This window comes from Bos mutus, chromosome 16, assembly GCF_027580195.1.
Source record: "Bos mutus isolate GX-2022 chromosome 16, NWIPB_WYAK_1.1, whole genome shotgun sequence".
NCBI classification, from domain to species: Eukaryota; Metazoa; Chordata; class Mammalia; order Artiodactyla; family Bovidae; genus Bos; species Bos mutus.
The window spans coordinates 57,346,857-57,603,735 of NC_091632.1; the positions used below are offsets into that span (position 1 = coordinate 57,346,857).

Consider the following 256,879-nt stretch of genomic DNA (forward strand, 5'->3'; position numbering starts at 1 on the left):
AGCAACAAAATACAAAGAAATTATGAGGAACTAAAAATAACTGTGTGCATGAGCAGTGAGGGCAAATCTATCTTGGACCACAAGATATAAAAAGACCAAAAACCCAACTGCCATTTCTGAAGAGCTGGGAACAAAAAAGCAGAATGTTGGGAGTGAAGAAAGAGTACTGCACATGTCCCCTGCACTCATCACCACCGAAGGAGTGAGCAAACCACCTAAGCCACCCCTCTGGACTGACCCCTGGACACACCTCATACAAGGAACCAGCATGCCCCCGCTCAGGGAGCAAGCAAAAGAAACTGTTACTGTTTTTTGCTCCCTGCTGCTGCAACAGGGACCCCAGTAAAGCGTTTCCTGAATTTCTTGTCTGGCTTCTTATCAATTTCTGTGGATTAAGGAGGCAAGAAGCCCTGCTGCTAAGTCACTTCAGTCATGTCCAACTCTGTGCGACCCCATAGACGACAGCCCTCCAGGCTCCCCCGTCCCTGGGATTCTCCAGGCAAGATTACTGGAGTGGGTTGCCATTTTCTTCTCCAATGCAGAAAAGTGAAAAGTGAAAGTGAAGTCGCTCAGTCGTGTCCGACTCTTTGCGACCCCATGGACTGCAGCCCACGAGGCTCCTCCGTCCATGGGATTTTCCAGGCAAGAGTACTGGAATGGGTTGCCTTCTCCTGCCAGAAGCCGTGGTCAGTAACAATACGAACTGCAGTCAGTTTTTGTAGCTCACATGCATCCAGAGACTTCCCAGATTGAGCAAAAGTATTTGACCCCTGCCTCATCTTGGAATTAAAATGGTTTCAATCTTGATAGTGTGATAAACCAGATGTCTTTCTCACAATTCCTTTACTTAAAATATGTATAGAGGCCCAAGTTTACCATGATCTTCCTGTGTGGCCAGCACTACGCCAAGTGCTTACAATGTGTTATCTCATTTAGTCCTCACAACAACTCTACAAGGAAGGTTCAGTTATCACCCCAATTTACTGATGAGCTAACTGGGGATAGGGAGGCTAAGTAACTTGTTTAAGGTTATATACCCAGTGAAAGTCGCTCAGTTGTGTCTGACTCTCTGCGACCCCATGGACTGTAGCCCACCAGGCTCTTCTGTCCACGGAATTTCCCAGGCAAAAATACTGGAGTGGGCTGCCATTTCCTTCTCTAGGGGATCTTCCTGACCCAGGGATCGAACCCTGGTCTCCTGCCTCCGAGGCAGATTCTTTACCATCTGACCCACATTATACACCCAGGATGTGCCTATAAGTCTGACTAAGGCACCAATCTTAACAACCACACTTTAGTCTCATGTATATGTTGATTTTCCTTTGTCCTGCTTTAAAGCCTTTATATTTTACCAAATCTGGGTCTTAAGTGTATTGATTCTGCATGGAGGGTCAGCAAACTATGTCCTATGGGTCAAATTTAGTTACAGCCTGTTTTATACATAAAGCTTGCACACTGGGGACGGCTTTTTACATTCTTAAAGGGTTGTTACACATGTGCACATGCACACTAAATTGTACACTTAAATGTGTCCAACTAGTTAAAAAATTTTTTCTGGCAGGTCCTTTAAATTATTATTTTTTAATTGTGGTAAAAAGACATAACATACAATTTATTATCTTAACCATTTTAAGCTTCCATCTCTTGGCTATTGTGAATAGCGCTGCTATCAACATGGGTATGCAAATATCCCTTTGAGATCCTCCTTCAATTTTTTTGGACAAAGGAGCCTGGTGGGCTATAGTCCATGGGGTTGCAAAGAGTCGGACACAGCTGAGCGATTAACACTTTCATATCAAAAAATGAGATTTCTGGGTCTATTTTAAACTTTTTAAAAAACAGCAATAGGACAAATCAGCCTTATTAGCATCTGTTTACTCTTGCGCTTGACTCCGAAGAAGCATTGGGTGGTATGTTTCTGGACCAGAAGAACCTAGAAGCTGCCTCCTATGTTTGAAGGCAGTTCATGACTTAATTTCACACAGGCTCAATAGTTGTAGCGAATGGGCTTAGCGGCTTTGTGGCATGTGGGATCTTCCCAGATCGGGGATCCGACCCATATCTTCTCCTGCAGGTGGATTCTTTACCACTGACCCACCAGGGAAGCCCCTGCAGGGTTTTTTTGAATAGTAATTATTCTAATGAGTGGCTTCCCCGGTGGCTCAGCGGCAAAGAATCCACCTGCAGTGCAGGAGATGTGGGTTTGATCCCTGGGTCAGGAAAATCCCCTGAGGAAGGAAATGGCAGCCTATTCCAGTATTCTTGCCTGGGAAACCCCATGGACAGAAGAACCTGGCAGGCTACAGTCCCTGAGGTTGCAAAAGAATTGGACATGACTTAGCTACTAAACAGCAACAATATTCTAATGAGTGAGGTGGTATCTCATTGTGGTTTTTATTTCCATTTCTTTGATAATTGGGGAAGTCGAGTATTTTTTTCATATGTTTGTTGACCACTTATATGTCATCTTTGGAGAAATGTCTATTCAAGTCCTTTGCCTATTTTTAACTGGGTTATTTGATTTTTCGTTGTTGAATTCTAGCAGTTCTTTATATATCCTGGATACTAACTCTTTATCAGGAATGTGACTTGCAAATATTTTCTTCCACTTCGTAGGTTGCCTTTTTAATCTGTTGATGTGTCCTTTGATGTATAAAAGTTTTTAGGTTTGATGTCATCCCATTTGTGTACCGTTGCTTCTATTGCCTCTACTTTTGGTATTATAACCAAGAAATCATTGCAAGTCCAATGTCAAGAAGCCTTCCCTTATGTTTTTTCTAAGGATTTTATAGTTTTGGGTCTTATGTTTAGGTTTTTAATCCATTTTGAGTTCATTTTTGTATATGTGTATACAAGTTGTGTGGATACAAGTTGTAAGGATACAACTTCATTCTTTTGCATACTGCTAAGTCACTTCAGTTGTGTCCAACTCTGTGTGACCCCACAGACAGCAGCCCACCAGGCTCCCCCGTCCCTGGGATTCTCCAGGCAAGAACACTGGAGTGGGTTGCCATTTCCTTCTCCAATGCATGAAAGTGAAAAGTGAAAGTGAAGTCACTCAGTTGGGTCCAACCCTCAGTGACCCCATGGACTGCAGCCTACCTGGTTCCTCCGTCCATGGGGTTTTCCAGGCAAGTGTACTGGAGTAGGGTGCCATTGCCTTGGGATATCCAATTTTCCCAACATTATTTTTTGAAGAGAGTATCTTTTCCCCTTGGGAAAGACGGTGAATTTTATGTTATGTGTATTTTTTAACACATTTTTAGTGTATTGAAAAAGGAATATGCAATAGAGTTAGTATTTGGCCAACAAAGCCTAAAATATTTACTATTTGCTATTTGACTTTTTATAAAAATGTTAGTTGACACCAGAGCTATCTCCCATGGCATCATAATACAGTACACCAGTGTTATCCGTGTTGATGGTAAGCCCCAGTGTGACGTCTGTTGTTCTCTAATTCTCTGATTCTCCTTGGATTATGCCTCTTCTCAAAGTGCATTTAACAATTGAAAACTTAATGAATTTATTGTGTGCGTGATGATGGAGGTGCCAGTGTCTGCACCTTTGAGTCTGTGTGGACCTGGGGCTGGTTGCAAGCCAGGCCAACCAGTGGCCTGTGTCTTAACTTTCCTGGTTGTTAAATGAGGATGAGAAATTTTGCCCTTGTTAAGGAGGGAAATGAAAGAGGAAAATCTGACCAAGTCTCACTGAGACATTGGCAGGGAGCTCTGAAGTCTTCTTAGAAGGAAGAACCAATATAAATCATGGGCAACATTATTATCTTAGCAAGTCTTTGGGCTCCTGGTCTACATGTGTAAAGTAATCTGCTTAGGCTCAAGAAAATGCCTTTTCTCCTTTTACACTGATCTCTACCCAGGTGGTGAATTCCCCAAGGCTTGGTCAAGATACAGATTTCACTTGTATCTTCTCTGAGCACTTGGTACCATACTTAGCAACAAAGAGCAGCTCTTATTTGTTTACTGCCTGACTCACATGTTATGAAAAGCCCCTAAATGGAAACAGGCGTCCAGGAAGAGTCTCTTAAGGAAAGAAGGGCCTTCTGCCTGCCTCAGAGCAGTATTGAGGCCCTGAGAGCAGGTTCTAGCTAACTGGGAGGGCTCTGACTACCCAAGCATTCCCTCCCTCACCTTCAGAAGACAAATGCTTCATCACTGCCTGCATCTTCAACATTCAACCCACTTCGGTGCTCCAGGAAACATCCCGAGGGTTAATTATTTCTGAGGGCTGACTCAGACAGCATTTTTCTGCCAAAGGATTCTGTCAGCCAAGTGCGGTCCTGCTGTTACCCCTGGTGAGGGAGCCTTTGTGAGTCCTGTCAGGGAGGAAGCTCCACTGGCAGGGAGGCCCCAGACCTTGTGGAGTCCCGGCCGATCATCGCCCAGGGCGGGGCGGGGCTGGTTGCCGGGGAGGGGGCTGTCACTGGGGGGAGTGAGGGAGGCCCCGTGTGAGAAGCTGAATCCAGAACACTCTCACCAACTGGCTGCCTTTCAGTCGGTCCCCGTGGGGCCACCGCTTGCCTTTCATTTTGTTGATTGGAGATTGTGTCCCTGAATAGAGCTTAATGTCCTTTTGAAATTATCTGTTCTTTTTTTTTTTTCTCTGTTAAAAATTTCTGTGGTATTCTCCATTGGGTTCAGACTGTCACTGTGTCCCTAACGGCTGGAGGTGGATAATGAACATCCGGAGGAGAGGGACAATTCTCGAACACAAACTGGCTGCCCTGTGAGGCCAAACTGAGGGACGGAGGGAGGCAGGGTCGCGGGGAGTCTCTAGGGGAGCAGGGCCTGGGACACATGTCTCTCAGGTCAGTGTAGGATGAGGGGGTGGGGTGGGGGTGGTGAGCCCTGGGAGAGTTGGGAGCAGGGCATCAAAACCAAAGCAGAAGAGGCAGCAAGGCTGTGGAAGGAGGGGAGGCGGGAAGGCAGGTCTGAAGGGAACCTGAGGGGTGGAGGTGGCTGGATCGGGGTCGCAGAGGGAGATTCAGAGAGGCTGAACTATGTTTGAGAAGCCTGGGACCAGAAGCCAGGTGGGGAGAAGACAGAGTGAATGAGGCCAGGAACTTGCTCCATAGGAGCCATTAGCTCCTATCTGCCCTCTGCCCACATTGTGGGTAGGAAGGAATCTGCGGGGCAAGACAAATGCCATCATCCCCCTCAAATGGCCCATGCTGCGTTTAGGGCTCCTGCTGATGGACCAAAGCTTTGCCTTCATTCAGAAAGAACAGCATTCCCACAAAAGGAATCAGGTGAAGGCAGGGCTATTTTTGTGTGAGAAATGCTAATTATACCAGTCAATTCCATCTCCTCTAAGAACCCAAGACCTATAGTAAATTACATAGCTACAGTTCTACCCTATTCCCAATTTACCCACCATGAAACAACACAAAACCCAACACCATGTTTTGCAAGAGTCAATAAGTATTTATAGAACTGCTTGCCTGTAGTACACACAAGGCAGTATTTAATATGTTAAATAGTTTGATCTCAATAACCTGGTGGTCTGTTTACTAATAAACTATTTATTTTAAGCCTCAGAGAAGCTTAAAGGTAGCCAGGAATCACAGGACCAAAGAAATAGTAAACCTAGGCCTGTCAATGCTGAGAACACAGGTTTGGTGTCTAGCAAATGATGTTTACCTTCTCAGAGATCAGGACTTGTGTGCTGCTTCATAACCACATCCAGAGCCCAGAAACTGGGTAGGTCAGTGCCTCCAAATATGCATCAGGGCCACTTTCAGAGATTCTATTCTGATCCTCTCTGCTGTGCATGCCACTCTTTGGCTGTCATCCTGTCCCCCTTCCCCTTCCAGGAATGGAGATGTTAATTTCATTATTTGATGTCCCATGTGCTTGAGTGCCTCCCAAGGTGCCAAGCATTATTCTAATTTCTGGGATTAAGTGAACAGGACAGATTAAAACCTCTGTCCTTATAGAGCTTATATTCTAACCAGGGTACAGACATTTGTCTGAGAGATCAGGTCCTGACTGCATGGATCAGAGAGGACTTAGAGAAGAAAAGTAGGTTCTGGGACCCCTAGGCTGCCCTGCAGAGACTAGAGTTGATATCTGCTGGGCTGTGTGCTGACCTTCCTCACCAACACTGCCTGTGCTGCAGACAGGGGCTCTGCAGCTCTGTCTGTGGCCCCCTTCCCTGGTTCTCATCCTAGGATGGGCTTCTAAGCCATGCTGGGCTAATTAGTGTCGCTGCCACAGGGTTTAGAATTGAGACTACAAGAGTCAATCTAGGCTGATCTCTTGAACCTGTGAAATACCAGGAGCTAAGGCAAGGCCTTTTGGATATTTCTTATTACTTTAATTTTTTTTTTCTTTTCTTTAAACAATGTTCATTTCTTACAATTCTGGATGCTGAAAAGTCCAAGATCAGGTCTTCAGCAGATCCAGTGTGTGGTGAGGGCTGTCTTCCTGGTTTGTGAATGGCTGTCTTCTTATATCTTCACATGGCAGAGAGCAGAGAGAGATCCACTTGCCATCTCCTCTGTTGGCTTCTTGTTTGTAGGGAAAAAAAAAATGTAGTCTCCTAGGCCTTCCTCAAGTCCCAAAGAATATATTTAATCAGAGAAGTGAGAAAAAGCAGAACCAAAGAAAAAGTCAAGCAAGACAAATAAGTGTGTGTGTGTGTGTGTGTGTGTGTGTGTGTGTGTGTGCAGTCAGTTGCTGAGTCGTGTCCGACTCTTTGCGACCCCAGGCTCCTCTGTCCATGGAATTTTCCAGGCAAGAATACTGGAGTGTACTTTTTTTTTTTTTTTTTTACCATATGAACTGGAGAGCATAAAAAGTCTATTATAGAGTAAGAAGACAGAAATGGACATAGTCATAGAGAGGTGGGTGGCTCAGATGGTAAAGATTCTGCCTGCAATGCAGGAGACCTGGGTTCAATCCCTGGGTAGGGAAGATCCCCTGGAGAAGGGAATGGCAACCCACTCCAGTATTCTTGCCTGGGAAATCCCATAGACAGAGGAGCCAGGCGGGCTATCATCCATGGGGTCGCAAAGAGTAGGACACAACTGATCGACTAACACTTCCACTTCTTCCATAGAGATGTCCAACTCCTGAGACATGGACAGATAGATATCCCAATACCTTCTAGGCCCCAGTGTTAGGGGTTTTCCTAAGACCCAGCTGATCTGCACAGGCTGTAAAAAGAAAACCTCACTCATTCAATGACTTACCCTTCTGTACTTAAGCTGCCTTGAGTTATTTCTCCTGCTTAAGATCAATTCAGTCTCACCTTCACTATAAACAAAAACTTCGAACTTCTGTTAAAGGCAGAAGCAGCAGACTTAGAACTGGCCTGAGAAGACCAGGTCTGGGAGTGATGATCAAACTGATCCCTGGAGACCGGGATCACTCAGGAAGCTTTCCTGCCTGGCACCACCACTCTTCTAAGGTCAAGGGCTAAGAGCTCAGAGTGAAAGTGCAAGTTGATCTGGATACAACTGGAATCCAACCTTCACACAAATCTACTCTCAGTAAAGGATCAGATTTCTGATCCACATGCATTTTTCCCCCTAGGCCCTAGAAGGGAGAAAAGACTGTGGTTAAAGAAAAAGAAGGAAAATGATAAACTACCTTTTAAACTGTCGGTCCAGTAATGGAGTGCTGTCACTATTGATCATCGCAAGATCGTTGCAAGCTTAGCAAGAATCTGCTGCTGGGTCATGGCCTGTTTGGAAAGACAAATGTAGTCCATTAAAAGGGATTGCATATCCGCTACAGAAAGCTTCTTATTTGACTATCTTTACTCCTAACTGGTTTCCACTAGCCCTACAAGGCCCCAGTTCTCCCTGGGAAGCCTTCCCCAAGGTTAGATGAGGGATCTCCTCTCTGTTATAGGGCTCCCTCAAAGTACATTATTTAAATTGAAATTCCTGAGAGTAGAGGTTTCGCTGGTGGCTCAGCAGTAAAGAATCTGCCTCAATGCTGGCTATGTGGATTTGATCCCTGGCTCAGTAAGATCCCTGAAGTGGGTAAATGACAACCCACTCCAGTATTCTTGGCTGGAAAATTCCACGGACAGAGGAGCCTGGAGGGCTATAGTCCATGGAGTTGCAAAGAGTTGGACACAACTTAGTGACTAAACAACAGAGACCGTGTATTTTAGCTCAGTACCTGGTGCATGGTAGATATTTAATACAAATTTATACAGTAATGGATTGAATTCAAGCCCCAAAGTCCCCTTACCTAAGCTTTTATAGATAGCCACATAGTCTGTGATTTATCAGGCTTCTCAGGTGACTCAGTGGTAAAGAATCTGCCTGCGATGCAGGCCATATAGGTTCGATTCCTGAGTTGGGAAGATCCCCTGGAGAAGGAAGTGGCCACCTACTCCAGTATTCTTGCCTGAATAATCTCATGGACAGAGGAGCCTGGTGGACTACTTCCCTTCGGGTCGCAGAGTCAGCACGACTAAAGCTAAGCGACTGAAGCACACTAAGCCACTGTGATTCATCATGGTATGAGGTAGACTTAAGTATGTGTGTTTAGGAGGTAGATAGAGCAGACGGGGCTCAGGACCCTTAACTAGCTAGCAATTCTATTAAATAAGATCCATCAGTTAGAATTAAGTTAGACTTTATGCAACAGAAAACTAGTGTTCATTTTTTTCTGGGAAAGAAGTCCAGAGGAATTCAGTCCTGGGCAATTGCCAGTCCCGACGTTACCAAGAACCCCAAGATACTCTGACTTTTTCCAGCACCATCCTTAGCACTTTCCAAGGTCACTTCATGGTCCAAGGTCTACTCGTGGTCCGAGAGAACTGTGGCATGTCAGCCATCACATCTACATCCCGGCAGCAGAACAGAAGGAGAAAGCCAATGGGCAACAAAAGGACTTCTGGCCCATCTGAGTCTAGGCAGGCTTTCTGGAAATTGTACATATAACATCCTCTTTTATCTAATTGGTCAGGAAAGTTTGGAAATGTGGACTGTAGCTGGGCACATTGCTGCCACAAATAAGCTTGGAGTTTTATAATTAAGGGGGAAGAGGAGAACAGATAGTATGCAGGAACCTGAAGCCTCTGCCCCAGTCTCCAAGCAACACCCCCTCTCCACCTTTAATATAAGTTAAAATATCAATAGATCTATAGGCAGCTCCACTTTGCTCTATATTTCAGTTCCCTTTGTTAGAGAGGCTAGTAATCAACCTTTTCATCTCTTTGTAGAGAACTAAGAGAAGCATGGAAAGGGTCATCTCCTGTGCTCTAGTTTTCGTTAGCACCCATCGCTTGCCTTTGCTATGAGATGGGACTCCATGAAGGGGTCATCATAAACAAGCTGCAGAAAGGCTCTCTAGCAAGTGGGCAGATCTCACAAGCCTGGATGACTCAGCTGAAATGGGGATTGCCAAGAACATTGAAACACAGGCCACTGGGGGCCCTGCTATGGGGTTGACAGCCTGGATGCTTTGTATTTCAGATCTGAAGCTTGTAGAAAGTGCTCTGACTGCCTGCAGGCTATGCACTGGCCTCCAGGACAAGAAGGAGGAGGGAAAATTTCCCTCCACCCTCATCCCCCAAGGCAGATGGTTCCCAGAGCCCACACTTAGCATACCCTCACCAGGACCTGGGCAGAAGGCCCCCGCTACCTTGCGCTCTCTAATTAGCATGCTCTCCAACTACAGCTTGATTTTCTCTTACATTGGAACCAGCAGGACAACTGATAAAGGAAACATGGGGAGTTATAACGTGCGCTGGGGCGGAGGCCTGGCCCTACCCCTTGCTTTCTGTGCTACTTTGCTGACTTGTGTAACTACCCCCAACATGTCTACTTCCTTAGGTGAAATAGGAGTGGTAACACCACACCTACCTCACCAAGGGGCTCTGAGGAGTAAGCAAGATAATGTTGGTGAGTGCATTTAGAATAGTGCCTGAGTGCAATATGTTCTCAACAGAAGATAGTTAAGTTTACATCTGAGGATGCAGAATGGAAATAGATGACCAAAGCCATTGTAGAGACTCAACCCCTGAAGAAAGCTTCCTCTGAAGCTAGAGAAATATGCAATCCTGGTATCTGGGCTGGAATCCCAGGAAGGGAGGGGCAGTTAACCTTGGAAAGCCAGCCCCAGCCCCAGACACCAGGCTCCAAAGGGCAGGGGCCCCTCCCCAGCGCCCAGAGAATGGATTCACATCTTGTCCTGGCGACACTGCACTTGGAAAAACATGATTGATTCTGTGGTTCAGGTTGAAAAAGGAGGAGAAAAAGACTGAATGCCCTTGCATAAAGCATATATGCTCCCTATATTTTCTGGTTAGAGAGGCACTTGGTAATCATTTTCATTCAGTTCAGTTCAGTTCAGTCGCTCAGTCGTGTCTGACTCTTTGCGACCCCGTGAATCGCAGCACGCCAGGCCTCCCTGTCCATCACCAACTCCCAGAGTTCACTCAGACTCACATCCATCGAGTCAGTGATGCCATCCAGCCATCTCATCCTCTGTTGTCCCCTTCTCCTCCTGCCCCCAATCCCTCCCAGCATCAGAGTCTTTTCCAATGAGTCATTTTCATTAGTGTCTCTTAAAACAATCTCAGAGATAGCTTATCCCTATTGATGAAGGCAGAATATAGAAGTAACAAGCTGAAGAGCGTGAGATGGAGCAGCAAAAGTTGAGTTGATGACTCCCAGATTTCCAGCATGTTGCTTACTTTACTCAGCAAGCTCCAGCCATCCACTGGGTGAGTGCCTGGCGGGGCCTCTGCGGTCCGTGCACTCACTGCTCACAATGGCCACTCATAATCCTAGGAAAAGTGCACACGTGGAATTCTAGGATATGGGGCTGTTTCCACTCACAGCTCAGGACAAGAGGTGAAAAATGACTCATCCAACCAGATCACAAGTGGATCTGACTGCCAGCAAGTCCTGGAGCAGGGAGGTGGGATCTCTTCCAGGACAAATGTCACACTATAGAGCCCTGGAGATGCGATGGGGCTGGGATAGGGTTAAGAGAGCCAGATGCAGCCCCATGTTTTCAGCACCTGCAAGAAATCATGGATGGAGTGTGGCCCCAGTGGGCCGAGGAGGAGATTGAGGCAAATCTGGGTGTCGAGATAAAGGCAGTTCGCGCTTACGCTGCACCTACTGTGAGCTGAGCCCTGTCTCATTACATATATTAGCTCACTCTTGGCTATGATTCTAGAAGCAGGTATGATCATTATCGTCTTTACAGAGGCTGGGCCTTGAGCTCAGACAATCCGGCTCCTGATTCTGGAATCTCCACTGTTCTTCCTTAAGCTGCCTCTCAGGACAGAATTAGTGTGAGCTGAGTGTTGGGCTCTGGCTCAGGGAATGTGTACCTCTCAGGGACGAGGCCTAGCCTGCTCCCAGCGGGGGCCAGTCTGCCCCCCTCACCGAAGAGTCTCAGGTCTTCAATCAAGGCAGGCAGTGTCGCGATCTGTCGCTGGCACCACAAGCAGAATCACTCCTGGCACACGTCCTCCTGGTCTGGCCGGTTTTCAAGGGACAGGAGGCTTCGTGAGCTTGTCTGAAACTGTGTCGAGAACGTGGTGAACCCACTCGGCCTGATGGGTGAGGGAATCAGGAGCAGGGGGCCAGTGGCTTTTCCTTCTTTGCCGAAGCCTGTGGGCACTTGAAACCAGCCCCAAAGCTCAGGCCTGACTTCATGCCTTCCTGGTCCTGGGGAACAGAGCTTACGGATTCCGGAGAGCACATCTCATTTCGTTTGGATTCCAACACTGAAGTAGCTCCCTCTGCCCATTGAGACAAAGCCCCTTCCTTTTGCTTCTCCAGAAAACCCCGGAGTAACAGCTGTTGTAGATTACTAAGCTGAATCAGCCTGGAAGCTGCTGGTGTGGCCCCACTCACTAGGGGTGTTCAGACAAGGAGACTGCCTGAGCTGGAGCTTCTGGGAGGACTCTGAGCGGTGGCAGGTCTACCTCTGCTTCGTGTTCACTGACTCCTGGGGGAAAACTGACTAGTCACAACCATCCCATGCCAGTTGTCAAGACAGGCCTCAGCAAGCAGGCAGCATGGTGGGAGGCGTCCTGAGTCAGCTGGGAGGGGAAAGCTACCTGAGGGCTGACCTAAGTCAGCGTGTGTCATGCCCTTTCTGGCCTCTGGCATCCTCTGCTTCTTCCTAACGCCTTTTCTCCACCAGGTGCCCTGCGTGGTGTGGACAGCAAGCAGGACGGGAGGACGAGAGCCCCCGCAGAGCGGGCAGCGGTCCCTTCCTCCCACCACACCCACTGGCTTACATGTCCAGACGCAGGTGACTGCCCCTCCCGGGGGGACGCCACCAGCTCTTTTGTAACGTTTTAAAGCAGCCGTGGAAGTGCCAGATGACAACATTTCCCTTGGAGATTGAGAAATTGTGATTTGGGTGATGGCAGGATTCTGAGACTTGGGACAGGTTGGCTTCCCAGGGGCAGAGAGGGTGAGGTCAACCAGGCCCGCTTCCCAGGTTAGCCAGAGGACCTCGACCCTCTTGTTTTCTATACTGGGGTTGGGTAAAGATTTCATCTGAAAGAGTTCCTTTTCTTCAAAAATGTTGACAGCAGGGGACTTCCTGGGTTGGTCCAGTGGCTAGGACTCTGCACTCCCAATGGAGAGGGCCCAGGTTCGATCCCTGGTCAGGGACCTAGAGTCACACATGCCACAGCTAAGAGTTCACACGTTGCAACTAAAGTTCCTGTGTGCCACAGCGAAGATCGAAGATTTCAAGCATTGCAATTAAGACCAAGCACAGCCAAATAAATCAGTATTTTTAAATGTTGATAGTGGGACTTCTCTGGTGGTCCAGTGGCTAAGACTCTGGGCTTCCACTGTAGGAGACACAGGTTCAATCCGTGGTCAGGGAACTAAGATGCTGCACGCCATGCACGCCATGAGATATGGCCAAAGCAGAAAATAAATAAATAAGACTTTATGAATGTTGGCAGAGCCCTGATGTACATTATCCTCACCCTATTCCTTAGTAGCTGTGAAGAGTTTTGAAAAAGGAAAAAGCAAAGAGGGAGAGATACTCAGTCCCTGGGTGTGAGGAAAGTTGACAAAATCATCTGGGCCACAGCAGGGCACCTGTGAAGGAGTCTCTACACCTCCCTCTAAAAGACACGGATCCTGGCCTAACAGGCTCCTCAAACTCTCTTTTTTGAGGCATATTTATTATTTTAGTTGCTCTTTGTGACCCCATGGACTGTAGCCTCCGTCCATGGAATTCTCTAGACAAGAATATTGGAGTGGGTTGCCATTCCCTCCTCCAGGGGATCTTCCCAACCCAGGGATGAAGCCCAGGTCTCCAGCATTGTGGGCAGATTTTTAGCATCTGAGCCATCTCCAAGGCATAGTAAGATCACAATTTGAAATATTAATCCGAGGTAACAATCACATAGAGGAGTCCTACATAATCCAGAGCTTAGAGAAAAATGTGAAATTAAGTCATGAATGCCTTCCAACATAGGAAGCAGCTTCTAGACTCCTCCGGTCCTGACATACCCCAGTGCTGCTTCAGAGTGAAGCCCAAGAGTAAACAGATGCTAATTCGGCTGATTTGTCCTTTTCTCTCTTTTCCTGGGTATTTGAACCTCTGAATACGGAGAAGCAGAAAGGAGCATCTCAACCCATTTAGGTGATGGCCTCCTTTGGAGTGAAATGTGAGGCCAGGGCTCCAGCCTGCTGCAGTCCTGAGAATTCCCAGGAAGGCTTTGTGCTCTGACCTGGATGCCTGTCCAGAGCGCCTTGGCTGGGCTTCCCCTCCCTCGGGGTCATGCAGCTATCAATTCACTGGTAATGTTTCCTTTCACGGCCTTTTTCAAAGTGCCAGGTGAATGCCAAGCGCTAACTTTGCAAGGTTCATTCACCCCCGGGCTGAAGCTTTTCAAGCAGTGTAGGAAGGTTATGTGTTTGCAAACCAGCATAGTAGGGCAGAGTGATTTGGAAGCCATTTCATTTTTGCAGTTCATCAAACTCCTACTCACTGGGAAACTAAAGCAGCGACACGAAACCTCTCTGGAGTTGTGACACCCTACTGTCACTCATTTCATCTCGTCAAACACCCACCCCTCTTAAAAATGCCACGAGGCACGTATTTATTTTTAAGATGAAGGTGAATTAAAATTGGGAAATTACCCAAGAATTTTCTGGCACTCTAGCAAAAAAAAGGTTTACCAGAGATGTTTGGATATCAGAACTAGGGATCAGTACTATATACAGGGAAGCCCTTTGACCAAACTGAGAAGTTGGAGGAATTTTCCTTTGCCGCCTTCCCCCTCCTGCCACACAATTCCTTTCCCCTGTGGACATCTCCTCCACAACATGCATGTTCTCTTACCGCCCTGTGCCGCCCTTCAGAGTCCCTCACGCAGGACTGGCCTTTACCAACCCCTTCACCCCCTGCTTTCAATATGTCTTCTACTGTTTCTGTCAGCACTTATCTGGTGCCAAAACCTGCAGGTTTCTCTTGTAGGCTAGTTGTTGGGAAAGAAGAACTAATAACTTCTAAGTTCTCTTCCAGCGTGAAAATTTTAGTAGAGTTAATTTTGGTAAAAATGCATCTCTCTCGGGGATAATTGTAATTTAACTAGAGCTAGTATTATACACAAAAGAATTCATTTCCAGTGGAATTTTAACAGGTAATATTGATAGAAATGGCTGCTGGAGAGTTGAGAGATTAGCCCATTCTAGTCATGCAGACCTTTGCTTTGAAATAGTATAAAAGGCCCTGGATAAGAGTCAGGTGACCCGAGTCTATTTCTGACTGCATCCAACTCAACCAATATTTACTAAGCACCTATGATATTCCTGGCATTAGGCTAGGTCCTAGGAATCCAAAGATGAATGAGACATACTCCGTGTCCTCAGTGAACTTCTAGTCCATTAAGAGGCAGCTAATATCGTGATGAATGTTTCCCCAGCGGTACAGACAAAACACTACGGGAACACCAAGAGAGGATAATTAATTCTGCCTGGAGAAAGCTACAGAGAATTAATGTTTGCATCGGATCTTTAAGGATGAGAAGGACTTCAGCAGACTGAGCAAGAGAGTGAGGACAGTGAGGGAAAAACACTGAAACAAAAGCACGAGGAGGAGGCTACTGGGGTGGGGGTGGGGGTCCAGACATGTGTGACTCAGGAAGGGAAGGGGCGGGGCGACGTGAAAAGCAAGGAATGGGTCAGATTTTGGAAGGGCCGTCAGGAGTGGGAATGTTACTCTGCAGCCTGTGTGGAGCCATGACAAGCTTTTTGAACTTTCCTGGAGAGACCATTCAGGACACTGCCACCTTCTCATAGGCAAGAGGCATGGCAGTTTTACCCAGGGCTATGAGGATGGAGAGGAGGGAAAGAGATGCTCTGAGGATGGAATGACTGCAAACAATTGGCAGCTTAGATGCTTGAGGTCAAGGTGAGGGAGCAGTCATGAGTGACAGATGAGGCTTCCTGCACAGGCTTCTACGTGGTGGCAATGCTAGTAGGTGAAGACAAATGTGGGAAATAATAATGAGCTTGGTTTGGTGCCTGTTGGGTTAACCGACCAGGGTGTGGAGCGAGGGTGGTGACTGGTATTCTTGCAGAGGATTCTTCTGTTGCTCATGATTCAAGTCTTCCTAAGAGGACACCAAGTTCTCTTGGTGTCTGTGCCAGCCACATGTCCACACACATCCATCTTTGATGTGTGATATGTGGCATCTTCTTCCGATGTCATCACGTCTTCTGTCAGTCAGCAGGAATTTTGTGTGCTGGAAGGGAACTTAGAAGGTATTATCTCCTTCGCAAAGCAACAAGCCAATGAGAACCACCTGCACAAGGAGTTGGCATTGGATAAGTGTTAACAAGAGTGTTGGAAGGAGACAGGCGCAAATGTAGACAGGTGCAAACAAGAGCCCTGGGACTGCTGCTACTATTAACCAGAGTCAGGCCAGATGGAAGCTTCTGGAAGCTCAGTTCCCCCTTGAGGACAGACCTGCTTAGCCACTTTCTAGATGTTAATATATGCCCTCTTCCTTTATCTCTTGTTTTCACTTCATCTTTCTTAAGTAATATCCTTGCCTGGGGAACTATCTTTCCAAAGAAAACTTGTGACTTCCTTCTGATTATTTCAGCAGGAACATTGTATAGTGAAAACCAATGTTTATTTATGAGCTAGAACTCTTTTGTGAAGATAAAGTGGTTTGGGAAATGTTTGGACAATTAGAAATACATCTTGAAAATCCTAAAAATGTACATGCTCTTTGACCTGGTAACCGTTCTTTGACTTTACACTAAAGTAATAGTGGATGAGTGTACAAATATGTATGTGTAAAATTATGGATCTTGCTTGTTATAATATTAAAAAAACACTAAGAAATAACCTAAAAGCCCCAAAATAAGAGATTAAGTAAATTGATCACAATTATCCACATTACAGGATTTTATAACAATTAACTCATTAAAAATGGGAATATATCAAGATTTATTGACAACTAGAAAGCTAGAAAGATGTTCAAGTTTCATTCATTGAAAATAACAGCTTGCACAAATATATTATGTAAAATTTTAGTAAAACTATATGGAAACAAAAATCAGGAAAATGTAAATAATAATTATCTGAGAGAATGGTGGGAGGAATTTCTATTGGTTTAATTATTTTTCTTTCTGTTTGTCTTTATTTCCTGATCTTTCTACAACTAGTATTGCTGGTGTGACTATCTGTACTTCTCTCAAACGTGCAACAGCCAGTTTATCAGCTGTCTTTCCAGATTGAAGAGCAAAGGAAGAACAGAAAAGCTTTTGGAAAAAAACTCTATTGAAAAAAAAAGTGGCTGACTTGGGAATTATGGGCTACAAAGTATATTTTACAAGGGGATCTCCATTCTTCTGCCCATGTACCCTCTGGGGGCTTCTTTGGCACCCACTGGGAGATTCTTTGGCACTGGCTACTCTCATGTAATAGTCACATATGACATAAAGGGTCATCTGTAGGGTCCTGTTAGGAGAAGGAAATGGTAACCCACTCCAGTGTTCTTGCCTAGAGAATCCTGTGGACAGTGGAGCCTGGTGGGCTGCCGTCTGTTGGGTTGCACAGTTGGACACGACTGAAGCGACTTAGCATGCATGCATTGGAGAAGGAAATGGCAACCCACTCTAGTATTCTTGCCTGCAGAATCCCAGGGACAGAGGAGCCTGGTACGCTGCTGTCTATGGGGTCACATAGTCAGACACAACTGAAGTGACTTAGCAGCATAGTATCCTGTTAGCACAGTCCCACCTTGCCCTCCAACTTTTCCTAATATATTAGCTCTTCCAGAGTCTCTCAGATAAAAAAACAAAAAGAAAACCACCCAAGAGTTAATTTCTAAGCTATTATTAACTTTAGGTCTATTTTCTCTGTGCAGTTTACATTCTAAACTGGACATGTTGCCACAAAGGATGGTATTCATGATGAGAGTGGTCAGATGAGGGTGACCATTTCTGAGAATAATAAACCTCAGCAGAAGCCAAGGAGATGCTGGGAAACAGACTTGTAGAACATGGTCAATTCTAACTGGCAATCATACATATGCAAAATAAGATATTATTATTCTTACCTCTACTACTGAGGGAGAGAGAAAAGATAGGATCCAGTGTTGGCAGTAATACAGGGAAACAGACTTCATAGGCTGCTGATGAAAATGTAACCATCCATAACATTTTTTTTCAGGGCTTTGTCAATGCAGATTCACAGCTATGCACAGGTACCTACCTTTTGACCCAAGATTTCTACCCGTAGAAATTTATTTAAAGGAAATAATCAGAGCTGTGATTATATGCTTATCTATAAGAATATTGATTAGCTCTATTAAGAATAAGTAAACTTCTATCACACAGGTCTGTGCTCAAATCACAACTTACTAGCTGAATGAATCTAAGTAATTTCCTCAACTTCTTTAAACCTCAGTTTCGTCATCTGTAAAATGGGCACAATAATAATAGTACCTTCTCCTAACTATTTCCTGTGCCACTCCTCACCATTTTTTTTACTTTTCTTGGTAACAAAACTCCTTAAAGGAGTAGTATATCTGCACTGTCTTTGAAATTCACTCCCACTCATTTCTTGCCCCTGCCACTTCAGTGAAACTGATGTTGTCAAAGTTACCAACATTGACTAAATTCAAAGAATAATTCATAGCTGTCATTATATTTACCCTTTGGGCATAATTTGACACAGTTGGCCCCTCCTTCTTGGACATACATTTTTCTCTTAGCTTCCAGGACCCTGTACGCTCTTGATTTTCCTACTGCTTCACATTGGTCACTCCTCCATCTCCTTGGCTGGATATTCCCTTTTCTCTGCCCTGTTAAGGATGGAGCACTTGCGACTCACTCCCCTTCACCTCGCCTGATGGTCTCATCCAATTTCAGTAATATCTGTATGCTGATGATTCTAAAGTAGTTCTCCCTTCCTGATCTCTCCCTTGACATACCGGCTGATTTTTCCATCTGATGACACAACATCTTTGGGTGTCTAATAGTCATCTCAAAATGAATATATAAAACAAAATTAACATCTTTATTTTCACTCCACAGTTTGTTCCTCTCCCTGGCATTCCTACCTCCATTCTGCTCTTCAGGTTGTTCAGAACAAAAACTTTAGAGTCATTCTTAACTTTTTTTTTCTTTCCTTGTCCCCTCCTACATCCTATCTTAGAAAATCTGTTGACTGTACCTACAGAACATACCTGAAACCAGATCAATTTTACCACTGTCTCTGCTACTAGCCTGGTCTGAGTTATTGAAGTAGACTCCTAACTAGTTGCCATGTGACCATCCTTACTCTCCACCACTTTTTAAAAATTTTTGTTATTTATTTATTTATTCATATGGCTGCACCGGATCTTCATTGTTGCTTGCAGGATCTTTCATCTTCATTTCGGCATGTGGGATCTTTAGTTGGCATGTGGGATCTGTTCCTTGACTGAGGATAGAACTGGGGACTCCTGCATTGGGAGCACGGAGTCCCAGCCACTGGACCACCAGTGAAGTCCCCCCACCACTCTTTTCTCAAGACAGCAGCTTGAATGATCCTTTCACGTTTTAAGTTAGAGTATGGCACTTTTCTTATCAAGTCCTTGCAGTGGTGCCCACTTGGAGTAAAAAGTCAAATCCCACTGAAGGCTCTCAAGGTCCTCCATGATCTGGTTTCTTATGATCACTCTGATCTCATCTTTCACTACCCTCCCATTCACGCCCTCCACCACAGCCACTTTGGTCTTTTTGTGTTTCATTACCACAGATAGTCCTGTCTTTGGGGCTTTTGAACTAGTCACACTATTGCCTGGAATGATCTTCATTTTTCTTCTTTTTAAGTCTGCTCAGATATCAGTGTCACAGGTTGGGTTCCCTGGAGGCAGCCTTGGAACTGGAGATTGGTCTTATTGTTGTTCAACTGCTAAGTCCTGTCCGACTCTTTGTGACCCTATGGGCTGCAGCACTCCAGGCTACCCTGTCCTTCACTGTCTCCTGGAGCTCGTTCAAATTCACGTCTATTGAGTCAGTGATCATCAAACCATCTCATTCTGTCATCTCCTTCTCCTCCTGCCTTCAATCTTTCCCAACATCAGGGTCTTATCCAATGAATCAGCTCTTTGCATCAGGTGGCCAAAGTATTGGAGCTTCAGCATCAGTCCTTCCAATGAATATTCAGGATGGATTTCCTTTAGGATTGGCTAATTTGGTCTCCTTGCAGTCCAAGGGACTCTAAAGAGTCTTTTCCAACACCACAGTTCAAAAGCATCAGTTCTTCAGTGCTCAGCCTTCTTTATCATTCAATTCTCACATCCATACATGACTACTGGAAAAATCATAGCATTGACTAGATAGACCTTTGTTGGCAAAGTAATGTCTCTGCTTTTGGAATATGCTGTCAAAGTTTGTCATAGCTTTTCTTCCAAGGAGCAAACGTCCTTTAACTGCATGACTGCAATCACCATCTGCAGTGATTTTGGAGCTCAAGAAAATAAAATCTGTCACTGTTTCCCCATCTATTTGCCATGAAGTGAATGGGACCGGATGCCATGATCTTCCTTTATTGAATGTTGAGTTTTAAGCCAGCTTTTTCACTCTCCTCTTTCACTTTCATCAAGAGGTTCTTTAGTTCCTCTTTGCTTTCTGCCATAAGGGTGGTGTTATCTGTATATCTGATATTTCTCCTGGCAATCTTGATTCCAGCTTGTGATTTACCCAGCTCAGTATTTCGCATAATGTACTCTGCATACAAGTTAAGTAAGCAGGGTGACAATATACAGCCTTCATGCACGCCTTTCCCAATTTTGAACCAGTCTGCTGTTCTATGTGTGGTTCTAACTGTTGCTTCTTGACAAACTGGTCTGCAGCAGGTTTATTAAGGAGTGCCCTTTGGGTTAACTCCCACATCAGGGAGAGGAAGAAGCAGGGTTTATGTGTTTCAACAATGCTGTCAGCCAACCCCATGCGGAGTTCTGAAGCCCGCAGGCCTTTCAGAGCTGGGTTGGGTTAGGATAAGGGGCTAGGATAGTCTTTCCCTGATTCAACTAGTTGTTGGATTGAACTGCCCTTTGGTGGGCAGCTGTAGGGAAGGGACCATGTCTCTGTCCTCAGCAGAGGCAGTTCCAGGGCATAGCTAACAGCTGAGGCCTGTCTGCTGGCCGCACTCCCAATAGGGTGAATAAGGTCGTCAGCTCTGATGGGGATCATGGGCAGTGCATTATAGCATCCATTATAATAGATCTACTGCTTTGTAGAAGTTTGGGGAGCAGCTCCTCCAGAATTCCAGGGGGCTTCTTTCCGAGAGGAAACTTACAATAGGAAGGTGAAGGGGATAAACTATAGCCCCTGACATGGCAGACCGCCTTGGGGCAACAGTTGAAATGTATTTTCTCTCCTTCCCCCTGTTATCCATTCTAGACTCAAGTCATGCACAAATAGCACTTCTGCTGGTTTAGGTGGTTGACCTGGTGGGTGACTCAGACCCTCGTCTCTGAGGGATATGTTCCCTGTAACCATGCCCTTCTTGTGCAGAACTTCTGGATTTGTCCATATCAAAATTGGGTGGGGGAGTACCAAGGGTCACCCAGATGGATCTCCTGCATGCCACATATGTTCTTTCTTTTTTGCCCCAAATGTGTAATAGCCATCAAGCCTTCTCCACTGATCAGTGTCTGTCACCCCTGCCAAGACAGTGACTCCTCTTCTTGCATGCTTGTCATTTGGCACCAAAAAACCAAACTCCCTGAGTGGCGGCCATAGCTTATAGTTCAGGGAGAATTTTTTATGTCCCCTAGTAGAAGCATTTCTTCTTTTATACTCAAGATCTCTAACCCTGAAGAATCCAGCATTGCAGAGACAGGAAGCATAAATTCTCTTTGTGCTTCAAATTCTCTTGTGCTTTGTGGATCATTGAGGGTGATGGTAAAGGGAGTCATTCTTGCTTCTACCTTTTGGTTCGTAGACTAAGAAAGTTTGTTGCCATCCTCACCATGCCTCCAAGTTGATGCCCCAACAGCCTATTCCTTCCCTGTCTCTGATTAGATAGTATGATATATGTACATGGTCATGGGTCTACACTTGTATCTCTTTTGCTATAAAGTGAGCCCCTTGGTCTAATACAATGTTATGTGGGATCTGTTGCTGGTGGATCAGAATACTCTAGAAGACTTGGGTAGAGTACTGGCTCTGCATGGGGAAAAGGTAAAGATATTCCATCACTGGAATATCTAATTCTTGCAAAATTAATTGAAAAAAAAGAAGAAGAAAGAAAGAAAACTTTCAGTAAAATTAGAGTGTATTTCCTCACCAATGAAATACTTTGCAACTACTGAAAACTATGTTCTAGAGACTGGTTAGTAGCATAGTCTGTGCTGTCATGTGAAAAAAAGCTGTTTACAAAACATTTTATACACAAAACAGCCCGTACCATCTTATTTTATAAATCTATGTGAGCATAGAAAAAATTCAATAAATGGTAGTTATCATATTCTACATTTATCTATTAGAGTCCCAGTACTTTTCTTATATAATGAGTAAGTTATATATTAAAGTCATATTAATCATTTTTGTGTCATAATTTAATGCAAATTTTCCCAGTCTGTTGTCTCCTCATTTGCATAGAAGTTTTAAATTTTAAAAATTCAAATCTGTTCATCTTTTCTTCACTGATAACTTCTCTTGCTTTAAAGCCATGAGAATTGTCAATCCTGCCCAGACTTAATAAATATCATATTTTCTCCTAGTTTTTCTACTTAAAAAATTTAATTGCTACTTCTCACAAAGTAGCTAGTTGGTTTCCTCAAGGGATGAGAGGAGAAAAAAAAGACTCGAGTTGATCTCTGTGGCTGGCTCTGTTGTTGGACATGCAGCTCAGTAGCTAGATCAGCTTTGGTGAGGGGGAGCCCAAGCTTCTGGGCTCAGTAATAGCCTCTATCCCTCCATATGTTTCCTCTACTCATGCAGCCAGTGTCCCAGTACATATGACAGATGTGGGTTGACTCAGCTAGCTGAGTCATTTGCTTACCTGGTTGTTTAGTACTTCTTTGAAGAAGAAGGTATTATTGTGTTAGCCAATCCTTGAGTAGAAACGGCAACCCACTCCGGTATTCTTGCCTGGAAAATTCCATGGACAGAGGAGCCTGGTGGGCTACAGTTCATGGGGCCACATAGAGTTGGACATGACTGAGCGACTGAGCACACACACACAACGACGTTTACACTGCAAGCCAGCTCCCAAATGTTCATCCAAGCATCTCTACCACAGACTTCCTTGTCCTAATCTTCAACTCTTTCTCTTTCAAGGCCAGTGACCAAGCCATTCACCACAGCCCATGAGTTTTTATTTATTCCAAAACCCAAAGCTGCATTTCTTTTCCCACACAAATTGGATGACAGATTCAGTGTCTGAAGGTCTGGCCATGAAGAGGATTTTTGCTTCCATTGCCTTTGGAGATCACCCTGAATGATACTGTGGTACAGCTACCGTCCATTTTCAGCTTGTACCCACATATCAAGACGACCCATCCACGAACCTCACTAGGGATTTTCACTCTTTTGTTAGCCAGTCATCACTAGCTCTCCAGAGATCTGCATGGAGCCGTGGGAAGGAGCTGAGAGAGAGGGGCCGATGTAGCAGGGATGGGCAGCCTGCGTGTGTGTGTGTCACCAACTTGAGTAGATCACTGATACCCATCAATCCTGCCCATGGCTGATCCTGCATGGAGCATTTCTGTCTTATAATGAACTACTTCTGGGACTCCCTGACCCTATGATTCTAATGGCTCTGGCAAAACCCAGCTCATTCTGAGCAGTTCTGGCTGCCTGGCCACTTGTTGTCCCATGGTCAGGTGTTCTGTCTCTATTAGGGCCTAGTAGCCTGCCAGAAGCTTAGAAAGGTATTTCATTCTCTACTGCAGATGGCATGGCCTTGCTCCAGAACCCTGTGGACTGGCTTTGTGATTCTCCCATTGGGACTTGTCATGAATTCCACATGACATCTTTTTCTAGCACTGATGCTGCTAGGAACCCAGGGTCTACCAAATCATATGGCCCAAGCAGCAGGACTGCCTCCACGGTAGCCTTTACACTCTCTGCAGAGCCCTTTCCTGCCCTTGGCTGCACTTAAAGTTGACAGGCTTTTGTGTCGCTCAGTATATGGGGTTGAAGTGACATTTCCAGGTTTGGAACATGCTGCCTGTAAAACTCAAAGAGGCTTACCAGGTATTGGATTTCCTTCTTTGTGGTGGGAAATGCAAGAGCCAAAATTATGTCTTTTACTTTGGGGGAAAGGGAATGTTTCAGCATGCCCCAGGCCACTGGACCCCAAAAAAGATTCACACTTCTGAATCTTCACAAGGTTTTTCTCCCACTGTCTGGAATACATGTGTTACAGAGGTCTCTAAATTACTAGTCACTTCTGGCTCAGCGGCTCCAATTAGCATGTTGTCATCAACATCCAGCCAGTCCAGGTCCTTTGGGACCACATTATACCGAGAGTGGGAGCATTAACATAGCCCTGAAGCAAGATTGTAAATGTGTATATTGTCTGTTCCAAGTGAATCAACTGCTCTGATCCTCTTTCCAGTAGGGGTAGAAATGAGTGTGCTCATTGGTTCACTGGCCACAGATTATGGACCCGAGGATAAGACAGTTTGCTCCAGCAAAGATAGCACACCTGGCCCGGCAGCTGCAGACGGATCTACTCTACCACAGTAATCTCTTGTGATCCTCCAGAATCTGTCTGACTTTTTGCAGGGTGTAGACTAATGATTAAATGGAGACGTGATGGGGACCGCCAGCCATATAGCCTTTAAGATTCTGAATTATTGTACTTTCGTAACTACTTTGTATGAATTGCTCTCATCCTCCCTGGGATGTGCTGTTGCTTTTGATTTACTATGTTGGCTCCTAGGGGCAGGAGTGATGCAAGAAAGGGAGTTTCAAAGACTTTTTCACTAAATAACTTTTATTCCATAGGCCAAGAAACCAAGATATGAGCATCCTAATTCAGGGACTAGGGAAATGAACACCTGGTGGGCCCACACGCCCAGTGGGCACACCGAGTGCCAGACCTGGCCCAGTCTCCACTTACTAACTGGTGCCTGTATGTACCCACTGTAACAGGAGTCTCATGATGATACTTCAGGATCTCAACTCGGACCCCATATGCAACTGTCCTTGAAAGAGTATTCACTTTTCTCAGTATCTGATGACCCAAATAAGCAGCCACAGTTCCTGTTAGGGAAAGACTTGGGAAATGCCTACCATGTACATCATCATGGCATTACAGGGTACTTCCTACTGGGGACCTGACCTTTCTTTCAACCTCTGAGTTCTAGGTCTAAAAACTAGTTCCTTTCTGGAAACTGAGCAAAGGATGATGGCTTTTTACTGGGACTCTGTCCTTGGATTACTGATCATCAGAACAAGCAGAACGCTTGTGCCCAATCACTGTTGCTGTGTCCTATCAACCAGCTCCACAACTCTCTGAGGGCCAGGGTCCCCTGGCTGCGACTCCAGCCTTGCTGCTCATCACGATAATCGCATCCACCTGGTCACTGAGGGCGACATACCATCTCTGGCCCCTGCTGTTTCAGGGCTATCATCCCCGTTACCAAGAGTAAGCCTGGTTCTGTAATGGCATCTCCTACCGTTAGCCCTGGCCTGTAGACTCAGTGACACTGGTGCCCTCCTTTCACTCGCCATGCACTTCTTACTCTTTGAGGTGTGCCCTAGGCCTTCCGGAGAAGGCAATGGCACCCCACTCCAGTACTCTTGCCTGGAAAATCCCATGGACGGAGGAGCCTGGTAGGCTGCAGTCCATGGGGTCGCTAAGAGTCGGACACGACTGAGTGACTTCACTTTCACTTTTCACTTTCATGCATTGGAGAAGGAAATGGCAACCCACTTCAGTGTTCTTGCCTGGAGAATCCCAGGGACAGGGGAGCCTGGTGGGCTGCCGTCTATGGGGTCGCACAGAGTTGGACATGACTGAAGCGACTTAGCAGCAGCAGCAGCAGCAGCAGCAGCAGCAGCAGCCAGGCCTTCCGGTGGGACATAGCTACCTGGTAAGCTTTTCTGTTGCACATAGCATAGCAATTCTAGCATGCCACCTTCTCCAAGCCTTTTTATTTCCTGCTTCCATCATCTGCCATGGCCATCCTGGCATTTCTACCTCACTTAGTGTGGGCCATCATGCTTCTAAGAACTATCCCAGGGACATCCCTGGTGGTCCAGCAGTTAAGACTCTGCTTCCACTGCAAGGGGCACAGATTTGATCCCCGCTTGGGGAACTAAGATTCCCCCATGCCATGTGGCCAAAAAGAAAAAGAAAAAAAAAAAAAAAAGAACCATCCTAGCTAATCAACAAGGACCTACTGTATAGCACAGGGAAATCAGCACGATAGTATGTGACAGCCGGGATGGGAGGAAAGTTTAGGGGAGAATGGTGAAACTATCACAACATTGTTAATCAGCTGCACTAGAATATAAAATAAAAAGTTAAAAGAAAAAAATGTTCTTTGTGTTTTTAGCAGTGTGTTCACACTGTCACTCTGGAATCTTGCCAGGGTATTAAATCCTATGTCCTGAAAGTCTGCTCCCAAATTAAAAATCAGTCTCTTTTGCAACTTCCTGTACTGTCCCTCTTGATCCCATGCCTTCAGGATACAGTTAGTCTCCTGTGTCCTCTCACAGCAGCTCCTGCTATGTGTTGGGAGCTTTGGCTGCTTCTCTGGAGTAGGAGCCCTTTCCTTCCTCATCAGGCCCAGCTTGTCTCTGTTCATGTTACACTGTGACCGCACCTTGGGTATTGGCTTAGTGATCAGGAGGGCAGGTAGTGGCAGATTCTACAGCAGGTTTGTGTCCTGCGGGGGAGAGTCCCCTGCATCTTCTGTAAGCAAGGGGGCAGGGCCAGCCCTTCACTGGGGAGGCAGGCCATTTCTGCAAGCTCAGAGGGTTCAGATAACCTGAAAATTTAAATTTATGGGGATATATCAACTCAGATACTCACATTACATGTATAGAGTTTCCATTCTTTCCCAGTCGGGGCTCTGTCCTACCGACGCTGGGAACTTGACCATCTTTAGTGCTCTGCCTCTCTTGTGATTAAGTCTTGGACCCGATCCTCTGCTTTCCCCATCCTCCAGGCAGAGGGGAGCGTCTCCTCATATGCTCCCAAGGAGGCCCTCTGGCCTTTGCACTAGGTTTTAAATTGCTGATTATTGCTGTTCAGTTGCTAAGTTGTGTCCGACTTTTTGTGATCCCATGGACTGCAGCACGCCAGGCTTCCCTATCCTTCACTGTTTCCGAGTTTGTGCAAACCCATGTTCATTGAGTTAGTGATGCCATTCAGCCATCTTATCCCCTGTAGTCCCCTTCTTCTCCTGCCCTCAGTCTTTCCCAGTATCAGGGTCTTTTTCCAATGAGTAGGCTCTTTGCATCAGGTCGTCAAAGTACTGGAGCTTCAGCTTCACATCAGTCTTTCCAATGAATATTCGGAGTTGATTTCCTTTAGGATTGACTGGTTTGATCTCCTTGCTCTCCAAGGGACTCTCAAGAGTCTTTGTAAGCACGATAATTCAAAAGCATCACCAAAGAAATTGCTGATTACTCCTCAAAACTGTGAAGTGTTAACTATTCTAATTCCACTGTCCTTGTGATTATTATGTCTCCCATATTTCTCAAATGCCTGATTTATCACACCCACTAGTGCATTCCCTTCCACCAGAATACTATCCCAGTTTAACAACAGTGAAGATTTTAAAAAGGTCACTGTCACCTCATACCAGGGCCTACCTGTGTTCTACCTACTGACATCAATAGGGTCCTTACTGTCAGCTGGATGATGGGTGATCAAATTCCAAAATCACATCTTAGCACCTTCTTTCTTCAACCACTGCTGGTACCAATAGTCCCAGGGAAGCAGATTCTGAGGCAAGCATCCGCAGAGAAGAAAAGACGTGCTCTTGATATCAACACCCGTGGATGGGAAGGGACGAGGCAGGACTGTGTACAGGGAGAAGTTGTTTGGAGTACAGTGCAGCCTGAATGAGGCCTCAGCCAGGCCCACGTGGAGAGTGAAAGCTGGGGTGACCCTTTGCAGTAGTGTCAAGCAGGGGCAAGGAGGCAGGTCTTTGAACACCCGCATTAACCAGCCATTGGATATGGGCTGCCCCAGAAGCCTTGGGTGAGATGATTTTCTTCACCCAAGGCAATTTCCAAAAAAGACTGACAGCTGAAGGCTGTCAACACTCCGAGCAGTTGGAGGAAAATCTTCAGTCCTGAAGGGATATCTGGACAGCAGCAGAACATCAGCTATAATCACAACAAATAGATAAATAGACCTGATTATCCTATTTACTTACTCAGTGAGGCAACCCATGCCACTTCTCCATAGGCTGTGCCTGCATCCCAAGCACCTAGAGTAGGACCAAAGACCACCTAATAGGGGCTGAAAAAATATTTATTGGACAAATGAACAATTAATACCTAACTCATTGGGTTATTGTGAGGATTAAATTGAGATGATAAATGTGAAATATTTAAACAGGTCAGACATGCAATAATCACTATGTTACCTCCTATTATACAGTTTATAATAGTAAACTTTCCCTTCTCCAGGGGATCTTCCCAACCCAGAGATCGAACCCACATTGCAGGCAGATTCTTTACCAGCTTAGCCACCAGCAAAACCCAAGAATACTGGAGTGGGTAGCCTATCCCTTCTCCAGCAGATCTTCTCTACCCAAGAATTGAACCAGGATCTCCTGGATTGCAGGCAGATTCTTTACCAACTGAGCTATTAGGGAAGCCCTACTATTATAGAGCTAAGGGTCTTAGACAAGCCTGGTAATCATGATTGTCTCTTACTAGCAGGATTATGGGTAATTTTTATTTGTTCTTGAGAATTTCTGAATTTCCCATATTTTTGTGATGAGCACATTTAATTTTTTTTAACAATTTCAGTTTTTAATACAAGATTATTTAACTTAATTTCAATATAGAGTCATTCAGTTCAGTCACTCAGTCGTGTCTGACTCTTTGCAACCCCATGGACTGCAGCACGCCAGGCCTCCCTGTCCATTACCAATTCCTGGAGCTTACTCAAACTTATGTTCATTGAGTCAGTGATGCCATCAAACCATCTCATCCTCTATCATCCCCTTCTCCTCCTGCCTTCAATCTTTCCCAGCATCAGGGTCTTTTTAAATGAGTCAGTTCTTCACATCAGGTGGCCAAAGTATTGGAGTTTCAGCTTCAACATCAGTCCTTCCAATGAACATTCAGGACTGATTTCTTTTAGGATGGACTGGTTGGATCTCCTTGCTATCCAAGGGACTCTCAAGTGTCTTCTCCAACACCACAGTTCATAAGCATCAATTCTTCGGTGCTCAGCTTTCTTTATAGTCCAACTCTCACATCCATACATGACTGCTGGAAAAACCATAGCTTTGACTAGACAGACCTTTGTTGGCAAAGTAACGTCTTTGCTTTTTAATATGATGTCTAGGTTGGTCATAACTTTTCTTCCAAGGAGCAAGCGTCTTTTAATTTCATGGTTGCAGTCACCATCTGCAGTCATTTTGGAGCCCCCCAAAACAGTCTATGACTGTTTCCGCTGTTTCCCCATCTATTTCCCATGAAGTGATGGGACCAGATGCCAAGATCATAGTTTTCTGAATGTTGTGCTTTAAGCCAACTTTTTCATGCTCCTCTTTCACTTTCAAGAGGCTCTTTAATTCTTCACTTTCTGCCATAAGGGTGGTGTCATCTGCATATCTGAGGTTATTGATATGTCTCCTGGCAATCTTGATTCCAGCTTGTGCTTCATCCAGCCCAGCATTTCTCATGATGTACTCTACATAGAAGTTAAATAAACAGGGTGACAATATACAGCCTTGACGAACTCCTTTTCCTATTTGGAACCCGTCTGTTGTTCCATGTCCAGTTCTAACTGTTGCTTCCTGACCTGCATACAGATTTCTCAAGAGGCAGGTCAGGTGGTCTGGTATTCCCATCTCTTGAAGAATTTTCCACAGTTTATTGTGATCCACACAGTCAAAGGCTTTGGCATAGTCAATAAAGCAGAAATAGATATTTTTCTCAAATTCTCTTGCTTTTTCAATGATCCAACGTATGTCGACAATTTGATCTCTGGTTCCTCTGCCTTTTCTAAATCCAGCTTGAACATCTGGAAGTTCCTGGTTCACATACTGTTGAAGCCTGGGTTTGGAGAATTTTGAGCATTACTTTACTGGTGTGTGAGATGAGTGAAATTGTGTGTTAGTGTGAGCATTCTTTAGCATTGCCTTTCTTTGGGATTGAAATGAAAACTGACCTTTTTCAGTCCTGTGGCCACTGCTGAGTTTTCCAAATTTGCTGACATATTGAGTGCAGCACTTTCATAACATCATCTTTTAGGATTTAAAATAGCTCAACTGGATTTCCATCACCTCCACTAGCTTTGTTTGTAGTGATGCTTCCCAAGGCCCACTTGACTTCGTATTCCAGGATATCTGGCTCTAGGTGAATGATCACACCATCGTGATTATCTGGGTCATGAAGATCTTTTTTGTATAGTTCTTTTGTGTATTCTTGCCACCTCTCCTTAATATCTTGTGCTTCTGTTAGGTCCATACTATTTCTGTCTTTTATTGTGCCCATCTGTGCATGAAATGTTCCCTTAGTATCTCTTTCTTGAAGAGATCTCTAGTCTTTGCCATCCTATTGTTTTCTTCTATTTCTTTACATTAGAAGCACCAAAAGAAATAGAAACAATAGAGACAAGTAATAGTATGCTGCTAAGTCGCTTCAGTCGTGTCCGACTCTGTGAGACCCCGTAGACGGCAGCCCACCAGGCTCCCCCGTCCCTGGGATTCTCCAGGCAAGAACACTGGAGTGGGGTGCTATTGCCTTCTCCAAGTAATAGTATATACATCACCAAATTGGGTCAACACTTACATCCAGACTTGAACAGCACTGGAAAGTCCCAAATAACAGCAACCTGGAGTTCCAACTGGGAAAGGGTCCCAGGCAACGAGTCTACTCCATGAGTAAGACTTTAAATTGTAATTCTGGGGGCTCCCACATATAATCCCAGGCCACAAACTGATATCATCATCGATTTGCTTGCAAAAAGCAGCTGGTTTTTCTTTAACTTTTACAAAATTTCACCTTGTGAATCATAAGATTACTTAGACCCCAGGGAACTAGCAAGGTCCCCAGGAGCTTAAGAAATTTCAAGACCGCTCCCTTTCTTATCCGAAGTGAGCACATTTAATTATGCAATCACGAAAACAATGGTAAATTTTTAGATTAAAAGAAAATTTAGTTGGGATTTTCTGTATGGTACAGAGCATAAAAATGGCTTGGACATCACGTCTCTGTATCAAAAATAACAATTGGTTTGACTGTGAACTTTAAATGGTTCTCTCTTAAGCTTGACTTCTAAATTTTTGAGTACCTAGAACTGTGCCTGGCACAGAGCAAGTGCTAAGTAAATATTTGAAGATTGACAGAGAACAACAGAGAAGGAGATAGGCATCATGGGAGTTAGGAGGTATCCATTCTAGTATTGAAAGTAGCATTGGCAGAGTGAGGAGTTTCTTAAATGCACTGTTTTGGTTCCAATTTTTCTATCTGTCAAGTAGATAATAAATACCCGTGCTCCTCCCTGACCTGTTAGTGATCTCATGAAACTACTTCAAGGATCAATGATTGCTGTGACATCCGTATTAAAATTACAACTGCCTTTTTTTTATAGAAATTAACAAGCTGGTCCTAAAGTTCATATGGAAATCCAAGGGACCCAGAATAGCCAAAACCATCTTGAAAAAGAACAAAGTTGGAGGACTCCTACTTCCTGATTTTCAAAGTTTACTACAAAGGTCAAGAAAATGGAGTGCTGGCATAAGAATAGAGATATAGACCAATGGAATAGAACTGAGGGTCCAGAAAAACACCTTCGCGTATGGTTAATTGATTTTCAAAATGGATGCCAAAAATTCAAGGGGGGAATAAATAATATTTCGAACAAATGGTATAGGACAACTGGATATCCTCATGAAAAGAATGAAGTTGACCCCCTATATCACACCATATAAAAATTAATCCAAAGTGGATCATAATCTAAATGGAAGAGCTAAACTATAAAACTCTTAGAAGATATAGAAATAAGTTTTCATTTCCTTGGATTAGGCAATGATTTCTTAAATACGCACAAGCACAAGTAACAAAAGAAAAAAAATAGATAAATTCATCAAAAGTAAAAACTTTTGTGTTTCAAAAGGATGCCATCAATAAAGTGAAAAGACAGCTGCAGAATGGGCCATATATCTGATAAGGGATTTATATCTAGAATATATAAGAAAGTCTTACAACTTGACAATAGAAGACAACTGAAAAATGGGCACAGGATTTGAATAGACATTTCTCCAAAGAAAATATACATATGGCTGGTAAGCACATGAAAAGATGCTCAGTATCATTAGTCATAATGGAGATGCAAATCAACACAGTGAGGTACCATTCCACCTTTGGATGAAGCTATAATGAAAACAAGGTAAAAAGCAAGTGTTGGGGAGGATGTGACGAAATCAGAACTGCTACACTGCTGATGGGAATATAAAATGGGGCAATTGCTTTGGAAAACAGTGTGGCAGTTCCTCAAAAAGTTAAACATATAGTTACCATACGACCCATAAATTCTACTCCGACATATATACCCAAGAGAATTAAAACCCGTGTTTACACAAACACTGATACACAATGTTCATGGCTGCATTATTCCTAACATTCAAAAGATAGAAACAACCCAAATGTCCGTCAACTGACTAACTGATAAACAAAACCTATCCAATGGAATATTCTTGAGCCATCAAAAGAAATGAAGTACCAATACATTCTTCAACATGGATGAACCTTGAAAACATGCTATGAAAAGGCCACATATAGTATGACTACACTTATATGAAACATACAGACACATTTATTGAGAGAAACCAGACTGGTGATGACTAGGGGATGGGGAGAGAGGCAAGAGTAGGGGGAAGCGGGGATGAGAAGTGACTTCTAATGGGTTCAAGTTTCTTTCAGGAGTGATGAAAATGTTCTAAAATTAGATAACGGTGATGGTTGCACAGCTCTGTGAATATGCTAAAAACTACTGAATTATATATTAAAAGAATGAATTTTATGGTACTGGATTGGCCAAAATGTTTGTTCATTTTTTTCTGTAAGAGGTTCTAGTAGCGCTTACTTGGTGGTGCTTAGTTGTGTCCGGCTCTTTGTAGCCCCATGGACTGTAGCCTGCCAGGCTCTTCTGCCCATGGAATTTTCCAGATAAGAATACTGGAGCAGGGTGCTATTTCCTACTCCAGGGGATCTTCCCAACCCAAGGATCGAACCCATGCTCTTGGGTCTCCTGCACTGGCAGGAAGATTCTTTACCACTCGTGCCACCTGGGCAGCCTCCTAGTAGCGCTTAGTAGTCTTTAACTTCATTAGAAACAATTTTGTTAGAATGTATTGTGACAGCTCTCATATCAGCCTGCATTAAAAAAAAAAAAAACATCAGAATTGGTGAATTTTTGTGTAGCTGTTTTAATATAGAAGATGGAAGAAAGAAAGCAACATTTTTGGCATATTATGCTTTATTATTTGAAGAAAGGTAAAAATGCAACTGAAATGCAAAAAAAGATTTGTGCAGTGTATGGAGAAGGTGCTGTGATTGATTGAACGTGTCAAAAGTGGTTTACATAGATTCATATGGAGATTACAAACTTATATATGGAGATTTTTCTCTGGATGATGCTCCATAGTCAGGTACAGCAATTGAAGTTGATGGAGATCAAATCAAGATATTAATTGAAAACAGTCAACTTTATACCACGTGAGAGAGAGCCAATGTATTAAAAATATTCCAATCAAGCTCTGAAAATCATTTGCACCATCTTGGTTATGTTAGTTGCTTCAATGTTTGGGTTCCACATTAAGCTAAACACAAAAAACCTTGACCCTTTTCCCACATGCAATTCTCTACTGAAATGAAATGACAATGTTCTGTTTTTAAAGCAAATTGTGATGGGCAGTGAAAAGTGGATACTGCACAACAATGTGGGATGGAAGAGATTGGGGGCAAGTGAAAGGAACCACTGCTGCTTTTGCTTTTCACACTGCTCCCCAATGAGACCAATTGAAAGCAGCACCCGACAAAAAGCATCTGTAATTTGTCAACAGAAAACACATAACTTTCCATCAGGATAACGCAAGATCACACGTTTCTTTGATGACCAGGCAAAATTGTTACATCTTGGCAGGGAAGTTCTGATTCATCCACCATGTTCACCAGACATTGCACCCTTGGATTTCCATTTACTTCGGTCTTTACAAAATTCTTTTAATAGAAAAAATTTCAATTCCCTGGAAGACTGTAAAAGGCAGCTGGAACAATTTTTTGCTCAAAGAGATAAAAAGTTTTGGGAAGACGAAATTATGAAGTTGCCTGAAAAATGGCAGAGAGTAGTGGAACAAAATGGTGAACAGGTTGTTCATAAAGGTTCTTGGTGAAAATGAAAAATGTGTCTTTTATTTTAACTTTAAAACCAAAGGAAATTTTTGGCCAAGCCAAAATATCAATTAAATCTAAGTAATGCTTTTGTTTTGTCTTAAGGGAAGTGACACAAGGAACTATCTCTTAAACTAGAAGAAATGGAGGCGAGACTAGGGCCAAACTTTGGGGGATGGCATGTCCCTGTGCGGTCAGCCTGAGCCTTCTCCTTCGTGCTCATACACAGGTACTCACACACCTGTTCCCTGCAAAACACACCTGGCTCTGTGCCCTCTGTTAGGTTGTTAAACGGCTTTCAGAGTCTGAGTTAGCTGGCAGCCTTACGAACTGCCAGTTACGCTGAGTGACTTCTAAAAGGGCCTGTGATCTGTTCAAGCAGTCCATCTAGGAGGCTTTTGTTTCCTTGCTTGGAACATCCCCTCTGCCTGCCTCCATCCTCAGCTCCTCCGTCTCCTGCAGTCTCCACCATAGGACTTACCTGTCCCTACAGGCCTCTTTATGCCTCCCTACCATCACAAAGGTCATTCACTTCACCAGATCCGGCTGATCAAAAACACGGCCAGGTTGTGGGTGTTGTTAAAAAGACAGATTCCTGAGGTTTACCCCACTGAAATTCTGAGTCACTAGGTCTGGGGTAGGCCTGGATGTCTCAAAGCTGCCCCAGGTGATGTGATGATAAGCCTGACTTGGGAACTTTTGATCCAGTTCACCCTCCCCCAACCCCCACCCAGAGAGCTTCCACATCCCTGCCAGGCGGTTGACTCAGCTTTTCCAAGGAGCTTTCCCTGATTCGCCTCCAGAGTTAGGTGCTCCACCCGAGTGCTTCGAAAATGCTGTGCTCATCACCGCCCCCATCTTAGTACGAATCTTGGATTGTCATTGCCTATTTAAATATCTCACTTCCCCATGAGCCTAAAAGCTCTTTGAAGAAGGGGACTGTGTCTTATTTAATGTTTTACCCCCCAATGCCTGACTCATAGTAAAGATTCAATACATTTATTGAATGAATGAATGAACAAACGAATGAATGACCACCACCAGAAAAATAATAATAAAACCATTAGCTAAGCTGTAATGATTCTGTTTGTAAAGCAACTAGTAAAGATCTTGGCGGTGACAATATTTATTTGGCTGTTATGTATAGGAAATTAGAACTTGATGGCTATATCAGCTCTAAAGATGTGATTGGAAGCTTGCTGCCCTTTGGTGAAAAGTCTCACAAGAGCATCATTTAGGAAGACGAGCCATTTACTAGCAGGGTTTGATGTCTTCCCTGGGACCAAAAATAAGGTATGAACTTAACTCTATTGTCCATAAGAACTAAAGACAAGTAAAGTAGGAGCTGATTATTTCTTAACCCAAGAGAACTTAGATTCACCCTTTCATCTAGTCAAGGGCAGATCCACATTTTGAGGGGCCTGAAACAATTTTAGAGGCCCTCTTTAAGGAAGACCTTCTTTCTCTACCACATACAACTTCCAGTGCCAGGAGCCTAGGGCATGGTCATTTTTGTGATACCACATCAGACTCTGCTCCTTTGTGACACGCTGGGCAAGTCTTCAAAGTGGTTGGTGGGAGTGTTCCTCGAAGCTGTTCCTATACTAGGACAGCTAGCAATAACTCCACACACCATATAAATGTGTCCCCCACACCCCATACTAAATGTATTCCCAGCACAGCTTCTTCTTAGCCCAGTCCCCAAATGCCTGTGGCTACTCCAATATCCCTTGACAGTAGGGAAAGGTGATGGAAAGCAAGTTGGAGTAGAAATAGGCCTTAAGTAGTTAAAATATCTTTCTTTGGTAACTTTAATAAAAACATATAACCACAAAAGCACATAGTAGGGTCCCTCCCAGAGCCTTGGAAGGGACCAGTGAAGGAAGGGGCTTAAGCTTCAACTTCTTTTACTTCACAGTTAAAAGTGCTTCTGAATCCAACACCTGTTTGTTGATTATCTATTGCATGCCAGGCGCTGTTGCCAACACTAGGAATACAGCGGTGAGTAAAATAATCAATCCCTGACCTTGTGGCACTTACATTCTACTTAAAATAGATTTGTTTCCCTGGCTTTGGAGGACAGGGGAAATGGATGTGTTGGCCACTACTGCTTCCCTGGTTGCTCAACTGGTAAAGAATCTGTCTGCAGTGCAGTAGACCCCATTTGATTCCTGGGTCAGGAAGATCCCCTGGAGAAGGGATAGGCTACCCACCCCAGTATTCTTGCCTGGAGAATCCCCATGGACAGAGGTGCCCGGCGGGCTACAGTCCATGGGATGGCAAAGAGCTGGACACGACTGAGCAACTAAGCACAGCCTGACTTTCAGTCAATATTTGTGGAATGAATAAATGAATGATGAAATGAATAAAACATCTGAGAACTAAGAACTCTTATGCCACTGAGACTTAGGACCTCAAAAATGAAGTTGAAATGAAAGTTGCTCCAAATTAAAGTTGGAGCAAGAAAATGAAAGTTGCTCCAAAAGCCAATGAAAAATTATAGGGATGGTAATGACATGGGCGTTGCACCACGATTTTCCAGGACCTGGCAGGACTATTGTTCTGACATGCCTTGGCAGGTAACCAGAGATTCCTGCTTTCTCTCTACATTGGCAGCCTGGCTAGTACACCTCCAAGGCAGGTCCTCCCTCGGGTCTGAAAGGTGAAAACAGGGAGAGACAAACGAGAACCACTCCTGTGTGGCCGCCGCCTCTGCTTCTGCTCCCTGGCTTCCAGGAGCTGCTGAAGACATGGCCCTGTCACAGCTGCTTATTTCACAGAGCTCACAGAGGCGGGCAACCTCTCCCTCCCCTCTGCCCTCCCACGGCCCTTCCCCCGTCTCCAGTTCATAAAGACAGAAGACAATGCACACGGATTCCTGTCACCAAATCTGCCTGCATCTGAGTCCATCTTCTCCTCTTCCGCTCCTGTTGAGACTGAAGTCCCAGCTCCATCGCTAACTAGCTCTGATGCAAATTGTGTGGGCTTCAGTGAAACACTGGTCTCCACTTTAAAAATCGGGATAATGATAGTACCTATTTTACTGGATGATTATGGGCATTAAATAAGATAACGGACATAAAAGGCTCGGCAGAGGGCCTGACACTGTGAGCATCAGTCCAGGGCCCTCCTCGTTGTTCTGAGTTCTATCCCATCCTGCCTCCTCAGGAACTGCTTTTCTATCAGTTCTTCACTCTCTACTTCTTCAGCGTTTCTTGTACAGGCTCCTATCCATCAGCATTTTTTAAAACTCAATTTATCCCAATTTTTTAAAATGACAATGAAATTAAAAATTTTCCTTGACCCCACATGCCCCTCCATCTGTCATTCTCTTTTCTCCTCCACTTAACCGTCTTTAAACAGTGGTCCCCTCTCACTGTCTTTCCTTCCTCCTCTTTTTTTCTGAATCCACCCATCACTCCTCCAAGCCAGTCTTACCAAGATCACTAAAATCTTCCTGTGGCTGTAAGACCCAACAGACAATCTTGAGTCTTTTCTTCCTTGACTTCTCCTCAGCTTCTAACACTGTTGATTGTCCCTTCATTGAAATGCCTTTTCTTCCCTTGAATTCCGTAATTTCACACTCTTTCAACTTTGCCTCCTACTTTTCCTCCAATTTTCCCTCGTCGGTCTCCTGTGTGAGTTCCTCTTCTGTGGGTCCTTCAGCCTCTGCCCTCCCCTAAGTGGTTAGATTCTCTCCTAGTCTAGTCTCAGTCTGCTTCTCTTCTTATTCTCCTCTCTCCCTTGGTTCAGCCCAGTGACTCTGTGACTTTCTTTATTATCCAGTGCTGAGGACCAATAATTTAGTGTCTCTAGCCCAGACCTCCAGATGCATATACTATGCATTGCCTTCTCCACTTGCATTTCCCACAGGCCTCTCAAAGTCCATATGTTCAAAAACAAGCTTATCATCATTCCCCATAAACTAGCTTTGCCTACGGTTTCCTCTTTGAGTGAGTGACATCACTCTACCCAATTGTCCAAGCTAGAAACTTGAGAATCTTTCTTCATTTCTCCCTTATCCAATCAATCAACAAGCCTTGTCAATTAGTCCTCCTATAAATCCCTCAAAGCTATTCATTTTTTTCATTTCCACCATCACTACTTTCTTAACTGGCCTCTGTTTCCAAACTCCCTCCCTCCTTGCAGGATAAAACCAGACTCTGGAGCGTGTTGGGTGGACCCTGGTGGGATAGTTTGGGCTCCTTGTGATCTGGTTCCTCCCACTTTCCTGACTTTTCCACTCTGTTCATCTTCTCTTCCCTCCAGGTACACTCGGTTCCACTTTCAGTTTCCAAAAATGTGGGGCTCTTTCTTGCGTTTGGGTCTTTGATCCTGCCACTCACCATGGCTGGAAAAATCTTTACAGCCTTTGCACATGTGGGCTTAGTCGTGTCCGACTCTTTGCAACCCCTTGGACTATAGCCCGCCAGGCTCTTCTGTCCATGGGATTTTCCTGGCAAGAATGCTGGAATGGGTTGCCATTTTCTTCTCCAGGGGATCTTCCCGACACAGGGATCAAATTTCTTGCATCTCCTGCATTTGCTGGTGGATTCTTTACCACTAGTGCCAGTTCTCTATTAAGACCTAAGTTATCTCCACACAGTCTCCATATTGACCCCCATTGTAACACTCCCCACGTTGTATCCACAAACTACCTATTTGCTTGTCTGTCTCCCCTCCAGTCTACAAACTCCTTAAGAAGAGAGTGGAATCTGCTTGCTCACAGCTGTATCCCTAAAGATTTAAGTAAGGCCAGCAGAAGATAGATACCAGACACATAACTGCCGGATGGATTAGGGACCCGCTGGGTCTGCCACACACCTCTGGCAGCCAGTTAAAGCAAGGTCCTCAGAGTCGCTGAGTAAACGTTTAAAACACCTCTTTGCTGACATTTCAGCACCAGCTCCAACATTCTTTCTACTATTATAAAGCCCCAAACTGTAGGATAGAGGTGAGAAGAGGTGAGATGCTCTCCTTGAAGGGAACCTAGATCCTCAATTTTTTTCTAAATTTACTTATTTTAATTGGAGGATAATTACAATATTGTGGTGGATTTTACATTATGAAGAAACCATCAGTATCAGCATGAATTGGCCATAGGTATACATGTGTCCCCTCCATCCTGACCCCCCACCTCCCTCCCCACCCCTTCCCGCCCGGTTGTCACCGAGCACCAGTTTTGGGCGCCCTGAGTCATACTTCAAACTGGCACTAGTCATCTATTTTACACGTGGTAATATATATGTTTCAATGCTATTCTCTCAAATCGTCTCCCCCTCTCCTCCCACTGAGCCCCAAAGTCTGTTCTTTACGTCTGTGTCTCCTTTGCTGCCCTGCACGTAAAATCATCGGGACCATCTGTCTAGATTGCATATATATGCGTTCATATATGGTATTTTTGTTTCTCTTTCTGACTTACTTCACTCTGTATAATAGTCTCTAGGTTCATCCACCTCATTAGAACTGACTCAAATGCATTCCTTTTTACAGCTGAGTAATATTCCATCATGTATATATACTGCAACTTCCTTATCCATTCATCTGCTAATGGACATCTAGGTTGCTTCCATGTCCTAGCTATTGATCCTCTATAAGTCTGCCAGCTCCTTCCCTCATCCATTTGCTTTTCCACCTCTTGGTGTTTCTATGTCCTCACTTACCCACTTTTCCTTCCCTTCTGTCTCAGAAGAACAGGGATTGCTCCTTTTAATTAAAATGAACCCCTCTATTGAGACCCTTGATCCCGTATCTTTGGGGGACTGTAATTCGCCAACTCTCCCTTTCTCTTCACCTACAAATGCTCCTCCTCTGTAGTCTTGTTCCTTCCTGCTGTCTTTTCTCTTGAAAACATCCCTGTTTTTGGTCTCCTCCAATCACCTTTACTGATGAACTCTTTTTAAAAGGGGCTTTCTATTATCAAAAAGAAACAACAGGTGTTGGTGAGGAGAAACAGGAACACTTGTGCATGTCTATGGGAATGTCAATCGGGGCAGTCGCCGTGTAAAACATACGGAGCGCCGGTTTTGGGCGCCCTGCGTCACACTTCAAACTGGCTCTAGTTGGAAGTGCCAGTATGGAACTTGTATGGAAGTTTCTCAAAAAACTAAAAATTTTTATTTTTAACTGAAAATCAAATTTTGATCATATATTCCAGCAATTCCACTTCTGGGCATTTATCTGAAGAAAATGAAAACACAATTTGAAAAAATAGTGGCACCCTCATGTCCACTGTAGCATTATTTACAACAGCCAGGATATGGAAACAACTAAAGTGTCCATCAGAGGACTAATGGATAAAGAAGCAGTCGTGTGTATGTACAATGGAATATTATTCAGTCATAAAACAGAATGAAAACTTGACATTAGGTACAACCTGAATAGACCCCAAAGGCACTGTGCTAGGTGAAGTAAGCCAGAGAAAGACAAACAGTGTGTGCTGTCTCTTATATATGGAATTTCAAAAGACCCAAGCTCATAAAAGAGATCACATTGTGGTTACCAGAAGCAGGAGGTGAGGGAATTGGAAGAAGGTGATCAAAAGGGAACTTCCAGTTATAAGTACTATGTAATGTACAATATGATGACTATAGTTAACACTGCCATGTGGTATATTTGAAAGTTACTAAGAGAGTAAATCCCAGAAGTTCTAATTACCAGGGGAAATTTGTATCTATATGAGATGACAGATAACTGTGGCGATCATTTCACAATATTATAATTCAAGTCATTATACTGTATATATTAAACTTGTATAGTGCTATATGTCAATTGTATCACAATAAAACTGAAAGGAAAAAAATAGAGAGAAAGGAGGCAGCAAAAACGACACAGAAAAAAAATGACTTTGTGTTACACATCTTGCCTCCATTGTATTCACCATCCTTGTGCTCCTTTCTCCTGGCCCCAACTTCAGCTCCCACTGACAATGCTCTTTAAGGTCACAACTACCTCGTGCAGCTCCAGATCCAAGGCTTACCCTACACTGTCCTGACACAGACGTCCCGGGTTTCCTACCTCACCTTCCTTGTGATCCAACAAGAGTTTATGGAGGACCATCCAGGTGACGCTAGTGGAAAAGAATCTGCCTGCCAGTGCAGGAGATGTAAGAGACACAAATTCGATCCCTGGGTTAAGAAGATCTCCTGGAGGAGGAAATGACAATGCACTCCAGTATTTTTGCCTGGAGAATTCCATGTACAGAGGAGCCCGGTGGGCTACAGTCCATGGGGTAGCAAGGAGTGGGACATGACCAAAGTGACTTAGCAAGCACACATTCTGTGTGCAGGCCTGTTCGGAGGGAGGAGGGGCAACCCAAAGTGTAAGATGTGGTGCCTAAACTTGGAGATTCGATTAAGATAAATGCCTTAAAACAGCATGGAACAGTGCACGGCAGAATATAAACAAACAAGTGCTCCATTTTGTGGCACAGCCTGTATGTCCTATCAGGAAAGTGGGAGAAGAGCAAGGCTGGACAGCCAAGAAAGTGTTCAAATTTAAGCATTGAGCAAGGCTACACGGTGCATAATGGGCAGGATTTGCTGATGGGAGCAAGGGCCAGATTAGGGTAAGACATGAGCAAAGGGCTCCCATCCAAGCTCCACTCGATTTTTATTTCATACTAAAGTGTAAATGACTGATGAGAGCTTAAAAAGTAACCTATCAACTGTACTTGCATTTTACTCGAAAGCCTTCAACGAAGAGGCTGCAGCCTCATGATACGATTCATCCACCCTGAGTTGGAACAGAATATTAGAGTAAAAAACATAAACTCATCCCTCCTCCCTGACTGTTCCATTTGCACGTTTTCCTATATAGAACCACGCATGAATATGCCAGCTCCGCTGTGCAAATATTTTCCTTGATCCGAGGTCAGAGCCCGGTCTCAGCCTGCCTCAGGCACACACAGCCTCACATCCTCCCAGCGGGCTGTTTGTTCTCAGTGTTTGATATCAATCTCTGTTCAGTGTGCTTTTATATCCCAAGTGTTATTTTAATACAAACTGGGTTTTATTTTTTAAGAAATCGCCTCTTTTATTTTGTTTTTTTGCAAAATGGCTTTCTCATGTATTGCAAGTAATAATATCAGATACTCATGAAAGTGACTCCAAATTCTTGGCATATAATTGCACAGCTTAGTCTTTCACAGCAACCCCGTGAAGTAGATTTTGTCATTATCCCCATTTCCACATGAGGAAACTGAGGCACAAATGATGAAAGACTGTGTTCAAATTAAATAACTTGCTGTGATGTTAGGGAGACAGGGTTTCTCTTAGGAGGTGGAGGTGGGGCTGTATGGCCTTCCTCTTGCTGGCAATTCAGGCTGATCTGCCTGCTTGATGGCCGCTGGCATAGGCTGTGGAGCTCCTGTGCCTTCATCTTATCTTATATATTTTTTTTTTAAGGTGAAGTATGGTTGATTTACAACGTTGTGTTAGTTTCAGGTATACTGCTGCTGGTGCTAAGTCGCTTCAGTTGTGTCCGACTCTGTGTGACCCCATAGACGGCAGCCCACTAGGCTCCGCCATTCCTGGGATTCTCCAGGCAAGAACACTGGAATGGGTTGCCATTTCCTTCTCCAAGGCATGAAAGTGAAAAGTGAAAGTGAAGTCGCTCAGCGTGTCCGACTCTTCTCGACCCCATGGACTGCAGCCCACCAGGCTCCTCCACCCATGGGATTTTCCAGGCAAGAGTACTGAAGTGGGTCGCCAGTGCCTTCTCCGAAAGTTTCAGGTATATGGCAAAGCAATTCAAGTCTGTATATATACCTTTTTATTTCAGATTCTTTTCCCTTATAGGTTATAACAAGGCATTGAATATAGTTTCCTGTGCTAGACAGTAGGTCCTTGCTGGTTATCTATTTTATGCAGTCTGCCTCCAGCTTTAGAAATGCTTGCCTTTTTACTAGTGTAATGACAGTTTGTAGTATAACCTATAACAGAGCTTCTCAAACCATCTGTGTTGAAGGACAAGCTTTATTTTTTTAAAATTTTCAAACCATTGAGTGACAACATTTTTTAAATTGCTATAAAAGTTTCTAAACACTGACTTTCAATTTCTATAGTTGTGGTAGATTAACAGGGAACAACTTGCAGATTAGCACCAGTATGAGGACTATATTTTGGGTAGCACAAGTACATATTATCAGCAAATTCAGTTTCATGCTTTTAGAATTTCATCTCATTCATTCAGTTATATTTGTTAAATGCTTACTACACAGCAGGCAATAAACCAAGTGAAGTAAATAAGAACATTAGGGCCTTCTCAAAGCTAACATTCTAGCAGGGGAAGCAAATTTGGAACAACTCACTCCAAATCAATTAGTTTTTAATTTTTATGTATTTATTTTTGGCGGCACTGGGTCTTCATCGCTGCGTGCAAGGTTTGTCTAGTTGCTGTGAGCCGGGGCTTCTCTCTAGTTGCGGTGTGGGGGCTTCTCATTGCAGTGGTTTTTCTTGTTGCGGGTTCTAGGGCATGTGGACTGCAATTGTTGTGGCTCATGGACTTAATTGCCCTGAAGCATGCAGGATCTCCATGGACCAGGGACCGAACCGGTGTCCGCTAGCATTAGCATGCAGATTCTTAGCCACTGGACAACCAGGAAAGTCCCAATTCATTGTTTTTTTTAGATAAATGCCAAGAAGAAAATTAAAATGCTTGGAGTTCATATCAGAGTGTCCCAAGCTAGCCTGACAGGTTAGGGAATGTTTCTCCAGAGACTCTTCAATCTTAGAGCAGAGCAATGAGCAGAGGGTGCTAAGCTCATAGTGGGGAAAAACGGCTTCTGGGCAGAAGAAAGGGCATGCAAGGGTCCTGAGGCAGAGAGACATAGGAGGCTGCAGAAATAGAGAGACTGTGTCCTGTAGGTTTCTAAAGGTCAAGCCATGGGTTTTACATTTTATCTTACGAGCTCTAAGAAGAAAGTTCTAGAAGACTTTTAAGCAGGGTGGTAAAATGGTCAGATTAACCTTTCAAAAAGAATAGTTTTCTTTCTTTTTTCTATTTATGGCTGTGCCATTTGGGATCTTAGTTCCCCGCCCAGGGATCAAACCCATGCCCCCCTGCATTGGGAGCATGCAGTCTCTACCACTGAACCACCAGGGAAGTCCCTAAAAAGAACACTCTTACTTTTCCATTAATTTAAATACAGTGAGTTTTCATAAGAATTGCAATGGGGAATTACCATTGAATTTGGTAATTGAAATTACCAAATTTCACATATGAACAAAAAGTTTGGGGCTGTTCTCATATAGCAAGTATTGTTGTGATGCCTTTGCCTAGAAGAAACACGACACGGGGACAGTCACATCTCCAAAGAGGCCGGTATGTTCTATCTCTGGGCCCTTCCTTCAGCCATGCCACCCTCTAAGGAAGGTCTTAAGGAAAGCAGCTGTGTGAGGTATGTGACTAAACTGCAGCCATTCCTCCCTCTTCTGCACTAATACAATCACTGCTGCTGCTGCTGCTAAGTCGCTTCAGTCGTGTCCGACTCTGTGTGACCCCATAGACCGAAGCCCACCAGGCTCCCCTGTCCCTGGGATTCTCCAGGCAAGAACACTGGAGTGGGTTGCCATTTCCCTGTAGGTCAAATCAGCCATGCTCTCAGCTAAAACTCATTTTTCAAGCCTACTGAGATTGACCATGTGACTCTGTTCTGGCCAAGGAGAAGACAGCAGAGATCTGCTGATTTTCCAGGTAGAAGGAGACCATCCGGCTAGTATGGCCCTGTTCACTTCATCCTACATTAAAAATGAGTCCCAGAGGTCCTGCAGCTACTTTGCCACCACGAGGCAACAAGTACATGGAAGAAATCCAACATTTGGTAAGTTTGGTGGAGCAGAAATGAAAATCTGAGTCTGGGATGACTTGGCCTGCACAGCCCACTTTCGGTCACCTGGTTCTGTGAGAAAAATAAAGCTCTATATGTTGAAGCCGCTAGGAGTCTGGTTTTTTGATTCTTGCAATTGAAAATAATTGAGCTTTCCAATTGGACACGGATGGTCCACAGAATCAGATCAAACAGCATAGCACAGTATTCTCCCCGCTGTGGCTGTTCCCGTCTTTGGACATTTAGATATTTCAAACGAAAAAGGCTTTTCTTTTTCTTTCTGACATCTCATCACCCTTCTCACCGGGAGCTGTAACACGATAAGTCGCTCTGCTTTGGATCCTTTGTTTCTTAAAAGGGGAAGGGCAGGCAGCAAGGCTTTGGTGGAAAATGCTGATATACTACACCACATCAGAATGTGCTGTTCTCATTTATTTTTTAATACAAACCCGTCTTTGCATGTGGGCACTGGCAAAGAGTTGATGGTTACGAAATATTGGGCGACAGTGGTAATATAGGAGGTAAGTGACACACAGCAAAAGAATCTTGTCTTCAAATTACACAGAACGCAAACCCATTGTGGTTCATGACATAGTTCCCACATTTTTTCCATATTTATCCAACAAGGCCCCAGTCAAATAGATCGTGTGTTCCGTTTGTTAAGTGAATATGTAAAAATACTGGACGAGTTTTGTAAAGCAGTATGTAAAAGTCATGGGAAGGCACAGCTGCTACTGCTGTCTGCTGATCGCTTCCTGTGGCACCATCGAGCTCTGGTGAGAACCAATAAAAATGGTGTGTGCAGCACTCAGGGATGAAGTTCAGGAAGTAGTGGTCACAAATGATGGATGTGACAGTTACTGTATTTAGCACCAAAGCAATTCATTTATCTTTACAGACATACGGGAGCAGAAAGGGTGAATTCAAAGCTCGTCTTCTGGGCAGCGAGGATGTTGCCACTCTAGACACACACTGTCAAGAAACCCATATGCCTACAGTGTAAAGAGCTTTTTTAAGACTATAAGCTGTCTTCCAAGCAAAGCAGCCTCTACTAAAAATAGCTCTATTTGATCAGACAGCGTAGGAAGAGTGCTACTGGTTGGTCTCTTGGGGGCAAAGATAGAATTAAAACGCAGTATAACCTCTCACAGCCACAAAAGGACCCCCCAGGATGGGCTGTCTGGCAAAGGAGAGATGTTTTAAAGGAACACATACACTACTGGGCAGCCAACTGAAAATACAAAATACTCAAATATATCTAAAAGGAAGTCTCCTTGGCTTATAATGAGGGTGAAATCCCCCTGAAGGGGTCTGGCTGAAACTCCAAATTAAGAGACTGAAGCTGAAATCCCGATGACCTTGAAGAAGCAGCTGAAGACTTAAATGCATGTTCATTCTCAGTCACTAAATTTCTGTAACATCTGGAGCATGATTAAGGCCTAAAAAGGTTGAAGAACTTCTAATAACACTAGTAGCCATTGGTTACAGTGAAGAATGGTCCTGCTGCCAGAAAAACAAATGGCCAGGCACTTAAAGCCTCTATCAGGGTGGAAAAAGGCATTCTGCCAACTTTAGTCACCTCTCGGAAACTGTGTGGTCAGTTTTCTGAACTGCATTTGAACTTCTGAAGTCCACAGTTGCTTCCCTGGGTGCAACAGGCTTCCTGGTATTTCAAGGAAACTTAAAAATCTTTGGAAAGTCTAAAAAGTTTGAAGATCCCAGTTTTGAAAAGGGGAAATACTGTAAGTATATATACAGAAAAACATATTAGAAAAAAATTTTAAGTTAACAGTAGTTATATGGGGTAGTAGAATTATTGCTTTTTAATGCATCTCATGTTTTCTGAATTTCCTAATATAAACATATATTATTATATAACCAGAGAAGTTTATAAACCATTAAAGGAGAAAAAAGACTCCTTGTCAAACCTTTTACAGAGGTGAAAGATGAGTTTGTTCTACCGTAGCCACTAATTAGCTATGTTACCTTGATATTGGAGGTAAAACTTGTAAGATTGAGATATATATGCAGAACTACAGTACTTAGAGGCATATAGTAGATCCTTTATAAGCAGCAGTTTGCATCATTTTTCCTGCTCAAACCATATTCAGTGTTCAAAACCATATTCAGATAGCACCGGGTATAAAATTCTACTTTGATGAGAAATTTAGCTGAATTTTACAGTGAAATAAAACTGTCCTGAAAACAGGGTGAAAGGATACAGTATTCCTCATGTAGCTCCAAAGCCTGGAATTCCATGGCAAGGAGAGAGATCACTGGAGGCAGATGTGACTGGAGGGTGCCAGTTTTGGGGACCAGAATCTGGCTCCCTTTCACCTCTCACTGGCTTCCAGACAGATGAGAACTGCGAGGCTCTCGTGACCATTTGTCAGGGATCCCCGTGCCTGGGATCAGGTGCAGTGACTTGGGACACAGCAACTGCCATGGCTGCAGCTGTTGGCCATCAGCCCTGGCAGGGCTATTTCAGGTTTCGACAAGCGTTCCTTGCCCCACTAGCATAGCTTCCAGAAATGCTTTGAACTATTCAAGGACCAAAAGGCCATGACGGACTCCATTCCTAGGAGGCCAGCCTTCTGCTAACCTAGCCACAGTGAGGTAGGGTTTCTCTCCCGGGTGGGGAGAGGCTGTCTATGCCCCTTGGTCAGAGCTTTCAGGGAAGAGAAACTTAAAACATCCCCTCCTCCAACTCTAAGCCTTCAGTGAAGATTTTCTGCTGAATTTTTCCCATCGTTTCAGCTAAGTATGTCTAGTATGTACTCTTTCCTTGCAGTGCAGGTAATGAGACAATGTCTCCAAAGCTAAGTAATAGTAATACTGATGGATTGCCCCTTGTGTTATGCTAAGCAGCTTCCATATCACTGCATTTATTTCTCATGACAAACTTGTGAGGTCAGTACAGTTACTGTTACTCTGATCACTGGACCCAAATTACTGTCAGCCCACAGTCACCTTGTAATGCATATATGCCTGGAAGCATCCTCACTTTACTTTCTCTTCTAAAATTTCTCAAATGATTACCAGTTTAAAATGTGCACAGTGGGGACTTCCCCGGTGGTCCAGTGGTTAAGGATCCACCTTGCAATGCAGGGGACGCAGGTTTGATCCCTGGCTGGGAAACTAAGAACCCACATACTGGAGAGCAGCTGTGCCCATGCCGCAACCAGAGAGTCCGTGTGCCGCACTAGAGAGCCCACAGGATGCAACAAAGACTTAACACAGTCAAATAAATAAATATTTTCTAAAATAAAATGTGCACAAATGGGTCTTTATGGATTCGAAAGAGCAATCTTTGTTAGCTTCTTTTTCTCAACAACACTGCCCCACTGAGCCCGAGTACTTTTCTCAATGACCCTGCATCCAGGGTTCAGATATGAGTTCTTTATATCATGTCCCTCAAGACTGAATCTCTAAGTTGTTGGCCTCAATTCTCTTCTAAAAGCTGTAATACTCTTTTTTTTTTTTTTTTTATGGCCCAGGGAACAAATGTACTTCCATAATGACCAAAAGATAGGATGGGGGAGAGAACCAGCCAGAACCATATGCACCGAATTTTTTAGTGTAAGAAGAAGCCCGTGGCGCCATTATTCATTTATCATGCAGGCGTCCACCGGGCAACAGCTGACAAGTGCAAAACGATGCTCTGCCTGTTCCCAGACTGTCAGGACACTCAATGCAGACTGTCCACGGCGGCCCTTCCTCTGTTCTTCCTTCTACCCCCACCCCCAAAGGCTGCTCTACGCAAACATATGGGAGCCACTGGGGCTTACTCCTTCCCTTCCGATGTCCAAGTCACGTTGACAACCAGGGATTTACAACTGCCCCAAATGGAGTGCTTTGCTTTCTTTTGGGTTATTCCAAGCTTGGGGCCTGTTAAAAGTTTTGTAACTACATAAATATTTATCCATAGATTTTGGTTACTATATAAACATAACAAACACGACACTGGACCCAAACGCTGTAAGTCACACCAAAGTCTTCCAATTAAGAAACGGGGGAATGAATAAAGGACTTCGGAACTGATTATTTTTATCATGAAATATTCTTACTGCTATTTTTACGCCGGGCTTTTAAGGTACCAAAACGTATTCATCTTCGACTCTATAAATGTTCAGACCTCACTTATTGTCCGTCAGCCAGCTTGCTGAAACATGCCCCTGGATCACAGAGACCTGTGGGAGAGAGCGCATGGTGCAATACAAGGTTTCACCTTTATTTTATTGTATTGTATTATCCAAAAGTTTCTAACAAACCTAACAAGAAAGTTTTGTTAGAAACTTTTGGCCGACCCAATATTTTATTTTGTGCTGTGAGGCTTGTGGGATGTTAGTTCGCTGACCAGAGATTGAACCCATGCCCTCAGCAGTGAAAACTCAGAATCCTAACCACTGGATCACCGGGGGATTCCCAGGCCCTCACCAATTTTTAAACAAACTTGCTAACGATAGAAAGCTGAGGGTGAAAAATGCTACTCTGAGCTTTGTCACCTGTGAAGGCAAGAGGCATGACTTGGTGTTCAAGTGTCATCGGTTTACATTTGTTAGTGGGTTCTGGCTGACACAACAGATACCAGGTAGAAAGAGCTGAAACGTTTAATTTCCCAGACAGTAATTATTCAGGGAAGGCACTAAAGCACTCAGACCTAGGAAGGGACACTGTTGCTCATGAAAAATGAGTGTGTGGGGGAGGATATTATTGTGAATTCTTTCCTTAACCCTTTGTTTGCCATGAAGTTAACCCTCTACATCCAAGGAGTGAAGCTTGTACTTTATGCTCTTCAGAGTTGTGGTCTTGGGAGGGGGTCTTTGGCAGGGCTCCCAACTCTTCTGTGGGAAGCAGTTGGTCTCTGGAGAGGGTAATCTGCAGGTTACAGCCTGCTTCCTTCATCCTGGCTTGAATCCATCTCCTCCATCTTTCTTGGGCTCCTTGTCACCACATCCTGTGGACAGAGCAAGGCAGGAAGCTTTTTACTGCTTTGCAGATGATCAGACTGGAACCAGTTTTTCTGTATTTCATGGTGCATTATCAAAGGGAGCAAACTCTGCAGCTTTAGCTCAAGGTGAAATGGAGCAGGTTTGCTGGCTTCATAAATTCTGGCACAATTTTATGTATTGTCCCAAGAAGGAGATAACAGAGCAAGCCCTGGAAATTTTGTAGAACACTGCTCTGGTAAAGCTTATAATGGCTCTGCTGGGTCTTCATTTCTTTAAGGGACTGAGCCAGTGGGCAATCGGTGTTCTTGGAATGTGATTATCCCCATTCTGTACATAAGTAAATGTTGACAGCAAATGGTTTAACGACTTGCTCCGAATTTCATAGCATGCCAAGAATATAGTTAGAGAAAAAAATAGTTGGAATTTCTGATTTTCAAACCCTTGCTTTAGCCAGGAGACTCAGCTCTAAATAGACATACTTTAAATGCACACTAGCAAAATCTGAGAGAAATAATGTTGCAGAATCTAGTATCCTTTAGAACCTTTGGCTGGAAGTTATCAAAGCTCACTAACATTCTAAGTCCCTTCCCTCTGCATGGACCTCCTAGGAGGTGATGAATCACCTTTTCCCATCTGTGGACCTGCCAGGAAGAGAGGTTAAGCAACCTAGCTAAGGACAGATATTTAGAGGTAGAACCATCCCAGGCTCATCTCTTGACTCTAGATTAGAACTTTCCCAGTGATGCCAGAAACCGACCAGATGAGTTCAAAGAGACTATTGCACATCTGTGATAACTGTGTACTGTGTTGTGTAACTTGGTTCAGAATCCCCTTCTCTGTATGATTCTGGGTTAGAGTTGACCCAAAGAGGAACGGGGGAAAGATTTGGAAGGTGAAAGTAGAGCGATAGCCGCTACTTTGTGAAGGTCATTGTGGTTTCATGTGGCAACAGATGCAAAAGTGCTGTTGAGTTCCAGTTTGCCTTTGGTCTTTTCCATTCCACATCCAGCAAATCTCTCTTTCTTCCTTCCTTTCTTTCCTTCTTTCTTTCACCATTTTATTGAGGTATGATTAACATACAAAAATCTGTACATATTTAATGTATACAACTTGATGACTGTAGGAGTAAGTATATAACTGTGAAACCATCCCAATAAGTGATGTCATAAACACATCCATCCCCTCCAAAAGTTTCCTCCCACCCTCTTTATTAGTAGTAGTAGCAGTGTTGTTGTTTTGTGTGATATTTGTACCTTTCGATTAATGTCTGCCACCAGCCCCTGGCAATCACCATTGGACTCGCTCTAGTAATTCTTCTGACGGTTGGTCCAGTGGTCCCAGGCCCACCACCAGATTCAAAGGCAATAGTTTTCCATGGACTTCTCTACCAACTTTGCTTTCACAGTCCCACTCCAGCAACTGGATGTGCCTGGCTATTCTTGGCAGACTTTGACTGTCCCATTCACACCAGGGCTTCAAGAGAACTGGTTAGTCACCAGTCCTTCAGCTCCCAGTTGGGCATCTCTACTTGACCATCTTCTCCCACAATTGCCTAATACATCCTGTGATATTCATAGTGGTTCTGCTCTCTTCAGTGAACTCTGGCTGATGGAAAGTCAACATGGAGCAACACAGGAGCTGCAGAGGAATATGAGGAAGTCCCTGACTTCAAGGGACTTCCAGCTCAATGGGAGGGTAGGACATTTTCACATAGCCAGCTAGCTGGGGACTCGTGGCAGCTCACGAATTAAGTGACAAGTTCATGATGTCGCTTGAAGTCCTTGCAGCCAGAGGTGTCCAGTGTCTTTTAGCACTAGGCTCGAGGAGCTGACTGGGAATGGGCACAGTCAGCATTCTTAATGACCGGTGGCCACATTTAGTCCAAGTGAATACAGACCTTTTTCTCTGTTCCATTCAGGCTCTAGGCTTCTGATCACCATAAGAATGGAAAGAAAGTTACTTACACACTGGGTTAAAGTGTTGAGTACAGTTGAACATGAATGCTGACATTGAAGATTTCCCATCCAACCAACAGAAATTCCCCTGGCCTGCCACAGTTGGGTAACTTGAGTTCTGGAATTCCAGCCTTGGTTAACCCCAATCCACAAATTTGCTGGAGTTATGAAACTTAGTGAGAGTACTGTTTTTCTATTATTCATTCCCAATACGTTCTGTCCTGAACCAACACCACTAAATTTATTTCCCCCACATGTTTAACCCTCTGCATGTTGATCCTCTTTTGGTATCAACCAAAAGCATGTGTTCCTGGTTTTTACACAAAATGAATTTTATTTCTAACTTGGCTGGAAACTTCCCCATCCACTCAGTCTATTGTCTTTGCTGTTGTTTTGGACCTCAGTTTCCTTCTGTTAAAAGCAGTTACTGGTGGCTCCATGGGGAGGTATGAGCATCAGTGCTGGGCTAGAAACCCCGGTAAGATCCCTGGATGAAAGGTGATAGGAAACACAGGAGCAATGTGGATGCACAACCCCTGGAAAAGTCCAGTCCTCAGCCCAAAGCAATACCACAAGCTTCCAGAAACTGCTTGTGAGCTGAGGTTTCGTTTTGCAAATGTGTATCTACATGCCCGTGTGTCAGCAGTGTCGACTCCAGAGACCTAGGAATACAGTAAATGACATTGTAGGTAGCTCTGGAAAATGAGGATTTATTTTTAGTTCTGACCCTTGTCTGTTAAATGATCTGATATAAAAACGAGGAGGAAAAAGAGAGAAGAGACTGAAATCTAGGAGGCAACGAAAGGATGTGGAATTTCTGCTGGATCTTAAAAAGTATCAATGTGAAACTCAAGTACAGTTTTCCCATTTCTTTTTAATCAGAAAGGTGTTGACAGGAAAGATGGATGAAGAGTGGAGGATGTGACTTCTTAGGAGTCTTCTGTCCTGTTTGTCTTGATGTTTTACAGGCTGTTGTCCAAAGGGTTCCTGCCTAGTTTCTGTTTCTATGCTCTGCTGAAATGGAGCAAAAAGAGAAAAGAGGCCAAAGAGTAGGATCAGACGGAAAGCTGAGTCTGCTCAGTAAAGAGAGGGAAATCGTAGAGATGCAGAAGGATGGATAAGGTGGACTGTTAGATAAGGACAGGGCTCGAGCTAAGAGACTTGAGAAGGAAAGCAGGAATATCTGATCAGCAACACAAGAACAGACAAGAAGCCAAGATCAAGAGACATAACTCTTCATTTCTATTGCAAAATGTGGTCAAACATTTTGTCATGGTACATGGACAGTCTTATACTTTAGGGATATCTGGATTTTAGTCCCAGCTTCGCCACTAAATCACTGTGTGACCTCGAAGAAGACACTTGAGCTCAGTTTTCTTCTCTATAAGCCATGGAGGTTGAATTAGAATGGGGTCTCCGGGGAATTCTCTGGCAGTCCAGTGTTTAGGACTCAGCGCTTCCACTGCCAGGGGCACGAGTTCTATCTCTGGTTGAGGAACTAAGATCCTGCATGCTGCAAGGTGCAGCGAAAGAAAAAGATGGGGTCCCCAAAGTAGAGACCTCCAAAAGAGTCAAGACAGAGCTAAGACTTGTGTGAGGACCTAAGATGGTTGCTTCCAGCAAGCCAAGCCCTCCCTCTGTCCTTCCAACACCCAGAGCTGTCGGCTGCAGATCCTGGAGGGGAGGGGTGCTCTCTCCGAGGCAGTCTGCCTTCTTAGTCTCTATGTAAAACGTGTTCCCACCCCACACCCCAACTCCCTGTGATCTCAGGACCTCAGAAATCCAAAAGTAACTTCTCTCTCTGAAGGGATGCAAATCCTAGAACTGGTTTCAATGATTCTTACTCTTCTGTCAAGTCCGAAGCTCTTAGATTTGGAGACTATTACAGAATAAGGTTGCAGACCACTTACACAGCAGTTAACTACAGACCCTTATCACAGTCTGGAGGCAAGCTGTCCCACCTGTTGGGACACTGAGCTTCACCCAGGCCTAGGTCCTGGGTCCTTTCTATCTGCTGGTCTATCTTCCCCCAGAGTTGTCCTTGTCTGCACGTGGGATTCAGGGTCACCATCACATTTGTGCTCAGCTGGTGGGAGAGGGGAAGAGTGAAAGAAAACTCCTGGATAAGCAGTTTCCTTTTAAACAAGTGATGGGGGAATTACACACATCACTGGTGCTCACAGTCCACTGTGAGAGCACGGCCACGGAGCCATATTGCACCATGGGGAGCTGGGAAATGAAACTCTTGGCTGGGTGGGGGTGTGTGGATTGAAATTCCATTACCAGAGGAGAAGAGAAGCATAGATTTGGGAAGACAAGGTCAGTCTGATGCAATAAGGAACCAGAAGACCACACTAGCCGGTGAGGGGGGTAGTTACGGATGCTTGACCAGCCATCAGAAATGTCATGGGAAGGGAAAAGAAAAAAAGATGTTATCCTTAGGAACTGTGTGTCCATTTTAAGGAAAAGACACTGTCAGCAAATACTAGCCTGCTCTTCCTCTTTGGCTACAACCCACTATTTAAGCTTTGCTTCAACATTAACTGCTACAGTGGTTTCCAAACTTCTAGAAAAGAAGTTGCATTTATAAATGCATTCTTATATGGGATTCTAATTATAAATAAGAAAACAAAAAGACTGCTCTGGCTGAAACAGAGGAGAGGGCCCAGAATTCTGGCCACCTGCTCTGGCTGTCTTCGCACATTAGAGGCCGACACCCACGGTGTTTGATGTCCACTTGAAGGTTTTCCCCTAGAACAGTGAGGCTCCAAGAAACCTAATCTGAGGATCCCTGATCTGTGAGAAGCAGGTCAAAGCTACTATCAAGGATAATGTCATCAAAGCCAAACCAGGACCACTCTGAACCTTGTAACAATGAAGTCATGCTCCAGATCCTAAAAGTGAGAAAACTGAACTTCACTCATTCCCTAAGTAAGGTCATTCCATAAACCCTATTCTGTGATAAAATGACTCCTTTTATTTATTATTACACAGCGTTGTGCATTTTAAAATTTTTATAATATTCAGATGGCTATATTCATGATTGATTTAGTCAACGACACAAACCCCAACTATAACCTGGTTACTGTGGGGAAATTTCACCCGCTAGATGAAGTGGCTTCATGGACTACACTGCTACAAAAACCCTCACAGGACAAGGTCCACCCTGACTGGGAGGCAGGAGCAGATTCAGGCAAAGGACATGAGCTCCCTGGTCAGAACATCATAATTACCAGTACCAGTGGCCAGCGATTCTCTTACCTCTTGTGATGAATATCAAGGAAGAGAGGGATGTGTGAAAGAGAAGATCCAGAATTTCAACTCAGGATTACATTATCAAAGTGTAAAAGTGTTAGTTGCTCAGTCATGTCTGACTCTTTGTGACCCCATGGACTGTAGCCCACCAGGCTCCTCTGTCCATGGAATTCTCCAGGCAATACTGGAGAGGGTTGCCATTTCCTTCTTCAGGGGATCTTCCCAACCCAGGGAACGAACCCTGGGTCTCCTGCATTGCCAGCAGATTCTTTACCATCTGAGCCACCAGGACTACATTTGTGGATGACCTCAAAAGAAGCTTCCAGAGTGTGCAGGAGCCCCGGATCCCAATGCCAGATCGGCAGAAATGCAAGCCATCCAGTTGGGGTAGAAGAGAAACACAGCAGGGAAGGGGGAGATGGACTGGCATCCCTCCAGCAGTGTCAGTGAGGAACGACACCCGCATCCCGAATGTCTGCAAGGCTATTACACATTGAAGACATCAGGGAAGAAGTCCTGAACCTAGCTAAGAGAGCAGAGTATTCCTTATGCAAGTTTACTCCTGACAAGGGTAAACAGGAGGTCTCAATAGTAAACCAAAAAGAAGGTACCAGTTTTCCTCTTACACCTCCTTCATACCAGACAAAGTTTCTTGAATCTCAATCCATTCTTAAAGAAATAATCTTCCCATTTAAGTCCTGCATGAAATGAACAAAACATCATAGAGTGTGTTGCAAATTGTTCAATAAGCGCCTTGTAAAAAACCCAACGGAAACATGGGCAAAAGACATGAACAGGCAGTTCACTGAGACTGTGAAGATGTAATCAAAAAGGAGTCCAAGCTAATTATTCCTCAGGGAATTGCAAGTGCAAACCACACTGAGATACCTTTTTATACACACCAGATTAGCAAGAATGAAGAATTGTAACAACACCCAGCGTGGGAGAGAAGAGGTAAGGCTACAGGAATTCTTTCACATTCCTAGTGGGAGTGTAAACTGCTATAATCACTTTGGAAAATCATTTGGCATTTCCTTGTAAAGTTAAACATTCATATAACTAGGACTTAGTAGTTTCACTCCTGAGTACGTATTCTAGATCAGGTTTTTTCCAAAGTTGCACCTTTCCTGGGTCGTGAACCTATTTAGTGGCATACAACTGACATTTTTAATAAACAAAATAGAATACAGCGACTTCCCTGGTGGTCCAGTGGCTAAGACTCTGCACTCCCAATGCAGGGGACCTGGGTTCGTCCCCTGGTCGGGGAACTAGATCCCATATGCTGCAACTAAGAGTTCACATGCTGCAACAAAAATCAAAGATCCCAAAAACAGCAGCTGAGACCCAGCACAGCCAAATAAATAAATATTTTTTAAAGAATACAATCGAGTAGAAAAACTTAGAGGACATTGTAGTAAGAAGTTTTGTTTCATAAATTGTTTCATGTGTATGCCCACGTGTGTGCGAGTTGTGGTATAATTTTCACGGTTGCTAAATGAGTCCCCCGTGGAGGAGCAGAATGTTTATTCCTGGGATCAGCCTTTGAATGTTATAGCAGAAAAGGTTTCCAGAATAAATTCACCCAAGTTAGTACCAGGCCACGTTCCTTGATTTTCTTGACTAAAATAAATTATTTTCTTCAAACTGTATTTTTGCACAAACCCCTTTTTACCAGAGGACAGCCTGTGCCATCTGGACCAGGCTCTTCAGTGGACACAATTCATTAGCTGCCCTCACTCTCAAAATGCAATTGAAATGGATGCATCCTTTAAACTGAATACAAACAATGGCTTCTCCACACTCATTTGACTCAATAATTCATGAAGTACTCATGATTACTTACTGAGAATAAAGTAAAATTAGCCTCATAGCAGCCCAGGAAATGTATCTGCCCTAAGGTATTAAGTGTCTCTGTGTGCGTACTCAGTTGTGGCCAACTCTCTGCAACCCAGTGGACAGTAGCCCCCCAGGCTCCTCCATCCATGGGATTCTCCAGGCAAGAATACTGGCGTGGGTTGCCATTTCCTCCTCCAGGGGATCTTCCCAACCCAGGGACTGAGCCTATGTCTCTTGCATCTCCTGCTTTGGCAGGTGGATTCTTTACCACTAGTGCCACCTAGAAAGCCCATTAAGTGTCTCTATACAATGGCAACTTTTACAGTCTTAAAACCATTCTTAGTCCCAAGGACTACTGGAACAAAAGCATCAATTATGAACTGTTGGGCTTGCAAAGGTGGAACAAATTTTCATATCTTTGTGCTATAGGTTGAATTGTTTCCCCTCAGAATGTATGTGCTAAGCCCTACTGCCTCACAAATGTGGCCTTATTTGGCAACAGAGTCACCGTAGACATAATTTGTTAAGACAAAGTCATACTGGAATTGGTAGGACCTTTGTTCAATATAAAGTTTCCTTTTATAAAGGGAAATTTTGGACACAGGCATGTACACAGGCAGAATACCATGTGAACATGAAGGCATGAATCAGAGTGATACAGAAATACTAAAAATTCCAGAAAACCACCAGAAGCTAAGCAAGAGTCATGGAATGGATCCCCTCTTACAGACCTCAAAAGGACTCAACCCTGCTGACATCTTGATTTTGGGATTTCAAGTCTCCAGAACGACAATGATTTCTGTCATTCTAAACCACCAAGTAGTGGTACTGTTACAGTAGTCCTAGCAAACTAATACACGTTAGATCACTAAGATTTAGGCAAATGCTTTATATCCTATTTAAATACTTAATATTATAATTATGATTCTAAGTTTACACTTCCTTGGTGGCTCAGTTGGTAAAGAGACTGCCTGCAATGCAGGAGACCCAGTTTGGATCCATGGGTTGGGAAGATCCCCTGGAGGAGGAAATGGCAACCTACTCCAGTATTCTTGCCTGAGAAATCCCATGGAAGAAGAACCTGGTGGGCTGTAGCCCACGAGATCACAAGTGGGACATGACTGAATGACTAAACACTGAGGGTTTATAGTCAACATGTGATATCAGGAAACTTGGAATTAAGACTCCAGTTTGCATAGTTTCCAGCCCAACCTGTTGATAAGACAAAGTTGAGCTGATTACTCACTGTTGAAAGTGAGGACACCACTGCACAGAGTTTCAGTAGGGATTAGAGGGGAAAAGGCAAGGTTGAAATTTATTAAGAACTTGAAATTTGGTCTAAGACCAGTCTTTCAGTATAGAGGCTTGAGGATGATTAGCAAAGACTGGCATATAATGATGGACACAGCAAAGCAAGGATTTTGACACTGGATGTCAAAGAGTCTTTGAGCCTGAACAGTTGATGCTTTCTACTGAAAGAGCTGGAAGTTCCTCTATTGAACAATAAGGCTATTTGCCTGTGAAAGTGTCTCCTGGAATAGTAAATTATGTAAATAGTAAATTATTCAATTATGATAAACACAATTGAATAACAAAGTCATACTAAGGCAGACGGGTAGGTGGTGTTGGTTCTTATGTCCAGAGTGGATGGGAATGGGGAGAGATGGTCTCAGTTCTCAAGCATAAAATGTGAGTCAAGTGCTGGACTTCGTGGCTGGTGTCCTCTCATTACCTCTCTTTCGGGCGGGCTCATGCTGCTCTTCTCCATCTGTGTTCTTTCTCCCAAAGTCAGTTCCTCATTCAAACTGGCTCTCTGCCAGCACTGTCCCTCACTGTCATCCAAAAACGAATTTCTTCCTACCCTAAAACTCATTGCTAATTTTCATTTTGGTTAATCTGTGTAATATTACGGATTTCTCATTGCTCTAAGTCCCTCTGCACAGAATTGCCTAATTTTAAGGAGAATTCAACCCACAGGAAAAAGGCAGTGGAGACAATTCCAGAGGAAAAATTGTCTTCTGAAGAGGTGATTAGATACTCTCCTTCCACCACCTCCATGCCTATTTCCACCATGGTCTCAAATAGAGGGCAGATGGTCACTTGGCCCACTAGCTTTTGCTGTTTCTGCTGAGATAATCAGATAAAGTCTCTATCAGCATCAGCTGCTTTCAGGGTGCTGGAAATTTCTTTGCATTCAAAATAGGCATAGAGCCAGCAGTTTAGAACTCAGATTGTTGTTGTTGCTGTTGTTATTTGGTCGCTAAGAGGTGTCCGACCCTTTTGTGGCCCTGTGGACTGAAGACCGCCAGGTTCCTCTGTCCATGGCATTCTCCAGGCAAGAATACTGGAGTGAAAAAAAAGAGAATACTGGAGTGGGTTGCCATTTCCTTCTCCAGGGCATCTTCCCGACCCAGGGATCAAACCCGCATCTCCTGCATGACCAGGCGGATTCTTTATTGCTGAGCCACAGTTTGGAACTGGCTTCCTGGTCCTGGGTGGCCCAGGTTGAATTAATCTAGATCCATTTTCCTACCCCCTGCCTGTTCCCAGCCTTCCTCACCCCCAAAAGGCTAATTTCTTGCTTTCAAAAGCTACTTGGAAGAATTGGTAATTCTCTTCTGGTGCAATCACAGGGGAATGAATGGTTCATTGTTAAATAAGTCATTCCCCTGAATAAGGAGATCTTTCCTTCAAACAAGGTTAGGGGTGTTGGACCAAATGTTATAATTAAACCAAGTATTTATCTGCACTTCTTGTTATGCAGCCCAATGTATATAGACGTTTCAAATAACTGAATTTGGGGTTCCATCATGTTATTTGCTATTAAGACAAATCAGTTTGGAGACAGGCATGTAGTAAAGCACAATAGCTATCTTATTTTTAAAAGGTTCAAAGATATCTGAGATTTTTGAAAATGTAGACATTTTACAGGGCGTAGGAAAAGCAACTAGCAATTTCCTGAATTGCAAAGAGTATTTTATAGAGTTAAGTTATAAGACAATTATACTTTCACTAGATGCCCAAATTCTACTTATCCGCTTAGAATTTCTGTTGATTTGTGAGTGAGAAATAAAGATATAATTTACTGGCTAAGCCAGTCCTATAATGAATGGAACAAAACAGGATACGCTTGAGAAGTAATAAGCACTGTCTTTGATTTCTAACACTCAGGAAATCTGAACTGTTTGTGTGAGTTAGGTCTTTTGGGAAAAAAAAAAGTCACTAGGGTTTCCTAAACTTTCTAAAGAGAGATGTTGGTTGGTTGGTTTGTTTGTGGTAAAATATACATAAAATTTACCATTGAAATCATTTTAAGTGATAGTTCACTGGCATTAAATAGTGCATTCAATCACATTGTTGTACAACTATCACCCCCAGCCATCTACTGAACTTTTTTATCTTGCAAAATTGAAATTCCCTGCGCATTAACAATAACCCCTCATTCCCTCCTTCCTCTAGCTCCAATAATCTCTACTCTACTTTCTATGCCTGTGAATTTGACTATTCTAGATACCTCTTATAAGTGGAATCGTACAATATTTGTCCTTCTGTGATTAGCTTATTTTACTTGGCACAATGCTTTCCAGTTTCACTCATGTTATATGTGTCCGAATATATATGCATGTGTTAGAATTTCCTTCCTTTTAAAGGCTGAATAATATTCACTGCATCTAGATGCTGTATTTTGCTTATCCATCTATCTGTCAATAGACACTTGGGTTGCTTCCACCTGAGTTGTTATTTTTCATATCTTGTCATTTTCTGACAACTCCCATCTTTGGAGCACTGGAGAAAGTCAGACACAGTTGGAGAGGGGGCAGGTGATGGGCTTACCTGCCTCCTGAGAAACCTGTATGCAGTTAGAACTGAACACGGAATAACAGATTGGAGGTGAGGCAGGTGAGGGGAAAGATGAGGCAGAGTGGGCAGCCAAGGGCCTGTGCAGAGGGAGGCAGAGGGCCAGGTGGCTTCCCCAGAGGCCAGGCAGCCAGCAGCATCATCTGCCAGAAAAGTTCTACCAGCAGTGGTTCTTCTTGGTTTCAGGTGTCCTTTGACCACTGTATTTAGAACCCCTGGTCAGGTACAGCCTCTGGTGTAATCAGGTAGGTGATTCTAGAATGACACTAACATTTCTAAATCAACATTCACTAAGGCCTAACAAGAAGACCCGTACCAGAACTAAGCAAGCCAGGAAGATCATTTTTGATCAGATGAGCAGTTAGGAAGTCTTCGCGTGTGCTCGCACGCGCTCAGTTATGTCGAACTCTTTGTAACCCCATGGACTGTAGCCTGCCAGGCTACTTTGTCCATGGGATTTTCCAGGCAAGAATATTGGAGTGGTATGCCATTTCCTACTTCAGGGGATCTTCCTGACCCAGGGATCCAACCTACGTCTCCTGCATTGGCTGCTGCTGCTAAGTCGCATCAGTCACGTCCGACTCTGTGTGACCCCATAGACTGCAGCCCACCAGGCTCCCCCATCCATGGGATTCTCCAGCCAAGAGTATTGGAGTGGGTTGCCATTGCCTTCTCCCCTGCATTGGCAGGCGGATTCTTTACTGCTAGCACCACCTCACAGGAAAAGGGAGCTCCAAATTCCCTACTAACTCCAAACAGCACTGTTTTAAACCCGGGTTTTACAAACTTATGGTTGCCCAGGGGCGAGGGGGGGTAGGGATAGTTAGGAAGTTTGGAAAGGTCATGTATACACTGCTATATTCAAAATGGATAACCAACAAAGACCTACTTTATAGCACATGGAACTCTGCTCAATGTTATGTGCCAGCCTGGATGGGAGGGGGTGTTGGGGGGAGAACAGATACATGTATGTATGTCTGGCTGAGTCCCTTCACTGTTCACCTGAAACTATCACAACATTGTTATACCACAATACAAAATAAAAAGTTTAAAGTTAAAGAAAAAATAACCCGAGTTTTAAGTTTGATTGAAATGGGATCACATGACAAGTTCTTCCTGAATCAAAAATAAAAGGGAGTATCCGGTCTGGGGCAAATTAGGCTGTAAGACTAAGTAGAAATATTGATAATTTCAGTACTTTGACACATTCAACATTAATATTTAAAAATTTAAACACAAAAACTGAGTCATCATTTGGTTTTTCATACTAAAGCTGAAGAGAGGCTAAGGTATATATTAACAATTGTACATGTGAATAAACAAAGTTTCAGGAAAGCTACGTGACATAACTAACAAGTAGTGGCATTGGAACTGGAAACCAGGTTTTCTGAACTTAAAATTTAAGTTGTTTCTTTAAGTCAGAGGTGTTTAATCTCTGGAAACGAGATAGAGGTAGACCGAGTGGCACTGGGGACTGGATAAAATTTTAATAACTTACAGCATGCCAGTTCCGACTTTGCTACTAACAAGTCATCTCATGTGAGAGAAATAACCTTATCACAATTTCTCCTTCTAAGAAACTAGGATTCAAGTAGGTGACTTGTCCAGGGACTCATGAGTGTAGGATTTGATCCCAGTGATCTCATTTGATATGGCTTTTCCAGTAGTCACAATATGGATGTGACAGTTGGACCATAAAGAAAGATGAGCACTGAAGAATTGATACTTTTGAACTGTGGTGTTGGAGAAGACTCTTGAGAGTCCCTTGGACTGCAAGGAGATCCAACCAGTCAATCCTAAAGGAAATCAGTCCTGAATATTCATTGAAAGGACTGATGCTGAAGCTGAAGCTCCAATACTTTGACCACCTGATGCAAAGAACTGATTCATTGGAAAAGACCCTGATGCTGGGAAAGATTGAAGGCAGAAGGAGGAGGAGACGACAGAGGATGAGATGGTTGGATGGCATCACCAACTCAGTGGACATAAGTTTGAGCAAGCTCTGGGAGCTGGTGACGGACAGGGAAGCCTGGCGTGCTGCAGTCCATGGGGTCGCAAAGAGTCAGATACAACTGAGTGACTGAAGTGCTCTCGATTGAAGAGTCCTCAATCTTCACCTCTATTCTAGAAGCAGAAGCACATTTTTGTTTTTGTTTATGGATTTCTAAAGAAAAGTGTACTCAGAATTTAAAACTAATGAAGGCAAATCTGCTCTGACTGAAGTAGGTGAGGAGTCCAGAAGCTCCCCCAGAGGGTGCTGTCCACAGGGTGACCTGAGGAATCCAGAAACTGCCCATCATATTGGTCAGAACTTTCTAAATCTTTACAAGTCTTACTGAGCCAAACCTGGACCTTCTCCCTCCCTCATTCCTTCACCCCACTCCCCACTCCCCCCCTCACCGCCCCCGCCCCACGAAACTGTACTACTTACATTTTGAGAGGTAAAACCTGGTAATTTCTCCAATATTTCAAAACTGATTTCTCTCACAAAGTCACCCAACCTTAAATGGGGTTCTAGCTCTCTGTCTCTATTGACCAATTGCTGTGTTTGGACACAGCAAAAGTTATCTTTGGACAGTATTTAAAATACTATGTACTAAACATGGCTTCCCTGTAGCTCAGATGGTAAAGAATCTGCCCGCAATGCGGGAGACCTGGGTTCGATCCCTGTGTTGGGAAGATCCCCTGCAGAAGGGAATGGCAACCCACTCCAATATTCTTGCCTGGAAAATTCCCGGGACAGAGGAGCCTGGTGGGCTACAGTCCATGGGGTCACAAGGGGTCACAAAGAGTCGGACACGATTGAGTGACTATTACTACACTACACTAAACGTGGTTAATGATCCTTGGCCTAAATGGAGAGAAAGCAGGAAGGGCAGGATTCCCTTTCACTGAAAGGACTAAGTGATAGTAGCGTGTGCAGTCCGTGATCTCAACAGATCCGTGAACATCCCTGCCTGACCTGCGATGCTGGAGAGAAGCCCCATTCAGTCTGGCTCACTCCGCACCTTCCGATCCCCTGAGAGGGCTGGCTGCCGCGGGCGGAGTCTGAGTGCAACAATTCCGAGATCCGAGTGCAGAGGCACGTGCCCGGAGAGCAGGCCCTGAGAGCGAGCAGTAATGAATGAAGCTTTGCTCCAGAGACTGTAACCAAGGCGATCGTAAGGCTGGCCTGGGTGTGGGGTGAATCATTTGAATCACGATGGCAAACGATGGCAAGCAAATAAACACGTAACACCTCTTTGTCTAGCGCAGGGGAGGCCAGAATGGTGAATTTTCCAGGTAACCGGAACTTATTCCTTTAAGAACCCCAACTGCAAATCTGAAAACATTTGGTGGTGTTTTTGAAACTTTTTAGATGTATTCCCTTTGATGTACCGGGATATAGCTCTGGGTCTTCATTCGTGAGACTCCGTTAATGTTCCACGTTTAGGACCTTTAAGGTCCGTGGGGCTCCTCTTCTGTCCCCACAAGCATTTGTCCCCCACCCCATACAGGTGCTGGCTTGCCGTGCTGCCACACCCGCAGCTGCCTCTTGAGGCCCCTTTCTTTAATTTGTATGGGGCCAGGGAGCCAGAAGCTGGAACTTCTCAGAACAGGTTAATAAATCAGGCTGAAAACAGTTTTGATGGTAGCCTGAACCCTACAAATTAAGTACCTGTCTGAGCTTTGGTACATTGATTTTTAAATCAACGTAAGTGTTTTTCTTTTTTAAAATTTAGTTTTGAATATTTGTTTATTTATTTGGCTGTGTGGGGTCTTAGTTGTGACACTGGGCATCTTCAGTGCATGGCATGGATTCTAGTTTTGGCAGGCTTAGTTGTCCCCAAGGCATGCGGGATCTTAGTTCTCCAACCAGGAATCAATTGGCGTCCCTTGCATTGCAAGGTGGATTCTTAACCACTGGACCACCAGGGAAGTGGCTCATAGCTATTCTTCTCAGTTGTAGTAAAATGCACATAACATGAAATTTAGTATCTTAATCATTTAGTGGCATTAAGTACATTCACATTGTTGTGCAGCCATCACCACTATCCGTCTCCAGAGCTCTTTCATCTTGCAAAATTGAGACTCTACACCCATTAAACAATAACTACCCTATTCCCTCTCCTCTCCAGGCCCTGGAAACCCCTATTCTATTTTCTGTCTCTATGAATTTGACTGCTCTCAATACTTCATGTAAGTGGAATTATAGAGTGTGTGGTTTTTTGTGACTGGCTTATTTTACCTACCATAAAATCCTCAAGGTTTGTGTACAATGAAGCACGAGTCAGAATTCCCTTCCTTTTTAAGGCTGAATAATGTTCCATTGTGTATGTGATGGAGAAGGCAATGGCACCCCACTCCAGTACTCTTGCTTGGAAAATCCCATGGACGGAGGAGCCTGGAAGGCTGCAGTCCATGGGGTAGCTGAGGGTCAGACACGACTGAGCGACTTCACTTTCACTTTTCACTTTCATGCATTGGAGAAGGAAATGGCAATCCACCCCAGTGTTCTTGCCTGGAGAATCCCCGGGACGGGGGAGCCTGGTGGGCTGCCGTCTATGGGGTCGCACAGAGTCAGATGCGACTGAAGCGACTTAGCAGCAGCAGCAGTGTATGTGTACTATATTTTGTTCATCCACTCATCTGTTGATAGGTACTTGGATTGCTTCCTCATTTTGGCTATTGTGAATAATGTGTTGCTATGAGCATGAGTGTACAAATATCTCTTTGACTTCTTGCTTTCAGTTCTTTGGGGTATATTCCGAGAAGTGGAATTGCTGGATCATGTAGGAATTCTATTCTTAATTTTTGGAGAAACTGCCATACTGTTTTCCATAATAGCTGCACCGATTTATATTCTCACCAACAGTGCACAAAAGTTCCAACTTCTCCACATCCTTGCCAACACTTGTTATCTTCTGTCAAATTCCTTTTTTTGCTTACTTACTGGTTCTTAGTTGTCCTTATGTAGTGAAAAACTACCAGCTTTCAAGACCTCTGGATCAGTGGGGTGTCTACCGTGTGAAGCAATAACAAGTTAGGCAGGTATGTCTCACAGCAGTTGTGATCATAAAAATCATACTTTAAATGTAGTATAGAGGAGCTAGCTATTTAAAAAAAGCTTACAATCAATTATTTTAAAATATTTTTTACAAAATAACTTTTTATTATAAAATTATATTCATTGTAGAAAATTTAGAAATTATAGAAAAGGGAATAAAAGAAAATAATGCCACTGTGTAGAGATGACTTCTGTTAATATTTGTGTTCATATTCCCTTCTCTATACACTTGCCCTCTACACATATATGTGTGTGTGTCTATATGTATACATTATGTATATGTATTTTGTATATATAAATATTTTATATATATTCCCTGTCATTTTTCTTCACTATCTTTTCTGCCCTGGCCCCCAAAACACTCATATACTTGCACCTTAGACTGTTGATTATTCTCTAATCCTCCCATACATGCTCGTGGATTTGTAGCTTATCCACTCTTATTCTTTTAAACTGGCCTTATTCTATTCTTGCAGTTTGGTAGTCTGTAGCATTTTTCCATATCATCATATTTTTAAATCAGCTTCAGATACATGCTTTTTAATAGCTGTATAGTAAGAATCCTTAAAAAATAATCACCTCTTATTATCTTTTGGGGAATATTCATGTTCTGGACTTTCTCAGGTATACTTTAGGGTTTTAAAAAAAATAATCAAACCTGTTTTTACAGGAGCCCCACTGGGTAGACTCTTTCCTAAGACTGTTACTCCCATTTTATAGATGGTGAAAGATAGACACCCAGAGAGGTATTTCTGGTCTGGTATTTTTTTCAAATGGTAAGAATATTGATCTGTTACATATGGGAAAGAGACTTGCAGAATGGGCCAATTCAGTGTGGCACTCAAAGATTCCTAAAAAATATGAAGGCGCCCTGAAGATCACTGTGTAATTTCATGAGCAGCTTCTCCTTCAGAGTTAATTGACAGTTAACAATAATTCTAATGATGCTTTGGTGTTGTCAGACCTTCGGGGTTCATGCTTTCATGAGTGTGTGCCTTTTTAGAGAGCAATTAATAAGTGTTGGCAGTGTGCTTGTTATCCTCCTGAAATGCTTGGGAAGGATATTGTCGTTGCTGTAGCTTTGTGTATTTTGGGTCCTACAAGTGATTTACCACTTACTAAATTCGAAATCCAAATTGTAGATTTGGCTCTGGCTGCTGCCAGCTAACAAATGCTATAATACTGGGAAAAAGTTAAGAAGCTATCAGACTGCTTAAATTTCTAACTTTTTCCAGGATGATCATGTGGAAGAGAAATGTCTAGATTCATAGGTCAAACAATGATAATCTGTATCATTTAAAACAGTAATTGTCATATTCCCATATGGAAAAAAATTCTTCATCATGTATTTTTAACTTGAAACACTTCAGTAAACAACTTTTAAAAAATATTATCAATCTATAAGTTATAATTTAAGTAATAATTACTAGATTGCTTTAATTGTGATTATAGAGCTAAATAGTAGACTATATTTTTGTAAGTATTATTATTCCTTTTTCTATTCTGTCCCTTGAGCTGTAAAGAAAGAAAAAAATACAGCATACAGAAACATCAGTTCAGTTCAGTTCAGTCGCTCAGTTGTATCCAACTCTTTGTGACCCCATGAACTGCAGCATGCCAGGCCTCCCTGTCCATTACCAACTGCTTGAGTCTACCCAAACTCATGTCCATTGAGTTGGTGATGCCATCCAACCATCTCATCCTCTGTTGTCCCCTTCTCCTCCTGCCTTCAATCTTTCCCAGCATCAGGGTCTTTTCAAATAAGTCAGCCCCTCGAGTCAGGTGGCCAAAGTATTGGGAGTTTCAGCTTCAACATCAGTCCTTCCAATGAACACCCAGGACTGATCTCCTTTAGGATGGACTGGTTGGATCTTCTTGCAGTCCAAGGGACTCTCAAGAGTCTTCTCCAACACCACAGTTCAAAAGCATCAATTCTTCAGCACTCAGCTTTCTTTATAGTCCAACTCTCACATCCATACATGACTACTGGAAAAACCATAGCCTTGACTGGATGGACCTTTGTTGACAAAATAATGTCTCTGCTTTTTAATATGATGTCCAGGTTGGTCATAACTTTTCTTCCAAGGAGTAAGCATCTTTTAATTTCATGGATGCAGTCACCATCTGCAGTGATTTTTGAGCCCTCAAAATAAAGTCAGCCACTGTTTCCCCATCTATTTCCCATGAAGTGATGGGACCAGATGCCATGATCTTAGTTTTCTGAATGTTGAGCGTTAAGCCAACTTTTTCACTCTCCTTTTTCACTTTCATCAAGAGGCTTTTTAGGTCTTCACTTTATGCCATAAGGGTGGTATCATCTGCATGTCTTAGGTTATTGATATTTCTCCTGGGTATCTGGATTCCAGCTTGTGCTTCTTCCAGCCCAGCGTTTCTGCATATAAGTTAAATAAGCAGGGTGACAATATACAGCCTTGACATACTCCTTTTCCTATTTGGAACCCGTCTGTTGTTCTATGTCCAGTTCTAACTGTTGCTTCGTGACCTGCATACAGGTTTCTCAAGAGGCAGGTCAGGTGATCTGGTATTCCCACCTCTTTCAGAATTTTCCACAGTTGATTGTAATCCACACAGTCAAAGGCTTTGGCATAGTCAAAAAAGCAGAAATAGATGTTTTCCTGGAACTCTCTTGCTTTTTCCATGATCCAGAGGATGTTGGCAATTTGATCTCTGGTTCCTCTGCCTTTTCTAAAACCAGCGTGAACATCTGGAAGTTCACGGTTCACGTATTGCTGAAGCCTGGCTTGGAGAATTTTGAGCATTACTTTGCTAGCGTGTGAAATGAATGCAATTGTGTGGTAGTTTGAGCATTCTTTGGCATTGTCTTTCTTTGGGACTGAAATGAAAACTGACCTTTTCCAGTCCTGTGGCCACTGCTGAGTTTTCCAAATTTGCTGACATATTGAGTGCAGCACTTTCATAGCATTATTTTCTAGGATTTGAAATAGCTCAACTGGAATTCCATCACCTCCACTAGCTTTGTTTGTAGTGATGCTTCCTAAGGCCCACTTGACTTCGTATTACAGGATGTCTGGCTCTAGGTGATTGTCACCATCACGATAACACCATCGTGATTATCTGGGTCATGAAGTTCTTTTTTGTACAGTTCTTCTGTGTATTCTTGCCACCTCTTAATATCTTTTGCTTCTGTTAGGTCCTTACCAGTTCTGTCCTTTATCGAGCCCATCTTTGCATGAAATTTTCCATTGGTATCTCTAATTTTCTTGAAGAGATCTCTAGTCTTTCCCATTCTGTTGTTTTCCTCTATTTCTTTGCATTGATTGCTGAGGAAAGCTTTCTTATCTCTCCTTGCTATTCTTTGGAACAGAAAAATCAAGGCACACATTTATGAGAAAATGTGAGAATGTACTGTTGCTGCTGCATTGTAGATTTAGACTAAAATGGTGCAATTTTTCATGATCACATCTGCTGCTGCTAAGTCACTTCAGTCGTGTCCGACTCTGTGTGACCCCAGAGATGGCAGCCTACCAGGCTCCTCTGTTCCTGGGATTTTCCAGGCAAGAGTAATGGAGTGGGTTGCCATTTCCTTCTCCATCACATCTGCTAGCAAAGTTAATTGTGAAGAATCTCACTGTTTTCCTCCTATCACTTTATAGTGAATAAATTCTGCTCCTCAAGCATCAAAGTCAATGATAATCCACTCTTCTGTAATTAGCACCACTTCATCCATCATGCAGTTTGAAATATGTTGAAATACAATGTTTTGCTGGATTTCAAATAATAAATATAGAATTTTAAAAACATTAGAACTAGAAAGATATTATTCTTTCTCAATTTAAAGAGAAAGAAACAAAGAAGATAAACAAATTGCCTAAAGGCAGATTTTTTTTTTTTCATTTATTCACCCAGTCCTTCATCCACATATTCAAGCAACCACGGTTAACAGGCAGGAGTCAATGTGAGGCCCTCCGAATGCAAAAAGAGTGTAATAAGATACCAAGACTGTTTTTAAGGATTTAAACTCCAGCAAGAAGAGGCAGGCAACCCCACAATTAATCACTACAGTGGACTGTGCTCAGGACCTTGTTGGCAGCATGGGCTAAGTGCTACCAAAGCACAAAGATAAAGGTTAATTTTACCTGAGACAGTCAGGAAGGTTTCCCAGAAGAGGAGACTTTTGAACTGGGCCTTAAGGAATGAAGATTTCTTGTGTTCATGTAGAGAAGAGCAAAAGGCAACCCAAGCAGAATATACAACATGAGCAAAGCGTCAAATTCATGAGCATCTGTGGCAGGACTAGGGAATGGCCATCAGCCTAAGGTGCAAGGGTGTGGGGAGAAAAGGCAGGGGGAAAAATGGCAGAAAATTGATCTTAAAGAATCTCATGTGGTTAAATTGGTAAAAACTTTGAATGTCCTGCTGAGTGTGAATTTTATTCCAAGAAAATATGGGTTCGTGAAAGGCTTATAAGTAGGGTTGGGATATGATCAGAACTTGGTTTGCACCGGGGATGAGTTAGAAATTTACATCCTAGACAGGAGATGATGAGAGCCTAAATGTGGAAGAGTGGCAGTGGTGGAACAAAGAAGATATATGAATATCCAGTAAGCAAATAAAAAACACTCAACTCACTAGTCATTAGGGAAATAGGAGTTAGAACCACAATGAGATGACACTACATATACTAGAATGGTTTAACTTAAAAAGGCAGACCGTACTAAGTGTTGGCAAGGATTCTCATATATGGAATTCTCATATACTGCTGGTAGGAATGTAAAATGGTACAATTTTGGAAAACAGCTTGGCAGATTTCTATAAGGTTAAATATACACTAATTACATGATCCAGCCCTTCCAAATCTAATTCTTTACCAAAGAAAAATAAAAACATATTCATTTCAGTATTCAAAATCCACAGAGTCCACAGAGACTTGTAGATGAATGATCACATCAGCTGTAAATGTATATCAGCACAATAACCTAAACACTGGAAACTCTAATGTGTATCAGTGAATAAACAGCATAAAATGAATACTGAGAAATAAAAAGTAATGATCTATTAATACCTGTAACAGCATGGAGGAATCACAAATGCATTACATTAGGTAAAAGAAGTCAGCACAAGAATACATACTGCATAATTACATTTATGAAAAACTCCAGAAGAGACAAATCTAATCTACAATAATACAAAGCAGACCAATGGTTGCCTGGGGCAGAGGGAAGGATTGGCTAGAAAGAGTCACAGGGGAATATTTTTGGAGTGATGGAGTTGTCCTATACCTTAATTGTGATGGTGGTCATAGGGTATATAAATTTGACAAAACTCAAGTAAATGTGGATGCATTTTATTATATATAAATTATGTTACAATAAATTTCATTTAAAAATAGTAAATTGAACTTGGTGAATAAAATTAACTAAAAACATGGCAGTTGATCTGATTTTACAAATTTTTCCATTGTGTATATGCATGTGGTCAATCATGTCCTACTCCTTGCAACCCCATGGACTATAGACCGCCAGGCTACTCTGTCCATAGAATTTTCCAGGCAAGAATACTGGAGTGGGTTGCCATTTCCTACTCCAGGGGATCTTCCTGATCCAGGGGTTCAACCTGTGTCTCTTGTGTTTCCTGAATTGGCAGGTGGATTCTTTACCACCAGCACCACCTAGGTTTTTCCATTGGTTCTATTTAATTATAAATTGATGTCTTAAAATAATCAAAAAGACGCAGACAGAAACAAATACAAAAAGGATCTCCCATTCCATTTCATTCCGTCAATCAGAAGGAGAGAGTTATATAGTAAAATTCAGCAGCCAATACAGAGTCCCAGTTCCATGTATTAGCAAAAAGCAACTTAAGTAGATGTTAATGTGGTATTAGTAAACTCCACTAGATTGGAAATAATTTATTTTATGGATTCATGAATCACCTTTCACCCATTTGAAAAGTCATTTTTATATTTTTCTATATTTTGAATGTATCTCTTCTGTATGCACTTAAACTCCATAAAATAGTTGAGCTACCTTTAATAGTGCTGATCCTAGACATTTCTTTATTCCTTTGTATTTTCATTTTTATTCTTATTTTCACAATTTTTATTATACATCCAGGGGAAAAGAAATTGTGGAAAAGTAAAATATGAAGGAAGATAAAGTAAAGGAGAGAGACATTGCACAGAACTTGTTCCATAACAACTCTGCCATCATTCAGACTTTTCTCTATTGTTTTCCATGTTACTCCTTAAAGGAATGATTGCCTGGGAAGGAGAAGAACTTGGAAAGGAAGCCAGAAGGATTAAGACCTGCTTTATCTCGATCTTCAGGGGAAATTCCCTCCCTTCTTTTCAGGAATCTCTCTTTTCCTCCCTCCAGAGGTGTGATTCTACAAGGGTTCTCAAGCGAGGGAGGCATGGACCTAAGCTGGACCAATCCAAGTCCTTCATCCCTGGCCAGTGTTTCGGTCAGGTATGCGCACATGACCCAAGCAAGTCAATCAGAGCTTATCTCTGTTCCTCCCACGTACAATTTGTTGAGGTAGAACATGTCCCTCCTTGATAGCCAAGTAAGAGGTGAGCCAGAAGCTCTGGCAGCTGTATTACAGCTTTGTGAAGAAGCCAGTCTGAGAGGAAGAAGCGATTACTCAGAATTAGACAGAAGGCAGAGAAAGAGTCTTGCCTGTTTGGCACATTGGTCATCCCTGCCTTTCCTGAGATTTTATGACATGAGAAATAATTCCCTCAGTTCAAGTTGGTTTTTGTCTATTATAATCTTTTAAAAGGAGTGATTAATGTAGGAAAGTAGGAACTCTTGTCCTCCGACTTGGACTACAATGCAATCAGTCTTTCTAGGGCAGCAGAGAGCGGCTGGGGGCTCTAATGAAAGAAATATTCAGGGGTCCTCCAACAAGGGCATGTGTGTATTGATATATTCAGGACTGCTTCCAGAACTCTGCACTCCACATATTTCTAAAGGGCCTCCCCTCTCTCTGACTCCCTTCCTGACCCAGATTAACACTTCTAATCAGACCTAAGCGTCTTGAGCTCTAAGTTCCCTTCTTAAAGCCTTCTCAGATCTCTTACGTACTCTAGCTTCACTAAAGTCATTTAACTGGACTGCTGCCTAGTAAGTCTGGAGGCCAAGATCCAAAATATTGCTATGAGACCTCCAGGAATCTCTGCTTCATTCCTTCTTTCCTCTTTGGAGAGAAATGGACTTCTTAAACTCTTCTGAAGAATGACTTCAGTGTGTTTTTCAAGTTGGAGAGAAACATGGGTTTCATCCCAACTTCTGCCTGGCTCCTTAGTCATGATATACCGACAATGGTCCCTCACTGAGAACTCTGCCAAGGGTAACTGAGCAGGAGCTGATTCCTCAGAGTTTGGTGGATGAGGGGTGGAGCTTCTTCCTCATACTTAGCTTTGCCACCAACCTGATGGCCTGAGAGGGGTGCTTTCCCCCATAGAAACTTGAACTTGAACATGGACAGATACTTTTCTTTTAAGACCTTGTGGACCCACTGAAAGCAATTTGGAGCATTCAAATAAGATTTTGCTAAAGATCTGTGGATAACAAAAGAAAAACAAGCAGAGGGAAACAAGAATCTAGATTACCTGGTTTGTAAGTTACGGTTCTTGCTCATGAACTCAAGTGCTCCTGTCTTATCTGCTTGTAATTTTGTATCCTGCCTTTTTATTATCCTGTGCATTCTTTCCCATTTTGCAGGTTCTGTCTTATTTTGGAGGAAGAACTTCCAAGTATCAATATAATAATCAAACAACTAGTGAGGACTTTTGATGCCTAAAGGTGCATAGACTCTGAGACGTCTTCAGAGCATCTCTTGACAAGACAACCTGGGCAAAAGTGAACATCCTTCAACTAGAGCAACCATTTCCCTCACAGTGCAGCAGCCACCACTCTCCTCAAAGAATGTGGGAACTTCTTGAAGAAGAGAATTGATGTATCAGCTAACTTTGTTGTATAACAAACTATCACTTAATGTTGCTGCTGCTGCTAAGTCACTTCAGTCGTGTCCGACTCTGTGCGACACCATAGACGGCAGCCCACCAGGCTCCCCTGTCCCTGGGATTCTCCAGGCAAGAATACTGGAGTGGGTTGCCATTTCCTTCTCCAGTGCAGGAAAGTGAAAAGTGAAACTGAAGTCGCTCAGTCATGCACGACCCTCAGCGACCCCATGGACTGCAGCCTTCCAGGCTTTTCCATCCATGGGATTTTCCAGGCAAAAGTACTGGAGTGGGGTGCCATTGCCTTCTCTGATCTCTTAACATTAGCCACCTTGAAACAATAACCATTATTTTTTCATGATTTTGTGGATTGACTGGCCAGTTATTTAGGTCTGGTAGCTACTTTGAATTGGATTTCTATCAGCTGCCCCCAGAAACCTAACAAAAATATAGGTTTGACCTTCTATTGACCTCAAATAGAAGATCAAAGGAGAAAAGCTCCTTTCCCTTGACAGACTTTTATAAAAATTTTTATTTTATATTATTTAACATTTTATAGTAATTTAACAATGTTATATTAGTTTTAGGTATACAGCAAAGTGATTCAGTTTTACATATACATATACTTATTCTTTTCCAAATTCTTTTCCCATTTAGGTTATTACAGAGTACTGAGGAGAGTTTCATGTGTTATACAGTAGGTCCTTGTTGGTCATCTATCTTTTAAGTATAGTTCTTTGATACGTTGATCGTAACAGTGGACATAATTCCCTATGGTAGATGTAGCATCAGGGCCCCTTGTTACTATATTCCACTGAGTGTCTTCTCACTAGAAACCCCATCATTAGGAGAGGATTATATGCCTTATAGTTTATGAACTGATGTCAAATGAGTAGGAGTTAACTAAGATATCAAATTGCTGCATGTCAATAACTTTTATGCACTTTTGCTCATCACTTAGACTGCTTTAATTCTTCCTTCCCTACTTGTCTCATCCCAACCGGTTTTAGAACAGAGTTATTCTGGAAAGCATTCATTGAGTCAAACCTGACATAAACTATGAACTTAGCTCGTTACATCAACTTTCAAAATTAAACAGACTGTCCAGTGTTTAGGATACCAGAAGAACATGAAGAATCACAGACCAGCTTTCTTAGGAATTGTTTCTTAACTTAATTTGGGCATCATTCAGTAGGAAAGGCATGCCTAACCCGACTTAATATTAAACAGAGGTCTGAAGATATAAATAACTCAAATAAAGCAAATCAAGATCACCATCTCATTAGTAACAGGAGAGAAAATAAAATGAAAAAATAAGTTGGAAAAGACCAGACTCTGAACTTTTGAAGGGAAATATTTGCAAGTGAGAGACACTGAATAAAATCAAGTACAATGAGATGCTCAATGAAGGCAACATTACAAAAAAACACATAAAACAGGAGCTATTTAAAGAAAAATTATTTATCAGATGCTTGATGATATAAAATGCCACCTGAGTTAGACAAGAAAGCCTGAACAGGAAGCTCAGATGGCAGAGTTCTATTCAAGGCCTTTCCCTAAAATATTGTAACCATACATATTGGTGATAAATTTGCAGTGAGTACATAAGTCCTAAAAAAGTTTCACAAGAAGAAAAATGAAAAAATACATGATTCCTTTTCAAAGATTCTTGTTAAGTCTCATCTAGACTAAGACGTTTATGGTCAATTGCTTTGCAAACAACCATAGCTAAAGATAGCACGGGTCACCAAAGGGGTATGGTATTTCCTATCTAGTCTCTCTGATACTAGTTAGAACATTAATGAAGAATATATAGACACTTCTCTCAACACCTTTGAAAACACACTTAGGCTTGGCTTCACTTCATTTATTGCCCTGTTTTCAACCAAAAATGTTAGCCAATATACTCCAAGGATTCCTATATGAGTTTTTGCTTCACTGAATTGATTTAAGGAAACTAAAGCTCAACATTCAGAAAACGAAGATCATGGCATCTGGTCCCACCACTTCATGGGAAATAGATGGGGAAACAGTGGAAACAGTGGCTGACTTTATTTTTTGGGGCTCCCAAAATCACTGCAGATGGTGACTGCAGCCGTGAAATTAAAAGACGCTTACTCCTTGGAAGGAAAGTTATGACCACCCTAGATAGCATATTGAAAAGCAGAGACAATACTTTGCCAACAAAGGTCCGTCTAGTCAAGGCTATGGTTTTTCCAGTGGTCATGTATGGATGTGAGAGTTGGACTGTGAAGAAAGCTGAGTGCCGAAGAATTGATGCTTTTGAACTGTGGTGTTGGAGAAGACTCTTGAGAGTCCCTTGGACTGCAAGGAGATCCAACCAGTCCATTCTGAAGGAGCTCAGCCCTGGGAGTTCTTTGGAAGGAATGATGCTAAAGCTGAAACTCCAGTACTTTGGCCACCTCATGCGAAGAGTTGACTCATTGGAAAAGACTCGGATGCTGGGAGGGATTGGGGGCATGAGGAAAAGGGGACGACAGAGGATGAGATGGCTGGATGGCATCACCGACTCTATGGACGTGAGTTTGAGAGAACTCCAAGAGTTGGTGATGGACAGGGAGGCCTGGTGTACTGCAATTCATGGGGTTGCAAAGAGTCGGACACGACTGAGCGACTGAACTGAACTGAACTGAACTGAACCTCTATAAGCTCAGTTAACCTCTGCTAGTTGTATGGCTGGGCTATCTAAGGGAAGGAGGGTGAATGAATGAATGATCATTGGTCCCTTCTCAGTAGCATTATTATGCTGAAAAAAAAAAATTAATTGAAGTTCCCTAATTTGGAGATGCAGTTAACTCATATACTGAGTCCCTGCATGATACAGGGTACAAGCATAGGCCCTTGATATACAGATCTCTGGCTAAGGGAGGGGTTTATTCATAGTTTGGGTAGTCCATGTCACGATTTACAAGATGGGCTATTGCTGTAGCACAATTGGGACTTAAAGTGACTTGTGTTTTGTTTGCTTTGTTTTTAACTATGTTCGTTCCGTTTCCTAAATGGAACTTGAGTCTTTTGTTCCTTTTCTTTAATCAGAGAAGTGAAGTGAAATAGAAGCCACCTAATGCAGAGCTGGAGTGTGGGCTCGTGGAAATGGCCTTTCTGACTTTTTCTTTCCTAGCTGGGTGGCTTTGGGTTAATCTCAACACCTTTCTGTACCTGACCTTCATGAACTACAAGTATGGCAAGGATGACAGTAATGGTGTGCAGGTTCAAGGAATATTGTAAGGATGGACTGAATGAGTGTATGTGAGTGCCTAGTAGATTAGCACACATCATTATTGGCTAGCCAATCACTTACATTCACTTCTTACATTCCTGTGACTCAAAGGACACTTCTTCCCTCAAATGTAAAGCCAATCTTTGCCGGCTTCCATCTAAAGCCAGCAAATTAGTACAGAGAGGAGAGGGGAATCAAAGTAAATTTGGGCCTTAACTGCCTTAATTTTTGATTTGCAATTCAATTCATTTGCCACTAGAATGGGCTTCCTCAGTGGCTCAGCAGTAAAGAATCTGCTTGTCAATGCGAAGATGTAGGCTTGATCCCTGGGTCGGAAGATCCCCTGGAGAAGGAAATGGCAACCCACTGTAATATTCTTGCCCGGGGAAATCTCATAGAGGAGCCTGGTGACTTACAGACCATAGGGTCACAAAGAGTTGGGCATAACTGGGTGACTAAACAATAATCTTAGAATAGTTAGCCACTGGCTACTTTGGTCAAAGCACTCAACTTCTTCATACACAAAATACCGTGTCACCATTCTATTTTACCGTAAGTTGGTAGCAATGATAAATGACTTGAGTACTAGAATGTTTCGAGGCCAAATGAAAGTATTACAATTAGTGACATTAATAATTATTTTCTGATTATTGCTGCTTATCTTTTGGCTTTAGCAAAACTTGATTAGAGATTGAATTTTTATGTTAAACCCAAGAAAATGATCTCTCAACCTGGAATTTGGCCAGGTTACCATGCTGAGCAACAGTTTCAAAGAAAAAGATAATTGGGATTTTTAATAAGCTTTGAAATTTTCCTGAAAGGTGGGCTGAAAGTTACAAAAGACATGGTATTAGGCAGTGTGACTTTAAACAGTTCATTCAGGATATATCCTAGTGATAATATCTTTCTTCTCTACCATGATTAGCCAGAAAAATAATCTTTTATTAACTCTTCCCCTGATCTCCTTTGAGGAAATACTCCAAGGTCAGTTGTTGCCCAATCATAATGTCCCTAGGATAATTGACTGGTATTTTCAAATTTGATTAAGTCAATGGGACAAGTAAATCAACTCAATGCAAGAGACAGGGCAACCACTCATTTTTCTTGCCAAGCTATCAGCCAGATTTTATAAGAGATAATTCAGAATAGGGTTATGGCGATGCTTCTTTCCAATCCAATTACTAAAGTATCATGACTTGATCGTTATCTAGAAATGAAGCCCACCTGCTGTACTTTTTAAATGGGATCCATGCCTGAATTTTGTGGAAATAATGCCTTGCATTGTATAGAATGTGGCCTCTACCAATTGTTACTCTAATATTATTCAGGCTTTAGAAATCTTCTGCCAAGTTTAAACACTGGCAGTAAGAAAAGAAAGAGACTCTGGGAAAGAGGAAATGAAATTAACCGAATAAATCCTAATTTGGAAGGGAGAAAAATGACAAATGGCAGAAAAATGCAAATGGCAGAGAGGCAAATAGTTTGCTCTAACGTCTTTGTTTTCTGATAATATTTTTGAACCAAGATTATATATGGACAGTTAAAGTTGAAAGATAAGTAATAAAAATATCTTGAATCCTACTGGAATATCATGTTATATATTATTTTTTTCCCATTCTTGGGGAAACAAACAAAAATTACATTAATTGCCACAAAAGAAAACCCAATCCCATTACATCTAGGTGAAAGTATACAATCACATTCGCTCCAAACTACTTCTTGTCCTCACCCATCGCTATGTGACTCTTGGTTTTTCAGGGGAGATCCCTTTTTTGGGTGATGGAGGAGACTGTGCCTACAATCCTTAGCAATAATTTCCTGACTGCTAAGCAGCATTAGTCATGCATCCTCCTCATGCCCATAAATGGAGGATAAGCCTACACTGATGCTATCAGACGAATTTAAACAAGGCCTGTTCTGAGAGAACCCTCAGAGCCAGACTGACAACACTCCTGCAGCAAACCCATCTTCAATAGAAGTGTGTTTTGTTTCATCTTACACTTGGGCACACACTACTAACAGAGGCACAGAACAACTTGGATTGCGGGGATCGCTGTGCATACCTAGGGCTTGGAGCAGGCTTTCCATTGTGGTGTTAAGCTGGGGTGTTGCTCTGTAAGCCAAAGTTTAAGTCCATATACTCAGTGCTAAGAAGAGATTGTATTTCTTTTGATGAAGAGTTTCCTCTTCATCTTTGATTAGAGCAGTCACTCATTTATTTATTCATTTATTTGTTTATTTCCAAACATCCAGGTGCCTACCTGAGGGCCAGGTATTGGGCTTCAGGCTGAGCAACACTTGTGAGAGAAAAATGCGAGCGATTTTCACCATTCAGCCAAGCCAATAAAATCATCTAATTTTAAAGCAGCTTTACATTTTACTAACTCACTTACTTATGCCCTAGGAAGGCAGTATGATGTGGTAGAAGGAGCAATGGACCAATAATTAGAAATCCTGGGTTTAAGTTCCAGTTCTACCAGAAAGAGACTGCGTGACTGTGGGGCAGTTTACTTAACCTCTCTGGGCCTCACTTTCCTTTTTTGAAAAAATGAGTGGGTTGGACTTAAGATTCCTTCCATCTCTAAAATTCTTTTATTCTATACAGTAACACATTCCACAAAGTTTCCTTTGTGACCAGAATTAGTTGGTGAATTCCCAGCTCAAGTTTCCCTTTTGCTCTTTTATTGTTAAACCAAATATGAACAAGAAGTAATAATATTTTGTCACAGCCAACAAATTGCCCTTCCACTGAATGACCTTTGGAGGTCAGGCCACCCATCACAACATGTAAATCCAAAGGCAATGGTATGATCAACTTGTGAGCTGGCGGGCTGCCATCCAAAAGTATGGAAATGGTTGTAGCCAGCCAAAATTCTTGGCTGGTACATTTTTAATAAACATAGAAAATAAGAACAGCATTTTCCACTTGGATTGCTTAATTTGGTGCCCATACCATTGGAACACTTGCTGGAAGGATAAAGATGATGTGATATATCACTTATTTAGCGCAGGATGGATTAACTTGCACAAATGAGAAGTAGGTTATGGAGTCATCTGTAAGGCATTTTTATCCTTGCCTCTTGTCTCTGGCAGGAGATAGCTTGAGTCATTACAGCAACATCTCCACCCCTTTTGGCCCTTTGTAAGAGTTTTCCCTGAAACATAAGCTCTGCTGGATTTACTGTATTGCTATGAATGGACTAAGGCAAATTGGTGTGAATTCTTTGTGGTCGAATACCTCTTCTTAATAATTTTGCAAGATGGTTCAACATGTCTTATTATTACTTTTCCAAGGAAAAAACCTCCACAGCAAATGTTCTCTGGTTAATTTGGAGACTATCTGAGGTGCATGTGTTTTAATTACATAAATAACAGTGAGTACTTAGGATAGGACAATGAGCCTCATAGTTAGTAGCTATGGTTTTTAATTGTGGTGATTGCACAAACTCATCCAGTTCTGGGGTTCTGTATTTCTCTGTCTCTACCTGTAATATGGCAGCAAGGACATTTGATGCGCAAGACTGTTTCCTTTCTAGTGCTTGGAGATCCCTGAATAAAATACACTGTGATAGTTAAGATGTAATTAGACATGTGGGTGGAAATTAGTGTTCAAGCACACCATGTCTAAGCAGAGTCATTGTGCCTGCTTTTTTACTACCTGAGGCCACCCTGGTCCTGTGCCATAGCTCCAGGTCACTGAGTATACAGGGCTGTTGGTTAGAGGCTGCAGGTTCCAAAAAGAAAATAACTTGGTATTGAATCTGAAACCGGGAAGCTTTTTATAGCTAAAACTGGGCCACACAGTTCTACTATAGACAAGTCAGGCATTCACCAAGTATGACTATAACCTGTTCACTTTTCTTTTGGAAGTGTACACGATCTCAATGATCAAAACTATAATTTGAATTGTACCTCCATCTTATAAAACACCAAAACTTTCGACTAGATTTCCGGAGTCATGGCAGGTCCTCCATTTTGGATTAGATTCTCCAGTCATCCGGACCCAGTAGCAATAGACCTTTTCCTTCTCAGTCATCTTAAAAAACACACACTTCTCCTTGGGACTACAAAAGGCCTGCAATTTGTCCAGTTTAATTTTTCATTTGATTTTTGGATTTGCTTCTGGATACCTAGAAACTCCCACTACTGTAAATCCTGGCTTTCTGGATGGACTCCCCCCATCCCCCAACGCCACTGACTTTAAATGAGTTTGCTTCGCCAGCATTTTACATTTTACCTTTTAAAGGTGATTTCAAGACCAACCCAATGATGGAAAATTTAAAACCATCATTATATCATTCATATCCCTCCCCGGCCCCCCTGCACCCCTGCCCTGAGTCTCCCACCCTTTATCCTCCTGTTGCGGCCGGAATTCCCCTTTTTGCTAATGACGACAGAAAGCGGTTTCCCGAGCTGCGTTTCTTCTTCCACTCTTGCTGCTGCACACGATGCCTCGCGCGTCTCCCGGCGACTGCGTTTCCCCGCGAGTTGGCCGCGTTCTTTCGGGGATGAAGTCATCCCTATACATGGTGTGTGCCTATCAGTTCGTTACATCGGTACAGCACACTGGGATTCCTCGGAAAGAAAAGGAGCGAAGCGAACAATGATGACCATATTTTACATGTACACGCCACCCCTCCCCCCAGCCCGGAGGAATCGCCTGGAGCCGCGCGAGGCGGGGGCGGGCCGTGGGGCTGGCCGGGATGCCCAACGACTGGCATGTCCGGGTCGTGAGATACAGCAACAGGGCGAGCTGAGGACAAGCCCCGCGCGAGGGCACCCGGACGGGCAGATCCGGAGTCCCCCCGGCCCGGCCCAGTCTCACGCATCCTGATCGCCGCCTCCCGGCTCCCCACGCCTGTGCCCGCAGGTCCCGCACCGGGAGGTCCTGGCGCCCCAGTCTGGGCACTCAGCGCTCTGGCGCGGGGGAGGCCCGGGAGCTCCCCCAGGCTCAGGGGAGCGGGAGTAGACTGGGGGCGGGGGAGGGGGGGCGACGGCCAAGGACAATTCGGGGCGGGGGTGTGGGCAGCCCTGATCCCAGGGGGCCGGGGGGCGGGGGCGGGGGCGGGGTGGGAAAGCAACAAAGAGCCTTTGCTAACCCGCCGTCGCCAAGCCCGCTCCCGCCCCTCGCGGCTCCCCGCAGGCCGGCGGGGTCCCGGGCCGGCGGCGCGGGGCGGGGAGCCCGGCCCCCCTGCCTCCCCTCCCCCCCCGCACCGCCCCCTCGCCCACGGGGGAAGGAGGGGAGGAAGGCGGCGCCTGCGTGCTCCTCCGCCGCGCGCCCCGCCTCCTCCCGGGCTCCTCGCGGCTATCCCGACTCTCCTCCCGCGGCTGCCGCAGCTGCCGGTTGCACACGGCCTCGGCGCCGGGCGCGGCGGGGCGCGATCCTGTGGAGCGGCGGCCGGGCGCGCGGCCCCGGCGGGCACCCCTCCGAGGGCGGCTAAAGAAGCTCCCGGGAGAGGAGGAGGTGAAGGAGGAGGAGGTGGGGGGCTGCGACGGCCGCGGGACCCACAGTCGGCGCCTCGGCCTCTCCGCCCCCTCCCCAGCTTTTCTTTCGCCCGCTCCTCTCCCGCTCCGGACCGGCGCCTCGGCTTTGTGCGAGGAGATGGTGTAGCCCTGCGGCCGCCCGAAGGAGGAGCTGGACACTTGTCTGCCAGCCCATAGCTGCGTCCCCGCCCCTGGAGGAGAGACCCCCCCCCCCCGCCCCTGCTCGGCTCGGCGCCTCCCGCGTCTCCCGGCTGCTGGGGAAGCCTCGGCGCGGCCGGCACCATGAGGTGAGGGGCGCGCGGGGCGGGGGCCGGCGGGCCATTGTGCCGCGGGAGCCGCGACCCCCCTCTCTCTCTCTCTCTCCCCCCGGACCCCGCCTTCCCTCTCCCGGCCCGGCGCGTCTCCCAGGTCTTCGGTCTCTATCTCCCCCCCTCCCCCTTTGTCCCTTCTCATTTCTCTTTCTTTCTTGTAATCCTCCCCAGCCCCTCTTATTGGGGAGGGGGGGGGCGTTCCTCTTTTCGACGTTCTCCCGTTTTTCCTCAAATGCTCCTCTTGCGCCCAGGATTTCCCTTCCTAAATTTAATGTGCTCCTGGCTCCCTCCCCCCCAGCCCTTGCGAGACAAACCTGGGAGATGGGGAGGGGTTCGAGAATCGAAGCGTGCTTGTTGCTGGGAAACAGGTATTTTTCCGTCTCTATGTAAAAATTTCGTTCACTTTTATAACAAAACTCTGGTGTTTAACTAAAAAAAAAAAGGATAAAAGTTTGAAAGACCTGAAATTTCTGTGGGGAATAAAGTGTTCTGGTAGTGGTAGGTGAAAGAGCTCAGAAAGGTGAAATTTCACGGTGGTGGGGGAAGGGAAAGAATTTATTACGTTAATATGAGGCGGGGGGAACACAGTGAAAGACTGCGATAAGTAAGTTGTTCGGGGTGTGTAAACGGGGGCGGGGGAGGGATTTGTTTGGAAAACCCTTTTCTCTTCTTCCTCTAGCAGCCTGTGTTGCATTGCAGCAGCTGCCTTTTTCCTTTTTCTCTCTAATCAATAAAACAGAAGCTAAATTATTTTTTCAGCCCCAAAGAATTGAATGTACCGTCGTAAAATGTTACTTTAATTGATACGATGAAACATATGGTGTGATATTTTTCGTGTTTGTTTCTCCAATTGTGTTAGAGAATAAACCATGATGTGGTGTGTCATTCATTGGAGATTTTTTTTCAGCCTTTCCTATGTTTTGTGTCCATAACCTTCTCTTTTCGGATTGGTGCAAGACTTCGTGAGAAATGGGACTTGGGAGACTGAAGGCTGATCCATTCTGCGTTATCATCCTTTAGGCCTTCCTTTTAGGGTAAACAATTGTGGATAAAAGTGAATTACTCCATTTCTGCCTTCTGGAAGAGATAGTCTTACAGTTCGTTTGGATTTGAATCTCCTTTGTGTTAAAAGATTAATGGCTAACCATTGCCAAGACCCTTATAGTGTAATACAGTGAGATTTGAATGATATAATCTACACATTCCTGCGTTTTGGCAAGAAAATGTCTTGTCATTGGAATTCGTTCTCAATTTAAGTAGTTCCACTTTAAACTTTTTTTTTTTTTCCTATCAAGATTGAACACTACTTTCCCATTTTGGTCTTTTTTTATATATATATATATATATTTGAGATATAGCTTTCAGCTTATTGTGAATTTGAATTGTTTATCTCTGATTCAAGTTATGGAGCTTTATTTGAAGGCTTGAAAAACTGTAAGTGACCCCTTTTCCTTAGTGATTTCACAAGCAAGTTATTTTCAAGTATAGATCAGTGCAAAATGTAATTATGGCATACTTTGTAAAATATGGCTTGAAAAACTTGAGCCATGCCTTTGAACATAGTTTTTTTTTTTTTTTGAATCAAGTTATTGATGTCCTTAAAAACTATGGAACTATAGTAAAGCATTGCTAATGTTAAGTCTTGTAATAAAATATATTGCTGATTTCTGCTGTAACTTTTAATGCTTATTATAGGGGTCTTGGAGACGAGAATTTATCAAGTTTTTCCAAACTTTGGGTAAACTTCCCAACATTGAAAAATGTAAAACAATGAAAGTGAATTATTTTAAAATAAAATGATTGTATAGTTGTCAGATTCAAAGACTGAACCAAAAAAAAAAAAAATTAAAAATTAAAGAATACTCTGAAGTTTGATCACTATTATGTATAGTTATCAACCTGTCAAAGGTAAATTATATCTTCACTTAAAAATTCCTTTTCTAATAAAAAGTAATTTGTAACTTTTAAGCTGTTTTCCTGCTCAGCTCTGTTCCTTATTAAATGTAGAAAGGGAGGAATCACACTGAAGCTTTCCAGTAGCTTAAATAAAGAACATGGTACACAGGTCTGAAAAGTTTGTTAAAGTAGTCTACAGTAATTCTTTGTAGGCTAATCGTGAATAATTTACAAGCAGAAAAAGAGGATCAGCTTTTCACTTTGGAAGGCATTGGATTATTTGGTAGGTGGTTTGTGCGACTCATATGTATTCACATTTCCTTAGATAGCTGTAAAAGCAGGATAGTCTGGTAAGGAAGTAAAAAGTGCTGGTTGCAAAAAGCTTTGGCATATTTTGGTGCGTATTTAACGGCTTTTTAGGTTATATTCATATTGATTTGGTCTCGATGCTTTCCAGTATGCTAGGACGTAAATGTTATACTATTAAATTGAGTCTCTCTAATTATAAGTAGTTCTGATGCTTTAAAGGCCATCCAGAAATAGGAGTGCATGGGTAGGAAATTTCCCCTTAAGTTGGTCATAATTCTGAAGAGGGGATGTGATAAATATGTTGCGGTTTAGGCATTTGTGATAAGATCTCGTCGAGGACTTTAGTTTCAGGAATGGCACTCTCACTGTGGTATAATGTAATAACTCCTTTGCAGAAGGGAATGGAATAATACCTTGTGCTTGGTTGGTCGGTCATGTCCAGCTTTCTGAGATCCTGTTCCTGAAGCAATCTTAATGGCATTCTACACATTTAAAAAGCTGTGTATAGAGTTACTTGTTAGTACTTTTTTAAAAAACAGATGAGAATTAAAATGAGAACATGTATTTCTTATACAAAACAGTGAGAGGGTTGAGACCTAAAAAACTGGTACTTAGTGGAACATCCAACTTTTTGTTCTATTCTTATTTTTCATTTATGTAATGATTGAAAAGTGTAAGGTGATTTGTGATAGAGGTAGGCGATTATGTGTAATATTAATATAGTATATACCTTTTAAATGATAACATTTTTGCTTAGTTGGTTAGTTACTAAAAAAAAATTTTGTTTGATAGAGGAGCTTGTCTGATATAAGATAGTTGCATGTAGCTTAGTGGCTAAGAAGAGCTCAGAAGATTTTGGATTGACATTCTTAGATCTGTATTAAATAGTCCAGGATTCCACTCACTCTTCTGTGACCTTCTCATGGAAAAAAGGTGTAGCTGAGTTGTGAGTATTCAGCCAAGTCATTTATTAGCTGGATGACCTTGAGCTGGTCACTTTATTTCACTGATCTATATTTAAAAATATGGATGCTGCCCTGGTAACTCAGACAGCAAAGCGTCTGCCTACAATGCGGGAGCCCCGGGTTCAATCCCTGGGTCGGGAAGATCCCCTGGAGAAGGAAATGGCAACCCACTCCAGTATTCATGCCTGGAAAATCCCTTGGACCAAGGAGCCTGGTGGGCTACGGTCCATGGGGTCCCAAAGAGTCGGACACAATTGAGCCACTTCACTTCCAAAATAGGGATAATTCTTTACTGGGTATTAAGGATCAAATGATAATATTGACTAGAAGACAGTGTGTATTGTGTACTTGTAGGCAATGGCACCCCACTCCAGTACTCTTGCATGGAGGAGCCTGGAAGGCTGCAGTCCATGGGGTTGCTGAGGGTCGGACAGGACTGAGCGGCTTCACTTTCACTTTTCACTTTCTTGCATTGGAGAAGGAAATGGCAACCCACTCCAGTGTTCTTGCCTGGAGAATCCCGGGGGTGACAGAGCCTGGTGGGCTGCCATCTATGGGGTCGCACAGAGTCGGACAGAACTGAAGTGACTTAGCAGCAGCAGCAGCAGCAGCAGCAGCAGCAAACCTTAGACAGTTACATTGCTCATCTTGTTTTCGGGCTTAGTTCTGTGTCAGACTGGTTAGGTAAATCTTTTCGGTAGTTTGCTTCACCTCATCTAGTTCAAGGATGGCAAGCAGGTTATATTTTGCTTATCTACCCCCAGTTGATAGTGGCTGCCATGTTGATAAGGGCATAGCTGCTTTTCTGGGTTTTGTGAAAAAGGGCCATGATGTTTGATTGGGATGAGGGTTGTACAGAGTGGCAATGAAGTGTTTCCTGGTATGCTCCTAATTTAACCATCTGTGATCTAGTCCAGTCTTCTTTTTTTATAGGTGAGGAAACCTATCTTTGTTTCCTTTCCTTGTGTATCTTTAGTCTTTGAAATAGTTCTTGTGATTTTGTTACCTTCATTTATAGTAATGATAAATTTAATACACATTTTAAGAGTGTGGCATAGCTAAAGTTCAGAAGATCCTGGTTTTATATGTTGACTTGTTAATGGAGAAAACTAATAAATATGGAGATTATTCTATTATTTCAAGGATTGTTGTGTCAACGGTCAAGTGAGAGCCCATGAAAGGATAGTAATAGTAGTCTGTCTGTTCCCGTGGATCTTGCTTTATGCTTGTAGATTTTGAATGTGTGGCTTTCTTACAGAGATTAATTTTAGGGGCAGGAGCTAAATTTGCGTTTTTTAGAATGTCAGTGCTATGTATTTAGGCATTGTTTTGCCTTGTAGGTATTAAGGAATACATCATGAATAAGAATGTGGATTGATGAAGAAAATGTACTGGTTTTTACAGCAGTCAAGGTTTTCAGTTAGTCCAGTTGGAATAACTGAAATAACTGGCAGGCCCATTTGGCTGGTATAGAAGAAATTACTTACTCAACTGACAGCTTTGGTTACTTATCCTACACACAGCTTAAATCTGGGGTGACTGTATAACTTGTGAGATTCCCAGTCTTTTTTTTTTTTAAATGTCCCCTCCCTCTTGAACCTCCTTTGCCATCCCACCCCTCTAGGTTGTTACACAGCTCTGATTGAGTTTCCTGAGTTATATAGCGAATTTCCATTGGCTATCTACTTTACATATGGTAATAGATGTTTCCATGTTACTCTCTCCATACATCCCACCCTTTCCTCCCCCAGCCCCCACCCTTGTGCATAAATCTGTTCTCTTTGTCTAACACCCAGTCTTTATCATAAGTGTAAGAAGGGTTTGGAAAAATGTGATTTCAATTTTTCTGCAGTTGTTGGGGAGGAAAAAGATACTTCAGTTCTTCCTGTGCGCTTCTCCCCTTTCTCTGAATTGATGGATGGAAGTGAGTGGAAGTAAAAGTCAAAGAGAGAATCTGAGCTGAGGCTGTACTTCAGTGAATGCTTTCTCAAATAAAGGCTTATGAAGTTTTCTGGAATAGAAATCAGGAAGAGAATTCCTTGTCAGACCTGAGAAGTAGTCCTTGATTTATCTACGTCCCAGCTCTCTTCTGTGTTACTATGTCCTTTGCGTATTTTTTTTTGCCATTGCATTTATTACAGTGTTTTATAATGATGTGGATTTTTCTGTCCCTCTTCTCTGTAAGCTCCTTGAGAGTAGGACAGCGCTTTTATATTCAGCAAAATGTTTGGCATAAGGTGGGTGCTTATATAAATGCTTGACTTGGTGTCCTTTTCCAGAGTCTGTTCACTAACAATAAGCACCACCATGTCTGGAGCACCTAATGTTTTGTAGCTGTACTGGGTATTCTAGCATGTAAAATAGTATTCAGCATATAATAAGTGTTAATAAAGTTATTTAATTCAAATAAAACAAGCATCCTGAACACAAGAATAGGTAGAGAGCTTGTTTCTTACTCAAACACAAAGTTCTGCAGCTGCTTCTAAGCCACTTCAGTCGTGCGAACCCATAAACATGTGACCCCGTAGATGGCAACTCACCAGGCTCCCCTGTCCCTGGGATTCTCCAGGCAAGAACACTGGAGTGGGTTGCCATCGCCTTCTCCAATGCATGAAGGTGAAACTGAATTCCCTCAGTCGTGTCCGACTCTTTGTGACCCCATGGACTGCAGCCTACCAGGCTCCTCCATTCATGGGATTTTCCAGGCAAGAGTACTGGAGTGGGATGCCATTGCCTTCTCCGAACAAAGCTCAGAAGTGGCCAAAAAGAGTCAGACTCAGGTTTGTCTAACTCCAAAGCCCTTTTGGAAGATTCTGGGTTTCCTTGACTTTCTCATTAAATTCTGAATTAACAGAATGGCCATCATTCTGTTTTTTAGTTTCTTTGATCATGGGACTTGCAAATATTTTTGAGCAACAGGCTCAAAATGCATACATGTCTACTGGCTTAGCTGATTTCTACTCTGCTTAATGACTGCTTTGCAAGGCTATTGGAGTGGGTAGCCATTTCCTTCTCCAGGCGACCTTCCCGACCCAGGGATTGAACCCGGGTCTCCTGCATTGTAGGCAGACGCTTTACCGTCTGAGCCACTAGGGAAGTCATAAAGAAGTGGAACTGAAGTGGCTCAGTTGTGTCCAACTCTTTGTGACCCCATGGACTGTAGCCTACTACGCTTCTCTGTCCATGGGATTTTCCAGGCAAGACTATTGGAGTGGGTTGCCATTTCCTTCTCTGTTTGATCCTTATTAGTGCTTAAAATAACAATAATTGGATAGTTCGTGATATTCATGAAGAAAGGTGTATTAGTCAGCTCAAGGTGCCATGACAAAGTCCCATAGAGATTTATTTTCTTAAAGTTCTGGAGGCTGGCAATCTTGAGGTCAGGGTGCCAGTATGGCCAGTTCTGGTAGGACTGCCATCTTCTTGGACACTTTCTTGTCAATGTCCTCATATGGCAGAGAGACAGAGGTCTCTCCCTTTTCTTATAAGGTTGCTGATCCTTTTGGATTTGGACCCCACCCTTATGACCTCATTTAACCTTAGTGAAGTGAAGTCGCTCAGTCGTGTCCGACTCTTTGCGGCCCCATGGACACCAGTCTCCTCTGTCCATGGGATTTTCTAGGCAAGAGTACTGGAGTGGGTTGCCATTGCCTTCTCCAGGGAACTTCCCCACCCAGGGATCGAACCCAGGTCTCCCACATTGTAGACAGACGCTTTACTGTCTGAGCCAACAGGGAATTACCTACTAATGTCCTGTCTCTGAATATAGTCAAAGAGGGGATAGGGCTTCAATATATGGATTTTTCTGGGAAATAATTCAGCCCATAGCAGAACATAGCCCAGTTTTTTTGGTCAGTGGATATAGCTTTGATGGAAGAAGTAAATCTGTATAATGCTTAGGTGATTTTTAGATTGATTGGTTTTAAGTAACTCTACGTGAAGAAAGTATTTACTGATGAAATGATGAAATTGATGAAAGGAACCTCTTATATTTTCTAGAAATTTCTGTACATTTGGAAGTTTTTGTTTTATAATGACTGATAAACTTACTTTTGTTTTTTCAAATGATTCTTTTGGTATGAAACTATGCATATGGCTCAGTGCAGAGGTTGCATCAGTTCAGTTCAGTCGCTCAGTTGTGTCTGACTCTTTGTGACCCCATGGACATCAGCACACCAGGCTTCTCTGTCTGTCACCAACTCCCGGAGCCTACTCAAACTCACGTCCATCGCATTGGTGGTGCCATCCAACCATCTCATCCTCTCTCGTCCCCTTCTCCTGCCTTCAATCTTTCCCAGCATCAGGGTCTTTTCCAGTGAGTCAGTTCTTCGTGTCAGGTGGCCAAAGTGTTGCATATAAGAGGGTAAAAAGGACAGGCTTTAAAGTCAACCTGAGTTCAGAGTAGGTTATAAACCTACTTTGAGTAGATCACAATTTTTGAGATACGAATTTTTCCTATAAAATGGAGATACTTTTTTGCATTATAGAGTTGTTAAGGAAAATTAAATCAGAAATTACTTAAAACCCTGGCATAACATTTGGCATGTAAAATGGGCTTGGTGAGAGTAAATCCCCAATTCTGTGGAAGTCTGACATCTCCTAAGTTTATGTTAAGAATGTGAAAAATGATGTAAGATGGTGGAGCCGCTTTAGAAAACAAGTGCTAAACATAGAGTTACTAGATTACCCGGTAATTCCACTCCAGGGAATATGCGCAAGATAAATAAATAAGAATAGATGTCCATACAAACTCTACACAAACATTCACGGCAGCATTGCTCATAATAGCCAAAAGGAACATGGTTGGAAACATGCTAAGTGAATGGAAGTCAGACACAGAGAGCCACTTTGGTGACAGGAAGAAGATTAATAGTTGCTATGGTTTTGGGAGAGTAAAGGAGGATTGGGAAGTGAGTATGTGCAGAAGGGTTCCCCGACCCCATTCCACTGTGTGTATGTGTGTGTGTGGGTGCCGTCAGGGTGTCTGAGAATTCAGCTGAATTCTGACCCTGCCTACCTGGAGATGGAATCAGATTCCATGTGTAAAGGGCTCAGCCCCACAAGACCCACCTTCTGTTTCAGAATGTGTGTCAATCATGTCCGACACTGCGTCCCCATGCGCTGTAGCCCACCGGGCTCCTCTGTCCACAGGATTCTCCAGGCAAGAATACTGGAGTGTGTAACCATTCCCTTCTCCAGGAGATCTTCCCAACCCAGGGACCGAACCCTGGTTTTCTGCATTGCAGGTGGATTCTTTACTGACTAAGCCACCAGGGAAGCCCCTTTCCATTTCAGAGCTGAGTCGCAAGTCCAGGTTGTTACTTCTCATTGACTGGCTGTGACTCAGAGGGCCCTATAGCCCCCTCCTCAGGTGTGATTAATTTTTTAGAATGGCTTGCAGAACTCTGGGAGAAGGCAATGGCACCCCACTTCAGTACTCTTGCCTGGAAAATCCCATGGATGGAGGAGCCTGGTGGGCTGCAGTCCATGGGGTCGCTAGGAGTCAGACACAACTGGGCGACTTCACTTTCACTTTCATGCATTGGAGAAGGAAATGGCAACCCACTCCAGTGATCTTGCCTGGAGATTCCCAGGGACGGGGGAGCCTGGTGGGCTGCCGTCTCTGGGGTCGCACAGAGTCGGGCATGACTGAAGCGACTTAGCAGCAGCAGTAGAACTCTGGAAAGCTCGTTTACTCACTAGATTCCTCCTTTATTATTAAAAAAGATATTAAAGAGGATGTGCCAGATGAAGAGCTACACAGTTCCTGAACAAAGGAGCTTGTGTCCTTGTGGAACTTGGGGCATGGTACGGTGACATATGAAAGTGTTTTGGTTCCCTGATGTGAAAGCTCTCAAAAAAGAGCCTGAAAGCTATTCTTTTGGGTTTTTGTAGAGGCCTCTTCACATTGTCGTGACTGACTGAACCATTGGCCAGAGGTGGTTGATTGGACTCCCAGCCCCTCTCCTCATCTTTGGAGATAGGATGGAGCGGGTAGGGGGTGGCACTGAAAGTTCCAAAATGGTCCTTCTGGCATCAGCCCCGATCCTTGGGTGCTTCTGAGAGTTACTTCATTTACATAACCAAAAGACATCTTTATCACTCTTCTTCAGAAATTCAAGGGTTCTGGGAGCTGTGAGCCTGAAACTGTGGAGGAAGACCAAATATATATCTTAAAAATCACAATGTATATTGGGTTTCCTTCTGGGATGATGGGAGATGTTCTAGATTTAAACGATGATGATCATTGTTCAACCTTGTGAATATACTTTGTTGTTCAATCTCTCAGTCGTGTCTGACTCTTTGCAACCCCATGGACTGCAGCACACCAGGCTTCACCATCTCCTGGAGTTTGCTCAGACTCATGTCCATTGAGTTGGTGATGCCATCCAATCATGTCATCCTCTGTTGTCCCCTTCTCCTCCTGCCCTCAGTCTTTCCCAGCATCAGGATCTTTTCTGAGTCAGCTCTTTGCATCTGGTGGCCAAAGTATTGGAGGTTCAGCATTAGTCCTTCCAGTGAATATTCAGGATTAATATCCTTTAGGATGGACTGATTTGATCTCCTTGCAGTCCAAGGGACTCTCAAGAGCCTTCTCCATCACCACAGTTCAAAAGCAGCAATTCTTCTTAGACTAATGTTTTAAATTGACATCTTCATGTTTTCTAAAGAAGAGGGAATGAAGATAGAGAACCATTGGGCTTTTCTCTTTAGGAAACCAGGTAGGTGGGAGTGCTGAAGTGGAAATGTTAATTAATGGTGCCTCTGAGAGGCCTGATCAGATTTTGGAGTTCTTTATGCACAGGTAGCAGCCATCTCTCTGGTAGCTCTGTTACAACAAGGATGACTGAAGTCACTGATAGTATCAGTGAAACAAGTCCATCAGAATCTTCAGAAAGCTTTTTAATCTGGATAGTGATTTTTCTTGGGTCTGTTTACAGTAATCACAAATACCAGAGAAAGTTTTGTCTTTGGTGTCATCAACCTTGATGATATTTTTACCCTTCTAGGACATCTGGTCTTGACAAACCTATATGTCTAATGATAATGAAGTCAAAATGACTAACTGTGCTGCCCAGGTCCTCATTCCTGTCCTTTTTTGGTATCTGTTGTTACATGTGTGAGCGTGGTAGGGAAGAAGATTCATAAAGAACCTCAGACCATAAAGTGAAATAAAATGAATAGCTCGTTAGGTCAAATCTCAAGGGAATCCAAATTGCTTGTCTTACAGTGCAGTGAACTGATCTTTCTGTGCAGGTGTTGTGATATAAAATATTGGTTATATTTGAGTATCTGCTTTTGCTTTGAGAAGTCCCCTCATTTCCTCCAAATTCTTATCTCACATTAGACTAGTATTGCAAGCAAATTGTGTCGATTCTTTTTTTTTTTTTTTTTTAGCAATTAAAGGTTTATGGATCAAAAAAGTTTTCATTTCATTTGCTTTCATCTCTTTTTAGTCTCTTATTTGCTGTGGTTTAAGAAAATGAACCCAATTTATTATTACTGAAACAAAGGCTTGGTCAGTGTTTAATTACTTTTTTTATTTTCATTATAAAGCAGTACAGATTCTACATAGAGTTTAGAAGGTATGGAAAGTATAAAGATTTCAATAACTGAAATCTAAACCATCTAGAATTTTAATATTTTGATATATAGCTTTCTAGACTTCTCATAATGCATATGGCATATGTTGTGCATCCTCAGTCATGTCCAACTCTTTGCAACCCCATGGACTGTAGCCTGCCAGGCACCTCTGTCCATGGAGTTTTCTAGGCAAGAGTACTGGAGTGGGTTGCCGTTTCCGTCTTCAGGGGATCATCCCAACCTAGGGATTGGAGCCACCTCTGTTACGCCTCCTGCATTTGCAGGTGGGTTCTTTACCACTGGTGCCACCTGGAAGCCCCCATAATGCACATAAATGTGTTTGTGGGTGTATGAGTGTGTTTTAAGTAAAAGTGAGATCATACTATTTAGAAGCAAAATTATGTATTTTGTAACTGGCTGTTTTCCACATCTTGTCACTAAATAGAGATCTAAAATAATTTTAAGTTGCATGGTATTTTCACTATGCTTTGGCTGACCTTAATCTACTTAATCTCTTAAAAGTGAAAATCACTCAGTCCTGTCTGACTCTTTGTGACCCCATGGACTACACAGTCCATGGAATTCTCCAGGCCAGAATACTGGAGTGGGTAGCCTTTCCCTTCTCCAGGGGATCTTCCCAACCCAGGGATTGAACCCAGGTCTCCTGCATTGCAGGCAGATTCTTTACCAACTGAGCCACAAGGGGTAGACTTTTAGATTTTTTTGTTTTATAAAAAATACTGCTATGAACATCTTTGGGTATATATCTTTGTGCATATCATATTTTATATCTGCACATATACTTACATTTTAGGATAAATTCATAGGATTAAATTGAAGAGTATTTATTTTTCCCTTTTCTTTTACTCTTTTCTATCAGCAGGTCCTGTCAGGTCTCCCTTTGCTTCTCTCCATCTCACCAACACTGCTGAAACCCAGGCCACTGTTACTCTAACTGGAGCAGTTGGTATCTTCTCATTTCCATTCTTGTGCCCCATTCTCCATACATCAGTTAGAATGGTCTTAAAGTGGAAATCCAATACTGTTCTTTGCCTGCTAAAGCCTTCAATGTCATCTTAGTGTTCTTGGGATAAAACTCAAATTAATAATAAAACCAAAATTATTAGTAGGTGCTGCATGATCTGACTATATTCTGGTTCCTAGAATATGAGAATTTATAGGCTTCTGTGAGTATGCAATGTTTGAGTGAATAATAAATGAAATTGCCAGACCAAAGGGAATTTTCTTAGTTTTTGATACACATTACCATCACCTCACTCTAACCAACTCAAGCCATTGTCAGCATTTTTAATCTTTGCCTATCTGATAGGCAAAAAATGTTATCTCATTGTTTTAATTTGTATTTCTTTGATAATAGAGTTGAATATTTCTTCTTGTGTTTATTCGACATTTCTTTTGACAGAGTTGTCTCTGTGTCCTTTGCCTGTTTCCCCAATAGGATTTTAATTGTTCTTGTAATGATTTATAACGTCTTTAAAAGGTAACTGTTTATGGTGTAGATATTTTATGTCAGTTATCTAATGTGGTATTAGAAACTGCCTCAAAATCTAGCAAAACATGTATGAGTTGGCTGGTCAGTTCCGCTGGACTCACTTGTATCTTTTCATTTCTTAACTAGGTTTATGTGCTATGTCTTTTTGTCTCTCACTTAGTAATAGCAGCCTTCCTTGGGATTATGCCCCAGTTGCATGGTCTTAACCAAACTTCTGCCTGCATCCTCTTCCCTAATGCCTTCTTTGACAAAGTCAGGCATATGATCAAGCCCAGAGTCAGGGTGGGAGGAGACTACACACAGATGAATCAAAATCAACCATATGTATCTTTTTTTTTTTTAAAGTTCGTCTGTTTATTTATTTATGGCTGCTCTGGGTCTTCATTGCTATGTGCAGGCTTTTTCTAGTTGTGACAAGCAAGGGCTACACTGTAGTATAATGTGTGGGCTTCTCATTGCCGAGGCTTCTCTTGTTGCAGAGGACAGGCTCTCGAACTTGGCCTCAGTAGTTAATGGTACACTGGCTTTCTTGCCCCAGGGCATGTGGAATCTTCCTATACCAGGGATCAAATCGTGTCTCCTGCATTGGCAGGCAGATTCTTAACCTCTGGACCACCAGGGAAGTCCAACTGTATGTATCTTATAAAGAAATTTAGCACTTACCTTTTAATTTTGCTTTGGTATAGAAGCCTTAAAGTTTCATGTCAGTTCTGTTAGTCTTTACCTTTATGGTTTCTGCCTTTGGTGTCAAGCCATTTGTTCTCAAACTAAAATGATACAGGTATTCACCTTCATTTTCTTCTGTTACTTTTGGGTTTCATTTATCTTTAAATTTAAGCCACTTGGTATTTATTTTGGTGCAAGATGGGAGCTTAGTACTTGACTAGATATCAAACATTTAGTTGTCAGCATCATTTGTTGAATAATCCATCTTTTCCCATTTATTTGAAATGTCATACTCATTGTATACTGAATTCTCATAAATACTTAGCTCTGTTTTGTTATTTGTTAACATTATTATTAATTTCATAATAATACTTATTTGACTCAGTAGTTATTTGTCTAATTTTAGGCTATTACCTCACTGTCTTAATTACTCTGATTCTATAGTATATTTTAGTATCTAGAAAGGAAAGTTACTGTTCATTTATTGTTTTTCAAAATTTTATTTGCTATTCTATTTGATACATTCCTTTAGATTAGTTTTAGAATCATCTCATCAATAAAAGCAAAAATGAAATAAAAAATTGTACTCCCAAACTTGTTGGAGTTTTAATTAGAATTGTGTTAAATTAATGGATTAACATGGCTGGGGGAATTGACCCCTTTATAATATGGAATTTTCTGTTCTTTTTTGTCTCTATGTATTCAGATTTTAAAATTTTATCTTTAGTAAAGTGTAGCAGTACTTTAGTTTATAGTTTAGGTTTGATATTGTACCTTTAAAAACTTCTATATTTAGAAATTAAAATTTCAGCTCATTTTTGTTGTAAGTATATATCTGTTCTCATTTTTCTTTGTCTTAATTTTATTTAACATATATACTTACCTTTAAACATAAAGCTTTTGATTTTGAGTTTTTCCTTCTCTAATAACTAATTTCCAATGTTGGCATTTATATTCCTCAGTTTTCTTAGATTTTGAAATGTAATAGCTAATAGTTACTGAGTACTTACTGCCTGAAATACTTCCCATATAATCATTTAATACTCTCCTTTACAACTTACAAGGTAGAAACAGTTGTTAGCCTCCTTCTGTAGGTGAGAAAGATGAGTCTCAGAGGGTTGAGGACCTCACCCGGGGTTCCCCGCTGGTGAACAGTGAACTGGGATTTCACCCCAGGCAGTCTGATCCCAGAGCCCGTGCTTTTAACCAGTATTCCAGGGTCTCTCTGTAATGATTCACTATTATGAACCGAGGTCTGTGTTTGAATTTTCCTAAATGTTGATGTGTGAGTGAATATTTTTCTTTGTGATTTCATCATGTAAGTGTTCTTTATTTTCTGAAGAACAAGGCCATGTAGAATGAATTGACCTAGAATAGGAGGAACAGTTCAGAGATAGCAGGGGTGGGGAGAAAAGGCTTTATTTGGGTTTAATCTTGAAAAAGGAAACAAAATTATGGAAACATTCATGTTATGGTTGCTACTGTGTGTTAAATTCTTAAGATGGAAGAAGAATAAATCAAGTGTTGGTTGCTTGTTTCACATAATTTTTCTTTAAAAATTGCAAGTGGTATGAAACTACACTATATAATTCATGTCATGATGGACTTTTCTAGTATGATCCTAAAGAAAGTCATTTTTGAAAAAATATTCAAGAGCTTTGTTAGCAGAGCTTTACTTATATTTTCAGATTTTTTTTGACCCTATTATCTCATCTTGGTTAGCTTTCTCCAGTTATTTGCTGATGGTGTCTGTTCAAATGCTTTTAGCTCCAAGTAGCAGACTCAAAGTACTTCAACATTAAGAACATTTACCGTCGCATATAATTGAAAGTCTAGAGAAAGAGTGGGGTCCAGGCCCACTCCACTCGGTGGCTCACAAATGTCTTTGAGAACCCAGGTACATTTTGCCATCTTGAGTATCCATTTAATCTTCACGCTGGTAGCAAGCAGGGCATGGGATTTCTAGGCTTCACGTTCAGAACCACTGATTTCTTCATGGGAAGAAGGGTCATCTTTTGTTCCTTTTCCGCCTTTCTTAAGGTATAATTTACATACAGCTAAATTGTTAATCATAAGTATATCTACAGGTTGATGAATTTTTACTACATACACTCATCTGTGTAACTACCACCCAGGTCAGGATACAGAACATACTCATCACGCCATTAAGTGCCTTTAACATTCCTTCCAAGTCAGTGTCCCTCTCCAGTGTTCACTTCTGCCAGTGGCTTTGCGAGTAGTTGGAAACAGTTCTCATCATTTTTAGTAACTTTGAAGAGCCCTACATCTCTTGGAAGGCTTGCACTTCAACTTTGTCCGTGGTACTCATTGTGTTGTTTGTCGTTGAAATACCTGCCGTCATTGAGAGACTGACAGGTAAAGAAAGTGAACTGACAGAGGTTACTGTTACCTTAGGAGGAATGCTTGACAGGGTTGAATTTTATAAGTGGTTAGTTCATTCATTTTTCTGGTGTGTATATATTAGGATGATTTTGCTTTCCTGGGCAACCTGGCAAGTTATGAATCAGCAATGAATCATATTAAGACCCCAAGCCTTATTTTGTCCTGTATTACATTTTTACATATGTGTTGCTGGATATTCTAATTTATTGCAGTGGTGTATTACCCCATCCAATCTGTGATCTATGCAACAGTTAGATCTTTCTGAAATTTAGATTCATCACCTCAGTGTCATGTCTAAAACACTTCAAGGGCTTCATGTCGCTCTTAGAATTAAGACCAAACTCTTCCTTTTCATTGCTTACTTCCTGCATGAATCTTCTTGCTCTGTGATTCCAAACTTAGTAAAATGGCACAATAAGATGAATCCTCAAAAGCCAGTTATAAAAAAGTAAAAGATGTACATGGACATACCCATTCCCTTATGCTTACAGTTTAGTTGGGGTGGGGGCATTAATCAGTAGTGATAAAGAACCCGTCTGCCAATACAGAAGAACTAAGAGGTGTGGGTTCAGTCCCTGGGTTGGGAAAATTCCCTGGAAGAGAAAATGATAACCCACTCCAGTATTCTTGCCTGGAAAGTCCCATGGACAGAGGAGCCTGGTAGCTATAGTCCGTGGAATAACAAAGAGTTGGACATGACTAAAGCGACTTCACACATCGCGAAGGTAGACTTTCATCTATTTCTGTTTGATTCCTTTCTGAATAATGTCATGTGCAAATAATGTTTAAGATTTTTCTCTAGTATGTATGCCTTTTATTTATAGCAGCTTGCCAATGTTATTTTGTATTGCTTTAGTGAAGTATTTTGTTAAATCCATCTATTATTTTGTTCAAAGTATCTACTTTAAGGGAAATTCCTCTGTCATCTTTTTATATTCCTCGGGATATGGAAGCTTTTCAAGGTGTTTTCATTTTAGAAGGAGATAGGCAGGTCTAATAGAATCATCATTGGCTTCAAAGACGTTTTACTTTTTACCGACTTCGAGACTTTGGCTGTCCCCAATCTCAATTTCTGTCTCTGCCATATGGAGTTAATAATCCATTGCCTTGTTTAGTGGTTTGGCTTAGTGCATTTAGAAAATTTATGGATTTAGTGTATTCTTGTACACTTGATTTAGTGTATTGTTTTCTTTGTGTTGTACCATAACCTTTTTTAAAAATAAAATTTGAGCTGCTGAATGTTCTTTTGCCATTTTCTTTAACTTTTTTTTTTTTAAATTAATTTTTGGCTGCACTGGGTCTTTTTAAAAAAATTTATTTTAATTGGAGGCTAATTACTTTACAATATCATGGTGGTTTTTGCCATACATTGACTTGAATCAGCCACAGTTGTATATGTGTCCCCCTGTCCCAACCCCCCTCCCCCGCCTCCCCACCCCATCCCTCTGGGTTGTCCCAGTGCACCAACTTCTAGTGCCCTGTTTCATGCACTGAACTTGGGCTGGTCATCTGTTTCACATAATATAAATGTTTCAATGCTATTGTCTCAAATCATCCCACCCTCGCCTTCTCCCACAGAGTCCAAAAGTCTGTTGTTTACATCTGTGTCTCTTATGCTGTCTCGCATATAGGGTCGTCATTAACCATCTTTCTAAATTCCATATGTATGCGTTAATATACTGTACTGGTGTTTTTCTTTCCAACTTACTTCACTCTGTATAATAGGCTGCAGTTTCATCCACCTCTTTAGAACTGACTCACATGCGTTCTTTTTAATAGCTGGGTAATATTCCATTGTGTATATGTACCACAATTTTCTTATCCATTTGTCTGCTGATGGACATCTTGGTTGCTTCCATGTCCTAGCTATTGTAAACATGCACTGGTCCCTGAGGCTTTCTCTAGTTGTGGTAAGCAGGGGCTACTCTGGTTGCTGTGCTCAGGTTTCTCATTGTGGTTTCTTTTCTTGTTGCAGAACATGGGCTCTGGGGCTCATGGGCTCAATAGTTGTGGCACACGAGCTTAGTTGCTCTGTGGCATGTGGGATCTTCCTGAATCAGGGATCAAACCTGTGTCCCCCTGCATTGGCAGGCAGATTCTTAACTACTGGACCACCAGAGAAGTCTGTTTTTAAGAATTATTTGTTTGGCTCCATTGGGTTTAGAGTGTGGGCTCTAGAGTGCACTGGCTCAGTAGTTGTGGCATGGCATATAGGATCCTAGTTCCTCGACCAGGGGTTGAACCCACATCCACTACATTGGCACATCCACTGTGCCACCAAGAAGGTCCCTTTAACTTTTAGTATGAAAGACTTCTGATTTTAGGCACTCTAAAAGCAAGGAGCTAGTTAAAGTCTTAGAGAATGTGTATTTTAAAGTGTTTTAAGCTTTCTTAAGGTGAATTTTTGAAAAACAGACCCCCTGAACTGTGGAACTGTTACTTGCATCATTGGAAGCAAGCCTCATTTCTCCCCCAGTGGCCACTCTAACCTTCCCTCCATATGCTTGGTCCATACTGGGCCAGCTATTCTTCCCAAACTTTCTCTGAAGAAACTTTCACTTGCACTCTGCAGCACACAGCTGTCTCAACCTGGCATTCAGGGTCCTCTGCAAAACATTCCAGCTGTGCCTGTCCATACTCATTATGTGAATTCATTTCACAGTGGTCTGCTTTTTGTTTCCCAAAGGTTCTGGTGGAATTTTGGTCTCATTACCTTTGTTCTATCTTCTGGAGAGCTGCCTTCTCTGTGCTTACTCAGTCTCACTCTTGCTTCAGTTTCCTCTGCTAGTTTATATCTTTTAGTGATCACTCCTGGCTGAGTCTTTCTTATTGAACTCAGATCATCTGTTGACCATTCAGCTTGTTTGGTACTTCAGACCTAAAATTTTCCTTCAAAAATCAAGTGTGGGCTCCTTTTACTCCTGGTACATTTCCATAAGCACTTTATAGCATGCTGGGCACAATCAGGGACTTCTGTAACTTAAAAAAATACATATATATAAAAACCAAACTCATAATTATTGATTGTTTTAGTCCTTCTCATTTTAATTCTCTAGATAAATCATCTATTTTCAAAGGTATTAGGGTACTTTGAGCAACTTAATATTGAACAGTGTATTTTTATAAAGTTAAGTAGGTTTGGGTGAGTAATGCTAATGGTTTTTGGATAAAACAATATAATATGTACTTGAAACTATTAAGGACCAACACAAGTTGTATGTATGTGTATCTATTTGTTTTCCTAGCTGGAAACCTTATGTAAATAAGTATTCTATCACCCAATCAGCAGTCCTGTTTCTCTTTAACAGATTAACTGTTGCATTTCTTTCTGAGTCTGTAAAAAGTATTAAATTAGAAACTAATTCAATAAGGTTTTAATACAGATCATGGGTACAGTGATGAAGTAGACAGTTTATTTTTTGTGACTGCCAGATCTCCTCTTTCCCTCATTTTCCTAAATGCTTCCGTAATTTCTGTATCAGTCAAGATTCTCTAGAGAAATCGAACCAATATTTATTTATTCATTCATTTAAAGGAATTGACTTACATGACTGTGGGCTGATTAGAAGGAAATTTGTAAGGCAAACTGGCACACTGGAAATTCAGACAAGAGTTGATTTTGCGTCTTGAGTCTGGAATTTGTAGGGCAAGCCGGTAGTATCGAAACTCAGTTTTTATGTCACAGTCTTGATGCAGAATTCTTTCCTTTCCTCTTCTAGCTTCTGGTGTTTGTTGGCAGTTCTTGGAATTTCTCGGTTTAGAGTGCCTTACTCTAATCTCTGCTTCTGTTGTCATAAGTCTGTATTTTCTGCGTGTGTGTGTCTTCTCATGGCATTTTTCTCTTTTAAGGAGACCAGTCATACTGGATTAAGGGCCCAGATTACTCCAATGTGATCTCATCTTAACTAATTATATCTGCCATGATTCTGTGGTTCCAAGTATCACCTTCTGTGTTACTGGGAGTTAGTTCAACATCAGCTTTTGCCTTAGTCTCCCATTTGGGTATGGACCAAGACTTTGGTCTCACCATCTCTCACTTTAGTCAGCTGAACAGAGGAGGATACGTGTACACATATAATAAATATAAATACATGCAAAATATCCACAATGAAATTGTTAGAAGTAATGAATGAATTCAGTAAAATTGCAGGGTACAAGATTAATGCCCCCAAGTCAGTTGTTTCTGTACACCAGCAGTGAGCAATATGAGCAGGAAATTAAGAAAGGAGTTCCATTTACAGTAGTATCTAAAAGACTAAAATACCTCAGAATAAATTTAACCAGTGAAATGGAATTTAACAAAATATTGCTGAAAAAATTAAGATCTAAGTAAATGAAAACAACTTCTGTGTTCATGGATTGAAAGACTTAATATTTTTAAGATGATAGTACTATCCAGAATGATCTACAGATTCAGGCAATCCCTGTCAAAACCCCAGTGATCTATTAAAAATTTTTTTTTATGTATCTGTTTGACTGTGTCTGGTCTTTGTGGCATGGGAGAATCTTTCATTGTGGCACATGGACTCTCTAGTTGTGTCACGAACGGGGGCTTCAGTAGTTTTGGCACTTAAGCTTAGTTATCTGGTGGCATGTAGAATCTTAGTTCCCTGACCAGGGATTGAACCTGCATCCCCTGCATTGCAAGGCAGGTACTTACCCACTGGACCATCAGGGAAGCCCCCTAATGGTGTATTTTTGCAGAAATAGAAAAACTCATCCTAAGGTTTGTATGGCATTTCAAGGGACCTGGAATAGCCAGAGCACTCTTGAAAAGGAACAAACTTGGAGGACTCATATTTCCTGATATCAAAACTTACTCCAAAGCTACAGTAATCTAAACAGCGTGGTGCTGCCATAAATATAGCCCTATAGAACAGAATAGAGTGCCCAGAGGCAAACTCATGTTTACAGTCAATTGATTTTTGATTTTATTTTAAAAATTAAAAAAAAAATTTTTTTTTTGGCTGTGTAGCGAGGCTTGTGGGATCTTAGTTCCCTGACTAGGGATCAAACCCAGGCCCCCTGCATTGGGAGTGTGGAGTATTAGCCCCTGGATTAACGGGGAAATCCATCGATTTTTGACAGGGGTGCCAAGATTGTTTAATGGGAAGAGGATAATCTTTTCAACACGTTACTGAGAAAACTGGATATTCTTAGTTCTTTTGAAAGAGTTTGGGATTTTTCTCTACAGTATGAATGCCTTGGTGTTATTGATATTTGGGCTCAGAATTCTGTGTTGTGGGCGCTGTCCTGTGCATTGAAGGGTGTTTAGTAGTACTCCTGCCTCTACCCACTAGATACCTGTAGCTCACCCCTAGTGGAAATTTCCTCCTAGTGGAATTTTGGATGGGGGAAAAATCGCCCCAGTTGAGAACTACTGCTATGAATTCTGAAATGTCAGGAATTATCGTATAACTTTTAAATATTAAAAAAATATGTTCTGTGTATTTTAAAACATTTAATTTTTTTTTTTTTTTCCTTGCTGTGCCATGTGGCTTGTGGGATCTTCTTAGTTCCCTGACTAGGGATTAAACCCATGTCCTCTGCAGTGAAAGCACAGAGTCCGAACCACTGGACCACCAAGGAATTAATTCCCTTAAATGTTTTATGTTTAAGTGAAAAAAGGTGACTCCTGTTTTGTTTCCTACTTTGATTCCCAAAGATTTATATCTAGTTACTTAAACTTTAGTCTGGTAACCCAGCCACAGAGTATAAAGTGTTTCAAAACAGAAAAATGTGTTCTGCAAATCAGTCAATTTAAGTCTGTCTGTAAGTTAGAAACTACCTGAAGATGAAAAAAATCAGCCTTTGAATTTTAACATAGGTGAAAAGGAGAAAAAAAAAAAACCACTTTGGAAGAAATTGTTATACCTCTTCATAATTAGTTCAATATTAGTGTTTAAAACAAACTTAACTCATTGTTTTTAAAGAAAATTTCATGATTAACTTTTGTGTCCCTAAAACCTGATAAATTTTCCTCACTGATCCAGAGGCCCAGTAACTGGAAACCCATCACGTACCTGGCACAGGACACGAGCCCTTGGCTGAAGATTGTGGTATCTTGGAGGCTAACCTTTGTTCATGCTTCCTACAGGCCATATGGCTATCCAATTACACATGACAACTTTTAGTATCCTCCACTTATCCAAAGTAAGTAGATGTTTATAAATATCAGCTATCATCTGTTACGAGCCCGGCAATTGCTAAGCGCTTCATGTGAATCTTTTCATTTAATAAATTAGAATAAATGAGATTGGTGTCATCATTGCTAATTTCACATTAGAGGAAACCAAGGCTTAGAATGCTTAAGTGACTTGTCTGAAGTCACATGGTCTAAATGACAGCCGAGGTTCAAATCAAAGTCCTGCATCATTCCAAAGACCTTGCTCTTAATGTATTACTTTGGCTTTTAATTGTTCTTTTAATGCTGCTTCTCAGATTTCATTTTCCATCCTTAAGATTGAATCCAATACTGTTGGAGTTTGTATAGGAAGTATGGGAAATGCAGCAGGTTGAACTGGATTTTATAAAGGCTTTGAATAACAGGAAAGGAATGAAACCCATGTGCTTCATACTTCTATACACTATTTCTTCCAATCTTTACAGCTGCTTTCTAGAATAGGTATCACCCTCATTAGTATCCTTGCTTGCTGCTGCTGCTGCTAAGTCACTTCAGTCGTGTCCGACTCTGTGTGACCCCATAGACGGCAGCCCACCAGGCTCTTCCGTCCCTGGGCCTTGCTTGAGTTTATGGCTAATAAGGGGTGGAAGGAACCTAACTTTGTTTCAGAACCCTAAACCCAACTTTGTTTCACTTCCAAACCTGTATGTGTTTAGCCCTATGTCTTCAAAGTGGTTTGAACTTTTCTGGTAGATTAATGACTTCTAATTTGTGGTCGCTGGGGGCAGCTGTGGGATTATTTTGAGGAGTTAGTTTGAACCAGTTGGTGCACACCAAGCTTTGTCTGTAACCCAGAGATACCTGCCTTTGTAAATGTTATATTTCAAGTATGTAGGTACTTTTATGATAAGATATAGATTAACCTAAAAGGTAGTAAATTCTAAGTACTTTTACATCACTTTTTCTGAGTCAGAATATGTTAAAAGTAGAATTTATGAATTTACAGGGCCTTCTTATCTTCAAAAAGGCTGAAAACCACTGTTGTAAATTGACTTTATCTGTATTTGATCTGTTTTTTAGGTGGGGCTTGGCAACCATTTAACTTTCTCAAAAGACAGGGATGTCCCCAAATAATGCAAATATTTATAGACACGGCAAGAAAAACTGCAGACTCTAAATTTTTGTTTTTTGGATGAAGACTTCGGGGGAAAAAGTTACTAGTTACCTATATAGGCAAATCCATTAAAATAGTTCAAGTAAATATCAAGTAGGAAATTTAAATTGTTAGGAAATTATAGCCCTTGTTTTATAAATTAGGATTTTTTGAAAATAAACTGAGAGGACTTTTAAATTATGGAACAAAAGGCATGTGGTATGCTGTTACATAGGATTTTAAAAATGACTCTTCTAAATGATGCTTTTAAAAGAATTTAAGTAGCAGTTTTATGCTAGTACATAGAGAATCATGGAGAGTGAAGGCATACCAGTACATTCAAGCTGTGAACAGCCTGGAATTTAGGCTTATGATTCTATAGTTTCAGCATTTAGAATATCATTGGAATTCTGAAGGTAGTATTGTGCATGCGTGATCAATTGTGTCTGACTCTTTGTGACTTCGTGGACTGTAGCCTGCCAGACTCCTCTGTCCATGGAATTTCCCAGGCAAGAATACTGTTATGGGTTGCCATATCCTCCTCCAGGGATCGAACCCATGTCTCCTGAGTCTCCTGCATTGGCAGGCAGATTCTTTACTGCTGTGCCACATGGGAAGCCGATGTTGGTAGTAATCTCTGTAAATTTGGTTTCTCAGCCTTGATGGGGTTAATCGAGGCTTGGCAAGTCAAGAAAAGGAGTTCTGTGCTGTTTTCAGACTGCAGAATCTTGTTGCTATGCAACAGACGTTGTCAGTCAGCACAGGGTATAGTAAATTGGTATTCTCTGTCCCTTTCACCACATGCTCATTTTGTAATCTGAGAGAAGTGGTTTCAGGCTATTTTGCAAGGTTTTATTTTAAAACAGGCATTTGAAGATTTTTGTTGCTTTTTTTAATTGGTTGCATTTAAGGTCTGTGAAGTCTTTGTTCTTGTGTAGAAGATACACTGAAATGCTTGTGTTCAAAGAAAGGGTTTATAGATCTGTTTCCAAGTAGTTTCAGTTTAGAGCAGTATTTTTGTTCTGTAACTGTAAGAAGGATGGTGCTGCCACTTTCACGGAGTCAAGTTAATTCCAATTAACTTGGAAATTCAAGTTAAGTAATTTGAACATCAGAGCTTTTCAATAGCACAACATATTATTTTAAATTTTAGTTTTGAGAAGTATGGACCCAGATGTTGATATCAGCATCCCTTTGTTGATAAAGATGTTTTTTATAGGAATCCTAAACTTATACAGACTCTCCTGTAGAATCTGTTACTTTATTTTCTCCCAGGAAAATTAAAATGTTTTAATAGCAAGTGGGTGGTTGATAAGAGCCTTTTCCTAAAAAAGGGGCAAAATATTACAATAAGATTTCATGATTTTAACCATTTTTAAGTGTATGGTTTCATGGCATTAAGTACACTCACATAGTTGTACAGACTATCACGTTTCTTCATCTCTGAAACTGATAGCCTTTTGCATCCATTTAGTAACTTAATCCAGGCCCTCTTGTAAATGCTTTAGATAAATTAACTCATTCGGTCATCATAGCAACCCTGTAAGGTAAGTATTTCTGTTATGTTCCAAGTGACAATACCGAGGCACAGAGAAGAGCATGCCCTAGTCATGAGTGGAGCTGGAATTCACACACCCCAGCAGTTTGCTCTGCTGTGCTCTCAGCCGCTACGCTGTGTTGCCCTCGTTAGGAATTACTTTCTTTTTAGTGGTAGGAGCAATGTGTGTGTGTGTGTGTGTGTTTTTTTTTTTAATTTTTATAGTTTATTCAAGTAAAATTAATATGCTTTAACAGTATTACGGACTCTTAGTAAATTTAATTTGGCCATATTTTATACTTTTTTCCCTGAATATTTAAAAAGGATATAATTTGTATTATGGTTAATTGTGTATAAAAATTATATACCTTTTGGTTAACCATATAGAAAGGATTTAATTCCCCCTTTCAGCTTGTTTCTGGGTCATTTGCCTTGCAATTCTTTCCAATAGAATGTATGGAATATGCAGATTATTTTCTGATCGTTTGATACAAACATACAGGAAGGTGTAGTATTTTTAAAGAATTCTAAAGTGATGCCATTTAAAGTCTAAAGCCAGTTGGCATTGGATCATCTACTTCTTCGTATTTTCTAAATTCATGCTCTTCTTTTTCATGGATAATATGGAGTTAATTGTAGTATTGGCAATCTACAATAAAGAACAGTGCTCAAGAGTGAAAAGGGAGAAGAGCAGTGCAGGCGGTCATTTGAACTATCAGTTGATGCAAAGGGATGGGTATTTTTTTAAAATTTTGCTGTCTTTCTGTTAGGTACTCTTATGTCTCTTTTTATTCTTTAACTGAAGTACTTACCTTCCCCCCCATCCCGTGCTGCCCCTCCCCCCATTCCAGTAGATTTTTGCCTTGAGAACCCTTGACCTTGATTTTCCCTGTTTTATATGGTCTCATCCTGCTCAAACAGATTTGTTCTATAGTGAGTTTGCTTTTCATTTCTCTTCATAGTTGCACCATCTTAAAAAATTTTTTTCCTCCTTTTATTTTTGTGCATTACTATATATGTTGATGCCTCTTTTCATTTGTTCACTTGATAATGTTTTGCATTCTCTATGCTTTTAAAAAGCTGTTCAGGATTTTTAGTAGCATATTTCACTGTAATTTACCTGTTTCCTTTTAAATGGCTATTGGTATGGTTTAAAGTGATTTTGTATAATGAATAATGCTTTCATGAACTCTAAGGGTTTTTTTCTCCTAATTGCAGACTAATTCCTTAAGATAGATTTCCAGAAATAGTATTAGATCTCTGAATAAATAGAAACAGTTTTAAAAGCTCTTGAATCATGTTGCCAAATGCTTTCCTGAAGTGTTGTACCCGTTTTCATGCCAGCCTGCAATTTATGGAGTGTCCATTTTACCACAACCAGCAGCAACAGAGAATGTTTTGATGCTGACCTTTGAATCTAAGAAGAGTTGACTTACAGCTCTGCTGGACCTTTATCCTAAATTACACCTAGAATTATAATTGTGGTTGAGATTAGATTCGAGACACGGAAGGCCTGGCTACTAGTTTCTATCCTTCAACTGCTTTTTGATTTCTGTTTTGATGCAGTCAGTGCCCAGATGAGGTTTCATTTACCCCTGTACCCTTTTGCATGCGCGAATGACTGACTTTTTCTGCTTTTCAGTCCCTTAATTATTTTGATAAGTTGGATGGTATGGAACAATGTGGTGTGTGTTTCAGATGACATTTCCCTTGAGAGCCTGGGCAGGAATGGGTTTGGCGCTCTCTTTCACCCTTCAGGGGGCTCCATGGGCAGCAGAGGCAACCGAGATCAGGTTCAGTGGCCACCTTGTCCAGGGGGTGCTTCTCAGATGTAGTCTGAGTTACTGTTACTTCTTTACTTAGAAAATAACGAACAGCTCTGGAGGTAAAGTGGCTTTTCCCTAAAAATTCATAAAGAATTCAGAAGAACTAAGAGCTGATAGAATGTTTTCCCTGAGTAGAAGAAAAGTCAAGGGAAAAGCATTCCTGAAAGCTGATAATGTAGAAGCTGCCTCTGGGTTCATAACCGCATTCGGTGCAGTTGACTGTCCTGCCTTGGACCGCTTGGGCTGAGGTGGCTTTAAGTTCTCTTGGTTCTCTCCTCATGTCACTGGCTGCATCTCTCAGTCCTCTCCTCCCTTTTCTTTCTCCCCCTCGACTTGCATTCCTGCCCAGTCTTACTCAGCCCCTGGACTTGACCACCTGTGTACTTCTGATTCCCAGATTCAAGTTTCTGGCTAGTTCTGTGAGCTCCACATAAGCTCACAACTTTATTTGCTTAACTAATGAGCACCTTAAACATCACATGTCCAAATCAGAGTGTGTGATACGAACATACAGATTTGTACTTACTGATAAATACATATTTCAATGACATTTTTCCCTCAGACTTTCAACCATAAAAAATAACATAAGGGGCTAAATTATAAATAATACCAGTATGGGACTTGTAATACTGAAAGGAATGCCTTTCACTCTCATTTTGTAAGCTTTAGATCCGTGATTTCTTCTGGTAGGCAAGAAGAAAGTTTACCTATTTTCTTCTGAATGTCTGAACGAAGAAGGGGTCTTATTAAAGGATTTTTTTAATGTGAGCTATGTACCTGTACCATTAAATATCATTCTTTTTTTCCTCAGGTTAGTATTTCATATGTGAGGTGACAAACAGTAATTTGAACTATTGTATGGTGGTACAACTTACTCAACAGTTCAGTTTTGTCAGTATCAATGCCTTTGTGGATTATCGTATGCATTTATTTATTGTATTTTTATTCACATTTATTTTTGTACTGTTGTTGGTGCTCATAAAAACGAGGAGGAAACAAGAAACGAAATGTTAATAATACAGTTGAAAGAAATCTGAAAGTCACTAGGTATTCTGAAAGTGGTAATGGGATGGACCCCTGTTTGTACTTAAACTGGTTTCTATGTTTGTATATCATACGTGATAATTTTGACACTGATGAAAACTCAGTTTAGCTGAAGAAGGACCCTAGTATAGCTTACAGCATCACAGTGAGAGCGGCTGAAGCCCGGAGTGCTTTCAGAGCTGGCAGTATCAGTTAACTGTTAGTAGTTACCCATTCTTTGCTAGACTTTATTCTTTGCTCCATACTCTTGCTTCACATGGCTTCTCCAGAGTCCCTTTTTCCAGATTTTGTAAATTTAAGTCAATGAATGTTTCTTGTGATCTTCAGGTAGAAAAAAATCCTGGCTGAAGATTGGTAATAAGCCCTACCTAGGTCACTGTGCATTCTTCTCCAGTGGGGGGTGGAATGCTGTGATGAGCGTCAGTGGTGTGGGGAGTGAGCTTTTCTAACGTGGGAGAAGGAATGCTGGCAAACAGAAATGCATTATGATAACTCAGAAAAGGACGGTAGCGAAAGCCAGTTACATGTACAAAAGAGAGAGACAGGTCTAAAAGATAAAGTTTTATGATGTGAGAAGTTAGAGATTAATGTGTTAGTTACCTGCTTGAGATACAGAGTTACAGAGCTTGTCAAAGAATGTAGCTTGCAACACTCCTTTTCCTTTACAGTAATAAAAAAGTTGGGGTTTCCTAAGACAAAGTTTAAAGAAAATTGGTAAGACAACATCTCATTTCTTATAAGGTCTCTGAGCAACAACAACAAAAAAAATCACTTCTGTCTACTAAATATTGCTTTAAGTAAGCCAAGAAATTAGAAATTTGAGGTGAGACTTATTTAGAAAATTAATTTTATCTGTATTTTTTATTTAAGTGAGTTTTCATACCTTAGTTTTTAAAACTAAACATGCATCCCCTACCCAGGAATTTTCTGGATTTTGACTCTTAGAATGAAAACTCATTTTAAAGACTATTGCTCAGCTCATAGACATCCTGCTTCCAGAAATGGGTGATGTCTGAGAGAGTAGGGGTCCTGGAGTTCCACATCCTGAGTGTTCCATGTCCAGTATGTTGACCTCCTACTCCACCATCAGAAAACGGACTCAAGGAGGAGCTACTTGGCATCCCACTGGGTCAGGGTGTCCTTACTCCTTAGCTCTCCTATCTATTTGTATCTACCATGTAAGATTGTGGCCTGGAGAGAACTTACCCTGTCCGGATCCTGAGCTGTTTCCCCCTCAGGGGTCTTGATCTTGGTTTCTTCATCCCCTGTAGCTAGAGTCCAGGTGTTGAGGAAAACAGAGCATCCTTTCACTGTCTAGCACAGATGGTCTCCCTTCCACTAAATCAGGAAACTTTTAACATTCGAAGCTTGTCTTATTTTCCAAGAGATTTGTTAATGGAAGTGATGGAAGTATCATGGTACTTTGGATTTACAAGTGACATTATGGATTTTTGATCTCTGATAAAGAGACTCTTTAGGTATCCCCCCCTCCCCCCCGCCCCCATCACCAGGATAACACAAGTTGATTTTTTAAAAAAGCACCGACACAAAAGAATTAACCTCTAAGAGCCCTTGATGAAGTATTTGACTAATACAATAATATTAATATTAATAAGCAAAACAAAAACTGGAGGAAAATAGAAAACAAAGGGACTAATTTGCTAATTAGCAGATATAATGCAAAGAACAGAATGACAGAATATAATAGCTAAGCACAAGAAGCATGTGTCGTTAAAAGCAAATAGGGAAAAAACCCCTTTGTTTCATCTTGTTCCTTTCTCTGAGCCTGTTTTTTCAGAGATACCTCAGGTCCCCAGTGAGAACTCCAGTGTTTTGAAAGTTCTTGGCTGCCTTTATTTTGGATCTTAGTGTCGTCCAGAATCTTTTCTGCAATGCAAAAGTTTTCCTACTCCTGAAACCTTAAACTTGCAAGTTTTTTTTGCTTTTTGCTTCAGGTAGAGAAGTCTTCTGTAATCTGAGTGCATGTGTGAGGGGGTTCTCTTTAGAAACATACCCCCCGACTCCCTTTTGCATTTTACCCTTTGAGTGACTTTATGGAGCATAGAGAGTTTCACGCCTTCAGTCTTTTCTTATAAGCTAGTTTTACATGTTTGAGGCTTGCCGTTCTCTCATTTTTGCCATAATTTCATAAACTAATACAACTTAGACATTTTAATAGTTTTACTAAAGTATAATTGACATAAAATAAATGTCACATTTTAAATGTATAGCTGGATAAGTTTTCACATGTATGTGTCCATGAAACCGTCACTACAGTCAAGTTAGTAAACCTGTTTGGTAGTGGTGGGTTAGTCTCCAAGTTGTGTCTGACTCTTGCAATCCCATGGACTGTAGCCTGCCAGGCTCCTCTGTCCATGGGATTCTCCAAGCAGGAACACTGGAGTGGGTTGCCATTTCCTTCTCCAGGGGGTCTTCCCGAACTAGGGATTGAACCTGAGTCTCCTGCACTGCAGGCAGGAGATTCTTTTCCAGCTGAGCTACCAGGGAAGCTATCAGTGAACCTGTTTATCACCCCTAATTTAAAAGGAAAACAGAAGCATGTCAACAAAAATTTGGAGAATAGGGAGAAAAAGGGAAGTCACTCCTAAATCCTAACACTTGATTTGCATGACCTGTGGTATCTTTTTTTTAAACTTACCACAGTATCAATAACACTTTTCCCCCTTTGTTACCTGGTCTTAATAGTAGCAGGACTTTATTTAAAGAGTTGACCAATGATATGTTAAAACACCCTCTTTGCACATCTGACTTGATAGTACCCTGAATGTTTCATGTTGGGGATAGAGACATTTTCAGCTGTTTTGGGGGTAAGAGATATAGAAGAAAGAGGCAAGGAGAGAGTAAAAGAGAGTGAGACTGGATGTAAATGGTCCCCTCTCTTCCAAAGTGAGTACTCATCTCCTCGGGCGTGAGAGGGACAGGTATGCTGCAGAGAGCTTGTACATTCTAACTAAATGAAACAAACTGTGGGATGAGGCAGATGGTGAATGAGAGTCCCTAGTTGGGATGTATTCAATTATTAAAGGCCTATGTAGCACATGGCAAGAGTGCAAATTTGAAATATTTAATTTAGGGAAAAATATTTAGGGAAAATTTAGTTGGTGGAATGACGGGATTCTTATGGTGTGAATCTAAAATAATCTTAATGGTTGATGAAGAGGTAGGTTTGTTTATTTACACGTGCTCATTTCTTTTTTCCCCAGCCTTATTGAGATGACATATAACATTGTTGACATATAAGCTATGTAAATTCAAGGTGATAACTGTATGTATGATGAAATGAATACCAATAAGGTTAATTAACACCTCCATCCCCTCACATAATTAATTTTTGTGTGTGTGGTGAGAACATTTAAGGTCTATTCTCTTTAACATCTTCCGAGTACCGTTGACCCTTGAAAAATGTGGATTAAAAAAAAAAAGGTGGGTTTGAACTTTGAGGTTCCATTTATATACAGATACTTTCCAAAAGTAAATACTTCAGTATCACATAGTCCCTAGTTGGGTGAGTCTGTGGATGTGGAGGAACCTTGAGTATAAAGGGCCACCTCTAGGTTATACTTGGATTAACCCCTACATTGTTCAAGGGTCAACTGTATATGTACAATACTGTTAATACAGTTGCTATACATTAGGTCCCTGGAATTTATTCATTTTGTAACTGGAAGTTTGTACTCTTTGACCAACATCTTCCTATTTCTCCCATCTCCAACCCCTGGCACCCATCAGTCTGTTCTTTGTTTTATATGTTTGACTTTTTTAGATTCCACATAGAAGCAAGAATATACAATATTTGTCTTTTTCTGGCTTACACACTTAGCATAATGCCAAGAGGCAGGTTTAAAGAGACAATTCTCATGGCCTCACTCACCAAGAGGCAGGTTTAAAGAGACAGTTCTCATAGCCTCACTCACCAAGAGGCAGGTTTAAAGAGACAGTTCTCATGGCCTCACTCACCAAGAGGCAGGTTTAAAGAGACAGTTCTCATGGCCTCACTCACACTTGGGTCTGCTCACCTGGCGGTGGCGTTTACTTTATGTCAGTTATGTGTCAATAAAGCTGTTAAAATGTTTAAGTTGTATTAAATATAAAACTGTGGCAGAATGACAGAACTACAAGGCTCAAACACTTGAAGATAGCTTATAAGAAAAGGTTGAGGGTGGAGGACCCTCTGTGCTCCACAAAGTCACTCAAAGGGTGAATTGCCAGAGGAGGGAACTATGGGGGAGGTACTCTTCTAAAGAGGACCCCCCACCCACACACATGCCCAGTTTGCAGAAGTCCTTCTCACCTCAGGTTATGGTGAAGAAGCGTGCAGCGTTCACTGTGAGGCGCCACACAAATCGTCCAGGAGTGCTCATGATAGCCTGAGCTTCCCGATGGGTTTCAGGGAGGCATTTTTAAAGGCCAGGTGGTGAAATCTCTGACTGTCCAGCGATGTGATCTCACTGTGAGATCTGTGACCTCACTGCTGTAGGCCCGAATTTAATCCCTTGTTGGGGACTAAGATCCCGTAAAGGGTGCGGCCAACAAAGACCAGGTGAGGGATGGAGGAATCACAGAGTATGTGATCAGCTCACACACAGTTCTCTGATTGGTTGATGGGGAGGTTAACAGGGCAGTGAGGGGTTGACATTATCAAGCCTCAGGCTGGGGCCTGTGTGCTCATGGTCATCAAGTAACTTAACATCTTTCATTTGGTGGGGGTTTTAGCAGCTGTAAAAACAACTCAGGAAATGTGCCTCATCTACTATTATCTACGTACTTCACAGAGGAGCAAAAGCAGATGAGGTGGTCGAGGGGTCTGTCCTGGGAAGGTCCCATAGGCTCCTCCTCATTTAAAATAAATATAATGAGAATGGTTGCTGGTACAGCTTTAGATTATTGGTAGGAAATAAAGGAGTGTTTGGAAAGTTTTTTGGTAGACAAAGTAGTTTTGATATAGTAATGACTCCAGTGAGTTAAAGATCATGTGGTACGAAAGCATAGCCAGTGTTATGGAATTTGCTAGTATGTAGGCTCATTGTCACTTCTCAAAAGATTTTAGGCAAGTTGAAATCAGGCAAAGATTTTCTTGAGAAGATCTGTTTTAATTCAGGACACATTTGATTGTGTACAAGACTGCAAAGAAGTGGGTTTTTAAAGATGAAAAGGAACTGTCTCTACCATTAAGGAGCTTATGATCAGTTGGTTTGAACTGAACATACTTTAAGAAAATCAGAGAGGGCTGATAGAAGCATCGAGCAGAAGTTGAGACCCCAGATTTGATAATTGTGTGAAAACAAGAATGAACCATGGAAAAGTTCTGGGCTTTTAGAGGCCTGGGGCTTCTCTGGTGGTTAAGAGTAGAAACCATTTATTTTTCTGGAGTTGAGCTGGAGGAGTTGCTTGTATATTTTTGAGATTAGTTGTTTGTCAGTTGCTTCATTTGCTATTATTTAAGCTTTTAAGGTTAATTAGGTCCCATTTGTTTATTTTTGCTTTTATTTCCGATATTCTGGGAGGTGGGTCATAGAGGATCCTGCTGTGATGTATGTCAGAGAGTGTTTTGCCTATGTTCTCCTCTAGGAGTTTTATAGTTTCTGGTCTTATGTTTAGATCTTTAATCCATTGAACCCTCTTACACTGTTGGTGGGAATGCAAACTAGTACAGCCACTATGGAGAACAGTGTGGAGATTCCTTAAAAAACTGGAAATAGAACTGCCTTATGATCCAGCAATCCCACTGCTGGGCATACACACCGAGGAAACCAGAAGGGAAAGAGACACGTGTACCCCAATGTTCATTGCAGCACTGTTTATAATAGCCAGGACATGGAAGCACCCTAGATGTCCATCAGCAGATGAATGGATAAGAAAGCAGTGGTACATATACACAATGGAGTATTACTCAGCCATTAAAAAGAATACATTTGAATCAGTTCTAATGAGGTGGATGAAACTGGAGCCTATTATACAGAGTGAAGTAAGCCAGAAGGAAAAACACCAATACAGTATACTAACGCATATATATGGAATTTAGAAAGATGATAACAATAACCCTGTGTACGAGACAGCAAAAGTGACGCTGATGTATGGAACAGTCTTATGGACTCTGTGGGAGAGGGAGAGGGTGGGGGAGATTTGGGAGAATGGCATTGAAACATGTAAAATATCATGTATGAAACGAGATGCCAGTCCAGCTTCAATGCACGATACTGGATGCTTGGGGCTAGTGCACTGGGACGACCCAGAGGGATGGTATGGGGAGGGAGGAGGGAGGAGGGTTCAGGATGGGGAACACATGTATACCTGTGATGGATTCATTTTGATATTTGGCAAAACTAATACAATTATGTAAAGTTTAAAAATAAAATTTAAAAAAAAAAAAAAAAAGTAGAAACCAGTAGCGATGGTATTGAAAAAACTTTCAGAGCTATCAGATCATATCACAGCTTAACTTCAGATAGTCTCAGCTTTTGAAATCAGTTGTCTGGTAAGAATTTAGCACATGTCTTTCTGTGGAAACTATGTTGTAATGAGGGGTGATTAGGTCCTCAGTCCACGGGCCATTTAATGCATCATGTCTTTGAAGTATGTATTACACTCTTAGGTCAAAAAGCATCAGTTATTAGCAATTGAATATGGTTCAGCCCAGTACATTTCATTCTCACCAGATATTTTTGATGTCTGTAATTTATTTGACAAACATTGGTCCTACACAATTGACCTGATAGACATATCTTAAAACATCTCTTTGGGACCATCCGTGCAGAGTTTGAAATCGAGATGCCCAAGATCGAAGATTCTTCATTCCCCAAAATGTTGCTTTTGCTCCTCCTCAGATTGGGAGAAGGGATCCTCCTTGGAATAAGAGGAGAGAATGAGAGGGGAAAAAGGGTAAGAAGGGAGTGTTTTATGATGGTGGTCTTCAAACTGGATTTTTAAACAGTGTTTATCAAAATGAAAGAGTAGAATAGAAAATATCAGAGTACATTGTACGTTGTTATGGCAAGTATTGTTCCATGAAACTGTTTCAGTTCTCTTTGTATGTATGTACTACGTCGTGGTATGTACCGTGTATTTATCACTGGCTTCAGTAATTTGATGCTGTTTCGGTAGATGAATTGCTGTAGGTTGGGTTTCAGGTATACTGTTGTAGGGTCCTGGGACTTTGTTAACTCTGTTTCTACTGTGGGCCAAGTGATAGGCCTTCTTCCCTTTCACTGGGTTATCTTTACCTGCCATATAATGAAATACAGTTTTATAGAGGGTGGAATCCTTTGGGAGTCTTTTTTTTTTAAGGGGCTTCCTAGTAGTTGCTGGTCTAAAGGCAGTTAAAAACAGAAAACCTAAGACACAGAGGTCGATGCCTTTCTCCTTTTTTCGTTTCAATGTTGTTAGTAGAATGTAAAACTTCCTGGTTAAAGGACTTTGCTGGTGGTCCAGTGGTGAAGACCCAGTGCTCTCACTGCAGAGGCTGCGGGTTGGATCCCTGGTCAGGGAACTAAGATCCCCTGTGGCGTGGCCAAAAAACAAACAAAAAAACTTCTTAGTTGAGTTTTGTAGAGAAGTCACCAAGGATTCATCTGTGATTCAGAAGAAAACAAGATAGAATAGTGACATTTAGCAGGCACTCAGTAAGTCTTTGTGGACTGGCTAAGTGAATGGAGAGAGTCTGAACATTTGTCTAGGATCATTGAACTACTTATTAGTGAATATGAAGCACAAGTGAACAGAGGTGATTATCTTCCCTTTATTTTAATACTGTGCTCTTGGAAGGGAGAGATAAGAGGGAAGGAATCCCAAATCGGCAACTGGTTGATTAAAAACAGTCCCTGTGGCCAGTTTTGTATCTGGATGGCCTTTCTGTTTGAAGAGAAATGGATAAACCATTCATGCAGAGAGCTACTGGGTGGTGGTTTTAGTTTTGAGGGATATTGGCCCATGGTTCACTTTTTCTTTCTCCCCAGTTATTGGAAAAGTTGATTGTGAGGAAGGCTGATTGCTTTCAGGGAGTTGTCATTTTCCTCCTGGGGGATGTTTGGATGAGAATGGAGGGACTGCTTTGGCAAGGGCAACAGCTGCTAAACAATCTGCTTGGGGATTAGGTACAAGTTGGTATGTAGTTGAAATCTGCCTCCTGGTTCCTGAAATTATGTTTCTTTGCCTCAAGGGTAAATGTTTTTCTGCTTATTTTGGTTACATTCATTTAGTTCTGGCTGGTAATTTTTCTAACTGATAACCTTCCTCTTTAGTGAGGTGAAAGTTGCTCAGTCGTGTCCGACTCTTTGCAACCCCATGGACTATACAGTCCATGAAATTCTCCAGGCCAGAATACTGGAGTGGAGCCTTTCTCTTCTCCAGGGAATCTTCCCAACCCAGGGATCGAACCCAGGTCTCCTGCTTTGCAGGCAGATTCATTACCAGCTGAGCCACTCTTGAAGGGCGCTTCTTTGATAGTTTTTGACAGCTACTTACTATGAAGCAATTAAAAATGTTGCTTCTGTCTTCCCTTAGTTTTTGCTCAAAATTTAATCACAAGTTGGTGGTAGCAGGATGTTTGAATTAAAAAATTTGCTATTTACTACTTAACCATTTTGGTAATGGTAGAGATGGAAGATGCCTTTTGATCCTTTGGATGTCAGTATCAAGCAAGATTTACCCATAGTTTGGGTTGGAATTTAAATTCTAATAACCTTTAGAAGCATTGTGTGTGTGATCAATTGCTCAGCTGTGTGCAACTGTTTATGATCCTATGGACTAGCTTGCCAATCTCTTCTGTCCATGGAATTTTCCAGGCAAGAATACTAGAGTGGGTTGCTATTTCCTACTCCAGGGGATCTTCCCGACCAGGGATCAAACCCAGTCTCTTGTGTCTCCTGCGTTGGCAGGCAGATTCTTTACCACTGTGCCACCTGGGAAGCCCCTTAGAAGCATTTGTAGTAGAATTTACTTAGCTGGTTGAATCCTAAGCTTGATAGTGGGTTGGAGTTGTATACATGTGTCATATTTCTGACCAATCATGGTACTAATTTAGTCAAACATTTACAGAAGAGACTAAATTATTGCCAGCCTATTGCCCATTGCCCATTTAGCACTGTTCTGTTAAGTTCTTTTTGATTATCTGAGTAAATACTTTTTTTAATACTGTAGAGATGAGAACCTGCTGCTTTTCGGGCTTCATTTGCGGTGTGTGCTGACTTCTGTATATCAGATAATAATCTGATATCTAAGTATCCTGAGCCAGGGTCTTAATGACCCAGTATTTATTTAGGTCTGGCCCTGATGGCTAAGTTGACCTGCAATGCAGGAGACGGTGGTTCGATTCCTGGGTTGGGAAGATCCCCTGGAGAAGGGCTAGGTTACCCATTCCAGTATTCTGGCCTGGATAATTCCATGGACTTTTTAGTCCATGGGTTCACAAAAAGTCGGGCAAGACTGAGCAACTTTCACTTTCACTTACAAGTTGTTGGTAAGCTGGAAAGTCTTGTGCTATCTGGGATCCTGGAAGGGTAAGGCACAGGATTTCGAGGTGTATTTGCATATTCAGTTTGTTGTATATTTGTGATACAACAAAGAAGTTAGTTCACTTTTTTTTTTTTTAAGAATTGATGCAGTTGTCAGTGGACAGGTAAATTTTATCAAACTTTAAAACAAGACATGGAAGTGTCCTTTTCGTTCTGATGTCCACAGTTGCATTTGTTGGCCTGAGCTCAGCAGATTTTCAGCACTTAAACCTACTGTCTTCAAACTTTAATTTAGTGAGTGGGCTCAGTTTTCCAATCACCAGTAGAAACTTAGTGACAGTGAATTTTGAATGCTTACATTTTATCAGAGTCTGGAATTATTCCTTGTGAACGGTAGTTTCACTTTAGATTCTTCAACATCCCACTAGCTCTTCTCTTCAAAACAAGGATATTTTTCTCTTCAATTTTTATATATGGATACAATATAAATATAGTTGCAAATACTATATATAGTTAGGTTCTTGTGGAACTGCATTTTAATTACAGATCAACACAAGAGTAAATGTAGTTAGGACACTAGTATATTTTAATTTGAAATTCACTCACATGAGTAAAGTTAAATTTATTTTTTCTCAACATTGTTTAATATTAGCATATTGATTCCAGTGAATTCTGAAATAATTCTCATGTGTTAGATGTGAGTCTATTAAAATACTACTCAACGGGTTTGTATGTGTATGGGGGAGGGCATTGGGATGGTGGGCGTAGAATTGGGGTTGGGAGAAGGGTTATTGTAAGTACCTTATGGAATCAGAAATTTGAGAGAGGTCTCTAAATTTGTGAAAGTTGATAAGATGTGCTATAAAATGTACTAGAACTTTACCCTTTATTAGGAAGAGTATGTAATTAGTGATTTTGTTGTTATGACTGAAAACTGGACCCTTGCCTTGTATTAGGGAATATCACCAAAGTTATATGTTTTCGTTGACTTGATAAGTGATATTTGCCCACCAAAGTATTTTATATTTAAAAATAAGATTAGAGGGAATCCCTTGGTGGTCCAGTGGTAAGGACTCTGTGCTTTCACTGTGGAGGGCCTGGGTTCAGTCCCTGGTTGGGGAAGTGAAATCCTGTAAGCCGTGCTCTGTGGCCAAAAGAAAATAAAAAACAAAAACAAAAACTTAAAACATATAAAAGTAGTGTGTGCTGTTATAGAAAATTGATGAAGTATAGAAAGAACAGGTTAAAGTCAACCAGTATTACTGATTAGCTTCACAAGTATTCATTAATACTGCGAGGTACAGCTCTCTGGGTCTGGAGATGTGTAGATAAATAAGGTAAGAGTCCTGAGGAGTCTTTCAAGATGGTGGAGTAGAAGGACCTGGTGCTTACCTCCTCTCGTGAACACATCAAAATCACAACTAACTGATGAAGAACCAATGATTAAAAAAAGTCTGGAACCTACAGAAAAAGATCTTCAGCATCTAAAGGCATAAAGAAGAAACCACAGCAAGATGGTAGGAGGTGTGTGCTTGTAATATGATCAAGTTCCCCAGCCCCATCCCGTGGGTGACCTTGCAGAGGCTGTCCCACGGAGCCAGTTCTGAGGCCGGCATCTGGCTTCCCAGTTGAGGGGACTAGCGTCGGAAAGAAGACCACCCCACCCCCACCTCCCCCAGAGCACTTGGATTTGAAGGCCAGCAGGGCTTATTGCAAGAGCTCCACAGAATTGAGGGAAACGAAGACTTAACTCTTAAAGGGATTGCACAAAATCTCACGTGCACTGGGACCAAGGGCAAAAGCAGTGACTTCATAGGAGTCTGGGCCAGTCCTACCTGCTGGTGTTGGAGAGGGTCTCCTGGGGAGGCAGGGGGCAGCTGTGCCTCATGTGGTCATGAAAGCTGGTGGCAGATATATTGGGGATTATTTATCTGCATGAACTCTCCTCAAGGCAGACATCTGGCTTGGACTATTAGCACCAAGACTTGACCACCCCCTCGAGAGCCTGTAGGCTTCTAGGCCAGATGCCTCAGGGCAAACATCTAACTGGGCAGGAAACACAGCCCCATCCATTAGCAGACAGGTTTCCTAAAGACTTCCTAATCCCACAGCCACCTCTAGACACAGGCCCTTAGGCATGGTCCTGCCCACCAGAGGGCCAGGACCAAGCGCCACCCACCAGTGGGCAGGCATCAGCCTTTTCTGCCAGAAAGCCTACACAAGCTTCTAGATTAGCCTCACCCATCTGGGGCAGAATCCAGAAGGAAGAAAACTATGATCCAGCAGCCTGTAGTCTGCAGACGCAGGCCAGACACTACCCTGGCACTACTGGTCCCTGGCCCTGGGTGACAAAAGGGGAGCACACTCTTGGGACCCATAGGAGGTCTCCTAAGAAGGCTCCTTCTCCAAACTTGAGACAAGTAGTTAATGAGGTGGCAGAGGAATGTGTTTCAGATGAAGGAGCAAGATAAAACCCCAGAAGAACTAAGTGATGTGGAGATAGAGTTCAGAGTAACGATTGTAAAGATGATCCAAAAATTTGAAGAGAAAAATGGATGCACAGATTGATAAGGTAGGAGTTTTTAACAGAGAAAATGTAAAGAACAACCAAACAAGAGTTGAACAATAAAATAACTGAAGTGAAAAACACACTGAACGGAATCTAGTAGAGGAGATGCGGGAGAACAGATCAGTGAGCTGGGAGACAGAGTAGAGGACATCACTAACGTGGAGCAGAAAAAAAAAAAAAGGATGCTAAGAAATGAGGACCGTGTAAGAGGCCTTTGGAGCAGCATTAAGCGCACTAACATTCTCATTATAGGGGTCCCAGAAGGAGAAGGGAGAGAGAGAAAGGGCCTTAGAAAATATTAGAAGAGATTATAGCTGCAAAATTCCCTAACCTGAGAAAGGAAACAGTCAACCAAGTCCAGGAATCGTGGAGTTCCATACAGGATAAACCCACAGAGGAATATTCCATGATACGTTGTAATCAAAATGACAAAGAGAAAATATTGAAAACGTACAGGGGAATGCCTATAAGGTTATCAGCTGATTTTTCAGCAGAACGTCTGCTGACCAGACTGGGGTGGCATGATACATTTAAAATTATAAGGTGAGAGTCCTTGTATTCAGGGGGCCTACATTCTAGTAGGGGATGGAGAAGAAAGATAAATGTACGTAAATCAGAAGTTCAGTTATTCTCATGTTGTGGTAAATACAAAGAGAAAGATAATTTTGAGTCTTTTTTTTTTGATGTATAGTTCGGCTTGTGTTTATAGAATTGGTATTCTGCTTGTATCACATTTGCTTCATCATATAAACGTTCCCCCATTTCACAATGAATGCTTTTAGTAAACATTTTTCGTTCTGGCATAATTAATTTTGTAAGTGCTTCATGATTTTCTTACCCGTTCCCTGATAATTTGACATTTAGATTTCTTTTCTTCCTCTCATCCTTTCCTTCCCCTTCCTCCTCCTTTTCTTTCTTTCTGTTTTTCACTATTATAAATGTTACATGAGTGCTTTTTTGTTGCTTAGGATTGTTCTCAGAAGGAGAAATGTGAATTGGTACAAAGATAAGAATTACTGCAAAATACTTTGCAGTAACCAGTGTATGGAGAGTTCTTACTATATCCTGGCCTATATTATTGTCTTTTTTTTTAAATTTTTAAAATTGTGGTTAAGTATATATGACGTAAAATTACCATGGTAACCGTTTTAAAGTTACAGTTCATTGGCATTAAATGCATTCATCATGTTGTACTATTGTTGCCATTTCAGAACTTTTTCATCACCTCAGATGGTGGCCCAGTACCCACTGAGACTGAACAGTCACTTTCCATGCCCCCCATCCCCAACCCCCGCTACCCAGTTCCTGACAGCCACTAATAGGCTTTCTGTTTCTATGGATTTCCTTATTCTGGTCATTTCATGTAAAAGAAGTCATAGAATATGTGGTCTTTTGTGTCTGGCTGCTTTATTCAGCTGAGGATTTGAGGTTCATTAAGCCACGGCAAGTGTAAGCGCCGTATTCCATTTTATTCCATTGTTCCGTACGTGTTTGGTTGTACCACATTTTGGCTCTCCATTCATCTGCTAATAGACATTTGGGTTATTTCTCCCTTGAAGTTATTGTGAGTGTGTAGAGTTGCTATGTACATTTACATACAGATATTTGAGTACCCATTTTCAGTTTGTTTGAGCATTTACCTAGGAGTGAAATTACTGGGTCAAAAGGTAATTCTGTTTTTAATCTATTTAGACCAGTTAAACTGGTTTCCACAGCTGTGCCATTTTACATTCCCACTAGCAGTGTATGAAGGTTCATCTTTCTCTACATTGTCTTCCAACGCTTGATATTTTTGCTTTTTATTATAGCCATCCTAGTCTACTGAGTGTGAGTGAATCTCATTGTGATTTTTGATTTGTTTCACTTACGGCTAATGATGTTGTATAATCTTTTCATGTGTTTGTTGGCCTTTGAAAATTTTCAGTTTTCAGTTTTAATTGACATACAACATGTATAACATGTACAGAAGTATACCTGTTCTGAGTGTTAACTCAGTTTTCACTAACTCAGTAGACCCATGTGACCAGCATCCAGATCAAGCAACAGAAGCCAGCTCCCCTCATGCCCTCCTACAGTTAAAACCTCTTCCCAAAGGGTAACCACTCTTACTTGTAACATATTTTGCCTGTTTTAGTTCTTCTGTAAATAGAATTCTTCAGTATGTATTCTGTGTCTGGCTTCTTTGGCTTAACTTTCAGTTGGTCCCATTCATTCATCCATATTGTTCGTTTTATGCCGTTGTGTGAAATGCTAGCTGTTTATCCATTCTGTTGATGAACATCTGCATGTGTAGTTTCTTGTTTGGGGATATGATAGTGTTTTGAGAACTCTGGTATTTGTTTTTTTCTTGAGCACGTGTGTGCTGCCCATATTCAGTCTCCAGAGTGGCTGTACTGGCTTCAGGTTTAGTAGTAGTTTTGTAGTGTTGCCCTTGGTGTAAGTATTTACTTTGTTGGTTGACTTTTTTTGCTTGCTGATTTGTTTAATTTTAGTTCTTTTTTGGACATAAGGAAGTTTTTAGTGGTTTCCTTTTTTTTTTTCTCCCTTTGGTTAACTGTAAGTTTAGAAAGTGACCACTCCATCTGGAGCTTTTGATATGGAGAGTCAGCTCTCTGAGTCAGGTAATCTTGGTATAAAGTGGAAGGGTGATCAAATGTAAGCATACTTGAAAAAAAAAGAGTATTTCTTGACCTGGGGATCTGGCATTGTTTTATTTGCTTATTAAATTTTAAGAGTGTTTGCCAGTGTTTTTACAGTAATTATAAAAAACTCCCATTTATCTTTAACCCCCACATTGAGACCGTAAGTGACTTACTGAGGCAGGAATTAAATATTACTGTGATTCTTTGATCTTTGAGTTCTATTAATCTTCTATTCCTTCTTGAAGTACTTTCTTTTAAAATTATGAAATAGCATACATGTGATATAGAAAATTTGAAAAATACAGGAAAGTTTTCTTAAAGTGAAAGTAATACCAGTACCTCTAGAAAAAAACCACTTTTCTGTGTATACTTCCTGTATTTTTAATGCAATATTGTTTTTATGTTGAACATAATGTTCTATAATGTGATTTCTCCCATAATAGTGTACTATGAATATTTTGCTCTATATTATTCTGAATTTTTTTTTTTTTAATAAAAGCCTGATGTAAAATCTAGTTTCTATAAAAGTAGCACATGAGTTCAACTAGTTCTGGCAAGGCTTGGGATTGGGGGAGGGGGATGTAGCTTTTTTTTTCCCTCTACAATCTGACTCTGTGGAGGGATGGCTCCCGTCTTTTACTTGTTCTACAGTTTTTTGGTATTTCCAGATAACACGCTTAAACCAACATTTCTTAACTTGTTCCAATTTTAGAATTTATTTCTTAACTTGCCACTGTGGAAGATATTTTAGTTTTTAAACATTGCGTCCCTCCCCACAACATGTACTTTCTGTATTCTAGGTATGGCTGTATGACAAATTTTGGTTAACCAAGTTTGCATTATGATGATTACATAATATTTACATCTGTGCCATGTGTGTGCTATGATTACATTTTCTTTTGAAACAGCCTTTTGTTTTATCCAGACTTAATGAATCTTTGTGTTCATTTATTTAATAGTTTTCCATACACTCATCATTTATTCAGCTCCAAACTCTGCTTCTGATGTTTAACTCTCCTTTCAATATAGTCAGACATATCAAGTAATCTTTCAGTGTTTTTCAGTTTTTTCTTGGATACCTTTAACCTTCTATTCCATTTTGGACCGGCTTCTTGTAGTGGAGCTTTTTTTCACCATCATCATGGGAATTCTCTTTGGCTTTTTCTGTGTGCTTATTACCACTTGTAGCTGCCTCATTATTGAAGCATGAGAAGCAAATGGCTTTAGACCTAGACTACAGGGGCTCTTTATTAGAGCCTCTGACCAACAATATGGCTGTTAGTTTAGAAGTCAAGGTTGGAAATTATTTTTCCTCGGAATTTTGAAGGCATTGCTCTTAAGTGTCTTCTAGTTTGTGGTGTTGTGGAAAATCTGGTGTCATTCTGATTCCTGGTCCTTTGTAAGAAACCTTTTTCTTCCTGGGAGCCTTTAAAAGAATTCGTCTGCCAGTGCAGGAGATGTAGGATATGTGGGTTCGATCCCTGAGTTGGGAAGATCCCCTGGAGGAGGAAATGGAAACCCACTCCAGTTTTCTTGCCTAGAGAATCCCATGGACAGAGGAGGCTGGCAGGCTGCAGTCCATGGGGTTGCAAAGAGTCAGCCATTGACTGAGTACGCACACAGCGCAACTTTATTCCTGATGCTGTGAAACTTGTTAGTGATGAGTCTTAATGTTATTCTGTGGGGGAGGGAACCCCAAAACTCATTATACTAGACCCTTTTAATCTAGAAACATATGTTCTTCAATGCTAGGAAATTTATTATTTCTCTGATAATGGGCTCTGAAAAGGAAGAATGCCTGTTAACGTTTTTATTTTTAGTCTTCTGAACCAGTTGTCTTTTTTTTTTAACTTTCTCTTTTTTTTTTTCTTCCTGTTTCCTATCTTTGTTGTTGCTGTTCTTTGTGTTCTAATTCTTTTATTGAATTTGAAATTTTTAGCATCTGTTTTAAATTTTGAAATTTTTTGACTTGTTTTATGAATGTCCCTTTTATTAACATTTTTATTTCACTAGTGAATATCTTTTTTTCTGAGGATATTTATTTCACATAACTTGAAATTTTTCCTGTTCCCTGCTTTACTGTATTTGTTTCTATATTAAAATTTCTTCCCTCCTTCCCTCTGTTTTGCTCCTTGGTTTTCAAATTAAAGTCTTAAATGTTCGATGATCCTTGGCTGTCCAGATTGACGTGTGAAGCTTTTTTTTCCCTTTTAAAGTGAACGGGAGGGTGTATTTTCATGGAAAGCTTATAGTATGATATTCCTCTTTGAAGGGTAACTAGTTGATCTGATTTTCTTTGAGAGACCTTCAGTTGGCAGTGTTGGTAGGTCTTTTTTCTTGTAGGCATTTGTTTTCCATAGATTTTCCTGCCTCAGAGGTAAGCTTTACTGCCAAGATTTTGTGCTGTGTTGGGAGAGAGGAGGATGGTAGGTGGTGGGTAGTTACCATTCAGTATTTACACTTACACTTCATCCTCGTCATTCCTTCCCTCAGAATTGGCCTTTGCAGTCTCCCTAAGTGTAAATTTCCCAAAATGAAGGGCTGGGTATCTGGTTGGATTTCTGGGTTATGTGGTCTGGGAGTTGCTCCTTTTATAGTGTTTTTAACCAGTTCTTTTTAGCCTACCCTGACTCCTGATTCCTGAACCTTTGTAGGCTTTTCTGGGCACTAACCCTCAACAGCCTCACTAGACAATGTCTGTTGTCTTCATCCATTTACTTTCTAGCTTCCAAAAGTATAGTTTGCTACAATTGTGTGTGTGTGTGTGCGTGTATGTATGTGTAAGTCTTATTTTTTTTTTTGCTTGTGTATGGTCTCTGCCTTAAAATAATTATTATTTAATGTTGGACTCACAGGAAACGCCATTGCTCCATTCTGCTAAGGAGAGGATGGGTGTTCTGGTGAGGCCTCCTTCGGTCTTTGTGTTGGGACTGTCAGCTGCATTACTCAGGACCTTCATGTGTACTTATTTCATTGGATAAATGTCAGAAGTTTTGTGATTGGTTAAGGTTATTAAAGTTTACTTATTTTGAATAGACTATCAGTGCTTTTCAACTTATTTATTAAGATATAGTAATTCTAGTAAGTTAAATTTCAGTAAAATGTATTTTTAAAATGATTAACATTGCATTAAAACTGTTTGTTAAAAGATCTCTTTTGGTGCTTTATGGATAATCTTTCTAAGGATTGCTCTAAAGGAGCATATTCTTTAATACAAGGGGGATGTGGGGTTTAGGTTTTTAAGATGTTCAGTATTTTTAGATTACGAGTATTAGTTTGGAAGGGCTGCCATGACAACATGCCACTGACTGGGTGGCTTAAACAACAGAAATTAATTTTCTCACAATTCTGGAGGCTGTGTTGGCAGGTTTGGTTTCTTCTGTGGGCCCCTCCTTAGCCTGTAGGGGGCACCTCACGCTGTCCGCACATAGTCCTCCCTTAGTCTGTGTCCCATTCTCCTCTAACACAGATACAGGTCGTGTTGATTAGGGCCCCGGTGTATCACGTAATTTTACCTAATTGTCTCTTTAAAGATCCTGACTCCACGTGCAGTCACATTCTGAAGTACTTGGTGTTAGGACTTCAACATATGAATTTGGGTGAGTGGGGGTAATAAAATTCAGCCATTAAAAAATATTTTTATTATCTCTTATGCTTTGAAAGCAGTATTGTTTCAAATACAGTTGAGAAAGGAATGTACTTGTGTAGCCCAGTAGAAATATTACTAGTATGGTCTTCGTGGAGCTCCTCTTGTGGCTCAGATGGTAAAGAATCTGCTTGCAATGCAAGAGACCCAGGTTCAGTCCCTGGGTCGGGAAGATCCTCTGAAGAAGGGAATCGCTACCCACTCCAGTATTCCTGCCTGGAGAATTCCATGGACAGAGGAGCCTGGTGGGCAACGGTCTGGGGTTGCAAAGGGTTGGACATGACTTAGTGACTAACACATGGTCTTTGTAGGCAGACGTATAGGCTTGGCTTGAATCTTAGTCTTGCCTCTTTATAGTTCCCTAAATTATTTAACCTCTGTGAGACTTGCTTCCAAATCTGTACTCTGGAAGTAACAGTATATCACAGGGTGGTTGTATGAAATTAAAGACTATGTTAAAGTGCCTGGACGTAGAGTTGCCTCTCAAATACTCACTATTGGATTTTTCTCCCCCTAAAATACTGTATTTTGTCTATCCCCCCTGCTATTTAATATCAAAAAATGTCAATTTCAAATATAGATTATATATTATTTTAAAAATTACCATATGCTTTTGTATTCACAAGTGATTTTGAATACTGGCAATTTCATAAGGTTGAACTGAAAAATGTATTTAAGTCAGTCCCTCAGTGAAATTTCCTGTCATCGGTTGTTGGTTTAACATTCTTAAACATACATAATATACTTACTTGGGGTTTCTTGGGTGGCTAGTGGTAAAGAAACTACCTGCCAATGCAGGAGACATGGGTTTTATCCCTGGGTCAGGAAGATCCTTTGGAGGAGGTAATGGCAACCCACTTTAGTATGCTTCCCTGGGAAATCCCATGGACAGAGAGCCTGGCAGGCTGTAGTCCATGGGATCACAAAAGAGTTGGACAGGACTGAGAATGCAAATGTTTCATGAGAAATGCTGAACTGGAAGAAACACAAGCTGGAATCAAGATTGCCGGGAGAAATATCAATCACCTCAGATATGCAGATAACACCACCCTTATGGCAGAAAGTGAAGAGGAACTAAACAGCCTCTTGATGAAAGTGAAAGTGGAGAGTGAAAGAGTTGGCTTAAAGCTCAACATTCAGAAAACGAAGATCATGGCATCTGGTCCCATCACTTCATGGGAAATAGATGGGGAAACAGTGGAAACAGTGTCAGACTTTATTTTTTTGGGCTCCAAAATGACTGCAGATGGTGACTGCAGCCATGAAATTAAAAGACGCTTACTCCTTGGAAGGAAAGTTATGACCAACCTAGACATCATATTCAAAAGCAGAGACATTACTTTGCCAACAAAGGTCCGTCTAGTCAAGGCTATGGTTTTTCCTGTGGTCATGTATGGATGTGAGAGTTGAACTGTGAAGAAGGCTGAGCACTGAAGAATTGATGCTTTTGAACTGTGGTGTTGGAGAAGACTCTTGAGAGTCCTTTGGACTGCAAGAAGATCCAACCAGTCCATTCTGAAGGAGATCAGCCCTGGGAGTTCTTTGGAAGGAATGATGCTAAAGCTGAAACTCCAGTACTTTGGCCACCTCATGTGAAGAGTTGACTCATTGGAAAAGACCTTGATGCTGGGAGGGATTGGGGGCAGGAGGGAGAAGGGGACGACAGAGGATGAGATGGCTGGATGGCATCACTGACTCGATGGACGTGAGTCTGAGTGAACTCTGGGAGTTGGTGATGGACAGGGAGGCCTGGCATGCTGCTATTAATAGGGTCGCAAAGAGTCAGACACGACTGAGCGACTGAACTGAACTGAGCATGCAAATATTTAAGTGAAACCTACAGAAATGTAATCTGCTTGATCAGTGCACATTTCAAAGACTTTTGATGTTTAAGGACAAACAGCTTTTCAAAATGCTTATTTCACCTTTATCAACAAGATAAGATAGTGCCCTTTTCCCATTCTGACATTATCAAAGTTAGAAAAGATATCTTGTTTTAACTTGCATTTCTTTGTCTAGTGAGCCTCAGTATTTTCCATATCTTTATAAGGTTTCTCTAAATGTTTTGTGAATTGTCCATTTTTATATTGGGGTATTTGTGTTCTTATTTAAGTGTCTTTTCCATTGCTTCTAGATTTACTTGTGTAAAAGTTGAAAATTCTGTTTTCTTACTTGTTAATTAAACTAAAGAGAATAGAACCTTTCATTTCCTGGTTGAAGAAGCTGAAACTAAAAAGACCAAAATGCATATACACTTCGTAGCTAAAGGTAGGATTCTAGGTTCAGATAGCTCAAGTTTGAATCCTGATTTTATGGTTTAGTACCTTAATAATCTTACGGAAGCTCTTTAACTTCCAAACCTCAATTTCTTCACCTGAAAAATGGGAATAACAACAGATGGTACCTGTTTCATATTACTAATGCAAGAATTAGCTGAGATAGTGGTTGAAAAGCTCTTATCCAGTGCAGGTTGCATAGTAAGTACTGTGTGGAAGGTAAGCTATGAGTGAAAAGATTAGTTAATGGTTGTGGGAGTAGAATCCTTGATTCCAGGGCCGTTTTGGCATTCCTCGCCTTTTCACTAGAAACCTCATCTGCGTTAAATAGAGAGGAGTACTTATTTCAAATAGTATTTATAATTTTTAAATTCAAGACAGTATGTGTTTCCAGCTAACTGTAATTAGCCTTAAAACAATCTTGAGATTTCTTGAATACGTCTGTTTAGTCGCTTTTCTAATTGTGATAATAGTTTAAAAATAGAATAAAACAACATTGCAGCTCTGCTATAGTTCAATAAAAATAAAAACAATAAAACATATAGTACACCATATTTAGGAGGGATTCCTATTGTAACTCGCTGTTTTTTTTCAGTAGCAATCAACTGACCCATGATTATGACAGTGCTGGTTTTGCTTTGGACCTGGTTTTGTTACAACACAAAGCACACGGTGCATAGATGCACACCCTGGATGTTTCTTGATTATTGGGGAAGTTAAGGCTTGCACATTATAAGAACTCTTTTGACCAAAAGGCTAGTAGATCTTGCTTGGTTAAATACTAAGATAAAATTGTGACTCCCCCCTCACCCCCCTCGCCACCCCAGTAGAGTTTAAAAGCTAGATCTTTGTGTCCAGTCTTTTTTAAAAGTAGATTATAATATATTCACTGTTTTGCCATCATTAGTAGTATTTTTTATCTATAGCAGGACTGTTTAAAGGGCAGATGTCATTCTTTGTTTTGCATTTCAGTCTTTATTTTATAATGTTCTTATTGTCTTTTCAAAGTAATGTTATGCTGTTTACAAGTTGAGTGTGTTTCAGATTTTTAATTTAGTATTTATTTCCTATTTGCATTTCAGAGATTAACAGTTTGATTGCTCCAGGTTCATGTTTTTGGAATTGTTCTTCTGTTGTACAGATTTTTTTCATACGCGCTGTGAGCAATCAATATGGTATACTGACATACATCCTTACTGTGTATAAACTGTTTAACCCTTCATAATCCCTACTGTAATATCTAGTTAAGTGTTGATTGAAGTATTCTTGCAGTGGCTTGTAATCTTTTCTCTTAGGGTTTATTTGAATAATGTGAATTATATTTATTTTCAGATCTTGTTTTGTTTTTCCAAGTACTTGTTGCCTTTTTTTTTTTTTGGTGCTGTTTAGCAGAATAAAACAGGGTTTATGCTATTTGGTATTTTATATTCTGTTTGTACTATATTCCAGTGTTTTAGGTTTTGGATGGTGGTTGTCTGTTTTTCTTTTTTATTGAAGTTTATTTGATTTACAGAGTTGTGATAGTTTCAAGTGTACAGCAAAGTGATTCAGTTTTACACACATATATATCTGTATCTATTCTTTGCCATTATAGGTTAGGTTATTACAAGATACTGAATATAGTTCCCTGAATATAGTTTACTGTGCACAGTAAATCTTGTTACTTACCTAGTTTATATGTAGTAGTGTGTATCTCTTAATCCCAAACTCCTAATTTATTCCTTCACTTCCACCTTTGGTATCTATGTTTGTTTTCTAACACATGCAATTTTTAAATGTTGGTGCGTATTGCTTGTGGACAAATCACTTGGTAAGCAGTCTTCCTTTGTAACAGCCGCTCAGTCCATGTTTTCCCACCTACTTATTTGCCCACTTTTGTTTAGTAAGCCTCATTTCCCTATTCTCTTATTTGCCCATCCATTCATAAGTCATTGACAGTATCCAAAGGAAAACAAAGCAGTAGTAATTTCACTGGCCAAAATGGTGAAAAAGCGTGGACTTTAATTATGCCTGGATTACCCCCTAAGAGTTGGGTGTTTTCAAAATGGACCAAGACAAGGAATTCCAGTTTTTATGTCTACCACTGAAAGTAGCTTGAGTTTCTATGTTTATTTCGTGGAATGATAGTGTTATTATTTTTACTTATAATGTGTACTGTTACTGAAGATTTTTTGACCTATAGACAAGTTTTATTAGAAGTTTCTAGCAGAGATTAACCATACCCACAAAAAGTTTTACATTGTAATTGAATAAATAAGATTTAGAGTAAGATTGACCCCTTAAAACCTGATTTTTTTAAAGGCTATTGGGTAGTACTTCCATGTTTTTTATAATACATTTCTGATTTTACAGTCTTTTCTTTACAATCCTAAGTAATGAGCATTTTTAATTTAAACCCATAGCCATATGCTACTTAAATTTGCAAAATTTAATGTTAAATGATTTGTTTTACCAATTTGTGTGTTGGCTGATAATCTACATTTTAAAGCTTTACATTTGGTAAATTGGCTCAGACAGTAAGCGTCTTCCTACAATGCAGGAGACCCGGGTTCAATCCCTGGATCGGGAAGATCTCCTGGAGAAGGCAATGGCAACTCACTCCAGTATTCTTGCCTGGAAAATCCCATGGACAGTGGAACCTGGTAGGCTATAGTCCATGGGGTTGCAGAGTTGGACACGACTGAGCAACTTCACTTTCACTTTCAACGTTTTTCTTAATATGCTTTTTCACAGTTTTTTTGATTGACATTCCCTTAGTGTTGTCTTTGAAAATAAGCATGACTCATAGCACTTAGGTAGCCAGGCATGCCTGTAATGAATGCGTCTATGTACATTTTGAGGCTGTGGAGGCAATTGATTTTTTTTTGGAACTGAACTTGATACAAGGGTTAAATTTAAAGATGAATAGAATTGCAGTTTTGGAGAAAGAAAGCAAAGGTTTATATTTGAAGGCATGCTTTTTTCCAGTTTAATTTAATTTAGAATCAGTTCAGTTCAGTCGCTCAGTTGTGTCCTACTCTTTGCGACCCCATGAACCTCAGCACGCCAGGCCTCCCTGTCTATCACCAGCTCCTGGAGTCCACCCAGACCCATGACCATTGAGTCGGTGATGGCATCCAACCATCTCATCCTCTGTCGTCCCCTTCTCCTTCCACCCTCAATCTTTGCCAGCAACAGAGTGTTTTCAAATGAGTCAGCTCTTCGCATCAGCTGGCCAAAGTATTGAAGTTTCAGCTTCAACATCAGTCCTTCCAATGAACACCCAGGACTGATTTCCTTTGGGATGGACTGGTTGGATCTCCTTGCAGTCCAAGGGAATGTCAAGAGTCTTCTCCAACACCACAGTTCAAAAGCATCAATTCTTTGGCATTCAGCTTTCTTTACAGTCCAACTTTCACATCCGTACATGACCACTGGAAAAACCACAGCCTTGACTAGACGGACCTTTGTTGACAAAGTAATGTCTCTGCTTTTTAATATGCTTGCTGTCTAGGTTGGTCATAACTTTCCTTCCAAGGAGTAAGTGTCTTTTAATTTTATGACTGCAATCACCATCTGCAGTAATTTTGGAGCCCCCCCAAAATAAAGTCAGCTTCTGTTTCCACTGTTTCCCCATCTATTTCCCATGTAGTGATGGGACCGGATGCCGTGATCTTCGTTTTCTGAATGTTGAGCTTTAAACCAACCTTTTCACTCTCCTCTTTCACTTTCATCAAGAGGCTCTGTAGTTTTTCACTTTCTGCCGTAAGGGTGGTGTCATCTGCATATCTGAGGTTATTGATATTCCTCCTGGGAATCTTGATTCCAGCTTGTGCTTCTTCCAGCCCAGCGTTTCTCACGATGTACTCTGCATATAAGTTAAATAAGCTGGTTGACAATATACAGCCTTGACATACTCCTTTTCCTATTTGGAACCAGTCTGTTGTTCCATGTCCAGTTCTTACTGTTGCTTCCTGACCTGCATACAGGTTTCTCAAGAGGCAGGTCAGGTGCTCTGGTATTCCCATCTCTTTCAGAATTTTCCACAGTTGATTGTGATCCACACAGTCAAAGGCTTTGGCATAGTCAATAAAGCAGAAATAGATGTTTTTCTGGAACTCTCTTGCTTTTTTGATGGTCACTAATATATATTTAAAAATAATTTTGCAGGAGCTAAAGATTACCATATCATAAACAACTCATTTAAGCAATTATTTTTCACTAGCTTTTAAACATGTACTTTGAACTCTTAAGAAGGAGGTATATATGTAGTTAAAATTCTTTAGAAGTTTCATGTCTAATTTTAAATGTTCATTTTGTTAAATTTTCTATTTTTTTACTTAGAGAAAATGACACTCTTAAGGTCCTCATTTTGGATGGCTAAGAGCCTTGCCCTTTTACTCATTATTAAATTATCATTTAAATTTTTTGTGTCATGTAGTAATTTCTTATTTAGTTCTGTTTGGCCATTATTCTTGTGCACATACCTAAAGTTCAGTTCAGTTCAGTTGCTCAGTCGTGTCCGACTCTGCGACCCCATGGACTGCAGAACGCTACGGTTCCCTGTCCATCACCAACTTCGGGAGCTTGCTCACGTGAAATTTCTTTATTTTTAACTTGATATAGTATTCAGTATATGTAACCTTTTCCAGTTAAGGAAACTTCCTTCTATTCCTAGTTTGCTAAGATAAAAATTAATGAATAGATGCTGATTTCTTTCAGCTTTTCTGCTTCTATTGAGATAATCATATAATGTGTATATTTTAGCCTTTAATATGTTCTTAATATGATCTTATTTTTTAAAAAGTACACTATTGGATTTGGTCAATCAGTATTTTATTTAGGATTTTTTTACACCTACTTTTATAAGTGGTGTTCAGTCGCTCAGTTGCATCTGACTCTTTATGACCTTTTGGGCTGCAGCATACCAGGCTTCCTGTCCTTTCACTCTCCTCCAGAGTTTGCTCAAACTCATGTCCATTGTGTCGATGATGCTATTCAACCATCTCATCCTCTCTTGCCCCTTTTTTCTGCCATCGGTCTTTCCCAGCATCAGGGTCTTTTCCAATGAGTCGGCTCTTTGCATCAGGTGGCCAAAGTATTGGAGCTTCAGCTTCAGCAGAAGTTCTTGCAATGAATATTCAGGACTGATTTCCTTTAAGATTTTCTAGTTTGATTTCCTTATTGTCCAACAAACTCTGAAGAATCTTCTCTAGCAGCACAGTTCGAAAGTATCAATTCTTCAGCTCTCAGCCTTCTTTATGGTCCAGCTCTCACATCCACACATGACTACTGGAGAAACCATAGCTTTGGTTATACGGTCCTTTGTTGGCATAGTGACATCTCTGCTTTTTGATATGCTGTCTAGGTTTGTCATAGCTTTTCTTCTAAGGAGCAAGTGTCTTGTCTACAGTGATTTTGTAGCCCAAGAAAATGAAATCTGCCACTGTTTCCAACTAATAATAATATTAATTAATAATTGTAAAAAATAAAACAGTAAGCAGAGGGAAAGTCTTAAAGTGATTAAGAAGCAGAGACCTAAATAAAAAGTTAAACAGGTTGATTTCAGATTTGGATCTCATTAGAATGTGATATTAGTATATACCATTAGAATGTGATATTAGTATATACCTGGTAGACATTATACTTTATTTTTTAATATTTTGTTCAGTTTTAGTATAACCAAAAACAAAACTCCATTTTTTCTGGTTCAGGGTTGAGCTCAGATGGCATGCTGGGTTTTGTTGTCATGTCTCTTATTGTGGAATGTTCTTCAGTCTTTCTTAATTGACCTTTTTGATGAGTTAAAGATTATTTATTTTGTATAATGTCCTCCACTTTTAGTAATTTTTTGTTTTAGTATTTACCTTGTTCCAAAGCACTACCATTACAAAACATGGGGTCTCTCTGGGTAGTGATTTAACATGGTTTTAATGTTTAAATTGTTATGCTTCATCACTGGTAGAATATTGGTTTCTTGGCAGAACAGAAACATAACTGGTCACTTTGGTATACATCCCACATATAAGAATGGTGTCCACTGGTTGACTGGAGAACTTTTACTGTATTTTTCAAGAGAGTGTTAGAAGGGAGGGAAGAGGGGGTAGGGAATTTAAGTCTTCTGACCTAGATTTCTCATGGGAATGAGAGAAACACTGAAGCTAGCAGCTGTGGCCACTTATTCAACTTATGTACCATTTATGTTACTGGTGAAATGTTTTAATTTTTATTTGAATATCTTAGAGAAAAACTGAAGTCTTAAGGTAGCAGCTGTGAAGAATAGCCTAACCAATTGCAAGAGCAAAGTAAGTTTTAACCCTTTGCTGCCCAATTTTTATCTGTATCACTTGATGATGGTGTGATTTTATCACCTCATTTTATCATGTGTGATTTGTATCACCTGATTTTACTGACTTTTGAAATGGTTATCTGTATGATCAAGTTTTCAACTGTTTTCCTAGACCAAATAAGTCAGATTTCCTGGAAACTGTAAAAACTTAATTGGAATAATATACCTAAGCTAAATCATTCCTTTTAGGCTTAATAATTGGGGAATAATTATAGTTTTTTTTTTTTTTTTTTGGTTGTTGTGTAAGTGCTATTTGTATAAGTGTTGTATAAGTGAATAAACTTTTTGAAAAAGTCCTTTTTGAAGCCAGCCTTCCTGTCCACCCCAACCCAAGCTTTACCAAGGCTATATGTGACGGCCTTGCTAGTTTTGTAATATGGCTTGGGTAATTCCAGGGACTGTTTTACTTTACAGGTCAGGAGGTTGAAAACTCCAAGAGGGCTGAACTCAACTGGAGTTCACAAACTCTGCTGATCAGGTCTCAGGGCTGATTTGCAGAGGGATCAGTCAGGTGGGTTTGCCTGGCACGCTTAAGCCAAAGTAAAACATAAGTCCCTATGGCAGTTGTTGCTTAGGTGAGAAAAGCATCTGAAAATCAAGTTTTTCGATGAGGAGTACTTTGTGTTAGACAGAGCTGTATATCTCATTAGCAGTGGGACTTCTGGGAAAGCGTATTAAAAGATAGCATGAGCCTTTTGCAGCTAAGTGGCTTATGAGGTCAGTCAAGGGAAGACAAAATAAGCCAGCTTCAGAAAAGTCTTTTTCAATTAAAGTTGTGGGAGGGCATAGACCTATGTCAAGAGACTGAGGAAACTATAGCTTTCTAAATTTTTAGCCAAAGAGAATATCCTCTTTAGTAGTACTTGAAGTATAGTTGCAGGCATTACATATCATGAAGGAAAGAAAGAGGATACTTCTAAAATTAAAATGTAGCCCATATACATTTTTAATTTTTGTGAATTGAATTACTCATCGTTTTGAATGTTCCCTTCTGCTAAATTACTCCTTTAACATGAATTGAGTTTGACTATTTTGTTCAGTCATTCCTAAATGTTAGATGAAATTTATTTAATGTTTTGAACTATATAGTTTTAGATGTACTATAAAAATTACACAGCTGTTGCTTGGCGATGTATGTGAATTACTGTGAGAAATAGGATCGTGGTTTAGGTCCTATGCCTGCTGATAGTCAGCTGCCACAAAAATAAAAGATGAAGCTAACACATGAGAATATGGGTATCAAATCATGCTTTTGAATGTTTTGAATAGTGCCTACCTTGTTTTAGGTACCCAGTAGTCATGACAAGGAGCATTTCATGGTTGAGAGCCTGGCTTTAGGATTTCTATTGGAAAGCTGGGAATATTTCCCCTTCATTTTGTTAAGAATTAGAGTAAGTATGACCAACTAACTACTCATGTCAAGATATATTTAAGTCAACTTCAGTTTCAGATTTCATTTGATAAAAATTAATTGATTAGTAGAAATATTTAGTTTGAATCTTTGTGCCATAATTAATTTGATGGTTTTAAGATAGAATTACTGTCAAACTTCAATTAAATAGATCTGCCAGTGTAAGTGTTGTTTTTTATATGCCCATTTCTCCTCTGTTGTATCAGTTATGTGTATTTATTTAGTGCATAACTATATAAATGTTCAGAATCTAGAAGGTTAGGTTCTAACCTTCACTGACATGCTTTTAGCAAAGATGTCTATAAAGAGAAAATTTCCCATTGACTTCGGATACAAAATTGCATATTATTTCTGTGGGAGATTATTATTGCTAATTTAAAAACTTTAAGAAGATTAAAATAGTGATTGTCCATGTTTCATGCTGGGCATTGCGATCCGTTTGCTCACTTGACATTCAGCAAATACTTGAATACCCTTCAGGTATTAACAGTGTAGAGGTGGTGCTGTTCTCTGTACCAGGATGTGCACTGCCTAATGAATTGTTACACTACAGAAAGAATAGCGCTGTGATAGGAGTGCTCCTAGAGTTCTCTGGTGCGTGCACACCTCCTTGAGGGGTGGTATGGGAAGGGGCCATTCCCAGGGTACTTGGATGTGAACTGCAGGGTGCCGATTGAGCAGTCACAATTAACAAGGTGATGAAGGCAGAGAAGGCTTTTGAACACTCAGGAGTAGCCTGATCAAAGGAATGGAGAAAAGAGAGACTGTTGCCCCAAGTGGAAAACAAAATCTAGTAGATGGTGATGACGTCATTTCACTGAAGCAGTTCCAGAAACTGCACTGCTTGAAGATGTCCTCACTCACTGAAAAAATAAAAGATACTGCATGTGCTTATGACTTTCCACAGCTATTTCAGAAGAAATACCCTTGACTCTGAATCTAGCAACATGAGAATGAAGCAGTGTAGTTGGTTCCCAAGATAAATAATCTCTGCATTTCTAGCCTCCCCTCAACATTTACTGCATGCACACTCATTTCAACTTCTTCTTATGGTAGACTGAAAAGAGAATTTTACAGCTGATACCACGTGAGAATAATTGGTATATTCTCAAGGCACATTAGCTTGGCTGCTACTTCAGCAGATTCCAGCAGGCAGTCTTCATTGCACTCGGCTTTTGATTGTTATTAACTCCACTTTGTTGATATGATTAGAAAAGCACAGCATTAAGGCATTCTAGTCAAGCAACTTAAAAAATAATAATTATCATTACATCTTGTTTGAACATTTTGTAGAAGTACAGAACAAGAAATTGAAAATTTTCTTAAATGTCAAGCTGTTTATATTTGGCTGAAGATGAGTGATGAAAGTGGGGCTGCTGTTTTTCAGATATGGTCAGCCATTCTCTTTGATCATGCTTTGCTATAATTACTTTCAGACACACACCCCTAAGGTGCGTGACAGAACATCCTATGCTAGTGATTCCTGAATCACTCTCAGCTTTTATCGTGTTTATTGTGTTGTCCATGTCAGTCACGTGACTGCTGGCTTTCCATCTATTAATACAGATTTTCTTCCGCTTGCCAACGCCTGCGTGAAGTTTTGGTATTCCCTGTGCAGTTCAGGCTCCCTTTTGCAGGGCTTACCACACTCTTGGTACTTCGGTCTGCTCACACTGCCGGAGTCCTTGTCCGTACCTCAGGGACATGCTGCAGTGCGCTCGTGTATGAAGCAGATCGTCAGGCAAACGTGGCTTCTCTACCTGGAATGTCAGTTTCACTGAAAGATTTTTGGGAAGAACATCATATTAAAGTAGGCTGGGTAATGGAGTGAATTGAAGAATACTCAACTACATTTTATCCCTGGATCTGGAAGCGGAGTGGCTACCCACTCCAATGTTCTTGCCTGAGAAATCCCATGGACAGAGGAACCTGGTGGGCTGCAGTCCATGGGGTTGCAAGGAGTCGGACACGACTGAGTGACTTAACATTTTCACTTTCACTACATTTTAATGTGAAGCTTCCAAGAAATTTGTTTGCTGTAGGCTCTGTAGGGCTCCTAGACTCCTTTAGGGTATGTGTGTTGAAAGCCTGCTGTGTGGCATCTTGTAATCTTCAGATGCTTTTTCTGGAATATTTGTTTTTGGGTAGTCATCATAGTCTAGTCCTCAGAACTGAAGTATGCTGACGTTTGGTTTAGCTGATTTGTGCCAAGGATGATATGGTCTGTCATATTTAGGGGCTGAATTCCTGGTCTGTGTGGAAGAACTATATATGGAGAAAGACTAGAGAAGTATGTTTTCCCAGCTGTAGTGGACAGACTGTTTTTCAGGGCAGGATTTCACCACTCAAAAAAGTAGTTTTGAACAAGACTTGGCAGCTGGCGGATGTTGAATGTATTTGCCAAACTATATAAATATCTGGTCTGGAACCATGAATGTTCAAGAAACACTCTTGGGAAATTAAGAGTTTTCCTTAGAGTAATAGGAAAACCAGACTTTCCTTGGGTGGTTGTTTTTAAGCATGAGAAATGTTTATAATTGATTTAGTGTATTTATAATTAGTTTAATTGACTAAATATCCTATTTACCTGAACATCATATTTATATATATATCTTATTTTAAGTTAACTTTTAAATCAACTATTAAAAATTAACAAAAAAGCAACTTTTTAGGACTTGAATAGTCCATGTGCTATGTGTGCTAAGTCGCTTCAGTTGTGTCCGACTCTCTGTGACTGTAGCCCACCAGGCTGCTCTGTCCATGGGATTTTCCAGTCAAGAATGCTGGAGTGGGTTGCCATGCCCTCCTCCAGGGAGTCTTCCCGACCCAGGGATCGAACCTGTGTCTCTTATGTCTCCTGCATTAGCAGGTTGGTTCTTTACCTCTAGTGCCACCTGAGAATCCCCTGAGTAGTCCATAATCCTTGTTAAGTCACATGCAGAAGCAGCTAAATTGAAGCATGAAGCTAGAATTATATTCTAGCCCCATAGAGATGTGCTAAGCAACAGCCACTTGCAGCAGTATACTTGTGATATTCCAAGGCTATTATGAATTACCAGATCCATAAATAACTACTGTAGCCTGTGCTGTGGTTTTTCCAGTAGTCATATATGGATGTGAGAGTTGGACTGTAAAGAAAGCTGAGCACTGAAGAATTGATGCTTCTGAACTGTGGTGTTGGAGAAGATTCTTGAGAGTCTCTTGGATTGCAAGGAGATACAACCAGTCAATCCTAAAGGAAACTGGTCCTGAGTATTCATTGGAAGGACTGATGCTGAAGCTGAAACTTCAATACTTTGGCCATCTGATGCGAAGAACTAACTCATTCAAATAGACCCTGATGCTAGGAAAGATTAAAGGCAGGAGGAGAAGGGAATGACAGAGGATAAGATGGTTGGATGGCATCACCAACTTGATGGACGTGAGTTTAAGTAAGCTCTGGGAGTTGGTGATGGACAGAGAGGCTTGGTGTGCTGCAGTCCATGGGGTTGCAAAGAGTTGGACATGACTGAGTGACTGAACTGAACTGAACTGAGCCTGTAGTAGTCACCAAAGTAAATAGGTACCCAGGGATGTGTAGAAATGAAGACAGCCCCATTGGCATGCAGGTGATAGAAATCTGATCAAGCTCACTCTTACTGCGCCAGACTGGAAGAGTGGGATGTTCTGAGTCTTGTATTGGTTGAAGGATGACTCCATGAATGCCATGGATCTTTAGGTTTGTTTGTCAGCACATCAAATGTTAAGGGTGTGCTTCAGTTCTTCAGTAGTGTTGCCATCACTTGTGATTCTGGAATCCCACTTATTTGCTGTCCTAATTTACCAAAATGCTGTTGCTAATGCTGCTGTACCAATAATGGTAAAACATTACTGAATGCCAGTGATGTGCCGAGTAGTGGAAGTACATGGTTTTATTCTCACAGCAGTTCTGTGACACAGGAACTATTATCATTCCAGTTTAGAAATCAGGAAAGTGAAGTGAAAGTGTTAGTTGCTCATTTGTGTCTGACTGACTGAGACTGCGTGGACTGTAGCCCACCAGGATCCTTTGTCCACGGGATTCTCCAGGCAAGAATATTGGAGTGGGTTGCCATTTCCTTCTGTAGGGGATCTTCCCAACCCAGGGATTGAAACTGGGTCTCCTGTATTGCAGGTGGACTCTCTACTGTCGGAGCCATCAGGAGGCTTAGTCTAAACAGAAGCTTGTTCAGGGTCACATGTATGTGTGCATTGGGAATGACAGAGCTGGAACTGAAATTGATTCAGCTTCAATTCCACTCTTAACTCCCATGCTCTAGCACTTTTAAAGATACCCTCTGTGCCCTGTAGAATCTAGTACTGACTGACATTAAGGTCTCAGAAAGAAATTTGAAACCTTATTGAAGTACAAGTTGTTTTGGGAGCAGGGAGGGAAGTATAGTCTGTGTATCAATGATTTTAGTAACTTGTATAGGCTTAGTAACAGTTCTGTAGTGAAATCTAAGATCATCACTGTCATCTGGTCTTAATGATTAAACTGGTGTGGTAGTATGAATAAACTTTTTATTAGTTTTACTGGAAAATGAAAATTAGTGAAACCAGCAGAAATGTAAATCTGTTTTGTAAAGGGTCCAAATTAAAATATTCTTAACTGGAGCCTCTTATGGAGAAATAGTGGGACATTATATTTTCTAGGTAGTGTTAAGATGCTTATTCTTGTGCAGAAAGTGCTGATTATCGGGCTTCTACCCAGAGAGGGTATAGGTAGGAATGCTATTTTGGAGGGCCCTGTAGTAATTCAGGAAATAATGCATTAAAGCAGGGGTAGTGGGACAGATTTGGGGGGAGTGGTATTGGTAGAGACTTAGATGGTGGAGTTGACTAGGCTTGGTGACTGACGTGGGGATGAGAGCAGAGGAGCAGCCTGGAGTGGCACTTGGGTTTCTAGCTGGTGCCAGACAGTAGGACTTTTGTATCCCTTCCTTGGAATTGGAAATAGGGAGGGGCAGATGTGTGAGGGAGGAAAATAGGTTGTATGCTGACATGAGTTTGTGATAATGTAAGTAGAAATACATACCAGGCAGCTGTCTGTATGGGTTTAGAGCTTAGAAGTATGGGCTGGAAATCACTTTGTCCTGGCAGTTTCTATCAGGTATCATTTGAAACTGTGAGTGTGGACTCTGATTTAAGCTTTGGTGATGGTGGTGGTTGTATGTGTGTATTTTGAGTGAGGGGGGAAGGGATTAGTCACTACACTACTTGCCAAGCTGATTCTTTTCATCTGCACATTGTTTCTCAACCCATTCAATTAAAACTTTTAGAGTTCTTTCTTGAATGAACGTGGAGAAGTAAATCATGCCAGTCTTTTGTCTTTCTCTTTTATTACTGAAAATTAAAAAAATGTACTATATTACATAATCATAATTTTTATTACAGGTGTTGAGTCTGCATAATTAGCTTCTTTATAGAGGAGACTACACAGGAATGAATGTTTAGTTAATTTACCTTCCAGCCCCTAACAGTTTATTATGAAAAATTGTAAACACACAGGATAATTGAAAGAATTGTTCAGTGAAAATTTATTTGCCCACCATCTACCAGATTCTACCATTAACACTTCAGTATACTTGTTTTATCACTTATCTATCTAGTCGTATGTATGTGGAGTCATCAGTGCACTATTTCCTGTATGTATATCATTACCTAGGGCTCTATAATACAGTTTTTTCCCTTTTGTTGTAAAATATATACAGGGAATTGTACAGATCATCTGGTAAGTTTTGAGAGATGCACACACCTGTGTAACCCAAATCTTTTTCAAGATACAAAACATTCTGGGACTGATGGCAGAGTTCCCTGAAGCCTCTTCTCACATCATCCTCATTTTCACTGTCTGCTCCTCCCCCCCCCCACCCGCCCCCGCCCACAACCACTGTTTAATTTCCACTGTAAGTATTTCCTAATCAAGAACTTCATCTATTAGGAATCATAAAATACACATTCTTGCTTAAGGTTTCCCTCCCAGGATGTTTTTGCTATTCATCTATATTGTTGGTGCTTCCCTGGTGGCTCAGAGGGTAAAGAATCTGCCTGCAGTGCGGGAGACTGGAGTTCGATCCCTGGGTTGGGAAGGGAATGGCTACCCATTCCAGTATTCTTGTCTGGAGAATTCCATGGACAGAAGAACCTGGTGGGTTATAGTCCATGGGGTCGCAAAGAGTCAGGACATGACTGAGTGACTAATGCTTTCCACACTCTGTTGTTGCTTGTTTCTGTTGTTTGTGTTTCTTGCTCAATCATACACTGTTATATGAATATACAGTTTATCCTTTGTATTGGTGGATACCTGGGCTTTTTCTAGTTTTTTGCAATATCTAGCATTGGAATTGAAGGGTCAAAGGGTAAGTGTATGTTTTGTTCTATATCTTGAAGTACCAAGTATCTTTGAAAGTTGTGTGACAGTTTTGTATTTCCATTAGTACTGTATGGGAGTTAACAGCTGCACCACATTCTACCTCTTCTGGTGGATGGGTAGTGACATTACATTGTGAATTTAATTTGTATTTCCCTGATGGTTAATGGTGTTCAACACTTTTACATGGATTTACTGACCATTTGTGTATCACATTTTGTGACGTTTGTTTAAATTATTTGCCCAATATTTTATTAGTTGTCTTTCAATTATTGAGCTTTAAAAATGCAGCCTAGATGCTTTTCAGATTTATGTTTTGTAAATATTTTTTTTACGCATCTGTACCTTGCCTGTCCTGTAAAGAAATTCCCTTGTGGCCTAAATTCCCTAGTTTCTTTCCTTTCTGTAGCAGCTTTATTGAGATGTAATTTATGTCATGCATTTTCTTAAGGTGGTTTCTAATGAGAGAAAATTTTAACCCACCTACTTTTTTTTTTTCCTGTGATTACTGCTGAAACCTTTGCTTACCCTCAACTCATGAAACTAGTCTCCTTATGTTTTCTTCTAAAAGTTTTGAGTCTAGGTTTTATGTTAAAGTCTATGATAATCTTGAATTAATTCTTTTGTATGGTGTGAGGTCTAGGTTGAGATTTATGTTTTTCTGTGTGCATATTTGGTTGTTCCAGTACTTATTAATTGAAAAGACTCTTTTCCCCACTAATACGTCTTTGCGTCTTTGTAAAACACAAAATCAATCCATATTTTTAACTCTTTTGTTTCATTGATACATTTGTCTATCTTGGAGTCATTATCATACTCTTGTTTGCTAAAGCTTTATGTCTTGAAATCGGATAGTGTTAGCTTTCTAACATTCTTCTTCAGAGTGGTTTTGGATATTCTGTGTTCTTTGAATTTCCATGTGGATTTTAGACTCTGTTAATTTCTGCAAAAATGTTTCCTGGGATTTTCATTGGAATTGCATTTAATCCATCGATTAATTTGAGGGAGCCTTTATATTATATCATTATTGAGTCTTCCAATATATGAATGTAGTATACTTTTAAAAATCTAGGTTGTGCTTAATTTCTCTTACCAGTGTTTTATAATGTTCAGCATAGAGATCTTGCATATCTGATATTAAATTTATTACTAAGTCAAATACTTGAATCCTGCAACCTTGCTAAATTCACTTACTAGTTATAGTAGCTGCCTTTGAGGATTTGGTAGGATTTATTTATATAAATATTTGTCATTTGCAGTTAGAAGGCATTACTTTTTCTGGTCTTTCTGTTACTTGTCTTGGTACAAAGGCTGGGATTGCCACTACAGTGTTAAATAGAAGTGGTGAGAAGGGCCATCCTTGCCTTGTACTTCATCTTAGGAGGAAGGAGTTCAGTATGCCACAGTGAAATATAACGTTAGTTACAGCTATTTCTGTAGATGCTCTTCATATCAAGGAAATTCCCTTCTGTTCCTAGTTTGCTGAGGGTTCTTGTTATGACAGATACTGCATTTTATCCAGTGCTTTTTCTGCATCTTTTGCAGTCCACAGTTTTTCTCCTGTATTCTGTTAATGTGTGAATTACTTTGGATTTCAAATGCTAAGTCAACTGTACATTCCTAGGATAAAGAATATTTAATTATTCTTTAGATATATTGCTAATTTTGACTTTGTAATATTTTATTCACTGTCAAATCTGTATTATGGAAAGGCAACGTCATTTTATTTCTAACGTCTTTGTCAGGTTTTGGAATTAGAGTCATGCTGGCCTCATCAAACCAACTAGAAATGATTTCTCCTCTGTTTCCTGAGAGTTTGTGTAAAATGGATGTTGTGTTTTCCTTAAATATTTGATACAGTTCACTAGAGCACCCCTGTGTCTGGAGTTTTATTTGTGGGAAGCTCAGTAATTTCTTTAATAGATAAAGCTATTTAGATTTTGTCTCATCTTATGTCAATTTATTTTTTAGAAATTTTTCCAATTCCATCTAATTTGTCAAATTAGGTGGCATAACATGTTCATCAAATTCCCTTAGTATTATTGAAGTATTTATAGAATCTGTAGTGATAAGTCCTCTTTCATTCCTGTTATTAGGTATTTTACTTTCTCTCGTTTTCTTGATAAGTTTAACTAGAAATTTTACTTTTCTTACTGTTTTCTATTTCACTGATTTCTTTGTTATTTTCTTTGTCCTACTTCCTTTGGATTTTCTTTACTCTTTTCTAACTTCAGTTCAGTTCAGTTGCTCAGTCGTGTCCGACTCTTTGCGACCCCATGAACGCAGCACGCCAGGCCTCCCTGTCCATCATCAACTCCTGGAGTTCACTCAGACTCATGTCCATCGAGTTGGTGATGCCATCTAGCCATCTCATCCTCTGTTGTCCCCTTCTCCTCCTGCCTCCAATCCCTCCCAGCATCAGAGTCTTTTCCAATGAGTCAACTCTTCGCATGAGGTGGCCAGAGTACTGGAGTTTCAGCTTTAGCATCATTCCTTCCAAAGAAATCCCAGGGCTGATCTCCTTCAGAATGGACTGGTTGGATCTCCTTGCAGTCCAAGGGACTCTCAAGAGTCTTCTCCAACACCACAGTTCAAAAGCATCAATTCTTCGGCACTCAACCTTCTTCACAGTCCAACTCTCACATCCATACATGACCACAGGAAAAACCATAGCCTTGACTAGACTAACCTTTGTTGGCAAAGTAATGTCTCTGCTTAGGAAGCCTAGTATAATTAACTTCAAATTTAATTCCATTGTGGTCAGAGGTTATACTCTGTATGCTTTCAGTTATTTTACATTTATTGAGAATTTTTTAATGGGCTAGTATAGCATCTGTTTTGGTGATCATACTGTGTACTTGAAAAGAATGTATATTCTCCAGTTGTTGCAGTAATGCTTTTGAAATATCAGTTAAGTCATAGTGGTTAATAGGTTTCAGATTTTCTCTGTGTTCAGTATTTTTTTAATTACTTTATAAATTATTATCTAGTTTTAATAGTTAACTGAGAGGGGGGTTTAAAATTTGGAACTAATTGTTGTGAAAATTGTTGTCCTCTCTTTTTGTCAGTGTTTTTCTTGGCTGTATTGAGATAAACTTAACATACAAGATTGTGGAAGTGTAAAGTGTTGATTTGATGCACTGATACATTGCACGATTCTTCCAGTTTTTGCTTCATGGGTTTTGAACATTTATGATTGTATTTTTTTTGATGAATGAAACCTTTTATAGTTTTTACAGCCTGATGAAAATATTGTGAGGCAGAAAAGTTCAGGAAACAGGGACACTTCTAATCAATTGCTTCAATTCTTACTAATGGGAAGATTTGCTAGGATAGGCAAGGTTTGTGTTGTCAAGTGAAGTGTTTTCCTGTATTTCCTTCCTGTCGCTGACCATTTATAAATGTACTTACTTTTGTGAGCTATCAAGCTATGAATGAAAGTTTAATAGCTTTGCTCATTCACTGAGAATTGATGCTTGAAAACTTAAGGTCAGTTAAAAAACAGATGAGTGGGTAGATACAGTATATGAGCCGTATGTGTATGAATATTATGTGCTGAGTTCTTTGGGGGATGTGAAATCTGAGATTGTTTTGACTTTTAAGTTTACATAAAATACTATATTGTATATTTGCATGTTGGTGAGAGAGACCTTTAAAAGTTCTCATCACAAGCAAAATAACTGTAACTGTGGTGATGGACTTAACTGTGGTGATCATTTTGCAATATATACAAATACTGAATTATTATGTTGTATACCTGGAACTTAAATAATGGGGGAAAAAGAAGTTTAAGATCTTGGGGGACAGGCAAGAAGGGGTGGGGCGGTGGCATATTAGTTATTTATGGCAACACAGTAAAATTACAGCAATACTTAGTAGTTCAAAACAGTACTCATTCATTATCACGTGGTTTCTGTGGATTAGACAGAGTACAGATCCCCTGCTTCCCTGGTGGCTCAGATGGTAAAGAATCTGCCTGCAATACAGGAGACCTGGGTTCAATCCCTGGGTTGGGAAGATCCCCTGGAAGAGGGCATGGCACGCCACTCCAGTATTCTTGCCTGGAGAATCCCCATGGACAGAGGAGCCTGGGGGGCCCCAGTCCATGGGGTCGCAAAGAGTTGGACATGACTGAGCAACTAAGCACAGCACATAGGTCCCCTGGCTCAGGGTTTCTCAACAATTGCTGTCAACATGTTGGCCAGGGCTGTAGTCTTAACAGAAGTCATCATGAGGGGAGGGGGCTTCTATACTCGCTCACATAATTATGGTTGAATTCAGTGCTTGCAGGCATGAGTACCAGGTGGTGGTGGTCATTGGGAGCCATCTTTTTTTGTGTGGTTGGGAGGAGGAAAAAAAATGCAAATTATTTCTTGTAATTGTTCTTGTAATGGGAGCCAGAAACATACAGCTGGGGGAAATTGTAAACCAAAGTTTATAACTAGGAAGCTAATGGTTGTTAGTACAGCCCAAAGAAATGTCTTACAGAAAGAAGAATGAGTAGCAAAGCATCTTAAATAACAGGACATAAGAAAATGTTAAATATACATTATAACATGTTGGATTAATTCTAGACAATGTCATTATTTGTGTTTTCTGTATTAATATAAAAATTTTAAGATTTTTGTTAAGGTACAACCTTTAACTAAATATGACTGGGATTAATAAATAAAGTTTTATTCCTTGAAAGACAAAAATACTTTTTTAAAAAATGTTTTCACATTTCTTAATATTTAAAGCTATTATGTATTTTTAGTTATGGTAAAGTATACATAATACCAAGTTTTATGTATTCTAACCATGTTTAGTGTGCACAGTTCAGTGGTCTTAAGTACAGTCACATTCTTGTGTAACTGTCACCACCAGGCATCTCGAGAACTGTTTGATCTTCCCAGCATTTTAAAACTATCCATTAAATAGTTACTCCCCCTCCTTCCCTCTCCACAGCTCCTGGACACCACCATTCTACCTTCTGTCTCTAGTAGTTTGACCACTGTAGGTACTCTGTATAAGTGGAATCGTACAGTATTTATCCTTTTGTGTCTGGCTTATTTAGCTTAGCCTCATGTCATCAGGGTTCATCCATACTATATATGGATGATATATACCATTGTATACATGTATATCATGTTACATATATAGGATGTATGTGCAGTGTGGTGCTAAGTTGCTTCAGTCATGTCCAACTCTGTGCAACTCCGTGCAGCCCTATGGGCTGTCGCCCATTGGGCTCCTCTGTCCGTGGGATTTTCCAGACAAGAATACTGGAGCGGGTTGCATGTATATATGTAAAATCCACGTGTCAGGATTTTTTTCTGCATCTGAGGAATATGTTTGTATATACCACACTTTATTTATCCATTCATCCATTGATGAACATTGGGGTGGTTCCACCTTTTGGCTGAAGAGTGCTGCTGTGAGTATTGATGTACAGACGTCTGTTTAAGTCTCTGCTTTGGGGGTGGGCTATCTCAGAAGCTGTCCAGTACAGGTGGGCACAGAGAGCAATTAGCTTTAAGTTTTTTGATTGAAAAGACATCTGTAGCAGAAGACAAGAGAGATTTCTACTAGTTAAAAAATACAAATACTAGGTACCCAAGTAATTGTTTCATTAACTTTGCCTAGTTACAAGTGGTGTTAACACATCTTTTTGTGAAAGACTGAACTTTTCATACAGAGTTTTCATTAAAAGTCTCACCAGAAGAAAACCTTTTCATAAAAGTTTCATCTTGTTTTAATGACTGGTTTAAAGAATAATTAACAATATGCGTACACTTAGTGTAATTTAAGATGCTGATGTTTATGGTATTTTAGAAAATAAACCACACACCATATGTCACTGGGTCTGCTGACCATTCACATTTCTACAGTAATTTTGGATTTAGATTATAATTCAGATCTGTCCAATTTTAGGGGAGTCAGACAGTAAATCAGCCACTCATTGAAAGGTGAGATTTCTGGCACTTGTAACTGTCTAGAACTCAGCCATAAAATGGAGCTTTTTTATCCTGTACTTTTTTTAAAATTATCACTTCATTCTGTACGAAGTCTTTGACTCAGCAGAAGTTTAGTGAGCTCCTAAAAGTAGGGGCTAAATACCAGCTAATGTAAATATATTAGTAAAGCAAGGCCTTACCATCCCAATTTAGTTGAGGAGACTTTAGTAAATAATTATAGTGTTACACCTAGTCCTAGTTCCATCTGTATTCATATGCAACCCTCTCTTTGTTTTCATTTACTTGAATCTTTTTTTTTTTTTCCTGTAGTTTTAGACTGAAATTTTATCTTAACTTTCTAGTCAGTACTTTACTAACTTGGATGAAAATCATTAACATTTCTTGTATTATTTCATTTTGCCTATTCATTTTTTGAAAAATGAGAGCTATATTCCTCATCGGCTAGTATATTTTAAAGTTCACGTACTCCTATAATGTTAAATTCTTACATCGTGTAGTAACAAAATCAGAGTAACATCATGGGATGGTGGGTGCTATTCTACCATATGACTTGTTTTAGAAAATCATGTTATATTCTCCATTTGTGTGCATGTGTGTTGTGTGTGTCTAATTTGATGCCTACAATGCTCCCCACGGATTTTTGTCTTCATGAATTCTTAGAAGAACATTGAGGTTCAATTTGAAGGGAAGTTTCCCTGAAAGATTTATTTTACGCATGTGTTTTGTACTGCTATCTTTTAAAAACTCTGTGACCCCATGGACTGCAGCTCGCCAGGCTCCTCTGTCCATGGGATTCTCCAGGCAAGAATACTGGAGTGGGTTGCCATTTCCTTCTCCAGGGGATCTACCCAACTCAGGAATCAAATTCGGGTCTCCTGCATTGCAGGCAGATGCTTTACCGACTGAGTGACAAGGGAAGCTCTGTGATAGCCTTAGATATGTTTTGCTTTTTTAAAGAAAACCCAGAGATGGTTGTTTAGGGCTTTTCCAAACCAAGCATTGTCATGTGTGTGTGCTCAGTTTCCTGAGTCGTGTCTGACTCTTCGTAACCCCATGGACTGTAGCCCACTAGGTTCCTCTATCCATGGGATTCTCCTGGCAGGATACTGGAGTGGGTTACCATTCCATTCTCCAGAGGATCTTCCCGACCCAGGGATCAAACCCTGGCAGGCAGATTCTTTACCACCGAGCCACATGGGAAGCCCCCCAGATATGTTTTTGTAATAGTATAAGGTATAGTTTTCTCTCGTGAAATCTTCAAAAGAATCCTTGTTTATTTCTACAGGAACATCAATTTCAGCAAATATATAAATTCCCTCCCCTTAGCTTCAAATTAAATATAACATGAAGATAATGCAGAAATAATAACTTCTGAGGAATTAATTTTGTTGAGCTAATATAATCGGTAGTTAGGTAGACTTTAGCTCTCTTATTTGAGTGGTCATAAGTCCAAACTCTGAAGCAGACTGGCTGCTTTGAGTTCCATTTCTGTTGCTTCCTACAATAAGTTCTTTAAATTAATTTGGGCTTCCCTGGTGGCTCAGATGGTAAAGAACCCATAAAGAATCCTCCTGCAGTGCGAGAGACCTGGGTTCAATTCCTGGGTTGGGAAGATCCCTTGGATGAAAGCATGGCAACCCACTCCAGTATTCTTGCCTGGAGAAGCCCCATGGACAGAGGAGCCTGGCGGGCTATAGTCCATGGGGTTGCAAAAAGCTGGACACGACTGAGAGACTAAGCACACCACACTTCTCTGTCTCTGTTCCCCATCTGTAGACTGGGAATATTAACAAGTATCTCCCAAATAAAGTTGTTGAATAAATAAGTGAAATAATATAGACAAAGCACGCTGAACAGTGTGTGGCCCTTCTTAAGTATTATGTTCATATTAGTATTTGTTATTATTAGTAGTAACAGTATTATCATCACATTGACTCAGTAATTAGTTACAGTCACTTGTCTCTGGGTTTTAGGTCTTTATTAATATAAGGAGATTTGGATTCTTTTTGACTATAACTGGGGGTATGTCCATCCATACTGAAGACTGTAGATAGTAAAAAAATTAACACATTTTCCCTCATTGATTTTTGTTATGGTTTTTGTGTTGCAGTTAAGCATTACTTTGAAACAAATTCCAAAAATATTTACCTGTGGATTCTTGTAGACTGCAGTCTCCTGAAACAGCTGTACATGATTTTTTAAAAATAATGTTTGCCTTTTTTTTGTTGCCTAGTCTTCTGTATCACAGGATAGGCAGGAGGGGCCTGATTTACCTGGGCTTCTCAGCAGTAGACCAAGGTTCCTCTAGTACCCTGCCACCAGTTGCATGCAGAGGCAGTTTTCCAGCCAAGATTTTATTAGTTTCTTAATTCTCTTTTTACTTCCTACCCAGTGTCGGACACGACTGAGCGACTTCACTTTCACTTTACACTTTCATGCACTGGAGAAGGAAATGGCAACCCACTCCAGTGTTCTTGCCTGGAGAATCCCAGGGACGGGGGAGCCTGGTGGGCTGCCGTCTCTGGGGTCGCACAGAGTCAGACACGACTGAAGCGACTTGGCAGCAGCAGCAGTGTGATTTCATTTTCTTTCCTCTTTGCAAACTGATAAATTCCATCCTAGATTTCTCCTCTCTCTTGTGGTTCTAAGAATACCAAAATTGTCACGTTTTCGTTCTATTATTCCCCTCTCTCCAGGTATATTGTGGGCAGAGGCAGGTCCTTTTTGTTGGCCAAGTCACATTTACAGAGTTCTGCACATTCTATGCTTGAGTCAGCGGTATTCATAATTAAAGTCAAATAGTACCATAAAGATTTTTTTTTAAAAGATCACTCTTACTTCTGAACATGCAGGTGCCTCCTTTTAGATGCTTCTTCTGTATATTGTTTAACGATTAATTTCTCCTTTAAGAGGTTTTTGTCATCCTGTGGGATAACCCAACAGATTGGCTGAAATGTTTTCTAAAGCAGTATATTTTGCTTTAGATACATAGGTTATTTTCTGTGGTGACTGTGGATCTCTTATTCGTTAGATTGCATTTGTACTTGGTACATGAATATAGCTGTTATGGAAAGAAAGAATTAAGTAGTGACATTGATATTTTCACTTTTTACAAAAACCTTTTAGTATCTCTTAGAAAGATGAATGGTTTACAGCTGTGTGGCCTTTACTGGAAATGTTGCCTTTCTGTGTCTTTGGAACTGCCGCCTCACAGATGGTTTTCTTGCCTTGTAGAAAGTGTTTGCTGCCATTGTTTGTATCTGCTATTTGTCAGTGGTATTCACAGTGTTCTTCCCTTACCCCTCAGTCGGTGAGCCATGACAGCAGCACCTAATTGTTATTAGCAAGTAGCATCCCTCCATTCTTAGCAGGTGTTTTATTTATGAATGGAATATGAAAGGAGAAAAGCTAGTTAGTATTTCATAAATGTACCCTATCGTAAGAAGCCCTTGTATTGTGATCTGTACTGATTGGTTAATTGACCTCAAGTTTGGTATCCTTAAAAATGACATGTGCCCTTGAACGTTTAATCTCCTTTATAATGTATGTGTTAATTCTGTGACCTTTGTTTTGTTTTCCAAGCAAGGCTTTACTGGGGCCCTATTATAGTAGGGGAGTGAGGACAAATAAGCTCCCTTGCCTGCTCACTCGCTTGTTGAGTTGGGGGTGAGCTTGTTCCTTAGATGGCTTGAGGGTAGGGGTGTGTGGGGTTCGGGCTGGAGGGGCGGCCCAGTGTTCTGCCCACTCTGGTAGTGTTGTGTGCGGGGGCATTCTCAGTACCCTGCTTTTGCTCCAGGCTCTTCAAAAGAGGCAGTTGGGTTTTTTGGTCTCTTTGTATCTTTTGTCCAGAATTTGTGCCGACTGCATATGCATGCAGTTATTTTTAGTCCCATATAGTTCCCTTGTATTTTGTTGCTAGAGGAGAGGTTTGTCCAGGTGCAAGCATTGCAGCACTGCAGAGAAGGATCCCAGGTCCCAGCCTGTCTCATTCCCCCCTGAGACTCTACACCCTTATTCTTATGGGGAAAGGGGCTGGGGCCGCAGACCTTAGCCTATCTGAGAGGTGTAGCAGTGCCTGGCTGACTGTTCCTGAGGACCTGTAGGGATCAGGGCCACCGGTGACCTTTGTTTTTGTAAAACTTTTAGTGTTAGGTGATGAGAAGTCTACATTATTTTTCTTCGCTAAAGCATGCCTCTGTTTTATCTTCAAAATTTCAGCTTCAGTTTCTTTGAAGTGGAGAGAGAACTTAAGATATATGCAGAGTGTTCTGAATATAGCATTCTGCCTTGTCTTTTATGTATATCTCACAATTTTTTAGTGACTCATCTTGATAGAAACTTAATTTTCATAGAATTTCTATATATTCACATGGTATCCATTTATAGAGTATTTAAATTGCATAATTACAGTATAATTGGTATGAGTACATTTGGTCACAAACACAGCTGACTCTTGCTAAGTACACAGCCTAACTGCTGGGAGCAGAAGAGTGCAGGGGGATTAGAGTAGTCTACTGGCTCAGAGCTCAGGGTCTTGAGTGCTTATGGTATGTATTACAGATGGAAAGGAGAGGGTCTGAGATTATCCATTTAGGTACTCGAAGTCAGAAAAGAGCTTTCACTGGCATGTTTTGGGGCTTTTACTCAAAGCTTATAGATGTTTACCTTATACAATTAATATTGCTCACTACTTTCTAACTCATTACTTCAACAAATCTTACTTTGGAGAGATAAAAAGATATAATGCCAACCCTTCAGGGGTTTAATATAATGTTGTAGAGATGATAAGCATGTGTATTGTGAGAGCACAGAAAGGGAGGCCCTGTATTGAGCAGGAGAGGAAAAACTTTCAGGAGTATATGATACTTGTGTATAACTTGTGTCTAAATCTTGGAGAACAGTCAGTATTAGGGAGGAGGTGTTTGGGAGGAGAAAATGTTATGTAGCAGGTAGTTTAGGTGCAGGGCGTGTGCAAAGGCGTGGACATGTGGATAGGTATGGTGTAATTGTTACTGCTGTAGTGAACACTGTGTGCAGCAGGATGCTAGAACATTTACATTATACACTGACACATGTATCATGCTGTCAGTGTTTGAAAGAAAGTATAAATGTTGAGAAAGAAGCCAGATCACACCAGACCCCTGAAGCCACAGTTTATCCTGAAATGAGTCTTTGGAGTGTCTTAAGCAAAAGAGTCGGAGAAGGCAATGGCAACCCACTCCAGTACTCTTGCCTGGAAAATCCCATGGGTGGAGGAGCCTGGTGGGCTGCAGTCCATGGGGTCGCTAAGAGTCAGACTCGACTGAATGACTTCACTTTCTTTCACTTTTCACTTTCATGCATTGGAGAAATGCATGAAAGAATCCCAGGGACAGGGAGCCTGGTGGGCTGCCGTCTCTGGGGTCACACAGAGTTGGACATGACTGAAGCGACTTAGCAGCAGCAGCAGCAAGCAGAAGAGTGATGTCTTGAGATCTGATTTAGAAAAATTTTCCCGCTGGAAGCATTGGGAGGAAGGAGTAAAATTGCAGTCAAGGATACCGGTTAGGAGATATCTGAAATAATCCAGATGAGAAGCTAGGGAGGGCCCAGATTAAAACTTGTGAGCACTGTGAGCAAAGGGAACTACTGAATTCAGGAAGTAGAACTGACAGGCCTCAGTGACAGAGCACCTGGCAAGGTCAAGAGCAGGGACAGTTCTGGCGTGACCTCTAGGTTTGTAAGACAGCTAGAGTCCAGAGTGGTGAACTGAGGAAAAGTCTTCTGTGTGTGACTCCTCTCGTGCTTAACACAATACAGGGCATGCTCTTTATTGTTTACTTTCCTATTTGAAGAAAATACATGTTTTTTATTCCTGATTTCAGTACATAGTCTTCTGAAACTCTAGGAGGCCATGGAATGTAGATATGAAAAATAATCGTGGACTTGAATTGAGATCTTAACATTGTGTTTAACCCTCTTTAATGCTTGAAATGTTATAAAATTGCAAGCTTGAGTAAAAAAATTGACATCAGAGAATAAGATGGAAATACTGTCTTTAAAAATTTCCAACTTTTTTGTGTAGTTTCTTTCTTAATGTTTTATCTTCTGAATAACTGACATCTTGATTCACAGAATGACTCAGTATCATAACAGACAAGATGCCAATTCTCTTAGGATAGATTCTCTAAGTGGTTGGTAGCATAATAGAGGTTATGATACAGACCTTGATAATTTACTGCAAATTAGGCTCTGTCATTTGAATGACATTCTCCTTTTTCAAAGATGATGACATTTTTATATGTATGTAAAAATAAATTGGGGTCATGACTTCTATGCTACATCCTTTGTAGCATGTCATTACTTTGGAAATATCAGTAAAATGCTAGGTGACATAATTGTTCTCTTGTCTTTGTCTTCTTCCTTTCCCTTCTCTTTCATCTTCAGTTCAGTTCAGTTCAGTCACTCAGTCATGTCCAACTGTTCTTGACCCCATGGACCGCAGCACCCCAGGCTTCCCTGTCCATCACCAACTCCTGGAGCCTGCTCAAACTCATGTCCGTTGAGTTGGTGATGCCATCCAACCATCTCATCCTCTGTTGTCCCCTTCTCCTCCTGCCTTCGATCTTTCCCAGCATGAGGGTCTTTTCCAATGAGTCAGCTCTCTCATCTTTCCTGTTGGCAAATTTTATCTCCTGTGCTTCTGACATATATATCCCACACCCTTCCCTCTCCTTTAATCTAGACCAAATCTCATCATAAATACACTTCTCACACTAGTCTTCATGCTTGTGTTCTTGACTTCCATGCCACCTTCCCGAATCTCTTCTCTTTGTAGAAACTGGAATCATCTTTTAAAACTATAAGTCATGTTCTGCTTAAAGCCCTCTACTGGCTTTCCAGTGCACTTGGGTAAAATCCCATCTCAAATATTACCTCTTCAGAGAGTCCTCCTTATGGAAAAATGAATGAATACTATGGGAACTCAGAGGAGGTAACAGTTGAATCTGACTTTGAAGGCTCCAGAAAGACTTAACAGAAGGAATGGTATTTGGTCCAGGTCTTGAGTAGACTTTTGTTAAATGAAATTATGTACTGAATAAGAATTTAAATAAATAGTGGCTCTATGTGCCTAGGCACTGCAGATTCATGCTTTGACAGGTAATGATTACTTTGAAAGTAAGTCACTATTTTCAAAGAGTTGGCTGTATTTATTGTAACTTCAATAAATAGCATATACAGGAGCCAAGGGATCCTTAGTCTGCTTAAATACCAGGAACCATTTCATTCATGGGTACCTATAAAAATAGAATCAGGCCAACCTTTTTCTATCATCATATATATCTGTTCAGGAAATTTGAGTACATTCAGAAACAAATTTTGACAAAGCCACAAAATTTGATTGTAGTGTCATGGTTTTTATACTTTAGAAAAAAGCAAGCTGTTTCTAGCCTCCTATGGCCATATATCAATTTTTTTTAAAAAGCCAAAATTAACATCAGGAAGATGAAGTATAACCAATTACATATGCCAATTGCATTTGGTCGTAAAATGAAATTTTTATTGATAACTAATTTTAGTGCCTGATCGTCACAGAAGTACAGCTGTAATTAATTTAATCTTTTGTATCCTTCCTTTACTGATTCAGAGTGTTGAAGACTTTGACTAGGTGTTCATTTTGAGGCTTGTAGAATAATAAGTGTAAAGATTATAAAATTTTTGTCTTTTTTGCTGTGCTTGTTTAGGCCTTCATTTTCTTTAATTTTTTTTCCTGCCTTTTTGACTCTTCAGTAGCTGTGATTCTTAAATCTTTTCCTTCCAAATTACTTTTCCCTGAAAAACTGCACATACTGAATTTGCAAAGTTTTATAATTTCAGAAATTCTCTCATTGATTTTCTCATCTAAAAATTCTCCTAGCTAAAGTGGGAAATTCCTACCAGAAGAACCTCTAAGTGGGCCAGTCATATAGTCATACTTGTAAAGCAGGCTTATAATATCAGTATTTCACTGGGCTGGGGAGAAATGAAAAAAAAAAAAAAAAAAGTGGACAGTGTAGAAAATTGTATAGAAAGCTAGTTATTATACTTACAGTATATTACATTGTATTTATTTTGAGATTTTTAAGTTCCAAACTATCTTCATTTTAGTAAGTTATGGTGGTTCCCTCCCCTCTTCTGAAATGTCCTGCCTGTCAAGTAGGTCAAAATATTGTTGACCTATTCTGTATTGATTCATATAGTTGGTTTTTGAAGTTCATGAGTCTGTGAAATCCAAAATTGGGTACCACTAGCTTATTTGTGCACACCTGTAATTGGAGTTGATATATTGGGTGGTTTTCTTCTCAGGTCAACAATGAGTTTTCTTATTTTTTGATACAAGCTGGGTGTCCAGCAATTCAGCTGAATACAAACACTGACTCTCTGAAATTTGTAGGTTAAGGGCTCATTCCCACAAGACTGCCCCACTTTAGACCTAACTGCTGTTGACTGGGGGAAAAAAAATGCAGTGTGACAGTAGTGAGTTAAGTTTTACTGGGCCAAATGAGAACTGTAGCCCAGAAAACAGCCTCTCAGAAAGCTCTGAGGAACTGTTCTGAAGAGATAAGGGGGAGGTCAGTATATATGAGATTTTGGTGAAGGAGGATCGATCAAGCACAGGTTTTCTCAGAGGCTTGCTGCTAGTCACGAGAAGGTTGCTGCTAGTCACGAGGAGCAGATGTCTCCGTTAATGATTTTAGTGCTTTTCTAGATATGAGAAGGTGCAAGAAATCGGGCACATCTGAAGGCCTGTTCTGCCAGTTTTTCCCAGAGCACAGAGTGCCTCATTCCTGATCTCCGCCCCAAACTCCTTTCAGGGTGTATTGAAGGTCAGCGACTGCAGTGGCTAGTGGCTTCATTCTTGTAGAACCAGATGGCAGGTAACAGTTTTTAGTGGGCACTGCTAGTCAGATACTTGGGTTACCCCCCTACTTATGCCCACGGCCTACAAATTCAGGGGTTCCCACGACTCCCCTTCAGGCCCAGTTATTTGTTAGAATGACTCCCAGAGCTCAGAAAGTGTTTTACTTACCATTCCTGATTTGTCATAAAGGATACAACTCGGCCTGATGAAAGAGGCGCATAGGGCAAGGTATAAGAGGGCTTCTTCCATGCTCTCTCCAGGCATGCCATCCAACCAGCACCTCCATGTGAGCTGCTTTGGGTGTTTTATGGAGATTTCATCATGGAGACGTGATGGTGAGTGAGACCAATCTTTGGTACTTTTCCCCTCCTCAGAGGTGGGGAAGGACCAGGACTGAAAATTTCTACCCTCTGATCATGGCTTGCTACTTCTGGTGCACAGCCCCCATCAGAAGCCTAGAGTTAGTCATCTTATTAGCTTACAAAGATACTGCTTGGGAGATGCCAAGGGGTTTAGGAGTTCTGTTCCAGGAACCAGACAAAGACCAAGTATTTTTTTATTATACCGTAGGATGTGTGTCTCTAGTGAGGTGTGTGGAAGGAATGGAAAGATTTGACTTGGTCAGTAAGGCCCCACTGGACAGTGCCATTCTCTTTTCTGGCTGGGCCTTGCATAATGTGGCTTCTCTGAGGACTGGATGCCTGCTAGAACTCCAGGGCTGTCTGGGGCTAACTTGTGTCTTTACAGCTTGATACATAACCTGAATGGCTCTAATATCTCCAATAACATCTCAGCTCTTACCGTGTCTTATCTTGTTCCATTTAATCTTGATTTCTTTATGTGCTTCTTGTTTTGTTGAGTGTCAGATTTGTATCCTTAATCTCATTTTGAAGATGTCTTTTCATCTTCATTATAAAACATCAACTAGTGTTTGCATTTTTGGTCTTTTCTTGGCTACTTTGATATGTTCATTTAGAGGTGAATAGCTATTCAATTAACTATGAGGGTATGATTACACCACCACCCTTATGGCAGAAAGTGAAGAAGAACTAAAGAGCCTTTTGATGAAAGTGAAAGAGGAGAATGAAGAAGTTGGCTTAAAACTCAGCATTTAGAAAAGTAAGATCATGGCATCCAGTCCCATCACTTCATGGCAAATAGATGGGGAAACAATGGAAACAGTGAGAGACTTGATTTTCTTGGGCACCAAAATGACTGCAGATGGTGCCTGCAGCCATGAAATCAAAAGACATTTTTTCCTTGGAAGAAAAGCAATGAGCAATCTAGACAGCATATTAAAAAGCAGAGACATTACTTTGCCAACAAAGGTCCATCTAGGTAAAGCTATGGTTTTTCCAGTAGTCATGTATGGATGTGAGAGTTGGATTATAAAGAAAGCTGAGTGCTGAAGAATTGATGCTTTTGAACTGTGATGTTGGAGAAGACTCTTGAGAATCCCTTGGACTGCAAGGAGATCCAACCAGTCCACCCTAAAGGAAATCAGTCCTGAATATTCATTGAAAGCACTGATGCTGAAGCTGAAACTCCAATACTTTGGCCACCTGATGGGAAGAACTGACTGATTTGAAAAGAATCTGATGCTGGGAAAGATTGAATGTGGGAGGAGAAGGGGACGACAGGATGAGATGGTTGGATGGCATCACCGACTTGATGGATGTGAGTTTGAGCAAGCTCCAGGAGTTGGTGATGGACAGGGAGGCCTGGCGTGCTGCAGTCCATGGGGTCACAAAGACTCAGACACGACTGAGTGCTGAACTGACTGACTGACTGACTGATGAGCTTCAATATTTGGAATGTCTCCAGCATCCCATTGTAGAGCAACGGGGAAGAAAAAAGTGGAGGAGAAAGTTAGGACATTATATTTAACTTTCCTGGTTTTACATTTCTGATATATCTTTCTTACTTTTTTTTTTTTTTTTTTTTTTTTGAGGCATGGCAATTGTGTGTCCAAAAATACTGTTTTGTGAAAACTGGAAAATACTGTTCTATATTAATTTACAGATGGGTTTATTGAATTGTTGTTCACTGTTAGTAAATTTATTTCTTGGATTGTATGCCATAAAAGGCAGTTTGCCTTAGCTTGTTTCTTTCTAAAGGGTTATGTAAATTTTGTCACTTAACAAGTATTTTTATTGTGAGTGATGAAGAGATTTCAACTGCTGTGCTGACAAAGACTCTTTAATCAAGCTTTTAAAAATAATTCAAGCTTTAGTCATTGTCTCATTTTTACTCCCAGAACTATTTTACCAAAACAAAAAAAAAAATCAGTACAGCATAAAAATTTAGATGGTACCACTGGGTTTATTTCAGTGTTTGTACTGCACAGATATTATTACCAGTTAGTTTTGGTGAGATTTCATTAATGGAAAATTATGAACGGTTTTAACACTACCGTTGTGAGCGGTTTTATTGCTCAGTGCTGTGACCTCTTTAGGTTTCCTGTGATCCTTCTGTCATCAAATCACAGAAGTCTAGCAGAGCACAAGCAGATACTGTTGAGAGATGGGCCAGAAGGGAGGGATGAAAGTGACTTTTTGTTTCCCAGGATATTGGGGAAGAACCCACATGATTTACTTTGTGGCTGAAATTTGTGGAATGAGCAATGCTTTCTTTGAAGATAGGGTTGGGTAAGCTACTTGGCATCTCCATTAACAATTACTTAAGCGTCAGATAAATCTATGAAAATTGTGAAGATTGAGTCATTTTAATTAGGTTAATAGTCATCATGGAGTTAACATACCTGTTTTCTTCTGTTCAATTTTTGTATTTGATTTTTAAGAAGTAAAATATGGTATAAAGTAAAATTCCAACTAGTCTTTTTTGCCCAGTAGTATTTTGGAATAGTTGAAATATGAAATTATTGCTTAATATGTAACGAAGATCATCTCTACAACAACAGCAACAAAATCTCACTCTCACTTGGTAACAAAATAATTGAGAGGAAGCTGAGGTTTAAACATTCTATCATGAAGTTGGTCTTATTTTCCTTAATATTTATTTGTGAAGGTTAGAATTGAAAATCCAAAAGAATGCTTAGAAATCAAGTAAAGAAATTTGAGACATAGGATGTTACCTTATCTGAGTGGAGTCAGGGGCTCAGTCACAGTGCCACCCAAGGATCATTAGTGCTCCCCCATATCTCACGGGACAGAGGGAGCCTAGCAGAATTCGTTATACAGACCTTGAAGCAAGCCCGATGATAAAAGTAATTTTTCCAAAGATGGGTAATCACAAACAGTTCACCAATAGTATAAATGTATATATACACACACAGTGAAATGATTAATTTATACTTATAGTTCTATTCAGTTTAATGGATATGTTAGATTTATTGATAGAAGAAAATGTTTTTTGTATTGTTTATATAATATACAGTCTCCTTTGTGGATCCTGATCTCCTCCTTCTGCTTCCTCATTACACTTCATTTTTTGGTCTGTCTTCCCCATTAGAGTCTACTCATAAGAGCAGGCAGGCCTCTGCCTTATTCACTGTCATCATTTCTAGCAGCAAGTAAAGCACTGATTGCTGACCGACCGCCTTGTTAGATAACTATTTTATATGGACTTATGGGAAACAGCATATTTAAGTATCTTAAAAGTTTGCTTTTTTTTTTCCATTTCCCAGTGAACAGAGTATCTGTCAGGCAAGAGCTGCCGTGATGGTTTACGATGATGCCAATAAAAAGTGGGTGCCAGCCGGTGGTTCAACTGGGTTCAGCAGAGTTCACATATATCACCATACAGGCAACAACACATTCAGAGTGGTGGGCAGGAAGATTCAGGACCATCAGGTAAGGATTTGTTAATTCTTAAAGTTACCTAGTATTACAAAAGGACTCGCTATATTCAGTAAAATAAAGTCATATTTTGTAGCCAAAAGAGCCTCTGTGGGAAAAACTGGGTATAGCTTTGCCATTCCACCCTCTCCATCTTTATAAAGCTTGAATTTAGATAACAATTTAGAACTAATTGTTCAGGAATATAAATCTGAGTTTTTAAATTATGATATTCACTAAATCCTCTGGCCTTCAAACTAGCTAGGTTTGGGAATCTAAAGTAAATTTAAGACAAACTAAAATGTGAAATTTCACTTAAGTAGCAGATTGTGCTTAAGGAATTCATTTCCCACCAAAGGCATGGGGTATTGGACTATAGGAAGGAGTTCAAAATTTAAGTAGTTTCATAAAGTATTGTTAAATTCATATATGATAGAAAAATTGTATTAAGGTTGCTGGAATAGTTAGGCTTTTGTAGTTCATGTCTGGCATGACAACTAAGCTTTTGCTAATTCCCTGCTCTGGATTTCTTAGAAAGGTGACTGGATTATCTGATTACTTGATTTCTGGGGTCTTTCCAGATCAGGAGCCAGTAGACAGTGCAAAATGGAGATGGGATTTTACTAGCATTAAGTATATACTAATAATAGTGAGGACTTTTATAAAGAACAGATTTACGAAATACTTTTGACACTGGTAAGATGGTAAAATCAGCCAGTGTTAAACATAGGCGGGGGGGAAATGTAACAGATTTCCAGCTGAGTTCTTATTAGAGAAAGATAGTTCTCTGAATTTCCACTGGGAGACAGGCTGGTGTAGTGTGTGATGAGATGCTGTGACAGCCTTGTATTTGGGGATGGAAATTATGAACTGGTAATATCCGGGGACTTAGATTTGGTATTTGTATGGTACAGGTTATGCCCTTTGAGATGCTGGGCCTCGAAACTGGTATCAAAGTTTCAAAACTGCCTAAAGCTGAACCTTTTCAAGGGGCTGCATACCATAAAAAGAAGACTAAGAACAATCTTCCTAACCAGCACAGGTAGGCAGAGGAGTTTGAGCTAGTTTAGGAGCTCCTCTGAAAAATGGAAGCCTCCAGCTTCATTTACACATCTGCAGCCGAGAAACTAACCAATCCTGGTTGCGGGCCAGTGAAACTCCTACGGCACCTGGCAAAAACAAATATATTGCTCCCCAGGAGAGGAACTTTCCAAGACCTGAATCAGTTGGCAGAAAGAGCAGTTCACTGAATGCAGCAAGTTTACCTATTAGTACTGACTGTCCTAGCCTGCTGCTCTCTGCCCTCTCAGGCTCCCTTCTCTCCCCTGTGCCTCCACCTCCACCCTATTCTTCCTTCTTCTTCCTCCCCTCTCTCCTTTTGCTCTGTGCACCTGTTGCTCAGCCTTTCTCTGGTTCCCCCAGTCTCTGTACCAAGAACCCTCTCTGCCTCTCTGTGCTCTTTGTCTTCTCCTCCAGCAGACTGTCTCAGGAGTGAGTTGGGCCAGAGACTGACTGAATACTCCCTAAGATGCTGCTGCAAAGTAAAAATGGGAACTGGACAACTAGGACTTTATAGAAGTTACTGAACATTTTAAACACATTACAAACCAGTAGCTGTAAAATAAATTTTTGGTAAATTCAGTGAATTGGTCATTTGATATCCTGATGAACAAACCTAAATATATCTAAATGTTGTTGAAAAAGAAGATGGGTATTTAAAAATAATGGGATCAAATCATTATTTTGTACACTTGAAATGAATATGTTATATATCAGTTACACCTCAATTAAAAACAAATGATTAGAAAGAAATCTGTGTAAAGATGAAATACTGACATTTTTATTCAAAAGAGAAGGTAGCTATCCTATGGCTTCCAGTTTTTGACAAATGGAGTGTTTCTTAAAATGTTAGAAATTTAAAAACACTTCTAAATAATTTGTGACACTAAGATGAAATCATTATGAAGATTAGAAAATGTTCAAAAGTCAAAAAAAAAAAACAAACCCAACAAAACCCTGGATCTAAGTGACAAGGTATGACACCTAGAAACCTGTGGGATGTCTAAGCTGTCCTTAGATAGACAGTCCCTCCCCCTGCCTGCCTGTTCTCTGTATGTGTGAATCTGTTTTGTTATGTTTGTTCATTTGTTTTCTTTCACATACCACATACAGGTGAAACCACAGCGTATTTGTCTGTCTTCATCTGACTTACTTCATTTAGCATAATACCCTCTAGGTAGATGGACAAATCTTAATGGCATATAATAAGCAAACCCAAAGAAAGCAGAAGGAAATACTAAAAATAAAAGAAAATAAATAATAAATAGAAATTAATAACACAAGAAACTGCTTCCCTGAATAAATTGACAGAATCAAACCCCCCAAAAGTTACAAATAAAACAGCATTAGGGTTGGAAAGAGATATCACTGTAGTTACAGTAAGGAAATAAATAATAAGATAATATTATGAACAACTTTACACCAATAAGTGGGCCATTCTGTAGAAAAATACAATTTGTCATAACTGGCAAAAAGTGTAGAAACATAATAGACTATATTTTGTTTTATCAGTCATAAAATATAGCAGTAGTTAATAATCTACCCCAAAATTTTTTAAAAAGGACAGTGTCCAGAGCATTTATAAATGAAATTAAAAATCTTTAAACTATTACCTGTTTTATGTAAACTGTTCTAGAAAAGAGTGTTTTGGGATTTCCTTGGCAGTCAGTGGTTAAGACTCCGCCTTCCTGCAGGGGCTGCAGGTTCAATCCTTGGTCCAGGAGTCAAGATACCATATGCCTTGTGGTCGAAAAACCAAAACATAAAACAGAAGCAATATTGTAACAAATTTAATAAAGACTGTAAAATGATCCGTGTCAAAAAAGAAATCTTAAAAGAGGAGTATTTTATGAGGCTAGTGTAATTTTGATATCTAAGACACAGAACCATTTCAGAGAGGAAAATTATAAACACATTTCAATTATTAACATTGTTAAAGAGATCAAAGTCCTCAATAAGATATTAGCAGGCCAAATGTAACAATGTATAGTGGAGGAGTGGGGGGGAAGATCACCTGTTAACCAAAGAGGATTTCTTCCTCTTTATCTCAGTAATGTAAAGGTAGTTTAACATAAGTAGCCTATTAATTTGGTAGGAGAAAACCTAGAAGAACAACACTGATAAAATCCGTACAGAACAATACTCTGCACGTTTGGCATAAAAATGAGTTTTCTTAAGCTGATAAGGATGAATAATGTAAACATACAGCTGACATCTACAAGACAGTTCAGTGTTGAAAGGATTTCCATTAAACTCAGGAATAAGTTTGAGGTTTCAGCTTTAGTCATTTTCATTTTCTATTGCAGAGATGGTAGTCTAGTAATATAAAGATAAAGAAACAGAAACTATAAGGATTGAAAAGGAAGAAACAGAGCTTGACCTTATTCACTGATAATACAATTGTCTATGTAACAAAAATCCCAATATCTGCAGATAAAATATTAGAACTAATAAAATTGTTCAGCAAGGTCTTTGGATATAAGATGACTATATAAAAATCAGTAGCATTTTTGTATAACTAGCAACAAACAATTTGAAAATATAACTTTATACAGATACTACTTAAAGTAACAGCAGTGATAAAATACCTAAGAATAAATCTCATAAATATTGGTTTCATTCCAGAGTACCTTTTTTCATTGCTTAATGGTTATCAGTCTGTTTTAAGTGGGAACATATTATCATAATTTATTAAATAATGTCTAAGAGCCATTAAAACATTAACCACAGTTTATAAAATTGAATATGTACAAATCATATACATATATATAAAAAGTTGCCATTTTTTCCTTAATACGTCAGTACTTACTGTGTTCTAGGGGCTGTGCTTAGGTTTTATATAGGTAATAAATTCCTGACGTTGAAGAACAATGCAGTAAAGAATGGGGATGTTACACATGTAAGGAAAGCACAGTTAGTTGTTTCAGTTATGATAAATAAATCATTGTGTAGCTAGGGCATAAAAGAACGATCAGTTTGTTGAGAAGATGGGGGAAAAGGTTGTGATGACTACATAGACAAGATAAGCTGATGAGCCATTTCAGAAAGAAGCATAGATGTTTATTGCACGGTTTAATCTGTTATGATCAGGCTAAAAATGGATGGGTGTATGCAGGGTGTAAATCACTAATCTAGATTCAAGCTCCGTGGGTCTGCTGTATTAGAATTTTAAAGAAGTTCATACCCAATAGCATCCTTAGTGAACAGTTATTGTTAAATGAAGGTGTATGTGTCCCTCTTTACTTTTAAAGCTTTTTAAGATTATATAGCATTGTCTATCCTTGAAAGATAGAATTGAATGAAATAATTTGTTTAAAATTATTAAAATTTCTGTAAAGTATTCTATAAATTATTAAAATTTCACAGTTTAAAATTTCTATATTGAAAAAACCGAGCTAATGATTTAGGTAGTATAATTTTTTTTTTTTTGGTAGTATAATTTTAATTCTAGTAATATTTTCCTCAACTTTTTCTAATTGTCAATGAAGAGTTGAAAAAGTAAACGTAACTATCTTTTTTGTCTTCCCTGATAACCTATTTGTCAAGCAGGATATAGATTGCCTTAAAATTTGGTTCATAGTTTTCTTGTGGTATTAAATTCTAGTAGCTTTGGGTTTCTAGGAGCTAAGGATTTGTAACCCTCTCCCACTCTCAATATGTGTAGAAATTAAATGGTAAGACGTGACCATATTTTTTAAGTTGTAGTAAAAATAACATAAAATTTACCATTTTAATAAATTTTAAGTGTATGGTTCAGTTCAGTTCAGTTGCTCAGTCGTGTCTGACTCTTGGCGACCCCATGAACTGCAGCATGGCAGGCCTCCCTGTCCATCACCAGCTCCTGGAGTCCACCCAAACCCATGTCCATTGTGTCGGTGATGCCATCCACCCATCTCATCCTCTGTCGTCCCCTTCTTCTCCTGCCCCCAATCCCTCCCAGCATCAGGGTCTTTTCAGATGAGTCAGCTCTTTGCATCACGTGGCCAAAGTATTGGAGTTTCAGCTTCAACATCAGTCCTTCCAGTGAACACCCAGGATCGATCTCCTTTAGGATGGACTGGTTGGATCTCCTTGCAGTCCAAGGGACTCTCAAGAGTCTTCTCTAACACCGCAGTTCAAAAGCATCAATTCTTCGGCACTTAGCTTTCTTTATAGTCGAACTCTCACATCCATACACGACCACTGGAAAAACCATAGCCTTGACTAGATGGACCTTTGTTGACAAAGTAATGTCTCTGCTTTTTAATATGCTGTCTAGGTTGGTCATAACTTTCCTTCCAAGGGGTGAGTATTTTTTAATTTCCTTCAGGGACATTCAATACATTCACACTGCCGTGCTGCAACCACCACTACTATTAATCTCTGGACTTTTTCATCCAGACTGAAACTATGAACCCTTTAAACAGTAATTTTCCATTTCCCTCCACCATAATCCCTGTCAACCTCCATTCTATATTGTTTTTGCAAATTTTTTTATTCTAGGTACTTCAAATAATTGGAATCATACAATATTTTTTTCCTGTAAATCTAGCTTATTTCACTTATCTTTAAGTGGTCGTCATATTTTAAAAATAATGTCATGTTTGGATATTGGTGGATGAGGTAATTTAGATAAAGCCTCTCTCTGTGAACCAAAATAATTGGATGAATGTTCAAAAGAAAAAAGTCTATTTGGAGAGCTTACATGACAGTGAAGAATTATGGGTCCATGACTTAAAAGAAGAAGGAATCAGAGAAGTGACCTAGCTTGGAACTTGTTTTTACCCAGAAGCACATATTAGTTTTGAAAGAGGAGCCTGAGTAGCTGAACAGAACTTTTGGCAGACTCTTGGGACTAGTAGAACAAAAATTATAAGTCAGATCTGCTAATGAGGGGACGTTGTCTTGGTAATCACCCAGGTTGTGATTTGGGACCCAGAAGCCCCATACCCTGGGGAAGAAGTTTGTCTCTAAGTAGACTAGCCTTTAGAAGAACTGATACCCAGCCTCTAATCATTTTAATCACTTTTGGATTGAGGTAATTTGAAATTGTTAGTTTCCCTAGCTGCTTGCCAGAAACAAATGTAAATCTTCCCTGGGAAAATATAGCATCATTTTAGGCCTCAAAATTTCCATAGAGTTATCCATAGCCAGTGTCTGGCATTCAGTGAAAATAAACAGCATACGAGGAGACAAGAGGAATGGTAAGAGGAACAGTAACAGTAACCTACTGGGAATCCAGTTAATGGGATTATCAGAAACTGACTTTAAAATAACTATGCTTAATGTATTCAAGGAGATAAAAGACTAAATTGAGAATTTCAGTAGAAAAAGAGCTAAATGGAAATGTTGGAATTGAAAAATAAAATAGCTGGTATTAGTAACTCAGTGGTGAGTTTATAACAAATTAGAAGCTACTGAAAAAAATTAGTAAACTGGAATATAGATCAGAAGGAAATATTCATTCTGAAGCTGTGATGTTTGGAGAGAGAAAATTATGGACATATGAAAAAGTGCTTAAGGGACATAGGAAATACAGTAAAAATGGTGTAAGGTATACCCTTACCTTATTGGCATCTCAGAAGAGAGGAGGGAATGTGGAGGAGCAGTAATCAAAGACAAAATAGTGAACACAAATGTTCAGAAATGGTGAAAGGATATCACCTTAGAAATGCTGTAAACCATAAATGGATAAATACAAAGAAAACCACATATAAACATACCATATTAAAATCACTGTATACTAAATTCAAGTTGAAGTTCTTTAGTTTGATCCATGAGAAAAATACACCTTTAAAAAGCAATAATAAACTGTCAGCTGACTTCTCAGTAGAAACAATAAAAGTTAGAAGGCAAAGGATAAAAGAAAATAAATGACCACTTAAATCCCATACTTAATAGTCTTCAATAATGAAGGTGAAATAAAGATATTAAGAATTGAGAATTCTTTCTCAAGAATTCTTGAGAAACCAAAATAGAGAATTCATTATCAGGAGATCTACTTTGAATGAAATTCTAAAGGGTGCTCATCAAGATCAGAAATGGTCCCAACAGAAGCTTGGAGAGGACAGAGGAATAAAAAACAACAAAAAGAAGGGTAAATATTGGGTAAATCTTAAATGACCATCAACTGTATAAGACTACTAATAATGTTTTATGGGATTTAATGGAATTAAAAATACATGATAAAAATAGTGTAGAATTCTTAGGATGGGCATTGGAAAAGGGGAGATAAAGTATTGTAAGTCTGTGGATTGTTGAGGTGAAGACAAAGGTATTGGTTCCTGTGTGTCTTTGATAAGTTTAAGACGTCTGTTTCAGTCTCTGGGGCAACCACTGAAACAACAGTGAAAACACTGTGTAACTGGCAAGCTAATAGGACAGTAGTAAAGCACTCTAAAGGAAGGTATGATAGATTTAGGCCCAGATTTATGTAAAACTTGCAGTAAGTGTAAATGGGTTAAACACTACCGTTAAAAACAGAGACTGGTAAATTGGATAAATAATATGAAATTGACAATAAGTATAAAGTTGTAGCTGCACACAAAGGACTGAGAACAGCCAAAGCAATATTGAGCAGCTGCGAAGTAGGAGGACACACTAGTGGCTATCCAGACCTCCTGTAAAGTTATGATGATTAAGTCACTGTGATGTCGGCTCAAAGATCGGCATACTGAGCAGTAGAACAAAATAGAGCCATTTAGACACTTGGTTTATGAAAAAGGTAAACCTGCAGCAGGCCAGTAGGTCCTGCCAGATCAGTTGGACAGCCATATTGGAACAAAAAAGAAAGCTGAACCTTGTTTCATATCGTAGGCATACATCAATTCCAGTTGAATTGGAGATGTAAATATGAAAGTTAATACAGTAAAGCTTCTATAAATTAACATGGACTAATATTTTTATCACTTTTATCACACATGAGAAGCATTTGTTAAATGGATTTCAAAAAGCATTGACTGTATAAAGGAAAAGATTGTGTATTTGGACTGAATAAAAGTTAAGAACTTCTGTTCATCGAAAAACACCATTAAGAGAGTGAAAAGGCAAGTCACAGAATAGGAGTAGATATTTGTAACATACAACCAACAGTGGGATCATCCAGAATATATAAAGGACTCTTAATAGATCAATTAAAAAAAAGATGAGCAACTCAGTTAAAAAATGAGCAAGGGATTTAATTTAAGCACGTATTCATAGAAGATCTCCAGATAGCCTTTAAAATACAAAAAAGTGCTGCATCTCAATAGTAATCAGGGAAATGCTACCTAGAACCTCAATGATGTAGTATTTATACCCAGCAGAATCGCAGAACTTGAGCCTGACGATACCAATTATAGTGATGCACTGTATGTGTGGTTGTGCAAGCCATTGTATACTGCTGTGGAAGTGAACATTGATGGGACCAATTTGGAAAGCTACGTGGAGTTTTCTGCTGAAATTGAGCATATGTATGGCTTGTGACAATTCCACTTCTAGGTATATGCCCCACAGAAATGTGTGCAGTAAACCACAATTACATACAATGAATAGATGCATCTCATAAATAATTTTGAGACAAGGAGAGCAAATTACAGTATATATTGTGTAACTCCTTATACATAAAACCTCAAAACCTACAAAACTATTTGTTGATGTTAGAAGTGTGGCTGATGCCTTTGGGAGGGGGTTTCTGATGTTAATGTCCTATTTTTTGATCAGGGTTTGGCTACCTAGGAGCAATCACTAAGATACATGATTATGGTTTATATGCTTTCTGAATTTATAAAATTTCAGTAAACATTTTCAAATATTTAATGAGGGATATAGATTTTCTTTTGTTTTGCTGATTTAGTCTTTTAAGGCCAGAGACTTGTAACTATCAGACAGCCTAACATCTATCAGGCTGTTAACTTCTGCAGACTGATTTTACTCCAAATACTGGTTTTAACCTTTTTTTTCTTTTTTTTTTTTTTTGCCGAGGTTGGTCAGGAGCAGGTTTCAATGAGCATGTCCAGTCAGGATGTTGACTTTGCTGATTTTGCCAATTATTAGCTTAACTTTATAAAGAATTACTGTCTTTTAGGTTGTGATAAATTGTGCCATTCCTAAAGGATTGAAGTACAATCAAGCTACACAGACCTTCCACCAATGGCGGGATGCTAGACAGGTGTATGGTCTCAACTTTGGCAGCAAAGAAGATGCCAATGTCTTCGCAAGTGCCATGATGCATGCCTTAGAAGTGTTGAATTCACAGGAAACAGGTAGGGTGTCCACGGGTTACCTGTTTCCTTGAACTGAAGTGCTGTGTGTATATTAAACCAAGTCTTTTCTGACCAACTTTTAAATCATATATATATGTATTAATATTTGAAGTGATTCTTGAATTTGTTTTGTTTTCTACAAAAATGTGAACTTCTGTTTGTTGATGATGAACATTTACTCAAGAAGGATAATCTTATGAGACTGGTTAGTAGTTAGTAATTTTTTAGTGTTCTTATTTGAAATTATTTGTTTATTCTGATCTAGAACCTAAACTTTCATTGCAAGAACATGAGACTTAGAGATAAGCTGTGGACTGAATATGCATATTTGTCATCATCTTATTTTTTATGATGAAACACATGTTTTCTGAAACATGTTTTTTAAGCCACTACTGAGTCCATGAATTTCAAGGTCTAGGACTAGGTCTCCTTCCCAGTAGGTAAAAATTCCATTCTAAAACTTGTTTAAAGATTTTCAGAGTGCCCTCCGGTGGTATAAGCTTTGAATTGCATGTCGTCTGACACTGCATGGTGGTCAGAGAGGTGTGTAGAAATAATTCACTTAAAAACACACAGGATTTGAAAGTGTATACGTGTCACAGATGAGCTGTTTTAATTTTGACTTAAAAAATAGGAAAAATATGCCAATTTGTGATTATTTCTTTGGGGAGATAGGTTTAATATTCAGAAAATTAAGGTTATAATAAAGCAAACACGTATGATTACTCTTGCTTGCCTTTCTGTGTTTAGTAGCAACCTTATTGATATAAGCATGCCATAAATAAAGTTTATTTATATATTTTATCAGGAAGGACTTACATTAAATTTCAATATTTTGTTGAAAGTACAGAATTTCAAAACCTGTTATAGATAATTTAAATTTTATTTATACCTTGCCCTATTCTAAAAATGTTTGAAGCATCTAGCCTATGTGTTAGTCTATTTCAGATGTGAATTTCAGGGCAAGAAGACACTGTGGAATCTTACTAAGACTACTTTATTATACCTATAGGTGGTTTTTCTTTTGAGGAAATTAATGTCTCTATAAATAATTTGTACATAACTCTCATCTATTTTGAGAAAATAAACCACTAGAACTTCTAGTGTGTCACTCAATCTAGAAAATAGCACAGAAGTCTGCCTGTGTGTACAGACTTGTATGTACGTTGTTAAGTCACTGTACTTTGCTTTCAGGCATCAGTATTTTATCAGCATTCTCTTGTAGGTATAGAATTGCTTTTCTGTTACTTAGTTTTACCATAAGGAAGCAACTCTAATTGTTGTTCTTAATATTTTATTGAATAGATCAACTACATAATAAATAATTGAAGAGCCAAACTTTGGAGAGCATAGGTGACAATAACGTTTAGCTTCTCCATGTTTGGAACAGTCTAGCATTATTTTTATTTCTGAACTTTCAAAAGCTTGTCCACTGATCCTTAGAATTGAATGTTACTAATTTAAAGTGGTTAACATTATTGTTCATCTTATCAGTTTTTTTAACCAATTAGAAAAGGTTTTTATCAGTGTATAGTCATATAGTTTGTTTTCAAAATGCAGATGCTAATTAATGATTTTTTCTTTTGATCTTGATCTTTTGAAATTAAAGAGTCTTAATGTGGAGAGACTCAATTACATTGTCTATTGTAATTTCCACATTATAGAAAGTTTAGTAAATGGGAAGATCGCCCATCATCTCATTAGCTATGCAAGCATTTTGTTAAGGCAGAAAAATTGAATAGATTCCTCTTAGATAAGTTTGAAGCTTATTCTCTTTCTTCTCTGTCACAGTCTCAACTTATCATGGGCTGAGGCAGGAGAGAGAGTGGTGGGAGAAGTTGGTCCATCCTAGCCATCTCCTTGCATCATGGCCCCAGTCACTGGCATAGAAGCTTTTGGTTCTGTGGCTTTTTCATCAGAGAAGGCAAAGCACATGAAATGTTCTTCATAGTCTGACTTACTTAGAAAATGACTGTTTTCATACATTAGTATAGTTAAACACTGTCTCCAGTTTTTGATAGCAATAATTGGCTTGGCATTGGAGGCATAAGGTGCTTCCCTGGTGGCTCAGCTGGTAAAGAATCTGCCTGCAATGTGGGAGACCTGGGTTTGATCCCTGGGTTGGGAAGATCCCCTGGAGAAGGGAAAGGCTACCCACTCCAGTATTCTGGCCTGGAAAATTCCATGGACTGTATGTATAGTCCGTGGGGTTGCAGAGAGTCAGACACGACTGAGCGAGTTTCACTGGAGTCATAAGAGGATTTAGATGCTGTGAATCTGAAGTGTCCTCAGGAAAGGATAAAAACTTTTCTGTAGATCTCAGTAGAATCGGTAAGAACTCCACCCCCAGTGTTAATTTTGTGAGTCCCTGCTATCCACATAAACAAACATACCCAATAATGTCACCTCTCATCTTGAACACGTCGTCCCTCTTCACAGCTGTTTGCTTTGGATTCATAGCCAGTTGCTTGCTAAAACCATCTATTCTCTGCCTGCCAAAACCAAGTTGGGAACAGGTAACTTGCATGTCCCCTCCCTAAGTAAATAATATACCCTGTAAATCTCTGATCAGAAGCAAAAGAAACAAACTTATTCATAAAGGTAAAGTACCTGTAGCTAGTAGTCTGTTTTCACTTGGTGTCTTTCCACTTTTTAAAACCAGTTTTCCATATTGAATGCTTCTGGATTTTCTGTTTATTAGGTTTAATGTATTATTCATTGAGTATTCACTAGTCCTTTTTAGTGGTATTTAGGCTTTTTGAAGTTATGGTCACCTTTGTACAAAAAAAATCTTTTTCAGGTGCTTAGTGCATAAACAGACCAAGCCCCCCATCCCCACCCCCCACCCCCAAACAAAAAAAAGAAACCTGCAGAGATTCTCTGATTCATGTGGGAGTTGGGAGCCTCTGACCATGGGGACACCCATGTGGTTCCCCCGAGCAGGATTTGGAAATTACTAAAATCATCTTTTCTGCCAAAAAAAAAAAAAAATCACAAAATTCTTCCTTCCTCTTTTCTTTGCCCCTCCACGTCTCTAAATCCTCAAACAAAATGCTCAAATTAAGGGGAAAAAAAAACCGGCCTTTTGTATAGTTAGTCATGATGACCTTTACAAGGTGTTCTGTGTGGATGTTTAATATTTCCATTTCTTTTATGAAAGGGGTGGGTGGCAGGAATGTTTTCCTTTATTTTGTTTTTAACTTAGTGTGCAATTATCTAATATACTGGAAAGTACAGAAGGTGCTAAATACAGTGAGTTATATTTGGAATTTAAGAAACAAGTCACATGTTCTAACAGTTTTGAAAAAGAGTTGAATTTAATGCTTTCTTGTATACCAAAAGCTAGTTTATCTGTTTCCTTTGCCTAATAGAAATGGACTCAATTAAGTGCATTCAAAATGTGTTATCCAGCCTGGTATTTTTTATTTCTTTATTATTTATCAAGTATATGTGTAGCAGTTTTGCAGATAATAGGCATGGATTATATAAAATATAAAGTCAGTCTTTTTCGTGATCAGTAGATGTAAACTTCCACAGTCTATTTCCTTTTGAAAAAGGTTTAAGTCATTTGAAAAGAGATAATTCTTAAAATCCATTTGTAAAAAGGGAAATCATATTGGTTTTAAGTAAGATTATTCTACTCCTTTCGTTCTGCTGAACCAAAATTAAGCATACCTTTCTAAGAGGAAAACCTTAAAATATTTTACCATTGTCTAAGACTGCTTTTGCTGGGTTTTATTTTGTATCTATTGAAAGCAAGAATATAGTCAAAGACAACCTCCTGTTGGGAATTTTCCTTAGAGCTTATAGTTAAATATTTATGAAGACTGAGATTCCATTCATTTTTTTAATTGGTAATTTGGTCTGATAAACCTTTCATATGTGCATTTGTATGAGTTTTATCTCAGCATTTTAAAAATCTTTTTGACATATGTTTCAGAATTAACTGAATTTAAAATATCTCAAAAAGTTTCTAGAAATACTTCTTATGTTTATAGTGGCACTTTTATTTTTCAGACATCCAGAATGCCAGTATTAATGGGACCAATATTAAGGTTATGTCACCAAAACCGCCAAACATGTTTTGAGCATGGGTCCTGTGCTGGATACTGGAAATGATGCTAACATGATAAGGCCTATCCTCTGCCTTCTAGGATTTCTTAGCAAAATTAGAGTATGGTTTGTGACATGTGAATGAAGTATGCAGAAGAAAATTCTAGAGTAAAGGGAAGTTTTGTAGAGAAGATGATGTTTGAGCTGTCTTTTGAAGAATAAGTAGATGATAGAAGAACATTCTGGACAGGCTTGGAGGCATGAGAGCCTGGCACAGTTGGGAAACAAACAAGCGATGTGGTGGGCTTGGGCCAGACGGTTTCTATCTGAAAGGGAAGTTGCAAGAGATGAGACTGGGAAGGGCCTTGTGTTCTTGCTGGGCGGTGTGCAGTTCAGGATACTGGTCGGTAATGCGGTCTCTGAAACGTGCTGAATACTTTAGGACAAAAGTGATGGATTGGTAAGCATGTGTTTGTAGGCATGGAGATGAGTTTCAGATGCCATTGTGATAATACCAGTGAGAGTGATGAGTCCTGAAATGACACAATATGAGAAGGGAAAGGAGCAGAGTGGAGAGGAGGTGACAGACTTTTAGTGCCAACCTTGCCTGTGAAGGCATTGTTTTAGGCCTTCTACTTACATCCTCATTTAGTCCTTAAAGCAGTTCTGAGGCAGGAATAATAATCTGTTTTTAGGCACCAGCTTTGTGGCTGGTCCTAATTGGGCACATTTATTACCGATAATCTGTATAACACTACAGAGTTGCTGGTATTAAGCTTGTTTTTGACATGGTTCGGAGAAGGCAATAGCACCCTACTCCAGCACTCTTGCCTGGAAAATCCCATGGATATAGGAGCCTGGAAGGCTGCAGTCCATGGGGTCGCTAAGAGTCGGACACGACTGAGCGACTTCCCTTTGACTTTTCACTTTCATGCATCGGAGAAGGAAATGGCAACCCACTCCAGTGTTCTTGCCTGGAGAATCCCAGGGACGGGGGAGCCTGATGGGCTGCCGTCTATGGGGTTGCACAGAGTGGGACACGACTGAAGTGACTTAGCAGCAGCAGCAGCAGAAGACATAAGGTTGGGGCTTAACAAAAGGTCTCTGGACTGGCTCAAGAGCCCACAGCAAGACAGTGGCATAAATGGCCATTTGTACCCTGATTTAGTTTTAGCATTCACCTTTTTTCCACTGTGTCCATGAGATGTAATGGATAGGTCAGGAAGAAGAGGATGCTGTTCTAAGACAGTTACCAGATTGTGTCGTTTTGGGCAGTCAGGGAAAATGGATTCTAAAGGTGATCTTGGATATAGTACTTTGCACTTCTAACTTTCCTTAATCAACGGTCTTATCAGAGAAGTAACATTGTGAAACATAGAACTGTAGCTGCTCGTCAGGATTAAATGAGTAAGAGGTTTGGAGGCTGCGTGGGTGGGACAGCCTTTTTCTGGTTGCTTCCTTCTCTAACTTACCTCTCCACACCCTTCCACATTTATAAACTCACAATCTCTATAAAAACATGAGGTTAGTCTACCAGTATTGTCACCCCCAGTTTCTAATTAAGAAGACTGACACAGAGAGGTGGGACTTCACTGAGGTCATATATACCTAGAAAGGGAGGCTCAACTGGGATTGGATTTTACTGACCTTCAGGAGATTTCTTTGTATTTGTTTCTCTGCATTTAAGCTCAAGATCTTCAAAGCATATTTTAAAAGGCTTTTGAGGGATGTCCGTTTAAGGTGAGAAAATCGGAAAGAGAGAAACTTTCATTTACTTTTTGTTTTATTTTTGGGGGGGTAAAATTTTATGGTCTTTCATTTTTGATTTAGTGGAAAGAACTTAGGTTTGGAGGTGAAAGACTCCAATTTTGACTTCTCCCCTGGCAGGTTGCTTTCTCTAAAGCTGTTCCCTTCAATGAGGAAACATATAAAGGGATCCTTATAAAAGGATCATGAGAATACCTGTGTTACTGTATCCTAGGGATTAATTGAGGTAAAGGGATTAGTATTTTTAAACTATAGGATGTTATTTTTTAATGCTAATACTAAAAAATACACAGAAAATTCTGTGTGGATTAATTTTCTTAGAGGAATAAAAGTAGTAGACAGACTTTGAAGTTTTCCGCAACCTCTTTGTCTTTACTGCCTGGTAAAGATATACCATGTTATGTTTCCCCATAGAAAATCAATTAATTTATCCATCATCTGATACATACATGACAGGGGAAAATTAGACTCAAATCTTGCCCTCAAGGATTCTTCTACTCTTGCAGGAGAGATAAGACACAATCTTAATCCAAAAGAGAGAGTTGTCTGTGAGATACAGATAAAATCCTTTGAGTATGAGGAGGAGAATTGTTCCATTGGAACAATTGAGGAAAGTGTTAACAATGAGATGGATTTTGAACTGATTTTGAAAGATAGATAAAAGAGGGACATAAGGGGGAAAGGCACATCTATCCGGCCCAGGAAGTAGTGTAGGAGTACAAAAGTGGAAAAATGAGCTTGTTTGTAGAACAGGAGTTATTTGATTGGCCTGATAGGGAATAAAGTCAGAAAGATAGGTCTGACCAAAAAGGGCCTTTGAGAGCTGTGGGTGATAGAGATTGAGTGTACGTTTTTGAGCAAATGGAATGATGTGAACAAAGCTGTACTTCAGAAGGCCAGCAATGGTTTGAAAAGGGAGCTGCTGGAAACTGAGACAAGCCTTAAGTTGCTGAGTAAAGGCAAAAATAGTAGGAATAGAGGAGAAAATTCTAGTAGGAGAGGGATAGGAAATCAATATTGTATGAGTACTTCCTCCCCTTACACAACTTTTCCTTTTACGAAAGAATTCTGGCTGCAGATTTTCACATGAAAGCAGTAGAAATCTCTGGGAGAGTATCGTATCTGTTTGCCGATAGTGTGGTACCTACAATAATTTCTACTTATGAAAAAAGTCAGTAGTTGGGGAGAAAGAGGTGAAAAATGAAAATGCTGTTCAGCATGAGTTTGAATTTTTACTGTGAACCAGAGTCCAAGTTTTAGAAAGAATGGTACATGGACACAGATTTGTCTTCAAATAGCTTTTAGAGAGCAAATATGTTAAGCCCACAGTTCAGTAATTTATTAACAGAGTTCGCATCCATGTTATATATGAATGTCCTTTTCTTTGGGAGATAATTCTGTTTGAGTTAGAACAATGGTTTTCAACTTGTTACAAAACTAATACAAAACAACTGATACACTTTTGAGATAATTTTCAGTGTTTTGGAAAGCTAAATAAACAATGTACATCATACATTCCAGCGATAGGATTATACCTCCTAAGTCAGATGTTAAACTTCTTTGTTGGGGACTAAAATTTGCCAGCTCTTTGTAGGGATGCTTATCTGAAACCAATCAGAAATCCTAATTAGCTGTTGTTGACACTTTGAAGAATTTCTGGATCTTGTGATTGTGCCACGATGCTGATAAGCAACATTAAATAGTCCTAGTACCTGAACTGAGGTCAACCAATTATGTATCTTTGCTTACTTAAGAAAGAACAAAGATTAATGATAAATACAGTTCCTTTGAACAAGCTCACTGTAAGTATCGAGTCCAAGGGGGTTAGCTAAAATAATAAAAGGGTTTCTAGCTGTTGAAAATGTTGAGAACTACTGAGTTAGGCATCTGGTTCGTATGCCCAACCTTTCTCATCCAGGGTTACGAGAGGGTTAAGCACTTATGCAAAATGACTTGGTGACTATTACGTTATAACATACAAATGATTATCTTTTATTTATAATAAAAGAATTAGAAAATATTTATTTCTGTGACTTTTAAGTTCCTGATCATTAGCTTTTTGGGAAAGCTGCTTTGTCTTGACTGTAACTCGAGTCTAATACTGTGTTTTTCTTAAGCACAGCTTCAGTCTTGTGTTGTAGAATTGATTAAATAACTAAAACAGACAAGATTTTTCTGATGAATCTGTGTTTCATAATTATAGAAAGTTATTTTAGCCTGAAGTTTGTTGTCAGACACTGTATTCTCTCTCATTCTTATTTCTCTGTTTCTTTGTCAGTTGGACCTCTTATTAATGTGTCTGATACAGGTCTAACTGGTGACTTCAGTTCTTTAGGCTTACTTTACAATAAACTTGAAGTTTAATTAATGGGGCTGCAGCAAACTGAGGATGTCATTCATGATTGTTTACACAGTTATTTTTGTGATTATTTTCCTGCATGAGAATAGTTATTTGTATACAATTACTTTACTTGTCTTCTTGGATTGTAATCATTATTTGTTGCCCGTAGGTTGGAGAAGCATTTGCTGGATGTTAGACAGTTGAAAGTTCTGATACCTTTTTGTCGGACTTTTTCATATTTAACTATGGATGTAAGAGATAGGGAGAAGCTTTGATAGAACAGAATCTGTCTCATTGTCCACTGATGCGAAGACTCAAATTGCAGGAACCACTTCTGCTCTTGTGAGACCAGTTACAACAGTTGTAGCCAAACCTGTTCACAACTTTTACAGTTTAGTGTTTTTCCAATTGAAGTATAATTGATTCACAATATTGTACTAGTTTCAGAGTCACAGCTTAATTTTGGACATACTTTGATCAGTGTGTAGATGATAGTGTATACTGTTGGTTTGCTCGTGTTTGTATTCAGCAGAGAGCATGTACACGCTGGTGCAGTGCCTCTGAATTAACACTGGGCATTCCTGTTGGTATGGATAGCAAAATTCTAATTAATTCTAGTTAATCTTCTGAAGATGGTATTAAATGGTGATCTCTTTAACATCTGCTATTGACTTCCCTGCTGGCTCAGATGGTAAAGCATCTGCCTACAATGCGGGAGACCTGGGTTCAATCCCTGGGTCGGGAAGATCTCCTGGAGAAGGAAATGGCAACCCACTCCAGTATTCTTGCTTGGAAAATCCCATGGACGGAGGAGCCTGGTAGGCTACAGTCCATGGGGTCGCAAAGAGTCGGACATGACTGAGCGACTTCACTTTCACTTTCATACATACATAAGTAGCTCAGACAGTAAAGCGTTTGTCTACAATGCGGGAGACCTGGGTTCGATCCTTGGGTAGGGAAGATTCCCTGGAGAAGGAAATGGCAACCCACTCCAGTACTCTTGCCTGGAAAATTCCATGGACGGAGGAGCGTGGTGCAGGCTACTGTCCACGGGGTTGCAAAGAGTCGGGCACGACTGAGCGACTTCACTTCACATACATATATAAACAGTGTCACAATATTACATATATATAGACAACATATTATTATATATATATAATATGTGATATTATTTCATTAACCCGTTAAAAATTCCTAAGAGGTAGATGGTCTCATAAAAGAGGGAAAACCACAATGAACTGAATTGCTTGTACTCCAGATAAGGTACTTAGGTTACATGATGCTAGAGAAACAGAAATGAATGGTTCAAAATTGTTGACCTTAAGAGGCTATTGTGTAGAGAAGATAAGCCATGGTCAGAAATACCTGCAAGACGGCGTGAGAACCATGAATGGTACAGAGTGGTAATTAGGAAATGAGATAGGCAAATACAGCACGCTACTCATGTAAGGATACCAGAAATAACTCCTGTGAAGTAGACCTGCTATTTCTGTAAGCTTTTGCAGTTTCTGAGATGATTCACCTGAGGAAACTAGTGGCTTCTGTTTTCTGGAAATTTTCAGTGATAATTTGGCTGTGAAAGTGCCATTCATATAAGAAGAAATGCATCTTTATTAAGGAATTTCCTATGCAAATACTGTCCTGATCTTTACCGTGATAATACTGTATTAGACACAAAGAATTACTTTACCTTGTTCAGACTTAAACTCACACTGGTCTCCGTGGATTTAACATTTTTCTTAAGTCACAGAACCATACACCCCGAGTTTGAAGGTACTGACTGGATGACTGATGTCAGTTCCTGGAAACAGGTCTCTAGTGTCTTCTGCAGATAATACTAGGGAATGACCATAGGAGGTAGATTGGATTTTTGTGTATACCAAATGGCCTTGCAGTGGCTTTTTGTTGCTCTTAGAACAGAATACAGGCTTCTTACCAGAAATCCGGATTCCTTCATGAACTGGCCCCTCTTGACTCTGCATTAACTAAACATGCTCCCTGATTCAGATCCTTGCACCTTCTATTCCTTCTTTCACCATGGTGAGTGTTTTCAATAACTTTTTTGTTTTTGGTGATTTATATGTTTATTACCTAAACCAGTCTTTCCCAGTGGGCTGAAAATTGCGCAGGGGAAAGGATTTTGTTGTCAAAAACACTTTAAAATGATTTGTATAAATAAATTTGGAGACAGTCCTAATACAGTGACAGTTACTGGCAGATTTTATTTGCATATAAAGATCAAATTATTCAAAGTGTCTTCTGCTGAAGGCCAAAAGATACATGCATTCATACATTTTTAAATGTAGCCTACAATCTTATTAATCTGGACTAATATATGATATATAAACATCTCTCAAGTATATTTAATACAGTAGTAGTAATTTACAGTATTTTTACATGAGGAGATGTTTGAGTCTCTAGAGTTTTGTTCTGAGGAAGCTAGTACTATTTTTCTGCTCCAAAGGGTTGCTGTTCTTTTGGGGAAACCAGCTTGAATTTATATCTTTTCCTTCTTAAGTAGGTACTTTTGCCTCAGTTTGGGTAGTTCAGTTTTATTTTCAAGTTATCATAACCCAGGCAAGAGCTAGGTTTTTAGGACTCTGGTATTTCCACATTGTCAGTTAGTCCAGCAATTATTTCTCTGGCAGTATTTACTCTTTTATTCATTAAAGCATAAATTAGAACATGTATCATTTTAAAAACTTCCCATGAGTATTTCTTGTGTATTTCCTCTTCCTGTGAATAGTGATGGTGTGGTCCCTGTAGTCAGCTTGTAGAGTCTTGACTTGCTAAAAAACAAATTCAGCATGAAGTTGTTGCCAGAGGAGATTCAGCCAGATTGCCTATCTAAAGCCACCTCCCTGTTTCCTAGAGTCGCCCCTCCCTTTAATAGTTCTGTGCCCTGCCTTCTTATGGTTCTTGGTCATGAAGGTTGTAGAAATAACTTGCCTTCACCTGAATGTCTTCACACTGGGTTTTTCCTTGCTTTTTTAAAAGTTGATTTTCTTTTTCCTGGAAACTTGAGGGGTCCCAACCTTATAATCTGTTAAAAACTTTAGATGTATATTTCCAGGGTATTCAGGGATTTCTTTAAATTATACTGAACAAGGCTTTATAGGAATCCCTATTTACCCATCCACATAAAGGTTGTTTTTCAGTTGAAGACAGTTTTCTTTCCCTGACTTTTGTTTAAATATTTCTGGTGTTGTGTAAATCTCCTGCTTCTTAATTATAAAATTATATACAGATTCGTTCATTCTCATACTTATTCTCTCCCATTTACATTGTTTAGATGGATTCTTGTATGTAAAGGTACTTCTAACATAGTAGGCCTTCAGCGGGTTTTGGTTACATTGCATTGGTTTGGTAAAACTCCTGTTTAGTTAAACGGGTTTATCAGTCACCTGTGTGTATGTGCTCAGTCACTCAGTCGTGTCCAACTCTTTGTGACCCCATGATCTGTAGCCCGCCAGGCCCCTCTGTCCATGGAATTTTTCAGGCAAGAATAGTGTGGTGGTCTGCCATTTCCTCCTTGAGGGGATCTTCCCTACCCAAGGACTGAACCTCTGTCTCCTGCGTCTCCTGCATTGTCAGGTGGATTCTTTACCATTGCACCACCTGGAAGTCCCCTGCTGATCACCTACAATGTGCTGAACACCATGCTGGTTGCTGGTAATTGGGAAGATGAATATTACCTTTGAGCATCTTGAGGTCTAGTGAGGCACACAGCTGACTCTAGTACGTGATATAAAGGGAAATTCATCAGTCACACAGTGAATTGTAAAGACCTTAAGCTGGGCCAGTTTTGATGTTTCATAGTGTGTTTCCTTCTGGGCTGTGGCTGGTATGGAAGTTTTCTTTTTCCCTTCCCCCTGTTTTATTTTTAAATAACAGTGTATTGCTGCTGCTTTTGTATAATAGTTCATTTTTAGAGAATGAATAGTAGTAAAAGACTGAGATTTAGTGAAAAATGTCTGATGAAGAAAATAAAAACTATAGGCCTACAGGTTGAACTAAGATAACTAAGACTATCATTTAAAGTATGATAATAAGTATTTTGTATAGTTTTCCAGAAAAAGAAGTTCTTTATTGAGTAACATCTATGGATCCTTAAGACTGGGAATATGGCACTCCTAATTTAAAGTTTGCTAAATTTTTTCGTAAGTTCAACAGTGTAGGTGTTGGCTTTTTTCATTTTCTTTGTTTGTCTCAGTACACTGATGTTTTGTCTAAATAACATACCCTCATGCTTGAATTGTTGTATCTAATTTAGGCCTACTGATTATTAGATATTATCTTTTTTAAAGAGTAGTGAAATCAAAGATACATATTGTTACAAATATAATTACATTTCAGAGACTGAAGTTAATGAGTTTAGTTTGTAGAATAAGTTTTTATGTCCTTACTGACAGCCCACACCAATAACTTTTATATTTAATTCTATTTCATAAACTCCATGTCAGGTTAACAAACCCAATTTATTTTATTATATATTGAACAAAATTACTCTTTCAGTAAAATTTTACTTAATTTTGAGTTTCAAAAAGTAAATGTGGACATCTTTGTCATTTAAGCATCAGCTTTCCTGAGTTGTTTTAGATAGAAGTTGCTTCTTGGTTTCACCGATGAAGTGTCATGAATTATTGTGCAGAGAAAATGAGAAGGGAAGGGCAGTAGGGTTCCCAGAGAGGAGATAACTGTTCGGGCTTAACTAGGACAGGCCTGGTTTTGTATGAACCTTCCTGAATGGGTATGTATTCAGAGTCATGGCCTAACAAATGCCTTTGACTGTTTATTCCCCCTGAAGGACAAGCTGGTGGCAGAGAAATCTTCCCAGGCCAGCTCAAGTGTTTGGGAAGGATACCCAAGTGCTGGCTCTGCAGTCCTTCCAGACACCTGGGGTCACGCTGGTATTGTTAATCAAGTCACTTCCCTCATTGTGTACATCCAGTTCTCACGTCAGAACCTAGAGCCAGTTAGAGCTCCACCGATGGCAACTGCTCTTGGCAAAGAGCTCAAATTTCCAGCACAGCATTTTGCTCTGATTTTTTTTCTAATCAAGAAGTTACGTGCTTATTATAAAGTTTAAGCAGGATGGAAGAGCATAAAGAAGAAAGTAAAAATATCTAAAATCTTACCACCCAGAGGTAATTACATTTAATATTATCCATAATAGAAAAGTAATAGGCATTGAGATACTTTTCAACTTGGTCTTTCAGTTCCAAGAACACGAGCATGACAGGGCACTTCCCTTCCTCCCCCATTAACAGCTTTATTGAGCTTTACTTCATACACCATACAGTTTACCCATTTAAAGTGTACAATTCAGTGATTTTTAGTATACTGATAGAAGTGTATAACTATCGCCATAATCAGTTTTAGAGCAGTTTGATCACACCATTAAGCATTATCACCATTCTTACCCCCCACACCCCAGGTGGCTCAGTGGTAAAGAATCCACCTGCCAACTCACTGCCGTATTCATGCCTGGAAAATCCTGTGGACAGAACAGCCTGGCAGGTATAGCCCATGGGGTCACAAAGAGTCAGACATGACTGAGCAACTGAGCATGCACACACCCTTACGTCACCCCATTCCTTCATCCCTCCCAGCTCTTGGCAACCACTAACCTGTTTTCTGTCTCTATATATTTGCCTGTTCTGTACATTTCATATAAATGGAATCATACAACATGTGATCTTTTGTGACTGGCTTCTTAGCACAACTTTTTCACAGTTCATCTATTTTGTAGCATGTGTCATGCATGGCAGTTTGAAAAGTAAATCATTAGCACATATTTATAAATCTAGGCATACTTTCTAAATTTTAACAGCTGAGTTTCTCATTTTAACAATTTATTTTCATGTGTTAAAGTTGTATACAGTGAAAGTAATGATTAATTCTGAACATTTTAAAAATAAATAGGTTATAACCAAAGCAGAAAGGCTTCCTCATATTTTTTATAAAACCCAACATGTTAAAATGTGGTAAATGGTGTAAGGTAGAATCGTGTAGTGGTTTTCTGTGTCAAATTGATTGTATATAGAGAAGAATGCTGGACCATTTGTGAAATCTCTTAGGTTTATTGTCTTGGCTCTCAGGCACATTTTCTTGCCCAGCATTGTCCTGCCTTCACTTTTACCCCCATATCCAAGAACATTAGCTTAGAAACTTCATACTTTTTTTTTTAAACTTCATACTTTTTTGATTCTCCTCTCTTACAAAAGTAGGGAAGAACAGACATGGTCTTTGAAAACTTCTGTGTTGCACTTTTAGAGTGAAAACAGTTTTCTTAGTTAAAAGAATTTCACCTCTTCACTTAAGGATGAGGGAACGAAATTGTGTGAATTTCCTTACGAACGTTTTGAGGTTCTCATATTATTAGATGCTACCTCCCATCCCCAGGTGAGCCTGGCCCGTGGAATTGGGCCCCATCCCCTCCCTCTTCTCCCTCCCACTTTGCCTAATATTAATGTTGCCTAAAACTTTTAAGTCTAGGCAGATTCTTCACATTTCTTAGAAAATTTAGTATTACCCAATTTTGTATTTGTACTTAATTATCTCCTTTCAAATTTTTGAAGTGGAAAATCTTTAAAAACATAGGTAATTAATAAAACTTGAAACAGGAAATAAGAATGCCTAGGAAAGGAGGGAGAAATAATTATCTTAGTTGTCTGGAGACTAATAGTAACTCCTGCTGACTACCAGAAAGTTCTAATCTTCAAAAAGGGAGCATACTGGTTGACCAAGAAGATCACAGACAGAAGACATGTGCACATAGGAGGAGCATACAGCTCATCTGAGAATTTAAAAGGCCAGCGTACCCAGAGAGAAACAGAGTATGAGTTGGATGAGTTAGGGTACAGTTACATCATGGGGAGAAAGCACTGGATTTTGGTATTTATCTTTAGATCAGTGGAAAGCTATTGAAGAGATTTTACTAAGGGAGATGATTTGATCTGGTTTAGTTATTAAGCATTACTGGTTTCTGTGGGGGAGGGGAGAGGTAGGACAATCAGGATGAACAGATTAATTAGGTGATGCCATATATAGGCTAGTGATAGTGATGGTGTTAGTAGCTTCTGTGTCTGACTCTTTGCAACCCCGTGAACTGTAGCCCACCAGGCTCCTCTGTCCATGGAATTCTCAAGGCAAGCATACTGAATTGGGTTGCCGTTCCCTTCTCCAGGGGGTCTTCCCAACCCAAGGATCGGACCTGAGTCTCCTGCATTGCAGGCAGAGTCTTTACCTCTTAAGCCACAAGGGAAGCCCCATGTAAAATAGTCTAGGCTGGTGTATTTTATGTCCCTAAATGCATGTGTATTTATAGTTTATGTTCAGTATTGACATGTTGAATACATTATAAAATGTGAAATTATAGAAATATAAAAAGAATGAGAAAAAATGAACAGAAGTAGAAGTACTACTATTTTCTTTCCCATCGCAGGGTATGATTAGTATTCTGGGATATGAACCCCATTTTGCAAATCAAAAGATCCTGAATCAAAACAAGAGATCATGGAACATGAACAGTGACAGTGGAGATGGTTTGGAGAGAGAAATGCAGAGATTGTATTCATAGGACTTGGAAATAGGTTGAATAGTAGTAATAGAGGGAACGGAATCCCCAGGTGGCTCAGTAGTAAAGAATCCACCTGCCAGTGCAAGAGCCACGGGAGACTTGGGTTTACTCCGTGGGTTGGGAAGATTCCCGTGGAGGAGGAAATGGCAACCCACTCCAGTATTCTTGGTGGAATAATCCCATGGAGTGAGGAGCCTGGAGGGCTCCTTCCATGGGGTCACAAAGAGTAGGACACCACTGAGTGCACAATAGAAAAAGAGGTGAAGAGAGCCCTAGATATCTGGTTTGCGTACCTGAATAGATTAGAGAGTTAACCAGATGCTGTAGTAATGAGCTCAACATCTTTGTTAAAGCATTCTGCCTGAACGTGCTGCTTTCTCTGAGCATATTCTTACTAATTTCTTAGTAAGGAAGGACAGGGAGGGGTGGGGTGGGGGGATGGAGGTGGTAAGGTGATTGATGGACAGGCCTTGATCTATGCTCAGGAGGAAGAAGCAGAGACACGAATGTTGGACATGAGTTACTCTTGCCTTTGGAAGTGTCATATAGACCCTGCAGCTTGACTCTTCAGTTTCTTTTAGCTGGAGGTAGTCACTCATTCCACATCCAAAGGGCTTACAAAACAGGTGTTGGAATGATGCTGTTGCCAAAGCCTAATCAATTATCAGCAATTTATCAACTGTGAGCAGTCATCTTCATACTTGCTTAGAAAGAAATAAAATGCGTTTGAGGCCCTAATTTAGGGGAGAACTAAAGAAATGAAGAGGGGTGGGGAAACCCAACCATACAAACAGTTTTGCCTGAGACTCAGTAATTTAGAAAGAGAGTGGTGGCATTTTTTTCACTCATGACTATGGACATGTAATGTTTCATTTCCTGAGGTATGTAAGATTTTCCTTTGTTAAAAACTATATGTATTTTAAAACAGTTTGAAATTCTTTTGAAAATGTTTTAAAATACCACTTTAAAAATACCACACTTTGAGTAAAATTTACTATTTGTAATTCTCATGTCGTTTAGCACAGTGCCCTGCAGATAGAGTACATTTTTCCTCCCATTTTTATTGAGGTATAATTGACAAAATTGTAAGATGTTTACAGTGTACATCATGATGATTTGATACATGTATTAAGTTGTGAAAGGATTTCTTCCATCTGGTTAATGCAGCTATTGCATATTTATCTTTTCTGTTTGGTTGATTGGTGGTTTTGTTTGGTAAGAACATTTATGTTCTTTTCTCAGAAAATTTCAGTTATACAGTACATTGTTATCAACTATGTTTTACATTAGATCTTCAGTCTTTATTCATTTTATAGCTAAGAATGTGTATCCTTTTACCGGCCTATTATCGATCCACCCCACTCCCCAGCCCCTGGCAATCACTCTTCTACTTTCTGTTTCTGTGAATTTAGCTTTTTAGGTTCCACTTCCAGGTGATTCCATGCAGTCTTTTCTTTGTCCAGCTTATCACAGTTAGCATAATAACTTCAAGATCCATCCACATTGCTGCTAATAATAGTATTTCCTTTTTCCTATGGCTGAATAATATTGCAGTGTGTGTATATTAATATATATATATTAATATAGTGCATCTTCTTTGTCCATTCATGTGTTAATGAACACTTAGGTTGTTTTGTATCTCAAGTTTTGTGACTGTTGCTGAACTGAACATGGGAATGCAGATTATTTCTTCAGTTACCTGTGTTCAGTTCTTTTGGGAATATACCAAGAAGTGGGATTTCTGGGTTATATGGTAGTTCTGTTGTTAATTTTGGGGGAAATTTCAATATTGTTTTCCATAGTAGCTGCCCCAGCTTCTATTTCATGGTACCTACTTTTTGAAGAGAGGCAACCATACCACACTGCAGCGTCTTCCTTCATTCTATTCTAGATGTATTAGAACAAACACAAGCACATTTGCTTTCAGTCAGTTCAGTTCAGTCGCTCAGTCGTGTCTGACTCTTTGTGACTCCATGGACTGCAGCATGCCAGGCTTCCCTGTCATTCACCAACTCCCAGAACTTACTCGAACTCATGTCCATTGAGTCAGTGACACCATCCAACCATCTCATCCTCTGTCATCCCCTTCTCCTCCCACCTTCAATCTTTCCCAGCATCAGGGTCTTTTTCCATTGAGTCAGTTCTTCCCATCAGGTGGCCAAAGTATTGGAGTTTCAGGTTCAGCATCAGTCCTTCCAGTCCAAGGGACTCTCAAGAGTCTTCTCCAACACCACAGTTCAAAAGCATCAATTCTTCAGCACTCAGCTTTCTTTATAGTCCAACTCTGAACATCCATACATGACTACTGGAAAAACCATAGCTTTGACTAGACGGACCTTTGTTGGCAGAGGTCTCTGCTTTTTAACATGTTTTCCTGCCCTCTCACAACTGCTGACAGTAGCTCTTTGCAGTCATGATGATGATAACCTGGGGCCCTCGTGGTAGCCACTGCTAATTTGGATGCTGGTGCTGTGCTCACTCAACAGACCAGCTTTCCAGAGAGCACAAACCAAATGAAAACCAGCTCTAAGCAAACATTTTCTCATTTAATCCTCAGAAAAAATGCTGAGATGGTTAGTATCCTCATTACAAGTTGCTTTGAGATTAATTGCTGTGACACCTAAGGTTAAAAATGTGAATACTAAGAATCTACTGTACTAATTCTTTATAGCAGTAACAGTAATACTGATCAAGTGACATCTTGTCATTTTCTCCTAGTATCTCACCCAAGGTTTCTGTACTCCCCTGCTTGTACAAAACACCTAACGATAAAGTATGTTAAAGGGTGGAGAAAGCCTGAGGGATAGCTGTTTTACAAACTATTAGAAATATATGAACAACCATGACAAGACTATTTCACGGTCGGTGTAGCTAATAGAGATAGGTCATTTTTCTTTTCTTGAAGTCTAAAATAGAGGTTAAGTTTTGATTTTTTGATACATCTTAACCTCCTCAGTTCGTGTTTTCCTTTAGGGTCCATCCTTATTTCTCTAAGCCCTAAGCCTATTTTAATACGCTGATTTAAAGAGAAATGTCCCTTTTTTTCTTTTTCTAACTGAATTTCTTCAATCCGAACACTGAACCTTCTTTTCGCATATTCTATGCTCCTCCCTCAGTTGAGCAAAGAGTCAGCAGCATCAGTATTAAGCAGGAAGTGCTGTTAGCCTTATGCATATGATGGAATGAATAATTTAGTATCTTCGGGAAATGCAAACTGCAGTAGAACTCAATCTAGCTTATCAGAATTTAGATAGTTCTTTACAGGATGGTATGAAGTAAAAGTCAGTAGGAAAAAGATGTTTAAAGATACCAGGTTGCATAGAATATTGCATAATTGTTTAAATTGTCACGAGATTGGGAGTTTTGTGTCTTACGTGGTAATAATGTTTTACCTGCATTCTGACAAATGTCAGATGACTTTGCCAAAATGATTGGTAATGGAATGTGGCAGTTTCTTTGCTGTCAGAGACGAGATAATTTCTCAGGTTTTTCCTGTAAGTTTTTAATATTTTTCTTATTTTTTAATCCTTTAAATATAAATGAAAGGAACTGAAAGGTAAAACCTGAAGACTAGGCATGTTTATTTAATAAAGGCTTTATAGAAGTAGTCATTTACAGACATCGGTAAGACAGATCTTTTTTTTTTTTAAGTTTAAACTTAAAATATAATTACTGATTGGCATGATCTGATTAGGCTAGTAGACATTTTATATGTGTGCCTGTGGTCTTTTTTTATGTCATTACTGTAAATAATTGTGCATGCTACTTTAATAATAATTGATTGGGTGGGTGGAAGTACTTAGCAAAGGTGACATTCATTAGTCTTGTTTGTGTTTAAAAAATCTGCTGTATTTAATATCTTTAAAGCAAGATTTAAACTTAATTGGATTGTATTAAATCTAATTTCTATAAATGATAAAGATTTTCTTGATTATTTAAGATTTATTACCATTTGCAGGTGTATATTCTTAAAATATAAATTGGTTTGGTTCTGATTCTATGCAGACTTTTTTTAGTTAGCATATATTGTATTATTAAAGAATACAGTTTTAAGGGAAATACTGTCTTGTTTGCCTTTCTTCAGTCTTTCTTAAGTCAGTATATTTTTAACTTGTTCACTGTTTCTTGATTAATACTGATTGGAAGAGAAAATCTTTCCCAAGCTGAAAAGAATTTCTTTAGTATTTTATAGAAAAGTATTGATGTAAAGTTTTGAATGTTATTAATGTAAAACTAAAAGAAATTTAGTTTTGTTTTTCCCACCCTAATTTCGAGTGTCATCTTGCTTTTATAAAAACCTTTTCATAAATTATCACCTCCTCCTCATTGAATTTTTTCACTTAAAGAGAATTTATCTCGTTAATACTCAAAGTAAATTTTAGTGTAGATAGCCTAAATACTAAATGGCCTTTTGATGTGGCCACACATTTTTAGTAAGATTTTTTTTCAAATGTGTATGCATACACACGTGTTGAAGAAAAAGGAAAAGTAAAATGTGGCTTGATAAAACAATAATTTTGATGTTTTTCAAAGTGAAAAATGAAGATATTCTTACTTTACATCAATGAATATGTAACACTTTAATTGTTGGAGGCTGTTTAAAATGGCTTTGGTCTTTTTCAACTAGGAGAAATGAGTTCAGCTCATGTTAAGCTAATCATAAGCATTTCCCTTAAATTTTGTTCAGCTGCAGCTTCTTTTAAATGAGCAATACTGAAAGAGGGTAACTATCTTGAAATTAACTAATGGCCAGAGGTTTGACTCCGTGTATCTCAGATCCATTTACGTTTTAAGATAAATTGTAAAATGCAAATTGATGCGTTCTCTGATTGTGTAACTCAGGAAATAATTAAGCTGTAAGTGCATCATTTGATCTGTGGCTTATTATAGGGTTTTTCCACAAAAAAAAAAAAACACATAAAATTTTTTGAAAAAATTATGTCACAGAGTATGAGGGTCTAGCTAGGACGTATGTATAATACGTTTTGAACCTTTCAAAGCACCTTTTAGTTTATGTGAAGTTCTTCAGATGGCCCCGTTGTCTTTTGAAGCTTCTAACACCAAGGTGTCTGTTGCAGCCCAGAGCAAGGTTACTGCTACCCAGGACAGCACTAATTTGCGATGTATTTTCTGTGGTAAGCAACATTATGTTTACATTACTTTTTCAAGCTGTGGTACATACTACTTGCGCATTTCCATAACTTTTGTTTCCTTAGGCCATGGTCTGGTTTGTGGAATTTGGGATATACAGCAAGCTACTGTTTTATGTTGTGATATTTGTTGTGGTTCATGTAGGTGATTTGGTCAGCTTTTGAGTTGGCTTCCTAGCGAGGGTTTAGTTAAAATTAGGATCTCAGAACTAATTCTTGTTCACTTCTTCCAACATGAATGAGAGGGGTTTTTGTTTGTTCGTTTTTGTTTTTAACTACTTTGTTTGAGAGCAGTCTTTTAAATTAGAGTTTTAGAGGGAAAGTTTTATCCATCTTACTATGATATCAGGAATGTAATTGGGATTTACTGGAAGGGAGCGTTTGCTTAGCTTGAATTAGTTTCCAAATGTACATGTTGTGAGGCAGCTGTGAGCTCTTTCATGCTTTGATAGGTTGATTTTCTGATCGACAGCCTCCTTGATTCAGTAGGTTAGATATCTGTGGCTTAGGAGTGAATTTAGGCTTATAGTGTGTCTTCTTTCACTCTCACGCTCATATACACATGTGTGCACATATATGTGTTGTTTGCATGGACAAATCAGTTATGTCACTTAGCCTTTTTTCCACATTACAGTTAATCAAGTATATGCATATCCTTCTCCTTACTCTAGGATATATCTGCATATGTAAACATTTACACACACACACAGACATACATCTGAATTCCTTTTAGTTTCATTTGATTCTAAAACTTTGGTTTTGAAAACCCCAGTTCAAAAAGTGACTTTTAAATCTTACAGGCGCAGCAGCCCCCGCCTTTGACTCAGATATGCCTTTTTTACCACTATATACCTTAACTGGCCAGATTATTTTATGAGAGAGAGAATGATAAACACTACTAAAATGTTATATGAACAGTTCAGCTGTGTATCTTTATTTTATCCACGTGACTCAGAGTTTTTGATATGCTCCTTCAGTACTACTAATATTGTTTCTTTACCTATAAAGAGAATTGTTTTAAGGTTGATATACTTGCTGGTTTAGGCAAGGAAATATGTGTTATAAATTGCCCCCCAAAATGAAAATTCTGCTGCATTCCTTAATCACCTGAGGTTTTATTTTATGATTGTTCCAGGTGACAGTTATAGGAGTGGGCCTGTCATGCGGCCCTGTATAAACACTTCACTCCATCTCAGATTCCTCAGTTAATCCTTGCAGATTAAATGTTTAATTAGTAACTTTTAATTTTGATTTTTCTGCCTCCTCCTGGGGGTTCTTCCAGGCCATCTTTTGGACTAGCTGCAAGTGTGATTGTTCCTGTTTGTGTTATTAGGACTCTGTAGCTCTTTTTGAAAACTTACTTGATGTTCTATACTTTGCTACTTAACATGTGGGGTTTCACATGCAGAATAATAGATAGAGTTTACCTAGTTGCAGAATAATAGAGTTTACCCAGTTGCAGAGAAGAAAGAGATTTGGCCTTCATAAAGGTGAATTTTTTAAGCTGTAAAATAAAAGCAAATTTCCCCCATTATTACCTTTGATTGATTGAACTGTGTGCAAACAATATAATTACCACATTGCTAAGTTTAAACTTGATTGTATTGTGTATAATAACACTTATTTGTCTTTTAGTCCTGTGTTTTTAAGTAGTCTGTGGCTAAGTGTGAAACAAGATATGGGAAAATTAAAATGTGACAATAAGTGAAATGTGCTTTAGCCAAAACTCAGTACTAAAGTCAAGACTGAAATGCCATTCATTCCTGGTTTAGAGAGATGTTCTGTTCTGATTTCCATCATTTGTAAATTACTGTATCAGCGACATGGACACATTTTCTTTATTAGAATCAGTGATTTACATACTTTGCTACATGAATCCTAGCCAGGACACATTAAGACCAACTATTGTCTCTGGCTCTGGTAATAAAACAGAAAAAAACTTAACTCTCATATAGCTACTGTTCTTTATGATACTAGAGTAGGGACAGAGCAGGTTCACTTGTCTCTTCTCCCTTTTCCCTCCAAAAGAACTGTTGACTATCCTGTGATGCTCCTAAAATGTTGTTATTTAACCCACTTGTTAGAAAACTACCTTTTTTTTTTTTTTTTGGCATTCTCTGAGAACACAGATACTCATGTAGACATATGACCTGTGTGCAGTGACCAGTAGTTGTGTTACAGAAAGTACAGTGGCAGCTGACAGCCTGTACTCTCACCTGCTGCTTCATGTTGTGTGGTGCCTTTGGTATAATTTACCAACTGTGTAGCCCGTAGAGTGTTGGACGAGAAGAAAGAATGTAATCGTGTACCTAAAGTTCATAATTTACCTAGAACTCTTACTTAATCTCACAGTACATTTATATTATTTTTAAATGCACATACATTTCAATGTGCTTGTTAATTGTGAGTTGACTGTATTGATAAAGAGGAAACAAAATAACCAGATTAAATATGGATGTGAGAAAATGCTGGGGGAGGAGGCTTCTCCTTTTCTGTTCCCACCCCCACCCCTTTTAAAAAAAGTTTTTGGGAAGATAACCCATTATCACCAAGAACCATGTAGAAAAGAATTTTAAAGAGTGTCTTTTAGTTCTTGGATTCCTCCCATTTAAAAAGGATCTTCCTTGTTGTAAACTATTTTTATAATTAGCAATATAAGCCAGAACATATTACCCACATTTTTTAAAGCTCCTTTTAAAACAAGTTTGCTGAGTAAACTTAAAACTCAAAACTTAAAAAAAAAATCCAAATTAGTTTTTATGAATTGCTAAAAGAGAGCTTTCTCACATTCAGATTTTTTTGTGAGTTATATCAAACTTTGGTTAATTTAAAAAACCTTTAAATGAAATCAGTAGGATTGAGTTATTGACATCTTTCTCTTTGTGTTGAAACTTAACATCAAGAGCTTTTAATTGGTAAATTTAATCTATTAATATTATTGTTACAATAATAATTACAGTGCCTGGTATAGATGTGTTAGGATCAAATTTGAGATTGATGCCAAACAAATCCGACATTCACCTGATTAATTATTTGAGCCGCATGAGGTTTTAACTTAAATATCCAAACATTATTTTTGAAAATTGTTAAACCATGATGGTCTTGTGAGTTGCCCATGCTAAATACTCACATTTAATATTTTTTTGATAAATATAACTTTGGAAATACTGCCTCCGACTAGTTTATGTTTTCAAAAGTACCCTCCCACCTTGTTTGTCCCCGTCCTTCGGCCAGAAGAGACAAGTAATGTACACTGAACATTAGTATATGGCTTAATACGGCAGTCTGTTTTTATATCATTATCTTGATATCAGAAAGGAGAGAATTCCAGTCTGTTTACTAGACACTATATATTTTCATTTATGCAAACATTTAAATGCATTCTTAATTTTAGAAGCTTTTTGATTTTTTGTTGTTGCTGTTACTGATGACATGGAATTAATATATTTTTATATTTCCTTTATGTGGCTCTTAAAATAGCAGAGACTTTTAGGAAATCTAGTGAAGTATCATTGCAGTTGTCATCTAATTTGTCTTCAGAGGACAAATTAAATGATTAAAAACATGTAAAGAGATGAGGGAAAAATTAGTAGGTAAGTGCAGATCAAATTTTTTTTTTTACACTTGCGATATAACAAGTACTGTATTATATTCTAATGAACCTTATCGTTCTCTTTGTGAAATCTCCACTAGTATAAAATAGATACTTTGGGCTGTTAACTCAGATTTACAAGAATTTGCTTTAGCACTTAGAAGCATTTATTTATTAACTGTCTTTTATACTAGTGGTCTATAAAAACACTTTCAAAATTTCTGCCAGGGGCCTTTGCTAGCACACTAGAATTCACAAATATGTATAGCATTATCATTATGCATATATTTCTCTCCAAGAGTGAAAGATAACTACTATTTCTTTATTCTCTTCTTTACTGGATTAAATTCAAGATTGTTCTATTATAACTATAAGCATTGTGTATTAGGTCCAGTATTTTATTTATCTCATTTTGTGACACAATTTTTATATCCAGTGACATTAAAATGTCCCATTGTTTAGTGGCCTTCTTTATGAGATGCTAAAAATGGGTCTGCATTTTATATGACATGGGAATGAATGGTCATTAGTTTCTCATGACAGAATCGTGTTGGTTTGAATGCAGGTTTTTTGTTTTGTTTTACCCCAAGTGAAAAATTATTGCAGTTATCTCTGTTACATTAAAAAGTTCAGATAAGTAGATTAATTATATGTGAAAGTTTAGCAAATGTTTGTTTTCACCAGTGCTGGAAATGCCAGGCCATTAAATAAGAATGGCAACTTAAAGTGGGCAAGTTTGATAAATGCATTAGCGTGCATCAGTCTAGTAATAAGGTTCTCATGCTTTCTCTCTCCTGTTTTTCATTTCCAGTGTTCTATTTAGGTGAGTTTTTGAATTCTGATTTTTCATTTAAGTTCTCCCTCTCCACCTCATGAATAAGTACCCCAAAGAGAATGTCTCATTGTCTTAGAAAATGTCAAGCTTAGGTGCCTATTCAGATGCTCATTGAACACTTGTTTTACTCAAGCTCTTCATATATAAATGTTTATTTTTCCTTTATTGTTGATGTTTTCCATTTGTTTCAAGTAAGCCTTCTGGAAATAATGACAGTATTTTGTTGCAGTCTTTCATTTGCTGTGTGTTATATGAAGCTTATATTTTATTTTGCTAAACAAAAAGAAGATACATTTGTAATTATGTGATGGTTTTATGTTATTCTCATGATTTTACCTCCTCTATCCAGCACAATATAAAGATAATGTTCATTTATAATGTTTCCCTCCCTTTTTAGGGCCAACATTGCCTAGGCAAAATTCACAACTACCTGCCCAAGTTCAGAATGGCCCATCACAAGAAGAATTGGAAATTCAAAGAAGGTAAATTCCCAAGTTATTATTTGCCCCTGTCTACTGCAGAAGACCAGTCTGTGAACATCTGATATTGAAAGTAGATTGTGTCTCATCATGAACTGTGTACTGTTAAGAAGTCTTCAAGACATCTTATTTTTATAGCTGTTATAAATGAATCTATGATTGTTATGGCTGTCAAGTGACTAATTTGGAAGGTTGAAGTAGTGTTGACTGTATAAGGCATTGGACATTAGATATGACTTAGTAATGAAGTGTATAGTCATTCTGATTTTGATTAAACTGCTGGTTTAATGAAATCAATAATATTATCTTCATTATTTTCAGTGTAGTGTAGAAATACATTTGAAATTATACAGCTTCATCTAGGGATTTTTTTTTCTGAATTAGCAAAATAGTCTCTAAATTATAAGCTACTTTATAACAAAACAGTTTTATAAAATTCAGGTACAATCAGTAACTAAAATTAAGCTAGTCAAACCAGGTGTCCTACTTAAAGAAAGGAAAACTTTTTGGAGATGTTGATGTTGCTTTTTATTACTAGTAGATTACCCCTGTTTTGTTCTGGAAATTGATAGCCATCATGTAGATGGAATTTTCCAGTTGAAAGGGATTTGCTCCATGCAGGCCAGTATTTTTTATTGTTGTCTTTGATTTGGACCTCACATCTGAAACATTCTTTATATTCTTTATGTTATTAATACATGTGCCACGTTTCCCTGACGGATGGTCAAGGGATCTCTTGCTGTGGTTCTGTGTTGGTTACTTTGCTGTGTAATTACTTAGTTCTTGAAGAATGCCCTCCAGGATCTCCCAAAATGAATTTTGTTTTTGACAGTCTGTATCTTCAGGTAGTTCCAGAAATAGCCTCCATATTTGGTGAAACTATGTCTGCCCTTTAGAGTGATGCTGTGACAGATATGAATAAAATGAGTTTCTGTAGAAATAAAGAAAATTGAAAGGACATAATCATTTCAGTTCTGTGTTGAAAGTTTTAAACATACTAGGATAATTCTAACAGAAATTGTAATGATCTGTCTCTCACACACACAAAAAGAAAAGTAGTTAGTAAAAATTATCATAGAGGACTTCCCTAGTGGGCCAGTGGTTAAGACTCTGTCTTTGCACTGCAAGGGGCACATGTTTGATCCCTGGCCAGGAAACTAACATCCCAATGTTAAGAGTAGTAGATTTGTAGAAGGCTAGGAAGAATCAGGAGAAAACCCTGAACATAGTAAGTACATAATCTTTGGGTGCTACAAAGTGGGCAAGCAAGCAATCCCAGACACAGTTGCTGGAGGCCAGGACAGTAGAGAATAGAGACAGAAACCATCTGCTAGTACTGCTGACTCATTCAGGGACATCCAGCGGATTCAGGGACATCCGCTTTGCACAGGGCTGTCAAGAACTTGCAGCATACAGTTTTAGTTGGAAGTGAGTATTTTAAGTGAATTTTTAGTAATTGTTACTAGAACACCATGCCTCATGTATGTTTTTTCTCTTTTCAAAGTGTTCATCTGAGCGAAGTTTTTCTCTTTGTATATAAGTAGATGCTTTTGAGTTTGAAAAGTGAAGATGTTTACATTACTTGTTTAGTTGAAGACTTGAACTCAGTCATTTTGAAGCATAAAATCCAAACTTCTGAAAAGTTCATATGAATTTTATATTTTTTGTCCACAGTCACGCATAGACTGCTTTCTCCTTCCACATGACACCAACCAATTTCCTTCTCTCTCCAATATTTATTTCATCTTCATTCCTTTTCTTTATTCTCCACCCACTTCTTTTTTATTCTTATGAAATCTGCCTGTGTCTCCACAGATCTACTGGACATGCTGCTTCCATCATTTACTTAGACTAGTCTTCTCTTAGAACACATGTACCACTTCTCTTTCTTCCTTTTGATACCTGAGAATCTCTTCTTTTTCCTAACCCTTCTCCTTTTCTCTCCTTTTTGTACCTCTTTGTTTTCTTATGGAAGTTTTTACACTAAACTATCTTTATTTTTTCTTTCTGCACATAGTATAACCTTTGAAAAATTGATGGTTTGGTTGGGTCTTGTAGTTTTATGCTGATGGCTTCAAAATCTACAGCTCCTAATTATCCAGTAGAGATCTAAACCCATATTTCCAGTGAAATGGAGTAGAGTCATGGGTCCTTTTTGAGAACTGGGAGGAAGTGGTAAACTACTGCCTCCTTCTATCTTGTCCCCCGCCACAGACACACCCTTCAGATAGGTGTGTGTGATTGTGCACACGTCTGTCCTTACATGGTCCAGAGGATCACAGACCCCTTTAATTCCAACAATGGATGCTCAATGAAAATCCCTGTGTAGAGCTCATCCGCCTGGGTATCCCACTGATGCCTGAGTTTAAACCCTTATGATGTCATTCGTAATGTACATTCCTTCTTCTCTCTAATATTTCTCCCAGAATTGCTACTTGGAAAGTCTATAATTATCTTCATTCATGATATCTATTCAAGTCCAGTTCATTCTTTCTTTCTCTAAAAGCCTGTTGGGTTTACTGTTCTAATAGTCTCACTGGTAGTAGCTTTCTCCAGTATTTATTCTCTTATATACTACTATAGATTAGACTTTCTAGTTTTTCTATCTTTAACCTAGATCCCTTTCGGTTATTCCTACTTTATTACTGCCAGATTAATTTTTTTTATTAAACTTGTTTTGCTCAAACAGTACAGGAGGGTCTCAAGTTAGGGAGGGTAATCTGCTGCACAATTATGCCTTCTCCTCATATTAATCACCAGATTTAAACATTTTTAACCATTTCTACCTTAAGTACTTTTGATGAGTTCTCCCATAATAATTTGTTTATATTTCTATTTTTTGATTAGTCACATTACAGAGAGTAGCTATTGAATCTTTGCTATGAAAAATGAAGATTTATTTACCTCCCCTGCCAATTATGAGTAGTTACTATTTTCAGTTCTTCTAAGGCTTTGCTGGTAGCTCAGCAGTAAAGAATCTGCCTGCCAGTGCAGAAGACACAGGTTCGATCCCCGGAGAAGGAAATGTCAACTGACTCCAGTATTCTTGCCTGGAGAATTTAATGGACGGAGGAGCCTGGCGGGTTATAGTCCATGGGGTCGCATACAACTGAGTGACTAAACAACAGTCTTAGACAGTATGTCTTAACTCCTAACTCTGTAAGAAGAGTGCAGTAGTTCTGTACATCCCGCTGCCCCCTTTCTTCCATTCTGCAACCTAGCTTTGGCAGACACGTCATCTTTTTTATTATTTTCAAGGTTTATACATTTGCAGTCTTTCTGTTACTATTATTAAATTTTTGTCTTTATGTTATGTGATCTTTTTTCCCCCTTCCTAGAATCCATTTAACCTTCTTAGTAACCACAGTAGTCTGAGTTTTCACCAAGATGTGATAAGATTAGGTTTTGGGGTCCTCCCCTGTTTATTAAGCTCAATACTTGGTGGACTGTTAATGTTTAAGACTTAGCCACAACTCCTAAATTTTTAAGAAGTTTTAATTTCTTTAACCATTTCCTTCTGTTCCTTCTGTTCTCTTTTTGGGGAGCTCCTACTGATCAAATGCTGGGCCTCCTGAGTTATTTCCTTATGATACTGGTGTTTTCTCATTTCCTGCCTCTGTTTCTTTGTTCTGTATTCTTAGTGATATTTTTTAAGATATTTATTTATTTATGGCTACATCAGGTCTTAGCTGTGGTGCACAGCTTAGGAGTGCATGGGCTCTGTAATTTGTGTTGCACAGGCTTAGTTGCTGTTAGGCATATGAGATCTTAGTTCCCTGACCAGGGATTGAACCTTTGTCCCTTGCATTGGCAGGCAGATTCTTAATTACTGGACCACGAGGGAAGTCCCTTCTTGGTGATATTTTTAACTGTACGTTCTAGACCAGAACTGTCCAGTAGAAATAGAAGCTACATATTCAATTAAAATTTTTCTAATAGCCATACCAGCAGAAGTAAAACATAAAAATTATTTTTAATGATTAGGGAGCAGAGGGATGACTGGTGAATTTTCTTCAGATAATGTGTGTGTTTCTTCATCAGCTTGATTAAGGTTATGTTTCACATTTCCATCCTCTTGTATCTGCTCATCTCAAGTTAGGTCTTCCCCAGCTTCTTCTCATGTCTGCTTCAGCCATCCTCCTTGTGTGTTCTGGACTCTGGATGCCTCCACTCTTCAGTCCAGTTGTGTTCAAGGCTAAGTGTTTTGTTCTAAGTGCTTATAGTACATGATGGTGAGGAGTGGTGGACAAAAAGCCTCACCCTAATCAGAGAGGGAATGTGGCATGGTGTAGTAGAAGTTGGTCAGTGCTGTGGGGAGAAGTAGAGCTGAATAAAGGGAATATATGTTGCAGGAAGGCAGGGGAAGTGGTTATAACTTTAAAGAGGTTGGTTGGAGTGCATCTTCTAGAAATGAACGGAAGGAGTTAGCAGAGTAGATGTCTGGGTAAGTGCATTGCAACAGAGAGAATGGTTCTGCAAAGCCTTAAGGCAGGACTGTGCTCACGTGTGTAGGGAGGAACAAGGAGATTTTGAGGCTTTAGCCGAGAGAACAGATGCAAAAAAGGAGAGTCGTATCATGCAGGACCTTGCAGGCAATTATAAAGAATTTATCTTTTATTCTGAGAGAAATGAAGTACCCATTGGATGATTTTGATGGGAATGATCTGGCTTAAAATTTTAACAGAATTAGTCTGGCTGCTCTAATTCTGTTAATTATGGGATTCCCTGGTGGCTCAGATGGTAAAGAGTCTGCCTGTGATGCGGGGGACCAGTGTTCTATCCCTGAGTCAGGAAGATCCCTTGGAGAAGGAAATGGCAACCCACTCCAGTATTCTTGCCTGGAAAATCCCGTGGACCGAGGAGTCTGGTGGGCTACAGTCCATGGGTCGCAGAGAGTTGGACATGACTGAGCGATTTCACCTCTTAGTCTGGCTGCTCTGTTGAGACCTTAACTAGGTGGGAGATAATGGTGGCTTCCCCAGGTAGTGGGAGCAGTGAGAAAGGTCCTCACACTTTCTGGTGGACTGACTGTACATGAGTGTGAGAGAAGAGGAGTTACGGCTTTTAACGTGAACTAGTGGGAAGGATGAGATTACTATGAACTGAAACGGGCGAGACTGAGTAGATTTTTTTGGGAGAGATCAGATGAATTTTGAAAATAGGTAGTTGGATGAACTAGTCTGTAGAAACTGGGAAAGAATTCTAGACATGTAACTCCTCCCTACCCTTTCTGTCTTCCGAAAATTTGATGATAAATTTGGTCTACGAAAGACCACTCTGTAATTTCCTACTTTGTAATGGGTTTGTTTATGCACACTTTAAATTCCATTAGCATTCTGGAGTGGGGAAAGATAGTCTGACTGGTCAAATCTACCAACTTGAGTAAGAGTCCAGACACTCCTGTCACTCGCCGCCTGCATTCCTGGGGGCCAGCTCTCCTTACACCCAGTTCAGTTCTCTGGCCTGGAGAGCCCCTCCATGTGTCTCTTTCCTCTGTATGACTGTTTCTACACCATACTCTGTTCTTCCCTCTGCGCTTCCCTGAGTAGCATTTTACCTCTTCTGTCCTGCCCTTCTTGTTTTTTTTGTCTTATCATTTTTCTGTAGACTCTTCTCCGGGTATTTTAATGATGTTCTTTTCTGGACTCCTACAATTTAACCACACGCTTTTTATATTTTATTGTTTGTTGTTTATTTTACATATGAGTCTTAACCTCTACAGTAAACATCGTTGGCTATTTGAGAGTAGGATCCTGAATAAAGTTTTTAATAAAAAGCCAAAAAGCTAGTGGTACTGAATTCATTTATATGTAGGTGTTGGGACATAACAGGCAGAAAATAGGAGTTCATAAGGTTGTTGGGACCATTAAATAAGATAATACGCACTCTTTTCATGCTGCCTGGGCTCTTCTGTCTGTGCTCTGAGAGCTGGCGGGAGGCATTCCTGACGAGATGTTCTCTGAGCTGTGCCTTGAAGAGGAAGTGAAGTAGGTATCTGAATCTGATTTCTGAAGAATCTGCTTTTGTTTGGGACAGTCCATTGGACATTGAGGAACTTCATTTGCAACTTTAGGGACATCAGTTGTACAATGTGAAGACTAGGAATGGCCATCTGCTTTCTGGTTTCTGCAGTTTTGTTGATGAGTGGTGTTACAAATTGAATAGTGTCTCCCAGGAAATCCACCACCTCAAAATGTAACTTTTTGGAAATAGAGTTGTTAGTTATGATGAGGTCATACTTGAGTGAGATGGACCCCCTTTGTCAAATGTGACTGGTGTCCTTATAAGAAGATGAGAAAGTTACAGAAGCAAGATAATCATGTGAAGACACAGAGAGCACCATGTAAAGACGGAGGCAGAGACTATAGTGATCCTTCTGCAAGGCAAGGAATGCCAAGAATTAACGGCCTTCTGAGAAGGAAGAGGAAGCATGGACAAGACTCTTCCCCTGAGGCCCTTAGAAGGAACCAGCCCTGCTGACACCTTGATCTCAGACTTTAACCTCATACTGAGGCAGTGAATTTCTGTTGTTTTAAGCCACCTAGTGTGTGGTTCTTTATTATGTAACCAAAGAAACCAGTATAGGTGGTCACTAACTTAGTAGGCCAGCAAAAGCTAAACTGACGCAGGACAGAGAAGAGAAGATGTGGGCGAGAGGCCGTACCGGAGAGGGGATGAGTGAAAGCCGCCAACTTAGTCTCTTTCCCTTGCTCAGTTGCCGTCATTGGCAGCCAGACCGTAGAACTCAGGTGAGGAAGAAGAGTCCTCCTCCAGAAACTTGCTCAGCCAAGAGAAAAATCAAAGATGTTGACATCCAGGGTCCTTCCCAGTGAAGCTCATTTTTTTAAGGCCTTCTGAATCAGCTTTAGTACTGCTTATAAATGTGAGTGGACAGCCAGGGATCATCATGTCTTTAAGGATAACTTCTACAACATGAAGACAGATCAAAACAAACAAAAAAATTGATATTGGAGGAAATAGATGTAATAACAGGGAACAGAAGAAAACCTAAAAATATACTGTAATAGCTTCAGAGAACTAAGAATATATTTTATTCATAAAGCAAACATTTGTAGCTATTTTAGACTTCCCTGATATTCCAGAGATATTGCTTTCCTAATATGGCAGGAATGGGAAGTGGGTTCGATCCCTGGTCAGGGAACTGGATCCTGCATGGCAGAGCTTAAAGATCCCATATGCTGAAACCAAGACCTGATACAGGAAAAAAATATGTGCGTGTATCTATATACAAATATATAGAGAGATATTTGTATCTATATGTAATATAGATCAGATCAGATCAGATCAGATCAGTCGCTCAGTCGTGTCCGACTCCTTGCGACCCCATGAATCGCAGCACGCCAGGCCTCCCTGTCCATCACCAACTCCCGGAGTTCACCCAGACTCACGTCCATCGAGTCAGTGATGCCATCCAGCCATCTCATCCTCTGTCATCCCCTTCTCCTCCTGCCCCCAATCCCTCCCAGCATCAGAGTCTTTTCCAATGAGTCAACTCTTCGCATGAGGTGGCCAAAGTACTGGAGTTTCAGCTTTAGCATCATTCCTTCCAAAGAAATCCCAGGGCTGATCTCCTTCAGAATGGACTGGTTGGATCTCCTTGCAGTCCAAGGGACTCTCAAGAGTCTTCTCCAACACCACAGTTCAAAAGCATCAATTCTTCTTTGCTCAGCCTTCTTCACAGTCCAACTCTCACATCCGTACATGACCACAGGGAAAACCATAGCCTTGACTAGACGAACCTTTGTTGGCAAAGTAATGTCTCTGCTTTTGAATATGCTATCTAGGTTGGTCATAACTTTCCTTCCAAGGAGTAAGCGTCTTTTAATTTCATGGCTGCAGTCACCATCTGCAGTGATTTTGGAGCCCAGAAAAATAAAGTCTGACACTGTTTCCACTGTTTCCCCATCTATTTCCCATGAAGTGGTGGGACTGGATGCCATGATCTTCGTTTTCTGAATGTTGAGCTTTAAGCCAACTTTTTCACTCTCCTCTTTCACTTTCATCAAGAGGCTTTTGAGTTCCTCTTCACTTTGTGCCATAAGGGTGGTGTCATCTGCATATCTGAGGTTATTGATATTCCTCCCGGCAGTCTTGATTCCAGCTTGTGTTTCTTCCAGTCCAGCGTTTCTCATGATGTACTCTGCATATAAGTTAAATAAACAGGGTGACAATATACAGCCTTGACGAACTCCTTTTCCTTTTTGGAACCAGTCTGTTATTCCATGTCCAGTTCTAACTGTTGCTTCCTGACCTGCATACAAATTTCTCAAGAGGCAGATCAGGTGGTCTGGTATTCCCATCTCTTGAAGAATTTTCCACAGTTGATTGTGATCCACACAGTCAAAGGCTTTGGCATAGTCAATAAAGCAGAAATAGATGTTTTTCTGGAACTCTCTTGCTTTTTCTATGATCCGGCGGATGTTGGCAATTTGATCTCTGGTTCCTCTGCCTTTTCTAAAACAGCTTGAACACCACACACATATATATTTTAAAAAGAATGAGTATAAAGAAATGTACTTAGAAAATTTTTTTGAAACAGCATTAATTTTAATAATAGGAGGCTTGAAAAATAAGAATGAGGCAATTGTCCTGAAAATAGCAGTAAAAGAGATAGTATATGAGGGGAAAAAAATTAAGATCAGATTAGGTGGCACTCCATCTAAATAATAGGAATTTTAGGAGAACAAGATCAAAAATGTGAGGAAATGGAACCTGCAAACAAATAATATAAGGAACTTTCCTGGAATTCAGTGACCTGATCATGGTCAGGGGTGCTGACTTCTTCTGAAAAGGGCCTGACAATAAAGGTCCTAGACTTTGTGGGCCACAAGGTCTCTGTGGCATTAGTTCATCTCTACCCCTGTAGCTTTGTAGGATGGGCCAAAATTTTCTGGGGGAAAGAAAAAGAGTAAGCAAACAAACAAAAATAGATCACCCGATAATATTTGACCCCATTGAGAGGGTCTAGAGTTCTGATGGAGAGTTTGGGTTAGGTATGGAAAAAAGAATCAAATTCTGAAAATAGCCATTTTTAACACCACTGTTAAGAAAGGAATTGTTCTGGAAGGTAAATATGGTCAGCAAGAGTAAGTTAAGTGGCTGCTGATGTATCCAAAGTCATGACTTTATGGAGAATAAGTAAGGTAAGATTTTTAGGAGGGTTAGAGGGTCTGGGAATTAAATCATTTATGTAGTCTAAGTCAGTAGATAACTTCTAAATCTGAAAGACTAAGAAGTATTAGTTCTAAACAAATAAATTAGAAACATAAATATCAAGTGTTGAATGTAGTTGTTTCTGGGGAGAGGAATCAGAAGTAATGAAGAGTTGAGAAGAGGATTAGTGTGTTGGATTCAGTTCAGCCACTCAGTCGTGTCTGACTCTTTGCAACCCCATGGACTGCAGCACGCCAGGCTTCCCTGTCCATCACCAACTCCCAGAGCTTGCTCAGACTTGGGTCTATCAAGTCAGTGATGCCATCCAACCATCTCATCCTCTGTCATCCCCTTCTCCTCTTGCCTTCAGTATTTCCCAGCATCAGGGTCTTATCCAGTGAATCAGCTCTTTGCATCAGGTGGCCAAAGTATTAGAGCGTCAGCTTCAGCATCAGTCTTTCCAGTGAATATTCAGGACTGATTTCCTTTAGGATGGACTGGTTGGATCTCTGCTATCCAAGGGACTGTCAAGAGTCTTCTCCAACACCACAGTTCAAAAGCATCAATTCTTTGGTGCTCAGATTTCTTTATGGTCCAACTCTCACATCCATACATGACTACTGGAAAAACTATAGCTTTGAGTAGATGGACCTTTGTTGACAAAGTAATGTTTCTCCTTTTTAATATGCTGTCTAGTTTGGCCATAGCTTTTCTTCCAAGGAGCAAGCATCTTTTAATTCCATGGCTGCAGTCACCATCTGCAGTGCTTTTGGAGCCCCAAAAAATAAAGTGTCATATTTCCACTGTTTCCCCATCTATTTGCCATGAAGTGATGGGACTGGATGCCACTATCTTCCTTTTTTGAATGTTGAGCTTTAAGGCAGCTTTTTCACTCTCCTCTTTCACTTTCATCAAGAAGTTCTTTAATTCCTCTTTGCTTTCTGCCATAGGGTGGTGTCATCTGCATATCTGAGTTTATTGATATTTCTCTTGAGAATCTTGATTCCAGCTTGTGCTTCATCCAGTCTGACATTTTGCATGATGTAGTCTGCATAGAAGTTGAATAAGCAGGGTGACAAAATACAGCCTTAACGTACTCCTTTCCCAATTTGGAACCAGTCCGTTGTTCCATGTCTGGTTCTAACCATTGCTTCTTGACCTGCATACAGATTTCTCAGGAGGCAGGTCAGATGGTCTGGTATTCCCATCTCTTAAAGAATTTTCCACAGTTGGTTGTGATCCTTACAGTCAAAGGGTTTGGCGTAGTCAAGAAAGCAGAAGTAGATGTTTTTCTAGAACTTGCTTCCTTTTTCTATGATCCAACGGATGTTGGCAATTTGATTCCTGGTTCCTCTGCCTTTTCTAAATCCATCTTGAACATCTGGAAGTTCATTTTCACGTACTGTTGAAGCCTGGCTTGGAGAATTTTGAGCATTACTTTGCTAGTGTGTGAGATGAGTGCAGTTGTGCAGTAGTTTGAGCATTCTTTGGCATTGCCTCTCTTTGGGATTGGAATGAAAACTGACCTTTTCCAGTCCTGTGTCCACTGCTGAGTTTTCCAGATTTACTGGCATATTGAGTGCAGCACTTTCACAGCATCATCTTTTAGGATTTGAAATAGCTCAACAGGAATTCCATCACTTCCGCTAGCTTTGTTTGTAGTGATGCTTCCTAAGGCTCACTTGACTTCTCATTCCAGGATGTCTAGCTCTAGGTGAGTGATCATACCATCATGGTTATCTGGATCATGAAGATATTTTTTGTATAGTTCTTCTGTGTATTCTTGCCACCTCTTCTTATCTTCTGCTTCTGTTAGGTCCATACCATTTCTGTCCTTTATTGTGACCATCTTTGCATGAAATGTTCCCTTGGTATCTCTAATTTTCTCGAAGAGATCTCTAGTTTTTCCCATTCTCTTGTTTTCTTCTATTTCTTTGCATTGATCACTGAGGAAGGCTTTCTTATTTCTCCTCGCTATTCTTTGGAACTCTGCAGTCAGATGCTTATATCTTTCCTTTTCTCCTTTGCTTTTTGCTTCTCTTTTCCCAGCCATTTGTAAGGCCGCCTCAGACACCCATATTGCCTTTTTTGCATTTCTTTTTCTTGGGGATGTTGGGGATGGTCTTGATCCCTGCCTTCTATACAGTGTCTTATACCTCTGTCCTTAGTTCTTCAGGCACTCTGTTAAATCTAGTCCGTTGAATATGTGTCTCTTCCACTGTATAATCATAAGGGATTTGATTTAGACCATACCTGAATGGTCTAGTGGTTTTCCCTACTTTCTTCAATTTAAATCTGATTTTGGCAATAAAGAGCTTATTATCTGAGCCACAGTCAGCTTCTGGTTTCAGTATTGACCATGTGGTGATGTCCATGTGTAGAGTCTTCTCTTGTGTTGTTGGAAGAAGGTGTTTGCTATGACCAGTGCATTCTCTTGGCAAAATGCTGTCAGCCTTTGCCATGTTTCATTTTGTACTCCAAGGCCGAACTTGCCTGTTACTCCAGGTATCTCATGACTTCCTACTTTTGTATTCTAGTCGATTATGATGAAAAGGACATCTGTTTTGGGGTGTTAGTTCTAGAAGGTCTTGTAGGTCATCATAGAACCATTCATTTGGCATCAGTGGTTGGGGCATAGACTTGGATTACTCTGATACACAGTATTGTTCTTTACAGTGTCAGACTTTACTTCCATCACCAGTCACATCCACAACCAGGAGTTGTTTTCGCTTTGGCTCCATCTCTTCATTCTTTCTGGAGTTATTTCTCCACTCTTCTCTAGTAGCATATTGGACATCTACTACCCTGAGGAGTTCATCTTTCAGTGTCCTATCTTTTTGCCTTTTCATCCTGTTCATGCAGTTCTCAAGGCAGGAATACTGAAGTGGTTTGCCATTCCCTTCTCCAGTGGACCACGTTTTGTCAGAACTCTCCACCATGATCTGTCTGTCTTAGGTGGCCCTAAGGAGCATGGCTCATAGTTTCATTGAGTTAGACAAGGCTGTGATCCATGTCATCAATTTGGTTAGTTTTCCATGAGTGTTGGATTAGTGTTTTATTATAAACTTTGTAACACTTTGACCTTTTAAACTATTTTACAAGTAATTTTAAAATTTTTCATGAGGGTAAAATTGAGTTGATAAAATCAATAATTACCTTAGATGTTAAATCTTATCAGTCCAATACTTTTGCTGTAGTGAGATGATGATAGTATAGTTTTCTATTCATATGTTGTGTGTCATTTGTTAATACCAATTTCTGATTCCTACTCATACTATTAATTTGGCTTCCTTGGTTGACTGATGAAAAAATATATTCTAAGAAACATGAGTCAGTCCTGTGTCAGTCTCAGCATAGAACTTAATTTAGTTAGTATCTATAAATAGTTTGCAAATCACCACTACTACCTGAAAGTTATAAGAGGGGAGTAACAACCCCCGCACAGAAGTAGGAGTTGCAGCCATGAGAGTGTACTGTCCTCAGGTTAGCCTTCAGAGGCAGGATGGACCAAGAGTTGACCGCCTTCTCTTGTGAGTATTGTCTCCTGTCTCAGGAGTTTTGTAATTTTAAAAACTTTATTATCTTGTTTAGTTTTATCCATTGTTTGTTTGTTTACTAATAGAGATTTGAAATGCCCACATTTTATTTATGTGGTTTTATTTTCTGTCAAATGTTGGTAGCATTAGTGTTACTGAATGTTAGCAACCTGGAGCATTTTTCCTGATCCACTCTCCTCCTTTATTATGTTGAAATTTAAATTACTTTTCATTTACCTAGTGCTATTTTTTTGTTATACATAAGGCTGAATGAAATGTATTTTCAAATTTTTATATAGATTGTGCTTGCTATAAGAAAATTAAATCTTTGAGTTAACATAAACTAAATATGTATTCAAGTATATAAAAAAGCTATTGATCTTATTGTTGCCTGGTGCTTTACAGGCAACAATTCTCTTTACATTTGGGGGTAACTCTTCTCGGGAAGAAATAGATATTTTGGTGGTGGGAAGAATTTTTCCCGATATTTTTAAATGCTCTTTATGACTATACTGTTAGTCATTTGCACTGTTTTTTTTTGTTTGTTTGTTTTGTTTTTTTATGAAAAAATATATTTTCTCAGAAACTTTTAAATTGCTGTAAAATGCATATCCAAAAGAAAAATTAGTCTCCAGAATGTTTCCATCGTTCAGAATTAGGGCCTGTGTACTTTGAAAAAATTTTCAGTTGGAAACAGTCATTTGTAGTCAGAGCTCTGGGAAGAATCATGTGCATTTCCAGTGTGTGAGTTGGCAGTGATATTTCTAAGAAAAGCGGAGTTTATAAATTTGGAAACTGTCCCCCTAAAAAGATATACAAATGTCTTGCTTTAGAAGTCAAAACATGAAAGTCAGTAGATTTATTTATACCATCCAATTTAGGTGGGAATTATTCATTCCACTATGGATTTGTAAGCCTGAGATTTTGACACACAACTTGGGAAAATATGTTTAGATGTGTTTCCTTTCAGTGAGCGGGCTAAAAATTAGAGACTTCAAACACTTTTTCTTTCTTGCATCTTTCTTCCTTTCAAATCAAAAATATAAATAACAGAATCTCCTGCTGCTGTAGGAACCGCCTACTTAGTCTTCTGTCAGTGAACTTGGATGATCTTTCTGGCCTTGTGCTCTTTTCTTACATCAGTATATTCCTTTTCTTTCATAGCCTGAAAACCCAGGTATTATGACATGTGCAACTGTTATTTTAAGTCAGGATACATTGGTTGGTAATGCCATTATTTAATAATTCTTTCAGATTCACTTTAGTCATACCTGGCCTTCTGCCTGTGCTTTAAGCTTCTTTTTTGTGTTAAAAGTGGTCTAGAGAAGCAGCCATTAACTGGGGGGTTAAAAAAAAACCAAGAACTTGGATGAGAAATGAAATGTAGTCTTAGAGTACTATGTGGTTAAGCTGTTAACAGCGTTTACATTATCATATTAATAATGTAAACTCTGAATGAATATTGATATAACCAAAAATCAGTATTTTCCCATGACTATATTGAGAAAAGCCTGTGTGTGGTGAGGAAGTTAAGAGATATCTTATGTCAGTTGACATATTTTATAAAATTAAAATGATGAAAAGAACTGACATATCTAAAGAAACAGCCAAAAGAGTTGACAGTAATTATCTCTGATATGTTGGAAACTGAGATGGGAGGGTTGGAGCAGTGAACTGCTGTTTTTTTCTTACAGACTTTAAAAACTACGTGCTTGTATTATTTTGATAGAATAAAATGTAAGAGGTAGCACAGGATCGTAACAGAGCCTAATAAATTGAATATTTTAATCATAGATCTTAGTACAGCTACATTAAAAGTTAAATACTTTCCCCTAGCTTCTGTTTTCAAATATATTCTAATTAGAATAATATGGGTATATCTTTTGTCTTCTCGACCCAGTAGGTTGTTTAGAGTATTGTATTTAATATGCTCTTATTTTTTGATGAGTGTTATGAATTTCAAATGCAATATAAGCCCTACCTGTGTTTATTCGTTAGATGCCGGTTATTCAAAAATAATAATTTTGTCTTATTATTAAAAACATTCTTCTGAATACACCTTATTTCTTGCCCTCATCCCTACAGTGATATCATTATCCCTCAGAAACTTTGGCAGCTAGTATTTTATCAAATAGTATAATGAAGTCAGTAATGTACCCTAAAAATCAGATTTTATTGTCAGTATTTTTAAGCAGCTATTTCTCACAAGCAGGACTACCATAGATGTCTTCGGTTTTTCTCTTGCATTTACTGAGTATGATGATCTGTCCAGAAAGAAGCTCTGTGTTTTTGTGCTAATAGGAGAGGGCTTGGACTTTTCTTTTTGTTTAATAATCAATTAAAGAAGCATGAAAGAGATTTATGGAAAGATTTTGTTGGTTTATTGATACTACTGGGAGGAACAAAAGACAGCATACACATTTCTGTCATGTAGCACTCCCTCTAGTCAGAACCCAGTCAGCTTATCAGTCAGTCCAGGGAAAGTCTCAATTTGAAATTTCCAAATAATTATTACTATAGCTCACATTTACTGAGTGTTCTTATGCTCCAGGTACTTATTAAAGAGCTTTCACGATACTATCTCATTTCATCATCCTGCCAGTGTTTTAAAATATTTTATGTGTAAGATGAATATAACCTTTTATTTTAAATCTTAGGGCACGTTAATTTTTATAACAGTTTAATTGTTTAAGTTGAGCTGGATACTTGGAGACATCTTCTTGCTCTGTTATATTATGTATGGAAGGTAAAAAGCAAAGTATTTTAGAGCCACACGCAGGAGGCTTCTGCAGGTTTTAGTATAATTGCAGATATTTTTATAGTCATCATTTGAGGTCCTAGAGTTGAGATTTTTGGTCGAATTGAATACAAATACTGAGACAGTCTATACTTCCTTAGATAAGGAGATAAAAATATGACTTTTTCTAATTTAATGAAACATTGATAGGATTGAAAGCATAGGCGTTGGCAGAAAGGGTAAATTAAACAAAGTGATTCTAAAATTTACCTAGAAAGAGTTAAATATCTGAGAATCATCTAGAAAAACTCAAAAAGAAGAGTAATAAGAATGGCTGCATCCTAGTAAATACTAAAGTATACTTTGGGTATCAAAGCATCAAGATATTCGTGCCTTGCCAGACAAGCAGATCCATGCTCCAGAACATTCTGGAAGTTCAGTAATAGTCAGCACATGTAAAGGTGACATCTTAAATCAGGGCTGTAAACTATCCAATAATAGGTGCTGTGATATAGGTCACTTCTTCACATGTTAAGCCCAAGACGAATTTCATATGAACTAAAGGCTTTTATTGTAAAAAAATAAAAGTATGAAAAGAAAGTGTTAGCAACTATATAATCTTTTTGTGGGATGAGGCTGCCTCAGAAGGGTATCGAAAGCAGGTTACATAAAGGAATAATATTACTCGATTTTCTATATAAAATTAAAAGCCATATTACAAAATAACACTTTTAAAATCAAAGACATAAAGCCATAATAAAAGTTAATACCTATGACCAATGTGTGACAAAGCATTGTGACCTTTAATATAGAAAAGAATCTTTCAGAGAAATATGGAGTATTAACTCTCCCAAGAGAAAGCTGATCAAAGAACATATGCAGTCAATACTAATATAAAAATCAGTAAACAAATTGTAAAATATTTAACATCAGAAGTAATTAAGTGAAAATTGTTACATGATTAGCAGAGATTAAAAACAATGATAGTGAAAGGAAAGAAAAGTGGATATTCTCATATACTGTTGGACTGCTGGCGAGTGTTAATTGGCACCGCTATTGCTGAAGACAGTTTGGAGCTGTATATCAAAATTCTCGATATTTATATATTTTCATCTAGCAAATCTGTGTGGATGGTGATGCTTAAGAAGCAGTTAGAAAACAGTTCAAAGATACGTGAGGATAAATGTTTATTGCCATATTAGTAATAGTATTAGGCTAACATATTGTACCATAGGAGACTGCTCAAACTGAACAACTGAACAGTGGAACACTACACAGGCATGAAAAGTATAAGGTGCAAAACTTTACTTAGTGCGTCAAATACCTTTTACAATATATCAAGTGGGAGAGAGGAAAACAGATTTCAGAGTGGTAGAGAAATACTCTGTTTCATTTGGTTTTTGGTTTATATTCCTCATATTCCTTATGTATTTTTACATGAGGAAAAGTCTGGGAGCGTGAATGTCAAAATGTTAATTATACTGACCTCTGGATGTCTTGGTCATTAAAGTGGTATGTTCAGTTATTTGTTTCTTTGGACCACTTTATTCAGGAAAAGTGCAAGATAAAATGTGATATTAGTTTAATGTGCTGAAGCAGCGAAAATGATCCTAATAAGAGAAATTTTTTTCATTTGTATGTAACATAAGCTGTCTCTACTGAACATAGTCCTTCTTCACGTGGAAAGAGAGATGTTGATTGCATGGTCTACACTGCTTTGTATTTAAATCAGAAATAAGGTTCTTGTAGGTTCATTGTGAAAAGAATGGGTTTTTCATTGTGAGTAGCCATAATTGCCTACTGTTTACTTGCTTAATTTCAGGCAACTGCAAGAGCAGCAACGACAAAAGGAGCTGGAGCGGGAAAGGCTGGAGAGAGAAAGAATGGAAAGGGAGAGAATGGAGAGGGAGAGGTTAGAAAGGGAAAGGCTGGAGAGGGAGCGGCTGGAACAGGAGCAGCTGGAGAGAGAGAGACAAGAACGGGAACGTCAGGATCGCCTGGAGCGGGAGAGACAAGAGCGGGAGAGGCTGGAGAGACTGGACCGGGAAAGGCAGGAACGAGAGCGGCAGGAGCAACTAGAGAGGGAGCAGCTGGAGTGGGAGCGAGAGCGGAGAATATCAAATGCCGGTAAGAAGTTTACAGACTGTTCTGTGTTCCTGATGTCTGAGCTTGGTGGTGTTTGGTGGAGTCATAATAAATTAGGAAGAATATTTAGCATTTGAGATTCTTGGGATTAAGCAGTACGATTTGAAATTAGAAAAAATATGTGGTGATTGCTACTTTATCTTTTTTTTTTAATTTCTTTCTGTGTTGCTTTTATTGCTTGGAGACTTAAAGCTCTTGGAAAATTTTATCCTGGCATTCTAATTCTTCTAACTGCCTATAAATTGGCTATAAAGTGTAAATTATTTTCATGGGAAATTTTTTGTGTTAGATGAATTTGGAATATATTTCCCTTTTGAGGTTGGTTCAATTTTCTTGAGTACTGTAGCTTTCCAGAAATTTGCTGGATTGTGTTCTCAAGTTTTTGAAGGAGGAATTAAAAACAGCAAGTTAAAAAATACCATCTCTAAAGCTGACTAGTAATGTAAACGTATTTTAATATTGTGAAAAATTAGTGAAAATTACTAAATATGGAATTTTATTGAAGGACATAAGGGTAAAGATATGACTAAAAATTTGAGGTATTTTGACATTCATTAAAATTAACATTTATTATAGGATTTAACAATTTTTCTATTCCATATGATCTATATCTAAAGTCTCAATGTGGGTTGATTAAATATTGATTGGTTTGTTGAGTTAATTCATTTGTTTTGATTGCCTAGTTATTTTCTGGGATTATAGTCAACATAACTTTTCCACAAATGATCATTGAATTTGGGGGCTTCTAGCCCTTAATGATGAACTTTTTTGCTAGTTTCTCTATTATTTTTAAAAAGCAACTTATTCTTCTTTGTGATCTTATTCATGTAATGTTAATGTCCTTTTAGTGGATAAAATAATGAAGGTTAAGACGACTGTATTTTTTTGCTGCAAGAATAAGCTAATCAGTTTAATTTACTGATCTGTTACTTGATTTAAAGAAAACATACCGTCTTTTGGATCTCAAAATTTATTTATAAGTTAAAACGTTCTTGAGTGAAGTCAGGTATTTGCACATGTGCTTTAATTCTCTGGAACTAACTGTAGTCTACATTTGTACATTTTGTCTGAATGCTGGTTTTGTGGCTTTACTAGCTCCCTTTTTCTCTCTCCTTTTTTATCCTGTCTTTCGCTGCTGCTTTCTACCTCTGTCCAGCTCCATCCTCCGACAGCTCCCTGTATAGTGCTCCACTTCCTGAGTATGCCAGTTGCCAGCCTCCTTCAGCACCTCCTCCATCATACGCTAAAGTCATCTCAGCTCCAGTGTCAGAGGCCACTCCTGAATACGCTGTAGTGACCGCTTTGCCACCTACTTCCACACCCCCTACACCACCACTTCGACACCCCGCGACACGTTTTGCGACATCTCTAGGTTCTGCCTTCCACCCTGTTCTTCCCCACTATGCTACAGTTCCTCGTCCTCTGAACAAAAACTCTCGACCTTCTTCTCCTGTGAACACACCCTCTCCTCAGCCTCCAGCTACGAAGCCCTGTGCCTGGCCTACTCCCAATTTTTCACCCCTCCCTCCGTCTCCCCCAGTAATGATTAGCAGCCCCCCAGGCAAAGCCACGGGTCCAAGGCCTGTCCTCCCCGTCTGTGTTTCTTCTCCTGTGCCCCCGATGCCCCCCTCACCAACAGCGCCCAGCGGGCTGCTTGACTCTGTCCCGCACCCCGTGTCTCCGCCGCCTACCTCAGGGCCAGCAGCACCGCCGCCGCCGCCGCCACTGCCTTCCCTCGCACCACTCTCACACTGTGGATCGCAAGCTTCTCCTCCTCCACCTCCGAGCACCCCTCTTGCCTCAACTCCCTCATCCAAGCCTAGTGTTCTCCCTTCTCCCTCTGCAGCTGCCCCTGCCTCTGTGGAGACTCCTCTAAACTCTGTGCTGGGAGACTCCTCTGCTCCTGAGCCAGGCTTGCAGGCAGCCTCTCAGCCGGCCGAGACTCCAGCCCAGCAGGGTAAGGCTTCCCTTATCGCGACTAACCGCTAAGCCCTTGAAAATGTTCCACCCCAGACAGCTTCACTTCCCTAGAAGAATGGGGAGGATGGTTTTGAAAAAGTTGAAGGTGGGTTTCTTTCTGTTGGATTGATTGCATTTGGAGGATCAGTAGGAGGAATTTCCCTATTGAGCTAGATTTGGGTTCTTCTGCAGTGTTGGAGGTGTTTTTCCGTGTTTCAGGGTCTCTGTACATTTCTCTGAATAATCACTGGGAAAACATTACTAGACATATTAATCCACACAATAAATATATAATCAAACGTGTCTTCCTTTAATTTCTGGGAAATAGAGAAATTATGTTTAGTGCCCAACTGTAGTCATTAGATGTATGTCATCCAGGAGTCTCCTCTGGGACAGTTCTTGTCTTGGACCCTGTTTCTTTTTGGCCCCTCCTGTATGCATTGGGCTTCTCGTATCAAACTTCCAGGGGTGGCTGCCACCCTAAACCATGGGGAGCATCCCAACTTTGCACAGAGTGGGGAGAGGGCAGTCGTGATGTATGCCCCAAAGGATTCCATGGTCCAGATTGTAAGACGTAGCAGCCTATAGGGATAGCTGGGAGATGGTAGCATCCTCTGCAGTCATCCCCCTATTCCCCATGCTCGAACTTTGCTGTCTCGGTGACAGGGAAGGGGGTTATGATCTTCTAGGTGTGGATTATTCCTAAGTAGAGAAGGACCTGGTTCTGTAAGTAAATAAAAAGATTCCTAGCAACCACTCCCTTTTTAAAATAGGATTTAGTGAGAAATTCAGGAAGGAATATGACAAATTTGTACTTACAAAGAAGCAGTTTTGTAGTCTGGATTTAAGCACATCTTAAAAAAAGATCTTTGTTCTAGGGGTCTTGTTATCTCCGTATATATATTTTTCATGTTGACTTGGTGAATTTTGCTTAAACATTGCATCACAATTCTAGTAGATGCAGTTCAGTATCACTGTGAAAGTAGTGCTGGACAGAAGAGGCAGAGTTTGACAAGGTCAGACAGCCCACCTCCTGTATCCTCAGAGTTCTGTTGGAAGATTGACAGCCCATCACTGTTTTTCTGCCAGGAGTTTGTCGTTTCAGCTTGTGTCACTGTTCAAAGTTAGCACTTTTGAAAAACTCAACCACTCAATACGCAAATAGCATTTTATTTGTCCTAAAACAGCCCTTTAAGCCTTCAAGGAAGGGGAAGGACCTACAGGGTCAGTCTCCTGATTTTGTTCTTGTCCACTGCTTTGTGATTTTACAAGACCTGGACATTCTCCCACCCCTGTCTTCTAGGCTAAAACTCTGTACAAGTTCTGTGTCTCCTGGTTATTTTAATAAAGTAAAGATTCCTTTACTTCGGTTATTCTCAACTCTCTTGATACACTGTATTTAAGTATGGAGTATTTTTGAGATGCTGGAGCGTGGGACCTGCCCTTCTTTCATGGTCTCAATTCAGCCATTTTGGAAAGCAAGTAAACTACATGTTTCATTAGTGTAGGATTTATTATCTCAACTCCGAAGGTTTATCCAGATTATTTTGGGTCTATTATTTCAAATAACACTAACAGCCGACCTATACGTGTATTTCTGTTTCCAGTGATGCTACCTCCATCCCGACCTTTATAAGCATTTATTTTATTTACCAAATCCCCATGAACCAAAAAAAACCTAATTAGACGATCTGTTTAGAAGTTCTGTTACTTAAACTCTACGTTTAATTAGTTAGCTTAAGATTTGGCTTTAAATTTTAGCATTTTTTAAGAAATTTTTTTTGTAGTATCTTTTTAATACTGACTTGGATTTTAACTGTTATGTAAATTGAGCTCATAAATTTGTGATAAATGTTTAATTTAGCATGTCACTCTACATGCCTTTCCTCCTAAGATAGTGTAACATGGCTCTATCATTGACGGTCTTAACATTTCTTCCTCTCAGGCATTGTCTTGGGACCACCTGCACCTCCACCCCCTCCTCCACTCCCGCCAGGTCCTGCCCAGGCACCAGCCATACTCCCTCCCCCACCAGGACCCCCTCCACCTCCTCCACTCCCATCCTCAGGGCCTCCGCCCCCGCCTCCTCCACCACCTCTTCCCAATCAAGTACCCCCTCCTCCTCCTCCACCTCCTGCTCCTCCCCTCCCTGCGTCTGGATTTTTTTCGGGATCCATGTCTGAAGACAATCGCCCTTTAACTGGACTTGCAGCTGCAATTGCTGGAGCAAAACTTAGGAAAGTGTCACGGGTAAATGGATTTCCTAATTCATTGTATTTCTTATGTGTGTCTCATTCTGTCTCAGCATCTAAAAATTGAATTTATTGTATTCTCATTGTATGAACCCTGTGTTATTAACTTCATTGACTAAAAAAATTTGAAATAACTTAAGAAAAGTTGCAAGAATAGTGTAGAATTTCTGTAAATTCGTTAACTTGGATTGGCCACTAAGCGTTTTACCATATTTATTCTTTGTATATGTTTTCTTCTGCATAAACTCACACACTCTGTCTGAATTGAGGATAAATCAGAGACACCATGCTCCTATTTCCCTAAATACTGAAGTGTGTATTTTGTAAGAAGAACATTGACCCACATGACCACAATACAATTATCAAAATCAGGAAATTTAATTGATACAATACTACATAATCTACAAACCTCTTAAAATTTCACCTGTTGTCCAATGATGTCTTTTATGGCAATTTTTTTCTGTTTCAGGGTCACTCCTGTTACATTTTGTTGTGATATCTCTTTAATTTACTTTAAAATGTAATAATTCCTCATTTTCCTCTTTCATGATACTGACATTTTTGAAGACAATAATATAAGTATTTTGTAGATCTGGTATTTCCCTAAGATTTGATGGAGGTTATGCATTTTGGGGGACAGGTTTTGCAATTTTTTCCACCAACATAATACATCCTTTTCAATGCCTTATACAAGGAGACATGTGATAGCATGTTATGCCATTATTGGTGATGTTAGCTTTGATAAAGCTTCCCTGATACATAAAATTACTCCATTGGTTCTTAAGGTTTAAAAATAATACCTAGATGTTTTTATTGACAATATTTTTATTGTTTTAAAAATAATACCTAGATGTTTTTATTAATGTCAATAAAAAAAGGATATATCCTTCTGTTTTGAATGTAATATATTAATAAAAGATTGATATATTAGGATTGCCCCACATATGTGTTTATATTCTCATTATGTGTTTATATTCTCATTAAGATGGAAGATGCCTCTTTCCCAAGCGGAGGGAACACCACTGGTGTGAATTCGGCCTCATCTAAAACAGATACAGGTCGTGGAAATGGACCCCTTCCTTTAGGGGGTAGTGGTTTAATGGAAGAAATGAGTGCCCTGCTGGCCAGGAGGTGAGTGAGAAATTACGTGGGTGTGTCCAGGATTGAAAGAATTGTGTTATTTTTATTCTAAGTATAATTTAACTAGATGCAGGCCTTCCTTTTTGGTATAGTTTTTAACTGTTACATAATTTGTTTTAATTTTTTACCTGACGTACCTTTTTCCTAGGAGAAGAATTGCTGAAAAGGGATCAACGATAGAAACAGAACAAAAAGAGGACAAAAATGTAAGTTAATAAAAAAGAGTCTAGTTCACGAGGACTTCCCTGGCAGTCCAGTGGCTAAGACGCCATGCTTCCACTGCAGGGGATACAAGTTGATCCCTGGTCTGAGAACAAAGATCCCACATGCTGAGTGGTGTGAGCAAAAAATAAATAAAAATCAAAATAGTCTGCTGCACCTGAAAATGTGAGATTCAAGTATAGCTCATGTCAAAGATTAGTTTGAATTTAATTAATTTCAACTAACAATATTTGTTTTTAACTCTTCAGATATTAAAAATGGCATCACTTTTTATATATTTTAAATGACATTCTTAGTAAAATGGGTTGAATGTGTGTAGTTAGGGGAAAAGTACTGGAATTCTTACTTATATTTAATTGTGTACCTAAGCCTGCCATTAAAGGAGTGAAGGACTTTTTCCTAGGTTTTTAAAATATCTGAGAGTTTCAGTTTCCTTGCATTTAAAAATGAAGGAATTTGACCAGATACTGGTGGTTATTAGCTGTGCCCTCTCTTCCATTCAGCAGCACATTGACAGGTGTGGTTCTCATTGAGTGTGCAGTTCTCAGTGAGAACACACGAGGAAGGGAGCCCCGAGGAACTGCAGTAGGGGAGGGAGGAGTTTGGAGGTGGGGCTGGTAGGAAAGGAAAAAAAGCCTAAACTTAGTGTAGAAGAGAGAAGAGACTGATGAAGGCAAAAGTGGGAAATGGCCGAAGGTACAAAGCACCAAATATATGCAGCAGATTTCTAGAAGATATGATGTTATTAATATATATTTCTGTATGTTTAGGAAGACTCAGAGCCTGTAACTTCTAAGGCCTCTTCAACAACTACACCTGGTAAGTTCAGGGGATACATTTTCATCTTTATGAACTTTATCTAAATATTAGTACTTCTCAATTAAAAAAACTCTCCCTTTCCCCATGTTTAGATCAAGTGACTGCTTAGCTACTAAAACGTTAAAATTCTTGGTTCACACTTGAAAGCACTGACTTTCTCCTTTACCTTTTGTAACCCTGAAGCAGCTGTTCATTTCTTGATGACCTTGGGAGATAATATTAAAATCCAAAGTGTTTTTTCTGTGACTTTCTCTGAAAATCATAATTTTTACACATTCTATGTATATTATTGTTAATCACTTGAAGTTACTCATTTAAACAAGGAAAAATATGTTATCTAGATGAAAGAAATACTTTTAATAATTGATTCTTAAAGGCGAGGATTTTGCATGTCATTTCTTCATATTTGACTAAATGACTAAACACTGAACTGCCTGTTTCTCTCCCTACCTAATTTGGAATGAAGTTTGATAATTTTGATGAATTAATATTTAGAGTTAGCCATAGGAATTGACTATAGAGAAATATCTATAACAACCACTCATTCTCACTGAATAGTGATCTGCAGTGGCCTGATTGCTGTATTATAATTAATATTGTAAATGTGAATAATTTTTCCTCTGAATAGGACTCAAATCAGTTTATGTTACCTTCATTAAAAATTCTCTTGTTTGTGATTTACTTATTTTTACCTTTGTCTTCCCAAAATCAGTATACATGCTATTACTAAACCAATGATATTTTAGGACTCAGCTATAATTTAGAGTCAGAGAACTTTTTGGAATTTGAAAAGAGCTATGAGCCCTCTCCCAGGGAAGAAAAAATCATATTTTTATACAAAACTGATCATCATTTTGAAATATTCACTAATTCCCTGAAGGTTATGTACAGACTCCTTATCTAATGTATATCCCCTTATTTAAAACATGGAAAACTGAAGCATGGATTTTGCATGTGTTTTTTTGTGTGTCTTTGCACATGTGTACCATTTTTATAAAATTAAGGATTCATTCAAAAGGTCTAGAGGCTTTTTTACTTCGCTTGTTGCAGTCAGTTTTTTTCCTCTAATTGCCACATGTCAGACACCTGCCAGGCCAAAAAGAAGCAAAAGATGAAGTCAGCCTAAGCACAAGAAATTCATGACTCAGCTTGGATGCTGAGACACACACACAAGTGAAAAGTTAATGTTTCATAACCACATGTTGAATATTAAAAAATGTATCACGGAGAAGGAGATTGTATAGTTTGGAGTCACCTGATCATCTTTGTAGGAGAAAATGACATTTTGCCTTGCCTTGAAGAGTATTTCACTTAGCTGGAAGTAGAGGAAGTGGGTATGGCATGGGCAGAGATGGGGAGTTGGAGCTGGAAGAGACTAGGAGACATTACTTCGCCTGTCTCTTCTTTAGTGACAGTGTTCTTATGACCATCCACTGCCTGTCCAGTTGTCCTTCAGGATTCCCCTCTTTTCCCTTACTCTGGAGGTATCTCTTGGATGTGTTTCTGATTCTCTCTGTCATGGACATCCTCATCTGATTATCTGACGTCCACTGGCTCAGTCTGTGGTGGTCAGTGAGAGTGTGTTAGCTGTGAGAATACAGAAGGAGCAATGATTGACTGGTTGATGGACAAGGAGTAAAGCAAGATGAATGATGACTTTGTTTCACTAGATGACTGAAGACAGCAGAAATCTGGAAAATAAGCAGTGCTTCAGGCTTGAGTTGAGAGTGGAGTTTTGCATACGTGCATGCCCATAGGCCAGTGGAGGGGCCACAGCAGAACTCAGCAGTTTTTCAAGCTAAAATTCTGCACAACTTAGACTTGATTCTCCCATGGCTCAAATTTGTTCTTCCATGAGAGGCTTCCACTCCGGATTTCACCTAGTCATCTAGTGAGGCCAGTGACAGCATCAGCGAGGCAGCCCCGGTTAGCAAAAACAGTTTAGAACTTCGTTTTTCAAAACACAATCAACTGAAAGTTCAGAGAAATCTAATTTTATTTAACTGGAATTGTCTGCTAAGTCCTAACAATTGGTTGTTTGAAAATCAAGGAAGTACAGTAGAATGAGATAATCCTGAAATACATTTTGAGTTGCTTGAATTTTTTGCCAAGAGGGCTGTTTGAATTTAGATTAAATGTTGAAGTACATGAACACATTAAAGATTCTTTTTATTTGTTTTACCATTGGCACCAAAAATAGTTTAAAAGAGTGTATAGTCCGTACTCTCCTATTCTAATTTAAGCTATCCTTATTAATTTAAAATAATCCCTACGATTTCATTGTAATTAATCAAAATTATCCTACCCTTATTCTTATTATCCTATCTTTATTAGAGAAACTTTTTACCATCTGGTGTATAGAATTACAGTATTGTAAATTTAACAATCTAAGTTCTTCGTAGAGAAAGTTGTCACACTTAGTTGCTTAGTAATTTCTTTTCATTTTGGGATCTGCAATTATACAAATTAGAATCTTAACTCTGGGAGCATATAGGATATCTAACTTAAGTTCTTTAATTTTTAAAGAACCGATAAGAAAACCTTGGGAAAGAACAAATACAATGAATGGCAGCAAGTCACCTGTTATTTCCAGGTAATCAATTTTTTTTCTAAGTTTTATATTACAGTTGTATCTAAGAAATTAACATCTGCATTTTTATCGATCTGAATTCTACCATATGCTTATTATTATCACCCAGGTTGTCTGAAATTTCTAGATAGCTTTTATTCCTCCCAGTACTTACATTTTGAAAAAATTCAAAACAACTACGGAAAAATTGAATATAGCAAACATCCATGTATCCATCACCTAGATTCACCAGTTATTAACATTTTGCCAACATTGGCTTGAACTCTTGTCTACACATGCACACTTTTTTCTCTCTGAATACTTGGAAGGCAGTTTGCAAATATATGCTGCTTCAGCCCTAATACTTGAGCATTTGTCTTAAGAAACAGGATATTCTCTTGTATAACCTCAATATCATTATTACTGTCAATAAATAACATTGAACTTTTGAAAGAAACATAATGCTTTAAACTGAAAAGCAGCTGGAGAGAAAAGGCTATAGTGTTTAAGAGAGAACAGAATAAAACCTAAAATTTTGAATTTATAAAGTAGAAAGATTTATTTTTCAGTTGAAACTTCTAATTATAGTCGAGTTAAGACAGATAATGCCCAGGAACAACACTAGTTAATTCATGTTTCTACAAGTGGCTATGTGTTGCATAGTCAAGCAAATTCAGTATGCCTTAGTCAGGTATACTTTACTGTCATAACTAACTTTATATTGTAGGTCTTAAACATAGATGAAACATTTTCTTGGTTTATGAGACAGTTTAAAGGACTCATAATTTTCCTAGAAAAAAGTATGTGTCTTGAGACTGAAAATTTTTTTTTTACCTTTTGTTTCTGAGCTATTCGCCTTATTTTTGCCTCATAAAAAAGCAGACTTAACATCTAATTATAGAAGCCTAATTTAAAAAAATACAAGAATAGACCTTATATTGTCACAGGTCTGTTGTACATGAGCTTCAGTCTAAATTTGGCTTGGTTTTTTGTGTGGTTCTTTCTGTTGGTGAGAAAAATTTGGGGTGATGACATAGTTAATTAAATTTCACAAAGAAACTTGGCCTTTTTGAATATATAAAAGCTTTCAGTTTCTCTGTCACTGAAAGATGAATATATTTGACTGGAATTGCTTTTGGTGAACATGTTTCTTCAACAGTGGAAAAACTGCATTTGTGTTCCCAGATACCTAATTGATGTGGCCTTCTGATGTATCTCTAGTAGTAGTTACAGATTTTCTTCAGGAGCACTGTTCAACACCCAGTTTATCAAGCACTGTGCCTTTCAGAACAGACCTGTGATGTGCCGTGTCCTTTGAAGTTGCAAATTGTAACGGGGAGGAATGCCTTCTCTTTGTCACTACTTTCATCCCTGCCTCATTGATAGGGATTCCATAGTGAGCTTGCCTAAAGCTAAACTTCAGTTCATGGCAAAAGTTCTATCATAGACGGGACATGGAAAAACTTCTCCAGGTGGAATGTATGTGTTCCTTGTTCTGGTTGGGTTCATTTAATAAAGGACAGAATATTCTTTCAGAGAGTTTTCAGACTTCTAAAGAAAGTTTGATAAATGTTTTAAGCATTACTATTTTAAAAATATTTTGTATAGATTAATCAAATATGGGTTCTTATTATCCAGTAGTGTATTGTAATCATGTTCTAACTCTGGTAGATGATTTTCCTCTCTTTTCCTAGAGTGAACATTCTAAAATGCCCAATTAAAGAACTGTATTGCTTTTCTTCCTAAATTACTCCCCTTATTCCTTCTGAAAACAAGTATATTAGCCTTTTTTTTTTTTTTTTTTGCCTTTCTTTAAGCAAAAAAACACTTTATCCTTTACTGCGCAAGGATAACACTTTATCCTTGCACAGTACTGAAAGTATAAATATGCAGTGTCAAAATTATGTTAGTGATAAGATGGATTAATATCCTGTAATATATATTCTGTATTAAGTGAAGATGTCCGACAGTGGAATAAAAGCAAGAATGTTGACCTATGGCTGATTAATGTGAGGTTTGACAGAAAACAACAAAATTCTATAAAACAATTATCCTTCAATATAAAAAATAAATTAGAAAAAAAAGCTCTAAATCATGACTGGAATGTAACGTTGGAAAATTTATGAATCCTTCCCATGGCATTTATTGGGAGCTTACAGATCTTGTATTCAAGATGGAAAAAAGTTCTTTACATGCCTCCTTAGAAGAGCTAATTTTGTATACTTCAAGCTACAGTGATTCTTACTGTGCTTTTTATTTGAGTCTGTAGTTTTATTTATATTCACTCTAATAGAAATGTCCTGTGTTTTGATACTTGTTGAATTTTTATGTAAGTTTTACAGTATGTAAAAGCAGCCATTACGTAATGATTTTTTAAAAGAATTCTCTGTAATTATCAAGTAAATAGTGTCCTCACATAACTAGACTTAGTCTCCAAATAATCTTTTTTTTATATATAATTATTTTAAAGTTAATGGACTCCTTTAGTTCTTCTGTTTGCTATAACTAAAAACCTGTAAAACAGTAACAAAATGAGAATTATTTTTAAGAGTTCTATTGTGTATCCCTTTAAATGGTTTTTCCCCTTCATAGACGGGATTCTCCAAGGAAAAATCAGATTGTTTTTGACAACAGGTCCTATGATTCATTACACAGGTATCATCCTGATGTGACTTTGTGATTTGAGACTTTTAAATAACATTTTCAGGATAGGGCTGAGCTTTTTCTACATGGATTGGTAATCACCACAAAGGCGAAATGGCAATAACGTAAATCTTTCATATTTAGCTGTATCTAAAACACCCTTTTAGAAAAAATTCGGAGTGATTTTAGTGAGAAAAATTAATAGTATTCATTTCCCTGCCATCAGTTTATCATGATAAACATTAATGGTCAACATACCTGAAATACGAGAATGAGAATCAAAGTCCACATGTATCGAGAGTGTCTAGCTTTTGCATTTTATTTTAAAAGCCATTCCTTTTAGAAGACAAGGCTTTAAAAAGTTGAACAGAAAATCCTGTCCTCTGTCACTGGAAGACAGGACAGTATTACAGCCACAGTGAATAGCCATTGTGAATAATTTATTATTTGAGGAAAATCTCTTGTTTCCTACGTACTTTGCAGTAAATTGAGTATCTTTAACAACCTAACATCTAATATCCTTGAGCAGATTATTTGTTTTCTAGGATGAGTCCTGTTATACCATTTTTTAATTAAGAAAACTTAGGATATGAACCATGTATTTCTTTCTTAATTAAAAAAAATTGACAATTTCTTAAGATCCTCAAGTGCTTAAGCTATATTTAGAATTAATTTTGCAAAACAGGGACTTAAGTAGTTGCAGTATAGTTATTTTATAGGCAGTATCTAGAGGCAGCACTCTCGTTACAAAGTAATAAAAATCCCCCTTTTTTGTTACCAATTATGGCGAAAACCTTAATGATAGAAATAACTGAGATATTATACTCATGTTACTGTATGCATCTGTTTTTTAAAGTACACATCAAGTCTACTGGGAGCATAAATAGTATACGGGAGGTTGTCTTTGGTAGTGAGTAAGGAGTTCTGTAATCAGACTCTATTCGACCACATTGTTATTAGCTACAGTTATTTTCATGCCATTGATGATTAAAATATTTGGCAAGTTCGTTTTTGTTAGCCAGTTAAATTTGCATAAAGTATTTATAATACAGTAGTGAAATAGTTTTTCCTGTTTTTTTTGAGGTGGTTTAATTGTTTTGACCAAAGACTTATTTAGAAAATTTGCTAACACATAGAAAAATAGCATTTAACAATGAGATTTTCTGTTGTAAATCTTTCCAGTTTGCTGCTTTCATACATCGTATCCCCCTGAGATAATGTTGTTGATAAACCTTTTTTAAAAAGTGGTGATTACATCTTTCCTTAAGTATGAAAAGTTCCCCCCTTTAGTTAATTATCATGGTGATGGTGGTGGTGGTGGCGGCGGCGGTGGTGGATTGCATGTTAGCATGAATTAAATTTTTTACAAATTGCATGTTTCCACGATTTCTTAAAATTATATAACAATAATTTTCTGGATTGTTTAGTAAATATGGATATATTTATAACATACTCCCCAGTTAAGTAACAGACTATTGTTATTCACATGATTTTCAAGGATATTCATTATGTAAGTTTAATAAAAGAAACCAAAACAGTGTTTGTACCAATTAAATGTGAAATGTAAAAGAAAAGCAGAATAAATAATAATTTACTTCTGGAGAGCAGGAACAGGCAGTATGGGTAAAGGAAATGCATAAAAGTCGACGTTTATGATACCTACTGTATAGATTGGATTCTGCAGTGCAGTGTGATTTGCATACTGTGGATCTCAGTGCGTCTTAAATGACTGTGGAATTAAGTCACCTCCTCAACAAGGTGAAAAGGCATATTGTCTCAAGAGGAAGTATGTCATATAAATCTTATCCAGCACAGGGCCTTATTCATTCAGTGCCTCTTGAATGAAATTTTATGAGTTATTATTTTTCTTGTTAATATAAACATAGCAGCATATATGTAGTAAAATTGGTTGAGTTGCTTCACATCAGTCTTTTAAGCTGTCATATGTTTGATATAAACCTCAATGACTCAAGATTTCATCTTCACACACAGTGCCTATGGGTTTGGAGTATAATATGCCTTATAAGAATTGTAAGTTTGAAAAAGTTATGCCTGTTAAGTCTTGGTTCAGATTTCTCACATTGGTATTCTGCAAAGTTGGAAATATATGGCCTAATAGTTTTCATTTGCGTTGATTTGTGACCCTTAAAAAGTGGCCACTTAATATGTACTAAAAGCTGAAAATGAAGTATCGTTCAGTTAAAATTCTAAATTTTTCCACTTAGTATTTTCTCTTATTGCCAGAATTGGAGAGGGAGTCATGACTGACTGACTTGATTTTGAAACTTTTTGCTTAAAATATGGCTAATTCTTAAGACTTATTTCTTCATGTAAAATTTTTTAACAGAAGCTCAACTTTTGAAAATGTAATAGTAACTGACAGTCTGCTTCTGTCTCCTTACCCTCCCCCTGTTTTTTAAACAAAGTAAGTTTGTGGAAGTAGTTAGATGACCATTCAGATACCATCTTTATAAAAACTTCATTGGGAAATAGCCATAAAGCCAATTGGATACGAACATACTTTTTAAAACTTAATAACTTATTTTTAACTTAATCATATTTCCAAGATGCTTATTTATTTTGATGCTTGATATGGAATGGAACACATACAAAGAAATCATACTCATTAAGCAATTCCTTCCCCTGCCACTGGAAACCAAGGCATAGAATTTGAAAATTGATTTATACAGAATGAAACAGTTTGGTTGGTTTGCCAGATATTTAGTAGATAGCGTACAGTTTCAAAAGGAAAGAACAAGATGGTGTTACTTGGGCTGGGTCGCTGCAGCTGGCCTCCCGTCTGTCCTGGTCATGATGCCACCTGGTACCCTGCCACCCTCCTCGTGCCCAAAGAGCATTGTCTTCTACTCTTTATTGGAAGAGTTTTGTCATGTTATCAACCTTTTCTAATTTTTTTATACTGATAATGCTGTAAAAGTGAAAAATATTTTTGTACATCCTAATTCTGCAACTATTAAGATAATTAACTTTTTAACACGTTTTAAGAATTGTACTGTAATCTGGTGTTGGGTTGGTAAGTTTGTAATTACTAATGAACTCATTAAATATGCTAAGTGTTACTTACCTGTCCTGAAAATTTCATTTGTCCAGACCAAAATCTGCGCCTTCGTCACAGCCCAGTGCCAACGGAGTCCAGACGGAGGGACTGGACTATGACAGGCTGAAGCAGGTGGGTGCCCAGCAGCAGCTTCCCTTTATTTGTACTTGTTCTTTTTAAAAATAACCCCATGTACGTATATTTGACAGGTTGTGAATGTATTTGAAAAGAATATAGACTTGATATTTTTATAGAAATGAAACAGTAGCATTCATGCTGTATTACTTCTTTCAGAGCCTCAGTTTTTGGTTCATCAGTTTGCATAAAGTGCCAGCAGTGGTGGAGGGTAGCGACAGTGGTTTAATGTAATAGGATAAACGTTGAATGTAAGTAAATGGCGTACAGTTGTTCAAGAGAAAAAATGGGCTCGCACTCAGCATTGGCCAAAGCAGACCCACCAGGTCTGGTTTTAGCAAGAATGTAAGGAAGATGAGTACTTGCACATATTTCTGTGAAAGGAAGCGGTTTGGGGAAAAAAGTCAATAAGAAAAAGACATTGTTTGTATTTTAGACACAGTATGCATTGTGTTTAATACCTATATACACAGAAAAAAATGGAAGGAGTAATAGTTGGAACCTAGAACTGTTTTAGTTCTAAAAGAGGTAAAATAATTTAAAATGATAGTGTTTTAAAAGATTGGAAAAAAAAATAAAAAATAAAAGATTGGAAAACGAAGGCTAAAGACGTCTTAGTGAAACAGCTATCAGTTTTGTAGACCTGATAGTTATGCCTGTAATGAACAATTTAATCTTTGTCTTCTTATCCTGCACTTCAGAATAGCCTGTAAAGATAACAGTGGTAGTGATCACTATAATAGGCATTTACCGACTATCTGGCAGACCTCAGTGTTATGCATTTGCTAGGTTATTAGCGTGACATTGTCTCCTAATCCTGGTAGTAGTCAGATAACATAGTGTCTGTACTCAAATTGTGCACATCAGAGGTTCAGAGAATTTGAATTTACTCAGTCCCATAATCAGTTTCAGAATCCTGTCTTTATCTTCAGAGCCCGCTTTCCCCATTCCGTCACTCATTTTTTAAAATATCAGCAGTTTGGGGCTTAAAAGAGTACCAATAATGTTGCAGTATAATGAGTTCAAAGTAAAAGTTAAATAGGAATTAAAGCAACAAATAGTAACAGTTTCAGATCAGCCTGACTTTTATACTACAAAACTGTTTGAACAGTTCAGTTGAGTTATGTAATTTGAAAACCATGTGGTCATTGATAATCAAGTGCTTGTTTCCTGTGTGTTAAACATGGCTTTCTTTTCTGGAAAAATATCTTGAAGTGGAGCGCTTGCACGCAATTAAAATATGGTCAGTTCTTGACTGTCTGAAGTAGGGGACTTGATGAGAGGAATAGATTTGATTTTAAGACTGATTTAAGTTAATTTGAAAAAGAATATCTATTAGTTCTGTGCCTCAGTTTCCTCACTGGAAAATGGAGGAAATAAACTAATTGATAATTTTCAACCTAATTTAAACGTGAAAAGGTTTTTTTTTTAAAGATGAGCCTTAAACATAGAGCTATTTAATTTTACCTAAGGTGTGCACAGTGCTAAAGAAAGTCATAGAATTTGATAATCCTTCCAAAGGATAGTTGTTTTTCACCCATTAAAATTATCACCTTATTAGCCCTTTTAGCATTCATGTTATACAGTCTTTATTTTTTAACTAGAGGATGTATCCATTATTTCAAGTTGAACTTTATAAATAGAAATTTTGCAAAATAAGTAAAGACAGAGTGGTTATCATAGAGGAAAGAGGGTCTAGAGCATCACTATTAAATAGAAATATTGGGCTGGCCAAAAAGTTTGTTCAGTTCAGTCACTCGGTCATGTCCAGCTCTTTACGACCCTATGGACTGCAGAACGCCAGGCTTCCCTGTCCATCACCAACTCCCGGAGCTTTCTCAGACTCATGTCCATCGAGTTGGTGATGCCATCCAACCATCTCATCCTCTGTCATCCCCTTCTCCTGCCTTCAGTCTTTCCCAGCATCAGTCTTTTCCAGTGAGTCAGTTCTTCACATCAGGTGGCCGAAGTATTGGAATATCAGCTTCACCATCAGTCCTTCCAATGAATATTCAGGACTGATTTCCTTTAGGATGGACTGGTTGGATCTCCTTGCAGTCCAAGGGACTCTCCAGAGTCTTCTCCAACACCACAGTTCAAAAGCATCAATTCTTCAGTGCTTAGCTTTCTTTATAGTCCAACTCTCACATCCACACATGACCACTGGAAAAACCATAGCCTTGACTAGATGGACCTTTGTTGGCAAAGTAATGTCTCTGCTTTTTAATATGCTGTCTATGTTGGTCATAACTTTTTTTTCCAAGGAGCAAGCGTCTTTTAATTTCATGGCTGCAGTCACCATCTGCAGTGATTTTGGAGCTCAAAGAAATAAAGTCTGACACTGTTTCCACTGTTTCCTCATCTATTTGCCATGAAATGATGGGACTGGATGCCATGATCTTATTAGTTTTCTGAATGCTGAGTTTTAAGCCAGCTTTTTCACTCTCCTCTTTCACCTTCATCTAGAGGCTCTTTAGTTCCTCTTTGCTTTGTGCCATAAGGGTGGTGTCATCTGCATATCTGAGGTTATTTATATTTCTGCCAGCAGTCTTGATTCCACCTTATGCTTCATCCAGCCTAGCATTTCTCATGATGTACTCTGCATATAAGTTAAATAAGCAGGAAGACAATATACAGCCTTGACGTACTCCCTTCCCTAATTTGGAACCAGTCTGTTGTTCCATGTCCAGTTCTAACTGTTGCTTCCTGACCTGCATACAGATTTCTCAAGAGGCAGGTCAGGTGGTCTGGTATTCCCATCTCTTTCAGAATTTTCCACAGTTTGTGGTGATCCACAAGTCAAAGGCTTTGGCATAGTCAATAAAGCAGAGGTAGATGTTTTTCTGGAACTCTCTTGCTTTTTTGATGATCCAACGGATGCTAGCAATTTGATCTCTAGTTCCTCTGCCTTTTCTAAATCCAGCTTGAACTACTGGAAGTTCACGGTTCACGTACTGTTGAAGCCTGACTTGGAGAATTTTGAGGATTACTTTGCTAGTGTTTGAGATGAGTGCAATTGTGCGGTAGTGTGAGCATTCTTTGGCAATGCCTCTCTTTGGGATTGGAATGCAAACTGACCTTTTCCAGTCCTGTGGCCACTGCTGAGTTTTCCAAATTTGCTGGCATGTTGAATGCAGCACTTTCACAGCATCATCTTCTGGATTTGAAATAGCTCAACTGGAATTTTATCACTTCCTCTAGTTTTGTTCATAGTGATGCTTCCTAAGGCTCACTTGACTTCTCATTCCAGGATATCTGGCTCTAGGTGAGTGATCACACCATTGTGGTTATCTGGGTCATGAATATCTTTTTTGTATAGTTCTTCTGTGTATTCTTGCCACCTCTTCTTAATCTTCTGCTTCTGTTCGGTCCATACCATTTCTGTCCTTTATCGAGCCCATCTTTGCATGAAATGTTCCGTTATCTCTGATTTTCTAGTCTTTCCCATTCTGTTGTTTTCCTCTATTTCTTTGCATTGATCACTGAGGAAGGCTTTCTTATCTCTCCTTGTAATTCTTTGGAGCTCTGCATTCAAATGGATATATCTTTCCTTTTCTCCTTTCCCTTTCTTTTCTCAGCCATTTGTAAGGACTCCTCAGACAGCCATTTTGCTTTTTTGCATTTCTTTTTCTTGGAGATGGTCTTGATCACTGTCTCCTGTACAATTTCCATAGTTCTTCAGACACTCTATCAGGTCTAATCCCTTGAATCTATTTGTCATTTCCACTCTATAATCATAAGGGATTTGATTTAGGTCATATCTGAATGGTCTAGTGGTTTTCCCTACTTTGTTCAGTTTAAGTCTGAATTTGGCAATGAGTTCATGATCTGAGCCACAGTCAGCTCCCGGTCTTGTTTTTGCTGACTGTATAGAGCTTCTCCACCTTTGGTTGCAAAGAATATAATCAGTCTGATTTCAGTATTGACCATCTGGTGATGTCCACGTGTAGAGTCTTCTCTTGTGTTGTTGGAAGAGGGTGTTTGCTATGACCAGTGCGTTCTCTTGGCAAAATGCTGTTAGCCTTTGCCCTGCTTCATTTTGTACTCCAAGGCCAAATTTGCCTGTTACTCCAGGTATTCCTTGACTTCCTACTTTCAGTCCCCTATAATGAAAGGGACATCTCTTTTGGGTGTTAGTTCTAGAAGGTCTTGTAGGTCTTTATAGAACTGTTCAACTTCAGCTTCTTCAGCATTACTGGTCGGTGCATAGACTTGGATTACTGTGGTATTGAATGGTTTGCCTTGGAAACCAACAGAGATCATTCTGTCTTTGAGATTGCACCCAAGTATTACATTTTGGACTTCTTATTGACTGATGGCTGCTCTATTTCTTCTAAGAGATTCTTGCCCACAGTAGCAGATATAATGGTTATCTGAGTTAAATTCAGCCGTCCCAGTCCATTTTAGTTCGCTGCTTCCTAAAATGTCGATATTCACTCTTGCCATCTCCTGTTTGACCACTTCCAATTTGCCGTGATTCGTGGACCTAACACTCCAGGTTCCTATGCAGTATTGCTCTTTACAGCATTGGACCTTGCTTCTATCACCAGTCACATCCACAACTGGGTGTTGTTTTTGCTCAGCTGATCTCCAGTAGCATATTGGGCACCTACCAGCCTGGGGAGTTCATCTTTCAGTGTCCTATCTTTTTGCCTTTTCATACTGTTCATGGGGTTCTCAAGGCAAGAATACTGAAGTGGCTTGCCATACCCTTCTCCAGTGGACCACGTTTTGTCAGAACTCTTGACCATGACCCGTCTGTCTTGGGTGGCCCTACATGGCATGGCTCATAGTTTCATTGAGTGAGACAAGGCTGTGGTCCATATGATCAGATTGGTTAGTTTGTTAGCGTTTTTCCAAGTGAACTTTTTGACCAACTCTTTGTAAGATGGATCACATACTTTAAATTTTTAGCAGGTGCATTAAATATAGAGAAATAGGGGACATTCACTTTAATATATTTTTATTTAACCTGATGTAGCCAAAGCAATATTTCAGTATATAATCAGTATGTTTAAATTACTGATTAGTTATTTTACTTTACTTTCTTCATAGTAAACCTTTGAAATCTGGTGTCTAACGTTTACAGTGCATCTCACCTCAGTCTTGCCATGTTTCAAGTGCTCAGTAGCTATGTGTGGCTGGTCTTCTGTCTTAAGACTGTGTATGTCCAGCAGGGTCCCATCCTCCTACTTCCCCACCTATTAGGGCAGCCCCCGAGGGCCCTCCAGGGGAATCCTAGATTCCATGAAGTTTAGTTTGATAGCTCTGGTGATTCGTAAGCAGTCCCCATACTTCAGACCAGATGACAAGTTTCCCAGGAGCTGATTGTCCAGTTTGTGTCTTCTTCCTTGAAACTTGTTTATGGATTCCCTCTTAGCTCCCAAAAGATTAGATTAAAAGCAGAGCTCTTATATGTTTTATAGGCATTATCTGAATCATAGCTTTCACGGCATGACCGGGTAATTATTTTAGGTTTAGAAAACATTCTGCTTCATATTTTGCTAAGCTAGAATAAGCAAAGATTGGGAAGGGAAGACTATTAAAACACAATTTACCAAAATTGATCTTCTAAGTCATAAATTATGAATCTGGAAACAAAAGACAGAGCTAACATTTTATACATTCATAAAATTTTATATAAGCAAGAATCTTTATTTTCTGTATTTCTGATGTTTTTCTCTAATATTTTAGGACATTTTAGATGAAATGAGAAAAGAATTAACTAAGCTAAAAGAAGAGCTCATTGATGGTGAGTGTCTAAACAAATTTGCTACTCTTATAATGCTTAATAATACCCATGTTAAAGAAAATGAAGATTAAAAAATACCTAGTTTATTACTTGAGGGCATAAAACAATTACTTTCCCATATTATCCTGCCCTTTACCTGGCTTCAGATGCCAAAGAGAGGGTCTCTCTCCTTCATATAATGGAAATTATTTGTGAAAACAGGGTAAACAAAATTCCTCTTAAGTTTCTGGTATTGAGTAGTTTTAGATGGAAAACTAAGTAAACCACTCTTTCTCTAGGTTACTCCTTTTCATCCATCCCATCCCACTGAACTCTTGTTTTGAGCCCAAAGAATCAGTGTTTTCATTTTGTGTACAAAATGGAGAGAATATATAAATATATATGATGTTAATATTGTAAAAATAATAACATAGATTTCTTCAATGAAAGATGCACAGTTTATCTTTGTATTACTGTGAGTTTGAATGCAGTCATTAAGATTTCTTAAGAATGAATCACCCACTTATATTACCTTACCATTATATTTACTTCTAATATTTTTCCTTTTCCTACCAGCAATCAGGCAGGAACTGAGCAAGTCAAATACTGCGTAGAGAAACAAACTAAGGAGAGACAGGACTTTTCATCTGGAAAAAGAAGAAAATAAAAACCTGCGAAGAACAACTGTTAGCAACAACAAAACCCTTACATTTTGTGAGCTGTAAGAAGAAAACGGAGATACACAGTCGGAAGGAGGGGAAAACCAACATACTTTGAAAGCCTTCAAACATTACTACTCCGGCGGATAAGCTATTTCCCTCCCAGTTTGCTGCTTTTTTCTGACCTTTACAACAGGATGGAAGAGAGTCGTATAGGAGTTCCTATATCAGTTATGCAGAAAATAACTAAACCCGTCAGGCAAGATCACCGTACATTGAAAATATTTTCATGTCAAGAGACAATTGCACATTTTCCACAGTCCATTGCTAAAATAAAGAGGAGAAAGGCTTGAGAAGTTTTTTTTCCAGAGAATGCTGATGAAGAATTTAGCAAGTGATGCTATTGTATTGTAAATGTTTCTCTCAGGTTTGTCTTCCTATCATATTTGATATTCCATGGATAATTGAGATCAGCCCTGTGTAGGTTAAGATCATAAAATGTGGAACAAATGTAATTGTATGTGCTTTCAAAAGGTGACATTTATAAGAAAGTGTCCTAAAAATGATTTGTCCAGAGAGGAATTTTAGAATGATAGGAGGTCTCTCGAGTTTAGCCTTCATGCAATTTTGTAGATTCAAACATAAAATTCATCCAGAATTTAAAGATTTAGATGCCTTCCTAAATTGTTACAATGCTTTACCAAATCTATGACTCCTACATAACACAAACCAGTGGTCAAATGTAAAACAATATATTGTAGATTTACTGTAGGTTTTCAACCTTTTTTAGATTTATGCATGTGGACATTTTTATAACGTAATTACAACCACCACAAAAATTAGCTTTTTTAATTGCAGACAGTAATGCATGTTAAACTAATATGTAGTGGCCTTTTCAAGGCCTAGTCCCAGGGAAAACATTTTGTAGAGTATAGGGAGTGGGAGGCGGGGAAGGAATAACTTTTTATTTAAAGTTAATTTCTGCACTATCTTTTTTCTCAGTTATCTGCATGAATAATGATGAGGAATATTTTGTGACTTTAATTGGTAAATATGTTAACAGAACCGAGTACTTAATCTTTTACATCATGTCTTCAGCTATTTGTATTTTAATTCAGTAACTTCAATGGTCTGAAACATGATTCTGAGCTTCACGTGAATTCTGTCTTACTGTGGAATTCAAACGTTCGTCCCTGAATCTGACAGTTGTTATTACCTAGGTGCCCTGTAGTTATCCAGGTGTCAGGTACACATTCCTGACTTCAGAGCTGCTTTCGGACTTTTACGTTGAAATACTAGAAAAGTAACAACGATGGCAGCAATTAAGGTCACAGAAATCATCAGATAAAGGGAAAAACGACGAGGGGTCCTGCGTAATTTTCTTTTAATAAATAGAGAGTTAGGTGGTAGGAAGAAGGAACTAGATGCCCTACTTACCACCATGTACGTGTGCGTGTTTGTGTGGGCACTCACGTGTGTGTGTGTGTGTGTGTGTGTGTGTGTGCAGTGCACTCCCTTTTCTTTGAAACTTCTGAGATTAAAATAGGGGAGCAATCCTGTATGTTACAATGATAGCATTTTTTGGAAATCTAGGAAATCAAAAATTCTCCAGGCTCTCCATCTTGGTTTATGCTTGAGTTGTTATGTGCCATATTTGCTTTGAAATCTTTGATTATCTGTAGTTTTACTAAAATTTTGAAGAAATAATCCACTGTTGTCTGCTTTCTGGATTTCTTAATCTTCCTTCATAAGACAGAGCTTGTTGATAGCATAGTTTTCTAAATGCAGGTTTGCGGCCATCACCACTTCAAAGAGGTTTGAATGAGGAAATTTTTTTTTCCCCGTATTAAAACAGTTCTTGTTTCTGTAGAAACTTCATTTTTAGATTAATCTGTGATGGATGAGCTATCATAATTCTAATATGCGGTTCTTTTTCTATCAGATATTGTCATCCACCAGTAAAGACATTAAAGATGCAGCAAGCTTATAAAGTACTACTTTCTTAAAGAAATAGGAGGCATTCCCATCTTTATTACCGTACTTTTGGTTATGCAAACACTTTGGAGATATAAATGTTTATGTCCCCCATAAATCTGGTCAGAAATCATTTTTGATTTTGTTGATTAAGTTAAACAGTAGGATAGAGTACTGGGTATAAGTGGTCCAAAGTAAGATAAAAGACTACGCTAAAAATGCTAGATCTTGAAGAAGAAACTGGTTTATGCACTAAACGTTTTGTGCCTTGGTCTAAATATTAACATGTCTATGTAAAATGACAAAAAGAACCAGTGTTGAATCACATTTTATTTCCTGTCGTTCTGCTTTATCCCAGACTGCTAAATGTGTTCTTTCCAAGAAGTTTGATTGAATTACTGTACACATTTACTGTCCTGTGTGACAGTTTTGTCATTGTTAGAGATTTCAGTAATTAAAACGGGAAACAGAAGCTTAGGTTATTTTCCTTATCAAAACTATGTTCCTTGGAGCCACGTTATTATGATGGTTTTCGTGCTCTTGTACATTGGATGTCTTAAGCTGAGTGCAGTTTAGGGGATCCTTTCTAATACAGGAAGGTACTTCTTTCCTTTAACACTGTGATCTGACCTGTGACAAATCTGTACTACACACTATGTAAATGGCTAACAAGTCAACTGCAAACCAACTGAATGTACAACCTTAGTGCTGGTGCTGAAATCTCTTCAGAATAGTCATCATTGATCTCAAAGTTTGTTTCAGAATTTGCAAGCATCAAGTGTCAATCAGAACTGAAGATGAAACACTAATGAATGTTGAATCCTCATGCTCTAGGTGTACTTCCTTTGTAGAATTTTTGTTTCTCTGCTATTTTTACCATACTGTTCCATTTAAATTTCCTACACGCTAACTTCGTTTGTGCGATTGAAATAAAATTGCAGTATATACATGTTGCTTGTTTGTGACACTTAGATAATCTGACATAATCTGTTGGTTCTAAATAAGTTGTTTTGAATGTAAAAAACGCTCTTTAAAATCCATGATTTCACTACTTAAAGTTTACATATCACGACACTATTCTTTAAAGATTTCATAAGTCATAAATACTAAGTAATGTATACAGAGGGAATATGTGGTCATGTATCTGCTTTTTGCTTGAAATAACTGTTGGGTGTCCCCTGTTTGTTCTTATTTTCTCTTGGCCCAGCTTGGTATGGTGTCTTACGGTCAAGAGAATGATACATGTTTAAGTCTACTCCATTTTGTTCTACAGCAGAGATACATTAAGTTCATTGATGGCAGTTAAAATTTTTCTTAATATAGTTTGCAGCATAAAGGACATTGTGTAGTCAAGGGCCTTATTGAGTACTGAATTTTAAATGTAGTGAAATCTGTATCTGTAGTGTTTGTTTATACAGAATACTGAGTTCTCGATACCTACATATACACAGCATTGTGTTTTAGCTGACTCTTACGCAGTATTAATTTTGAGTTTCGCTTTAAAATTCTGTCTTCATTAGAAACACAGCAGCCTTTGTCTTTTTTCTGCCACCAGACCATAACTTTACCTTCCTTCATCCTCTCCAGTTCTCATGGCCTCCATGTCCCTGCCACTCACTGACATTTGCAGTTATTACCCAGACTACAGGCGTACACGTATTAACTGTCTTTTTTCTCTATATCCCGTCTCAGGTTCTTGCTTCCCTTTGTGTAAAAATTAGAATGAATGTCTACAAACTTAAGAATCCCTTCCCATTTAAAAATGAATGGCGTACCAGGTGGTAACCTTTAAAATTTGCCTAGATACAACTTTGTCTCCTAAATTTGTATATACTTCTAGTGCTGTTGTAAAGAATTGCTCTTTAAGTTCTACAGAGTAGCGTTATCCTGTGAAGCACAGTTTACAGAGGTATGCTGCAGCTTCTCTGTGATTCCTTTTTGTAGTCATCATAATTTTATATCAACACCATTACCCTTTAAATTCTATTGATTGTAAGCATAAAAGTGACATCACATAAAACATACTGTGTGCAGGAACTCTGTAGGAACTCTTAAGTCCTTTATGAAGCTATTACATAATCCACTTTCCTAAGGACAGCTACTCCAGCATTCACAGTAAAGCTCCAAACTTGTTCCTGGTAGTACTGTTTTTGTTTTTAATGGAAAGATGAATTCATATCTGTTCATTTCCTCAAAGCTCAATGGGATGAGAAAGGGATCCCAAGAGGATATTGAAATTACTGATGCTTAATACCTCTGACTTTTTGCTAAGAAGCCAATTCATATCTAGACTTAGACACTTCTGAAGTAGGTATAAGGAATCTTTGTCAACCTGGGCAATTAAAATTGTCCCAGGTACCTTTGGCTACAGAAAGGCACAGTGGAGAACATTTATTCTTAAGGGTAGCTTTCTCTTAAACATATTTGCTTAAGAAGCTGAAGTTGGTAACCTCTCAAGAAAGGACATTTATATGAGCCAAGGACTGTTGAGGGCCTAGAATGCAGAGTCTATTCCAAACATCCAGGTAGGCTGTGGGTTAGGTTTGTTCCCTTTATGTTGTCTCTAGTTCCTTTTTGAGGCTCAGGAGGTTTTCATATCTGTTCATAATACTGGAAAAGTGAAACCTTCAAATTTTCAAAAAGTCTAAAATTGATTAGAAAAGAAAATATTACTACAGTAAATTTAAGGTGGTTAGGGATATGCAGCATCAGCGTAAATGGAGGTCTACAATATCTCTTGTTGATACCAATGCTGAACTCACAAAAGAGGCAAATTGAATCAGTATGGAGATATAACTGAAGGTCCCTAATGTGTAAACTATGTAAATTTATGTCTTTCTAAATAGTTGTTTTTTGTTTTAAGAGTCCCTGTGAGAGGGTAACTAAATGACAGTCACAATGACTGAGGATGTTAGAAGAATCGCTGCCACATTTATTGGTTTTCTGTTAAATCTGATGAAATCAATATATGTGAAGGTCAAGAAATTTAAAAAGGACTTTTCTTTCGGTTATTATAGATTTGTCTGTTGCACAGGTCAATTAAGGCATGGAGTAAGCTTCAAATACTTGCTGATGAATGTAACATAAAGAATAAATAAAGCTGAAACCTCAATTAAGTGTTGGAGCCCAAAAGTCACAGTGAGCTGTACCTCAAAGATGCTGAGCAGAGAGCAGGGCCCCTGGAAGCTTCTGGTATTGGGTCAGCAGATTCCTAGTAAGAGGGAGGAGATGCAGCGTCTTAAAAGAGTTCTTCTACATCTCTTTTTTAAGGCATATATCTAGCAGAAAACTCAGATACCATCTTTTCTCAGCTGTATTCCAAGAGAAGACAGCTTTCATTTTGATAAACATATTCATAAGAGGACAGTTTGCATTTATTCCATAAACTTAAAAATCTGTATACAAATCACAGCCTCATAGTTTATCATGTTTAGATTTAACTTTTTTCCCCTTTGGCTCCAAGAATGATTTCTTTAGCAATAAATAAAATGATTTTTAAAATATATAAAGAAATCACTAATAGGCAATGAATAATGTTATATGGGTATATTTGGTTTTTGGTTAAAATGGTGGTTCTTCCAAGAAGACATAGTACATATTAAAAAGCATGTAGTTAGTTGGTCCTTTGGATTTTACAGGAAATGGCACTTAAAAAATTGATAATTGAGGAGATATACATTGATAGATGTTTACATGACAGGGTCTTTAATTATCAGGTCCCAGAGTTTCAAATCTGTAGAAATTGAGAAGATTGATTCTTGGCTTACACTTAAAATGCAAGCTCTTTTAACCATACAAAAGAAATGTGCCACAGAGGCTTTTAAAGATGTGATTCTTAACAGTTTCTACTAATATTTCATGCTGTTAGTCACATCCATGGACCCTTAGTCTGAGTCCCTTTCTTTAAAAATGCAAGGCATTTTTAAAGACATTTTTCAGTTTGTTTCATTTTAGGTAAGAAGTCCCCATTTGGAATTTTTATTGTCATTAACCAAGTTAAGCTTGGGTGTAAACTTGATCTGTCCTGCCTGCCGTGGCACCGGGTGTGTAAAATGTTTCAGAGTTCTCGCAGATGCTCCTCATACCCTCAAGTCTGAGGTTAGCTCTCAGTGGTAGACCAGCTTAGTACTGTCATCCAAGCCCCGTGTGACCACGGGTACCGCCAGGCTGTGTCCATTGCCAGTGGTCAGACAAGTGGGAGCTGGATGTGATGAACTCAGTAGACCTGAGTGAGTTCTGTGCCTTGAAGCATCGGTGGTAGGCACTGACTTTGTTACTGAAATATCCAGGGAGAATCATAACCCATGAGACAAGTATTGGGAAGGTTTAGATATTCAGAAAATAGAGTGTTGTTAGTATTAAAATCTGGCTTCATTTTCTGTTCATTTCCAAGGAGATGGGAATTTCAGGCCTGAGCCAAGGGGTAATTCACAATTTGGTTTCCTTACCATAGACAACTTGTCTTTGTAGGTTTCAGTTGCGGAAATTTAGCTGTAGAGGGTAGTGTTTGGTCCTCACATAAAACAGCCTTGTTTCCGAAAGGAAACATTGTTGAGAGATTCTTTTTTTAATCCACTCCTTCGCCCCTTTCTTAGACTTGACAGTGTGTTTTCCTCCTGCTCTGCTGTCTCACTCCTCCCTTGGTGTGGGAAGTGGACCGGCCATCGGCCTGGGCTCCAGTTGGCTTGACCAGCTGTCAGGCTGCAGGGTGGTCCAGGTCCTCCCTGAGGCCATGTCTCTGCCTGCCTCTAACACTCAGCTCTGCGTGTGATCATCCGGTGTGTGCTACAGCCACTGGCTTGCTTGCTTGCTTCCTTTTTGATCTAAGAGAAGAAGAGGGGCCTGAGTTTTACTGTCTGGTCTTAAGATCCACTTTTCATTGTTTCAAAATTTTGATCCTATTTGCTGGAATTCATGCATCCTAGGTGTGAATAATAAGGGAAAATCAATGAAATGACCACTTTGAGGTCAGTAGCACTGTGTTAGTGCTGGGGGTGGGGGAGCTTGGTGGGCTGCCGTCTATGGGGTTGCACAGAGTCGACATGACTGAAGCAACTTAGCAGCAGCAGCAGTAGCAGCAGCTGCTACTCCAGGGTCCACTGCTCACTCGTGGGCTTTCACAGACGGGATTACGGGTGTCTTTATTCTCCTGGCCTTGGCCTCAGCCAGGAAGCACACACATCCAGCCATTCCCTCAGACCAGGAGTGACTGGGATCACGTGAGATGTGAGACCACGCTCCAGTTACATACATTAGTGACAAGTTCCTTTTCGCTCTTTCTGGCCTAGTAGCTATTGTTAAGGAAACACTGCAGAGCTGCATGGCGTGATGGTGCGAAGCAGCGCTGCTTTGTTTCCAGGGGAGGAATGTGCTCCAGCAGCTCTTGTTTGCTCGGAGCCTGCTGTGTGTGCTACTTTCTGTCACTATCATCTTGGGAGGAATGGGTCCCTCCCCTCTCTGCCCTTTTCATTATATACAAGTAGAGAAGCTTGTTTTTAATCCAAAAGACTGATAGCAATTCCTTGGCCAACCAGGCGACTCCTGTGCCATTTGGGTGGTGGTGGTTCTTAGTCCTTGCTTGATCTTGAGAAGACAGTTGGCTTAAAGTCAGAGGTTGAATGAATGGGAAGGTTTGGGATTAGAAAAGATGAGTCCTGTTCTACAGACTTTCTTTTACTTCTATTCTTGTTGGGCATCTGTGTGTTCTGAAATTCACCTTTTGTTCCCAGTAAGATACGCTTTTACATAATGTATGCGTTTTGGGGGTGGGGTGGGGTGGAGAATGAAGTGTTTCTAAGAAAAGTGATTGAGCTAGAAAGAAGATTCTGTCTTGAGACATCTGCAGTTGATGCAAAATATTCGAAACTCAATTACAGTATTTACACATTTTCATCTTTTTTTGGTTTGCTTGATAAGACTGAATGAGGAAGCAGTCTGTAATTATAGCAACATTGCAAGTTTCCGCTCTGTAGCTGGGGTAGAGAGAGTGGGTGAGTTGGGGCTAGCTGCATCTGTGCATCGGTGGAGTGGGACTGCAGGCAGAGGTCAACCCAGGTAAGTTCCAGCACAGAGTTCCGTCGCCCCGCCTATGGGAGGCGTTTTCAAAACCTTTTACTTGACCTGAACAAAAATCAGTTCCGTTGTGCCCTCTGCTGACCTCTGGGGAGTTGAACTGAGCATAGGCGTGAATGACAGGAAGTCTCTTTGGTGCTTTTTATCTTTTGAGAAGTGGGGTAGTCAGGAAGAAACCTTTCCAGTTGGACAGCAACCTACACTGTTTCCATTACAAGATTTAGTATGTTAAATACGTTTTCATTTTCATACCTTCTGAGTTCTTGGTCCATCAGCATCTTGTAGAAGAGCTCCAGTTGGTAGGATTTGAAGGTGAATTAATTGTGGTCCAAATGGGTTAGTCTGCCATGTTATCTTGCTTCGCTACACAATTTTAAAACTAGAAATGTACATTTATGTCCTTAAAGAGTATACAGAGCTATTTTATTTGCTAAGGATGTGAGTGTTTGCAGCCCATGGATCTGGGGCTTTATAATCTGGGATTGAACCTCTTAGGGCAGTATGGACTGAAACGACTCTTTAAAAGTTGACTTAAACATACTCAAGGCCATGTTGTAGCTGGTATTAGAAATTAATGTCATACAGAACCTCATGTATCTTATCTCATGGAATTTCTGAGTTACTGGCCTCACTGAACGTCAGGAATAAAAGAAACTGGTAGCAGCTTTGTTTTCAAGCAACGGATTGTCAATTGCTGCTTGACTCCAATTATTTGTAAATCCAAATAAAAGGAGATCTTGTCATCAGGAAAACATTACCTTCCAAGCTTGGCGTCTGTCTTTGAGAAGGGAACGTGGAAGAGAGGGTGAGACATGAAACCAAAAGAGTGAGCAGGGTTGGTGGGATTAGATGGCACCTAGGTTTTGCACCAAAGTTTTAAATACGAATAAATAAAGAGGAGGACCACTTGCAAGACAACTTAGGAAGGACTTGCCAGAAAGCCGCAGCTCCCGCTGCACACTAGTGCCTTCAAAATGATTCTCTGTGTGAATTGCATGCAATTTCATGTAACCATAAAGTGTAACCTGTATGTGCATGACATGTGTCTAGAATGTGTAAAGTTCAGCAGAAAAGGGGTATAGCTAGCCCTGTCAGTGGTGGATCAACAAGCCTGCTGAAGTCCTTGGACTTAATGTGACTTAGGTCTGCCGCATCGGAGCCCTGTGTTTGCTTTTAGCAACCATGTCATTGAAATCAGATCCACTCCTCCCTTTCTACTTCCCTTTCCTACTTTGCAGCTTTGCTGGTTTTAACTGCTTCACTCTTCTGCTTCTTGGTATCCTCTCTCGTTTTGAAATAAAAAGATGAAATACTTAAGACAAAGAGTTGTTTTTATTTTACCAGTTGCTCTTATCAAAGATATGTGATGTGAAAAAGAGCTTGTTCGGCTCTCTTGACTGTGATCCTGACCTTAAAATACGCTCAGTTGTAAAAGCTTTCTCTGGGCCTCCTTCTGCATGTCTCCCCATCACTAAGGAAGGTGTCGGGCACTGCTTTCATCTTCTTGAATGCTGCTCTGCACTTCTGTCTAACCGTGTCCGCGGAAGAGAGCGCTGTTATTGATGGAGCCACCTGAGCACCACCTGGGATTCCCAGGTGACGCTAGTGGTTAAGTACCCACCTGCTTATGCAGGAGGCTGAAGAGACATGGGTTCTATCCATGGGTCGGGAAGATCCCCTGGAGGAGGGCATGGCAACCCACTCCAGTATTCTTGCCTGGAGAATCCCATGGACAGAGGAGCCTGGCAGGCTATAGTCCATAGGGTCACAAAGAGACGCGACTGATAAGGCACGCAAGCCGTGCCTAGACTCATCGAGCAGCCTGTCAGATAAATGCAGGGCTGCAGATACACGCCCCCTGATTTTCTCTGGGCTACTGAATACCCTCTACTTTTCAGTGAGTGCGTGTTAAGTCACTTTAGTTGTGCCTGACCCTTTGCGACCCCATGCACTGTAGCCCACCAGGCTCCTCTGTCCATGGGATTCTCCAGGCAAGAATACTGGAGTGGGTTGCCATGCCCTCCTCCAGGGGATCTTCCCAACCCAGGGGTTTAACCTGCCTCTCTTAACGTCTCCTGCATTAGCAGGCGGGTTCTTTCCCACTAGCGCCACCTGGGAAGCCCAACTGTATTTCATCTGTAACCTACTGCAGAGTCACTGCATGCAGATACCAGGAGCACTTTTGGAGTTTAGAAAGCAGAGGGCACCTGAGGCCGTGAGTTCCTCCCACTCTTCCTGGATTTCCTAGAGGCCAGTTGCTTTCAGCCAAGAATATCCGCAGCCTGTGGTTTGTAAGGAGCTTGATGGTACATTCGTGCAAATTATGTGACCTTTTAAATAAAAGGCCTCGTTTTAACCTCTGCATTTTTTCTTCCAAACTATGGAGTCAGGGAAGTGAAAGAAGGCTTTTCATAGCCTGAGGTAGAACAGCTTGAATGGTTTCCTTTTTCACCAGCCTCATTTCTGGCTGAATGTCTTCACCTCTCCTCCCCTGTTCACCGAGGCTCACAGGGGAGCAGGGAGCGGGGGTGGGGTGGGATAGAGGTTGGGTGCACCATGATCTCTGGTTTCCCTTGCTCCTGGAGACCATGATGTTCATTCTAGGTTCAATCCCGTGGTACATAGCAAAGAGGTTGTCCTAAGAGACCATATGATAAGATTTGCCAGGCTCCTTAGTTGCAAGTAAGATGTTCTCTTGGAGTTTATTATCATGAGATATGATACCCTGAGCTGTTGCATCAGCAGTTATGTGACAGCGAGATGTGCCAAGGGGAAGGCAGTCATCCCCACAGTGGCCTCAACCTTGGCTTGGTGATTCTGCCCTCTTAGCTGGAAAGTTCAGTGTCTGGGTCTTTGCCACGCCATTCCAGCTCAAGCTTCGTGGCCTGGCTGCAGACGGCCGAGGGTCCCTACCACAGATGGGCCAGGCTGATAGTGACATTCAGTAGCAAGAACTGAACACAACCCCTCTGACCTTGCCAGAGCAGTGGAGGTCACATAGGTCAAGTTCACAGCCCCTCTGTGGACCGGGTGTAAAGAGCCACTGTCCTGCCATTTTTCTTGGGCCACAGGGCCTGTCCTAGCAAAGGCTGAGGGGGTTATTCTAACACTGAACTGATGTTGCCAATGTCTGTGACACCATCTGTGGGGAGGAGACATTGCAGACCTAGTCTTCAAAGCTCTTTGATGGGAGTCACCTGGGATGTGGCAGTGATGTCTATTCTTTTATGATTATATTTATCATCAGTCCCAGGCGCCCAGAACAAAAATTCATATGGACAGCCTAGACGCTGGAAACGATGCATAGTACGGAGTTGTGTCTTTTCCTGTTTCTGCTAATGAAACTGAGCAGAGCTCTGGGACCCTGCAGACTGGTCCTGTCAACCCGGGAAGAGCACCGCCTCCCTGCAGTGGGGATGCCTGAAGTGAGGGCAGATGACGCCTCCCAGGCCAGACGGGCTCCTGCCCTGGGGGCCGCCCAAGCCCACACCAAGGCTGCTGTCAGGAGTTCTCACAGCCAGCGTTCCCCACCACATTTTAGCTCTTTTTTTTTTTTTTTTAACTTAAAGTAAAACACACAGGGGCTTCCTAGGTGGCACTAGCAGTAAAGAACCTGCCTGCCAATGCCAGAGACATAAGAGATGCAGGTTCGATCCCTGGGTCGGGAAGATCCCCTGGAAGAGAAAACGGCAACCCACTCCATTATTCTTGCCTGGAGAAGCCCATGGACAGAGGAGCCTGGTGAACCACAGTCCATGGGGGTACACAGAGTTGAACACAACCGAAGTGACTCAGCACTGGCAAAGCGCACGGGAAGGGCACTTACATGTACAACCCACTAACAACACAGTAAATACACCCACTGGGCCAGCACCCGGATCAAGAAAAGACACGGCCATGACCCCAGAGCCCCCTTGTATTCCCTTCCATCCATACCCAGGAGAAATATTTCTGACGTCTAACCCCATGGATGAATTTTGGCTGTTTTTGTGCTTTATTTAAAGGGATTTGTGCTTTTTCGTGTTTTAATATTGTATGTGAGTTTATAACGTGTGTGGTGGTGATGGTTCTCACCGTGCTTGAGCAGCCCCCAGCTCGGGACCCCCAGGGCTGGCGGTGCTGTGAGTGTCCAGCCAGCGTGTGCCTTTGGTGACCACAGGGATGTGCTTCTCGTGGGCATGTGCCTGGGAATAGAACTGCTGGCCATAGCCCACGTCTGTGGCCAACTTCAGACACTGACTCGCTTTTCAAGATGCTCCTGACAGCGATGTGTCACCGTTAACTTGTGCCCGTGTCCATCACGTAGCCCGCCGTCCACAGGGAACGTCAAGTGGAAGCAGCAAGCTCACCTCCCCGAGATTCCTCAGGAGTCTGATTTGCTGTCCTAGAAACACGGGGTTAAGGACTTTTCTCACACACCTTCCTTGCCCTCTTACCAAGAACACTATTCATGTCTACACTTACTGTGAGAAATTTGCTCTGAAGACTTTTCCCCCCCTCTGATAAGTTTGTTTGTACCTGAGGGAATTGTTTTTAAGTTTTATTTCATTTAAAATTCCCACCTAACCAAGGATGGAGTAATTGTTTCTTCTTGACTGACAGAATACGAAAAGGTCTCTCAAGGCAAAGAAGTGAGAGGTCCATGCCCAGCAGCCTATGAAGTCGCTGCCTTTTGTTGTGTTTTTATATTTATGTAATTTTATTATTTATTTCTGGCTTTGCGGGGTCTTGGTTGCTGCAAGGGCTTTTCTCTAGCTGCAGTACGGGGGCTTCTCATTGCACTGGCTTCTCTTGTGGAACACGGGCTCTAGAGCATGAGGACTTCCGTAGCTGCAGTGCGTGGGCTCAGAAGTCGCGGCTCGCAGGCTCTAGAACACGGGCTCAGTGGTTGTGGTGCCCAGGCTTAGTTTTTCCACGGCATGTGGGATCCTCCCAGACCAGAGATCAGACCTGTGTCTCCTGCATTGGCAGGCGGATGCCTCACCGCTGAGCCACCGGGGAAGCCCCTTGTTCTGTTTCTGTTTTTGTATTCCTCACATGGCAGGGGAATCTGCTTGATTTGAGAAAGTAATCCCACCCTCTGTGCCCGAAGATTTAGGGCATGAAGCGGATGTTAAGATACAAGTCTCTAGGGGTAAATGCCAATATTTTTGCCTGTATGAGGGGTTAATATTTTTTTTAACTGGGAGCTATTCAAAATTCCAAACTCCTTTCCTTTCCTACATTTTCAGAAATAAGGGACAGACTTTCAACTTATTATCATCTTAGAAACTATCAGATTCTCTCATTAGTATTGAGACACGTTAGTCAACAAGGTCCAGAAGGTTTGGGCAGCAGATGGACCGGAAGTGGGATGTTTTTCCTTGCAGGTCCCTTGTTTCACCAACCACTTCATGGCAGGAGATCTCAGATGCAGCTTGTAACCTGATGATGCGCCAGGATTCAGAGAGCTGTTCAGACTGCCTCCAAGTTAGCAAAAGACAGAGAAGGATGGACCTTCTGGATTTGGGGTATTTCTTTTCTGAAATCCTCATGGATTAAGTGACAAGAATGGATGTTAAACAACAGGGGTGGGATTAGGTCTATAAACTCAAAAAGCATGACTATCAAGAGGAGGATACCAAAGAGCTTAAGATTAAAGACAATTGTCTAGTAGAGTTTAGAGCTGGGGGTAACCAGGGGTGCCATCTACCGAAGCCCTGCCTCCACGAGGCAGTTGTTATCGGTGGAGCCAAGGTCTTCCTCACTCCCACCCTCTGCAAGCTGCATCTCAGGGCTAGACAAGGGCAGCTGTAAGTGTGGAGAGATGGGATATATTAATAATTGGAATTTAGCCAAGCTCAGATACAATTAGCTTATAAATAATGTGAATAAGCTTGAAAAGATCATTTTTCCCAAGATCGTGGCTCAGTTTAAAGTCCTCTTTTCACAATAAACTCCATCACGAATACACAGGTGCCTCAACACCCAGAAAGAAGGGAGTGATTCAAGTCACAGGGACAATTTCAGGAGGTGGCTGACTGGATGCTTTTGACCCTTTCTTCTCTAGAACTGTAAGGTGGAGAAGAGGGAGAGGAAGGATATTTTGCCTCTGAAGTATGGCCCCGGGCTGCCCAGGTGGCGCTAGTGATAAGAACCTGCCTGCAATGTCGGAGATGTAAGAGATACAGGTTCAATCCATGAGTTGGGACTATCCCCTAGAATAGAAAATGGAAACCCACTCCAGTATTCTTGCCTGGAAGATTCTATGGATAGAGGAGCCTGGCGGGCTACAGTCCATGGGGCCCCAAAGAGTTGGACACGACTGAGTGACTGAGCACACAGCATGTAGCAAAATAAGGCTCCTGCCCTGTGTAGGGGGAAAGTGGGGAGGAGATATGTGAACTATTTGGGTTTAGGTTAGTTTACAAAACCAAAAGCACAATGTGTGTGTAACAAGTTATGTGTAATGACAGAAACAGATGAAGAAATAATACATGTTGCCTGAGGTTGGTGGGGAAGTCCATTCGCCTGGCATCCAGAGGACCTGGGCTTCAAGAAGGAGCAGTTGTTATGTGACAGTGGAGAAGGGGTTTCTAGCAGAGCAGCCAGCAGGGCTTGGGGGTGTGCAGCGCTGCTCTCCAATACCCCGAGGCTGCGGATGCGAGAAGCACACGGTGAGAGGCGGAGTCTACGGGGGCGGGGGAGAATTGGAGATACCGTGCACTTTTCGTCTGAGATCCCAGCCCGTGCCACCCCAGATTCCAAGGGTTCCAGAGAGGTTCAGAGGTCCTCATGAGAGGAAGAGGGATTGATGCTGATTATATAAAAGAAGAAAAAGGCATTAAGGTTCTAGGACTGTGTTTGCAGAAGATGTAAAACTAGGGGACACAGTCCTTATCCATGGAACCCACAGTGGTGCCTGGGTTAACATTCTTCTACATGTTTAGACCTTCTGTGGAAAACACAACCATTTAAAATGCCTTCTATCTGAACAGACTGGTGGTTGCCAACAGGGAAGGGGCTAGGGGAGGGATGGAGTAGGTGGTTGGGGTTAGCAGATCTAAGTTTTTGTATACAGAATGGATAAACAACTACTTAGTTACTCTGTGTATCGCACAGAGAACTATATTCAATATGCTGTAATAAACCATAATGGAAAAGACTGAAAAAAAAGAACATATGCTAATGTATAACTGAATTGTTTTACAGCAGAAATTAACACAACATTGTTATCAATGTTATCAACTATACTTTAATTTTTAAAAATATCAAAAACTAAGATGAAATGAGATGCTTTCTACCTAAATTGCTTTAAGTGTTCAGAGAAAAAGTAAAGAGTACTGGCCCCTTTAGGAGACAAGATTGTGGGATGCTTCTCATTTCCATCTAAGGTGGAGCTGATGTAATAATAATAGGAAACAAGTGCACAATAAATGGCATGCACTTGAATCATCCCGAAACCATCCACCAACCCCTGGTCTGTGGAAAAACCGCCTTTCACTAAACTGGCCCCTGGTTCCAAAAAGGTTGGGGACCGCTGCTGAAGACCACGCATGTGGGTGTTGCCTGGATTCCTGCGTATGCTGCCGGGACATCGGGTGAGGCGACCTGGGGTGCAGGAAAGAGTGAGTCCACTGGCCCAGCGCTTTCCTGAGTCTGTTAGAGGAAGGGGGAGACATTCGAGCCGGGGCTCACTGGGTGTCTTGGGGATACCGAGGCTAATCTGACCAAATGCTTCCAACCTTAAGTAACAGAACACCTAACTTAAAAGCAGCTTAACAGGAGTTTTGTACTTGCCTCCTATTCTGGCTCAGTTGGTAAAGACTCTGCCTGCAATGCAGGAGAGCTGGGGAAGAGTCCCTGGAGGAGAACACTGCACTCCAGTATTCTTGCCTGGAAAATCCCATGGAAAGAGGAACTTGGTGGGCTACAGTCCATGGGTTCACAACAGTCAGACGTGACTTAGTGGCTAAACGACCCACCACCTATTCGCCCTGCTGGCACGGCGGGGTGCACACCCAGGGCTGTGGAAACAGACAAAACACACACCATGCGACACTGGGCAGAGGAGGCTGGGAGCAGGTGCCGGTCACCCATACTCACTGCCCAGGACTGCACACCATGGCGCTGCAGCGGGGGCAGCGTGAACAGCAGAGGTGGGGAGCAGTGGCCGTGATACCAGGAACGTGAGGAGCCCCACTTCCCATAGCAGGACGTGACTGGCTGGGAAGTGACACTTGCCACTCAGGGCCCAGCAGGATGCCGGGCAGGGGACTGAGATGTCCTCCTGAACACCCTATGTGCACAAGACACCCTCACCACACAGTTGGTTCGGTTCCCAAGGACGGACTCCGAAGAGGAAACGTTGACTCAACAGATTTGCTCATGTACGATATTCCTCCATATGCTCAAAGGACTTGTCTTTGCCAATGTGGGAGGGAGGAGAATATTGTGTTGCTCTTCTGATTAGGATACTGCATTAGAGTTCCTCAGAGAGACAGTGCCAGTGGGGTCTGTGTATATGCACATATATATCACAAGGAAAATCAGATTTCATATCTATATATGCATGTGGAATTGCTTGTGTGATTACAGAAGCTGGCAAGTCTCCAAGTCTGCGGTTAACAGGCTGGAGACCCAGGCCTGTGGCACAGTAGTCCCCCTTATCGGCAGTCTCAGTTTCCACGATTTCACTTACCTATGGTCAAGTGGGGTCAAGCGGGGTCCAAAAATATTAAATGAAAGTTCCGGAAACAATTCACAAGCTGTGCAGCACTCTGAGTGGTATGATGAAATCTCTGGACTCTTGCTCCGTCCCTCCTGGGATCCCCAACCGTCAGCTTTGTCTGCGCATTACTCAGCCACTGACATCATCATGGCTCAGTGATCCAAGATCACCTAAAGCAGATGGTTCTCTTCTGATGTATCAGAAGGTCAGTGGTAGCCTAATGCCACGCCATTCACCTCACTCTAGCTCATCACGTAAGCTTTTTATCATCTCACATCATAACAAGAAGGGTGAGTACGCCACAATATTTTGAGATAGAGATTTACTTAACTTTTATTATAATGCATATTTTTTGACGTGTACATACTGCTTGAGGTCTTCCCTGTAGCTTAAACGGTAAAGAATCTGCCTGCAACACAGGAGACCTGGGTTTGATCCTGGGTTAGGAAAATCCTCTGGAGAAGGGAATGGCAATCCACTCCAGTATTGTTGCCTAGAGAATCCCATGGACAGAGGAGCCGGGTGGATTACAGTCCATGGGATCACAAAAAGTCGGACACAACTGAGCAACTAACACTACTACTACATACTGCTTTATTGTATTTATTTGTTTTTGGCTGCACTGGATCTCCGCTGCCGCACACAGACTGTCTAGTTGTGGAGAACAGCGGCTGCTCTTCAGTCGCGGTGCATGGGCTTCTCATGTGGTGGCTTCTCACGGGCTCAGTAGTTGCAACTTGCTGGCTCTAGAGTGTGCAGTCTTCAGTAATTGTGACGCACAGGCTTAGCTGCTCCTCAGCATGTGGGATCTTCCCAGACCAGGGATTGAACTCCTGTCCCCTGCATTGGCAGGTGGATTCTTATCCACTGTCCTGCCAGGGAAGTCCAGAATATATTTTTATAATTGTAAATTGTGGGGGGCAATGCTGTGTGGCTTGCAGGGATCTTAGTTCGCTGGCCAGAGGTTGAACCCATACCCACAGAGGTGAAAGCACAGAGTCCTAACCACTGGACCGCCAGAGAAGTTCCTATGATCGTTCTGTTTTATTATTATAGTTGTTAATCTCTTACTGTGCCTAACTTATTAACTAAGCTTTACTATAGGTATGTGCATGTATAGGAAAAAACAGAGTCATGCACAGGGCCCCTTCCGGACTAGCTGCAGTTTCAGGCATCCAGTGGGTATTTTAGAACATAGCTCCAGTGGACAAGGCTGGATGCAACCGTTCAGGTCTGAAGGCAGGCAGGCTCCAGACCCAGAAGAGCTGATGCTTCAGGTCAAGTCTGAAGACAGGAAAATGCTGACGTCCCAGGGACTTCCCTGGTGATCCACTGGTTGTCTCTGGGCTTCCAATACAGGCGATGCGGGTTCAATCCCTGATCAGGGAACCACGATCCAACATATTGCTTGGTGTGCCCAAAAGATTAAAAAAACAAAATTAGGACCACCCAGATTGGGAGAGCAATCTGCTTTACTCAGTCTTCTGATTCAAATGCTAATCTCATTCAAAAACATCACACAGACTCACCCAGAATATCTGACCACGTCTGGGCACCCCACAGCCCAGTCTACTTCACATGTAAAATTAACCATCATAGCTATGTACTCCTGATCTTCCCTTGGCTGCCAAAGGCCTAGCAGACATTTGGGAAACAGGACTTTGTCTCTACTTTAGGCCTGATCAAAATGCTTCCTCCCCCACTAAGAGGAAAGGGAGCTGTGATACGCTTCCCCACTGTGACCAGAAAGGGGCTTTTGTCCCCATTTCATTGCCAAGGGGAAAAGTCAAATTCAAATATTTGTTTCTGTATCCTATTCCCCAAATCCTTCTAATTTACCTACCTGGGACAGCCTGTCCTGGTGACCCCTGGGGGTTCTCCACCAGGGAGACCCTGTTCTGGGAGTTTGTAGGCCCCTGAGTGTGTGGGAGGGACAGGCGCTGTTGGGAAAAGTGAGACAACACCTGAACACTGTGAGTGCACCCCATGCAGTGCGGAGGGGCACAAGGCGGGGGTCGGGACAGGGGGTGACCACCCGGAGCCACTCAGACCTCAGACGTAGGTTGAAAAGCTGGGCTCACATCAGATCAGATCAGTGGCTCAGTCGTGTCCGACTCTTTGCGACCCCATGAATTGCAGCACGCCAGGCCTCCCTGTCCATCACCAACTCCCGGAGTTCACCCAGACTCACGTCCATCGAGTCAGTGACGCCATCCAGCCATCTCATCCTCTGTCGTCCTCTTCTCCTCCTGCCCCCAATCCCTCCCAGCATCAGAGTCTTTTCCAATGAGTCAACTCTTCGCATGAGGTGGCCAAAGTACTGGAGTTTCAGCTTTAGCATCATTCCTTTCAAAGAAATCCCAGGGCTGATCTCCTTCAGAATGGACTGGTTGGATCTCCTTGCAGTCCAAGGGACTCTCAAGAGTCTTCTCCAACACCACAGTTCAAAAGCATCAATTCTTCTTTGCTCAGCCTTCTTCACAGTCCAACTCTCACATCCATACATGACCACAGGAAAAACCATAGCCTTGACTAGACAAACCTTTGTTGGCAAAGTAATGTCTCTGCTTTTGAATATGCTATCTAGGTTGGTCATAACTTTCCTTCCAAGGAGTAAGCGTCTTTTAATTTCATGGCTGCAGTCACCATCTGCAGTGATTTTGGAGCCCAGAAAAATAAAGTCTGACACTGTTTCCACTGTTTCCCCATCTATTTCCCATGAAGTGATGGGACCGGATGCTGTGATCTTCGTTTTCTGAATGTTGAGCTTTAAGCCAACTTTTTCACTCTCCACTTTCACTTTCATCAAGAGGCTTTTGAGTTCCTCTTCACTTTCTGCCATAAGGGTGGTGTCATCTGCATATCTGAGGTGATTGATATTTTTCCCGGCAATCTTGATTCCAGCTTGTGTTTCTTCCAGTCCAGCGTTTCTCATGATGTACTCTGCATATAAGCTAAATAAACAGGGTGACAATATACAGCCTTGACAAACTCCTTTTCCTATTTGGAACCAGTCTGTTGTTCCATGTCCAGTTCTACCTGTTGCTTCCTGACCTGCATACAAATTTCTCAAGAGGCAGGTCAGGTGGTCTGGTATTCCCATCTTTTTCAGAATTTTCCACAGTTTATTGTGA

The 256,879-nt window shown here is 40.2% G+C and overlaps 1 protein-coding gene and 1 non-coding gene across 8 annotated transcripts; both read left to right on the top strand.

Moving 5' to 3' along the window:
* The first annotated feature begins 12,552 nt into the window (after window positions 1-12,552).
* TRNAG-CCC (transfer RNA glycine (anticodon CCC)) lies at window positions 12,553-12,626 on the top strand. Its single transcript has one exon. It is a non-coding gene; the product is annotated as a tRNA-Gly (tRNA).
* Window positions 12,627-82,275: 69,649 nt separating this feature from the next.
* Window positions 82,276-239,913, top strand: ENAH (ENAH actin regulator). 7 transcript variants are annotated; one of them, XM_070385419.1, is made up of 16 exons: window positions 82,276-82,718; window positions 162,980-163,145; window positions 172,234-172,411; window positions 193,233-193,289; window positions 198,129-198,213; window positions 215,480-215,784; window positions 216,959-217,759; window positions 219,707-220,011; window positions 220,999-221,144; window positions 221,302-221,359; window positions 222,146-222,194; window positions 224,721-224,787; window positions 227,356-227,418; window positions 230,518-230,596; window positions 236,294-236,351; window positions 236,907-239,913. In XM_070385419.1, the coding sequence occupies exons 1-16, from the start codon at window positions 82,714-82,716 to the stop codon at window positions 236,942-236,944; spliced, it is 2,460 nt and encodes an 819-aa protein (XP_070241520.1). In that variant the 5' UTR covers window positions 82,276-82,713; the 3' UTR covers window positions 236,945-239,913. The 7 variants fall into 7 exon arrangements, with proteins under 7 accessions (XP_070241520.1, XP_070241514.1, XP_070241515.1 ...); XM_070385413.1 differs by lacking the exon at window positions 193,233-193,289 and having other exon boundaries at window positions 82,281-82,718; XM_070385415.1 differs by lacking the exon at window positions 193,233-193,289 and having other exon boundaries at window positions 82,298-82,718; window positions 217,649-217,759.
* Window positions 239,914-256,879: the final 16,966 nt, after the last annotated feature.

Excerpts from the sequence above, each read along its gene's own strand:
- ENAH (XM_070385419.1), top strand. Across the intron at positions 163,146-172,233 it reads GGAAGATTCAGGACCATCAG|GTTGTGATAAATTGTGCCAT; the intron begins GTAAGGATTTGT and ends ACTGTCTTTTAG. Across the intron at positions 193,290-198,128 it reads TTTGCGATGTATTTTCTGTG|GGCCAACATTGCCTAGGCAA; the intron begins GTAAGCAACATT and ends CTCCCTTTTTAG.